This window comes from Petromyzon marinus, chromosome 48 (genome assembly GCF_048934315.1).
Source record: "Petromyzon marinus isolate PM22_M1 ecotype Great Lakes invasive population chromosome 48, UKy_Petmar_22M1.pri1.0, whole genome shotgun sequence".
Classification (NCBI taxonomy): Eukaryota; Metazoa; Chordata; class Hyperoartia; order Petromyzontiformes; family Petromyzontidae; genus Petromyzon; species Petromyzon marinus.
Window position 1 is genome coordinate 2,652,826 of NC_133714.1, and position 208,115 is coordinate 2,860,940.

The 208,115-nt window shown below is 46.8% G+C and overlaps 6 protein-coding genes across 14 annotated transcripts; 3 read left to right on the forward strand and 3 right to left on the reverse strand.

Moving 5' to 3' along the window:
* Nucleotides 1-7,130: 7,130 nt before the first annotated feature.
* On the reverse strand, nt 7,131-35,059 carry LOC116952771 (structural maintenance of chromosomes protein 1A-like). The gene is made up of 25 exons (XM_032972395.2): nt 34,769-35,059; nt 31,799-31,987; nt 30,470-30,582; nt 29,303-29,506; nt 27,925-28,163; nt 27,228-27,486; nt 26,549-26,689; nt 25,624-25,706; nt 24,788-24,995; nt 23,978-24,163; nt 22,851-23,030; nt 20,819-20,965; nt 20,131-20,268; nt 19,359-19,475; nt 18,355-18,461; nt 16,766-16,907; nt 16,057-16,202; nt 14,548-14,701; nt 13,998-14,120; nt 13,700-13,856; nt 13,382-13,536; nt 12,810-12,961; nt 11,511-11,580; nt 11,045-11,155; nt 7,131-10,325 (listed from the first exon to the last, which is right to left on the reverse strand). Exons 1-25 carry the CDS (start codon nt 34,875-34,877, stop codon nt 10,227-10,229), a joined length of 3,729 nt encoding a protein of 1,242 aa, XP_032828286.1. The 5' UTR covers nt 34,878-35,059; the 3' UTR covers nt 7,131-10,226.
* Nucleotides 35,060-36,456: 1,397 nt separating this feature from the next.
* HDAC11 (histone deacetylase 11) lies at nt 36,457-57,314 on the reverse strand. Its single transcript, XM_032972224.2, has 12 exons — nt 57,219-57,314; nt 56,797-56,890; nt 55,132-55,212; nt 52,158-52,306; nt 49,910-50,010; nt 49,639-49,755; nt 48,653-48,695; nt 47,708-47,784; nt 47,022-47,084; nt 45,180-45,276; nt 41,707-41,885; nt 36,457-41,073 (listed from the first exon to the last, which is right to left on the reverse strand). The coding sequence occupies exons 3-12, from the start codon at nt 55,197-55,199 to the stop codon at nt 40,921-40,923; spliced, it is 1,047 nt and encodes a 348-aa protein (XP_032828115.1). The 5' UTR covers nt 55,200-55,212; nt 56,797-56,890; nt 57,219-57,314; the 3' UTR covers nt 36,457-40,920.
* A 1,089-nt stretch (nt 57,315-58,403) lies between these two features.
* Nucleotides 58,404-77,124, reverse strand: LOC116952663 (calcium-independent phospholipase A2-gamma-like). Of its 3 annotated transcripts, none has more exons than XM_032972225.2 (12): nt 76,982-77,124; nt 73,997-74,864; nt 72,745-72,847; nt 71,673-71,861; nt 70,890-71,039; nt 69,594-69,745; nt 67,427-67,521; nt 65,099-65,270; nt 64,523-64,580; nt 63,693-63,887; nt 62,022-62,220; nt 58,404-61,121 (listed from the first exon to the last, which is right to left on the reverse strand). In XM_032972225.2, exons 2-12 carry the CDS (start codon nt 74,830-74,832, stop codon nt 60,847-60,849), a joined length of 2,424 nt encoding a protein of 807 aa, XP_032828116.2. In that variant the 5' UTR covers nt 74,833-74,864; nt 76,982-77,124; the 3' UTR covers nt 58,404-60,846. The 3 variants fall into 3 exon arrangements, with proteins under 3 accessions (XP_032828116.2, XP_032828118.2, XP_032828117.2); XM_032972227.2 differs by having other exon boundaries at nt 72,745-72,820; nt 76,982-77,123; XM_032972226.2 differs by lacking the exon at nt 76,982-77,124 and adding an exon at nt 76,835-76,971.
* A 1,624-nt stretch (nt 77,125-78,748) lies between these two features.
* Nucleotides 78,749-105,728, forward strand: SLC37A3 (solute carrier family 37 member 3). 4 transcript variants are annotated; one of them, XM_076074461.1, is made up of 16 exons: nt 78,749-79,182; nt 79,802-79,928; nt 84,201-84,310; nt 86,466-86,580; nt 88,906-88,998; nt 89,483-89,566; nt 89,877-90,022; nt 90,487-90,583; nt 91,337-91,421; nt 92,054-92,205; nt 92,806-92,947; nt 94,270-94,371; nt 94,486-94,533; nt 95,106-95,257; nt 96,359-96,424; nt 98,285-105,728. In XM_076074461.1, the coding sequence occupies exons 3-16, from the start codon at nt 84,237-84,239 to the stop codon at nt 98,405-98,407; spliced, it is 1,479 nt and encodes a 492-aa protein (XP_075930576.1). In that variant the 5' UTR covers nt 78,749-79,182; nt 79,802-79,928; nt 84,201-84,236; the 3' UTR covers nt 98,408-105,728. The 4 variants fall into 4 exon arrangements, with proteins under 4 accessions (XP_075930576.1, XP_032828387.1, XP_032828386.1 ...); XM_032972496.2 differs by lacking the exon at nt 79,802-79,928 and having other exon boundaries at nt 78,768-79,182; nt 98,285-98,425; nt 99,707-105,728; XM_032972495.2 differs by lacking the exon at nt 79,802-79,928 and having other exon boundaries at nt 78,769-79,182; nt 98,285-98,433; nt 99,707-105,728.
* Nucleotides 105,729-109,803: 4,075 nt separating this feature from the next.
* LOC116952779 (family with sequence similarity 120 member A) lies at nt 109,804-155,847 on the forward strand. Of its 2 annotated transcripts, none has more exons than XM_032972405.2 (18): nt 109,804-111,058; nt 136,203-136,449; nt 137,397-137,479; nt 139,169-139,297; nt 139,839-139,944; nt 140,140-140,222; nt 140,540-140,750; nt 141,055-141,214; nt 142,373-142,478; nt 143,278-143,487; nt 145,245-145,410; nt 146,547-146,796; nt 147,366-147,480; nt 148,583-148,792; nt 149,871-150,102; nt 150,850-150,988; nt 152,288-152,369; nt 153,320-155,847. In XM_032972405.2, the coding sequence occupies exons 1-18, from the start codon at nt 110,447-110,449 to the stop codon at nt 153,626-153,628; spliced, it is 3,450 nt and encodes a 1,149-aa protein (XP_032828296.2). In that variant the 5' UTR covers nt 109,804-110,446; the 3' UTR covers nt 153,629-155,847. The 2 variants fall into 2 exon arrangements, with proteins under 2 accessions (XP_032828296.2, XP_075930574.1); XM_076074459.1 differs by lacking the exon at nt 153,320-155,847 and adding an exon at nt 151,199-151,264 and having other exon boundaries at nt 152,288-152,356.
* Nucleotides 155,848-160,481: 4,634 nt separating this feature from the next.
* Nucleotides 160,482-199,221, forward strand: LOC116952667 (interleukin-1 receptor-associated kinase 3-like). 3 transcript variants are annotated; one of them, XM_032972234.2, is made up of 15 exons: nt 160,484-160,710; nt 176,904-177,089; nt 178,328-178,501; nt 179,287-179,522; nt 180,622-180,700; nt 182,238-182,389; nt 182,951-183,015; nt 183,636-183,750; nt 186,149-186,267; nt 186,797-186,995; nt 188,764-188,826; nt 190,303-190,467; nt 190,785-191,580; nt 192,233-192,361; nt 192,799-199,221. In XM_032972234.2, exons 1-15 carry the CDS (start codon nt 160,578-160,580, stop codon nt 192,849-192,851), a joined length of 2,664 nt encoding a protein of 887 aa, XP_032828125.2. In that variant the 5' UTR covers nt 160,484-160,577; the 3' UTR covers nt 192,852-199,221. The 3 variants fall into 3 exon arrangements, with proteins under 3 accessions (XP_032828127.2, XP_032828125.2, XP_032828126.2); XM_032972235.2 differs by having other exon boundaries at nt 176,907-177,089; XM_032972236.2 differs by lacking the exon at nt 192,233-192,361 and having other exon boundaries at nt 160,482-160,710.
* The last annotated feature ends 8,894 nt before the right edge of the window (nt 199,222-208,115 follow it).

Consider the following 208,115-nt stretch of genomic DNA (forward strand, 5'->3'; position numbering starts at 1 on the left):
AGAAGGGCAAGCGAGCGAAGAGATGGAAGATGAGAAAGGAATAGGAACAGAGAGGAGAATAGGGACGAGAAGACGTAAGAAGAGGCCAGGGAGGCTGGGAAAAGATTGGAGGAGGAAGAAGAGATGATGATGGAGGTGGTGGAGGAGCAAGGAAGGCGGAGAGTATGATGACCTGGCAGAGAGGGTGAGAGCAGAGAGGGAAGAGAGGAGGAGGAGGGAGATGGAGGAGAGAGGAGGGTGAGGGCGCACGGAGCTGGGTCGTAGTAAACGCGGCGCCGTTTATTATTCTTAACAATTCCTCCGCCGTTTTGGAAAGGACTGCTGGTATTTTTCGAACGAAAAAACCCCCCACCACAAAGTAATAACAGACACACACACACCACCACACACACCACCACACACAATGCGTAGTGTGTCGATTATGATCATGATATTGCGCACGGCACACACACATCGGCGAGCGAAGTCAAAAACACGTTTCATCACGGAGTAAAAAAACACTCGGGATTTTACCTTCGGGAATTGAACCAGACCGCTCTAGTTTTTTTTTAAATAAAGTATCAGCTTAGTGGTGTGCGTGTGGGGAGCGGTGGTGCAACGATTAGCACGCTGCGCTACGAACCCGGCAGAGACCGAGTTCAATTCCCGCTCATGGCCAAACATCGGTGACGATTATTTGAAAAAAGTTCCCGGGCATCGCCTAGGTCGACTCGGCCTCAAATGAGTACCCGGTGCAGTGTGTAAACATCGCCACTGGTGAGACAAAGGCGGCCGGGCATGGAGTTGGTCACCCACCCCCTCGTGTGCCGTGCCGGCCTTCCTTCACAGGTGCTCACAAACAGCACTTGCCCCTACAGTCTGTTAAAGGCTACACGGGGGATCTTTGCCTTTGTGGGGAGCGATGGCGCAGTGCTCAGCGTCACCGACCCCCCCCCAGACACGACGAGCTCAAATTCCCGCTCACGGCCAACATCGGTGACGCAAATCTGAAGCGGTGTCGCCCCCCCCCCCCTAGGTAGACTCAGCCTTAAACGGCGGGTACACATTCCAACGGGAGCGGGCGTGCGACGTTTTGGCGCCTGTCAATAGGCGCTCGCTAACATCGGAACCAAGTCGCCCGATCTCAACAGACCTCGGCAAAGCTAAGCAGGCTGTGAGCCTGGATGAAGGAACACCGTCCAATGCCCAGGTGTTATAGGCTGCAGGGTGCGAGGGCAGCACAGAAGATTAAAATCGCGTCCTCGTCTGTGCCCCCACGTCTATGCTGCCCGTCTTCGAGGAAGCACCGCCCGGCGTGGTGAAGTATGGTCAAATAAGCTCCCACGACCCGCTCCGCGCGTGGGAACAGCCTCTCGTCCAGCGGGTGGATTGACACGCAAGGACACAACGCAGAGAGCAGCGTACGCATTAGCCCCGGGCAGTCTGCATCAGGCGACAGTCACCGGGAGGTCTGTGTCTATGTGGCGTGCGCGATGACCACCACCAACCACCACCAACCACCACCACGTGACTTTTCTTTCGTGTTGTGCGCGGTGCATTTAGCGCAACAGCGCGTGGATTCATAGAAGTTTATTTGTGTTGCTGGTGACTTTGTGTATTTCATATCGGAATCGCCTCCAGTGCTGTTGCTGCTGGCGGCAATAAAAGTTGTTTAAAAGTCAAAAAGTCTCTCTCTCTCTCTTTCTCTACCAGGGGCCCGCTAACCCAATCGTTCACATCCCAGTGCCAACCTCCCTCCCCCGAAGCAGGGCCAACCCTCAGCCCAGAAACGTTTCGACCGTGGCGGTGCGGGAGGGAGCCCCGCTGAGACTTCGTGCCGCGCCACCTCGCGTCGGACGCGGACTCGAAACGCGTCCGTGGCCGGCGCTCGTCGTCTGCTATCAGCAACGCGGAGACGCCCCCGTTTATGCGAGTGGGACTGGCTGCCTGCCTGGCTGCCTGGCTGGCTGCCTGGCTGCCTGCCTGGCTGCCTGCCTGGCTGGCTGCTTGGCTGGCTGTCTGCCTGCCTGCCTGCCTGGCTGGCTGTCTGGCTGGCTGCCTGGCTGGCTGCCTGGCTGCCTGGCTGCCTGCCTGCCTGGATGGCTGCCTGGCTGGCTGCCTGCCTGCCTGGTGCGAAAGAAGTTCAACACACAAACATTATATATACACACACACACGTGTGTGCCTTTTTATCTCCCCCATTCCTCCCTTCTCGCTTAAACCTCCCAAACTCGAATCCCTCTTCCCAGGGCTTCCAGCAGCCTTCCTTCCTGCTCCCCCAGTCTCCCCTCCTGCTCCCCCAGTCTCTCTTCATGCTCCCCAGTCTCCCTTCCTGCTCCCCCAGTCTCCTCTCCTGCTCCCCAGTCTCTCTTCATGCTCCCCAGTCTCCCTTCCTGCTCCCCCAGTCTCCCCTCCTGCTCCCCCAGTCTCCCTTCCTGCTCCTCCAGTCTCCCCTCCTGCTCCCCCAGTCTCCTTCCTGCTCCCCTAGTCTCCCTTCCTGCTCCCCAAGTCTCCCTTCCTGCTCCCCCAGTCTCCCTTCCTGCTCCCCCAGTCTCCCTTCATGCTCCCCCAGTCTCCCTTCATGCTCCCCCAGTCTCCCTTCCTGCTCCCCCAATCTCCCTTCCTGCTCCCCCAGTCTCCCTTCCTGCTCCCCCAGTCTCCCTTCATGCTCCCCCAGTCTCCCTTCATGCTCCCCCAGTCTCCCCTCCTGCTCCCCCAGTCTCCCCTCCTGCTCCCCCAGTCTCCCTTCGTGCTCCCCCAGTCTCCCTTCATGCTCCCCCAGTCTCCCCTCCTGCTCCCCCAGTCTCCCCTCCTGCTCCCCCAGTCTCCCCTCCTGCTCCCCCAGTCTCCCCTCCTGCTCCCCCAGTCTCCCTTCCTGCTCCCCCAGTCTCCCTTCGTGCTCCCCCAGTCTCCCTTCGTGCTCCCCCAGTCTCCCTTCGTGCTCCCCCAATCTCCCTTCCTGCTCCCCCAATCTCCCTTCCTGCTCCCCCAGTCTCCCTTCATGCTCCCCAGTCTCCCTTCCTGCTCCCCCAGTCTCCCTTCCTGCTCCCCCAGTCTCCCCTCCTGCTCCCCCAGTCTCCCTTCCTGCTTCCCCAGTCTCTCTTCCTGCTCCCCCAGTCTCCCTTCATGCTCCCCCAGTCTCCCTTCCTGCTCCCCCAGTCTCCCTTCATGCTCCCCCAGTCTCCCACCCAGGGCCGCGTTGAGGTTCTTGCAGGCCCGAGGCACTTCTGTTTCGTCGGCCACTCAGTGACAACCTTCTACAGTTGCGACTGCTGCTGCCCCATGTTACTACGACTACCGCCGCTGCCACTCGCTTGTCTCACGCGTCCCACAACGACGTTTCGTCTTCCCTTGCACTATTCTCCGTTGAGAATGAGACTGTGCGGGGGGAGGGGGGAAGAAACACCATTTGAAAATGTTATTGCTAATTTTGCGATGAAAATAAATCTCGGAAAGTTAATCTCCGGTGTAAATTTCTCTCACATGAGATGAAAAAAAAACGATTAACGTGACTCTGCCTCTGTGGCATCCACTTAGGATCTACTTGGTGGCGTTTGGATCCACTTAGGATCCACTTGGATCCACTTGATGCATTAGGATCCACTTGGTTGCGTTAGGATCCACTTAGGATCCAATTGGTTGCGTTAGGACCCACTTAGGATCCACTTAGGATCCACTTGGATCCACTTGATGCATTAGGATCCACTTGGTTGCGTTAGGATCCACTTAGGATCCACTCGGATCCACTTGATGCATTAGGATCCACTTGGCACGTTAGGATCCACTTAGGACGAACGTTTCCCACTTGGCTGAGCAAAGTAAATAAATTATCTTTCCCTCTCTCCGTGATGTTCCTACACATCTGAACAGTTATTGATCTCCATCATGATTCTTTGTTTGGTGATACATCATTTTATATTTTTCCACACAATCTTTTCTTCATTCCACATCCTCATATCATAACATTGCAACATCCCTGACGTTTCCGGGGCGATATGAGCAGGCACAACGGGCTCACCAGAGCAGGCGGTGGGAGGGTGGCTGGTGGTGGTGGTGGCCAGCTCATTGCCATTCTGCGCTCAGCTATTTAAGACGGGTCTCAGGTTTTAGGAAGTGACCCAGGGCCGGATCAAGGTTCTTTGTAGGCCCGAAAAGCACTTATTTTTCGTTAGGGCCTTCGGTGGTAACGTCCTACAGCTGGTACTGCTGCTGACCCGGTGTTGTTACTACCCTTGCAATGCTTCTCTCTGTTTAGAATGAGATTGTGCGAGAAACACCACTCTGAAGATGCTTATTTGCGAATTTTGCGATGAAAAGTTCATCTCCGGTGTTAATTTCTCTCACCTTATATATATAAAAACCCGATTGGCATCACTCTGCCTCTTTGTATAAACACTGTGCCAATCCTTGCTATGCAAATATGTATTCAAAATTATATCTTAGTAACACACTTTTTTTATCGTACGAACAAAAACGTGGTTACGTTTTTCTTGTAGGCCCTTTAGTTTTCGTAGGCCCGAGGCACTGTGCCTGCTGTGGCACGGTGCCCACTTTGCCGACTGGATAATAGGGCCCTGCTCCCAACCCCGTCTCCCCTCCCTTTCCCGGAGTCTCCCGTCTAGTAGTCTCGAATTCATTCACGTTTAGTTGATTTACTGTGGGTGGATTTGCTTCATACTCAAAGTCTCTGTTTAAATAATTCCGTTTATTGGAAATATTTTAATCTGCCATCGATGTGACATCAACATTTGACACGCAGAAGAAAATAGCTGTGTGGTGTAAAGTATGACCCCCGACTCTCTGCCATGCATACATAAAGGGTTATTACCTGAAACGTTGGCCGATTTTATTGTTATAAATCTGTAATGAATCGCGATGTGTTGAATTTGTTCATGTGCACCACTGCCAAAGCACTTTATTTAAAACCCATATCTGCCCCTCTCTCTCTCTCTCGAGCCGTTGCAAGACTCCCTATTAGCCTGCATCTCCAGATATGCCTCCATCTCTCTCACTGGCTCCATGCCTCCTTCCTTAGAAGGATCAGCGAGCCAGGAGCAGTCTCCATCGAGGATGGGAGAGCATTCCTTTGCCCTGAGACATCGTCACACCCCACCCCTTTATAAGAAGGAACCCAGACGAGACGATTAGAACAAAAAAAACCCTCCACGCGAAATGTGCACCCGTCTGGCCACCTACCCCACCCCCTCTCGAATCGCGCACCCCTTCTAGCCCCTCGTACTGCCAAATCCCCAGCGCAGCCCGGCCTCGAACCTTGAGCGTCTCTCTAAACTGTGAACTAAACTTATTTTACCAGGTAAGGCCCACTGAGCAATATATACATAGCTCTTTTTCAGAATCGACCCGGCCATCACAAATGATAAGCTCAGCGCAGTGGCTGACATCATCGAGTGGACATTGACGGTGGCAGCCAAATCCTTGAAACGCGTGGAGGTTGATTCTAAATGAGGAGGGTGAAACACCGGAGGAACCCAGGAGAAAAAGTCCACGCGGCCTCGGGGAGAGAGACGCGCAAACTCGAAACATACAGCAGCAGGCGTCAGGGTCGGGATCGAACCCACGACCTCCTGTATACCAGGCGAGGTAGTTAACATCTGCTGGCTGCCGTGTTAGCACAAAATGAACCTACTCCTGCCAATGTCATCTTATTTCAATTTATATAGCGCCTGGACCAGGGTGCGGAACAAATAATTAAGTATTTTGACTTAAAGCTTTCGTGACTGCAGGAACACACATTCTATGGGAATATAATTAACCATTTGTACGGTAGAATAGTGCGATGAGAGGATGGTAGTGCGTGGTGAATGATGCGTGGAATAAACGACGAGAGTGACAATGAGTGGCTAATGAGTGTGACGGACGAGTAGGAAAGTTGGGAAGAGGGAGCGAGTTAGTGATGGTGAAGGAAGGGGGGGGGAGACGGGGAGTTGGGGTAAGCAAGAAAATAAGTGAGTTTTACGGGAACAACGAAAGATAGAGAGCGGGGAATATTGTTTGACGTGCACTGGCAGTTTGTTCCAGCACAATGGGGCTAGAAGCGAGAAAGGGAAACACAATGAGAATGCACAGAGAGACAGCTGGGAGTGTGAACGGAGAGGGCGAAAAGGAGCGTAGAATGAAACGAGGAAAGCGAAATACATTGGGGCGAGACCGTGGACAAATTAGCAAACGGGGGTTCACACTTGGCCCTCGCCATGACCCAAAACAATAACACTCATCCTGACCTTAGCTTTACCCATAAACACGCGCGAAACCTTCAATGTATTCCACTCTCCCCGGAAATCCACCCCTGGCCGTAACATTGACCCAAACTCACCTCGGCCTGACCCACACTCTCATCTTTATTGTATCCCACTTGAACTCTGTAGCGACTGAGCAGTGCGCTGAAACTGCACTGGATCCCCAGAGGCTGGAGGGATCCAGGCAACGGGATATACAGGTGTGGGGGTGAGCAGACAGGCAGACCAATGTCATTGTTTGCAAGAGGGACCCATGCCAACCCTGCGGAAGGGTTATTGTGGCCAGCCATTATCTTAACAAGCACCCCAACCCCAAAAACAATATCACCAACCCTGACCATAGTCCCAACTAACCGTAGCAGGCGCTTACTTTAACACGTAGTAGGCTTTCGCGACAAATATTATCCATGAGGTTTTTTGGGTTAGATCACGTAAATGTCGTTAAACCCACCACCACCCGACAAATGTGTCTCTCGCCTGATGATGCTAGTTGTAATTACTGGCGAAACATCGTACTCGAATTGTAAATGTTATTTTTTATTTTTACCTACGTGACTTTACCGAAAGAACCAAAGAGTATGGATCATTGCAGTCACGAAAACTTCAAATGTAGAATGTTGTTATCGTAACGAAATGCTACTTTTGTTTACGTGACAAACTTTACCGATTGGCTGTCGGGTGGTGGCGGGTTTAACGACACATTTATATTTGCGCGATCTAACCCCCCCAAAAGAAAATCCCCCTATATTAAAGGTGTTTACTTATTGACGTTACAAACACAGTGCAATTATGCCAGTCAGAATATGGCGGTGGCAGATCAAGTTTCACAACTGTAGGCGCCCAACCACTTCTCCTGCAGTGGCAACTTTGAGAAAGTGAATGCAGTGCGGCCAATCCTAGAAAGTGATTCATGTTTTATTAATACACTCTGGAAACTCATGTGAAAATAACAAAAATGTTTACGCGATTGACATGATACTTCTAACCTTTTTCACAACTATAATAACAAGGCCATGATACAAAACTTAACAGAAGGGTAAGCGATGCGCAGGAGCAAGTACTCAGCTTTTAGGACTCGTGTTGCACTTGGATATGGACACCTGCTAGTTTGACCTATGAATAGAACCTGATGATGGATACAATGAGTAATAGAGGTCCAAAGTGGGAATTTTTTTATCAAATCAAACATCACATTCACATTGCACAACAAAGCTGCAACAATCCACAGGCAAACTCTTCATTTAAGTGTACGTGTGTTGAACTTCCTTTGCACCGTACGTAACCAACCGTGCTAATCGCAGGTGGGTGGGGGGGGGGGACAACACACTGAACACAAAAAGCAGTTCTAAAGAAATGTTTTCAACAGATTTTAAATATGGGCTACGTTGTCAGCATTGCGGTTAGGATCAGAGTCTACAGGGAAAATGGCACCACTATAAAACCCTCTTCTTTGCGAGTGCCCCCAGTGTCAGCCAACTCCACTCGCACAAAAGCTTACACGTTGTTAAATACAGGCACATGATGATCGAAGATTTAAAATAAGTTGTTCATGATTCATGCGATGAATGAATGGTTTGATAAGATTGTCTATGATTGATACGAAAAAATGCATTCGCAAATTTAAATATTTTTTTTAAGCTAAAGAAGCGAGATATTGTAAATTAGACGCACTGGTCAGAGTGCAAATCCAAACCGTACAAATCAAATAGCTCTCGAAAGAATCGTGGCCCCGAATGACCATTAATTACATGGCAATACGGGGGGATTCACTGGGTTGACTGTTCACCCCCCCCTCCTACCAAACAGAACAGGTCGGGTACATCGGCCTGGCGGATATATCCACGTACGGTTGTTTTTTTTTGTCTTAGGGCGTTCTGTTACGGGTCTTCGTACTTGTGAACAACAAAAATCTAATTAAAATAATTATTTTTTAATTGTAAGATGGGGGGGATTTGTTACAAGCCTATTAAACGCCAAGGAACTACCAAGTACCTGAATAATGTCTGGATCACCGACAATGCACGATCGATAACTTGAGGATCTAGTTGCCTGCCCGCCCACGCAGCAGTCGTTAGTCGCAGCTTTATTGTACAATTAAAGGGCTCTCGTGTCGATCATCAACTGCTGTGAATGAGACAACACAAGCAGCACCGGGGCGGGTGGTGCGAATGGGACGATGGCATACAAGGCCAGTTTGAAGTTACGCAACGGCACGATAGGTGTGCAATTATGGCAACACGGACGCTTCTGCTGTTCGGTAGAAATGCCTCAAACCCACGAAGTATAGCCAGGCATTTCCGTCAACTTAATATCAACACATTTTCTTCAAACGTAGCGACGTCTCGTGCCAATGGACCTTGCAAGCCAACGTAAGCACGGGATAAAACCCATCATCGTCCATATCACAAACACTGCCTTCCAAGCCGATGCGCGATCAGATAAGCTTTTGACAAATGCACTCTTCAGAACATTAGCTGTCCTATCTGACCACTGCCATCGGAATATGGAATTTCCACTACAAGCTCAGGGCTGTCAAAAGGGAAAAGCGTTAGCTCAATGTTAATTTGATTATGGAGACATTGTATTTTGCTTTTTAAGACGGGCTTGTTGTTAAAAAAAATACGTCTTGCGTAATTCTCATCTCGTCACGAAAAGCAGTATGTTAGTGACGGTGGTGCATCTTCCTTCATCAGCCTGTGCATTTACACCACTCTGGATCCAGACCGTGAAATGTTAAAACACCAATTGCCAATAAACCGGAAATGTTAATGCAGCGAGGGCAGTTATGGGGATGGGCAGTCACGAACACCACAACAACCACGGTTTCTCGAACAGGCACGCACAAACCCACGAAATAAAAAATATAAACACTCCCGCAAAAAAAACTTTTTAAAGCTACGTATTCGAAATTAACAACATGAAAACTGCTCGTTAATTTTACAATCATCCCGGACAGCTGTGTTATGGCTGGCACCATAAACCTAACCGGGACAAGCGATTTAGAGTTAGAATCCTAGCCATGATTGACTCTGCCCACGCTAAATGAGCCCTGTCTGCAAACGATAAACCACCTGCAATGTGGTCAGCAGTGGACAAGTAGGAACTGCTCCTTGCTAGAAGCAGTTTTAATATTCACACGATACTGGAACATGCTTTTGGCATACACCAGTCTCACTGCGACCACTGCTGAGAATACGTGTTCATTGCGGTGTTCATTGCGATGTTCAGGAAAAAAATTTCAAACGCGAGTTTATCTTTTGTTAAACTGGCATTAGCAGAAACGATTCTCTAAGGCCCCGTGCCACCGAAATTAATCGGCTTCCAGTCCAGGGCCAACGCCGTCGTAAAAAAACGTCGCTGTCAACTTCACGATCTCTGTACAAAAGGGCTCTCAGTCTCCAAACCACTCGCCCGACCTCCAGTAAAAGTAAAATCCCAGCCAGAATGTTAACAAGTTCAACGTTTCTCTATTCACAGCGCAAGTAAAAAAAAACAACGGCAAAACACTGCAAGCTGTCAAAGCAGCAATGACGTCACCGGATTTAATAAGCATAATGGTGGTGACGTAAGCTGCGGTTTCTGTGCTGTGACCATTCAAGCCAAGCCTCTTGATGACAACAATGAGTTGCAAAGGAATTGCAACTTCCTTTTTTGCCCTGCAGGCAAATAAGCCAACTTGCGAGTGAAACAAGATCGAACAAACGCCCCTCATACTCTACAACACTGTCACGATCAGCAGGCCAATATCAAAAAAATCATCTCGGTCACATATATTTAGCACATTATTTACGTCCTTGTAGACTGATGTTTGCACTGTAATGCTTAAAAAAAATTCAATTGAGAGTTCTTCAGCACATGATTGGCAGAAGAGATCAAGGCAGAAATTTGTAATTCAATATCGAATGGACCTCCTCGTCTTCAAACTTTAAGTGGAGTCGTCTTGTGTGCAAGTGCACGATCGTCATCATCATTTTCGTTTTTCTTCCGTCATCATGCCTGCACCATGGCGTCCGCATCTGCGTCTCCGCCGGGCTCCGGGTACTGCGTCAGGTCAAAGGTAAGCACCTTGCTGATCACGCAATCCCCTTGCTGTGTTGACAAACAACAGGAACGTGAGTGGGGGGGGGAGCAAACACACGTGGTGAGAGGTTTACACACATACACGATGCAGTTTTCACGACCAATATTATTCACGTGACAAACCTTGCTGGTTCGCTGTGTCAGGTGGTGGTGGCGAGTTAACGACACATTTATACTTACGCGATCTAACTAAAAAAACCTTGATTGTGAATACACGGTCCACGCCGAGAACGAGACAATTCCACCCCCATGACTTTACCAGCCACACAGCGATGGCTTCATGAACTACAGCAACAAGGGCTCACAATCTTGGACAACAATTTTTAGGATTAGTTTTCGTCCAGATGAAAATTAATTTCCATTCGGAAATTCTAGCAGGACATACCGCACCAACTTTTTCTCGAGCATTGTGCATTTAAAGATGGTGACGTATTTTGGACACTATAACATCATCAGTGCAGTGCTAGCCAAGTAATACTGTTGATAGGTATAGTAAATTTTGATTAAACCAATGGTCACAAGTGCCCCATTTGCTATCAAGCAATCATATTTTGAGTGCATTATTGCTTTTAAAGTTCATAAGAGTGCGAAATCAAACGGCTGCGTTCCCATTCGCAACAGAATGCGCGAGCGGTCTCTGAGTAGCATCGGTCTTGCAATTTTTTCCACTCAAGAAGCCAGACAAAGGGCTCAGTCGGGCCGTACGATGCCGAGTTTAGAGACGTCACCTCTGGGTAGACGCCTACGAGCGCATCCGCCCGAGTGTAGAACTCTTCTTTCAGTGAGATCACGATCGCTTGGAAGTTCTCCACCGACTGTTCCTTTATGTAATTGGCAACCTGGGGAGAAGGGGGTAGGGGAGGGGCGGGGTAAGTGGGTGAGCGGAGGGAGGGAGCGTTGAGGCGTTCGCAAAACACCCGGCGGCAAACTGCGCGCGTGTGGCTCAAACCCAACGCCGAGGCTGCCGCCGCCGCCACCGCCGCCTTACCGTGCCCACCCGTTTCCGATTCCAAACGAAAACAACCAAACTCGGCGAAAAAAAAAACCCCTGCCGCGCATTTTTCGCGTCTGCGTCTCTCGAGGTCGCGCGCCTCGCCATCGTGCACAATTTACAGTTTTGTTTACAGACGTGCGCGAGTGTGGTGTGCAGCACCGCCGTCTGGCCACAAGGCCCTTCCCCCCACCCCCCCCCACCTTGCTGATGTTGGTGTTATCCAGGGCCGCGTCAATCTCATCCAAGACGAAGAACGGAGCCGGCTTGTAGCTACAACGCACAGAAGCAACAACAAGATATAAAAGCCGTGACTTTAGCCATGGAGCGTGACGGAAAAGCAAGAGGACAGTAATACAGCAAAACCTTGGATTGCGAGCATAATTCGTTCCGGAAACGTGTTTGTAATCCAAAGCACTCGTATATCAAATAAATTTTTATTTAAAATTTTTGCTCGTCTTGCAAAACACTCGCAGACCAAGTTACTCACAATCCAAGTTTTTACTTTGTATATACGAGGAGGTTGAGGGTACACTTGGGTCTGGCTAGCTATCAGAACGACGGGATGTAAAAATCAGTTGGCGCAGTCAAATGCTATGGTAGCAAACAGTAATTTCAAAGGAAAATGACGCAAAAACGATCCAAACAGCTCTCATCTTTCAAACACAAACTCAGATTGCGTTGACCTGGACCGTCAGCATTTAGGGCTTCGTTAATTCGAGAAAAAAAACTTTTAAGAGCGCTCCAGTGACATCACCGCATTGACGTAGTCAGACATATGGGAATGATGATTTAGTGGTGTCACGGGATTGCTTTTGATGGCCCATATTTCCATAACGTTTAAAGTCCTTTTTTTCTCATGAAAGAAACCAGAAACCTGTGCCGAACAGCATGCGTCACACGGCCTGGGTGGCTATCTACGATATTGAGAACTGTTTTTTGGCCTGAGTGTTCATTTTCATCATCATCATGAAAGGCTTAGCTATCAATTATGCAGGTGGTTCAACTATACTGGGGCCCACAGGCCAAAGAAACCAAACTACCAGCCTACAAAAAGAAGGTATATTAGTAAGGCGCTTATTTAATTCTTTGCACTAGGGCTCATGCCAACTACGCTACACCATCGATCATCACAGTGGTGAGATGTTAACTACCTCGCCTGGTATACGGTCGTGGATTCGATCCCGACACTGCTGCCTGTATATGTGGAGTTTGCATGTTCCCCCCGTGGTCACGTGGATTTTTCTACGGGTCTTCCTGTTTTTCCCTCCACATATAGAATCAACATGCATTTAGAGTATTTGGCTGCTATACATTTCCACGTGATAAGCCACTTCGTTGAGCTATCATTTGTGGCCAGGTCGCTTCTGCAGAAGAGCTATATAGCTCAATGGGCCTTACCTGGTAAAATAAAATAGTTTAGTTTTATCATAATCATCATTACCACCACCACCACTACTTTCCTTGTGAATGTGACGCAAGCAGAGATGGGGTGCTCAAACCTGTGCGTGGCAAACAGCAGTGCCAGTGCAGCAACCGTCTTCTCCCCGCCTGACAAGTTGTCCATGGGCCGGAAGCGTTTCCCGGGCGCCACGCAGTTGTAGTTGATTCCATCGAGGTACGGCTCTTCTGGGTTCTCTGGCCCCAGGAACGCCTGGTGCACAAACAGAGGGTGCCTCGGGTTTATTTCTCGTCCGCATCCGAACACTCACCACTAAGCCTTTGATTTTGCACAGTTCGCCCTCTCCTCCTTCGTGATTCGCCGTTCGATTTCAGAATCGATAAGCTTTTTGTCTCGTTTCATGCCAATTTGTTTGTCCAGCTTGTGATACGCGTATCGGACTGGGTTAACAAAGCGAAGACGACAGAATGAGAACACAAACTAAGTGGTACCAAATGGACAAAATAAGAATACATTCTTGAATTTATCCATTGCCCTGAATCGTGATAATCCATCCAACTGCGAGAAGGGTTAATCAACAAACAAAACGGTACCAACTGGACGAAAAAACTAATTTATTAAATACAACCATGCCCCAGAAGAGTGAAATGGTTGACACGCCAGAATGCTGACCTGCGCACTGGCGTTGCGGGACAGGGCCTTGTAGATCTCGTCGATGTTGGTCGACACGGCTTCAAAGCAGGCGTTGAATCGGTCAAAGCGCTCCTTCTTGATCTGCTCAAATGCCTGCTTCGACTTCTTTGCTCGTTTCCTCGCAGCCTCGAACTCTGCCGATTGGAAACGCCACTGTCGTCAGAATGAACGTTGGGGGAGCGGCCGCGAAAAAAAACGTCTCCCTGCACGATCGTGCAACCGCGGTTAAACCTCAGTGCCGGGGGTCGTGGGGGTTCAGAGGTCGGTGCCATGGTGGCACTTGCGTGCACTCCTCACCATCAGCGGTCTCTTGGAACTTGTCCCGCACGCTCTCCAGTTTCTCCATTGCTCGCATATTGGGCGCCGAGATGCGCTGCATGATATTCTGGTGCTCCGTCACCTTGTGCTCCAGCCCGTTCAGTTCGGCCTTGATCTCCTCATCTGACGAGAGATCCTGCGGCGTCAAACGCACGCCATCACATGCACGCACACACACGATTGATGTTACAGCCCCCGTCGCTCGGGAGGATCGCACCTCGAATGTGACGATAGGGCGTGGCGGGAGACAAGCCGCGGGTCGGGTCGGTGCACGTGCCTTGAGGTCGTCGTTGAGTTCGTTGTAGTTGATCTGGATGAGAGCTTCGCGCGCGTACATGTTCGAACTGCGTTGAGAGCTGCCGCTCGTTTCGGTGTCGGCCTGCGACGAGCCCTGAACTCCCTGACACAAGAGCATTTACCAGTACTGTTATGACACTGAAAAGAAAAAAAACATTCCAAGTGGCTTTTTTGTATTTAGTTTGTCATCCTGCCCAGCACCTCTGATTAGCACGGTTGGCTACGTACGGTGCGAAAGAAGATTAACATACATATATTTATATGAGATTCACGGAGTTGACTAGATGGTTGACCAGATAGTATTGGGGTGGGAGGGGGGGTGGATTGCATGGCCCTCACAACAACTAAATCTTTGACTGCTTTAAAGATTATACTAAGAGAACGACTAAAAGGAATTCCACGGACTAAGGCTTCTATAAAATTCCACAGGTTGTCGTGGACTTGACGAACACTGACTATCATAACAAAATGCTGACTAAATTGAGACTGGTGCTGGCATCACCATCATCACCTCCTCCGACCCCTCTCACCTCCTCCTGCGAAATGTCGTCCATGGTGCCATGCCGCATGGGCAGTCGCACGTCCTGCATCTTGCACGCCTGCAGCAGGTTGTGGCGGTCGCTCCTCTTCTGCTCAATCTTTGTCTCGATCGCTGTCACCTCCTTCTGCAGGTGCGTCATCTCCCTGAGCAGCGACGTCAAGAGAGAGTGGCGGTGTCACTTCATATGGGCGCCTTGGTGGCGAGATGTTAACTACCTCAACCTGGTATACAGGAGGTCGTGGGTTTCGATCCCGACTCTGACGCCTGTATATTGTGTTTGCATGTCTCTCTCCCCGTGGTCGTGTGGCTTTTTCTCTGGGTCCTCTGGCTTTCCCTTCATATTTATAATCAACATGTGCTTAAAAGTATTTGGCTGCTATAATTTTCCACGTGATAATAAGCCAGCACATTGAGCTATCATTTGTGGCCAGGTCGCTTCTGAAAAAGAGCTATATAGCTCAGTGGGGCTTACCTGGCAAAAAAATGAATGAGTTTAGTTGAAATCGTTAGTTTTAAATGTTGGAAACACAGAGCTGTTTGTACATGTAGGCATGTCTTGACAATTTGGCTGCATGTCAATTGTAAAGTACAAATAATTCATTAAATTCATCAACATGGTCTTCTAAGAGAATAATATACCATAGGCGGTTGTTTCAAGCAACTGAGATTGTTCAGAGTAGCTACTTGGAAAATTATTTACTGAAGGGCCATTTTATCAGTTAACGTTTCAGGAAATGACCCGTCTTCAAATTAGATTCTACTATGTAGGACCATGCCCAGGAATACTGGCAGATTACAAAAGGCAATTATGAAGATGAAAATAAATGTGTACGTCTCTTTCTTCAAGCACGGATATTATTTCTCCTCTGTGCCTCTTCTCCTGTCACATCCATTCCTCATATCTCACTCCAACGCATCCTCCCATCTGATCCTCGGTCTCCCTCCACTCCAACTACCCTGCACTGGTGGCATCTCCATTGGATGGCCCTTCTAATTGGATGCTCTCGTCTCTTCTCAACGTATGACCAAACCAGCTAAGTCTAGCATCCTTTTCCTTCTCGAGAATATTGCTGACCCACGAGTTTGTGTAAAACGGTTGACGCAGTCCCTTGTTTGTTTCATATAATTGTTCTGCATCGCACAATCCGGTAAGTCCTTGCTTAACACATTTTCGCTACAACGCTGTTTTCTTCCAGTAGGGAACACTTTTCGCACGACACGCAACGCGCGTCGCTATCACACGGTTTGTGACCGGTCGACGATGAATTATCTTCTCGAGCTGCGCGGCTGAGCGATATGATGCAGTACACGGAACGATACAGTACGCGGCGGCGTACCCTCATCTCAGTTTTTTGTCCCGCCATGGGATGCCTGCAGACTGAGTTTACAGCGCAAGTGTGATTTAAGCAACAATAATTTCTGACTTTCAACGGCAATTTCGCGAAAGCATCTACCGTGGTAAACGAGGGATTACTGCGTTTCAAAAAAATCCACTGACTTGCTGAAGCCGCCAAGCTTCTTGCGGATCTCCTCCATCTCGTGCGTCTTGTCGGCCACCTCGGACTTCTTCGAGAGCAGCTGGTTCTTCAGGTCTTGCAGCTGCGCCATAGTCTCGTCGATGATCTTCATGTGCCGCTGCTCCTCCTGCAGAGCGACCACCCGTCGGTTACTTCCGAGCAGGCCACATGCCAATTCAATCGTATGCAAGTCTCTCTTGCAGTTGACAGAAGTGACTGACCACACTTCAATTACAGTTGTTGCCAGATCAGAATATATTTCATTCTAGTATCCGATTAATGCGGTGATGGTTGTTTGCGGGAAATTTAAAAGCGGTAGGCCTCATATATACGTTGAAATTCTTTCGCACTGTATTTAGCCAACCGTGCTAATCGGAGGTTCCGAGCTAATCGGAGGTGCCACACGAATGTCACAGGTTGTTTCCGGCCCATAGGCTCCCGATTTATTGCTATAAAGTAATAATTCATATCTCACACCCATGACTCGATGCATGCATCAGAAGTAAAACCAATGCTTTCCGTTGAAGAATCAATACATCCTCTTTGGTTCTATTCCGAAAAGAACCAAAGAGTATGGATCCTTGCAGTCACGAAAGCTTTAAATCTAGAATCAATACATCACTATTCGCCCAACGTTTACCGTGCGACACCGTGCCCAGACACAGAGCTGCCCCGTGTGACGGCGCTTACCTTCTTGAGTTTCTCCACCTCTGTCTCGTCCTTCTTGACCGCGTCCTCCCACATGGTCACCTTGTCCTGGTCCTCCTTGAGCTGCGTGCGCTCGTACTCCAGCTGGATGCCCAGGCGTGTCTTCTGGTTCTCAAACTCTGACCTGCGGCGATTTACATTTCACTACAATTGTGAAAAACTTAACAAACCGACCCCCAACGATGCAAATGATGAGGCAGAGTTTTTCAACAGCCGGATGTGGCCTTCGAAGGCTCTTGGGAGTGGCCAACTGAGTGGCCTTCCAAGCCCACCGGGAGATACGATTCACTGAGGCGTCAAGAGATTCAGAATGACAATTTGTGAGATGAAAGCGAAATTCAAAAGAGAAAAAAATTTAAGAGCTTCAGATGCTAATTTTCTTAAGAGGTTTGCTAGAAAACATCGCTGAAGAGCCGTGGAATAATATAAAGCCACTTAATTCTAACCTGTACGTTTCTGGTCTGTCCAATACAAGTCAAAGGTTTGTTAATGAGAAAAAACGAGCAAGGCACAGCCTGGAATGCTCTGATGCTTCCGCTATGGCAGCGTTAGTCCAACACTTGTTATAAAAATGTCACTGTGATGTTACCAGGGCGTATCTTACGATCAATTTAAAAGCATATTTATCATTATTTAAGTTTCAAACTTGAGTTGTAGAGCCTCAGACACAGCAGCCAAGGTATGAATCCAGAAGAGCTACTTGTTTTTTGGACTGCCTTCTCCAACCCATGCTGACCAGCGTGGATAAGTACGCTCACATGGCTCCACAACCCACACAGCATGTGCAGGCCGTTATCCAGCAGTGGATTCACAAAAAGGAACTATGCATAAACTACACACGTGTTTTTTCGAAGCCCCTTCTCGTATGTCTGTTGAGCTTCTTTCGCAACGTACGTAGCCAACCGTGGAGGCGTGCGAGGGAAGAACAAACTAAAACACAAAAAGTAGTTCTAAAGAAAAATAATACAGGGTGTCCGAAAATGAATATACCAAAAAAAATATTTAATAGTTTTATTGTTATTCGAGACACTGACATAAATATATGCATTAGACTTATAAGTTTAAGTTTGTTGTGAATAGTGATTGGTACTGTTTCAGAAGAAACCCCATTTTCTGATAAAATTACAAGTCCACCCGTTCACCCAAATTAACATCATTAGATTTTTGTCTCTGGGGTTTTTTAAAAGTAAAGTCTACACTAGCAAGCCAAGGGACCTTGAAGAACTATAAACATCATATTGTTAATGCTGTCATCCATCCCTACGGCTTTGTTGTAAATGTTTTCTCACAGTTTGAACGCTGAATTAGATCGATTATAGTGAATGATGGACAACATGTATGTTTATTAATAATTCGAGAATATCTAATCAATACCATAAACCAATTTAAAAATATAAGTCATAAAATAATTTTACATGTATTCATATTACATTTATGTCAGTAACAATAAAACTATTCCACGTTTTCTTTTGGTATATTTATTTTCGGACAGCCTGTATTCAATCTCACACTGTAGGACAACCTTGGAAAGATAAGACGCTCAGGCAGACGATTGTGCGGGGCTCTCAGACCTTTTCTTGGCGATCTCCTGCTGCCTTTTGACCTTCTCCTCCTCGAACTCGCGGATATTGCGCACCCCAATCTCCCGGCAGAACTCCTCGAATATCTCGTCTTCCACCTGCCGCACGGAGCGCACAATCATCAGTGTCCCGTCGCGCACGATGCTGCCACTCCACACGCCGAGCGGCGGACAATATCGGCTGCAACAGCTGTCGGTGGGACATCTGGAAATTTCAGAGCTGGGGACAGAGTCAATTAAGTTGATTTAATTGTCAAATAATTAAGACAACCTTTTGTGGTCTATGATGTCCTTCCCCCGCACCTTCGATTAGCACGTTTGGCTATGTATGGTGCAAAAGAAGTTCAATATACATATTACTCGGGCCGTGTTAAATATAGAGGCCACGCCATCATTCTGCCACACAATGGTGGGGCTTTTCTTTCCCAAATGTTTGCAGTCTTCTTCTTTCGTATGGCTGATGTAGATGCAGGGCAACAACTACAATTCCACATTTAGGTGGTCAACAAGCCAGAAAACCACGTCAGGAGTAACGGAGTGTATCGCTGTGATGTCTCCTTCGTATTTGTGGATCCGGAACTGCGTTGTTATATGTCGTATGGTCTGTTCTGGATGACCAGTGGCATATTATTTTCATGATCTGATTAGTCGAGTAATCATCCAAACATTCGGTAGAGAAGTCGATTACAGTAAATCCTTGGATTGCGAGCATAATTCGTTCCGGAAACGTGCTTGTAATCCAAAGCACTCGTATATCAAAGCACTCGTATATCAGTTGTGATCACGTGACGCTCGGCAGACAAAGCGTATACGTACACTACTCGTATTGCAAGACCTCACTCATTTATCAAATTAATATTTATGTAAAAAATTTGCTCGTCTTGCAAAACACTCGCAGACCAAGTTACCCGCAATCCAAGGCTTTATTGTACTTAATTACCGAATATCCCAGTTCTACACAATTCATTTTTGAGCCTGCGGAACCGACTGTCACACCTGATTCATCTTCTCAATGATGAGTTTGATCTCCTGGTCGCGGGCCGTGATGCTGCGTTTGATCTCGTTCATGCGAGGCTGAAAGTTGGCCAGCTCGCTCTCCAGCTTGGACTTCTCCTGCCGAGCGTACGTGACGAGGAAGGGAGGCAGAGCATGTGCGTTACGCAACCGCTGCTGCTCAACAGCATAACTCGCTTGGCATTGGCGTCATTTGGTTTCACCACCTTTAAAAGCAGGTGTGGAGAATCTAAGGCCCACGGGCTGCATACAACAAGTGACAATTTCATACGGCCCTCAGCCACATAAGGCTTTCCACTTCAAAATGGCTGGCAAAGGATATTATTTTTCATTGCAAGCATTCGAGCCACACTAATTGGGTCCTAGAGGTTAATAATATCCACCTGGAAGCACTGTTTTACATTTTAGCATGTTCAGTCATCTGTCGTCTTTTCAGTAGTTCTGAGCACATAATCAAGGCATATCGTCAAAACGTGATCAAAGTTTCGTGCCTAATGTGCAGCCTGTTAAAGGTATCTATTCAAAAGTTTTACTCGGCTCTCAGTGAGCCAATGGTTCACCCACTCCCGTTTTAAACAAATACGCAACCAAAGCAAAAACAAAGAAGCTCTTACTTTACGATTTATACACCTAATGTTGGGCGGGATCAAAAGCTACTTCACCACATGAGCCAAAGCCAGGGCACTACATACCGAACGCTTTCCGAGATAATCAGCCCAAGCGCCGGGAGCACATGGGCTTGACCCCCCTTTACCTGCATGTTGTTGGCCAGATGCTTGTTGCGAGTCTGTTCCAAGTCACTCTGCGTGTACTTGAGCCTCGTTTGCAGCCCGTGCGACTGTGACTGCACCTGGCGCAACTCCGCTTCCTTTCGCTTACTCTTCACTTGTTCCTAAAAAAAGGCAAGCAGCAGGGTTTAACGGTTTGACGCGGTGGTTGAGGGAAACGACTGCCCGTGAGAAGGGTTCCCCCCTGAGTTACGATGCTCCCCCCCCCCCACCCGGTCACCCACCCGCCAAAGACATTCAGAACTTTGCAGCGAGCAACACACCCCCGTTTGAAAATAATTTCACGTCACAGAATTGTTGCCTAAAGAAACTTCAATAGGTCTGTTTATCCACACTACGCAGACTTCTTTTGTATGCGATGCAAAACTTTTCCCTGCATCTCAACCTGACAAAAATTATAACATCTCGATGTGAATAATCGGAATAAAGTGATAAAAAATATTAAACAATAGTTTTCCATGCCGTCATTGGTTGGCCGGGCCATCAATTAGCGATGCTTGAGAATCAAGTTTTCTGTAATTTTACTGAAACTTGGCTTTAGAACCAGTATCTCAGCTGTGCCGACACAGCGCTAAGACACGGTATTAGCCCCCAAAACCAACCCGGCAACATCCCCTGGTTGAGTTTGTTTTTTCAAGGCCTGGCCGCATTTGCCTTGAGCTCCTCGGCGAGACGCTCCTTCTTCTCCTTGAGCTTGTCCACGGCCTTCTCATCCCAGCGGCGCGCCTTGGCCTTGAGGTCGCTGGCGCCGCCAGAGATCACGCCCGACTTCTGGAAGAGCGTGCCGTCCAGCGCTACGGCCTGCACGCACCCACGCCGCCATGCAAAGCACAGGGCAGCAGACAGCATCATGTAACATGCCGCTTCAGTTTGGGAAAACAAAACTGGGACACACCTGTGGCCAAGTCACCGGGAATGTGTCAAATCTCTGAGCTAAGCAGCTTTGAGCCTGGACAGCGCTCGCATGGATGACTAAAATGGACAACTGGTCGGTATGAGTTCGGGTGGGGCGATTTAATGTGCAGCAGAAAGCAGTGAAAAAAATGCACTGTTGTACTGCACTTGTATGCTCCCACACATACATATATATACCCTGCCTTCACCAAACAGCACTGACCAGAATGGCGAGGTTATGGTCAACTAAATCGCATGACCTACGTGGCGAGGGGATGTCCTCATCCAGCAGTGGAATTGACAAAATGGTGTAAATGTACATATTACTAGACCAGTGTACGATGGGAAGTAGGGATTGAGCCTTTTGCAAGATTTATGATGCAATGAACTGCCAATAAAACTGTTTCTCTGAAAATAAATATTCATGTCGTTTTCCTAAAGGGAGAAAAGATGGGGAACACATTATGCTCTGTACGTCTTCTTTGGTTCTTTCGGTAAAGTCACGTAGAATGAGAATAAAATAATAAAATAACACAATAAAATTATCACGACGTTCGGCCGAAATAATAAAATAACACAATAAAATTCTCACGACGTTTCAGCTCACGATGTTTCAGCTGAAACGTCGTGAGAATTTTATTGTGTTATTTTATTATTTTCTTGTCATTCTACGTGACTTTACCGAAAGAACCAAAGAAGATGAATCCTTGCAGTCACGAAAGCTTTAAATCGAAAAATGCTCTGTACGCTTTAGAAAACAGTTACGTTCAAGGGCCTCTAATGGCATTGATGAGTTGCAATAGAGAACCTAAACCTGCCAACGCTTTTTTAATGGTCGGGATATAATTTATATATCCAGGAAAACATCACTAAGGGTTGTTAACGAGGCAATCTGCACTTGTTACCGAGCGCCTCATGTAGAGCCCCAAATGAATACGCAAACTTCGTTGGTAAAACACGAGATGCACTCCCTGCATGCACTCGTGCGACCGTGACTAAACCGACTTAAGGGACCCATTTGGCAAGAATGTAGAGAAAATAACCTGGTAATATCGGCCAAGCCCACGGCTCCCCAGTCACTGCAATGTCTGTGATTTCCATTTGTTCTCTAATCTACGTGGTCCATCCATCACCCCTCTGAGCGGTATGTCCTGCCCAAACTCCCTTAATGCTTTCCTAACATTCGGAATAATGTCTCTAACCGACGTTTTCATTTTTTCTGTATCTATGCAATTCCCAGAAGAGCATCTCTCCACGCGTCAGGGTTTTCAGTCGGATCCATTTTCAGTGTGCGCATGTTTATGATCGACGACCTTCGACCCCCTGGGTGGTGGGTGGCACTGGCCACCAAAGCATTCAACAACAACTCGCATTGATGAGGCAACGTTCAAGCCGAGGGGACCCCCTTGGTGGGAGCTGTCCCAGTGCAGCACAAGGTGAACACAGCACCAGAATGCAAGTGCGCGTTAGTCTGCCAGTTAGGGGCGATGCTGCAATTGGTTTTACCAATTAACCCTTTCCTGTTCCGAGACATCTGCAAGTTTCAGGGTGGGTGTTCCATTCACCGCTGGATATCGGCACTCGCAAGTGTCTCAGCATTAATTTTATTTAGAGAGGCGTAGCGCCGCCGTTTTTCAAGACGTTGTGCTCACCGCGGAGAACCGTAGCGACACGACCGCAGCTCTATGACAGCTGGCACCAAACCGTGCCACCCGCCCTCCCGCGTGGCCTTTTACCGAAGAAAAACCGCTGACGTGCACGTACGTCATCGGAATGGGGTAAAGTAATCGACCTTGTGGCGCTGCGGTCCGCCGAACGCGATGCGACGGGCGTCCTCCACGTTCTCGCACACGAGCGAGTTGCCGCAGGCGTACTGCAGCGCCTTCTTGATCTGCGGTGGCTCGTAGCGAATAACGTCGATCACCAGCTTCGCCCCGCGCAACTCGCGCAGCTTCTCGTCCGTCGGCTTCACCTGCCGGCCGCAAAAAGGAGGAAGGGGTTCAGGAAAATGTCACCACGTTCAGACTAATAATAGGGGGTGGGGCGGAGGAGGTTTTTGAGAAGAGTAATACTACTTTAATTTTAAATAGCGTCATTCATGCCAGAATCCCATAACGCTATACATTATTTATATATAAGCAGCAAATCTCATATACAGCCACTACCAAGCAAATGAAAACTCGACTACCAAGGTAAATCAAAAATGAATAAACAAAAACAGAAATGGCACCAAAACAAAAAGTACAAAAAGAAAAATAAGTTATTGTGAACCCCTGCCACCCCATTCACAAGGTGGCGAGCCAATGTTTGAAAACACAGTCAACGCACGATTAACCAGCATAATGGGAGGGGAGGTCCGGAAAGGACAAAAACATGGACAATACAAAGCACACGTAAATTAAGCTATAAAACAAATATTTATTAATTACCTTACATTGACTGCGTGTAAACAAGTAAACATTTATTTTGTATTAATTTTTTAAGTAATCAAATTGTTCACGTTGTCAGTCAGGTGGGCACGAGTCACAGATCCCCCACGAGCACAAGGAAAGAGATATGTTTTTTTTGCAATCACGGTTAATTCACAATCCACCCATTGATAATCAAGTGTGGATATGTCGTTGGCGTGCGTGACGCGCCACAGCGCGTACGGCGTCACGGTGTGTGACATTGGACGCATTTAGTGCGTGATGTGTCCATCTGGTGTGGTGCGTGTACATGCGTAACGCGTCACGGCATGTGTGGCGTCACGGTGTGCGATACGTTACGGATTGCGTGTGATGCGTCACGCAGTGTGTGTGTGTGCGACGTCACAGTGTGTGCGTGTGTGATACATGACGCATTGCGTTTGTGTGATGTGTCCACGCCGTGTGTGTGTGCGCACGTGTGTGAGATGAGTGCAAGCGACAGGGCACTTGCCTCCAGGTAGTCGAGGGGGAGGAAGGTCTCAGGCTCCCCGCGCTGCTCCTTTACATACTGGATGCAGTCTCGGCCGGTCTTCTCCGAATCCACGATGATGGCATCCATGTTCTTGCCCAGCACCTTGGTTACGGCGATCTGGTACTTCTTCTGTGTTGGCTGGCACAGGTCGATGAGCCGTCCATACTGCAGCAAACAGGCACACACGGTCAGCGTTAAAGACGAAATCCAACAGATCATGCATGTGCATGGATTCTATCACGCGTTCCAGCATGCGTTTGTCCTTCTGACATTTAATTGACTATAATAATGGTACGTTCCAAGCCGCACAATGGCTCGGGTCTTGTGGTGTCACGAGATGACGTAACATGTAATGACGACATCGGGAGGGGAGGTGGGGCGCATAAACCTATGATGTCATTGCCTTGGTCGACAAGGCTAAAAAATTTAGCGCAATAATTCTGAAAAACCTGATAAATTTGGTCTATTCTATTTCAAGCAAGTCCCTGACCGGAAACACAACTTTACAGTAAAGTTTATTTATATATGGATCCTCTTTACAAGAGTTATCGTGACTCCCCACAAGCGTGTTCAACCTTTGCTGGGCGGCGTTAAAAACGAAGAGTTTATATCCTGCAGATAAAACATGAGCAACCTTTCTTAGGTTGTCTGACTGTGCATCTTTGCCTTTGATGTGGGGGGGGGGAGGGTGGTGGGGGAGAAGCACTTCAACCCATGCAACATTTTAATTCCACATACATTTTGCAGTTGCTTATATCCCAGGGACAGCAGTGCATGGGGCAGGCTCACCACGGAACTGGAGTACAGGCGCTTGAGGCTCTCCATGATCTCCACTCGCCTCTGCTGCCGGCTGTTCTCCTGCCGGTCGATGCGCGCATCCCCGAGTTGCCCCATCACCTGGTTGAGTTCATTGTTGATTTCTTCGATTCGACGCTTGGCCGTCTCCACCTCCTCCGTCAGCTGCGACTCCAGCTTCTTCTGCTCCTCCAGCGAAGACCTGGAGCGACCGTGATGCTCGTCAAAATACCGCGCCCCTAGCGTAAGGTCAATGCCGCTGGCATGGCTGGGGCTAAATCAGGAACGACTTCATTTCATGCGGCCCGCCATCAGATATTCCCATTTTAATTGGCTAACTTGTAATTTTGTTTGGTTCATATTTATCTTGAGCCCAAGTTTAAAAAATATATATTTTATTCCAAAATGCACCATCAGCTTCATTGCATGAGATGAACACATATCCACGAACAACTCTCACAGCAATGCATCACATTGTGTCAGTTAACAGATGTACGATGTCACAACCTACTTTTGAGAAAACTCCCAACATATTCGTCAGAAAACACTGCTTAATTACAAATTAATTCAACTTGGATTTGAACCTGTAATTGTATCTGCCCACTCAACGCTCTGACAACTCACTTCTCCCACAAGCCACCAAAAAAAGCAAGTGTTGCAAAGAAGGGCAATTGCTTGAAACGTCACCTATAATACACTTTTTTCTTTGAAGTCCACAATGGTATTTTTTGTTATTTGGGTTTGTGCACCGCTGCCACCAAATATTGTTTTGAACAGAGAAAGGACATCTTTGCCAAGTGCCACGGCCCCTTGGCTCGGCTTGAGCTCACCGGCTGGTCACGATGTACTCCTCCAGCTTCTCCACTCGCTTGTGGTTTTCCTCAATCTCGCGCAGCTTCTGCTTAATCTTCGCCTGCACGCAACCGAGTATTGCAAAGCAAGCAACGTAAGGCTCCCATGTTGCCCGTAAAAAAAACCCTCCCCTGCCAAAACAATGGCTCTCCCTCACACGGTTATATACATTTTTACGTCATTTACGAGTGTCAATACTAAATTTGAATTGTGAAAGTTTTGGGTTTACTCTCCAACACAACAGCGGGTTTAACGACACATTTGTATTTACAAGATCTAACCCAAAAAAATCTCTAGTATGGATACATTATGCTGTTTGTCCAATTCCCTTACAAAGATTGTTTGCGTATCAATGAAAATGAGAACACACGGAGAAAACTCATGCAGATGAGGGGATAACACTGAAATGTCCTCAAAGATGAGTTCTACAAACCTATTTGCTGTACTGCCATCTCCTGGCTACCTAACAGCCAGGCATGTTTGAAAAGCTAACTTCATACATCATGAAGTATATAAATAGCATGATGCATCTAGTAACTTTTTTTCTTTTCGTGAGAACCCTACCCGTATGCTATTTTACATCCTGCGAGTTGTTGACATTAATTTCTCACTTTTCAGTACCACTGGCGATGGCCTAACTGTGATGGCACCAATTTCTATACAAGGGCAATAAAACTAAAATAGGTGACAGCATTTTTTTTTAAAAAGGGCATTTGCACAATTCGCTTGTATTGGTCATAATAGAACCATAAAAGAATAATACAAATAATAAGAAATCGATAGCGCTGAAGTTAAAGAATATTAAGTTTTGCCACCGACGTCCGCTCTCTGGCCCACGGACCACAAGGAGCGGATGGGGAAGGCGTGAAGATAAACTTCCTATTCCAACCCACTCCCACGTACCTCGGTCTCCACCTTCTTCCTTTCCTCCAGATCCAGGCGGTCCTGATCGGCCTTCTGGTCCCGGTTAAACTTCTCCAATTCCTGCGCGAGCACGGCCGCTCTCTTGCTGGCCTCCTCCTTCAAGCTGTTGTACACCTTCACCTGTGCCACGCAAATGACTTGCACCATTAGGCCTTGAAGCTTGTCATATGTCCAGCCATGGTGCGTATTTAGGAAAGGCCACTCATCACCTTCTTGTTCTTCCCTCAAAAGAGATGCAACCCAACACACAAATAGCTCTTAACTCCTGCACATTAGGATCAGTGTGGCTGCATTAGATATGTAACAATTCACTAGTCCCCCCCCCCCCATTTCCCGAATGAAAACTGATAAGTTGTCACAAATTTGGTTCACAATTTGACCCTTTTGTCTTGTATGTACTGTCTCGTATGTACTCTCTTGTTTGCACTGTCTCATGTGTAGTGCCTGTAACGTCTTGTAAATAATATCTTTACTGCATCGCCTTTAAAATGTCTCATTTGTACCACCTCCATTGGGCGAGTGCAAACAAATTCCGAAATATCTACATGAAACAAACGGAAACTCATCATTCTCTCTTCCACCACCTTCCTGCCTTCCTTACCACCACCGCCCCCCCCCCCCCCCCCCCCACAAGCCATCCATGAGGCTGCGGACGAACCTGCGACTCCTCGAGTTGCAGGTCTCGGCCCTGGCTCTGGCTCTCCTCCTCGATTCGCTCCTCAAACTCCTGCCGAGCTTTCTCCACGCCGCCCAGCTCCAGTTCCAGCTCGTCGATGTCCGCCTTGTGCTTCTTGTACTGCTTCTGCGCGTTCTGCACCGACTTGCGCGCCGCTTCCAGCTTCTTGAGCTTGTGCGCCGTGTTCTCCTTTGCCTTGATGTACTGCGGGCGCTTCTGGTTCAGATCCGAGTCCTTCTCCCTGTGCCGGGGGAAAGGTTCCAAAACAGCGATTGTAATCGTGAGAGATGCCAGATTGCCTCGTGAAATTATTCGAGCCTCAAGGAGATTCCTACACATTTTCATTTATCATCTTAAAAATGTTTCAGAAAGATGGGTGGACAGGCAGAGCTAATGCCATCAATGTTGTCAACCTTATCCGGACAGCATTAAAAACTAAGTGTTCTATAAACCAATCACCGGTTCAAATTAACGCACAAGTAATGCTGTCATTTTTGCAATAAAAGTTTTGCCAACAATAATAAATCTTGTCCATAGAACCAGTCACGGTCTCTACAGAGTCTGTACAGCTCCGCAAAACCCTCTCAACAATCTACATTCGCGACCATCGCAGGCACTGAAGAGTGAGGAGGGGCGCGGAGGGGTAAGGGGAGAAAAGATGAATGCTCGAAGGACGCACTTGATTTCCTTCTCGACCTGCTGTTGCTCGCGCGCCAGTTTGCCGACCTCCTTCTTGCGCCCCTTCATCTCCTCCTCGACACGGTCGATGCGCCGGGTCTCCTTGTCGATGTCGCGGTTGCGCACGGTCAGATCCTTGTTGAGCCGCTCGATCTCCTGCTCCGTGTAGTACAACTTGAAGAGCTGCAGCTGCACGTGCGCGCGCGCCAGCTCGTCCTTCAGCCGCTGGTACCGCTCAGCCTGCGCAGCAAAGCACAACGCTTACATTCCACACATCACGCCATCCAACACATCCCCTACACCTTGGTGCGGTGATTTAATTTAAATCAATCCTTGAGCTCATGATGCATATGCAGGGCCCTGTTGTCAGGGATGCACGAGCGAGAGAGAAGACCAAGACGAGCCTATAAGTATGCATTATACTGGTAGGAACGAAGTTCTAAACTGAATGTACCAGCCTGCAATAGATTAATGTGTCCGTCCGTCCGTCCCCTTTCAATACTTTAAGAAGTGAAATCTCGTGCTGTTGGGTGTAAAAAAAATTCCAATGTTCCTACCAGCCCACCCTGCAAGGACCTGTTTGTTGAACTTCTTTCGCACCGTATGTAGCCAACCATGCTAAACGGAGATGGATGTAGATGCCTTGATCCACAGGGACAATTTTACGGCAATCGTTGCCGGAAACCGTCACCAGTTACAACCGTCACCAGTTACCACCAACTTGACGGGAAAGAGAATGGAGTGACGGGAGTTCTCTCCAGCTAATCAAAGCCATATGTATTCGAAGCAACAGGCTTGGCCTGCAGCAGCAATTCTCAACCTTTTGGTAATGGCGGCCCCCATCGAGACCGCTGGTCCCCACGCTACACTTTGATGGCCACCACGTAAGCCCGCAACAAACTGACATGCATGGTGGTCACCCATCCAAGCACTCTCTAGGCTCAAGCCTGGAGAGTGGCGCCGCGGTGGCGAGACGTTATATCCCTCGCCTGGTATGCAGGAGGTTGTGGGATCGATCTCGACCCTGACGCCTGTATATTTGGGGTTTGCATGTGCTCCCCGTGGTCGCGCGGATTTTTATTCGGGTCCTCCGGTTTTTCACTCCACATTTAGAAACATGCTTTTCGAGTATTTGGCTGCTATAAATGTCCACGTGATAAGCCACCTCGTTGAGCCATCATTTGTGATAGTCACGTCGCTTCTGGAAAAGGGCTATACAGCTCAATGGCCTTGCCTGGTAAAATAAAAAATAGTGAAAAGTTTTGTTTTTAGCTTCTGTGATCAGGTGCACTCTGGCTGATTATATTATCTCATACAGCACCGGCAAGGAGGAGAGCCAAGCTGTTAACGCGGGGTCGGCACGGCCGCGACCGTCGCACCTCGTCCTTCTCCTGCTTGGCCTCCTTGCGCTCGGCGGCGATGTTCTTCTTGCGGTGGTAGTTGAACTGCGTGTCCTCCTCAGCCTTCATCATCTCCCGCTTGCGGCGCTCGTACTCCGTCGCGAGCTCCCCAGAGCGGCTGATCTCCTCGAACAGCTGCGTGCGCTCCTTGGGGTTCTTCATCGCAATCGACTCCACCGCGCCCTGCGGGTAAGAACGCGCGCAAAAAGTCAACACCTGACATCGCAATTTGCTCATCGGAATGTAAATGGAGAAAATCCGATACGAAACGTGCGTGTATGCTGAACTTATTTTGCGCTGTACGTAGCAAACCGTGCTAGTCGGAGGTGTGTGATATAAGCATCGTGTCCAAAATGTACATTTGTCAATATAAAATTTGCATGAGTTTTATTGACATGTCAATAGAAAATTTGCATGAGTTAAAGACCAGGCACTGATCACCATGCCTTAACATTACTCGACTGCTGTATCCTGACGTGTACCGATGATAATGGTGTTGGATTGTGGGGTATCCTGCCACAATCGCCAATTTTACATTTTCCAGCAGTGTTTTCCGTATGCGCCTTGTGATGGTGATGCCAAGGAGCCATAGGAATCCATCTGTGCAGGTTCTTTTAGTTTCCTCCCAAAGGAAGCAAAAACATATTCACCATTCAGCAATAAAATAAACTGCCGTTGGTGAAGGTGTGGAGAATATGCGAGGGAGCATAGCAGTGGTTTAGGAAGGGAGAAGCCTCGGACCGTTTCAGCTATCAGTCTCCACTGATGTTAAGTCACGGGCGGGAATAAAACTCAGGTCACCGGATTCATAGCGAGGCGCACTAACCACTTTGTAACAGGGTTGTAAAGGTCATTTACTGACTTTTGGGGAACCTCTCAAGTAACGGTACTTCATATACATCATCAGACATGGTTAATTCCACTGCTGAATGAAGACCTCCCCACGCCGCCACCACCTCTCACGATCCTGCGCTGTGATAATCCACCTAGCGCCTGCACACGAGCTGATAAAGGATACTTTAATTCCGGAGGGTATCATTATAAGCGGAGTTGAGTGTACATTTGAACTTTACCAACATTCACCAGCCCTAATGATTCAGATGGGCCTCCCTCCACTTAAGAGCAGAGCACATGGCGCACCCTCACCTGGAAGACGAGAAAGTTGCGTGCTTTGATGAGGATGCCCAACTTCTCCAGCTCAGAACTGTACTCCTGCAGCTGCACCACCTTGGAATTGATCCGATACTCGGAGGAAGATCCTGCCCCCCAACGGTAGAGACGAGTACAGAGAATGTAACTTTATGTAGCAGGTACATACCCAGTGGTTATTAGGCAGATCACAAACTTTGTTTAGATTATATACCCAGTCGTTATCTGACAGAAATCAAATGTTGAAACTGCATTTTACTTCAAAGTATCAAAATGTTAAACAGTTGCTACTTCACTCGGACATTGTGCGCATTTTTTAAATGCATAGGAAAACATGGTAGAAAAACAAACCAATTCTAAGATATGTAAATTACAAGAAACTCATGAGACAGAAAACAGTAATAATATGCAGCTATAGTCATTTGCAGCCAGCAACAGGTGAGATTGTGACCACTGGATCAGTCCTCAAAGTTGTCCTTTCTAATATCATTTGGAAATAATTTTACCTCTTTTAATTTGGTGGTGTAAAACAAAGCTGTGCGCATTATTCGGTACGGTAATGTCACATGACATGAAAAGAATGACGGGAGGGCCAATAGAATCGTCTCCAATTTTTTCTTTTGCTGTCAAGAAATCACTTTTTTTATTAACTTGTGATTACAATGATATTTAGAATGCTCACATCTCTGTCAAATTATCATTCTAGTGGTGTGCTTTCACATGGTGGCACAAAGTTATTGAATGAATGAACACGATGAGCAATTTGTCCAGTTTTATATATGGCGAGTCTCTAACAGCAACATAAGTTTGTACGGACATTTAATTTATATTCGTAATTTTTTTACGGGAGTTATCGTGACGCTCCGTTACAGATGAACAGAGCAAATGGCATTACTGCGTAAAACCTGAATTGGAACACGTTAAAAACACAGGGCCAAAGCGCCCGCTCCACCAATAATACGTTACATGCCGCTCTGCATAGACGTGAATGTTCTTCTTTCGTATGGCTGATGTAGATGCAAAGCAATAACTACAATTTCAAATTCAGGTGGTCAGGCCAGAAAACCACACCAGATGCAGCAGAGTGCATTGCTGTAATGTCCCCTTGGTATTTGTGGATCGGGCATTGCGTCGTTCTAAGTTGTACGGTATGTTCTGGATGACCAGTCGCACACTGGAAAATTCAAATTTTCCATTTATGCATCAGGTATCCGCATCTGCCGTGGTTTGTGCAATGGATGCGATTTAGGGTGAATCATGAGCTTCGTGGAAAATCAAGCCCAAGGATCTTCTGTAACCAAGTGACAGTGAAGCGTCGCGACGAACCAATGATGTAGCGGGTGAATACTTTCTCCTCTCCGTTGTCCTCTGCGTACACCATGCTCACGTACGCCTTGTTGGCGGCCGGTTTGCCCACGGGAGCTCCATGAATCAGATCCTTCAAGGTCTTCACACGGAGGTTGCTCGTCTTCTCGCCCAGGACGAAGCTGATGGCGTCCATCAAGTTTGATTTGCCTGCAAGCCAAGACATTACGGTCAACTCTCCATTATCTGTGGGCAGATTATCCGGGTTGCAGATTCAACCTTGCTAATTTGCACGTGTATATGTGCACACCGTTTTCATTATTAGCTGCTCCTCACTTGTCAAGGGCGAGTGAGTCAGTGCCCACACGACCGCATTACATATCAGCAATTAAAATTGCTTACTTAAAAAACGCATTAAAACGATGACAAGTTCCACATAGTTAAACCAGTTAAACCATAAATTAGATGCGGGCTGGGACTCCCCCAAATAGGACCGAAAAATATATAAAAAGCTCAAATTGAAAACATCTGCATAAACCGGTAAACAATGCTGCTATTTGGCCATGTCAGCCACTGCCATGGCAGAAGGTGCGGTTGGGGGTGGCTCAAGGCGCTAATACTGTCAGAGTAGCGAGTTCAGCACCGCTGAGATGCACGGGTTGAATGCGATTCAGCCACCTGTGGAGTGAGCCGATGATCCAAGCGCAATTATCAATGAGTGGACAAAAATAACGATTTGTTTTTTTTACTAAACGTATCTTATTGAAGAACATAATTTTCAACGTTTTGGTTTGATATGTTGGGAACACCTCTATAGCAGGGCATGTGAGAGTGAGTAGGTGTCCAACCTGGTGTGTATGTATGTTAGGGCTGCCCCATTTGAATTAAACAAAATATGGACAAAGATCAAACACAAGTGTCATTAATTAAAAGTTATACTATACCATAACAAAAAGGTGTTTTGGAGAATGGGTAAAATAAGGTAACGGTGCAGCCCTGCATCTACTAGCTCAGGATAGTGCGTGGGCCCTGGTTGGGATGTCAACTAATGCTCTCAAAACTGGTGGTCTTGCTCCTAAACCAAAAGGGCCACACAACTAGAGAGTGGAACTCATTGTGTACTGGCGAGATTATAACACCTGCGTTGGTGTACGGTGCTTTTTCTGGAAGATTTTTGCTGTTTTTTTCCTGGATTTTTCTGTTTGCGCATAGTCACTTTAAGATGTTTTCTTGTTCATGTTTTTGTTTTTTGTTTGTTGCGGTTGCAACCGATTCAAGAGCCGAATGGCTCACAGGGCTATAGCAAATAAATGAAACTGAAAAATAGCATTTAACGGCCCAAACACTCCACATTCCTGTTGCCAGGAAGAGTTGCTATTCTAAAGAACCACTATCATATAGTTAAACAGTTGAGACGTACCTTCATTATGTCGATAAGTGGAAATCACCGATACATCAATTTAACAGCGAATTATATTACATTTAATTTGATACAGCATTACTTTGTATCCAGAAAGTAAAAATCACCCCAAACATGGGCCAGTTGTCAGTAAGGTATGCATATGGTCTCATTCCTAACAGATTATAAGACGAAGCGCCAACTTTTACTTTAAAATACAGGGAAGGGGGGAAATTTGTAAATTCCTTTAATATTGTGGTGCAATACATGGCGAGGTTAAGATAAACAACACATGACTAAACAAGTGAACGCGCATGCTTATATGCCGTTGAAGACCTCAACAAAATGTATAACAGAACATAAAACACAACTGTAATACATTTTGATTTAAAGCTTTCGTGACTGCAGGGATTCATATTCTTGGTTCTTTCGGTAAAGTCACGTAGAAGGGAAACAATAAAATAATTTTTAAAAAATATTGCTGTGATTTTCACACCTGATGATGATTGCTTGTGTTGCAGTCGAAACGTCGTGAGAATTGTATTGATTTATATTTTTATTATTTCCCTTCTACGTGGTGACTTTACCGAAAGAACCAAGAATACAACTGTAATAATTTATATCGAGCTCTTCCAAGACGTCTGGCCAGCGTGCCCTCTAAAGGCTCTCTAGAGCAGTGGTACTCAACCTTGTTTGGGCTCCTGTAACCCCTTGTTTAATTTCGTTTCAAAAGAGTACCAACCTTGCCTGACCCCCAACACGGTTCTCGGTTACCATACGTAGCTATTTCATATTGCAATATTCAAACTTGATTATTCACCAAATGACTCTCATGAATGACACCATTTCATTTCATACATTTATAAATCAACTCACGTACCCCCCCCCCACCCCGCCAGACTCTCCCATCTCCCATCCGGGCTCCGCGTACCCACCGGTTGAGATCCACACTGCTCGAAGAGCTTCCTCTCGTGGGAGGAAGCTCTTCCGCCAGCAGAGGCGCTAACGGGCAATTGCAGGGGCTGCGCCTTTGCTTTGTCTAAGACCCGATCGAGCACGCAACCCCCGCCGCTTTCGCACAGCGACGACGCGCGGTTTGGCACGCACACGACACTCGCGGCGAACGTTCGTATTTACATCGCTGCTAGTTCGCGCTGTTCAGCGTTTAGTTTTGTGCGGTGCCGTTTAGGCAGGCAGGTCGCCGCTGTTGTTTGCATTGCGCTGACAGCGGGGAGAGTGGTGGCGCAGCGGTTAGCGCACTACGCGCACGCCAAGAAACCCGGTGATCCAAGTTACGGTTCGCAGCTCACGGCCAACATCAGTTACGAATATCCGAATCGCTCCTGGGGATTGCCGAGGCCGACTCAGCCCTTCCGTGAGGTACCTGGTGCGATGGGAGCGGGAGACAAAGGCGGAAGGGGCGCGTCGCTGGACACACAACTCCCTCTCGTGCCGTGCAGTCCTCAAAACAGATGCATCGCTGACAGCACTTGCTCCAAAATCTGTTGAAGGCTACACGGAGGATCTTTATCTTTGCGCGCACGCGTGCGTGTGTGTGCGTGTGTGTGTGTGTGACAGGGCCGCAGTCTTACCCGAGCCATTGGGCCCAATGATCGCGGCGAAGCGCTTGAAGGGCCCGATGATCTGCTTGCCCTTGTACGACTTGAAGTTCTCCAGCTCGATCAGCTTCAGAAATCCCATGGCTGCCCCTGCCCCCCTCCCCTCAACTTAATCCGCGACGCGAGTTGAGGATGCGTCAATGACCATGCGCTAAAAAAACAAAAAACTCCCTCAGCATGAAACAAAAGCGACGCGCGGTGGCCGCGAGACAGCAGCGGCGGCGACGGCCATGTTTTGCCCGCGCATTCCCGCCAACGTGAAATCTCGCGAGACTTCGCATCGGCGCGATTAAATGCCGCGATCACGCCTCCTCTTCACCCCCACCCCCCCAGCCGGTCCCGTGGTGGGTAATAAGCTGGATTATTACCGGTGATCTCTGAGTAAGCCGAAATTTGGGGAAACTTGGAATTCAGAGTAAGCTGTAAAATTCGGGTCAGCCGGAATTTGGTGGTTTGCCGATGTTTGGAGTAAGCCAGAATTTGGTGGTGGCCGAAATTTGGAGTAAGCCGGAATTCGGGGGAAAGCCGGATTTTCAGAGTAAGCCGGAATTCGGGGTAAGCAGGATTTTCAAAATAATCCGGAATTCGGGGGTAAGCCGGATCCTCAGAGTAAGCCGGAATTCGGGGGGGGGGGGGGGGGTAAGCCGGATGTCAGAGTAAGCCAGAATTCAGGGCAACCTGGAATTCAGAGCTATAATTTCGGGTCAGCCGGAATTTGGTGGTGGCCTGAAATTAGGAGTAAGCCGGAATTGGGGGGGGGGGGGGGTAAGCCAGATTTGGAAAGTAAGCCGGAATTCGGGGTGTAAGCCAGATTTTCAGAGTAAACCAGATTTTTGGGGGTAAGCCGGATTTTCAGAGTAAGCTGGAAGTCGGGGGGTAAGCCAGATTCTCAGAGTAAGCTGGAGTTTGGGGGTGTAAGTCGGATTTCGGACTCAGCCGGAATTCAGAGTACTGTACGGTAAGCTGTAATTTCGGGTAAGTCAAAATTTATATGTGACGTCACATCAAAATGCGCAACTTTGAATAAATATAGGGTAAGCCGGAATTCGGAGGAAGTCGGCATTCAGGGTAAACTGGAATTTAGAGTCAGCTGTAATTTCGGGTTCGTTATAATTTGTTGGAGGCCAAAATTTTGGGGTAAGCCGGAAATCTGGATGTAAGCAGTGGAGGATGATGGATTCTGAAATAAAATCAAGCGTTGTGCTTTCGTCGATGTATTGTTTGTATTCCTACGAGAGGTCGCCGAACGACACGAAGTTTGCAAACGCGTGCTGAATGTGTAGGGGAACAATTGCCCCATCTTTTGCAGAGGTCGTGACAGAAAAGGGTTGGTGGTGAACGTGAACTGAGAATCACAGCGAATGAGATTGTAATAAAGGGGATAACGCCAAATACAAATGTGGTTAGATTCAATGTATTTCTGTGTTCCGTACTGCCATTCCTGGCCACTTCTCAGCCAGAGCCTATAACACCTGGTATTCCCAGGCAGTCTCCGATCGGACCATTCACTCGGCTCAAATCCCTGCTTAGCTTCCGAGATCTGCTAAAATTTGGCATATTCAGGATGCCTTCCTCGGTCGTAAGCAATATAGTACCGAAAACTAGCACCCAACAGTCCTTGTGCATTTCAAAATATTTAAAGACATCACACCAAAAGCCAATATATTTAAGTTTTACCTTTATTTAAAGACAATCTGCCTGTCTACTGTAAAGGTGAGAGAACATGACAGCATGCGTGTGCCGAGCATCATTCGAAACGCAATGCCGAACTATTTTAAGGTTCCCTGGAAGGATTTTCTAAATCGTCAAAGCAAATGAGTCACCAATCAGCCATGTTCTATTCACTGCTGGATGAAGGTAATCCCACGCCGTTGCCACGGCCCTTGTGTGTGGGGGGGGGGGGGGGGAGCTGATGTCGCTGCATCTGTGCTGTGGTCGTCCTCCGATGCGATTCCTCGTTTGAATTGCCATTCCATCACCATTTCTCGCCCATTTGCCATCATCCCTGCTCGCTTCGTCCTGCCCAAGGCCACTTCGGTCCACGCTTCGCGTCTCAATTACCAATTTGTTCTCTGACCCACGTGTCCCAGTTTCTGTGCACGGTAGTTCCAAGCGTGCAACCCTAAATGATTCGTTGCTTACTTGGCGCGCTTTTGTTCATTAATAGCGAGTCAGGGCCAAGTTTACAATCCATGTTATGGAAAGCATGACAATAATCGCGCGCGCTTTCAGATGCGCCTCTGCAGCTGTGGTGCCACCGCAGCGGAGCAACTCAGCCGGCGCTACCCTCTCTTCGCACCCCCCCCCCCCCTACACGAACGCACTCACGCCCCACTAAACACTCGCATGCACCCCCGTAGGGTCTCGAGGAGGGATCACGTGGTACGATGGGTTTCACCAGAGGACCCCATTAACAGGGACGTTCCACGGTTTCCCCGGACCCGCAGATTGGCTGAGCCCCCCAGACCGGATTACATGGCGCCCCCCCCCAAAAAGGGGGCATAGAGCTTTACAGGCCGGCCGCGATTAAGCATACACAACACGGGGGATGGTACCTCAAGGTAAGCACCCTGCGGCAGTGTAAACAGTGGGGTGGGAGGGAAAAGCCCCTAGGCATATCGGAGGATTTAAGAGAGAGGGCCCGAGGGGATTATCGGTGAGTCAGCGGTGGGGAACGCAGGTAGAGACAATGGAAAGAGGGGGGAGGACGTAACCCCCCCCCCCCCAACGGCCAGAGCGCTCAAAACGTCTGCAGAGAGGATTCAATAGGATGTGCAGGATGACGTAATATGACCCGGGGATTAAGGGGCTTTGGGAACATAAGGGGGCCAGGAGGGAAAATTGGGTCAGAGTTCTTCTGGAGTGGTGGAGAATACCAGCCGTCCTCAGCGTCCGTGGGACGCCTGCAGGGTGCAGCTGAAAACGATTGGCCAGGCAAAGTCTCCGAGGCGGGCATCTTCCCCAACCCCCATCGTGCAGCTGGAAAGGTGAGTAAGTACGGGGGGGGGGGGGCAATTCAGCCCAGCTCGCAGTCAGCTCGAGCTTGGAGGATAGACGCACTCTGCGACGGCCAGGTGATAGGTTAGGCGCTGTCCGAAGGGTGCTGGCTGGAGGGGGCCTTGAACAGGGGTTCACTATTCGCTCCGGGAATAAACCCTTAGCACAGACTGACGTTGTGACGCGTGGTGCATGTGTGTGTGTGTGAAGAGCGGTGGGACAGCGATCGGCGCACGATGGTGTGTAAGGGTGACTATAAATCAGAGTGTGTATGACGCGCGCGCATATTAAAATACAAACGGTTGCCCGCGCCAGCGCGTGTACACGCGAGAACCGCAGTATTAACGGCAAGGCACACGCGGGTATCGCGCAGAGAAAATCAGTGGGTGGGTACCGCGCGAGCGCCGATTAATTCATTAATATCCGGACCGCTCCGGAGCGTCGGTGGCTGCCAGCGAGTTGGTCAGTAACCCCCGTGGCCCTTCGCCTTGTTAACACAACGGCGTCGTGGAAATAATTAATTAAATCCCAACATACGTAATCCGCGCGGTTAGGACGTGCGAGTGGGGGGGGGGGGGGCGGGCACGCGCGTAATTAACCCCTAGGCGGTGTCGGCCAGCCGCTAGCTGTGTCGGTCAGAGAGGACCCTGGTACGGGGTGGGGAGGGCGGTCACCCGGTCGGGAGCGCGGGGGACCCCGAGAGACACAAACGCGGATGGGACGGGGGTGGGGGAGGCAAACGTCGCACCCCCCCCCCGCGCGTGGGGGGGGTGAGGGGGGCATCAGTCCCCACCAATTAGACGTGGCGCTCCCCCCCCCCGCTCGTGGTGAGTGAGATCAGCCCCCACCTAATGGGGAGTGGGGGGGGGGGCATCAGCCCTTACACAGCCGTCTGGAACGTTCCTCCTTCCAATAGTAGGAAACCAATGGAGCTATGCACTATTAAATCTAGATTGACAAACTCATTTGTGCTTAGTTTGTTGTCCTTCCCCCGCACCTCCGACGAGCACGGCTGGCTACGTACGGCGCGAAGGAAGTGTAACTAAAGATGTATTCTTCAGGCACACTGACTGGTACGTTACTTCACGTTCTCAAATGACATTGTCCAAAGTCGCCCCAATCGTGATCTTGCTCCCCCTCTGTCACAAATTTGGTCAATTTCCTTTTAATAAGCGTAGTGCTTCTGTTTCGCCAACCTGATGTTTCCGGGTTTTTTTCCCTATCATTCAGCTTTAGTCCCACTTTGCAGCCTTCTCTTGTAAAGTGTTTCAATCAATCTTTATTTTACGTGCCAACATCGCCCTCAATCAAGTCAGCATCAGGGCACAATCACCCCCTCGAGTTCGCTAGCATTGGCTCATATCATGCCAATGCCACCGGGTTTGTCAGCGGTTTAAACGCGAATGAGAAATGTCGTCCTCCCTGCAGCGACGGCGTCTGTGTGTTGCCAGGGGCAACTCGTGTCGGCGTTTCTGGCATGCGCAGCAGCGAGCCGCTCGGCAAAAGTAAATAAATAAATAAATGCGATTCGCACCAGAACCCGATTTTAACCACTTTCAAGTTTAGGGATGGGAAAACGAAATGGCCTATTCCCACTGCGGGCCCCGGGGCGTGTCGCCCGGCAAAAAATTTTCGGCCTAAACCCCGCGGTCTGAGAGCCAAATCCCCCGCAAGCGAGCGTACGCAGACAGAGGGACAGACAGACAAAAAATGCCTTTTATAGGTTAGATGCTACAGGCCCCGCACTAGCGTCATCCGGCACTGGTCGGAGTGGATTATTTACGACGTATAAATAAAAATGATAAGCAGAAACCCCCATTCTGTGCCTCGCATCGTACAATATTCTTGAGTCCATCAGCAAACTGAAGAACATTTTTAAGCAGCATTTGTTTATACAAGAAACCCATGGACTGGTTTTGACATTCTGGGTCTCAACAGCAGAGTCTTGTTAAACAAACGCTGCTGGAATACCAGATGTAATTGACGAGAGCACTCCATGTAAACCATGGGAGCCTGTTTAACGCAAAAAAAGAAATACAGTACGCAAACTCAATGCGTTGCCATAGAGCATCATGGTTAAAAGCAAATATAAGCAGAACTCCCTTCTGTCTCTCCACATGTAAATATAATTTTTTAGTGCATCAGCCCATTAACAATTAATGAAATCACGTCACATATAAGCTAACGATCAAACAAAACTGCACAAGACAGAATTAGAACACCATCAACATGGTGTAAAAAAAAAGAAGAGACAAACATTTTCTTTCACCTAATTGTGATCTTGAATTGCGACGATTTAACGCACCGCCTGGATGGGGTGTGGGGCGGTGAGTCGTGACTTGCCTCAATCACAGCGATAAAGAAAATGTAGTCACCACACATTGCAATGTTCCCAAAACAAACATGATGAGAGACATGATTAGAGGATTCCGCGAAGGTGGACTTTGCAAAATGTGAATGCCGGCTTCAGCGTTTGAATCCTTTTCATCTCAACCGAGTACTGGACATCTGTGAACTAAGAGCTTCCTAGCTCATCGGACTCCTCCAGTATATTCTTATTCTATAACCAAGAACAGACACAGCACTCTGCGTCCCCCCAGTATCCTTACCCATTTCTAAAGTGTCCCATTTATACCTACATGAGAGATCAGGATTCTTCAAAACTTGGCATGCTGGCAGGCCACACGATGTCAATGTGACGACTACTGTCTGTACCTCTCGTCTCCAGATATCTCATCTCTCCCTTGTTCATTTTCATCTTTTTAATCCGCATCTCTTTACGTCTCTGTGAACCATATGTCTCAGCAGGCCATAGTTCAGCGGAACACTCCCAAGAGCCTTTGTGTGTCACGTGGCCTCTGGGCCGCCAGCTGATGGACCCGTTACAATTATAATACCACTCAGCACAAGTGTTAGACCCAAAATTATTAAATAATCTCTACCAATGGACATACCAATTGGCAAAATATACAAACATTTATCCATATATATTTTTTTAACTTTTTACAAACTCATCATCGACAATATACACCATTTTGTATTTTCAAAAAATTAACATCATGCAAATTCAGGTTGGCAGCCAGTGTCCGAGCAGGGCCGCGAAGTCTCGAAGTCTCGAAGTCTGGACCCTAGCCGAGGAGCTTGTTCTGCCGGAGGTTCAGGATAGAGTCGGCGATAATTCTTGCCGTCTGCCTCATGTAGCCGCCCGACGTCACCATGACAATGGGGATGCCGCGGCTGCGTGCGGCCGTGAACACCAGCTGGTCGCGCTCGATGATTCCCTAAGAACACAAGCCAGACGGACCAGTCAAAGAGATTATTTCGGCCCTTAAAGGAACTGCTCCACATTTGGGTCTTCTTTCGACTGGCAGGAGAGTTCATCAGCGACGTTTTGACTTTCATGTCGAGGTTGTCAAGTGAGCTAGTGGGCGGATTAATTTCTGAAATGCTGCCAGCGAATGATAAAAGTGCACAGTGACGTTACTGTGTGGTGTTCACGGCTTGATATTGGCGACCAATATCTGGTCGAAGAGATGGCTGTGTCTGCTCACAGATATTCACGAGACCACTGCTGAAGCCATCCACTGGCTCACGAACCTCAACATGAACACATAAACAATGATCAACTCGCCAAACGAAAGAAGGTCCAAGGATCTTTAAGTCTACGAGTCTGCATGCGAGTTTAAATTTAAAACCACGTTTCACGTAGTAACACCACTGCACGTTTCCAAAGTTCGCCGATAGCGTTTTATATATTCGGACTGCTCGCGAAGCCGTCTTCCAGCTCACCCAACCAACCAGGACAGAAGCAAATGCACGTCGCCGATCAGCTCCCCGCTATACGGAGGTAGGTGACGACCGTGCTGGGGGGGGGGGGGGGGGGGGGGCGGTGCTGACCGTGGGCACGCCAGTACCTGTGGAGTGATGGACAGAGCGCCCAGGCGGTCCCCCTCCAGCACGTCGGTGCCGGCGTTGTAGACGATGACGTCGGGCGTGAACTCTCGGAGCGAGCGCTCCAGCGCCGTGCGCACCTTCTGCAGGTACTCGGCGTCCTGCGTGCCGCAGTCGAGCTCCACGCAACAGCGGATGCCGCCTGCACGCACGCGCAAAGCGCCGGTGGGTGTGCGGCGGCGATTCTCAATTTTCGTCCTCTGCCGAATTGGCACGTCTTTCGTGCCGGGCTCTTTTCGGCGCGCCCAAACTTGAGCTGGGTCAATTTTGTTCGACGAAATCGGTGCTGGAAATACGAGGCAAATGATTTATTTCATACTCTATTGGTTCTTTCGGTAAAGTCACGTAGGTAGAAATTTTGTTTTTATGACTTTACCGAAAGAACCAAAGAGTATGGATTCCCGCAGTCACGAAAGCTTCAAATCAAGATTATTTATTTTAGTGAACATTGACTACCACTACCCACAAACAGGTAAAAGTGTGCCCTGACTAGGACGAAATGAAATTAACTAGTCTGAAGACACAGACTAGGATAATTATGTGACATTATTAGAAACTGTAGTGCTTCGAGGAAGACCAAACAGGTTAATTGGCTACTTATGTATGTAAAACATTAAGCGAGCTCACCGATTATCTGACCCAATAATAATGAGGGTGAAAATATTGTGCACACCTCACACCAACACTTCACACCTAAGAATTGACTGCTTTTGTCGACAAGGCAAAGGAGAATGAATACATTAAATCCACAGCCTAAACATTGACTTCTTCGGGAATCAACGAGGCTTCGAGCACATGAAACGAAACGATGGGCATCGTGCCAAACAGAAGGCGAGACGATTATCACGGTTGGGTACGTTTGGTGAGAAAAAAAGCTAAACACACATACACGCAAACACATGCAGTTAAACAAACATTGCCTGCATAACATAAGAAACACTGCATGAAATTGTGGAGCCAATGCGAAACGCATGAAGAAAATCCACACCTGGACAGTTGTTGTCATCAGTTGACCTCTCACCGCTTCTCTAAATCAGATGTGCTCAAGGCAAGGTTGTCTTGCTTGAGCAAACCAAGGCACCTCAACCTGAGCCTCCCCCTCGCATGCCCAGGCTGATAAGATTCAGCGTGAACACCAGGACAAAGAGGCAAACGAATGCGGCGAAGAGCGTCAGCAGCAGCAGTATGATGGCGTAAGTGGCGGTCAGTGCCCAGTCATCCCCGCGTTGCATTGTAACCGACAGACGCCGCAATCCGGGGGACCTGCCAAGCCGCGCCGATAATCCTCCTTGAGCCTCCGCAGTGAAAGGCTGCGATGGGCCGATGGGCCACTGGCCTTGCGTGTCGTGCATCAGAGGGCAGGGGGGGGCAAATGTCCTCTTTGTCCCTGCGCTGTGTGTGGCACCACGTAAATAACCAAACCGGCACCAAGCTGTTTCTCACGAGCTAAGTCGGCAGTCCTGAGCCCACAATGGTGACGCAGCGTGCGGGGGGCGGAGGCTGCAACCACTCTGGTCTGCGTGAGGTTTTGCGTTAATGTGCCCTTGTGTCAGGCAACAGATTTGTAGCCACTCTAATCTTCTTTTGAGCTGCAGTATAGCGAGCATGGATTACAGTTTTCAGGCCGCTCGGATTAATTGGAGAGATGGATCCCTTGTTTTATCACGGAGGACTAACTGCTGAAAAAGTGGTGCATCGCGAGAAATGAAGATGCCACACTGGTCGATTTTGTACGGACTGCACGGATGCAATCGACCCACACAAGTTTCAACAAATAGACGATGTTTATTTAGCCGGGCGGTGTTGGCACACGCCTTGTAGTATAAATCCCTTCTCACGGGCGTTGAGGAGGTGCCATACCCTGCACTCGCCAGGAGAAGGCAGCACAGCAAAAATGTGGACTCCACCTGTTCCATCTGTATGGAAGCGAGCGTTCCCTCCTCGCACTTGTGGATTTTCTCCAGGTCGTCTGATTTCCTCACACATGTAATTACTCATTAGTTGGCCGACAACACCTTCATATATATAGAGGACCGCAGAGCTTGGGCAATTTTTGGTGCCGCCTCATTGCTCGGCTGCTTTCCCGCTTGTCTGTGATTTCTCCTCGCGCCTTGGAGTCGTTCCCTCGCTCTGAGAGTGATCAAATACTGCGCAGCACGTTGCAAAGTATAAAAGTATGATTACTTATTAATTAAACTTTATTTGTGACTAATGAAAGCATGATAAACATATTGAGAACAGGAAATACTGCAAATATGCTTGTCTTCATGTTCAAACACAAATGTAATTAATGTTCGTCTTTTGTTTAAGCTAAGCTTGATAAGACACCTAATCTCATTATCTTTCACTTAAGCATAAACACTCCACGACAATCAGCACTCTGTGAAGAACAAAGCCAAAACCTTTTTGTTTAAAGAAATGATTGTTTTTTAATTTTGAAAAAAATAGAACCGATATCCTCGCAGTGATTTCGAAATGTAGTTTAGAGAGAAAAGCCGTTTCTAAATTTCAGAATCCCCTCTGTAAACAAAGTGCTCAAAAGACCCGATAGACTCCGTAAGCTATTGCCGAGCATCCATCTGTTAAGGAGTCACCTAGTCATAACATCCACAGTGAGCCTCGCTTGCTTCTTCTCCAATTACAGTCCAATTGTGCTATCAGTGTCGTGTCATGGGACAAACTGTCCATGCAGATCTCTCCTAGAACATGTTTGAGAACATGTTTGAGAACATCTTGCAGTGAAGAGGCATCACAGGCCTGCTCCTGATATATCAAAAGGTCTCTTTAATCCAGTCTAATATTTAATAACTGCCAGTCCAAACACTGTTTAGTATTTGACAAAATTACACGTAGAAAGGAATTGAATAAGATGCTGTCGTTTTAGTTGTTGTTGCATAAATAACTGGTGATCAGGTTGAAAACGCGGTTCATTAATGGGGGACTACATTGCATTGAAACCCCGGATCAGTCACGGATCACAGTCACCCGGCCACCTCCTCCACACCAACACAACATTCATCACGCATAGTCGGCGAGGGACCACTGCGCCAAACGTGTGACCTCTTGCGACAGAATTCGCATCGACTGCTCTTGCTGCCAAACACCTGGTGTCTCTCGAGTGATTTGTTTGATCCACAGACGGATCACGAGCGGGGGGAGGCGACCACGGTGGACGGCGCCATTCCTTTGAGGATCGCAGTCCTTCACTTGGAAATGTCGGCCGTCAACCGAAGTGCGCAAATTTGCTGGAGTTTGCGCATCACGACGGGGCGACGTGTCCACAGAGTGACAGCCGTCTGCCACTTGAACTGAGCTCTCGATCGCTAGGAGACGGGTCGCGGACGCAACGGTGACATTTCCGTCGAACCGTCGGATGCAACACTCTCAGCTTTACTGGGGCCAAGGATGCATGAGTAACAGTCAAGAGCCTTCTCACGTTTGGCGGCCGAGTCGTGCGGGTAGATGTGCTGGTTGTACACGTCCATGATGTACACGCGGCTGTCGCCCATGAAGTCCCGCTCGTGTCCGTTGCCCTGCGCCACCCGACATGGCCAATCAGTAAGGTTTGTGACGTGAACAAAACGTGCCAATTAGCGACGACTTCAGCACATCGGTGCGATGGCGAGTAAAGCCACAACATTTGCAATTGAGCACGACGTTTCGCGGGTGATTACAACCGACTTCATCGGTCGATTTTCCAGAATTGTGAAGATGTTTTCCTGCTTCTGGTCTTAAATAGAGCAGGATACTGTCATGACTGTGAGCCTATACGGTGCAAATATTAGAGGGGAGTTTATTGTAATCGTATAAATTATAATGCAGAGGTCGGCAATTTGCAGCCCCATAGCCGCATGCGGCTCTTTAAGGACTGCTTCATGACGTTATTTATTAAAGACCCAACGTCTCGTATTCACATGCATTGCGGCTCTTGAAATACAGTACTGAATCTTTTCTACCGAAATTTGTATAAATGGCTCTTCTTGTTATTTTCATTGCCGAACTCTGTACTAATGGATTATGTTAATGATAAAATATGCGGTACATATTTCCATATTTATTATGAATGCTGTTGGTCGCGAAAGCCTCCGTGTTAAGTTAACAAACGTTATCGGCTCACACGTGGCTCACGCTCGTTTAAAGGAATACGCATTCAGCCCATCGCCCTGTACGTAGCCGAGACGTGAATGTTACTGAAGGCCGATGCCTCGAGATTGCAGGCGATCCACGTGCAATGACAGTTGTTGCATGCGTGGAGTCCGCCGCCGCTCCGAATTTGTGACGAGTGACCGAATAACGGCGCACAGTAACGGCCTAAGAAACATTGACGTCGCGATCGCTGACAGCCGATTTATAGCTGCTCGGAAAGCCAAAAGGGCTGGACGTGAACAAGAAACTCAAGTCTGAGACTGGCAACTTCTGCTTCTTTTACACTTAGCAGCTTGTTAAACATGTTCCAACACAACAGCTGTGTTTTTTAGGTTCAGTCTTCCTTTAATGAAGATGAAATGCCCATTAGCGCTCTCCTAATAGTCCGAATGGATGTGTGTCGGAGGAATAAAGCTCTGTATTCTCATATTCCTGACAGAAGGCAACTTACGCTGTAATCTCCTCTATTTTCCCAGTTAAGCCGCACCACGTCTAAAGGGTCACCCAGGAGGGTCCCGCATCGGGACGTTTGGCCATTTCCACGAATTAGCGTTTGGCATATCGTGATGGGTACTGCAAGATCCGACCATGTCTGTCCAGTGCTCGCTGAGCTGCATTGGCTTTCGGTTGCCAAATGAATACATTATAAGGTCGCCTTCATTACACAATAAGCGATTGCCACAAATGAAACACAGTATCATGCTGATCTCGTTAAGGAGCATAAACCATCACGCGAACTCCGGTCGTCCTCGCAGCGGCTTTTAGCTGGCCATCGAAAAAAAGACGGTGGTCACCGCATCGCGCGCTTTCAGATGCGCTTTTGGGGCCGTGTGGAACGCTCTTCCGTCCGATATTAGGAGGCCACTGGAGCTATGCACTTTTAAATTTAGATTGAAAACCAAATTTCTTTCGAATTGATTTGTGTTTAGTTTGTTGCCGTTCCCCCCGCACCTCCAATTTGCACGGTTGGCTTCGCACGGCACGAAAGAATTTCAACATACAAACATACAAATGGAAGTACCCGGTAATGCCTAAAAGTTATTACTGCACCATGGGAAGGGTCTGCTGAGAAAAACCGTGCTCCTAGTCCACAGAACAGATGGCAATCATGCCCGTCACGGCGTCGTCATACCTGATGGGCATCCAGATCAACAATCATGGCTCTGGCAACGCCGTCCACACGGTCAAAGAGGAACTGCAACATCAAAGCAAAATAGGAAGAGCATAATTGGTGTGTGGGCATTTCCACTGCTGAAAGCCTGGCAGGTGTCTTATTAGCTTGCGGTAAAGACTGCAATTGCAGACATGTTGGTAATATGAGTCAATACAAATGTTTTGTCTATTCCAGTGACTTAAAACAATTAATTTTCAGGTGGCCCAGTGGTGCAGTTGTATAAATCCAAGTCAGAGCACTGAGCTGGCATCGCTTGGAACCTGAATTTAAATCAGAGCAGCCACTCGTGATTCAGCCGGGATCTGAGAGAATAAAAAAAACTTTTGGATGACATGTGATGAAAATTATTTGGAGGCCACGTAAAAGATGTGAGCACAGCGTACGTAAGAATGCCGACTTCAGAAGCTATTCAGCGATGCCATCCTCCGACACAAAGAGATGCACCGCTTGCTGCAAGGGTTCTGGATGTAAATTTATTTATTGCTTTTGTATCATAAAGCCAACAGAAACATTGCGATATAATTCAGCTGCACTGAAAGTACAAAAGAAGATTGAAAGAGATCAAATATAACGATGGCAGTGTTTACTGTTTACTTCGCAGGGTCTTCTCTGCTTGTGCGTAGAAACCAAGGCAGTGAACTGACCTTGATGCACAAGGTAATGTCGGCGTAGACACAAAAGCCTCCACCGTTATCCCCGGAGCAGTGGTGAAAACCGCCGCCTGGAATCCACCGAAATATTGTCAGTGTCACCCACTATATTGCATATATAATTTACCCACACGCATTCTAGGTGTAATAAAGTTATGGGCTTGAATGATGCCTTATTATCCACACTTGATGACAAAACCACATTACAGTAAAGCCTTGGATTGCGAGCATAATTCGTTCCGGAAACGTGTTTGTAATCCAAAGCACTCGTATATCAGTTGTGATCACATGACGCTGGGCAGACAAAGCGTATACGTACTACTCGTATTGCAATACCTCGTTCGTTTATTAAATTAATATTTATTTTAAAAAATTTGCTCGTCTTGCAAAACACTCGCAGACCAAGTTACCCGCAATCCAAGGTTTTACTGTACCTCAATATGTACTCCAATCCCTCCAATGGCTCCCAATCCAATCCCAGATCATTTTCAAGATCACACTGTCATCAAAATCCTCCGTGCACCTCTCCCGTTATTTCACTCTCCTCCACTCTGCGTGCTTTCAACTGCAGAAACCGAGGCTTTCTACTGAAGCCCCGAAGTCTACAATCAGCGGGAGGTCACTCATTCTCTTCTGCTGCCACCATGGTCCATAACTTCTCACCCACCCCAGTAATTCGTGCTGGGGACTTATAGTTTTGAGTTTGTTGTTTTTCTCCAGCACCTTCGATTAGCATGGTTGGCTATGCACGGTACAAAAGAAGTTCAACATACATACTATTCCCTGCCCCTGATGAAGAGTCTAGGCTCAAGACTTCCCTTGTTTCCTCCGCCTATGACTGACTGCCTCTCTATGAAAATAAATATGCCCACCGTATCTAAACAGCTATCTTGAGATGTGAGTGTATTATACACGACACTAATGTGTTTTATTACTCACCGATGTTGAAAGCCCAGCCTCTCTCCATCGCCAGCTTTCCTGCCTAACATGATTGTCCAACACAAGAAAACTCATAAGTTTGTAAGCTTTATGACATAGGAAATTGACCTATTGCACAGCTTACAATATTGACCAACCACACATCACATGATTAATTCTGAGTTTAACACTTAAGCAACACTTTTTTATTGTTTTCAAAGTGGAAGGACTTACCCTTTAACTCGGGCAAAAACAACACGATCAAGGAGAAGATTTCACACCTTTACTCATTAAGAAATGTCATAATTGCTTGGGGGGGAAATACGATGGGAGTGAATTCCAAACTCAAGGGTAGAAGCAGAAAGAGAAGTGTTTTAGCCTGCAGTATGGTGGTTGAAACAGTCAGCATGGTAGACATGTCAACTCTTAATGTAAGCAAAGCAGATGTCACAGAGCTACCTCTGAGATCCCATCAAGTGACCTTATCGACAGATTCACACCACGAAAGACTCTACGTACACCACACAGGTAAAAACATAATCGATTTGTGAATCAATTGACGTCTCAGAATCATGACAATTCCTCCGAGTGTGGAGGCGTAAATCGAAACAATGGAGATAGCTCTTCCCATGATTCCAGTGGCACGGGCAAAGGGCCTTGTTTCACAGAAACATGGGCCGTGAGCTTGAGCTTTACAATTTTAACTATTCTTATTTTACCAGGTAAGGCCCAATGAGCTATATAGCTGTTTTTCAGAGATCACCTAGCCACAAATGGTAGCTCAACGAAGTGGGTTAGCATGTGGAAATGTATAATAGCAGCCGAATACTTGAAACGCATGTTTCTAATTGTGGAGGGAAAATCGGGGAGAAGCAAAAAAAACACGCGACCACGGGGAGAACACACAAACTCTAAATATACAACAGGGCGTCAGGGTCGGGATCTAACCCACGACCTCCTGTGCACCAGGCGAGGTAGTTAACATCTCTCCACCGTGGCACCCTTACCAGGACAGTGCCGCCCGTCTGCAGCAGGAAGGGCCTCAGTACGCTGCGCCGCACCAACACGTTGGGCAGTGCCGCGACGCAAGGGACCTCCGTTATCCTGGCCACCGTGATGGACCACTGCCAAGCCAGAGAGGGGGGGCTCAATTATCGGACAGAGCACGGGGGAGGGGGGGGGGTCCAAGCACTGCACACACCTTGGGGGTGGCTTTTAAAAGTTCGAATGTATTGCGAGCGTCCTGCGTGCGGATCCAGCGGCGGCTGGCTTGCCGACCTTGAGGCTGTTGAGGTAGCGCTGGGTGTGAGCCACGAGTAGATCCTTCTCCTCCGCCTCCCGCGGTTTCACCAGCACATCATCCGTGATCATGTTTGCCTCTGCGCACGCCATGGGAACGGACGATTATTGGAGGGTTATTGTGAGTGGAGAAAGGGAGAAAAAACAAACAAATACAGCTTTAAAAATCGCCCATGTGAATGAGGGAGACGCAGTCAATTTAATGTACGACTACATGTTTGTAGGTTGAACTTCTTTCGCACTGTGCGTAGGCAATCGTGCTCATCGGAGTTGCACCCAACTGGTAGGAATCTAAGCTGTTTGAAAAGACGCATGCTCAATTAGTTGTCTACTGCACTGCATAGAGACGTGGATGTATACCATCATCTTTAAATTGCAATAACCCTTCAGAGTCTTAATATTCGAATCGTTTAACAGAAGTATAGCCACTCTCAAACTTACTTGGCTTCTAATATTCGACAACATTCGGCACATTTATGCTGAATTGGTCATAGGCAAAGGAGACATTCCCCAAAGACCACAAAAGTCATGGAGATGTTTCTCAAGTCACTATTATATGTATTGCTTCCACTGACATCAATTATTGTCTCTTTTAATGCAATTTATTGAAAGAGCCATCTGTGGATGCAAAATATAAAGTGGACATCCTTGAAATTAAACATTAATAGCGGCGCGGTTTTACGAGGGTTGTACAAAAAAAAAATCTATTGTTGTATTGTACTATACTCGAAAGTCTGTGCAGACCGCTTTCACGAACCCACACTGCCAAGCAGGCGAAAGTAGAGTGTGGTGCAATAACCTCCACCAGCCACACAGCGTGGGGAGGCACTCATCCAGGAGTGGATTGACAAAGGGCTGTGAATTATTTTCTATTAAGTTATTTTTTGACGCTTTCAAGGGCCGCACACGTACATTGCATTGACACAAGAGCTGCACACATGCATTGTATTTAACAATTTCTTCCTTATAAACTAAAACTAAACAATTTTTTAACTTTACCAGGTAAGACCCACTGAGCTATATAGGTTTTTTTCAGAAGCAACCTGGCCACAAATGATAACTCAACAAAGTAGCTTATCACGTGGAAATTTACAGCAGTCAAATCATCTAAATGGACGTCGATTTTAAATGTGGATGGAAAAACCGGAGGACCCGGAGAAAAATCCACGCGACCACAGGGAAAGAGACACGCAAACTCCAAAAATACAGGTGTCACGGCCGGGATAAAACCTACGACCTCCTGCATACCAAGCGAGGTAGTTAATATCTCACCACCGTGGCGCCCTTATGCATTTGCTGTGTCTAACTTTACAAACAGGAAAATGTGGCACGACTTTATATTGAAGACTGCAAAATCTGCACTGTGTAAAAATATATTGAATCGATTGAGATGCTCTAGAAAAGGCACTGTAAAAATAGCAGGGACATTGTATTTTAAAAGCTGAGATCCTAGAAAAGTTGTTTTAAAATAAATATAGCATAGGCCCACAAAAGATGGAACAATAAAAAAATAGCTCTTACCTTGTCTCACACAAATGTAAAGCCTCCAAATTGAGTCCATAATTAAACAATTCAGCCAGGTGGTTAATCTTTATAGCACTCCTGTGATGACAATATGACATCATTCCCATACCTATACCTTTTAATACATCAATTTATTGGCATCACTATACTACATTACGGCAACGTGTTTGTCCGTGACTTTTAAGTCTCTACGTATTGTCATTGACAAAGCTTCAGTCTTGTATCAAATATCCCATGAAAGAACCTAGGCAAGAACTTGCAAGAGCTAGAGTGCTGACTTTTTGGAATGCCTATTTTTTAAACACATGGATCAACATATTCGATACTTCAGTCCTGGCTAGATTTGCGGTTCCACCGTGGCGATATGTTAACTACCTTGTCTGGTATACAGGAGATCGTGGGTTCTATCCCGACCCCGACGCCTGTATATTTGGAGTTTTCATGTTCTCCCCGTGGTCACGTGGATTATTCTCCAGGTCCTCCGGTTTTCCCCTCCACATTTAGAAACGTGCATTTAGAGTATTTGGCTGCTAGAAATTTCCACATCACAAGCCAACTTCGTTGAGCTATCATTTGTGGCCAGGTCGCTTCTGTAAAAGAGCTATGTAACTCAGTGGGCCTTACCTGGTAAAAATAAAAATAATAATTTAGTTTTAGTAGTTTAGATTCATGATCAATCTGCTGTTACACAGCTGCCGCTCACCTTTCAAATACTGCACGACCTTGCCCCACTTTCCTGCATCAAACGGATGCATCTTCTCCAGCCCCATGAAGGTGATGTTGTAGTCGGATGTGTAAACGATCGGCATAAGGCTGTCTGCCACTTCCATGTACAGCCGGGTCTCATGAAGCCTGACCACAAGCATGCACGCAAGAGAGTACACTGAGGCACCTGATACACATTATGGTATTTGGCATGAGTCTGCTGGTGCTGTGTGGGATTGTATGGTATAAATCTACTTTCACGAGCACAGATGACTGCTTAGTGTTACAATTAGAAAGTTGTGAGCTAAAATCTGAGTTGTGGGATAAATCGGCCCATAATTCATCGTACATCTATTGTAAGCAGTGGTGGCTGCTGAGTAAATATATCGGTTCATTTCAGTTTCATTTCAGTTTATTTATTTTGGTATAGCCCTGTGAGCCATTCGGGTCTTGAATCGGGTGCAACCACAACAAACAAAAAAACAAAAACACGAACGAGAAAAACATCTTAAAGTGACTATGTGACTGTACAAACAGAAAATCCATGACAAAAAACAGCAAAATATTCCTGAAAAAAGCACCGTACACCAACGCTGTGTGCAAGAAATCCCAGTGGGATACAAGTCAAACAACCACAACAACCACAAGAAAACTTAGACTAAGACCATCAGTCTAACTCCGTACTACAACAAAACAATCATGTCCAAACCAAAAAACGTTTACGAAATCACCAAAAAATAAAGCCATAATTGCAACTTAACAGTGATCACAGGGACTGTGACCGAATTTTTACAATAAACTACATAAATAACATGTAACACCAAATCCTAGAGCCATAGCTGGCTGCATGAGTTACTCCACAACAACAGAAGCATCAGTCAGAGTATCAAATTTTTCAATGCACCTTTAAGATCAGCACGCTAAATCAAAATACAGATAATACTTTGCAGCATCATCTGGAGCGAAACATTTTATCTTATTTTACGCCAATGAATATCAGTGGCAGCTAGGGGTGTACAACTCCTCTAGAGAAGTTTTGAGAGAAGATCTCATTGGTAGCGATTCAAGTTGCAGTTTATTGGCAATAGCATTCCAGACCCTGGGGGCATCAATAGCAAAGGCCCTTCCTCCAGTTTTTGTACGGCAATAGGGAATGCGAAGCTGGTAAATGAGCGAAGACCTGAGGTCAAATTTGTTCTTTAAAACAGAGGAGACCCAGCAGGTAGTCTGCAGATTTTTTTGTAAGTACATCGTGAATAAATAAGATCTGGTGCACAAGCCGTCGAACATTAAGAGATGTTAAGTTTGACCCAATGTAGAGATCACAGTGGTAAGTCCTATATGGGCAGTTCAATGTAAATCTTAAGGCCGAGTGATAGATGGAATCAAGCTTCTTCAGTACAGTACTTGGGGCTGATTCATACACGATGTCACAGTAGCCAAGTAGAGGCAGTACGGTAGCTTTTATCAATTCCAAACGGAACATTGGGGGGGAAGCACTGCTTGTGTCGATACAGAAAACCAATTTTATTTTTGTCTTTTTACCAATATAATCAATGTGATCTTCAAAAATCAGTTTTGAATCCAGGAAGACCCCAAGATACTTATAGATCTTGACTTGCTCTATTTGATAATTATTTAAGGAATGTAATTGGGGAAAAATAACTTCCTGCTTTAGTCCTGGTGAGAAGCATAGCACCTTGGTTTTGGAGCTATTCAGGACTAGTTTAAGAGCAACTAGCTGATGTTGTAGTTTGTTGAAATCACCTCGTAGCTTAGCAATCACGTCATCCGGACAGCCGCTAGCAGTAATCAGCATCGTGTGGTGTATGGAAGCCCTTTGGGGGAGGGAGAGCAAGGACAGGGGAGAGGTGAAGACGCAGTGGGCAGGGGAGAAGAAGAGGGTGGGAGGTGACGAGGGAAGGGAGGGCTTTCTTGCACACAGTAATTTTTCCCAATTACATTTTTCACTCGAAAGGCCCAGTTCCACCAGCTGCCACCGATTAATGAGCACCACTTTTATATAAATCTAAAGAGGTTGGCCAATGAAGAGCATGGTTCCGATTATACAAACAAAATAATTTCCACCAAAGGCTCAGGACCGCTCAAGGAGATGAGCACCGCTCAACACTTGCCTGAGTATTCAGACACATTTTTACCATTGACTTGACTTCCACGTACAGTACACAATATTCATTTAACACTTGATGACCCAAATTTTCATTCAATAATCTATTTTTTCGTCTCAATCTTGTGTCTCATTTGTATTGTTCCTTGGACTTTTTTCTATTTCGTTTGTAGAGAGTTTGTCCATTCCGTTAACTTATGTATTAATAAATATCATATCAAACCACGTAATTTTCTTAAGCACAAACTTTACATAAACGGCAAACAATTAATTATAAACCACATCATCTCATGCATTGTTCGTGCAAAAACAAAAAAAAATAAAACTTAATAACGTGTTTTTTTGTAATTTTTTCCTGATCGTGCTATCTGCCACATTAAGCGTAGAACCACATTAAATACGATGGCTTTTTTTGTGCAGCTATTTGGTGACTGGACTTAGACCATTAACCTACTTCACTTGTGAACCCAGCTAAATCCCAGGCAACTGTCTGGCTTCGAATCCATGCTCTTTGCAATGCCAGCTCAGCATTCCAACCCCTGAACCACACAGAAAGCTCATTGAAATCAACGTCAAAGGATGAATCGATGCATCGTTACATGCCGAGCACGCAACCACGTTTGGCAATCAAAATGAAACGCCACTCTGACCTCTGAACCACACAGCAAGCTCATTGAAATCAACGTTCACGGATTAATCGATGCCTCGTTACATGCCGAGCACGCAGCCACGTGTGGCAATCAAAATAAGACACCACCATGGGGACGGTGGTGTTACGCTTATGCACGGTTCACCATGCACGCAAGTAGGATTAGATTTTTACGGTGGCTTCCCATCCCATCACCTTTCATCTTGTTTGCCACATTGTGCAGTGGCTGTTGCACTCCCCACAGCAGCTTCTTTCGCTTGCATTGTGTACGATGGACTGGAACGAAAGCATTCAACACGCAACTGATTACAATCACCAAAGTGGCTTACGTTGCATACATCGTCAGCGCAGATGGAATTATGGTAATAGAGGATTAGAGCTGGCGTGTTGCAGACGCCTGCAATCCAGTGCTCTGGAGACAGTGGTTCATGATTCGCACGTGCTATTTTTTGAAACTCTGAACCTTTTGGTGGCTAGGACACGGCAGGTGGGTTTTGCGCAAATATCCACGAGGACCGTTCTTTGCGTTATTCACTCTTGTGTATTACACAGTATTCTAGATTTAAAGCTTTCGTGACTGCTAGGATCCATACTCTTTGGTTCTATTGGGTAAAGTCACGTAGGTAAAAAGTAAAATAACAAAAATCACGACGTTTCGGCCACAACACAAGCGGCCTTCGTCAGGTGAAGGGACGGGACTGTCTGGAGGACAGCGCTGGAGTGAAAAAAGCCACGCTCAGATCACGACCTTTAAGCTGTGTGAGAAGAAGGCGCTTTGTTTCTTCTCTTCAAGGCGCTTTGTTTCTTCTCACACAGCTTAAAGGTCGTGATCTGAGCGTGGCTTTTTTCACTCCAGCGCTGTCCTCCAGACAGTCTCGTCCCCTTCACCTGATGAAGGCCGCCTGTGTTGTGGCCGAAACGTCGTGATTTTTGTTATTTTACTTTTTACCTACGTGACTTTACCCAATAGAACCAAAGAGTATTACACAGTATCTACTCGGGGTAGCAGCAGCAGCAAGGTACCACCAGTGGAGAGTTTCCAGCTTGTTGCAGGGCCTTGCGGTTGAAGTGGTGGGGCCACCCCTGGTTAATACCGGTGGCCGTTTTGCATACGAGCGGTATGCTTCCTGATGGACATTAAAGATCCCCGTGACGTTGCTCGAAAAATAGTTGATTGCCAAAGCGTCAAAAAAGCGTACATTTGAGAAATGTTAGTCCTAGGAAAACGAGTACGGCAAAACATCGACCACTACTGGCGCAGACGGCGCTGTGTTGGCGTTGCTGAACCACACAGAAGCCACAGCTGGCTCCAAGACACGTATTTGGGTCACCCTGTGCCTTTATAAATCTCAACGTTCGCCCTACAAACGTCTCATTACAATGGGGGAAGAAACACAAACGAATAGACGAAAGAAAAAACACCGTGTTGCCTGTATTGAAACGGGCTGTACGTCGTATGGGGCCCTGCAAACTCAATGTCCCTGTACAGGAACACGGGGGGCCGGGGGGCCCCCCCAAGGCTATACGGGTTGACGAGCTGTGGTGACAGCCAACGCTGGGAGACGGAGCGATGAAATCCGTGGGACGCGGCGCAGCGAGTGGGCTTCGTGGTGGCATCGCAAGACCCGAGAGAGAGGGGGAGAGGGCCTTCGTTCATCCAGCAGTGGATTACACCCGGCCGAGAGCCTTCAATTAAACAGAAATAGACGGTCTCGCACGCACACACAATAAAAAAAAACAAAGGAAATTGCAATGAAGCGGCCCGTCACGGATGTGCATTTAACGCATTAATAAGAACAGTAGTCGTAGAGGCGCCACTGTGATGTTACACCGGACCGAAAAGCGCCCACGATCACTCACCTCAGTGGCCCAGGAAGAGGCGCTCGATCCCGGCAGAGTCATCTAGGCGAGCCCGGTGCTTCATACCCACGCAGGCCGCGAACAAACTACATTCCTGTAAATGAGGCGTGTGTGGTTACTTAAAATCGCATTTTACGCTTACGTGAAATTAAACACAACCCTATAACGTATGAAAAAAATATATATCCACGAAACGCAAGCTTCAATGCAGTCTATGTTAACGCAAGGAAGCGTGCGTTTAAAGATCAATGTAAACACGCTGCAAAATGTTGCATTGGATCGCGCAGCGTTCCTCGGCACGCATCTGGTCCGAATTACACAGAGGGTTGGTGAATGTTTAAAATAACTTATTTTTTGTATTCCTCTTTATCGCAGCAAATTGCACAGTCGTGTTACGAAACTGCACAAGTCACGGTACTTACACAGGTGCGTTCACACATAAGAGCTACCCAGCAGGGCCCTCTAGTGCTGGATAGGGGGGGGGATCGAGTGGGCAAATTATACTTTGCAATATCTCCATACACAATCACAACTTTTTTGCCTTTTATATATATGGAGATATGGAGAAGATGTTTCGGCTTGGCTCTAATTGTCCACGGTAAATTGACGTTGGCTGTAAATGAGCACGGTCCCCTTACGTTGTGGCAAGCTTCGGGGCCACTTCCTGGAGTCGTGGAGTTCTTCCATTGCTAGTACGGTACATTTAATTAAAGCGTGGTTTTTTTAAGTTTTTAAAAAAAATATTACTCATTTCTACACATCCCGTCAGTCACGCGCCCTCCTGGGAGTGCATTATTTCAGCAGCATTGGTTCAACACAAGCAAACGCTCGACCGCCTTCGACATTTAGTGTCTCATCAACAGTATATTTAACTTACTGCTCATTTGTCAATCTTGCTTGAACCATATTCTGAAATGCCACTTGCCCCTGCCTCTCTGTTAGATAGAATCGTTAGTGTCGTTGTGGAGCATTTAAGACGGTGGGTATCAGAAACACACAATTTGGAATTACTCTAATGAAACATTTTTCACCATTAGTATAAGGCGATACGAAAATTAAAATGCACAATGCGATGCAAATCTGGTCACACACACACGTATCGGACAAGATGTTGTAAATACCAAATTTGAAAAGTAAATAAAAGGTCATTGGACTATCCCTTCTGTAACTGGACAGCTTCTTTGGTAAATTGGGACTGTCCGTTTTTACTTTTTAGCCATTTTCCAGAAAGTGGGTTTATAACTCACCTGCGCATTTTTGCTTTAAAATAAAGGGGGAAACATGTCTTATAACTGGAGAAGCTGCTATCGGTTTTGTTAAAAGCCGGAACGATTCGTGGATTAAGAATAAATCAGTCGATTCATATTTGTAACAGACTACTCAGGCCCCTTGCAAAATGACGGCCGCTCTGACATGCTACTTTCAAATCTGATATTTTTTAAATGCCAAGAACGGGCTTATTTCTGTCAAGTGAGCTCATCAATAACCCATATACTACAAATTATCCTATAACAGACTACTGTGTACTAATTTATAGTTTTTTTGTGTAAACATGTACCTATGAAAGGAAATATTCACATGTATCAAAGTTACATGTGCAAAGAGCATTCACATTTTTATATTAATCTTTATTTGAATTCCATCACCATCAAACACACACCGTAGGCGAAATATCCCATTATTAAGTCAAGGTGAAACTCAAGTAACACCATTACACATACAAAGAAGCCTAACGGTAACGTAAGTGCCACATAACTCGCCTCTACATTTATACAAATGAACTGTGAAATACACCTCCTTAATAAAGCAATTAAAGACCACTACAAATTACAACGTCATTATGGCAATACTGCATTTTTTTACTGTGTGGATGGACATGTGCATTTGTTATGTACATTTTAATTTGCTGCATAAATGGTCTACAGCAGGTGGCCTTCAGAACACACGTGGGCCACAAACAGACCCAGCGATTTGGGGGTCCCGGGGTGGGCCCTGCACCACCATGTCACTTTGGTCCAGTCAAGTTCACTCTCCTTAGCGATACATCACTGTTATGGTAGCACCGCATACAATAGCTCTATTGGCTTCTTCATCCGCGAGGAGCTGGAGCAGGGCTTGGCCACAAAGGCTCTTGGGAGTGGCCCGCAGAGCTATGGCCCGCCAAGAGGTATGGCCCGCTGAGACAAAGATGCAACAAATTATATCTTGAGGCCTCCTTTGCCAGTAGCAAAATATAATAGGGTTTTTAACCTTTTTTCTGGCAACAAAACTGACTGTAAAAAGGTGTCAGTTCTGTTGCCAGAAAAAAGGGTAAAAAAATATTACAACAAATTAGTTAGATGAAAGTAGGCTAAATAAGAGATGACGGTCTTGGAGACAAAAAGGTATGCGACAGTGGGTACGTGTACTAACAACGATGTCATGATGCGAAGTTACATCATAACGTTTGTATACGTGACATCTGGTGCAACGTGGCCTGCCAGCACCAGCAAATGCTATTACGTGGCCAGTCATAAAATATAATCGATGAAACCTACCAAAAATTAGAGCTCTATACTGAGACTCCCAACAATCAGCAGTGGCAAATCCCTTGTGAGAGTAGTGCGATTAAAAGAATGAAAAAAAACCCAGCATTCGCTCATCTGCATAAGCAGTGAATGGAGTTATGTATGCGCATAGCAAAAACATTCCAAACGCACTGTAATCTTTTCATATACTATTCATCATATCCTATGTATAAAGTTGCATATAAACACAGGCTGGTCCTAAGCCAACCATAATCTCCAAACTCTCTTAATCCCTAACATTAGCTTCCTTATTATTGATGTTATAGAGTTAGGTTTTGGCTATCAGGGTTTAAACAGCAATAATATTTGCAAACAATGCCTGGATACTCACTTTAAAGTTGGGTGCTCCCTGCGATTGATGAATATTGTCTGGCATCAAAGCAACTGTAAAATACCCATATAAGAGGTATTACCTGTCTGAGTAAATTAGATAAATAGGCGATAATTCACCTCAAAAGGTTCCCAATAGGTTAAACATCATGAAACATATTTAAGTATATTCAATTGTGTTTTCTCCAAAACAAAATCTTAAACAATAATACTGTGTTCGCACATGGCTATGCAAAGTGGCATGCACAGATTTGATGGTTCAACAGGAATGTTTACTGTTGTTTTCAAATATTTAAAGAGTGATGTAAGCGTTCATGCTGAAATTGTCTATGCCATGTTGTAAAGCCTTATGCAAAACACACTTAAGTCCAGTAGCCATTGAATAAAAACACTTCAGTGAATATTAACCTTTAAATCGTGTTAATTTCAACTGTAAATAAATGGAATATATTCACTCAAGACTGATTTAGGTAACCAAGCCAATTGCACCCAAACAATTCTAGGTGCAATTAAATATATAAGAACACTTTGTGCATTTTTATCTTATTAAATACGATCATATATGATCTCTCCATGATTGTGCACGTCTCACTCTCCCGAGTTGTGAAGACACAGATGCGAGCATCCCACCCTCGCATCAACTGCCTCGGTAAGGGATATAATAGTTTCCTGGGTGCGCCCTGAGAACGATTGTTTCAGGGCGCTTTATACATTTAAATTATTATTGTTTTAGCCAGGTTGAGCACCAATCACCAGCATACATGAACGAAGAATAATACTGTAACGCCCTTCATCAAGTAATCCTCACTGAGTTGACTCTTTTTTAGGAGCGCCCTACGTTGGGATATTTTGCAAATTTGCTTGACGAATGGGTGACGTTTGGGTGAAGAGGAGTTACTCGCAGAAAACCCACGTGTACAGAGTGGGGGGTAAACACTCGAAGCTATGCACAGATAGATTGAATAACCAATAATCCATTTCCGTACCGATGTCTCTTGGCCACTTTAAAGCCCAGGTCTACAATGCAAAGACGAACCAACTAATCGACGCAGCTTAGCTTCTGAGATCCGACAGGATCAGGTCTCTCACGCACGATGACCTGGTAAATAAGCTCACTGGCTGAACCAACTCAGCAATGGTGACACCTCGCTTGCTACAGATTGAAGGAGGGCCAATCCACGCCTGACATTTTCATCTGCAGCCTGGCGGCGTCAACCACGCGCTGCGTCGATGATCGAGATCGCTCCAGTTGGCGGGTGGCGCGTTGCAGCTTGGGGCCGTTGCGCTGCAAGTACTGCTGGGCGTCCGTGCGGAGTAGCTCCAGGCGTTCCGTCCGGCTCTCATCCAGCTGAACATCCGCTGAGATGAAGGGGTTGAAGCGGAAGTAGGTGCCGGCGGGAAGCAGCCCGTCCAGTATGGTGTGCACCTCTTGAGAGGGCAACAGTTACAACAGGGTCAGTTGCAGTGAGTAACAAAATAAAGCAGACTATACGCGTGCTTCCCATGTATGTGTGTACTGTAAAACCTCGTTATTTCGGTATTTGATCATTCTTAATTTGGGATAATTCGGTACGGCTGTGCTTTTGGAATAGATACAGTATGTTAGTAATTCGCCATGAGTCGAATTGCCGTACCGAATGGTCCAATTTCGGCATGCGCGTAGTAGCGACGCCGTGCACCACGACCAAAACAACGACTCAGTCGAGTGGCGGTGCACGTGGTGAGCATGAGTGCAGACCTGTTGCTTTGGACTTTACCTTGTTAATGTACTCTGTGCAAGCCAACCCTTTCAGAAATTTCGTCTACACCTACATGAACAAGTAATACAAAGGGACTCCCTTGGTCTGTGAGACAAATCCAAAGTTTTGGATATAATTCATGCAGGTGTGTCAATGCCTATGGTGTGTGAAGAGTTGGTAAAACTAGTTTGTAAAAAAAAACAATTGGGAGCAGGAGGCACTGGGGGAATACATTATTTGGAGTATTGGACAATTCGGCAAGGCCAGAACCTCATATGTATCAAATTAACAAGGGTTTACTGTATGTTGAATTTATTTTGCACCGTAGCAGCCAACCACGGTAATCGGAGGTGTGAGAGGACATCAAACTAAATGCCAAAAGCAGTTCTAAATAAATTAGTTTTAAATTTAGAATTAAAAGAGCATAGCTCCATTGGTTTCCTAACATTGGAAGGAAGAGCGTTCCAGATGGTGCTTCTGATAATAGCGTGCACAAATAATGCTCTAAACTCTGCATAGTGGATTAAAGAATCCACCTTGAAACGGCATATATACCAGGCAGGAACATCCAAAAACCGCACGGGCCCACCTTCTGTGTCGGTGGCGCTGCTGATGATGTGCATGAGCTTGGTGCGCAGGCTGGTGTGCGTGAGCGGAGGCACATGGCCTGACGGCTCGTGCCGTCCCGTGCCCAGCGAGACGAGGCACTGCAGGTGGGAGCCGGGCCACAGCAGCTGGGCCTCGTGCATCGCCAGCGCCGAAGGGTTGTTAAGTAGGATCCCCCCATCCTAATCAAGCAGCGAGGACAGACAAAATAACTAATACAGTTTAACAAAGAGGAAGGATTAGGCTTTTGAGACCAATATTATCCATAAAATATTTTTTTGGGTTAGATCGCGTAAATATAACCAGCCACCACCCGACGCAGTCAATTTGTCATGTTTGTCAAATTAACAAAACGTACCAAATAGTTACGGCTGCAGCACACTGGTGTGTTGGAGAGTAAACCCACAATACTTACAATTCAAGTATGATATTTCGCTGGTGATTACCACCAGCTTCATCAGGCGATTTGCCTTTCTAGCTGAAGTAGTAACGAATTGGCACATTTTGTGGACGTAACAATCCTTACTAATTTGCTGTGTCGGATGGTGGCGGGTAAACGACACATTTATATTTATGCGATCTAACTAAAACATTTATTTTGGATGATTAATACAGGACAGGACAGCGAGCAACACCTCTCGATTCACTGGTGCAGTATGGGTGCAATGAGGAATGGTGCAAATAATAAAATGGGCCCCTCCCCCTGTCCAATTTCCTCCCTCTTCCAAGCCTGGTGACTGGGCCCTTCCAGCCCCTGGGCCCTGGTGCAGTTGTACCGCCTACACACTCCATGGTCAGATATGCCACTGGATTAATCTAGCTAATACATGGAAAGAGGATACCCCTAAGTAGCTCAATTAGGGGGCTATTGCCATGTCAAGAATGTCGAACTGCCACCGGATAAATCGTGGATTCAAATCCAGATTTTATCCACCCGTGATTAAACCAGGTTTTCAAGTACCTGTTCTCCATCTCTCAGTGTCAATCCGACTGTTGTTATTGTTTGACCATACTTCAACACGCTGGTTCATGCAGGGTGAAGGGAGTAGCCCACTACCAGTTCAGATATCCCTCGCCAATGATGTGAGCCATGGCCGTGGAATTGAACTCAGGTGGGCCATTTTCATAGCCCAACGAGTTTCTAAGAACTGTGAGATGGCACCAGTAGTTTTCTGTTTACAGCAGAAAAAGTAAACCGCCGTATGTCACTGCTGCGCACTATTGTTATTTTTTATAATATCGCGCCTCCGATTAGCATGGTTGGCTATGTACGGTGCGAAAGAAGTTCAACATATATACAAGAACACCCTCCATTCGCGACTAACTGGCGGTGATGTCACCAGGGCGCATGTGCCGGGCCAGGTGCAGTTTGAGGCCACATGAAGTGTTGAAGGCTCGCTGACAGGTGCCATGGGTTGACCGAGTTGACTGGCAGATGCAGCTGTGACTCCCATTGTGCCAACGTGCTGCATCTTATCCGCCCGGCGCTACGCTCATTATTATGAGCGTCGCTCCTCTGCCCTTCGTTGTTGTTGGAGGGCGACTGCCTCCAACTGACCAGGAGCATCCTTCACGAGCCTTCTCCATACATACTTATTCATATATAATAAAAATCGTCTCCTGTTTGTCGCGTCTTTGATTAAACGTTGGCTACCTGGTGCAGGTCCTCCCCGAGCTGAAACTCCTGGAAGTATCCGGGTGCCGCGGACGACGCTCTCAGCGCCTCCCACAGGCGGTGGCGGCAGCTGCCCATGTAGTGCGAGCGGGAGCCCGGGGCCAGGTTGTAGCTCCGGAATACGAACGCCTTTAGCGGTGTGCCGCGGTTCACCAGCGTGCTCACCACCGACACCTGGCCGCATGCGTGCGCGCAAGAATGAGAGCGGTGCAAAGATGCATCGATTCATCACGGTACATCTCATCGAATCGCACGTGCCAGAATCCATGGGTGTTGTCTTATACTTTAGTTTATTTCGTTTGTATGCTGTGTGTAGTGGTTTCACCAACCCGCACCGACCAGTATGGTCAAATCTTGACTTAAAGCTTTCGTGACTGCAGGAATTCATATTCTTTGGGTCTTTCGATAAAGCCACGTAGATATAACAAATAATAATTATTTTGAATAATGTTATTATTTTTATTATTTGTTCTATCTACGTGGCTTTACCGAAAGACCCAAAGAATACAGTATGCACATGTATGGCGAAATAATCCCCACGAGGCCATCATCCAGCTGTAGATTGACAAACGGGTTGTACATGTATAAGTAACGTGATTGTAAAGTGCATGGTGGGTGACGTCAACTCAATACAACCCCCTCCCCACCCCATCCCTTATACTGCCACCCCTCCCCCTCGCCCCACCGCCCGTGCTGACCCACAGATCTACAGTCAGCTCGGCCAGTTGTACAACGGTCGCAGCGTCCATGCTCGACACAAGCGGCTTATTAGTGGGTGCGACTCATGGGCGGAATGGATGTGCACACACCTTGGGGCACATGGGATCCCGGGACACCTCGATCATCAGGCTGTCACCCATCTTCTCCCTGCAGGATCGTTCAGTGGGATTAATGTCTCGGCTTATGATCCAGCGATTGTGCACCGCCATGGTGAATGCAACCCAACAAAGCAAACAGTTGTGGACCCAGGCTGTGTGTAATGAGTTTAAACCTTGATTATTCAAACAATAAATTAAGTACGGATAAAAGGCAGTGATACAGTACCCTGGTGATACCGCTTAAGCTTAAATATTTTTTTCTGTGTTTTCCTGGTTAATGATATCTGTTATGTCATGATGAAGAATCCGTGCGGATTTCTCCCAGAGCAGTGTGCAACCCTGCATATTAGAGAACGGCCCATTGAAGCGGATATCACAGAGCTACCTCTGAGATCCCTTTCAGTGACCTCTGGTCCACACTTTTCTCACTCAGGATGCCACCAATAGTAACATCTGCAGTGGTAGGACAGCCAAACAGCTATTTTCAATTTTCTCTGAGCTGGAATAACAACAACAGTAAGTACTATGACAATAACGGCGTCAGACTTGTGTGACACGCAGCTCCACCTCAGTAGCCTCTCCCAGTCGTGGCTGTCGTAGAAGGCGTGGTTCCAGCCCATCTTGACGGTGCCGAGCAGCACGTTCCGCGTGAAGATGTCCGTGCCGAGACGGCGGTACAGCTCGTAGCACTCGGGCAGAGGAATCCGGAACACGCCCAGCATCACCGCCAGCACGCCGCCTGCCGGGACACACGATGTCGGTAGGGCTCCACGGACGGACAGAGGTCGTTTCCATTGACGACGTAGTCTTTGTAACAAAGTGATATAATACTGATGAACTCAGTTTTTTTTTCCAAGAGATATATTAAAAGCACCTTTCATATTTGTAATCTCAAAAGCGCCGTACATCAGAGGTAAAACTAAAAAAAGCTTTAAAATAAAACTCCTGACAAATCAGTGAAAACCCAAGCAAAATATAACCTACATAGTCTTTGTAACAAAGTTGTCCAATAATATATAGTTAGTTTTAATAAATAGCCTTTAAAATTGGTCATCTCAAAGAGCTGTACATAAGAGGTAAACAAAACTTGTATTAATAAAAAGAAAACACTGACACACCAATAAAAACCCAATCACATAATAAAAACGGACTATCGGTGCAGGCCAGGGAAGCTACTACAGACCCATCCGCCCCCTATCATATGCAGTACACATTCAGTATATGCATATATAAATCAAGTTCATAATGTCTAACCAGGTGAGAACTCACCAGGATAGTTTCATATTCAAGAGTGACCTGGGGCATTGGTCTGACAGTAATGGGGCGATTAATGCTTATACATTTCACATAGTATATACTGCTGTGCATAATCCTAATCGAGTAATCTGCAGGTAATTTTAGAATTTGGTAAATTTGGACCCTGATGCCGGGGCACAATAGCCTACTCTTGCGAATGGTGTCAGGGGATCTTTAACGTCCACTGTGAAGCAGACGGTGCCTAGCATTGTACCCGCGGTAATAATCAGGGTGGCCGCTGGATTTGCACAGTGGACCTCTGAAACAAGCGGCAAACTGTTCACGATACTCATACAGAACTAAATAAGTCAATTCAGAGACCAACCAACCACAAGCCTTTTTTGTAGCCTTTTAAATCATTGACCACTTATATACTATTCTACAAAATTAAAATTTACATCCAATGCCATTATGCCTAGCTTATGTAGATGATGAAAATGCATTGTAGCACCCATTTGCACCACTACTGAGACCAAAACTGGACAAGAGCAGGCGGTACAGTGAGCACCATGCCCAGGGACCACTGTGTACCCAGCGCTGATGTTTACACACCACGTTAGGTACTGGCATAATATATAGCTGACCTGGAATTGAACCCACGAATCTAGGAATTTAGCACAGCACACGAGCCACTGAACTACAATTCCCCATATATTGAACCCGGCGACCAGAGCTCAATTCCCGCTCACTGCCAATACCAGTGACGATTATCTGAACCGGTCCTGGACCTCCCCTAGGTCGACTCAGCCTCAAACGAGAACCACGGTGTGTAAATATTGCCAGTGGGGAGACAAATGCGGCCGGGCATAGTGTTGACCAACCACCCCTTCATGTGTCGCGTCAGCACTTGCCCCAACAGCCTGTTAAAGGCTATATGGGGGATTTTGTCTTTTGTCTTGATTGACACACATACACACACTCACGTATTGTTATACTTGTTTAGCAACAATATACATGACATTCGTCAGTATTTAATACATTTATCGAGCATCTGTATTGTCTTGGTCACTACTGAACACTGAACTATAGCACACAGCTTAAGGTGTTATGAAACTCTCTGGTCAGTTTATATCATGTTTATTTGTTACACAGCCACTTTTTATATACCACTTTGTTTTGCCTGCTTTGTTTATCCTCTGGCAGGTCACCTTTAGTGAGTATGAGGCATGCTACAACAACACCCCTGCACCGCGTGTGAACGCTGCTGCCACTGATAGAACTGGTGGTCATGATTAATGAGCTATTTTCAACAGCAGCAGCACTGCATTCTAGGAAAACAAAGTATTTATGGCACATGCAGCCTGCACACAGCGTGCCACCAATGGCCGGGTCGATCTGAACACAAAGCTAGGGCAGGGCATGGGGGGTGAGGTGACATGGTCTAGCGGTAGCACGTTGGCCGCTTGTTGCAGAGGTAATACTGCGCGGTCTAATAACCATGATAATACTATGTGCTTCACACTGGACGAAAACATTGATATTTACGCAGGCACGGTAAATCCGCAACCCACGTTAATAATCCGCCCGTGGATAATAATCATTGAGACTTAACTGTATGCACGAATGTACACCCGCTTGCGAGGGGGGGCGTCTACCGACCTGTGCTGACCCCGCAGACGTAGTCAAACATTTCGTGGACTCGTTTCCCAGTCAACCTGGTGAGTGCCTGCAGGGTTTCCAAGGCGACCAGGCCCCTGGCACGGGCAACGTCAACACACAACAGCGAGGTCGGGTCAAAGTTGTTCCGAGCGAGCGCAAAGGTTTTATCGCGGCAAACAGGTTGTTTACAGTTCTACGGCACACGCCGTTTCTGGAAAGCCTCATTCTCATGGAGGCAGAAAATTTAAAACATGTCCCTGTCCAGACCGGGTTGACTGATCGATTCACGTCACCACTCACGTAAAGCATGTTTTACATGACAAGGGCACCCGAACGATCAGGTTGCAACTGGACACTTTCAGATTTAGAAGCTCGTGTGTGGCCTTTGTTTAAAGATGCGAGCACTGCTTGTTTACCTTACGAACACGTTCGTTTCACTAAACCTCTATGACATCATGCAAAAAGACATCGGCAGAAACTGAAGAAGTGCATTGTGGTCCTTTAGTCTTAGGTCACCATTAAAATACATTTCAATACGACCGACTGACAGGCAGATGGAGACCCAAAATGCACTTAAAAGAACTGCTGCTGGTTTCTGCATAATGCATAAAAGCTGAGAGTTTTTACACGTTTATGCGCATTTTTTGGAATGCATGGTTCTCCGGGCTGCACTATTTGCTCTGTTATTGTGGGCTCTTCTCATTATGCACAGATTTAACTGAACACGTCAGTCCAGATTTTGTCAAACTTCGGTGCTGACGCTCCTCTACAAAGTGCCGAACACAAATGAAGGTCGTGAATGAAGTAAAGAGAAAGGGATATCGCGATAAATGTCATGTAGAAAAGTTGTACATTGTACCGTATTGTAAATTAAGTGGCAGCCAAGGAATAAAACGCGTACATAGCACGTCCACCGGAGAGATGGAACAATAAAATCAGCTCGTATGCAGATGCTCAGTGGATTATTACACCACAGTGTGCATGTATGTTGAACTTCTTTCGCACCGTGCATAGCTAACCGTGCTATTTGGAGGTGCGGGGGAAGAAGAAGAACACACTAAACACACAAATTTGTTCTAAAGAAAGTAGTTTTCAATCCAGATTTAAAAGTGCATAGCTCCAGTGACTATATACTTGTATGAAAGGTGGCGATGGCTTAGGGGAGCTTCATCCAGCAGGGAATTGACCGTGGTTGATGATGAATCTGAAGAATCGTTGCATGAGAAGTTCCCCTTTAAAAATAATAATAACAACGATGAAAATGTTATCACAGCCTCACAATGTCTAACTCCACCTCCACTTTATATGCAGGAGCTAATGCAATGCCCCTTAAAGGTCTTTAAGATCTGCCAATTGTGCCCTTTCATGCATACCTCAATCTCGGTTGCGTTCTTGGGGTGATCGGGCATTTACTGTGGTGGCCCGCCATTTGTGGAACTCCCTACTGGAAACCCCCTCCACCCCCTACGGTTTTGGAACTCCCTCCTGTTGGAGATCACGCTCTTGGACAGTGTTGATAGAAACCTATCTTTTAAAAAAAAAAGCTTTCTTCTAATCGGCTGTGATCCTCTCTGGCTCTTAATCTGCCAACCACCTTGTTGATTACCTTCATCCCTAATGTGAGCAAAATTATTTTGTAACGGCAACCCTTGGGGAGCAGTCTGCGGGCCACAGGCCCCAGAGAAGTCGCCGAGCGTAACCTGGTGCTGAGTGTTACCTGGTGTCTGAGCGTTACCTGGTGTCTGAGCGTTACCTGGTGTCTGAGTGTTACCTGGTGTCTGAGTGTTACCTGGTGTCTGAGTGTTACCTGGTGTCTGAGTGTTACCTGGTGTCTGAGCATTACCTGGTGTCTGAGTGTTACCTGGTGTCTGAGTGTTACCTGGTGTCTGAGTGTTACCTGGTGTCTGAGTGTTACCTGGTGTCTGAGTGTTACCTGGTGTCTGAGTGTTACCTGGTGTCTGAGTGTTACCTGGTGGCTGAGTGTTACCTGGTGTCTGAGTGTTACCTGGTGCCTGAGTGTTACCTGGTGTCTGAGTGTTACCTGGTGTCTGAGCGTTACCTGGTGTCTGAGCGTTACCTGGTGCCTGAGTGTTACCTGGTGTCTGAGTGTTACCTGGTGTTTGAGTGTTACCTGGTGTCTGAGCGTTACCTGGTGCCTGAGTGTTACCTGGTGCCGCCGCCGTCGATGGAGAGGATGCGGATGCCGTGACCGCGCACGGGCTCCGTGTAGCCTAGCAGCGTCAGCGCCTCGCGCACACATGCCTGCAGCGGGGGCTCCGCAGGCTGCAGCAGGCGCAGCAGGGACTGCACGGCTCCCTCCTGCCGTGCAGCAGCACGTGCACCGTGAGCTACACGCTTTCATTTTCGGGGGCAGTATTCCACCAATTGTATCACAAATTGTGGGGAATCCCACCTCTTCCAGCCAGCGTGGAAGAGTCGACAAAATATCCTCCATGAGGGGCTCGCCAGAGCTCTCTCCATTAGAGGCATTTCCGACAGCAGTGGCGTTGACAAGTAATTGCAGGGCTGAGCCTTTACCTTAGTTATTGAACCTTACGATGCGATTTTAATTTGAGTCTAAAATGCGACTCTTTACAGTAGAGTGAGATGATGAAAATGAGATGACAAGGGAGAGGTAGGAGATTGCACGGAGGGGAGAATAATGAGATGAGTGGCTTCTTCAAATGCATCTGTGATTGAATTAGGAGAAAATGAAGGGATTAGAGTACTGGGGGTGGGAGATGTTATCTTTTTTGCCGCTTGCTGCAGAGGATCGCAATACTGTAGGCAAATTAACCAATTTACACGAGCCGTCCGCTTTTAAGTGAACTTTGTAGAACCCGTGACATCTTTCAAAAGAGTGGCCCATTGTGTGCCAGTGTCACGGTTCAAATTTTCTAAATGAAAAAAATGTATACGGATTGGTTAAAACAACACAGAAACTTTGTCCTCTACTGGCAGTCTATACGCATTCGCGTATATCTTTGCACCATGGGAATGGCACAGATACCAAATGAACCTGATATCTATATATATAAAAGGGAAATTTGTGAATGTGTGTCTGTTCGAAATGTTTAGCATACTTCCCAACATTCAACAAACTTGAAATTAGGTATGTGGGTAGCTTCTAGACTGTATACAATGCAAAAAGTATAAAAAATGACTTTTGTATTTTGGGGGGGGGAATAATGGATATAATATATTGCACAAGTGAACGGCAGCGTTACGCAGTGTGCCTGCTGACGTCACGCATCCCCCCCCCACCCTCCGCGTAGGCCGTGTATTAATCCAAGACAAGAATTCAAGTCTCGGGCGAAGCCGGGTAGTAAAGCTAGTTTTTGATAACATTTACTCGCAGGTGAAGTTCCATGCGAAATTTGGTGATGAGGATGAATTTTTCTATTTCATTTTAGGAGCCCAACGAAGCCTCCCAAGCCACCACAACCACCACCACCGCCCTCACCTTGACGGCGACACTGGCCGTGTCTCCAAACTGCAGCAAGTGATCACACAGGTCCCCCACGGCGGAGAGGTGCGTGCCGCAGGAGAGAGGCCGTCGCAAGGCACGCACCAGGGTGCGCGTCCTGTTGTCCACGCTCACCCGCGCCACAATCTGCCGTGGAAGACAACGCCGCCGATAAAACGGTTCGCGTGCGTGCATGGAGGCTTTCAATGCCCGGGATTGTGCGCAAGGTCGGACGTGATGGCAAAGTTTCACGGCACCAAGTGTCGTGATTATTAACCCAGTCCGCCCACCTCCTGTTGTTGTTTGTTTGGCTTTCAGCAATCAATGTGCACTGATTGAAAACTCTCCTCTTCATGCACAGAAGCCAGCTGCTTTCCCATGATCTCACTTTGATTGTATTATCAGCCAGAATATGCTGTTTATATCATTAAAAAAAACCACAATAAACAGATGACACACACTTCAACACGAATAGTTTACATTCGGGTATTGCGGCAATATTGTATTTCATGATACGATACGATTTAAAATGTCACAATATGAGAATTATCGCATTAGCTCCGCATTGCTTTGTAATCGTTTTACAATTTTAGCGCATTGTTTGTGTGCTTGTCTGTACTTCCGGGACGAAGGAAGATAACTTCAGTTCACTCTAACAACTGCAACTTTACATTCTGTAACGATAATGCACATGCCGTCACTTAAACTACATTTAACTCAGTAATTGTGAGAGCTATGGAAATGCCAGATGTGAAAAAGAAAATCGTTTCCCGTGCCCACCTTCTCACGCTGGAGGCTGATTCTGCGGCCCTTCTCCTCCGTGGCACGCGGGGCGATCGTCCCAGGAGCCGGCTTGGCGGACTCCAGTGCAGAAGGGGCAGCCGAGGCAGCTGTGAGCGACGCGCCGGCCTGGAGCTGCAATCCTCTCCCCGCCACCTCTGAGCGAACATCCGCAGTCCCCTCCGCTCTCTGGTCACATCAGCCGACAAAAACGTTACGCATTCTTAAAAGTGCTACGAAATTGCTTTGCTCGGGGGGGTGTGACGGCGGCATAGTGATAACGCAAGCGAGCAAGTGGCGGTTATCCTGCATTTAAAATGGTCTCCACCTGTTACATCTTTATGGGATAGAGCGTGTTGCCCTCACATGTGTGGGTTTTCTGTTAGTGCTCCAGTTTCCTCCTATTTGTGAACATTCATTTATTGGCCGATAACACCTTTAATATATAGAGGACCGCAGAGCTTGAGCAATTGTTGGTGCTGCCTCCCCGCTTTGTCTGTGATTCCTCGAGCCTCTTGAGTTGTTCTCTCTCTTTGAGGATGAGCGAATACTGTGCGGCGTATTATACACTGAAATTATTATTTATGGGCCATCTTTGTACACATTATTCTATGTTACAGTCACATGCCCAATGCATAATCACCACATGTAGAGCCACCTTTCTCAATTCACAGCTGGAAGAGGGGCTCCCCATTCTGTGTGGGTCGTTTTACCACATTTCAAGAAATCTGCAGGTTTCTCATTTGCTTAGCTTCTGAGATCTCATGAGATCGGTTATATGAAGGATGAATTGATTGGAAAAGAAAATTTTCCTCAATAGTAGAGAAACGAAGGGATCAGTCAACACTTGACAGACCAGATATGGATCCCAAAACTGACACTCAGCCACAAAAAGTACATCAGATGAACCAGTGCCCTATGCAAGCTTCACCTTGCGAGCAAGGTCACTGGCTGAGGTGACCACAGACTGTAAGGGGTAGGTGAGGAGGTTTGTGAGGCCTTTCCTGGCCCCCTCCGGTGCTCTGGATGCTGATGAAGGTGGCAGGACGGCCTGCTCTGGATTTTAACTCACGCTGGGGTCAGAGGTCGGAGTTGCTGCGGCGACCGGTGCCGTTACGGCGCCGGAACCCTTTTCTGAGCTCAGGTTTCTGTAAAATGTGAACGAAATTAAATTTCTAAAATAAATAAAAAGAAAACAACAAAATATTCTTTAGTAACATGCAATAACCACATCGTGGTAATGCGGTATGTAATTATCAAAAGTAATATTTTAAAAAACTTTTTTAAAAACACGCTTTTATGAAATGTACTGGTAATGGAAGAACTCCACGACTCCAGGAAGTGGCCCTGAAGCTTGCCACAACGTAAGGGAACTTGGCCAATTACAGCCAACGTCAGTTGACCGTGGACAATTAGCCCCAAGCCGAAACATAACATATTAAAAATTGCGTTTAAAATGTTTTTATTTATTTTTCATGATAGAAAATAGAATTGTCATCAGTATGACATAAGTATACCAAGTTTGCAGTCGATACCACATTGGGAAGTGGGTTACAATTGAGTTACAAGATTTGAGGATACAACAACAACAAAGACAACAGACAGGGTGAGTTAAATGAAAGCATGTAAAAACATAAACATTTTCATAGTCAACCACTTCATAATAACTGCAGGATGAAGGCCTCCCCACACTCGCCATCCATCATGGTCCTGCAATACAACAATCCATCTCCCTGCTGCACTTATGTCGTCGCTCCATCTCCATGATGGTCATCCTCTTGGGCCCAGTCTCTTTTAGGTTACCCAGAATCCATTGAGGAATTTCACAGCAGCATGACCCCATGTTGTCCAATAACAGCTGCAGAAGACATTTTATGTAACTTCTCATTAATCCAAAAAAGTCGCCTTTTTATCTCTCAAAAAATGCGTTTATGAGTGTTGTTTGCGAGGACCAATCTAAACTCCCCCATAACTTATCCGATCTGACACTGGCCACATTCGTAGTGATTTGGTCATAGACATTAATTCACAAAGATCCAACGATTTTCATGCAGCAGATTGTTGAAGTGCTGTCAGCAAGCACATATTCAGTGCGGAACGGCACAAGTGCTAATGTTTACACATCACATCAGGTAATCATTTGAGGCTGCATCACCCTAGAGGAGGCCCAGAATCGCAGAGTTCATAGTGCAGTGTGCTGACCTCTAGACTACTGCTCCACCCAATGAAATCACACACGCACAAAAATAGACAAATATGCCCCGTATAGCCTTATAGATTGTTGGGGCAAGCACTGCATTACACTCGCACACACACACACAAACCTGTATCGGCTGAACTCCCCGGTTCTGAAGTGGGACCTCACCACCCGCTGGGAAACCGGGCCCTCTGTCGCTGGCACCGGCACTGCCGGTGGGGACCCCGCTGGGACCTGCCCGTCTCCCCAGAAGTAATCGTTGACGTGCCTCGCCAGGTACTGGTAAGTCTCGCCAAAATTTGTGGTGAAATAGCTAATGTGGAAGAGACCGGATCCCGTGCTCACAGATACGTCATCCGCCGCAACTCGGCGGCCCTCAGGCCCACTGGTTGGGGCCGCAGGCTCAACCGGGTCCAGTTTCCCGCTGGGCATCTCGCTCGTTGGAAAAGGATTCATCGGTGTCGCGCCGGGCCTGGCCTGGCCCACGTCTCCGCCAGACGAAGCGACGCTCGCATGGTAGACACGGCCAACCTCCACCACCGTGGCCGCCTCCACTGACGTGTTCGTATTCTCGCGGGAGGCTGGCGATCGGCCCACCATTGTCAATGCCGTCCTCACCGCCGCCTCCTCCTCCTCATCTTCCTCCGTTTCCGCAGCGCGCCGCGATTCCCGACGCGAGCTGAAAATCTGCCGCTGGAGCCCCGAGCCGACGCTGTGCACCATGGCGGACACGGAGGCGACGGTGTCCTTGAGGTAGGAGGACCTCCCTCCGGCATGCACGTGGATGAGCCGGAAGCATTGGCACGCCTCGGCGCGCCTCAACGTCACGCTGCCCGGCCGCGTGGCGACCCGGGCGATGGGGCCGCCGGGGGCAGGCGCTGGCGACGGTTCGCCCAGCAGGCGTGGCCAAGCGCCGCCACCACCGCGCCAATTCTTTCGTGGGATGGACGTCCAATCTCGCATGGTGGCGGCGCGGCAACAGTGAAAGCAACTCCCTGCGAGAGACGGCAGACCGGTCATTGGGTTCCCAGGTCACTCGTTTTTTTTTCAAATAATTGCTGAAGCCCGGCAATTAAGAAGAAAGCCCGAGATTGAGCTAGAAGGGAGCTCGTAACCATACAACATTGGATCAACGTTTCATCTTCACTGGGTTGAGCCAAAGACAAGCCATTAAGAGAAATCCAGTTTAAAATTGTTTGGAAAATGATCGAAGTCAATTACTGTACTTCCCCCACATTAAAAGAACACAATGTTTATTTCCCCCCCATCGCCGTGTTCCAAGAATGCTCCTTTGGCAGGCGTATAGGGTGTGTCCCTGCCCAAGCACGTCATTTATATGGCACATGTTATGTATACGGAGGAGGAAATTGTTCAGTGCAGTGTCCATTCTTTTCCTCTCATTTTATGTGTTTACATACAGTATGCGTCTGTTCTTTGGGAGGTTCGGGGATTCGATTGGTACAGTTATTCTGACTCGGGTCATAAAAAAATCGGTAATCTTCCCCAAGATAAGCAATATAACGCAGTAGGTAGATTGTGATTGATATGTTTTATATCATGGATATTGTTATTCGTCTAGAAATCACGGTGTTTGCTAATCCGACGCAAGCATGCGACACTTTTGGGGGAAATGTGTTTTTGGAAATCTTAGGTGTAATGACCAGTTTATTACTGCCGATGACAGAAGATCCAAACATCAAATTTGGAAAATACAATAAAAAAACACCGATGTAATTACAAAATAAATCCGCTTTTTGTACCCAGGGCACGATTGACTAAAGAAGCAATAAAAGCCACCCAACAAACGGGCCACCTACAAAATTTGGAGAACCTCGGAATCTTAGCAAATTTGAGCCTGGATAATACTTGCGGATGGGCAGACCACCGATCATGAAACTGTTGCTGTAGCCTACTGTGGGACTACGTTGCCAGCAGAGGGAAGTGCAGTCAAATACATTGTTGTGCTGGCCTTCTATGGCTCCACGTATACGCTCCATACCTTTACCAACCCGCACTGACCAGCAAGTTGAAGTGTGGTCAAAGAACCCATGTGGGGAGATGCCCTCGTCCAGCAGTGGATTGACAAAAGGACCGTCAGTGTGAACAACAACGTATCGCACACGTTCACGTATTGGAGTTGTGCACGCACAACATTCAAATGGCCTGTAGTGCCACTAAGAGTCATAATCGGCCTTGACCTCTCCACTGCTGGATGAAGGACCTCCCCCAAAAGCCGTCGCCCTCATCTCACGATGCTACGATCTGATAATCCACCTGAGCGCCTGCACTCGAGATGATTTGGTCGCTCCGTCTCCGCGGTGGAATTGAGCTTTCTGGAACATTCCATTCCTCTGACAGTACAGTAATGAAAAAGTGATACCGAACGAAACTAGTGCAGTAATATTCAGCCTGTAAGTACACAATCTCATGCTGTGCCGGACAGTCTTCGAATAATAAACTATGGCAACTCTCAACACACTTGTACTAATAAACACACATATACAATCATAACAGCAAAGGGCTCCCACCACCCACCCGGCATTACCGGTATAGTTGTTTAGTTGTTACAATAAAACTAACGGGCTGTTATTAACTATAAAATGACACCGTGCCTCTTGTTGTTCCTGCTGTTCACAGACTCTTGAGAGTGTTAGTTGCTCGACTAGCAACCACAGCATAACATAAAACCCACACAAAGATCCCCTGTAATCACTGTTGGGGCAAGTGCTGTGAGCGAGCAGCACCAATGAAGGCCGACACGGTGCACGAGGGTGTGGGTGGCCAACAACCACGCCCGGCCGCCTTTGTCTCCCCCAGTGGCGATATTTACTGTACACCGCACCAGGTGCTCATTTGAGGCCGAGCCGACCTAGGGAGGCCCCAGGACCTTGTTCAAGATAACTAATCGTCACCGGCGTTGACCGATCGAACTCGGGTCGCGGAGTTTATAGCGCGGCGCACTTACCGCTCCACTACCGCTCCACATACAGCATAACAAACATGGTAACAAAGCCAAAGATCCCCCAGCATAGCCTCGACAGACTGTCGGGGCAAGTGCTGTTAGCGAGTAACATGGTAACACACACACACGGACTAATCGCAGTAACCATACCCAGGAAAGAGGCCCTCCTTCGTATGGCAGAGATGAAGACGGGGGGGGGGTCTTCCAAGTGACAAATGTGCGGTCACTTCACCCAAACGTCAGCATCGGACGTTGATGACAAAGGCACCGCCCATGTGTGTGGGTGGTGTGGGTGGGAGGTGGCCACGAATTGGTGGCCCACCATTGGTGAGTGCTGCCTGTTGCTCTTGATGACAAAGGCACCGCCCATGTGTGTGTGGGTGGGAGGTGGCCACGAATTGGTGGCCCACCATTGGTGAGTGCCGCCTGTTGCACTTGATGACAAAGGCACCGCCCATGTGTGTGGGTGGTGTGGGTGGGAGGTGGCCACGAATTGGTGGCCCACCATTGGCCAGTGGCGCTTGTTGCTCTTGATGACAAAGGCAACGCCCATGTGTGTGTGGGTGGGAGGTGGCCACGAATTGGTGGCCCACTATTGGCGAGTGCCGCCTGTTGCTCTTGATGACAAAGGCAACGCCCATGTGTGTGTGGGTGGGAGGTGGCCACGAATTCGTGGCCCACCATTGGCGAGTGCCGCCTGTTGCTCTTGATGACAAAGGCACCGCCCATGTGTGTGTGGGTGGGAGGTGGCCACGAATTCGTGGCCCACCATTGGAGAGTGCCGCTTGTTGCTCTTGATGACAAAGGCACCGCCCATGTGTGTGTGGGTGGGAGGTGGCCACGAATTGGTGGCCCACCATTGGCGAACGCCGCGTGCTGTTGTTGACAAGGGCACCGGCCGCACGTGTGTGTATGTGTGGGTGGGAGGTGGCCACGAATTCGCGGCCCACCCATTGGCGATCCCCGTTTGCTCTTGACGCAACACCCCACCACTATCAGCAAACATTCCCCGGGCGGTCCCCAGCACCACCCGGCAATTGAAATTTGAACTGCACGGCACTGGCCGCAGTGCCAAGTTACTAGCACCCAGAGTGCTGGTCAACGTACAAGGGCTCCCCCAGCTTTTCCCCTCCACATTTAGAAACGTGAGTTTAGAGTATTTGGCTTGCTATGCATTTCCACGTGACGATAGGCCACTTCGTTGAGCTATAATTTGTGGCCAGGGCGCTTACTGAAAAAGAGATATACAGCTCAGTGGGCCTTACCTGGTAAAATAAGTTTAGTTTTAGTTTAGAATGGGTGACCAATCCACAATATACTGTACAGCTTGTTAGAGGCTGCTGCGAGGATGGTCAGCAGAGGGCAGTGCGGCTAAAACCATTGTTGTGTTCGACTTTATATGCTGACCAGCTTCAATAACAGACACTGACCAGAGGGGTGAAGTATGGTCAATTAACTCCAATGACCCGCACATCGTGGGGAGGCCCTCATCCATCGACACAGCTTGTGCCATATGCACAGTGGTAACTTCAAGCCATGGGTCTGCAAAGGGATGAATCATGCGGGAATTCCCCCTGCAAAACGGGGTTAGAGGTCTTTAATCAACATCACAACTGCTTAATCGCTTGTTTCACACCCTCCCTTCCCCTCCTCTGTTCTTGTTTTATGAAGAATTTCGTTAGACATCTTGACTTCTTTGTGCGTGGAGCGTTAACGTTTTTATGTGTGAATTGTTTTTTTGCTAAGTAGTGGGGTTTTGTTTTTGTATTATCTGTTGTACGGAACTGGACAATTGATAAAGCCTACGTGTTAAAGTAATTGATAACGGGGCTTGACAGGTGTGAGTTTGGCATTTGTTGTTGTAGATAACTTTATAAATAAATAAACAACAATATGTTGGCCGCCATCTTGGGTAGGTGCCTCCTACATGCGATGGCCAATGGCCGCCGTTACCCCCCCCTACGCAAGATGGCGTCGTTGGCTTCATTACTCTCCCCCCGCCACGCACGATCGCTATTAAAGAAGTCTCTGCTTCTCCCTCGTGAAAACGAGAGAGTGTGAGTGAGTGTGTTTTTTTTACAGGTTAATTATTAAACAGCCTTTTAGAAAACTTGCTAGGCGGTGGTGTTTTTTTCCTTCTCCCATATATAACGAAACAAAAATCAGCGTTCGTCAATTCTCCGCGTTTTGTTTAACCCAACGGCAACCTTTGTGCGAAGGTGAAAATTTAAAAAAAAATGAATGCGACACTTTGCTTCGTTTCCGACGCGATGCGGTGGTGTGTGCCCGTGTGGGGAAGAGATGAACGCTGATGAATGATCGTCTTAGCAATGAAATAAACATTGACGAAGGTACGTGCCCTCTACATTTCACGACGCGTTTCTAATTTAAAGTGTTGCGTTACGGTTCGCCAGCTTGCGTGTGTAGGATTATTCCGTGGTTCTGTTCGAGTTCGTGCACCGTACAGTGTTACATACGAATACAATGAACACGATATCACGTGATTTACTACTGTTTTACATAATGCTTGCGATTCGTAAACTATACTGCGTGTTTATTTCGGCATATCGTTCATATTACCGACGTAGTTAAATATCGGCGTTATTTCGTAGCCCTTGATTGACACGCACAATAACCAAGCGAGGTGAAGTATGGTCAAAATAAAACCCCCGTGACAAACTAAATGTGTTTTGTACTGCATTGCAAGTGCTGCAAAACCCACAAATAAATAAAATGTACAATAATTGCCTTCAGCGGGATTATATACGTAATAGGCGACGGATATTTTGTCGCTATAGCTTCATTACTGCTTTTATCATCATGCCTGCGAGGTCGGTTAAATGGGTATCACTCCGTGAAGTGGGCAGCATTTGTTCGGTTTTAAGTTTAATTTGTGAGGTACTAGCTTGAGACTACCCGGCTTCGCCCGGGACTTGGACTCACCACGCCCGGCCGCCTTTGTCTCCCCAGTGGCGATGTTCACACACCACAGCAGCTACTCGTTTTGAGGCTGAGTCGACCTAGGGGAGGCCCAGGACCGGTTCAGATAATCGTCACCGGTGGTGGCCGTGAGCGGGAATCGAACTCCGGTCGCCGGGTTCGTAGCGCGGCGTAGCGCTAACCACTACACTACCGCTCCACACACACAGATACATACACAGATACACACACATATACACACAGATACACACACATATAGACACAGATACACACACACAGATACACACACAAATACACACATACAGATACACACACAGATAGACATATACAGATACACACACAGATAGACACATACAGATACACACACAGATAGACACAACAACAACCGCCTTTCGCCACTAAGTGGCGGTGACGTCACCACGACGCTTGTGCCAGGCTATGTGCACCCTGAGGCCACGTGAAGTGTCGAACGCCCGCTGGCAGGAGGTCACGGGGCAGACCCAGGTGCCACGGGTCGACTGACTGAGATGACTGGCTGATGCACCACCTGTGCCCCCTACTGTGCCAACCTGCTGTGCTTTAGCCACCCGGCGCTCCGCTCGTTGTTGTGAGCGTCGCTCCTCTACCCTCCGTTGTTGTTGGAGGGCGACTGCCTCCAACTGCCCAGTAGCGTCCTTCACGAGCCTCCTCCACAGAGGCCGATCTTGACACCGCTGGTACCAGTCATCGGCAAGTCCACTCAGCTCCACGTCCTCCTGTACCACATCACTCCATCTCTTCTCTAGCCCGTGCCGCGCCCGCTTAGCCCCCTCAATCCGGCCGAACAAAAGCTGTTTCGGCATGCGTTGCCTGGGCATGCGGGCTACATGACCCAGCCATCGCAGCCTTGCCCGCCGGAGGAGCTCACCGATGGGACCTTGCCCAGATCTTTCAAGGATTTGTGAGCTCCTCACACAATCCAGTCTGGTTAAACCCAGGATGGATCGTAGGCAGGCCAGCCTAAATGTTTCTAACCGGCGAAGATGTTCCATTAGGGGGGTCCACGTTTCGCAAGCGTAGAGAAGGGAGGGAATGACCGTGGCCGAGAAGACCTGAAGCTTAGTGCGGAGCGACAGACCAGGTAGCTTCCACACAGCGTTACGCAACCGATGAAAAGATATTGCCGCTCGACTGATTCGGAGTGAGACCTCTGCTGTTAAACTGGAGCCGGTCATAAGCACACTGCCCAGGTATGGGAAACTCTCCACTTTCTCCACAACTGTCCCGTCACCGATTGGGAGTTGTGGGGGTGGAGTGTCCGATGGTACAAAAATACCCAGGCAGGTGCTTAGTTTTGGTGGGGCTGATGGTAAGGCCCCATCTCTTAGTGGCACGCTCCAGTCTCAGCAGCAGCGTCTCCAACTCCTCCTTTGAATGATCAGCTATTACCATATCAGCATACATAACGTGGTTGAGCAATAGGGAGCCATCCCTTGACCGCACCCGTGCATCGATCAGCCTCCCATTATATCTGTACCATATGGAGATTCCCCCGGTACAGCTATTGAAGGCTTCACGAACTACGTGGTCGAAATAGATGTTAAATAATGTGGGAGCCAGAGGACATCCCTGTCGCACCCCAAGGTGTACAGGGAAAGGCTCAGACTCCCGGCCACGTAGTTTTACCCGGGCCCGCTCACCATCATGAAGGTCCTTAATGATCGTGAGCAGAGGGTCAGGTACTCCAAAAGCACGAAGAACAACCCAGAGCCCAGGCCTATTGATGGTATCATCGGCCTTGACCAGGTCAATAAAGCAGAAATGTATGTCTTGCTGGAATTCCCTACACCTCTGCTGTAGCAGACGGGGAGAAAATATGGCATCTGTGTAGGACCGCCCTTTCCTGAAACCGCATTGGGGCTCCGAATGCCTCTCCTCAGCGTACCTGGCAAGGCGATGTTGAATAATCTTTGCCAGGACCTTTCCCGGCACACTGAGGAGTGAGATGCCCCTGTAGTTGTTACAGTCTGTGCGGTCCCCCTTCTTAAAGAGGGGGACCACCAGGGCATCCTTCCAAACCTGTGGAACCCATCCAGTGGTCCAGACTGTTATGATGTCATATAGGGTAGTCTGTGCACAAACTCCACCCTCCCTCAGCATTTCGCTTGGGAGATCATCTCTGCCCGTCGTTGAAATTGATACATACATTATCAGAGTTGTTGTTTTTGTTTGCGTTCCGACTGCAGGTATTGTGGTAAATGTAAACATGACTCCTTGTAAAAAAGGTGTCAGTTTTGCCAGATAAAAGGGTAAAAAACCAATTATCATATTTTGTTACTGGCAAATGAGGTTTCCAATGGTGTAAATGCGTACCCCGAGCTCTCATACTCTGATGGTGCATTGCCTTTGAGTTGTGTGCCTTTTGGCATCTTCTGGTCCAACACCATGTGAGACGAGGCTCTAAAGAAAGCTGTCTCGGGTGTGGACCATTCAATTTCAAGGACAGTGCCAATACATTATCAGAGTTGTTGTTTTTTGTTTGCGTTCCGACTGCAGGTATTGTGGTCAATGTAAACATGACTCCTTGTAAAAAAGGTGTCAGTTTTGTTGCCAGATGAAAGGGTAAAAAAACAATTATCACTAGCTTGATTACCCGGCTTCGCCCGGAACTTGGACTCACCACGCCCGGCCGCCTTTGTCCCCCCAGTGGCGATGTTCGCAGCGCGCTAACCACGACACTACCGCTCCCCCCACACACACGCGTCCATAGGTACAGATACACGCGCTTGCTGCAGACACACAACGTTCAGAGTGCGTACGGCAGTAAACGATTCAAATCATAAAGCAATGCTGCGCGAAGAACGCCTTAGACCTGCAACATCTGTATGGCACTGTACCCGCGGAGGATTGGGGGGTGGGTGACATAAGCAGGCACAGTGCGTGACGCTTCCGCATGCGGGTGACATCACAGATGTGACGTCACCACTCACTTGCCGTGCAAAATATATCCATTATTGCGCCCCCCCCCCCCCCCAAAAAAAAATATACAAAAGTCTATATTTATAATGTTTGCATGGTGTACAGTCTGGAAAGTACCCACATGCCAAGTTTCAAGTTTGTTGCATGTCGGGAAGTATGCTAAACATTTAGAACAGACAGACATTCACAAATTTCCCTTTTATATATATAGATAGCCCTGTGAGCCATGCGGCTCTTGACTTGGGTGCAACCGCAACAAACAAAAACATGAACAAAGAACATCTTCAAGTGACTACGCGCAACAGAAAAATCCCGGAAAAAACAGGTTTTACTCGGGCCCCACCAAAGGATTGTGCTACTTCCATCACTGGCTCAGGGCTTCTGTAGAGGAAATGATCACATTGAGGAATGGAAAATGTATACGCCTTTGAATAACAGTACTTTATCACTACTAACTCTGACCAAATCAACCCAGAAGGACCCTGCGATTTCGTCAATTCCCGGAAGCTAAGCCACATGCTGGACATGTTGATTGAGTAAAATGGGGAAAGGACTTGGTGGTGGGTGATATCACTGTAAACAGCATATCTTGGAGGACGGCTGTTGGCATGACAGCAGCTGTAGGATCAGGTCGAATGAGTTGGCGAAGTTCAAGTGTGTTGGCTGGATGACATTCCTTACCTTGCCACCGAATGAGGTTTGGTGTTCGTGCGTGCCTCCTTTCCAGCACATTGGAGACGAGGGTTGGTGCATCTCGGATTTGTAAAATGCCAAAACCCACTGGGCTGCATGGTCCTCGGGAGATGGCAGCACAGCAAATTGATCATTTGAATCCTTATTTCTGTATCTCTGGGTGTTAACCCTTCATTTGCTTGGGTTGTCGACCCAAGTACATGCCAAACATTAATACAATTTGCCTAACATCTCAGTATAGGATCCTCCTGAAAAAAGGCTTGAGACTCGGTGAGGTTTTCTTGGATAACAGACACTAAGACCGAAAAAGGAGGATTTATCCACAATTCTGCCTGTCGCCTGATGAGGCTCGGTGTAATTTCCCACGAAACGTACGCGAATTGCAAATATTGTGGGTTTACTCTACAACACAACGACATGCTGAGCCAGTAACTAATTGACGTGTTTTGTTTACGTGACAAACCTACTAATTGGCTGTGTCAGGTGGTGGTGGTGGTGGATTTTCGACACATTTACCGTATATTTACGCGATCTGACCCAAACAACCTTATGGATAATATTGGTCCGAAAAGCCTATGTGTTAAACGGACGCTTAGGATTATTATTGGATCCATGTGACCCCACTGGACATGACAGCTTTCCCAATGTTTTACTACTGGCTGAACATTTGGACACTTAGTAGCATAGTAGTTAGCTCCTTGCTGAGGCTGATTGATCATTTTCGTTGTTTGTTTGTATGTGCGTGTGTGCATGCATGATTGATTGTGTTTGTCTGCAGGGAAGCTGACTCGAAGTTCCATTGACACAAAGAGCAATGCTGGCACCTGAGGCTCCCAGACGGGGCTGGACCCATCACCACTTTTGTGTCTTCCTACTCACCTTCTTTAGGTATCGCTGTGGTCGATGGTGCATTCAGCCCAGACTGTGCAGTCCGTACTTGTGCTGTGCAATGACATTCATTGGTTAGTTTAAAGCAGTATTGCGGTCCACCTACGCCAAATATTACATGATATTTCCCATTGTTAATTGCGCTCTTTTAAATTTGACGTCTCTTGTAACCAGTGGTGATGGCAAGTGGAAGTTGTGTCACTGCTATGATCGTCGCACATATTTGTTAACAGAATGCAGTTCTGTTGCTCCATCAAACTTATAGTCAGCATTGCACTTCTTCTACGTCATCTGTGTTCTTAGAAACATTCTCCAAATGTTAAGATTCTGTTATTTTATGTGTCCCATGTGTTTTAATGTTGTGATATGGCCTGCAGTCTGCTTGCAGTGTGCTTCATTTGTGTTTCTTATCTTGGTGCTCTTGCGATTCTGATTACCGTATAAAATGCACGTCAATGTCCACTTTTGCAGCTGAATCAATGTTTACTAGTATGTCGATTGTGTTCCAAAATCTGTGCATCCGTAACATCGATTAAATACGAACCAAACTGTAGTCTAAAGTCATGTTACCATTCTGGACTTGCCCTATTGGAATAGGGCAAATTGATCAAAGGGTTGCCCAAAACTTGCACACACATACCAGGACAAATAAGGACTAGTGTTTGTAGATATGCAAGTGCATTGTGTCTTGCCTTACAGTTGCTCGTCAGCTTCCATACTGCAAATAAATTACCTTGGAATAAATGCCTATATTAAAGTGTTACATAATCCATGCATATGCAATATATTTCCTAACTTTTTATTGTATCAACCGGGTGGTTTGGTGGCGTTCTCACCCACTCTGGGTCCAGAGTTCATTGGCTTGAATCCAACATCAGCCATCTGATAATAGTAATCTGTGGGGTCATTATACTCAAGAGAGGCTTGATTTACCGTATGAATGTAGTAGAGCCCATAAACATAAGTGCCAATGTCTCCTCCACAGTTATGGAATACAGATCATTATTATACTAACCCCAACTGATTTGAATACAGGATCAAACATTGCGTTGAAAATTATGTGATGTGTCCATTAAAATAATTTAATAGAATTTGCGTTGATCATAAATCCTCGGCTGTTGAGTGCATAATTCAATGCATATATTGTGAACTTAAGAATAGTATGTAATGAAAAAGTGAATCAATCCATGCTTAATGAAAGTGACCTTTAATCAGGAAGTCATAATTAATGTCAAGGTTGTTTTTCAGGACAGGATATATTGTGATGTTTGGTAAATTTAGTGTTTTATGAGTGGGAACACTGGAGTAGCAGGTGAAAACCCCATACATAGGAGGGGCACATTCAAACCCATTCAAACTGTACGCACTGCCTACCATAATTTAATCATAATCATAGCAGCAATTTAATTATTTGCGCCAGCATTTAGAGTAGAATCAGCATCATCATCAACAATATGAGCAGCAGCAGAATCGGCATCATTATGTTTAGTACCTTCAGCAACCTTGGCCTCATCACCATTATCGACAACATTTGTCAGCAATTGGAGAAAATTAATTGGCTTGATGAGGACATATATTTTTGCATGCTTGAAAGTGACACATGTTAAAACATACATGGGTTAAAAGATCATGTCATTTTTAATATAGAAGTACTGAATTCATGGAAGTTTACTTTCTGAAATGACACTTATACACAAGTAGTCAGTGGTTTTAATTGTGAAAGTTTTGTGAATTTTTTAGTCTTTAAGAATAATCATTTAATATCATAAGGTGCACTTGAACAACGGATCTCAGTTCACCATGCATACAAATGAGGAAAATAAGTGATAAGTCACCAGGGAAAGAAATACTATCTTGTGACATGATAGAGAACTGTAGAGAGGTGGCCTTTTTAAATAGATGGGTCTTCCTCTGGGACTTCTAAGTCTCCAATGACTGTGAATTCGTAACCCCAAATGGCAGGGAATTCCAAAGCTTGGGTGCCATACAAACAGACTCCCTGATCACTCCAAGCTTGATAGCAGCTTGCCTGAGCTGGGCTATGTAATATCTCCCTTGAAAATAATACCACTTGGTATGGGGCCAACCAGTGTGTGTTTTTTTTAATTGCTTTAATGTCTGCCTGTCTTTGTCCATGTCTCCCCTTGTCTTTCAGCTATGCGTTTTTCCACGTGACGCGAAAAACATTTAGCAATGTTAAAGTTAGCCTGTCAGTCCAGTGGACGGGTACACCCACCAACGAATCAACAGGGACCCTATACCCACCAGAGGTGAGATTACACAGACAGTCTTCACTCAATGCCACATTATAGCCCTGCACCAGTGGTGGAATTTCACATTCCTATGATCATCATCATCAGCCATGTCTGTCCACTGCTGGATGAAGGCCTCCCCACGCTGGTGTAATCGGTCACGGTCATGCAATGCCACAATCCATCTCACTCCTGCAAGAAACAAATCTCATTCTGTCACAAAGTCTTGTCCATCGGTTGGCATCCTTACCAGCGATGTGTCCTGCCCAGCCTTATCTACTTTACTGAATAGACAAAGCAATGTCTCTGATTTTCATTTATTGCCTATTCTCTCTCTATGCTTCTTTGTGCCCTTTTCCATTTTTGTTTAATTTTCTTTGTCAATGTCCACGTTTGTCACCCATGTGGCATAACAGGTAATATTCACTGATTTTTTTTTTTACACACCGGTAGTATGTTGCTTTATGTTGTCAAGTTGGTTTTTCAAAAGCACTCCAACCTGCTCTCGTCTACTTATATATTTCTTTTTTAAAATCTCGATCTTCCTTCAATAAATGTATTGGGTAAAAACAATGTGCAATGTTTTCCAGTTTTATGCTAACAATTATTTCCTTGGCAAACATGTTGTACATGACTTTTCCTATGCTCAAAATTTTCTTGAGCTCAGCTTTACAGCATTTTTTAAGTTCTTCAATAATCTCCTGTAGTCCATCCTCATTTGTTGTTACAATGGCTGCCGTCAACAAATCTGAAATGGTTAATATTTTTTCCATATATGTTTTTTGCCTTTTAATTTGACAATCCAATAACTGGAACATATCTTGTTAGATGGAGAAGGTGATATTTAACATGTAACACCTAAAGAAGTTACCACTGCCCTTTCAATGAAAAAGGGAAAGCTCCTGGACTACTGTACATGGGTAATGACGACTTCGACGCACTTGTCTTGAGATGGTTTCTTTATTTAAAGAGCCACGTGCTCACACTCGAGCAAGCGGAGACCCCACTGCAACAGCCCCGAGTCTCCCGCGCATCTCTATTATATACGGTCCGAGGCCACGCCCACATTGCTGAACCTTTTCGCTGGTTCTAGACCGCTTGCTCCACACCAGCAGACTCTACCATCCTCTTCCGTCACCTGGCCACGCTCCTATTCTTGATCATTACCGTAGCCACCAGTCCATTCGTACTGCAGGATGACTCCCCTGTCATTATATCCTGTGGCCACTAGTCTATGTGTACTGTAGGCTGACTCCCCTGTCATTGCCTCCAATGGCAGCTAGTCCATTCGCACTGCAAGTTAATTCCCCTGTCATCTCCCGTGGTCACTCGTCCATTCATACTGCAAACTGACTCCCCTGTCATTACCTCCCGTGGCCACTATTCCATTTGCACTGCAAGCTGACTCACCTGTCATTACCTCCCGTGGCCGCTAGTCCACTCGCACCGTAGGTTTACTCTACTCTCAATACACATCATCACAGAATCAGAACCAGCTGTTGAAACAATTAGCAGACCTATTTACTAAATATTCTTTGGGTCTTTCGGTAAAGCCACTTAGATAGAAAAGAATGATAAAAATATCAAGGAATATGAATTCCTGCAGTCATGAAATCTTTAAGTCAATATTTACTAAATATTTACATATCAATATATTTTGTCAATCATCAAATTATATTTTAATCGTTCTTCCATTCAAAAAGAGAGGAAAATATATTTTAATAATTACAGACCCATTAGCCCCCCCCCCCCCCAAAAAAACCCCTCTACTATGTATGAAACTGTTCACGAAGTTAACAGGAAACCAAATAATACATATTTTAGACGCCAACTAACCACATGGGCAAGTTAAATTGGAGAAATGTTTTTTTACCATTGACCACAGATATGTCACCACTCAGATCCTATAATAGACACGTTGACATAAATTGCCATTATTTTCGTTTTTTGTAGACTAATGTAAGATTTGATTCGGTCGAAACTAATGTAGCCTTCTAAGCTCTCTCAAGCCATGGCTTTATAAAAATTGAAATTATCAAAACCAATCATGAACTGCTACACTGACATTCTGCTTTTATTGCAAACTACAAATCATGAAAAGAGTTAAGTTTAAGATATAACGTTATATCACCAAGTTCCAAATGCCTAAAGCAGAGACCAGTTTCTCTATAGTACAACCAATATAACTTTCCATTAAGTTATGCTCATTGTCAATCTCTGGCAGGTCTTTAAACGTATAAAATGTTAGTCGAGCATACTGTAACAGAGCATCACTTGGCTAGATCATTTGCTCTTCCTTATAATAAAATTATACGGTTATTAACATTGATTTCTTTTCAACAGGTGTGGTCAGCTCATCAGCTCTTTCCCGACGAAAACAATGCATCACTCTTCCTGGGAGCGCTGGACACCATCTTCCTCTTCTCGTACGCTGTGGTACATGTCCATTTTGAGGAAATTGCACTCCAGCCTCCCCGAATGGTAGAGCAGTGTGTATTGGTGTCTCCATCCTGAGCACGGAGCGTTGGTGCAGTGGCTACTGCACTGCGCTGCAAACCTGGCGACCTGGCTAACATCCATGGCGAGTGATCTCTGGGCCTCCCCAGGGGATACAAATAAAGCTGGGTATGGTACTAACCACACCACACCCCCCTTGTACACCATACTGGTCTCCATATGTATGTATGTATGTTGAACTTCCTTCGCACCATACGTAGCCAACCGTGCTAATCGGAGGTGCAGGGGAAGGACAACAAACAACGCAAATAGCAACAAAACACGAAAAGCACTAACAGCACTTTCTTACTAACAGGACTTGGCAAAACAGTCTGTTGGCTATATGGGGGTTTGGAATTGTGGATATTAATCAATTGCTAAATCGTTACACCCGTAGTAATAATACACTTTTTGTTGTACACAGGGATTGTACATCAGTGGCTACCTTGGGGACAGGTTTAACCTGCGTCTGGTGCTGACTCTAGGAATGTGCTCTTCCGCTATTGTGGTAAGAAAACCTTCACAACTTTAGTAGTCTTCAGAGATAATCATTGCCTGTGCTGTACTACATTACAATTTAGGTTGCCCTTTGCCTGACCTCTTTCAAGTCACCTTGGATAGGACACTAAATATATATAAAATATATGATAATAATGTACATCCCACAGATGACAGAGAGTTAACAGTATCCAAAATATAAGCGCTATTTGGTTCTTGTATGAATGTTTGTCATTGATCAAACTACAATTGGACTGTCAGGTACTTCAGCCAGTGTAGGGAGGCTTTGCTCTGCTGTCTCCTCGCTGTGTGTGATGCAGGTCCTGGTGTTCGGCTCTGTGACTGAGTGGCTGGGTTTCTACAGCATGCCGTTCTATGCTGTGATGTGGGCCGTCAATGGCTTGCTGCAGTCCACGGGATGGCCTTGTGTTGTGGCCATCATGGGCAACTGGTTTGGCAAAGACAGGTGAAGATAAGTGGCCAGTTGGTTCAGGATGCGCTTCTGCTGCCGTTTGGACCACTCTTCCTTCCAATATTAGGAAGCCACTGGAGCTATGCACTTTAAAATCTAGATTGAAAACTAATTTCTTCAGAACTCCTTTTTGTGTTTAGTTTGCTGTCCTTCCCCCGCAACTCCGATTAGCACGGTTGGCTACGTATGGTGCGAAAGAAGTTCAACATACATACACATACATACAAGAGGGGGCTAATATCAGGTGTGTGAGTGTCGATCCTGGATTTCTGTGTTTCCTAGGGCTGAATCTAGGCTTCAGCTACGTGCGATTAAACCAGGTTCTCAATTCGATCGAGTATGATGCCCGCAGCCTGGTGCACTGAGCCTGCAACTTTCAAATATCAACATATTCCAGTAATATTAATAACAATATTGCTTTACATTCAGTGTGTATATTCGGTGTGTACTCCCAACAGTCGTGGGCTAGTGTTTGGGCTGTGGAGCGCCTGTGCTTCTGTGGGGAACATCCTCGGAGCTCTGCTCGTCTCTGGCGTGCTCCGGTTTGGCTATGAGGTGAGTGGGTGCCATGGGGAAACAATCCATGCTGGCCTGCCATTCCATTAAGGGAAGCCTCCCTGTTGTTAGAGAATTTGATTGCAGAAAGAAATATGTGTGCACGGGAAACATGTCCGGCGCACGTGGTTACACAAGCGGATTAATTCAGCGCGCACATTGATTGACTCTGTGTGTAGCACTGTGGTTACTTTGAAAATAAATATATAATTGCGTTATTAGAAATTATTTTGTTAACGTTGCAACCAAAATGAATCAAATCATGCACTGAAGAATGTATTTTATAAAGAAAATAATATGCATATATTATATTCGCCTTTGATCTCATCAGATCTCAGAAGCTAGGCAGGGTTGCGCCTTGATAATGCTTGGATGGACAACCGATATGTACACACAAAACAGGTGTTGTAGGCTGCTGTGGTGATAAGTTATCAGCAGATGCCATTGCAGCAAAATACGCACTTGTACGGCACTTCTAAGCTGTTATGTCCACGCTTCCCACCTTCACGAACCTGCGTGGACCTGTGCTGGGCATGGGGAGGCCCTAATGCAATAGTGGATTGACAAAAGGGCTGTACTTTTACATGTACATCACATTTAGGGATATAAAGCTAACTGGACAGAATGAATGAGAATGCAAACTGGAGAAAATACAGTCGAATGAGAAACATTTTGAGTGAATTGTTTACATGCGCCGAGCGTTCACGCACAGAGTTTGTACTGAGCGAGTCTCCCGCTTGTTCCTGCGTGCAGTATGCATTCCTCGTCACTGCGTGTTGCCTGTTTGCCTCTGGAATTGTCGTCTTCTTTGGGCTGGTCAGCTCTCCGCTGGAGGTCGGTAAGTAGCGACCCAGACTCACCACGTGTTTGCGCATGCATAACGTGAACTTAGCATTATCACCCCGATTGCCATCCGCTGCTGGATGAAGGCCTCTGCACTCTGCGTCAGTCGTGGAGGCTGTTTCACCATGCTTCATCACACCAATCAGTGTGAGGGTTGGTGGAGGTGCGGGGCATAGACGTGACTGTGATTGGTGGGTGTATGTTATGTGAACCGGTCATGTGACACCAAGACTCCTCGGTCTACCTTGTTGGACACATGTGGAATGTGAGTTTGACATGTGGGGACGTGACATGAGAGGGCAGAGCTTAATTGTATCACCAAATAATTTCTAGGACATGAGTGGACTGGGAGTGGAGTGTGTCTCGTAATCAGAGCCAGAGTGATATGTATACTCGATGTGGTGTGCCGGATGTGTAAGTATATATACGGGTCATCGCTGAACCTGGACAGATCCAGATGAAATTAAGCTCCGTGCGAGGGGACAATGAAAGAACACGGGGGAATTTTATTTCTTGCACCAGGGTCCATGCCAACCACACTACTACGACACTGCTGTCCAGCACCAAGTGTCTAGTTTCCCTCCCAGTAAAATCCAGATGACCTGTGCACATGCCTCTACCACACAGGATTACCTGCTCCGGATTGTGCCGAGGATGGAGCCGGCGAATCGGTGAACTGTGCCGAGGCCGTTGAGCAGACTACGCTGCTTGGTGACCCCGTGAGCCCACCTCCGGCATTGGGCTTCTTCCAGGCTGTGTGTCTGCCTGGTGTGGCGTTGGTGAGTGAGTCACTGCCAACCGCAGAGAACATTTTTCTTCAGAGATTTCCCGTAGGTGTTCATTATTGTAGAAGAAGGTGAAGGTTCAGCCTGGAAATTGCTTTCTCACACGACTGCTGGCGGAAGAGCCTCAAATTAAGGCATTTTTATCGTGCCCCTCTACGGGGTATTGTGCTACTCTTCCTCGCTGGCCAAAATTTCTGAAGGTAGTGCGAGTACCTGTACTTTACCCCACTGCATGCGACCTGCCATTCGACTAACTGCAGTGTACCTATTTATGATGTTGGGTAAACGGAGGCGCGGGGGTGGATTTAAGAAACTGCCTGGTCCATTGTTTTAACTGTTGCGCCGTGAGATCCGTCCTGCGACCTCTGGATTGCGAGTCCCATATGCTTAGCATTACACCAGAGCCCATTTTCTCAAATTCATTTTGATAGTGACATAAGACAAGAGGACCACAATTCGCTTCTTCAGGAACCGCTGGTGGTGCTGGCCACTCACCCCTTCATGTGTCGAGCCGGCCTTCATAGGTGATCGCTAGCAGCGCTTGCCCCAACAGTCTGTTAAGGCTACACGGGGGATATTTGTCTTTGTACGCAGTACTCTCTGGCATATGCCTGCCTCAAGCTGGTGAACTACTCCTTCTTCTTCTGGCTTCCCTTCTACTTGTCGGGACATTTCGGCTGGAGTGAGGCGGACGCAGACCGGATGTCCATCTGGTATGACGTGGGAGGAATAATCGGTGAGCGTCGCAGAGCATTCACCACATGCTGCATGCCCGTCGGTCATAAGAACACCTGTCGCTTTGTATTGAGAGAGAGAATGAGAGAGAAAATTAATGAATGGTTGCTAAGGCTGTATAACAGGGGTGGGGAACGTCCGGTCCGCGGGCCGTATAAGGCCCGCAGAATCACTTCGTCTCTGGCCCTGCCAAGGCAACCGCAGGCGGGACTCGAAATTCAATAAATCTAGGAGCAAACCTGGAAAAGCAGTTGCGAGTAGCAACTTCATCAATAGCCAGCTAACATCACACGCCTCACCAAAGAGAAGAATTTCCAGCCATCACATTAGGGGCGAGTTAATGAAATATTTGACCAAATATAACGGGTTAATTTTTAAGTTGATCATTTTGTATGGCCCGCTAATGATGTTATAAATATCCAAATGGCCTTTGGCAGAAAAAAGGTTCCCCGCCCCTACTTAATAAGCTTAAACTCTGCTGATTAACAGCATGGTCTTTGATTCACCATCTTTATCCTTATTGTGGTCTTGCAGCCAAAGAGCCGCATGCCGCTCTTACGGGCAGGCGTTTTTTTTTTATAAAGACTGTTCTTTACACTTGAAAATCTAGTACAGGCGGTCCCCACTTTTACGACGTCACAATGCGTTCCTTGAAACCTCGTCGTAAATTGGATCGTCGTAAATTGGTGACGACAAAATGTACAGCCAAACTGTATTGTTAACGAGTAACTAAGGAGGGGGGGAAATAGATGTAGTTTATTCCATCACCTGTTTTGTTTAATTAAGTCAAAATTCGTTTGTCATCTGTGCATGCTTGCTGTATTTGTGTATGTTGATCTGGAGTTGCATTGAGTGAGAGATGCAGCCTGTCTGAAACAGCATAAAGTACCCGATTTTTATGGCAGGAAATAGCCTTCGTTGTTGGTCTTACTCTTTCTCAGCATTAACTTAAATTTATCCTGTCCTCTGAAGAACGTAAGATAGAGGTTTGACTGTATATTCCGTGAAAAAATAATTACATTGATATGAACAGTCACTGCATATATACGCAACATATACCCCAATTGGTGCAATAGCAGACAGTAAACCTAAAAGACATGGATTGTGTCGTCTTGTTTTTATTACTTCTTAAAGTAATCGATTTCCATGCCGACATGTTTACAGTCACGTGAGCACAGAGTCATCAAGTGAGGAGTAGCTTGTAAGCAGTCTGCACGCAAAGGGTGCGGAAGAGTTTGGTTAATCAGTGACCCATGCAATCCGCCCACGGAGCAAGAGTTGATTGTGCTTTAATAACCCACCTTGTTGCCTCCTGTGCTGCAGGTGGAGCGGCGGGGGGATTGGTTTCTGACCGTTTGGGCAAGCGAGCGCCCATCATCACCCTCATGCTCATCCTCGCCACGGGCTCGCTGGTCGGATACAAATGTGAGCGCTTGGCCCAGGCTAATCCTGCCAGCTGCACTAAACTTGGGTTTTAAAGTGTACACTCCTGTCCATAATTTGAGCCTATAACATTGTTAATGCATTTTTTTTCCCCAGATTCTCCGAACAATAAATCAGTGAATGGCTTCTTAATGGGCGTTACAGGTCAGAAATTTTATGTGCAAACATCTTTTCCAATTCCATTATGTTTAACCTTCGATGCTGACAATTGTTAATTTTAGTTTCTCCTGCAAATAAATACTGTTTGTTTTTATTTAAATCACAATACCTACTGCTTAAACAAGCAGTCAGTGTTTATCTTTGGTCATCCCTGAGTTCGAGGTTAAAATTCTCCTAAGGTAGGGACACATTTATAAACAAAACAAACACTCCAGACCTGCCACTAAGAGCTATTTAAAAAAATATATTGGAACAATGAGCAGCTTAATTGTGCTCTGAATTTGAATTTTCAGCCGAAATAAATGCTGTTTTTCCACTAACCCTTCTGCACACAAAACAGACAGCAATTGAATTGGCCAAACATTTAAATGCAGGACCCTCCGTTAAGAGCATCTTGATACTAAATGCAGTTCTCTGGGATACTTGCATACCATTGCTATCTTTATTATTATTATGATTACGTATACATGGAATCAAGTTATTTTTGTTTGGTGATTGTTAAAAATGAGAGGTCACAACCGTAGTGATTGTTCAGTTGTGTCTGTTGACTCACGCAGGATTTTTCGTGGGAGGGCCAGCAAATCTGATCAGCTCGGCCGTTTCGGCAGACCTAGGCCGGCAGGGGCCCGTTCAGGGAAACCAGGAGGCTCTGGCCACTGTGACGGGGATTGTTGATGGAACGGGCAGCCTGGGAGCCTCCGTGGGGCAGGTATAGAACACCCCCTTCTCTCCTTTTCAAGTCCGGACGTCACCCAATCAAACCCAGTATATATGTTGAACTTCTTTCGCACCGTGCGAAGCCAGCTGTGCTAATCAGAGGTGCGGGGGAAGGACAAAATCGGTGGTGCGAGAGAAGGACAACATTTTCACATATTAATATTGGTTCCCCTTGCATATGACTATATCACCAGGAAAGTGGCCGATCTTATCAGATTGTGGAAGCTAAGCAGTTTTAAGCCTAAATAGTGTTTGCACGGGTGACTATTGCAATAGGCTACTGCAGGGATATGTTGTGGGCAGCAGAGGGCAGTGCAGTGCAATCTATGTATGCTGCTCCCTACCCAATTTAATCGAACCACACTGACCAGCGTGGTGAGGTATGGTCAAATAGTCGCCACGACCTGCACGGTGTGGGAAGCCCTCACCCAGCAGTGGATTCACAAAAAGGATTTTACAAGCATAGTCCAGGTGCATTACTGCTAGAATACTCCCCGTAGCACCAAATGCCACTGTCGAGTGAGTCACTGAAATTAATTTGCATAAACTAAAAGTCATTATATATGTACAGTATATCTTATCATCCTCTGTGAGGACGATACTTCAGTGCGGGTTGGTGAAGGGGAAGCCCAGTTATCACTTGTCACTGATGTTAGTCGTGGCCAGGAATCAATCCCGGGTCATTGGCTAAATAGTGTGGTGTGCTAACCACTCTACCATTAAATTTCGATTTAAAGCTTTCGTGACTGCAATGATTCATCTTCTTTGGTTCTTTCGGTAAAGTCACGTAGAATGAGAATAAAATAATAAATTGATAAAATAAAATAACACAATAATATTATTGTGTTATTTTATCAATTTATTCTCATTCTACGTGACTTTACCGAAAGAACCAAAGAACACTCTACCATTGCTATGAATTCTGTTACATTCATAGGCGAATGTGTGTAGCTCAAAATGCTCTGCTAATCAAAGTGAGTGTTGCATTTTAACACGTAGGCTTTCGCGACCAATATTATTCATTATTATGAATGAGTGTTGCATTGCATACGAAAATGTTGTACCATCATATTTATTCTTCTATCTATTTCAGTTTTTGGTGGCTGTTATAAAAAACAAACTTGGCTGGGGATGGGTGTTTTATCTCTTCATTTTGATGGTAAGTTCTGAAACAACATGCAGAGCAACCTTCCATATCTTACAAATCTTTTTTACAGTCTTGCTCTTACTTACCTCTCCGATCACACCCAAAATATGTCTCTCTGATCGCACACGGCCTTACCCTACCACCTGCTCCTGCTGCAGTAAACACTGTCTTCTATCTAAACTATATTTTCTATTTTACCTGGTCAGGCCCATTGAGCTATATAGCTAATTTTCAGAAGTGACCTGGCCACAAATGATAGCCTAAAGAGGTGGTCTATTATGGTTAAATGTATAGCAGCCAAATATTCTAATCGCATGTTTCTAAATATGAAGGGGAAAGCCGGAGGGCTCGTAGAAAAATCCATACCACTACGGGGAGAACATGCAAACTTCAAATATACAGGCATCAGGGTTGGGATCGAACCGACATCCTGTATACCAGTGGAGGTAGTTCACATCTCGCCACCGTGGTGCCCTATGACCCTCCCTTCATTGCTCCTTAAACCTGTTAACCCAAGTAGGCTTGGCGAATCCTGTAGAGGCTCGGTTTGTGCAAAATGAGTAACATGCCTGTCTGCATGCCGGTGAGGTTTTAGAATTTACAAAGCAGTGTAGCAAGGGGAGTTTGCTGTGTCTCAACACTGCGCTGTATGCTATATAATTTTGAATTCCTCGATTCGCCACCTCAGTGATTTCATGAAGTGTCACGTTATAGAGTCACGATTCAATTAAAGGATCACTTCAGTGTTTTGTCTTGCTGTACTGTTTTATTTTTGTTCCAGTCGCGTATCGAGGTTCGCATGGGCTAAGCAGTGCCCCCTGTCCAATTCCCACTCACCCACTTGTTCGTAGCCCAGCGCTTGGGCACCTCCAGCGCTTGGGAACCTCCAGCCCGTGGGCTTGCTATCGATTGTGCAATTACACTGTCTGCGCACTTGATCACTACACCGCTGATTTAGATCGTCTGTACAGTCTCTGTCATCTCCGCTATCTGGTCCTGTTTTGTTTGAATAGTCTCTACACTCTGTATTGTTTCGTTGTTCTGTCTATTTCCATCTCATTTGTACCGTCTCCTTCATTATGACCATTAGCTTAAAATAAAGAGCCACATAAAGTTTGATTCATACAAATCAAACGATGATTACACACACGCCATTAGATGAACAATTGGCAATCACAGTCATTTTCCTTAGATATATATTTAAGTAATTATTTAAACACCACAATAACATACTAATATAATTAATTTGAATTGCCATTAGCATGCAAGCTAAACTCACATCGGGTTTTTTTATGATTCAGTAGAGATGCCTAAGACTCATTGAGCCAGATGTTAGCAGTCCATCAAAAATCCACGGTTGCCTTGTTAGCTTACACCCTTGTAAAATAAACACTGTGTTTCAGTGGCCCATAGCAGTTTATAAATGAGACTACCTATGCATACTGAATATGCATAATATATGTCTTGACACAAATATAAATGGTATTTTACCTCTTGATTGACTCATATCTTGTTCTAAAAAAGAAACGTGTTAATTAATTTTAAAACAGTTATAAATATTCTTTATTGAAATAAAACACAATTACTGTGAACCTACACATTCTATACTTGTCTGTGCAACACAGAGCCTTCGTGATGGCTTCGTGCAATGGGAATGGCGTGAAAACCAAAAGTACACATGATTTTATCTTATTCCGTGGACCGTTTCCTAACACGAACGGACACTCTGTCTCGTAACATTTGGCCGATAGCTCAGTCGGGATACAGTTGGAGAAAAAGATGTCGGAGGAAAGAAGCGGCGTTAAGTTTTGATGGCAGTGATTTGCTTTTTGTGTTTTCTCAATGTTTCTGCCCCTTGCACCATCCACATAGACGCTGCTCACCATAGTCTGCCTGCTGCCCCTGGTCATTCGTGAGGTCAGAGAGCTCGTCGCCTCCAGTCGCGTCAGAAGGACAACACAACAGCAGCAGCAGCAGCAGCGGCGGGACTGCTGATGGACAGCAGCAGTGTGTGTATGTGTGTACGTTGAATTTCTTTTGCACCATACGTAGCCAACCGTCTTAATCGGAGGTATCAGTGAAGGACAACAAATTCAACACAAATAGGAGTTCTAAAGAAATTAATTTTCAATTTAGATTTAAAAGTGCAAAAGCTCCAGTGGTTTCCTAATATCAGAAGGAAGAGTGTTCCAGAGTTCAACAGAGTGTGGTTTGTTAAAAATACAGATTTCTCTCACTCTTTTACAAAAGAGTCTTTAAAAAAACACTTTTATTCACTTTTCTTGTTCGATTTCTTTCGTTGCTGGTTGCCAGTTCCTGTTCTTAGGCGATGACAAGAAAACTCTCACTGAAATTTAGTATAGACATTATTGGGAGTTGTGGTGCAGTGGATCATCGAAGCCATGGTTTAATTCCTGGTCATAATGCAACTGGTGTGGGTGTCCAGTTGGTTGACTCACCCAAACGTGAGTACCTGGTATGGTGGTGTTTCGATTTAAAGCTTTCGTGACTGCAGGGATTCGCCAAAAACCGCCATTTTTTTTCAAAAATTTCTTGCTGTGGTTTTCACACCTGATGATGATTGCTTGTGTTGCAATCGAAACGTCGTGAGAATGTTATTGTTTTATTTTTATTATTTTATTATTTCCTTTCTACGTGACTTTACCGAAAGAACCAAGAATATGGTGGTGGTGGTGGTGGTTTGGCTAATATTACCTTCGGAGACTGGCAGCTCAGCATGCATTTTGCTGGCAACATAATTCTGAATATCTTGTGCTGACCATAATAGGTTTTTGCTAACAGAGCTTTTAACCAAACTAACAACTTTGTATAATTCGTTCTTAAGTCCAGTGTGGAAATGCATGTCTGAGAAATCAGGAAACAGTTTCCACTCTCCTACACACCTCCGGGTAAATTCTCCTCAATGAACTCCTATCCCAGGAGTCGATAACCTGCAGCTCTGGAGCTGCACGCAGCTCTTTAAGGACAGCGGTGCGGCTCTTGAAATTCTAAAAAAAAATGTCTCTTGTTATTTTGGTTGCTGACCCCTGACCATGGAAGTCCGTTTCAGCACGCGAGTTCAGTTTACCATGGGCAGGGGTTGGTAACCTGTGGCTGCGGAGCCGCATGCGGCTCTTTAAGGACTGTTTGCGTGACATTATTTATTAAGGACCACCGTCTCGTATTCACATGCGTTGTGGCTCTTGAAATATTGGGTTTTTTTGTACCGAATTCGACAAAAAAGGCCTCTTCTTGTTGTTTTGGTTGCCGCCCCCTGGCTTATCCCAATCCTAGCTCTTGACAGCAGCTGTCAACCTGCTGCGGCCAGGAGTCCCTCACGGCTACACACTTGGCCTCCTCTGCCCACGAGGCACCAGCGGAGAGACAACCTTGTGGGCAGGGGTCAAGTGTAGAGCTGATCATTGTCCTCATGAACCGTGATCAATCCACTGCTGGATGAATGCCTCCCCAAGTCGTCGTCTTCCCCTGACGGTCCCGCGATACAACAATCCACTTGGCACCTGCACACGAGCCTGTCGCGTTGCTCCATCTCCACGGTGGGTATCCTCGTGGGTACGTCCCTTCCTTTGGCTGGTGCTCAGCAGTTATTTTCGCCCACTGGTCATCGTCTATTCTATCGACGTGTCCTGCCCAACTGCCATATTTCTTTGATCTAAAACGTAGAGAAGATACACGTTACCAAATGCCACCATGCCACAGTAGGCGCTGCCTTAAAGTGCGAGTAGCCCAGCCCGTATCTTAACGTTCCGCTGCTTGTTTGCTTCAACGTGAAGTCATCCCATTGGTACACAAAACGTTTTACAAATAAATGGGAATGTATGAATGCATTGATGTTATGCACATCTTATTGTGCAGTATTGAATAACACTCAGGATTAGGGAGGTGTTTAAATCCCAGATTGATGATATAAACACAATGCATGTGGGTTTTGTCATCACGGATTTGACCATTCGCACCTAAATTATTGAGGTATGGTTCGCCAGTTGCGTCCCTCTGGCTTTGCCATCCACGGTTGACCACGAGTTTCCTGGATGGATTGTAAACAAGTATTCTTAACTGCATTGCTCAAGAATACACACGCCATCTTGAGCTCCCATGCAGCCGATTGCGTGTTCCAGTTCACGTGTTCCCAGGATCCAGTGAGGCAGTTGTGATCAGGTTTTTACGTTTACGGTATTGTGCTGTATGCTACGTTAATTGTTATTCTGTTAATATACTGTACAAGTGTTTTTTTATCACATTAGAAAATATGAATAATATTTTACGTAAAGAATGCTTCGTGTTTCACGTTTGGATTAATGTAGAGCCACAAAACAAAAGGAGGGGGTGGGTGTTATTACAAACTCTGAACCAAAACATCTTTTTCCCACATGCCTTTGAGTTTGCGGATTGTGGATTTACAGATTTGCGGCGATTTTCCAGAACGTAACTCCTGCGATGGGCAACATTTTGGTGTATTTACATTACCTGTCACGATGTTACGTATAATACTGTACAGTATTTTTCAATTCGCCTTATTGTAAGTTTTCTCACTTGAAGTGCAATACTTGAAACACAGTGATTGTTTTGAATACATCACGCGTGCAATCGTGACTCCTAGTGAGCATCGTCACAATGGTATCGTGATGATATAATGGCTATTGCTCATAGCGAAGTTTACGAATGCTGGAGGTTTGTTTTGTTCTGAAGCGGCAGTGTAATTCATGAGCTTGCACTTTAAACATTTATTCAGCTATTTTTTTTCGTGTTCTGTGCATTGGAATTACGATTATCATTCTTTTGATCAGAAATTATTTTGAAACACTGTATCTTTTACCAGGCTCGCATCTTGGTGATAGTTTATCTCGCATGCATTTTTTGTGTCGTGGAAACGGTGCAGGTGTTTCCATTACGAACTTATGGGGGAAACTGCCAAAGCGCGGTGGGTTTTAACCGTTGCGGACAGGCGTAGTTCTATCCTGCTGTGTGATCTGTCACTGCATTTTTGGCTTTAAATATAGAGTACTGCGTTGATACATCCAACACCTTAAATTGCACATGAAGGTTCACTGCCGCTGCTGTGGGGAATTTGTAAACTGCATCGTATTGCTCTTTCATGGGACGGCTGAACCCGCCCGCAGCAAAACCTTTCAGTTTAACCATGTTGAGATGTATTCTTGGTTCTTTCGGTAAAGTTACGTAGAAGGGAAATAATAAAATAATCGAAATGTCGTGAGAATTGTATTGTAGTTTATTTTTATTATTTTATTATTTCCCTTCTACGTGACTTTACCAAAAGAACCAAGAATATGAATCCCTGCAGTCACGAAAGCTTTAAATCGAAATTCATGTTGAGATGGTTTAAAGGAAAATTCCACCAATAAAATAAATATCTATTATCGTGTAGATACAGTACAATGATTTGGAATTGATATGTGGATGGGGCCACAATGATTTGACCTTATTTGTTTCGTTCAGACCCCCCACCACCCACCCAATGCAGCCAAACAAATGATTCACGTGTGCAAGCGATTAATTTGCGCCAATGACCTATTTCAGCTCGTGGGTAAGTTGAAGAAGTCTTGCAGCCAAATGTAGCCATTATACATGAACATACTTCAGCTAGGTGTGTCGTGCTGTCCAATATGAGGTTTGAATATTCATGAATTGTAGTTGCCTTTATTTAGCAGGGAGGTGAAACGTACGCCTGTTGAGACACATGATTCATGCAAGGGTGACCTTGGTTACATGAATTCATTTAGAATACAACAGTATTTTAAATCCAGACGTTAACTATTTAATGCAAATTCATTAGCAGTTAAGAAGGTGAATTGCACAAAAAAAATGTATGTACAAGATATTTTTTTTCTGAGTTATCTTCACTGCAGTGCCATCCATAGTACACGATTTGGTTAGTACATTTCAGTGATATCATTGGATATCATTAGATATCACTGCAGGTTACTTAACATGTATTCTCATTCACAAAGCTTCAGTCATGTGAGACTGGCTGATGATATACACAGCTTTGGTGTGTAGCTATGATATAGCTGATGTTTTATTGCATCTTCCTTTAAACCTGTCACATCAATAGAAATACGTATTCGTCACCAGAATCATTTGGTTAGTAGAAATGAACGGTAAGTGATTGCATATTGCTGGTCTGCAGTTTACTGTATTGGCTCAAAAATTGAATTGAGTGAGCATACATCGTGTTTGTGGATACTTGCTATTGTCTGGCCATTTTTAAAATAGCAAACGTAATTATTTCAGTGGATGCATTACTGTGGATGCATACTGTACGCACCAATAAACTAGGGGCCATACATACGGGTTATATTTAAGGCAAATTATTGATTTTACAGGTCGAATTCAGGATAAAAAAAATATCAAAACAGGAAAAAAATATATAGGAATGTCATTTAGAGTGTTTTAAACAATGTATGTTTAAATTTTGATTTAAAGCTTTCGTGACTGCAGGGATTCATATTCTTGGTTCTTACGGTAAAGTCACGTAGAAGGGAAACAATAAAATAATAAAAATATAAAACAATATTCTGTATAATTGGCCACCCCCCCCCCAAAAAATAAGATCGTGCTCGAATGTTATTGGTGGGGAAAACCTACGTGTTAAAATATATGCATTTGAATGGAATTTTAAGACAATATCCTGGATATGCATTTGTTCTATCGAGAATTAACAGGTAAGATATCCTTGGATGTTTTGTTCAGCCACAGAGTTTTATTAATGACTGTTATGAAGTGGGTACTGTAAATAGCAATAGATTCACGAGGTTTGCATGTTGAACTTTTTTTCCCACCGTACACAGTCAAACCGTGCGAATCGAATGTGCGGTGGAAGGACAAAGAACTAAACACAAAAAGCAGTTCTAAACAAATAATTCTTCAACCTCGATTTAAAAGTGCATAGCTCAAGTGGCTTCGTATAATGTTCTAAATATGTAAAAAAAGTCGGGTTCTTTCAATGCACATTGTTACAATGCACACCAATGAAAGTTGAGTTTTTCATGGACTCAAGTATCATACCCATGTATGTGCTGTGTCATGTTGAAAGGTAAAACCTCATCAAAACATACGGTTATGATTAATAGCAAGTCGCAATGGGTGTGTTTTTTATATTTTATAAGTACTATACTCTAGGAATACGTGCTTTACGTTCTTGTGCCTACATGTCATTAATGCTGAACACCAGTTTCTACATGTCGCCCATCGATTCATTGATGGATACATGATTACACTAAATTTTGATTTAAAGCTTTCGTGACTGCAGGGATTCATATTCTTGGTTCTTTCGGTAAAGTCGCGTAGAAGGGAAACTATATTTTTATTATTTTATTGTTTCCCTTCTACGTGACTTTACCGAAAGAACCAAGACTATGATTACACTAGTGATACAATCGTGTGTGCGATACATCAATTACAGTATTTTCTATTCGTATGTGATCACTTCACATTACCCCTGCAATCACGAGAGAGTCTGATTATTACCACAGTGATTAAATAATAATTTATTCTTAAATCGTCACCCCAAATTGTGACAGTTCGTTCACTCGTGAGAGGCAAATCGTAACGTGCCCACTAAATATTGAACGTAACAGAACATTACACCTGTGTGTATTTTTAGACATTCAGGTTGATACATGTACAAAAAAGACCCTTGAACTAAGATGTTGCCCAAACCTTCGAAACAGGGCCTTCCTGAAGGTCAGTCTTGAAGCTCAAATCGGGCATTTGTGGGTGAATAAAGTATCGTTATTGTATTCCTGTTGGGTTAGTTCACGTATGATTTGGGAAGTTTGCGAGCCATTATTACGTACAAGCAGCCACTGCAAGGTATAGCTTGACTAACATGCAAAATATGGTACTGTTGAGTGGTAATTGTTGAACACTGGAGCAGATTTTCCCTAAGAAAAAAAAAGATCCACAAAACCCGTGTTAGCCGTGGGTCTTCACAGTGCCACTTCCTGTAGGGTGCGTCCATGTAAAACTGGGGGGGAACTTGGCCGACGTGACTGCACAAATGCCCTCCTCCACACGGCATACTTGATTTACAAGTTTGTGTTTTTTTAAGGACAGTGGTTCTGTACCAGCATTCGCCGCAGCTCTGCGTTTGCCAACCTATTTTTGAGAACCAGGTTCTAAATGTGCGTTTGCGCTTAATGATGCGTGATTTATCTAGACATTTTCACGGACGAGCAGATTGTACGTTTCATTTGTGCCATAGGAATATGTAACTAGTGTCAATTATGCTTTGACACATTTGCAGTGATTAACGTACTTTGAACTCTGTGACCCATTTCGATTTGCGGCCATGACCAACAGTATCAAGTGATATCAGAACCGGTTTTACCCTTCCCATCCCTGCAGCAGCCTGTTCTGACAAGCGTGGTGAAGTACGGTAAACAATAAACCTATGACCAACATTGTGAGGTGAGGCCTTCAACCATTGGTTGATTGAGAATGGCTCGAACTTATTTTACTTTGTCAATATGTGGATATACTCTTCAGTAGATTGTAATAGGACACATGTACACTATCATAATGTGCTGTGTAGGAGGTAAGAACACTGCTGCGGTCCTGTTTGTATTATCATGTGCTATATAGCTCGCCAATGTGTTATCGGAGAGGCAATAAAAACATTGGCTTTCATGTGCCCATTCTGTGTTAAGGGCCGGCCATACAGAAATGCTTTTGTTCGAAATAATAACTTGATAAAGATGAGACTGAATATCGTAATTTACATCGTGTGGTGGTTGTGATAGGAATTAGTAAAAAAGTGTTAATGAATGTTAGTGTCCCTATGTGTTTGTATGTGTATACATATATATTATATCCATGGGGAGTTGAGTCGGGGCTTAACTTCAGTTGGGTCACTCGGGGTAGGTGACCCAGAAAGTATTTCTGCATCCAGCGCACCACATCCAATTTACCTCCTACACTGTGGCTTCTAGTCACAAGCCTACTTTAATCTGTCCAACGACCCAGAATATATTCAGAGATAAATTAAGCCCGAGTGTGATGTGCTCGCCATAAATACGAGGAAGACCAATGTGGTTGGGTGAGTTTGGTCCTCACACAACACCACCTTGAAGTCCGTGGCAATCTTAACAGGAGCTGCCTATTAGCATTGTCTCAATAGAGACAAATAAATCTTGGTCCTCTTTGTGCCATCATCCAGTCAGCATTTTATATTGATTGTCTTAGGTTTTATGACCACTTTCACTCATCATAATGTACTGTGCATGCTTAGTTTTCTCATACAACGTTGGTGCTATTAAAATGTTTACGAGTGTAATAGTGTGTCAGATAATGATATTGCCAATAGTCTCACATTTAATATCTATTATGTGTCAACGAAATCGCAATATATTTGTCCTCAATACTGTTTTATGCTGGTGAGACATTGATATAGTTTGGTGGTGGAGATGGCATCTACTTCATATGTGATTTAGGATTTAGAGCAGGTATAGCTTTAATTACTTTGGCAACGATGCATCTATTCATAGCCAATCTTAGGCTAATTATTCATGCATCAAATAGCATGAGAATCATTTTGTGTTATTCCTATATGTTGTACGTGATGCGTTCATATCAGCCCCGAATGGCTGCTACATGAACCACAATAGCAAAACAAGGAAGATAAATCGTACATATGCATGGTTTCTGGAGTGATTTACAAAATTCGCTCTCAGTATTTAATTTGCGATAATTGCATTATGAGATTACTTCACACCTAATGTTATAACCTTGCAATGTCACGTAATGACAAACAAGGTGAATACTTTTAGCACTGGTATTTTATTACCAAGTTTTGGGTGACCCTTAGATCAATTTGGCTGTTATTCTATAAGGTAACTCCTTAATAACATAACTTTATGCCAAAAATATATTTACGTTGGATGTCTACGAGAGTTATCGTGACCCACTCATTAGACAAGATTACTGCTAATGCATTGATCATTTCAACCAATTTAATGTCCGAGAAATAGTTACACCTATTTAATAGTTGCACCTGCCTTGAATAGTGAGTGATAAGACCAATTAGACATCCCTGGCGTCCCAATGTAGCCTTACACCCCGTCACTGCCATTGTACGTTGAGCAGCTGTGGTCCCTTGTGACTAACTTCGGCAGCGCACTTATCTTCAGGACACCAGAGGTGAGAGGTAGCATTTGGCAGTGCGGTAATTTTAGCACCGCAAGTCATGGAACCACCACAACAGGTATATTTTAAGGCAAGGTGCTATTGAAGGCACTTAATGTAGAAGAGGCATCAGAGGAGAATATTAACGTCTAGATCGTAAACATTAACAGCTGCACGGAGTTTTATTATTATGCTTGTTTACCCAGAGGGTTGGTGGCACAGATGCCCACATGAGACCGGTTGATGTGCAGCAGTGAATGGGGTTATGCAACATCGCAGGACCAAGGGGGATGGCGATGGCATTGGGAGGCCTTTCATCCAGCAGTGGATAATAACACTAACAGACTTTCATTCACTAGGTGAGAACCCATCGAGATGACAGGTCTCTTACAAGGGTTCATAACTAAAGCGAGTGAGAGAACACGAGCACATGTGTAGTGTGTTCTAATCAGGCGCACACCAAGACTGAGGGACAACACGTTTTATTCTCTAACACAAACAACACTGATTTAAAGCTTTCGTGACTGCAGGAATTCATATTCTTGGTTCTTTCGGTAAAGTCATGTAGAAGGGAAACAATAAAATAATAAATAAATATTTCGCTATAAAATTCTCACGACGTTCCGACTGCAACACAAGCAATCATCATCAGGTGTGAAAACCACAGCAAGACATTTTTTTCAAATTTTCTGTGGTTTTCACACCTGATGATGATTGCTTGTGTTGCAGTCGGAACGTCGTGAGAATTTTATTGTTTTATATTTATTTATTCTTTTATTGTTTCCCTTCTACGTGACTTTACCGAAAGAACCAAGAATACAACCAACACTATTCAACGTTCCAAGGTTAACTATGTACATTCTTAGCGACTATGTACATTACAGGTTAACTACGTAAGGCAGTGGCCACCGTTCCTAACCACCTAACCACTTGAACGGATTCCATATATGATTGAACCAGAACTGCTGACACGCCGTCGTGTCGTCGCTTACTGAAGAGCGAAGATCGGAGAAGACGACTTCTTTGCCGGGTTGATCAGCCACGCTCCCTCTCGGTGCTCGGCTTTTATCTCCTGTGGGGTGACCGGGTTCCGCCCCTGGTCACGCCCCCGGTCACGCCCCCCTTCTCGATCCTTCGCGAAGAGTCTGGGTCCACATCACGTGGCCCGCTCACCCCCTTCTGGGGACCCCCCCGTGCCCCCTCGCCCGGTCACGTGCTCTCGCGGGTTCGCCCAGACTCATGTCCTGACCCGACCTCCGTGACATCTGGAACCTGTCCTCTTGTGAGCCCTTGTGTATAGTACACACGCTGTCGCCATAGAACGGCCCATTTATGTCGTTACACATGCACAGCCAATTTTTCAATCCACTGCTTGGAAGAGGGCCTCCCCATACCGTATGGGTCGTGAAGGTGATTTGTCCATATTTAACGCTGGCCCGTGTGGTTTGGTTAAGGTGGGCCAGGCACGAAACTGGATTTACTGCACTGCCCCTTTGCTGTCCCCCAATAATAACAATGCAATGTTACACGTACAGTCCAATATGTGAAACATAAATGGCCGTGACTGTTAAGGCACGGCGCCAAGCTCATTATCGCTGGAAAGCCGGGGCGAAAGAAGCGGGGCGGGTGGTTTTTAAGTGTCTCAAAGTAGGACGTGTAGATTGGATGCTGCGATTGTGGAATAAGATCGCGTTCCAGACGGCGGAGGGCTGCCACAGAGAGACAACGCATGGAAGTGATGGTCCCTGCTTCTTGCTGTAATGCCTTATAGTGCCTGTTTTTATTATGCGTTGGTGGTTGCCCATCAAAGCACTCATCCATGATGAGCACATTCCAGGTAATTTTGTCATCCGGCAGAACACAACAATATTAAAAACAAATGATTAAAGCGTGTATAACATGGTACAATGTAAACACATGTCGACACACATGATTATGGTGAAAAGTGGGAACATTTGTGCCTTACAGCAAGAAGTTGGTTTTATTTCTGACCGGGGCTCCTTTACGATGTGGTATTTGAATGTTCTTCCGCTGTTCTGCATGGGCTTCTCTGGGTTCTCTGATTTCCTCCTATAGCCGAAACCACCCTATCCATACTATGAATGTAACTCGTATTGGCCAAGCTGTTAATGCAGAACCACTACCTGCAAATGACACATTTTGGGATTACACGTTTGCATAATTGACCCCCTACTGCAAAAAACTGGCACGACCTTGATTTTTTTCTTGAGAATCGGTGAGCGTTTCGTGTGAAAACAAGCCCAATATTATTCATATTCATACTATAATAAGTGTTATAGGCTATTGCCGGGCTACGTAGTTGAAAGCAGAGGGCTGTGTAGAAAACAAACCTTATTGTGCTGTACTTCTTTAACTTGCACTGAACATCTTGAAGTATGGTCACATAACTCCCACAACCCCCAGCAGTGGATTGACAAAGAGAGGCTTGCAGATGGTACATTTGGGCATGGGCTTGGACAATTATGGAGTTCAGTGACCAATACTTGCAAATAATGGGTCCTCAAAAGTACAAGTAAAGCTTTGTACGTTAACTTTAAAGTTGTTCAGTGCATCGCATAAAATAACATTTCCAGTGTCAAACGTGTATGCGATCTGCCGCAAGCATTGCACGCGCGTTCTAAATCTCAATTTTTACTATTTCCCATCTCACGAACTTGACCCGTGAGACCTACGGCCGTGACGTCGCCGCACGTTTAACGGGGGGGGGCGGGGCAGCGACTCCATTGGCAAAACGTGGCCGGCCGCACTCCCCCACAGCCGAGCAGCCTGCCCATGTTGGTTAAGGGGTTGGCGGCGGCGGCGGTGGTGGTCGGGGCATGATGGGGATGGGGGGGGGTTTCGTTTACAACCCGCACGGTGATGGCGTCGGCGATGCCACAACGCCCATTGACAACCTCGTGCCTCCACCCACCACCACCACTCCATTGAAATCGAATGGCGTGGTGGTGGTGGTGGGGGGTAAAGCTGTCCCCTACGTAAGATGGCCGCCGGCTTCCGATGTCACGTGAGGTGAGAGACGCGACCCTCTTGTACGTCTTAGCTGGTGGGAAAAAAAACCGCAATCGCGTTCGTCTTTGTGGTGTTGCTGTTGTTGCTGCGCGCGTGCTACCCCAACACTAGAATCTGGACAAATAATAATTAATAATTTTAAATAAATATTCACTTCTTTGAGGTACCGCCTCTCGTCTTCCTCCCCCTCCTCCCGGGGGTGGGTGGGGGGTGGAGGCCCGCGTGCGCGCATGCGCAGTTCGCACCTTCTGGGGGAAAATGGCGATGTGAGCAGCAAGCACATGGCGGTCGAGCGATGTGGCTAATTCACCCGCGCGTAACTTCAACCAACATGAGCCAAATTTAAACGCGACGCAGGATAATGTTTTAATGTTTTTATCATTGGTCACTAAATGGTTGGTTTTTTTTTGGGGTCGCGGCCCGTTCGCTTGTTTTCATGCATATCGGCAAGAGGACATGTGTACTGTACTTAAATAAATAAAATATAATGCTCATACTGTACTCGCATAATACATAACCAATAACGGTTATTATAACCATAGCGCTACGATTAAAGGTCATTGCTGCAGTCGTCTTATGATTCTATTAACCCGAGGATATACCAGAGCCGGTTAAGTCAATTAACAGCACTGAACAGCACCCGTCAGTTCACATTAATAGCCCACCATTGGACGTAAAAAGAAGCCGAACATTTCAAACGTTTATTATAATTGCATTTAATTAATTGCAACTAAATTGAGCGGTACTGTGCTCGGCGGCGCTGTGTGGTGCTGCTTTACACATACGTGGTGGCAGCGCCCAGACAACAAGGCTGACGACGTTGGCCGCACATTGACCGCAATGGGCATTCAAGGGCTACAAGATTACATAGAGAAGCATTGCCCGGGAGCCGTGGTACCCGTGGAACTTCAAAGGCTCGCCCGGGGCATCTCTGGCGGGGTTCCAGGAGCACCGGCAGCGGCGGGGGGTGGTGGTGGTGTCCACACCTCGGGTCAACACGGCCGCTCAAGAGGACCATCAGCAGCTCCACCACCACCACTATCGGGCCAGCAGCAACATCACCATCAACAGCAGCAGCACCATCATCAGCAGCCTTCGCCGGGGCCTCTGCGTCTCTTGGTGGATGCAGAGAACTGCCTGGGCCGCCTCTACGGGGGCTTTTTCACCGACTGGGTGAGCGGCGGCCAGTGGAACCAGATGCTGGGCTTCTTGGCGGCGCTGAGCAGGTCTTGCGCGCAGGCCAACATCGAGCTGGTGGTGTTCTTCAGCGGGGCGCTGGAGAAGGGTCGCCTGCCCGAGTGGACCAAGCGGCAGGCGTGCGAGAGGCACACGGCCCAGCAGATCGTGGCCCACGTGCAGAGCAAGGGCACGCCGCCGCCCAAGGTGTGGTTCATCCCGCCCGTGGGCCTGGCGCACTTCATCCGCCTGGCGCTGCTGCGGTTTCGCGTGAAGGTACGGGGCAAGAAGGGTGGGTGGGGAAGATGTGAACGAAGTGGTGACGGGTTCTGAGGAATGGTGGGGGATGGTCAGGGGTTTGGGAGAGGAATAGGGTGGCAAGGCAAGGAGAAGGGGCCAAGTGCCTTGGGTTTTGGAGGAAGGTGGGATGTAAGGTGTTAGATCTGGAAAGTCCATGAAATGGGATGGCGTGGGAATTGAAATGATTTCTGGCTTTGGAAAAATTTGACTTTGTGGAGGGCACGGCGTTGACGAGCATGGCAGTAGAAGGCATGGGAATTGGAGTTGGATTAGAGAGCATTTCATTGGAAGGGAGATACCAGGTATTTTGGGGCATCGGCTTTGTGGGGCAAGACATGGAGAGGGGAGGGGGGCAAGACATGGAGAGGGGAGGGGGGCATGCCATTTGCAGGGCATAGGTAGAGAAAGTTTAAGGAGACATTGGAGAGGACAAGGAGATTGAGATGGAAGACACGAGAGGGCATGGTTTTGAAGAAATTTGGAATAAATATTCCAGGTGTTTTGAGGACATTGGAAGGCGTGTGCATTAATTTCAGGCATGGGAGGGCGTCACATTGGGAGGGCAGGATAATTAAGTTTGCGAGGTATGGGGGGAAAGCATTGGGAAGGGTGGGCATAGGAGGGCATTAGAGGGCATGGACATTAAAATACCAGTCATGGTAGGGCATGGAAAAGGAGATGCAGGGTATGGGATGGCATGCGAATTAGGGGATTAGAGTTTGTGTGCGGCCGTGTTGCGTTTCCATTTGTACGACTGGGCGTTTAGTATTGAATGTTATCTCGTGCTGGTTTTTTTTGTAACCCTTTAGCTTTTAATACAAACCCCAGCCAGCAATGTAACCCAAGGCTCTCTCAGTCTTGACCGTAACTCCACCGTAGACTTACCATATACCCCGTGAAACATAACCATTGACCCGTGTCAGAATTACAACCCACTTGAGCTTCCAGCGAGGGGGTAAATGTTGGTCAAGTTAATATACTTTGTTGGAATTTATCAAGCCTTTTCTCAGAGCAAAAAGTAAGGGACGCCAAGCAAAACACATTTACACGAAGAGTGACTTACACAAAGGAAATGGCGTCAGTGCACGGTCGCAATCGGTTGTAATTTGTGGCCTCCTGACTGTCTCCCGGCGTAGGGAGACGGCGTCTACGTCCTATTAGCTGCGTTCAAGGTTTCTCACGGAGAACCCCCCCCCCTCCGCCAAACCAAAAAAACGGATAAAACGCAAAAGGCCAAAACGCGCAACGTGGCAGCGAGAGAGTGAGACACTGCACGGTATTTATTATTAGGATTCAGCAGACGTGTCCACAAGCTCGTGGTCGGGGGGAGCCAAGCTAAACCGCTCTCGGGCGCTAACGGAGCAGGTGGTTTAGCCCTTGGATGTTGCCCAGCTAAAAGGATCCCCCCCGCCACTTTCTTCACCGTCGACAGTGGAATCATCAGACTCCGGGCCTCAATTCCCACTACGTGGCTAATTCATAAAATTAATGCCGCCGCTCTTTGTAGGGTGGAGTTGGGAGGCGGTGGGGTGGGGGCGGTGGGTTGTAGTTGCCCACAGGATGTGGAGGACATAGAAAACAAAATTGTAATGTTATCTTCATCGCTGCAAAATATCCTTAACGTGTGTTGCACCAGCGCGGGTGGCCATCGAGCTTTCGTGTGACAAGACGGCAACGTCGCTGCGTGTCGGTTCGTTCGTTATTGCAGGAATTCGGTGGCTGGCCCTTTGCCTGAAAGGGGGGCCCACTGAGAACTCCCGGAGAGACGAGGAGAAACCAAAAAAAAATACCGGTAGCAAGAGAGCACGGCGGCAACATGGCCACACGGCCGTGGGGTTGCCGTCGCGTTCATTCGTAAAGCCCTTCGGCGTTGCTGGCCTGCATCGGGGAGAGAAGAAATCGAGGCGTTATGAGAGCGCGCGCGCACAGCTGACATCGCTATTAGAATATAGAAAAAAAAGAACTCAAGCTCAATGGGTCCTCGTCAACATGGCCACGGCCACAGCCACCACAGGGTGTGGAGTTCATTCCCGGCGCTTTTTTTTCTTCCCCCTCTCTCTCTCTCTCCCACACGTCGTCGATAGGGGAGCGTGTGTCCGAGTGCGGGCGCAAATTGCGCGGCGCCTAAGCAAGAGGCACATTAAGAAAGGCGGGCGTAAAATATATATATTTACTTGCGTGTGTGTGGTGTGCTTGTCATAAAAAAAATACAGGTGGCGGAGCATTATATTCGAGCCAGAGTCCGCAAAGTTGCATAGTCGTGCTCATGTGAGTCTGACCGTGTGTTCGTGTGTGTATGGTAATCTTGTGAGTGCAGCTGGGTATATTTCTGTTGTGCGGTGTGTGTGTGCGTGCGCGCGTATGTGCATCGTCTGTTCCACTCTTTTTAGTGTGTGATTGCCATGCTCACTAAGAGCCATTCCACTGTACAGAGAGTTGGCGGTAAGTGCCGTCAGCGAGCATCTATTTCAGTTCAGCATCGCACACAAAATGGGTCAACTGGGCAGGCTGTATGTTCTCAGTTCTGATGTTCATGACCACACCACACAGCCACACCAGGTAATCAAGATAGGCTGCGCTACCCTAGGGCAGGTCCGTGTACTTTGTGCGTGTCCATTCCCTTAATGTGCCAAGGATTCAAAGCTCGGTCGTGCGGGGATTGTGGTGCATTGTGCCGACCACATTGCCACACATGCACACCACGTGCACAAACGAAACGGCTTCACATGCCCCCATAAGTGGCAAGTGACAAAACCACAGTCGTGCCAACCTCGGGTGAATTTTAACGGCATGAGCGTTGGCAAAGGTTTCACTGACAGATAATCACAGAACATAACCCGGTTTCACAGTTCATCCTGCAGTCGAGGGTGACTGGCATATGTGGCACTGCGCTGACACGCATGTACACGCACACAAACATACGTGCAGTGTACAGACGCGCGTTGTGCAAGGGTCATTTGGTGTTCCGTGTTGAATCGCTGTGGGTAGAGCTGAAGGACAGCTGGGGCGGTGGGTGGTGGGCGATGATGGTGTTGGGGGCCCTGCTCGCTCGCCTGACATGTAGGTGGGGGCAGAGGGGTGAGGAGGGTGGTGGTGGGAGCTGGGGGAGAGACAACTGGAGGTGGCCCATGCGAACGAAACGGCTTCACATGATCCTCCCGCTGGGTCCAAGGTTTGCTGTCCCCACTTGACCGTTGGTTTGATAGCGGGGTGGCATTCTATTTTTACTTTAATAATTACTGGCGGCAAGCAGTGGTTGGTGTTTGCAATCTGGGTTTAATTCCTGGTCATGGCTAACAGTGGTGAGTTATATGTTCGTACCGGTCATGGGCCCCTCCTTCACCAACCCACTTTGACCAGCGTAGTGATATATATCAGAATCAGAATATTTATCCCGCAGGAATCCGATGAGCTGTAAACCTCTTTTTCACAGATGTCCAGCAGGGGGCAGGGCCCAATGTTACAACAAACAATACAAAAACACAATAGGAAATAAAAGTATAGGAAAAGTAAACAAATCACTTAAAAAAATACAAATATAGTCGAACAAGCCTCATGCCAGACACGGTGTGAAGCAGACTTTAAATCCAGCGGTGTGTTTGCAAAGGGCTGTAAATTATTGTACGTTTGTTAATGGTATTCATTCCAGTACAGTGTATGTGTACCCACATAATTATTTGCTTGGCTGCCGACCGCCGTCCAGCTCACCGACCTGTCTACATGTCTACTTACCACCTCCTTCCCTCTTACCCGCCTACTTACAACCCACGTACTTGGGTTATTTAACAACAATAATTGCCGAACTGGTAATCGTTTTCAGAATTATTTCCTGATTCAGGAGTTCATTTTGGGTAATTTATCAAGGGGGTGGGGGGGGGGAATCTTCCTGAAAATCCAGGAATGTTGCTATTTTTTCCAAGATGGCCACCAATTTTACCCCACGAATGTCCATTGTATACAATGGCACTTATTGATTTATCTTCGTGCCTGTGACGTTTTGACCGTGCTCAAATTAATTCTGCTTTCTACGGACACTCTTTGTAGTGTTTTACGATGCAATTAAAGTAAAATAAATGTCGCGTGGGATTGTCAAACACCCTTTTGTGATATTGAGTAAACGCTGAATCTGAAGCACACCCCCTTGGGAGAAAGTCCAAGTGAGCTTATGTCTGAAGGGTGCTTTTAATCGGGGTAGCTCAGTTGGTAACATTTGCGCCTCACAACAAGAAGAAGCTAGGTACGATACCCAACTCTGGTGCCTTTTCTGTGTGGCGTTTGTTACCGCTCCTGTTCTGCATGGGTCTCCTCCGGGTTCTACAGTTCTCTCCCATAGGTAAAAAACATTGCTTACTAGTCTTGGCCGAAATATCCTAATGGTGGAAAATTACCTTGAAATAAATGAGAATTATACAATACCACCTCCGACTGCAAAAATTGGTCATGACCTTACTGTAAAAATCTTGAGTATTAAGGCTTTCCTGGGGAAACAAGCATACTAATAATTCAAAGTGACATTGGGAGAAACTGTTATTAGCAACCAAACGATCTGCCTACAAATGCCCCCCTTATACCAATGAAGAGGCAGACACTTGCATTTTTGTACATGCCAGACATGCAGCAAGAAGGCATCAAGCTTCGCAGGATATGCCAAAGACACAGATGTGTGTAGTCCTGGCTAGATCTGTTCTGCCGTCTCGGTGGTGAGATGTTAATGATCTCGCCTGGTATACAGGAGGTTGTGGGTTCGATCCTGATCCTGACACCTGCTGTATATTTGGGGTTTGCATGTTTCTCTCTCCCTGTAGTCGTGTGAATTTTCCCCTCCACATTTAGAAACATGCGTTTAGGGGATTTGGCTGCTCTGAATTTCCACGTGATAAGCCGCTTCGTTGAGCTATCATTTGTGATAGCCGGGTCACTTGTGAAAAAGGAGGTATATAGCTCAGTGGGCCTTTTGTGGTTAAATAAAAAAATAGTTTGATATATTTTTTTGTTTCGTCTCTGAAGGAGGTTGGCCTTCAGAAAATGTGGATTGCCTTTTTGGTCAAGGAAAGATTTCCTGATGGATTATAATACATGACAGTCTCAACGGTAACCCCTCATGAAACCCAAGTGGAATCCCATGTTTCATGTGTCTTCAGTGGTTGTGACGTGACCGCCTTGCATGTCAAAGGCAAGGTAAATGTGCACGGCAAGGCACACGTGTCGTCGTAGTGCGCTGCCGCTGTGGTCTCACTTTCACAGCACTTTGTAGCTTTGCGTGCTAGGGCTAGCTTGGGACACTAATCCTCGACTGCCATACTAGACCCCCTAGTAATGTAGAACAGAGCACGGTGATAGTTGCATTATGCCTGGTGAATATCTGTAACGAAGCTTTCCCACTGTATAGCTGATGCCGAGCTGATTGTGCTCGTTTACATAAGCACATCCTGCTCACATTTCAGAGGAGGAACATGCGAGGCGTTATAATGAAATTTGTTGAATCATTACCGACAAAAATAAAAATAGATCAGAGTAAACACTTAAATCGTATGCGTTTACAGACATGAAGGTGACTCGGTGCGTTTGTATTATTTGGTGCTAAAATGGATATGAGCGGAGAAGAATGGGAGCCATGTTGACATTTTCGATGGCCGTTTCTTCTTGCTAATGAGCCCTTTGGCAATAATCTACCCACCCTGCTCACCTACCACACATTCGGACACATATCAACACAGCTACCCACATTACCACTCCTGCCTACCCACCCATGTCCACATAGCCAACCACACATCCATCCACCTTAACCTACCCACCCACCTACATACTAACTTACCCACTTACCACATATCCACCCTCCCACACTCGGCCACCTACCCACACACACATGCATACAACACACACCTACCCACTTATAAACTTAGCTAAGCCACCCACCTATCCATAGACACCAACTAGTCCACATTCTCACCAACTTAACCGCTTAACCCTACCACCCATTCTACTATTCACATATTCACCTACCCACCAGAACACCCCACCCACCAGAACATCCCACCCATCTTGTGCCTCCCCCTATGGTAAACCCTGTAGCGAAGCGAGTGTGAAGTTGGCAAACCCGTGTGCACCATTCGCGTGTGCGTCCGTCCACGGTACAGGCAGTGGCTCCGGTTCGGCTTGTGGCTCTGATTAAAAGATGCACTGGAACAATTAAGCCGAGCTGCTGAGCACGTGGGCATCATGGGGGGGGGGGCGTTTCGGATTACGGTTGGGCGATTTTTGTTTAATTCCGTTTTTCTCTCTCGGTTTGCTCTTTCCCACAAGTTCCAGCGGGCCCGGGGTTTGATGTGGTCGCAGCAAAATCCCCAAGCAAGGAAAATAAGATGAGCTCGCAGTGTGGGTTTGGACAGCAAGTGTAAAACTAGTCGGGAATTGCACGCCACTTCATTGTCATCGTTGTCGTCAGCCGTGTTCAGTCTCCATCTTCATGAAGGCATTTTTATAACGGCTATTTCTCACCGCATGTGGCTCCACGTGGGACAGTTTCACACTTTGATCGCATTGGTAGTGTGCAGTTTTGAAGCTTGTCAACCTTAAAACTATGGGATCCTTTCGCCAGTATCAAGATATTGACTGGTGAAAACGTTTTGGTCAACCACTTTTTGGGGAAGAGTTGGTGATTTTAGAAAATGAAAATGTAAGCCGTGATGTTAATTGGGAATATATTTTTTTTGGGCGAGGCCTCGTAACGGTCTGGTCACTTCTGCATCGTTAGACCCCCCCCCCCGCTGCCACAGCCAAATAAGTAAAATTGTCGCGTGTGCAAGCGTCTAACGTGCAAATTTTTCTTATTTCAGTTCTCACTGGTAAGTCAAAGAACAATCCTTCAGTTACGAGACGTTTCGCTTGAAACTACGCCAAACATCTTCAGGACAAGCTACAGAAAGTCGCAGTAAAATCCAGAACAGTCAGAATGGCTTTAGTTTGTACAACCAAAAAATATTTGTTTCATTGTTTTTAAGCTGAGAGATCATTTGGGCAACTTGGTTGCATGCTGACATCTGCAACCAGTTTTCAGTAGCCCAACTGGTTGCGCATAGTGGAGACTGGCGGACTCTGCTTTGAAACAATCTGTTCGGCTCTTTGGTTGTGCAAATAATTGTTCAGGTGTCTAGCCCGCTTTGGATGAATATGCTGTTTTGAGTTTAACACGTAGGCTTTTGCGACCGGTATTCATAACGACACATTTATATTTACACGATATAACCCAAAAAAAACCTTTATTATGAGTGATGTTTTGAACTATTAGCCAACGAGAAGGGGCTTCCGTTGTTGCTCAGAAGATCACTTTGATGTCGCTATATCCATTGGGAATTTCCACCGCAGGACTCGTTGGGACAGGGGCCCAGTTGGAAATGAATTAATCAACCACACCCCCGTGGATTGCCCACAAAAGCGGTGGTGGGGTGCAGCCTTACTAGGCGAGGGGTCATTGGCCAGCAACCAGCGGGGGACGGCGTCTTGAGTTGACCCGGAATTGTGTTTGATTAAGTGACCTTGGGGACCCAGCGCACAGCGCCGTGCTGGCCGAGCCGTCTTGGTGGCTTCCGAAGAGTTCACGTAATTTTTCGCGGGCACGGAGCGCCTGCTGTATCTTCACTGATTAGTTTGTTTTTCATATTCTTAGCTCTTTCGGTAAAGTCACGTTGAAGGGAAAACAATAAAATAATACAAATATATATAAAACAATGAAAATTCTCACGACGTTTCGACCATAACACAAACGGTCATCACACGTGATAATTTTTATTGTTTTATATTGTTTTATATATTTTATTGTTTTCCCTTCAACGTGACTTTACCGAAAGAGCTGAGAATATGAATTACTGCAGTCACGAAAGCTTTAAATCAAAATTTGATTAGTTTGTTGTTTTGTATCATATAGCTTGGTGTTGAACGGGGACCGATTTTTATTTGTATTACAGGAAAGGTCTTGGGCCTATAAACATTGGGCAGTTCACCAGCAATTGGTTAATGGAATCCTTATTATGCTTGCTTTGAGGCAATGATGCTGATAAGGTGGATTCTCCAGAAGGCCTTGTGGCTGGTGGGTTGTGTAAGCGATACATTTTTTTCAAGTGGAAAGACAAGTAACGGGAAGGAGGGAGTTATTTATTTAGCTATTAACACCCTCCGCAAACGACGCTGAACGGTTATTTTGTGTTACATCTCGGTGGGGTGGTGGTTGGCTCTCAAAGGCGGCGCCCCCGTGTGCACTCAAGTTATTGAACAGGATCACAAAAATAATAATAGGTTTTTTTCCCCCTTTTTTCTGGCAACAAAACTGAAACCTTTATTTACAGGGAATCATGTTTACATTAACCACAATACCTGCGGTCAGAATGCAAACAAAAAACACACTGATAATGTATGCATTGTCCTTGAAATTGATTGGTCCACACCAGAGACGGCTTTCCTTAGAGCCTAGTGTCATACGGTGTTCGACCAGATGAGGCCAAAAGGGATTTTTTAAAATTATATTTTGGTACTGGCAAAGGGGAGGCCTCATGATGTAAAGGATCACAATCGTACACCAGCGCACGTTGTTCCCGGCTGCGCGTGTGCCTTACGCGCAAGGCTGCCAACTGCTCCGAATTGATGAAGCTCTCTCTCTCTCTGCTCTTTGGATGAACGCTCTGTGCCCCAATTTTTTTTTGGCTACGCTTTGGTGTTGGCACGTGAGTGTTTTTTGCATGTGGCAGGGAAAAACACGTGTGCAGCCCCCCCCCTCCCTGCCCGTTTTGTCAACCCACTGCTGGATGAGGGACGCTCCCTCGTGCCGTATGTATGTACTGTATGTCCAACATCTTTTGCACCGTGCGTAGGCAACCGTGATAATCGGAGGTGCCGTGGTGGCTGTGGGTGGTTCATTTACCATACTTCACCATGCTGGTTAGTGCGGGTTAGTGAAGGCGGGGATCATTAATGTGCGGAGCATAAGAGCAGAGTACATTATATTTGGGTGCACTGTCCACTGCTTACCACTGCGTAGCAGAACACTGCAGCTGCTAATGAATATCTGGCATGCGTGGTGGTCACTCATCCAAGCACTTATCCAGGTTCAAAACCTGCTTGGCTTTTATGATCTGACGAGGTCACATGCAATTCAGGTGATTTGGGCTTGGAAACCAAGAGAGCACCTGGAGAAACACCACGCGGGATGGTTGCGATAGGTGGCGGCGGCTCGGGGATGCCCTTCATCCAGCAGTAGATTGACCACGGCTAATGATGATGAGGATGAGACAGCACTGAGAAACGTGTCGATTGAATGCTGGAACCTCGTGTCGTATCATGATCTCGGCGCAATTCGTCACCCCCGCCTTCAAAGCTCCGTGAGCGTCACAGTCGTGCTGGCCAATCTGACGTGATGCTGTCTTCCTGCGTCAAGGATTGACGACTGTGTAAACCAGCGAGCGAACTCCGGTCATCCTCGCAGCAGCAGCAGCGGCCTTCCATTGGCCATCGAACAAAGACGGTCACCGGATCGTGCTCTTTCAGATTATGCTTGTGCGGCCGTCGAGAACGCTCTTCCTTCCGATATTAGGAATCCACTGGCGCTATGCACTCCTAAATCATCTAGATTGAAAACGAATTTATTTTCAGAACTGCTCTTTGTGTTTAGTTTGCTATCCTTCCCCCCCCCCCGCCACCTCCGATTAGCACGGTTGGCTACGTATGGCGCGAAATAAGTTCAACATGCATACATAATACATGCATCTCCGTCTCTAGCAGAGGTGTTATGAGTATTACTGCACTGTACGCTCAAGTGTATGCAGCTCATAACTCCCATCCCTGCCAATCTTTGGACACTTGCGGCACAGGGCAAATGCGCCTTAGACGCATCACGTTTATTCCTCTGCTTTTTGGCGAGCCCCTCTCGTATCACGCATATTTTGAGGTCCCCATAGAGGAGGAGTATACGAAGCGGGTTTTCACTGTACGTCTGTTGGCATCGGAGCGCGCGCTGTTTTATGTTATGTTTTATGGTGCTTCGCTATTGTTTTTTAGGTGTGTACCCCCCCCCCCACCCTGCCCGCTCCTCCCCACACACTCGCCTATATATCTGTCTCTGCAGCCTGCGGAGATGGTCAGTTGGAGATGCTTCTTCGTGTGCTCGAAATAACGAAAGTTCCGTAAACTGAAAAACAATGCCAGGCCCCCGCCGTCTTGGGGCGGGCCTCCGAATGTTTAAGGGAGTCCTGTTACATCGCCTTACCTTGACTTTTAAGGTCTTGGGGTTTCAATTGATGTCTACAAATCCTAAGTTCATCTTATGTTTGGCCCGGAGCAACTTATTGCTTTTAATCTCACCAGTCGCAACGCTTCATTGTTTTATATTTACATATAATTAACATCCTGTGGTTCAGAAGTCGCATCCAGTTTAACCTATACAATCATACTCTAAACGACAGTTCAAGTCAAGTTTAAGTTTATTTGTTTAACCAAGTAAGAGCTCAAGAGACCAGTAGAGTCTTAATTTACAAGAATGACCTGCTATGTGTGGAGTGGTGTGCCTCATTCAATCAGTCGTGCAATATATCCAGAAACACGATGCGGTGATTGATTGTAAGTTCGATTGTCACATTTAATTTATCACGTGGTTTGCTTCTAAAAATACAATCTGTGTTGAAATCTCCAACGAAAAGTGACAGCCTTGAAGCCTAGTGTCATTGCCTCTTCATTTCTCAGCCAAAAACATAAATCCTGGTATGATCACCGCTCTAGAAATGTCTACTTGTCCACCTCCGATTAGAATGGTTGGCAACGTACGCAAGAAGTTTAACGCACGTCCATACATACAAACCGGCAACCGGTAATATAACCGTATATATATTTTTTATCATGGTTACCGGTAACGCAAATGGATTTTTATTAAAACAAACAGACCTTGGCGTGCCGGCGGGCACGTCCAGTGTGAGCCTTGCACCTCGCCTGTGCCCTGCAGCATGTCATGTGACTGGCCATGCCCTCTCTCTGCGGGCTGTGGCTCTCCAACTGGATCATGCCCCGCTCTCTCCTCATCTCTTACACACATATGCATGTTGAACATTTTTCGCACCGCACGTAGCTAACCGTGCTAATTGGAGGTGGCGGGGGAAGGACAAAAAACTGAACACAAAAAGGAGTTATAAAGAAAAAAAGGAATTCTAAAGAAATGTTTCAATCTAGATTTCAAGAGTGCAGAGCTTGAAGTGGCTTCCTAAGATCGGAAGGAAGAGCGTTCTAGATGGCCGCAGAAGTGCATCTGAAAGCATGCAATGCGGCGACCGTCTTTGTTTAATGGCTATCCAAAAGCCTGAACCCCTTCACTCGCTTGAAGTATTGCATATTAGCCGTTTCATTTATGTCGATTTGTGGTTTTATTTTTCAATGGCGTAGGGTGTGCCACCAACAAACGCGTTGCACTTAATTCTTACTTGGCATTTTTGTTGTGCAAATTTGACAAAAGATTTAACAGTTTGCCGAGCCACAGGCACAAAGGTTATAATGCGCCAACTTAAAGCACAAAGTTGTAATAGGTAAGATGTCACATTTCTTTAGGGCACCATGGTGGCTAGGAGATGTTAACTGCCTTGCCTGGTATACAGGAAGTCGTGAGTTCGATCCCGACCCTGGTGCCTGTATATTTGGAGTTTGCATGTCTCTCTCTCTCATCATCATCACAGTTACTAGGAGATGTTAACTGCCTTGCCCGGTATACAGGAGGTCGTGGGTTCGATCCCGACCCTGGTGCCTGTATATTTGGAGTTTGCATGTCTCTCTCTCTCATCATCATCACAGTGACTAGGAGATGTTAACTGCCTTGCCCGGTATACAGGAGGTCGTGGGTTCGATCCCAACCCTGGTGCCTGTATATTTGGAGTTTGCGTGTTCTCCCCTTGGTTGCGTGGATTTTGTTCTGGGTCCCTCCGGGTTTTCTCTCCAGATTTAGAAACATACGTTTGAGAATATTTGGCTGCTATAAATTTCCACATAAGCCACCATTGAGCTATCATTTGTGGCCAGGTCGCTTCTGCAAAGCAGCTCTATATGCTCAGTGGGGCCTTACCTGGTAAAATAAAAATAGAAGTAAATAGTAATAGTTTCATTGAGAAAGGTAGAAACGTGGGAATTGAGACGATGGGAGGGAATTTCAAAGTCGTGCGGTGTGTCGAAAGAAGAAGCAAAAGTTGAGGCGTTGCAACCTGCAGTGTGGTGTTTGAACACTGTGCGGTTGGCATGAGTCAGTCTGGTAGCGGGCCTTCCATTGAGTAGGTACGCAAAAATCTGTCAACTTGACCCCTCCCCCCCTCCATGTACGCACGAGTACTTTTTACACCCCCCCCCACCTGCGTACGTACGCTGTACGTACAGCGTACGTACGCTGTACGTACGGGGGTGCGTCCAGCGTACGTACGCTGTACGTACGCTGGACGCACCCCCGCCCCCCGAATCCTATAGAATGGCCGATATTTAATCCATGCAGAAACGATCAAGGATTAATAATATTAACGTGTTTAATCAAACACATTGTCCAACGCCGGTTGCATTAAATGATTAAGTTGCGTACCTTTAAAAAGTTTATCACGAGTGTCCGCTAGGTTCAAACGCCGACTGAACCCAGTTTCATCCCGCTTTATTTTCTCCCATAACCGATGAGTTTATTTTTGTTGTTCTTGTTTACTAGCTTGCGGCTTAGCTTTACACACAGCTTTGTACAAACAGTTTTACTTGACCGTGTTATCCATCTTGACTGGTTATTCAAAAGCACGTCTTTTGTGATCTTAAAACACAATTAAAACTCGGTGAACTAGTCTCTATATAAAGTGCGTCGATTGAACATCTGCTGTAACAGTAGCCCGATGTACAGACCAGTGTCAGTACTGAAGTCCGGGGGTCAGCAGCAGCACGAATGGAGAGCAACCGCGGCAGCTAAAATCTTGAGCCAGCGGAAGTCTGCAGTGAGGCCAGATTGAGGGATGTGTGGTCATCCATGGGGCAGGCCGCCAGACAATGTCAGACTCGCTGCTGCGCTGCGTGATAGCTAGCAGTCAGGCGTTCGGTGGCATACAAGTGACACCTCTCCCACAGGACCCACTTCTCCCGGTAGTACTTGTTGTCTGACAGCTGAAGAAACTGAACTGTGGCTCATTTGAAGGCCAATGTAGACAAATTATTATCGAGGTTTGACCCCCCCCCCCCCCCCCCGTTTCCTATGCGTACATTGTCAGTAGAGCCTCCATACGCAAACGTACGCATTTGGATTAACCCCCCCTCCATGCGTACGTACTGAATGGATGGCCCCTAGACAGTCCTCAACATTAAATTTTGATTTAAAGCTTTCGTGACTGTTGTTTCTCTTCAACGTGACTTTACCGAAAAAACTAAGAATATAATAGTCCTCAACATCTTCGATGGAGTCAATGAGTGATGTTCTCTCTATTCACTCAACTCCGAAGCATTGTGCTGTTCATGTTTATTCGTGGTCCTGAATCATTGGTGGAGATTCCACATTCCTCTTGGCATGGACCATTGTGCCCATTGTACTACCAGTTACCGTAGCAGTGGTAATAATAGTGCCCTTTAGTTACCCAGCAAACTTTTTTCCACTGATTCTCAATAACTTTTATTTTGTGTCACGCATGGATTTGTTTTCCCAGCACCGTTATTTAACTTTTTCATGTTGGAGGAAGTGGGACTAACCCGAGATAACCCGCACTCACTGGGGTGGGGGTGGTGGGAGTACCACCCGAAGATCCATATGGATGGATTCATTTCTGTCGGCTCCTCTGCTTGCCACCTCGCAGCTCAAAAACGGCAGCACCTGTTGCTCCCATGCAGTATCCCACCCAAGTATAAACCAGCTTTATGTTGGCAAAGTGGTACTCACTTTTATCTACCTCGGAGGGACGATAGGCTGATTATATTATCGTCATGTTCACGTACAGCTGTTTTGTCCGTTTGCTGCTGGATGAAGGCCTCCCCCGCACCGTGCTTGTCATGGGGGCTGTCTGACCATACTTCGCGCTGGTCGCTATGGTTTGGGGATTGTTGAAAGCTCAGTACGTGGGAGCATAGTCCATTTCAACGGTGGATTTTCCCGCGCTGCCGTCTAGCGACGAAATACCGAGACGTGATCTCTTTTTGAAAGCTCTCCGGGTGCCGTGGCGTTTGTAGGTTGGCCTGCTGGGTGGGTGCACTGATAGATTGAAGTAGAGGGGTGAGTCGGGGTGAGAGGGTAATGGTTAGGTGCTACTCAATTCATCGACGCCAGGGGGGTTGATCGTCCCGAGTCGTCGTCTGACCAGCATGTGAGTCGGGCACTGCCTTAGCGCCACCTGGCCGGATGTGTACTTTTTTGTACGTTTTTAATTAGTGCAGTCGGCAACCTATTACCTGGGAGCCAGGCAAGGGTTTTATTTGATTTGTCTGCAATTTTATTTGAGCAACTACGCACATGCACAGCTCCGTTAGGTTGCAATAAACCTGGTTATTAAAGCATCTCCCCGTGTCTACAGCCCCCTACACTGGAGCTCTTTGCATGCCCTCTTCAGAGCCTGCAATCTGTATAATGTGGTACCAGGCACTTAAGTTTAGGTTCATTGGGGAGGTGGGCTAGTAGCTTAGAATTTTGAAGGGGTTATACACCGCTGACATGTTGGGTTTGAATCCAGGCGGTAGCCTGGATTAACATCTGGCCGTCTCGCCATGGTATCGAGATGTTAACTACCTTGCCTTTTATACAGGAGGTCATGGGTTCCATCCTGACCCTGACGCCTGTATATTTGGAATATGCATGTTCCCCGTGGTAGCTTGGGTTCTTCTTCAGGTCCTCCGGTTTTTCCCTTCACATCTAGAAACTTCCACGCGATAAGCCACTTCCGTGAGCTATCATTTGTGGCCAGGTCCCTTCTGAAAAAGAGCTATATAGCTAGGTGAGCCTTACCTGGTATAATAAACATGAACATTGATTAAACTGGGGTTTCAGGTGGAGTGAGTTGATGGTCACCAATGACTGTACAAAACAAACCCCATCACACTAAATTTGATCCGGCATTTAATTTGGCTAAATTCCAGCGGTGAGAATTAATAAGTGGTTGGTTTGGCTGCCATGCGATGAACATGACTCCGGGCGGCAGGGGTGGGGTGTGAACTTGCTGCCCACGATTGTTTGGACCAGAGGTCACTTGAAGAGATCTATGTCATATCTGCTTGTGTGTGGGCCTTTCTCTTGGCACGGAAAGGCTGCACTGCCCTGCGGGAGATCCGAATGGACCCTTTTGTCTCGTGGTGTGACAGCGATATAACAATTGCAATGAAAATGGTGATAAAAGAAGAGACAAAACCCCAAATCGCCGATGCTCTTTGGGAAACATTGTCCTAGAAGGGGGAAGGCTGTTCGCTCTCCCTTGAAGAAAAGGGCATGTTGTCGTGCTAGGCCGGTGATCTTGTTTGCATGAGCGAGCAGTCATTTGGTTCGACTGCGTGAGATTCGATTGGTAAATGTGCCGCTGTCATCGCTTGAGAGTTTCCCCGATTGAAATGCTGGCATCTACGCGCGATGCAATTGGATGTTCACGTATCTTAAGTTTGAACACATTCCTGCGGAGGGAGCTGGTAGGAACGTTGGGTTGCTCGGTCAATGGCCAGGGTCAACGGCGGCGTGGTGTATTCTGCTAATATGCCCGACTGTGAGGGCGGGAACAAGCCCGCTTGAGTAGGTTAAACGTTGAGTTTTATAAGGGCACCACGGGGTGACCAGCCCCTTCCCACCCAGCCCCACCCCTCCCACCCCCCACCCAGCCCCACCCTCCCCACCCAGCCCCTCCCCACCCTCCCCACCCAACCCCTCCCCACCCTCCCCTCCCCACCCAGCCCCACCCTACCCACCCAGCCCCACTCTCCCCACCCAGCCCCTCCCTCCCCACCCAGCCCCTCCCCACCCTCCCCTCTCCACCCAGCCCCACCCCTCCCATTTTTGGATGTAGGACGGACGGACACAATAATCCCCTGTGGGCTGGTGGTGTCACCAGGAGGTTCCTACCAGTATAATGCTGGCCCAATATTCAGTCATCGTACACAGAAAGAATGTTTCTGTAGATTTTATACAGTCGGGACGAGGTACCATGGGAGATGATACCTCCAACGGGCGACGTGTGATATCAATTCACTCACCGCGAGGGTGGCACTTCTCCAATCTCTCCAATCAATGGTTTGGCCAATATTCAGTCATCGTACACAGAAAGAATGTTTCTGTAGATTTTATACAGTCGGGACGAGGTACCATGGGAGATGATACCTCCAACGGGCGACGTGTGATATCAATTCACTCACCGCGAGGGTGGCACTTCTCCAATCTCTCCAATCAATGGTTTGGCCACATTATTTTTTTATACACAACCGCTATATCTTCTTGGTTCTTTTGGTAAAGTCACGTAGAATGGGAATAAAATAAGACAATAAAATTCTCACGACGTTTCGGCCACAACACAAGTGGCCTTCTTCAGGTGAAGAGACAGGTCTGTCCGGAAGACAGAGCTTGAATCAACGCTGTCATGCAAGGACCGCGTCTATTAAGCTGTGTGGGCGGCGTTAAAATATGAATTTGCATGTTACCAGCATCACCTCCGGAGAGGAGGAGGGAGGGGGCTGGGAACACAGGCAAAGAGGAAAAAAGAAAAGGGGCAGGTGCAACAGCCAAGGTGCGCTGTTGTGTCCAGAGTTGCCTTATGACTATGCTGTAAACTGGACTACTATATAATACAATATTATACCTTCCAATCTAAGCTACATGGTATAACATCATATCATAGACAAATTCCACCTTTGAATTATACAATGCGTTACTTTACACTACCCTATACTTTAGATTATAAACTATTAGACTTGTGATATTACACTGTCTTATTCTATGAACCCAACTATATACCACACTGATGTATATTCATTATGCAATTACGATGCTATATATTGCCTTATGAGTTTTGTTAAACATTGCAATGTTATACTATTAATTATTATACTACATGTTATAAACCATACCATTGACCGTGGTGTGAGAAGTATTAAGAGGCAGTGCCAGCGAAAGGGCTGCGGTCTGAAAGTCACCGTAAAATACAATCAATTAAGAACCGAAATGGTTTAAAACATCTTTTCAATGGTTACTAAGCCAGAATCCATCTTCTCGGTTGAAATTGTCTCTGTGCTTGTATATGTGGATGGCCTCATGAACGAATCTCTCATGGTAGCCGGTTGGCTTGCAAAGAACCTCCGTCTTGGAGAAGTCAATGTCATGTGAGCCCACTGAATTATAACAGTGATCTGCCACGGCAGAGGAGTTAGTCCTACCGTGTTTCAAGTCTGCTTTATGTTCACGGATGCGGTCCGAGATATGTCGTTTGGTTTCTCAAATGTAGTTGCTACCACAGAGGCACTTGAGTTTGTAAACGCCCGGGTACTGTATGTCTGGAACCGCATCCTTTACAGATGGAACCAGATCACGGATTTAATGTACTGTGTTAAAACGGACCTGGATCTTGTGTTTATTCAGGATTTTGGAGATCTTTTTTGTGACCCCTGCAATGTAGGGTAAGGTGATGGTTTTGAATGGCTCCTCAAGAGGATCTTTCTTTATGACTGGAGTGATGGCTTTGCGGATTGTGTAGTCTGAGTAACCATTAGCCTTGAGAGCTTGGTGTACGTATTTGAGTTCACTGGCAATGCGATCCTGGTCGGAAATGCATTGGGCTCTATGGTATAGAGTCTTGATGAGGGAGTTCTTCTGGGATGGATGGTGGTGGGAATCTGGTTTCAAGTAAGCATATGTATGGGTAGCTTTCCTGTAGACAGAGTGGCTCATTGAACCATCAGGTCTCCTTTTAATTAAGACATCCAAAAAGGGTAGCTTGCCCTTTTTTTCGACCTCCATGGTAAATCTGATGGCTGGGTGTATGGAATTGATGTGGTTGAGGAATTGGTCTAGAGCAGGTCGGCCATGTGGCCAGATGACAAAGGTGTCATCCACGTACCTCTTCCACAGGGTTGGGCGTAGAGTGGCAGTCTGGATGGCGTCAGTCTCATATTTTTCCATGAACACGTTGGCTACAACTAGAGATGGGGGGGGGCATTGGGGTGCCATCAGTCTGTTTGTAGAAAGTTCCATTCCAGGTGAAGTATGTGTTGATAATTGTTTTTTTACCCTTTTATCTGGCAACAAAACTGACACCTTGTTTACAAGGAGTCATGTTTACATTGACCACAATACCTGCGGTTGGAACGCAAACAAAAAACAACTCTGATAATGTATGCACTGTCCTTGAAATTGATTGGTCCACACCCGAGACAGCTTTCTTTAGAGCCTCGTCTCACATGGTGTTGGACCAGAAGACTCCAAAAGGCGCACAACTCAAAGGCAATGCACCATCATAGTATGAGAGCTCGGGGTAAGCATTTACACCATTGGAAACCTCATTTGCCAGTAACAAAATATGGTAATTGGTTTTTTACCCTTTTATCTGGCAACAAAACTGACACCTTTTTTACAAGGAGTCATGTTTACATTGACCACAATACTTGCGGTCGAAACGCAAACAAAAAACAACAACTCTAATAATGTATGCACTGTCCTTGAAATTGATTGGTCCACACCCGAGACAGCTTTCTTTAGAGCCTCGTCTCACATGGTGTTGGACCAAGGACAGTGCATACATTATCAGAGTTGTTTTTTGTTTGCGTTCCGACCGCAGGTATTGTGGTCAATGTAAACATGACTCCTTGTAAAAAAGGTGTCAGTTTTATTGCCAGATAAAAGGGTAAAAAACCAATTATCATATTTTGTTACTGGCAAATGAGGTTTCCAATGAAGTATGTGTTGGTTAAGCAATGTCTCACAAGGGGGGGGGTACCTCCGTATGCAGTCCTTGATGAACTAAGTCTTTAATGATTGCGATAGTATCAGGTACCGGAACTTTGGTGAACAAGGACACCACATCAAAACTGACAAGCAGGTCGTCTGGGGATAGGGAAATGCCTTTGATTGTCGATACCAGGTGAGTAGAGTTTAGTACCGCAGAGGTGGTTTTTCCAGTGAAAGATCGCAGGATATCAGACAGAAAACGCGCCAGTTTGTAGGTGGGGGGAGTTGATAGTGGAGACGATGGGACGAAGGGGTGTATCTTCTTTGTGTTTCTTTGGAAGGCCATATAATCTTGGTGGTCTGGCCGCAGAAGGTTTCAATGAGAACTGTTTGGTCTGATCAATTAATGCTGTTGAATCAGAGATGATTTTATTTGTTTTGGTAACCAGGCTGTTAGTGGGATCTCATCATATCTTTGCATAGCTGCCATCGTTGAGTAGTAACTAAATTTTGTTGTTATATTCTATTTTGTCCATGATGACAGTGGCATTGCCCTTGTCGGCTGAGAGGATGACAATGTCATCTCTCTTTTATAATTGAGATAATTCAAAGCGCTCATCTTTGCTAATGTTGCTAGGTGGCATCTTAGCGTTTTTGAGGGTTGCAGCGATTTCAGATCTTGCTACGTCTGCAGCGATGTGACCCAGGCCTTTGAGTGCAACGTCGACATGGGCAATTATGTCATTAACTGGTATGTGTCTTGGTGTGACTGCAAAGTTTAGCCCTTTAGCTAAAACGCTATAGTCTGAATTGACCGTAATCTCTCCAAATATGATTCTTTGAGCTGTACGCCTTTTGGCGTCATCTGGTCGAGCACCAATTGGGTCGAGGCTCAAAAGAAAGCCGTCCCTTGGTGTGGACCAATCAGTTTCAAGGACAATGCATATATTATCATAGTATGTTTTTTTATTTTGACTGCAGGTATTGTGGTTAATGCAGACATGAATCCTTGTTAAAAGGTTTCAGTTTTGTTGCCAGAAAAAAGGGGAAAAACCCTATTATATGATTCTTTTTGGTGGCCTCAAACGTCCAAATTTTCAACCTTTTACCATTTTACTTTGAACATTTTGACGTGAAATTTCAAAGAAAGTCATCGGTGGTCGCTTGTCTATGACAATGAGCCACTAACTGGCCTCTCTACCGAATAGTTTGTAAACGCCCTTTTTGTATCTTGGGTACTTGACAGGAGTGGGATTTTGTATGCGGTGACCTGAAGATGGACAATTGGTCCGTCACATTTTCCTGATTGGTCCGATTTAGCACGGTTGGCTATGTACGGTACGAAAGAAGTTAATCATACGTACACACAAAAGGTGAAAATACTTTATCGTAATTATCTTCAAAACCTCAGCAAAAATAATGTATTATCACTTGGCTATGTAATAGAAAGGGCCAATTAGCTAGATGTAAAGTTTTTGTGTCACTGCATTTTAAATGCAAAAAAGGACTTGATTTAGCCTAGCCCTTGCGTGCATGCACAATGTTACATCTCAGTGGACTCTCAACTTATAGTAAATTACACTTCACTAACCAATTAATGCAAACGAGAAACACTTTTTTTCCGGAGGCTTTATAGCCAGTTGTGCACAATTTGTAAGCGTAACAAAACATGTCTTCTACATTTCGATTTAAAGCTTTCGTGACTGCAGGGATTCATCTTCTTGGTTCTTTCGGTAAAGTCACGTAGAAGGGAAATAATAATAAAAATATGTTATCGCGTTTATTATTTTATTATTTCCCTTCCTCGTGACTTAAAAAGTATTATATTATGTTTTATTATTTTATTATTTCCCTTCTACGTGACTTTACCGAAAGAACCAAGAAGATGTCTTCTACAATTGAACTCGCCACGAGAGTGCATTTTTAGCAAGCCTTTCATTTGAAAACGTTACATTAAAGACATGGGAATTTCGGGAAAGACAACTGAAGATGTAAATGCATACCGTAATGCAGAATCCTATCTTGGTCATTCGACATTAAGTTGCCTTCAATTTAAAAGCGTTGTAATTTTCTATGCATTTGCGTGGCTAATATTGTGTTTCCAGTGCGTCTTGGCTCAGGACACATGATTGTGCCCATTTTGTTGTACCCCATTGTCTTGTGAAACCAGACCCTAATTAAATGAGCCCTAATTAGTTTGATATTTTTCATCTTTTTTTCCATTGACTGCACACAGTAATAGGTAAATTCCAGCTCTGACAATTCACATTTTTGATTTGACTGTTGTGCGTTGAACCTCTCCCTCCTTGGGAAGAGTGGGTGTGTAAAAATGTCTCAACTAAACCTTGTATTTCACCAGGTAGGGCCCATTGCGCTATATAGTTTTTTTTTCAGAAGCAACCTAGCCACAAATTATAGCTCAATGAATTGGTTCGTCATGTGGAAATGTATAGCAGCCAATTACTCTTAGACGCATGTTTATAAATGTGGAGGGAAAAACCGGAGGACCCGGAGATAAATTCACACAACCACAGGGTGAGAGGCATGCAAACTCCAAATATACAGAGATCAAGGTCGGGATCGAACCCACGACCTCCTGTATACCAGGCGAGGTCGTTGACATCTCGCCACTTGTATGAACCTCGAAAGAAGTTCTTTGAAGTCTGCTTCTGCGGGCTGGTCTGTAATTCCCACCCACGGCGTGACGCTTTGCACTCTTTTGAGTGTTCCCGTTATGCTGCTGATTTAACAATCTACATTTGAGGCTTTCGTGACTGCAGCAATCCATACTCTTTGGTTCTTTCGGTAAAGTCACGTGACTTTACCGAAAGAACCAAAGAGTACTGATGTAGCAATTTTACGTAAAATTTCTGAAAATTACCAAACTGTTATGTCCATTGGCCTTCATCCAGCAGCAGCTTGGGAATACATATGGTGGTTGGTGAGGGCATGTGTGTGTGCGAGTGCTTGTGCCAGTTCAGGGCTGTGTCGGTGGTGATCCGACACAGCCAACTAGTAAGGGTTATCACGTAAACAGAACGTGGCCAATTCGTCATTAGTACAGCACACCGGTGTGTTGGAGAGCCAAGCCACAACATTTCCAATCTGAGTACGATGTTTCGCCAGTAATTACAACTAGCTTCATCAGGCGACAGCCAGATTTGTGGAGAAGTCCTCCTGTTTTGTTCCTTATATAGAGGCTTAGCTATGACCACACTTCTGCACTCTTGCGAAAAGTGGGCGAGGGGGATTAATGAGCGAACGTACATTATGCACGCGCATGTTTACGTGACAACCCTTACTAGTTGGCTGTGTCGGGTAATGGCGGGTTTTAACGACACATTCACGCGATCTAACACAAAAAAAAACCTCTTATGGATGATATTGGTCGCGAAAGCCTACGTGTTAAACCAGTTCAGGGCTCTTGGCAGATTTCCCAGGCGAAATGTGTGGATGTGCTTCCCCCCCCCCCCTCAAAACCCCCCTTCTCCGTGACCACGGAGTCGTTCGTCCCGAGTGCGATCCTCTGTGGCAATGGGTAACAGTCTGCGCGATCCTCTCGGATGGCTCGTCTGGGAGAGAAGGAAGAGGTGGAGAGAGAAAGAGGAGAGTGGAGGGAAAGAGCCAGCCAAAAATAATGATAGGGAAAAAAAAACCCGCCAAGGGACGTGGCATCCCCTTGACGTCACAGTGCCGCGTGATTCGTGCACGCACTTATATATTAATCTTGAATACGACATGTTATTTCCGCTCAGCGGGGCGGGAGTGGTTGATATGGTGGTTTAGCCTGCTGCACTTTGACGACGTTAACTTGAGTTCCATTCCTGACTAACGTCAGTCATAAGTGATGTCTGACACGATCCTGACACCCCCCCCCCCCTCCTTTTCCACGACCAACCAGCACTGACCAGCATGGTGAAGTACAGTTAAACTATCCCCATGATGGATACAGCTTTGGGAGGCCTTAATCCAGCAGTGGGATTGACAAAGGTATGTAAGTTTTTATTTTTTTTAAATTTCAGAATCAGAATATTTTTTTATCCTGGAGAAATCCGATGAGCTTCGAAGCTCTTTTTCTCAGATGTCCAGTCGATGTTCACAGATCTCCATTTTTCTTCTGTGCACCGAGGGGTGAATTTCTTGGAATTTAAAAGATGCCTTTGTAAACATCCCAGTTTAAAGGATGGCTTATAGAGTCGTCCCGTTTTGGAAAGGTTTGGCTAATGGTGGCAGTGATCAAAGTCTCTGCAATTTAACCCGGTTTAAAGCGTACGTGGTTGGAGCGCGGACCCAAATCCGGGAGCTCGGTGGTGGCGGATCAGCGTTTCTGGCACAAGGCATTAGCCACCCTCCCCCCCCACTGCTCAAGCATCCGGACACCTCATTAAAACATGACTTTATAAGAGATAAAGTCTGGACTTCATATCTCAATGGGTTAAAAAATAAAGTTTATCCAGGCTCACTGCCAAAGTTTTTTCCCCCCCTGGTGACACAGGGTTTGCGTTTTTTTATGCTTCATTTACTTGCACGGGAAAACCCTGAGCTCTCAATGCATTCCGCGCGTCAGCTCCATCGAGCGAGCGAGCAGACGCGGCGCTTAAAGTGCGCGCGGCTTTATGGTCGGGAGGAATTTGGGAGTTACAAAAACACGGTAAACGTGTTTTTTTTTTTAAACATGTGACTCGTGAAGGAGTTCAACTTTGGTAAAATTGAAGCCTTTGGCCTCGGCGGAGCTGGGGTTGGGGCAAGAAGACGGTGATGCCGTGCAGCATTCGCTTCCACCATCGCCTTGAATAAATGTTTCTCTCCTTTGTACCTCTTCTGAGTCATGTTTGAGTTTGGAAGACCCGGCCCCAACACAACATCTCTACAGGGGCTCTTTGGAGCTCCTTCTAGTTGGAGGCAACTTCCGCCAACGGCCGTGTTAGCAAGTAATTGCAGGGATGCGCCTTTTCATCCTTGCCTGTGCACAATAGGTCTCAGAATTGCAGTTTGATACATGGATACTAACGGATATACTAAATGAATGGTATAACATCACGACATCCAAAGGCTACTGTATAGAGATTCCCTGACTTGAGAATGGCTTAGGAACCAGTGAGGGGGGGAGGTTCTAAATGTTCTGGAGATGTGGTCCCATTGGCTGGTGCCGGTGAGAAATCTTGCCGCTGGCATTGTGCATTGTCGGTTTGGGGGTATATATGTTAAACTTCTTTCGCACCGTACGTAGCCAACCGTGCTAATCGGAGGTGCGAGGGAAGGACCACCAACTTAACACAAAGTAGTTCTCGAGAAATTCGTTTTCGTCTTAAATTTAAAAGTGCATAGCTCCAGTGGCTTCCTAATATCCGCAAGGAAGCACGTTGCAGACGGCCGCAGAAGCGCGTTTGAAAGCACGCGACGAAGTGGCCGTCTTTGTTCCATGAAAATCCTGCTTCTTAAGTCGTCGGATTGCATTCGTTCACCCATAGCCACCGTCCCACCCAGCCCAACATTGGCTGTTCCACAGCTCTTTGCCAGGGTCATGTGAGGTCGCGCCTAGCAATCTGCCTGCTTTGTTCAAACACCTATTTAACGCACTTTTGACTGCAGCTGGCCCAGTCAAGGGAGGAGAGACACGGTGTGGTGTTAGGATTTAACATGGCTTGACACGGCCTTGGTTCTAAAGCGTGCCAGGCCATCGTCTAACGTACAGATTGCCAAATATATTTTTTATGCCCATGTTTTTTCACATTTGATAAGTTTCGAGATTCCCTCTGTTAAAACGTGTTTATTCATATTCCACACAGTCCGGTATGTGTATATATGTATGCTTTATTACCTAGGCTAGCCTCACCAAGTTCCATGACTCGTTTTAAGGAGGGTCCTGCCACAGGGCTCGGCAGTTGCTATGTATAATCCAAATGAAGTAATTGGCGGTGTTAATTTTTCAAATAACATTTTTATACATAATACAGGTATCTTTGGGTTAGATCTCGTAAATATACGTGTCGTATAACTCGCCACCACCCGACACAGCCAATCTGAGTATGACGATTCGCCAGTAATTACAACTAGCTTCAACATTATTATAAAAGACAATACAATCCAAAAACACATCGGAGAGCCGCAATAATTTTCAGTCCTTCGGTAATTCACTGGGAATACTATATTCACCCCCTCAGCACCCAATCTCTCCAAGTCCCTTACACTCGCCTCGCTCACGCTCTCTCCTCCTGTCCGCACCGCACCACCACCCTTCCTTAGGTTTGCCAAAGCATCAACGATCACCACCTGGAAGTGATTCGCTTCTGCAAGGAGTCGGGCTTCCACGGGCTGGTGGCGCAGGACTCCGACTACGCCGTCTTCTGCCCGCCGCACTACTTCAGCTCCAGCACACTCAAGCTGAGCCGCAACGGCAAGAGCCTCACGGCCAACGAGTACCTGGTGCCCGAGGCGGCGTGCGCCCTGCAGCTGCAGCCACACAAGTTCCCCATCTTCGCTGCACTGCTCGGTGAGACGCCTGTGTGCCTGCCCGTGTCCCTGCGCGCGCGCGTGTGCATGTGTGCGTGTGTGTGTGTTACAGGCCCGTGGCACCTGGGTCTGTCTCGTAACCTCCTGCCGGCAGGCGTTTGACACTTCACGCGGTCTTAATGTGCACATAGCCTGGCAGAAGCACAGTGGTGATGTCACCACCACTTAGCGGCGAGTGGCGGTCGTTGTTGTGTGTGTCTATCTTCGTGTGTGTGTGTGCGTGTCTTTGTGCTGCTCGCTAGCAGCACTTGTCCCAACAGTCTGGTAAGGCTATATAGGGGATCTTTGTCTTGTGTGTTTGGGGGGTGGTAGTTTAGCGGTTAGTCCGCTGCACTACGAACCAGGCAATCCGGGTTCGATTCTCGATCATGATAACACCAGTGACGATTTTCTGACCCAGTTGTGGGCCTCACCTAGATCGACTCAGCCTCAAATGAGTATTCAGTGCGATGTGTAAACATCGCCACGAGGTAGACAAAGGCGGTTGGGCGTGGTGCTGGCCACCCACCCCCTCATGTGCCGTGTCGGTCTTCATAGGTGCTACTCGCTAACAGCACCTGCCCCAAAAGTCTGTTATGGCTATATGGGGGATCTTTATCTTTGGCATTGTGATGAGATGGTGCTGTGGCGAGATGTTAACTCCCTTGCCTGGTATACAGTAGTTTGTGGGTTCGATCCCGACCGTGACATGTGTATATTTGGAGTTTGCATGTTCTCATTTGTGGCCAGGTTGCTTCTGAAAAAGAGCTATAAAGCTCACTGGGCCTTACCTGGTCAAATACAAAATTTAGATAGAAGTATCCTGGTTGAGTTTGTTTTTTCATGCGTAGACAAGTCGGGTGTAAGGAAGTCTGTATCTATGTATATATGAACTTCTTTCGCACCGTACCTAGTGAGACGTTAAAACCGATTGTTGTTTATTTCCAGGAAACCACCTCTTGCCTGACGAGGATTTGGCTGCATTTCATTGGAACCTGCTTGGTCCAGAACACCCACTGGCATCTCTGAAGGTAACTGCTCAAGCCATGGCATGAATGACTGAATATATTCGAGCTTGCCTTTATGTGGAACCAGGTTAACGTATAATGTCTGGATTAGTCTATCGCAGTGGGTTGCTGCTTTTGTTAAAGCCGAACTTCAAAAAATGAAGGATTTGTATTTAATGGGCACTTAAATGCCCCAGTATCTCAAAGGGAATTAAAGTTGATCATCAATTACTTGGCGCGCGATTTTTCCGGCTTCCAACATCCAGCGGTCCCGGGCCGATCCAGCGAGACCGTCAAAATTTGCTCCGAAGGCTGTTAATCAGTCTGGCGATCGGCACCATGTGCGTAACAAAAAAATAGCTACGCTTGATTTCAGTGTCAAATATATATTGTACATTATTCACCACATGCAACTTAAACATTGAAAATACCGCACGTATATTCATTTTTCATGACAAATAACTAGAGTAATAAAAACTGAAATTATGCGAAGTGCGATCTGGCGAAAAGTTGCGTGTAATTTGGCGTTTGCCGGAGCACCGGTCTAAAGGCAGGCTGCATCAGTCCGGGGATCGCCAAACACAAGTTGTTGAAACGAGAGCGTAGTACCACATACAGCACACCATGCAGAGTCTTCGAGATTGGAGTGGTAAGTACGGTACAGTGAATATGGTACCTTTTTTACAGGATAGTTTTTCATCTTTATTTATGCCAATTTCACCCAGTAAACAAATGTAAAACACTAAAAAATTCATCTACAACAACACCTGAAAACAATGTTACGCAAGAATGTGCAGAAATAGGCTATTTTAAATCATGGTGTGATTATCCGGCATTTTGGAAAATCTGGCGCCCCCCTCCCTCCCGAACCCTCTGGATAATTAATCGATGATCTCCTGTATACCTTATCAAAGTTATTCCAATGCCCAGCTGTAGTTTTTTTTAGCTGAGGTGACTTAGCACCCGCCTGCAAGTGTTCATTCATCTGTCAGTCGGGGGGGACGATGTTGCTATTCTAATTAATAAATTTGTCTGCCGTAAATCCCTATTATTTGCCTTCCTATTGTTTACGTTTCCCAATTGAATTTCCAGCGGCAGATTAGAACAGTTTCTCGCTGCCTGTGAATTGATAAAATAAAAATTGCGAGCAAATCAGCCAAGTGAAGTTTATTTCGTTTAACCCATGCTATAAGAGACCAGGATCGTCTCATTTTCACGAATTACCTAGGCAATGACTGCCAGTAGGGGGCGATTATTGCTGCTGGCTGTGCAATCCCGATCGAGTAATTTGCGGTGTAATTTTCAAATCTGCGAAATTTGGGCCCTGACGCCGGTACACGAACGACATCAGGAGAGCTCTGATGTCTATTGTGAAGCAGACGGCCGCGTAGGGTCATTGGGGATATTTCACCGCCCGGTATTAACCAGGGTGGCCGCTGGATTCTAACCGGCAGAGCCCTTAGGAAAAACTAAAAATGCAATGCTTTGTGTTTCTGTTTTTTTCCTCACTGAACAAGAGTCCGGTACAGAGAGTAAGTGATTAAGGTTGGTGGGGGCACAGATATTCAACGTACCCGAGGCCAGGTGCTTACGGGGCAGGAGACAGGGAATAAGGTGGGCTTTCTGCCCCTCATTATGTATGTTGAACTTCTTTCGCACCGTACGTGGCCAGCCGTGCTAATCGGGAGGTGCGGGTGGCGTCTATCCTTACAGGTGCGGGCGCACCAACTGGTGCTGCCACCCTGCGACGTGGTCATCAAGGCAGTGGCCGAATACTTGAAAAACGTCAGCGACATCAACGACCTCGACTCCATCGCCAAGGACGTGTTCAAGCACTCACAGGTTCGGCTCGCTGATCGTAAACAACACAAGTCCGTTCGCCGACGAACGTTCCTCGCGCCCCGGAAGGTCCACGAGTAGAGCTGGGTGTGAGTGGTGGAGTCGTGCGCCCGCACTGCAATACAAACCTGGCAACCTGGGTTCGATTTCCAATCGTGGATAACTTAAGTGTCTAATACCCATTTTGTATACCACACCTGATATACATGAGTTCGTGAGTTCGATCCCGACCCTGGCGCACCTGTATATTTGGAGTTTGTGTGTCTCTCTCCCCGTGGTCATGTAGATTTTTTTCCGGTTCATCCAATTTTTCCCTCCACATTTAAATAACACGAGTTTAGAGTATTTGGCTGCTATAGCATTTCCACATGATAGGCCACTTAGTTGAGCAATCATTTGTGGCCAGGCTTGCTTATGAAAAAAAGCTATTTAACTCAGCCTTTACAATACGCGATCGCTGATTAATCACTCGTCACAGCATTCTGTATGGCTAATTAGGTGTACCTTCGTATGTTTGTCTTTGTGTGTGGGTGTCTGCGTACAGTCCCAGAGGGGTGAGAAGATCGAGCGATTCAAGAAGGCAGTGCAGTATTACACAGAGGGACACAAGACGTACCCAAGGCCATCCGTGCAGTCGACCAACTTGCCCGGTACGCCTGTGTTGATTTTCAGTGTTGACCCCATCGTGAGATGTTAACTCTCTCGCCTGTTATGCAAGGAGGATCGTGGTTAATGCACCCACATCAAGTGGCGAACGCGTTGCTCCCTCCGAGCTGTGTCACTGCTGTGGGTGAGGGTCCCTTGGTGGCGGGTGTGGAATGTGCGGACCGTGGCTTTTTCTACAGGTGCTGCCCTATTCCCAGTGCCACTTTTCCCCACGGCACCAGTTCACAACACCGCACCGTCCTACCAGCAAGGAGATGGGCCGGTAAGTCACTAACTCCACACCACATTCACTACCACCGCCGCATTATCAAATCACCTTCGTGATCATCATCATCATCATTGCCATTTTAGTTCTGTCTCACATGGACAACGTTAAACAGGGATTGACCTAACAACTTGTAGGTGGCAGATTGCCTTGCTAATTTATCAGAGTGCTAAACTGGCACTGCTGAGATTCTGGGTTCAAATCTAGGCGAACCACTCACGAATTCCAAATAAATAACCACATTTCACTTGCCCTTCATTCATTACTTCCACATTGTTCTTTTGTGTGTCCTCCTTCTGAACACCCTTTCTCAGCCCCAGCAAAGCGATGCTCAGAGTTCACCACAGACAGCCAATCAGGACTCGGCTGCCAGCCAGGCGGGGAAGAGCCCGTCCAATCAGGCGGAGGCTTGTTACCAGGCAGATTTTAACGACATTTCAGAAGACAACAACCTTGCACTGGACGCGACACTCAACAACAGCCTGGGAGCTGAAGATCATGGATATGGAAACATCGCCTCTCCAGGTGAGCATCTTGTAGACCTGTAGACTCACATGTATGTACGTATGTTGAACTTCTTTCGCACCGTGCGTAACCAACCATGCTTATCGGTGGTGCGGGAACATTAAGATGTGCGGCGGAGGGGGTGAATGGATGGTAAGAAGGGGTGAGTGGAGGAGGATGAGTGGAGCGGGTGAGTATAGGAGAGTGCGTAGAGGGTGATTGTAGTTGTAAGTAAATGAGGGGTGAGGGGTGAGTGGACGGTAAGAAGGGGTGAGTGGAGGAGGACGAGCAGAGGGGGGTTGAGCTCGCACTCCGTCTCTCGCAGCAACAGGGAAGCACACTCCGCTGTACGAGCGAGCGTCGCCCATCGCCCCCGCCGTTCCCAGCAGCCCCCGGCAGACGACGGGCCCCTCCCCCCCGCCGTCGTCGCCCTCCTCCACCTCGTCCGACAACGGGGACGCCCACGGGGACGCCGCCACCGCCAAGTACGATCGTCGCGTCCCGCGGGAGCCAGCGGGGGGCTGTGCCGCTCCTGGGGAATTTTCCACGTCTGTCCGTCAGGCCATCAGTACCAGATTATGGTTCGACTTCGTCATAAATGCCAACGTTGCATCTGCGACCGGCCTCCTAGCGATCGAGAGCTCGGTTCGAAGGAGACAGCTGTCACTCTGTGGACACGTCGCCCGTCTTGATGCGCACTTCAGTTGGCGGGCGACGTTCGAAATGAGGACTGCGATCCTGAAGGGAATGGCGCAGTCCCCCGTGGTCGCACACACCCCCCCCCCTCCCCTGTGATCTGTGTATCAAACAAATAAATGAAGACACCGGGTGTATGAGACATGTTTGGCGCAACGTTCCTTCGCTGACTATGCGTGATAAATTTATGAATACGTTTGTTTCACCCCAGGAAAGCCTCAATGCCCAGGAAAGCCTCAAGACTCTTGTTTCAGGAAGATTCTGCAAAGTTTTTGGAGTAGGGGGCAGCGTCTATTTGTTTATTCCCAATTGAGTCATTTGCAGGATCTTTTGTGTGCTTTGTGATGTTTCGTCAAAGCCTGTTATATTCTTTGGGTCTTTCGGTAAAGTCACGTAGATAGGTTAAAAAATAATAAAATAAACGAAAACTCCGACGTTTCGATCGCAATTCAAGCGACCCCCCCCCCCTTTTTCCACCTGATGACGGTCGCTTGTGTTGCGATCGAAACGTCGGAGTTTTTCGTTTATTTTATTATTTTATTGACCTATCTACGAGACTTTACCGAAAGGCCAAAATAATATGAATTCCTGCAGTCATTTTAGCTTTAAGTCAGGATTTAGCCAGTTATATTGTGTGTTTCTTTTTAGTTGTGGCAGGAAACCAGAGAACCAGGAGGAAACCCCATATAGAACAGGGGGAGAAGGTACAAACTCCATGCAGAAAGGTACCCGATTTAGGAATTGAACACAGGCCCTTCTTGCTGTTAGGCTCAAAGTGTTCGCACTGCACCACCCTGCCACCCGTATGCGGGGGGGGGGGGGGGGACACATTAAATCCGTGTTCGTGAAACCAGTCGCTCGGTGTTAATGCTGCTGCCGCCGCTGCTGCTGTTGTCGTTGGTGGTGCCCGTGTGCTGCCTCGTTGTCCCCCCTCCCCCCCACCTTAGCCATATCAACGAGCTGCCGGAAAGTGGCGGCAGAGGGCCCTGGGCCGAAGGTGCTGCCCAGGGAGGTGGACAGGGCTCGGGGGTGGCGGCGAATGGGGGTGGACAGGTAAATTGCTTGTTTAGCCAGGGACAGCATCGCTGAGTATCGTGACCTTTCCTGGATATGAGTTGTCCCGTCATATTGCGATGTACATTGCAATTGAGTAATTTGCAAGTGAGTATTTGAATTTGGCAAATTTGGACAACGATGCCGGCGCGCACACCGGCCTACTCTTGCAAACGATGTCGCCGGATGTCTTTGACGTACGCTGGCTGTGAGGCCAGACGGCAGTTGGATTCGAATCGTGAACCCTCTGCAAAACGTGGCGGACGCGCTGCTGTAAGTTTGTCTCACCGTCCGCAGTAGCTACCTTCACATTATGTGTTAGCAGGTCGAGTACCATCTGATCCGATCTGAATAGAAGAGAAACCTTAGGACAAGTTTCCAGTCTCATAATATAGCCATTATCAATGTCACAAATGAACCGGAATGTTGAACTTCTTTCGCACCGTATGTAGCCAGGGAAGGAGAACAGACTAAACACCAAAAGCAGTTCCAAATAAATTCGTTTTTAGTTTAGATTTAAAAGTGCATAGCTCCAGTAGCTTCCTAATACCGGAAGAAAGAGCGTTCCAGATGGCCGCAGAAGCGAATCCGAAAGCGCGTGATGCGGCGACCGTCTTTGTTCGATGGCGAGCCAAAAAGCCGCCGTTGCGAGGATGACCCTGAGTTGGCGTGATGGTTTTACGCTCCTTGACAAGATCAGCGAGGTATTGGTGGTTCATTTGTGGCAAGCACTTTGTGTGTGTGTGTGAGTTTTATGAGCTCGACCTCATGAATGTGCGTGCCTGCGGTCGCACGTCAGGCCGCGTGCCGGCTCAGCGCTGCTGACGAGCCGTCGTGCCGCGGGGGGGTGCTGCTCGCCATCCCGTCGCTCATGTCAACGCCCACGCGCGCCCACATGGACCTGACGACGCCACCGCGGCCGCAGGTGGCCGTGGAGGTGATCCGCGTGGCCGAGTACCGACACCGCAATGGCCTCATGCACCCTGGCGTCTACCAAGTGCTCACCACGGTGAGTGCCGCGGAGTCCCGTCCCCCCCGTGCAGCAGTGGGTCGACGCACGGGGGCTGCACACGACGTGGGTTTATCTTTGGGGCATCACAGGGGCGAGATGTTAACTCCCTCGCCTGGTATACAGGAGGTCCGTGGGTTTGATCCCAACCCCTGACGTCTGTATATTTTGAGTTTGCATGTCTCTCTGCCCGTGGTCGTGTGGATATTTCTCCGGGTCCTCCGGTTCTTCCCACCACATTTAAAAACATGCGTTGAGAGTATTCGGCTGGTATAAATTTCCACATGATGATAAGCCACTTTGAGCTATCATTTGTGGCCAGGTCGATTCTGAAAAATAACTATTTAGCTCAGTGGGCCTTACCTGGTAAAATACAAATTGCATAGAGCGTCTTTGCCCATTTCGTTGGTAGTTGAACGTTGTTGAACGGTAGTTGGAACGCTGTGACATGGAACACGGTCTTGTTAATTTAAAATCCTGTTAAATCATCGCTGCAGGCATGGCTCAATACATTATAAACTCTGTTTTTTTTTCGGTAAAGTCACGTAAGTATGAAACAAAATAAATCACGACGTTTCCTGCTGTATCTGTTCCACCTGATGACGGTCGCTTGTGTTGCGATCGAAACGTCGTGATTTATTTTGTTTTATACCTACGTGACTTTACCGAAAAAACCAAAGAGTATGGTTTCCTGCAGTCACGAAAGCTTCAAATCAAGCTCAATAAATTCTCAATAACAGGCACTCTAGAACATCAAAGTGCAAAATTAAGGGGCAGGGAGGAAGCCCAGCTTGGTGTCCCTTCACGGCTTCTCCTCCAGTGGGAATTTATTTTTACGATCATTCATTTGGGCGTTTAGGTACTCCGGCCCCTCCCTTTCACCCCCCCCCTCCCTTTCTCCCCTACCCCCCCACCCCTGTCCATTCCCCAGTGGGTTATCCGAGTGAAGGAAGTAGACACCAGGGAAGTAGAGTTTACTGAAAGGCATGGCATAGACAGATTCAAAATATAAAACTTTGGTAACAATAATTGGACTTCGCCTTGTCTATGCTGGTGCCAGATTCCATACTTTTCTTTCTATGTGTACCTAAATCTTTTGTAAAATAAAAAAGCCTGTTTAATGCAAATAACGCCAAACGATTTTGCATTAGCCACAAATCCCCTGAAATCCTCAACCACGCAGCAATTGGTCGAAAGTGCATTCTACGAACCCTTATCGTCAAATATGCAAATATCTAGGTGTTTGGCCTCCGTGGAAATACACCAAGCTTCACACGGAAATAAAACTTGTATATATTCGGTTTCTCCGTCAGAAATGTCTCGTTTTTTTATTATTCCACCTTCGTGGCCATGTACGGGCAGAGCCTCATCCAACAGCGGATTGACAAAAGGGTGGTTCATGTTCCCTCGGGTGATGTGAGCTCATACAATGTCATCGTTATTGGCCAAACTTTCCCACACTTAAAAAATGACCTGCAGATTACACCCTTGGGATCGCACACAGCAGCAACAATCGCCCCCCCCCTCCCTACTGCAAATTCCGTGGCAGGCCCCCCTCCTCGAGACTCGGTGAGGCTTTCCAAGCGTAACAACAAAAACAATAACAATTTGTGACGCGTAACATGAGCAGAGCCGATGACGGGAGCGAGCTGCCGTCACGGCGGGTACGCCGACAAAGGCGCGGCGGTGGCGGCGTCGCTGCACGGCCTGCTCAGGCTGGGCGGCAGAGCGACACGAGCGTGTGGTGTCGCACGCAGGGCGAGCTGAAGCTGCCGGTCACCCTGGAGGACGAGGCGAACCCGGAGCTGCCCCCGGCCACGCTGTTGTATCGACCGGCGCGTCAGCACGTCTACGGCGTGCTCTTCAGCCTGGGCGAGCTGCGCAAGCGCGCATTGCGTCGTGCGCCGCCCGGGATGATGGACAGTGAGGAATCCCCCCCTGCACCCAACCTGCCCCCAACCTCCCCACCCCGAGAACGCACGCGTTCGCACGATGGCGCGCTCACGTAGTCACGCGATCGTGCACGGTCGCCACTTTCGGATGACGCCCGACGGTAGCAAGGCTCGTGGCAATCGCGCGCCCCATTGCTCGCGGACGATGTAGACCTCGTGGGCCCAGAGCAGAAATCGGCTACCACCTCAGAGGACCAAAGCTTGAGTCGTACAGAATTATTTACGTGGCGAATAAGGGCAAATTATTTCAGAATCCCGCTCGTCTTAAATAAGATGGAATCGCTAACATGCCACCGCAAGCGATAGCCGCAATTTTGAAACTTCTGGTCTGGTCTCGGGGGCTCATTTTATTTTATTTACTTTACCAGGTAAGGCCCAGTGAGCTATAGAACTATAATAATAGGGTTTTTCCCCTTTTTTCTGGCAACACAACTGAAACATTTTTACAAGGATTCATGTCTGCATTAACCACAATACTTGCAGTCAAAATGCAAACAAAAAACACTGATTTTGACTGCAAGTATTGTGGTTAATGCAGACATGAATCCTTGTAAAAAGGTTTCAGTTTTGTTGCCATAAAAAAGGTGAACAACCCTATTATTTTATTTTGGTACTGGCAAAGGAGGTCTAATGATGTAGAGCTATATAGCTCTTTTTCAGTTGCAACCTGGCCATAAATGATATCTCAATGAAAGTGGCTTATGTGGAACTTTACAGCAGCCAAATATTCTAAATGCATGTTGATTCTAAATGTGGAGGGAAACTTGGAGGATCCAGGGAAAAATCCACACGACCAGGGGGGGGGACACGCAAACTCCAGATATACAACAGGTGTCGGGGTCACGATCGAACCCACGACCTCCAATATATCAGGCAAGGTAGTTAACATCTCGCCACCACGGCACCCTCATAGCGCGGTTATGTATAATGCGATGGCACGCTGTTGGCTCTGTTGGATGATAGCGTGTACGGTCGGGCGATAAGCACGCGTTCAGCGTAATCACGCGTTCACCCACTAGCATGCTCATTCTCCCCCTCGCTCCCCCACCGCCTCTCGCTCCCCCCCCCCGTCTCTCGCTCCCCCCCCATCTTTCGCCCTGTGCGCAGCAATGCCCGTGCTGGTGAAGGAGTGGTGCGCCTACAAAGGGAAAGCGCCGCAGACGCCCGAGCTGGTGGAGGCGCTGCCGTTCCGCGAGTGGACCTGCCCGACGCTGCGCAAGCTGTGGCTCGGCAAGGCGGTGGAGGACAAGAACCGGCGCATGCGCGCCTTCCTGGCGTGCCTGCGCTCGGACACGCCGGGCATGGTGAACCCGGCTGCGGTGCCCACCCAGCACCTCGTGCTGTGCTGCGTGCTCAGGTGAGCTCCGCTTGTGCCATGTGCGGTGCCAGTGTTCACCAAATTGGTGACGAATATATATGTGTGTGTCACCTAAGCGTATTTTATTTTTTAGGCAAGATTTGCACGTTTGTTAGCGTACTCCTATTGGTGCGGTGTTAGTGATGAGCTGCGTGGCTAGTTTTTCGTTTTCTTATCCAGATGCTGTATATGTTATGAGTACTGTACAATATATGTCTTTGCATGCTCTGATTGACTTTTCAGCGGAGGAAGAATTCATATTGTGGAATTGTTCAGGGTAGCTGTGAAACGTGCGTGAGAACACTCAATTGCACTCGTTTGTGCTGCAGTAGAATCCTATTTAGATCGTAGGCGCCTGTCTTCAAAGTCCTCTCTGCATTCCGGTTCCCATCGGGAATTTGTTAAGGTCGTACATAATAAGCGTCCCACGGGCACCGACACCAACCTTAACCCCCAGCGCTTTACGAAGGCACAATGCAATTTTATGTGACGCGAGTGCTCATTTTTTGCGCAATGCAAGCGGTTCGAGAAGTCATGCTTCTTCTCCTCCCCGCCCCCCCCGCGCGCAGGTACATGTTGCAGTGTCCCGGCGGGCGGATCCTCAGACGTCACGAGCTGGACTCCTTCCTCGCCCAGGCCGTATCTCCCATGCTCTACAAGCCCGAGCAGCTGCAGGAAATCAAGGTGAGCGGCTGCCCTGGCGCGACGCCTGCGCTGGGCCCCCGCTTGCACTTGGCGCCGCCTGCAGTTGAATTGTTCGACACATTTTGGCGGTGACGGTCGACCCAGAGAATCGTAAGGGTTGCCTTCATGCGTCTGCGTGTCTCTCTCCCCGTGATCGCGTGGATTTTTCTCCGTATTCTCCGCATTTGGAATCAAAATGCTTTTAGAGTACTTGGCTGCTATACACTTCCACAAGGTGATAAGCCACTTCGTTGAGTTTTCATTTGTGGCCAGGTCGCGTCTGAGAAACAGCTCATTCGACCTGCATTTGCTGTGCTGCTGTACACTTAGGCTTTCGCGACCATTATTCGGGATAAAAGTGGTAATCGCCCGCGAAACGTTGTACTCAAATTGTATATGTTGTGGGTTTGCTGTTCAACACACCGATGTGGTGAAGTAATAATAAATTGCCACATTTTGCAATGTAGCTAGCCTCTAGCTCCTACACACGCCTGTACACCACGGACATCCTCTGGGGTGCATGCCCCTCCCTGGTTGGTGCTCCGTTATTATTATTGACCAACGGCCATCATCACTTTGTGCTGTGATGTGTATTATCCCAAGCCCACGTTTAATAACTGTTTAAATTATGTCCTTAACTCTAAATCTTTATTAGTCTGCGTTCATAAATCGAGGCATCTCGTGAAATAAATATTACGATATAACCAGAATTTTAATTGATATAAAATGCAAGACATTGACTTTCAAATATCAACGAAGCCAATATACCCGAAGCAATATATTGTGAAACAAATGAAATGTTATATTATAAGTAAAACAACTTTATTAAGTCAATGAAAAAGGTAAAGCAAAATGCCCAGCTTGCTGTACGTATTTGCACTCTGCTGCAGTTACAGCACTGAAGAGGTGGATTTTTTTTAATTAACATTTTAATTTATCCAAACTCCCGACTCCTCTTGAAGGCTACGGGGAAATATTGTTCCGTGGCATAGGAGTGAGGCAGCTAAAGCAACGCCCGTACCTTTCTTACCGGGTAATTAAATGAGTGTGTGCTTACGTGCTTGCGTGCGTGCGTGTGCGGTGGCGGCGATGGTGTCGTCAGATCGACGGGCTGGACGCCCGTGGTGTGCAGCTGGCGGCGCTGTTCATGCGCGGCGTGGAAACGGCGCTGTTTGCGAACGACGCGTGCGGCCAGCCCGTGCCCTGGGAGCACTGCTGCCCCTGGCTCTACTTCGACGGGAAGCTCTTCCAGAGCAAGCTGCTGCGCGCCACTCGAGACCGCGCGCCGCTGCTGGAGATCTGCGACGGGCAGGTGATGACGACGTCGACGATAAGCGGGAGAGCGTGTCGGGGTGTCCTGGGAAAAAGCGCCAGCTTCTACCCGGCCCCAATGCGCGATGTCGTGGTCGGGGCCGGGTTGCTCGTGGGGTTCATAATGGCCGTGTCGGACATTCGGAGCCGACATGGCTGAGATCTTGGATTCGAGTTGGAGATACAGCTGCCCCCCGTGATCATGCTCAAGAATAGAGCTGGGAGATCCAACTATTGAATGCATCGCTTCAATTGTCCGACTTTGGATAACGTGGAAATAGTTGGGAAGGAAATTCGGAGAAAGAAAAAGTGTCGCCTCTGTTGCCATTATTGCAGCTGGACGGGAGGTGATGGACAGGGCTGGTTGATGTCATTGGCATCCCAAACCTTGTCATGCTTGGCGTGGCTTTGGGGTTTTTCCTGCCTTCGGGAGGAAAGATGTTGGAGCATTTTTTAAATGTATACTGCTTATCCACCCAGCAGTCCAAATTAGTGCACCACATTCCATTGGCAGGTCGTGTGAGGTGGAGAAAAGTATGGGTATTCCCACCTCTTCCAATGTGTTTGGCCAGCGTAGAAGAATAGGCGAAATTACCCGACCCAGAGCTCACTGTGGTGGAGGTCTTTCTGGCAGCAGCGGGCTGAGCAAGTAATTGTATGGCTGCACCTTTAGCTTTTATATTTTACATGTCTGCACGTGCCTGTTTGATATTTGTGTGCTTGTGTGTGCGAGCATGGACAAACACACAACACTCTGGGAGTGGCAGTGCAGCGGGTTGGCACACTGCAATACGGACCAAACGTCCCGAGATTCCCGCTCATGACCAACACCAGTGACGATTATCTGAACTGGTCATGGTCCTCTAGGTCGACTCGACCTCAAATTAGTATTTGGTGCAGTCTGTAAAAAACATTGCCGCTTGGGAGACAAAGGCGGCCGGGCGTGTTGCTGGCCACCCCACCCCACCACCTCCTGTGCTATGCCGGCCTTCCATATGTGCTACTCGCTAACGGCACTTGCCCGTAAAGGCTACACGTGGGGGGGGGACGCTCTTGTCTTGTGTGTGCCGCGCGTGCAGTCGGAGCAGGTGTCTCGCGTGGACCGCATGAGGCAGAGCATCTTGGAGGGGCTCAACCTGTCACGGCCACCCATGCCCCCGCTGCCCCCACCCATGCCCCCTCCCCCGCCGTACCTGCCACCCTCCATGATGGGGCAGTACCACCCTCCGCCCCAGGGCCTGTACCTGCGCGCCCCGGGGCCCCCGCTCATGCCTCCGCCGTCGATGCACCCACGCGCCCGCAACATAGCGGGTGAGGGTGGACGCATAAACCACGCGTTGTACGTACGTATGTTGAGCTTCTTCAGCACCGTACGTAGCCAACCGTGCTAGTCGGAGGTGCGACGTCATGGTTGTGGTGCACTGTGGGGAGGCCTTCGTGTCGCGTGTGGAAGGCTCGCCGTAAAATGTCGCGGGACGCATACCCCCCAGATGTTACAAGTTACCTGACTGTAAATGAATGTCAGGTGCGCTTCCCACTGTGCCAACTTGCTATGTTTTAGCCGCCCGGCACTCGCCTTGTTTTTTGCAGCAAGTGGCGAGCGCAAGCCCGTCCTCCTTTCGTGTGGATGACATTTGCGTAGAAATCACGAATCTATGTTTTTCGTTCGAAATCAACTTGATGACTTCATGAGATAGTGAATGTGAATGGAGCACAAGTTGACACATTAAGACACGCACAGTGTACCGTGTACAGCTACTTTTTTTCAATAATCTACTGCTGGATGAGAGCCCTCCCCCACACCGTGCCAGTCGTTGGGGTTATTTGACTGTGGTGAAGGCGGAGAGCATAGACTTGGGTAGGACCGCATTCTAGCGCAGCGTTGTGCTGCACTGCCCTCTGCTGCCCACCCTGTAGCCACACAGGCCGGCGTGGTGTTGGCCACCCACTGCCGCGTATGCCATGCCGACTTTCATAAGTGCTCGCTAACAGCACTTGCTCCAACAGTCCGTGACAGGCTATACGGGGGATCTGTGTCTTTTGTGCGCTTGTGTGCAGGAGGGCATGCCCTGCCCCAGCAGGGAGGGAAGCTGGAGATAGCGGGCATGGTCGTGGGACAGTGGGCGGGCGGGCGACGAGGCCGTGCCCGCGGGATTCTGCCCCCACAGATCGTGTCCGTGGGCTGCGGCATGCGCGGGTAAATCAACCCAGTCTCTCTTCCCTCTTTTGCCGTCGTTGGTGAGAACTGATGATGGAATCGGCTCGTGTGCAGATGCTAGATGATGGCGGTGACGGGTATTGACGCTCGCGTCACAGCCGCCCCTGTTGAGTAGGATTGTAAATCAGAATTGGAAATCTTCATTTATCCTGGAGGAATCCGTTCAGCTATAGAGCTCTTTTTTCACAGATGTCCAGTCGGAGCACGGGGTCAGAAAGTTACAACAACAAACAAAAACAGGAAAGTTTAGGAAAGGTAAGCAAATTATTAAAACGTTTAAAATAAACTAACCTTTTTTTTTATTTGACCAGGTAAAGCTCACCGAGCTACTTTTTCAGAAGCAACCTGGCCACAAAATGATAGCGAAGTGGCTCATAATGTGGAAATGTATAGCAGCCAAATATTCGAAAGTCTTAAGCGCATGTTTCTGAAGTAATAATGGACGCGGTAAACTTACGATTCACTCTTGCAAATGAGACTATCCTGGTCTCTTGAGTTTCGACCTCGTTAAACAGACTTGACTTGACCAAACCTGACCTGTTGATGTATTGCGGTGGTTGCGAATTTACCTCGCTTGCAAAAATCTTAACAAAATATGCGATGTAAATGTAAGGGTAAAAAAAATAAAACCACCTAAAATCGCAATCCAGTCTTTGGAATGCACTATCCAGTGGCTACGGTAGTTGGTGTACAGTACTGCACAGTACTAATCAGGGGCGGGCCTGGATTTTGTGACATGCGACGAACAAGCTGGCGATGTTTTTCTCGCTGCCTCTTAAGCTGGACCCAAAGAGTGACCAACGAAGTTTGCACGTAGAAGAAGACGACCTGATGATGCAGGCAGTGATGAGAAGGAAACTGGCGCTATTTGGACACGTAGGATGGGCAACAACAGGAAAATTGAAAGTGTGTTGTTCGTAAAAATGGAAGGAACCGGAAAACGAGGAAGATCTTGCAGAGATTGGCTTGACGATGGCATAAGAGATTGGTGCCAGAAATATGTGGCCACTACTTGAGAATACTGGCACAAGAGAGGAAAGTGGAAACAAATTACGAGATGTGTAGTGGAGATCTCAGGCTATCTGCCCATGGATCGTGATGATGATTTTCCATTTTTTTGCAAATTTTTTGAGTCCTTGAACTCCTCACCCCACCCCAATTATGTGCGGGACACGGAATATCAGCCCGTGGTCTTCCGCAGATGCACCCTGTAGACGCGTGGCGGTTTTAGAGAGGGCACCGCCAAGTGACGCACAGCGATTGTCTTGACCCCAACAGGCGCGGGGGTCGGGGTGCCCCTTCTACCCGTGGGCCGGTCGGCGTGGGGAGGGGAGGAGGCAAGCCCGCTCGGGAAGAACAGGTGGGAATGATCTGCAGAGACCCTGTTCACTCATTCTTCCACAGAATTCCTGTATTCTGCTGCTTCATTCTTCCTTCCCTGGCGTTCATCGTGTTCACTCATTTCCATAGCAATCCTGTTTTGTGTTCACTCATTCTTCCACAGCGTTCCATCAGTGTGCTAAGAAAGTAAGCCACCAACATACGTTGCCGAAAATATCCGAACGTGTGAATTGGTAATTTTGAAAAAGTCATTGTGCTAGAGTGGAGGTTTGTAAGTAAGAGATGCAAAAGGTCCACCTTGCGTTGTTGAGAACATAGACTTTTGTCTGTTACCGATAATATAATCTTCCAAAATATTGCAGAATGAGTTTCATGTTTATTTTACAATATTGCTACTTTTGCTGAATGTGCCCCCAAGCGTTTTTGTAAAGGGTTCTTGCCTTTAACATCTGGCAGCCCAGCAGATTGTTTTTAACATCCTGATGATAATCACAAAGTAGAAACCGGTCTTCGGTTTGGCTGCCTCAACAAGTTGTGCTTGAAAGCATTAGTCTGGGAAGGCCAATTAAAAAATATTAATTTTCTCTGCAGATATATTTTTTGTAATAAATTTACATGGGTTACAACAAGTTACATTTTGATAATTGTTTTTTTACCCTTTTATCTGGCAACAAAACTGACACCTTTTTTACAAGGAGTCATGTTTACATTGACCACAATACCTGCGGTCGGTATTGTGGTCAATGTAAACATGACTCCTTGTAAAAAAGGTGTCAGTTTTGTTGCCAGATAAAAGGGTAAAAAAACAATTATCATATTTTGTTACTGGCAAATGAGGTTTCCAAAAGTTACATTTTTTACGCGCCTTTAATTGAAAGAAACGTTCACCGTATTGTGCGCTCATTGGAACCAGGTTGGCCCGTCCAATTACCAGATCTCTCCTTTTTGTTCTCTGCGCGTGTGAAACAGAACGGCAATGCCGCCGTCGCCACCGCTGCAGCTGCAGCATCATCATCCGATAAACAGGAGAGCCAGGCTGAGCCCCCGCCCAGGCCCGAACAATCAGGCGATGGCGCGGGCGGAGACTCGGCGGCGACAAAGCCAATCGGATGCGAGGACGGCGCAGCGATCGCGAGCGACGGCGACCAATCAGAAAGTGCCTTGACGAGTGACTCTGCTGTGTGCAATACAGGCGCGTTCCTTAATGCACATGGCACGCGCACGGCTTTTACAGGCGACAGCACCTCAGCCACCATAGCACTTAGCAAAGAGGAGTGAGCTGGGAAAGTGGTGGTGGGGGGGGGGGGTCTGTGTAAGGAATTAAAATGAAAAAGTTGTAAAAATTCTAGAAAAAACGAAAAATATTAAACAAAAAAAAGAGAAAGGAAACTTTTTTAAATATTTTTTTTTTTGTCGAGAAAGGTTTGAGAGGAGTTGCGTGACGATGGGGATTTTGGTTAGGGTCGACTTACCTTGAATGCAGGAAGACAACGAAAAGCACTTATTAATGCGAACGATTGGGTTGACATCGGCGAGTGAGGATGATACATTTTTGATACTTAAGTGAAAAAAACCACATACGCACTTGCACGCACGCACTCACCCACTTGATTCTTTTGGCTTTTGTTGTTGTTTGGACAACGTGCATTTTTCATAAGAGGGAGTTTTAAGAGCAGCAGTGGTTTTTGGCTGCCTGGCCACTTTAAGTGATTATTATGGTAAAAAACAACATTGTGACCCTTGCAAAAAAGGGCCCTGTAGGAGCACCATCGTAGCAGTGAGATCCAACATTTTGGCACTTAATCCTTTTGTTGGAGTTTTGAAAGAATTATGCACCTTTTGCTTTGCCCTGCCCCAAAAAACATGTTCACTTGAAAGCAAGCATACTGTACTCAGTATCGCTTCTCGATTGTATTTTTTTGGCGGGGGGGGGGGAGGGATTAAATATGATTGCTGAAAAGTTTTATTTAAAAAGTATAATTAAGCCCAGCAGCATAACGTTGAATTGTACTTGACACTATAACTCGGGCATGTGGAGTCACCGAGCTGTACGGCTAGCTATCACGCGGCAATACTGGATTTGAACAAAAACCATGTCGGCCGGCAAAAAAAAAAACAGCCGCAGCAGATTTTTTTGTTGTTGCCGGAGGTTACGATACGTTCACATGGGAAAAAGAAATAATGAAGAAAAACCACATGCGCAGGACCACGTCCGTGCAGGAGTGTTATACCTTTGCAGGGCGACGTACGTAGAGCAGGGACAAATGTGGTCCCACGTCGCCTCACGCGAGTTTGCAGGACCCACACGGCGCAGATAACGGCCAGGGATGCGTGGGCCAAGAAGAAGTGACGTTTTCCCGTGCACATGTGGACACAGCAGAAATGATCCTTTATATAACGAGAGAAGGTTCTGCGGCAAGGGTGGGGGGTGAGGGCGCTGGGTGGGGTTTTGTGCGCGGGGGGGGGGGGGACGGCATACATTTCCACACCGATCAGATTTTAAACTTTTTTCGGTTGGTAAAAAAAAGACCCCCCAAGAAAAGCATCTTTGATTTGTGTTTTAAAAATAAACGAACCCCCTGACCGTGCTCTACCATTTTAGCTCTCCGTAGTGATGGCAGTTTTGTGTGATTTACCGTAAACTGCCGCGACATCCGACGCTTAGGGTAAAAAACAAAGGTTACTTTTGTTTCGTTAAGACTTGTTCACGTGGTATATTGTTAAGCGTTATGTACCCTGTTGTATTCATGGCTCTTAGTATCTGGTATTGTATGCTAACGTATTAGCTATTACAAAAAAAGAACTTAATCGACAGAAAAAAAACATAAAAAGATTAAAACACACAAAAGAAGCTTCATACTCATATTAAAATTATCCCTGTATTACAGAATGCAAAGCAACAAACCCGCCCCTTTATAATCTTTACGATTGTTGACAAGAAAACCAACCCCTTTTCACGTTTCTTCAATAGTCACAACCCTTTTTATGATTGGTCGAATTAGTCTCTTAGGTCTTTACGTTAACGCTTTTTTCCTTAGTGTTTGTTAAACAGTGATGTGTTTCCGGGTTAAAAAAAAAGCATAATTAAAAAAAGCAGTGAAAAAAATATAAAAAAACATTTTAAAAAACAACGCATTAAAAAAATTACTCATTGCTCCGAATAAATCTTTAAAGACGACCGTACCACCATGATGGTTTTTCACTCGTTTAATTCTCCTATCTTTTTTGAATCTCTCGTCATGCCAGTTATAGTTGATATAAAAAAAAACGTCAAAACGTTTTAACTCCCCCACCCTCTTCTCTTCTGTTGATAAATAGTCCAGTAAGTTGGCAAATGGAATGGGGGGGGGGGCGGAAAGATGGTCAGTGGCTACCCAAGGATAATGTGTTGAGTGGGGATGAGGTGCGGGGCTTTTTAGCCTTCCTTCATTTCTGTTCTTTGTGACTTGCGAATGACAACTTACAGTGCTTAATAAAAGTCTTTATTCTTTTGCTAACTTCCAGTCTCTTGTTTTTTTCTAGTTGTGTGAGTTTTTGTTAAAGTCGCAAACGTGGCTCCGGTGTCCATGTTTTAACTAACCTTTGGTTTACAGGCGGGTCTTGGGTTCGATCCTGACCCTGTGACGCCATGTATAGAGTGTGCATGTTCTCCCCGTGGTCATGTGGATTGTAGAAACTTGCGTTTAGAGTATTTGGCTGATATACATATCCACGTGATAAGCCGCTTCCTTGAGCTATCATTTGTGGCCAGGTTGCTTCTGAAAATGAGCTATTTAGCTCAGTGGGCCTTACCTGGTTAAATATTATTTTTTTTAGTACTCCAAAATTCAGTGATGTGCAGGGGATGTTCCTTTAGCTCATTGCCACAGGGGGTCTCCCACTTCTAAACGGCCCTAAAGAAGCGAATGTTTATCCACCGCAACGGTCTTATCTGCACTCATCGTGTACTCTAAGAGGTTAATATGTGCGACCCGCCAACACTTGAGCTTATAATTTTAAGCGCATTCAATCACTCACTGCGGCGACCTCATTTTTGCACCGCCGATTAGCACGGTTAGCTACGTACGGTGCAAAAGAAGTTCAACATACATGCAACATACGGAATGCCCTGAGGTGTGGAGAAGAGATGGCGTGATGTGGTGTACAAGAGGATGTGGAGCTGAGTGGACTTGCCGATGACTGGTACCAGCGGTGTCAAGATCGGCCTCTGGAGGAGGTTCGTGAAGGATGCTGCTACTCGGCAGTTTGAGGCAGTCACCCTCCAGCAACAACAGAGGACCAGAGGAGCGACGCTCACAACGAGCGGGGCACCGGACCTAATAATAAAGTAAGTTGGCACAGATGGTGCATCGGCCAGTCGTCTCACTCGACCCATGGCACCTGCTGGGTCTGCCTTGTGACCTGCCAGCGGGCATTCTACACTTCACGAAGCCTCAACATGTACATCACCTGGCACAAGCACCGTGGTGACGGTGTAGCGGTGAGCGCTACGCTGCGCTATGAACCCGGCTTCCAGAGTTTGATACCCGCTCACGGCCAACACCAGTGACGATTATCTAACCTGGTCCTGGGCCTCTCCTAGGTCGACTCGGCCTCAAATGAGTATCTGGTGCGATGTGTAGTAAACATTGCCACTGGGGAGACAGGTGGCAGGGCGTGGTGCTGGCCACCCACCTTGTGTACCGTGCCGGCCTTTATAGGTGCTCGCTAACAGCACCTGCCCCAACAGCCCGTTAAGGCTATATGGGGGGGGGGGGGGGTATTTGTCTTTGTTTATGCGTGGCCCGCCAAATTCACTACAAACCTGTGAACCCCTTATCAGTCCCGACCTTATTACAGACCAATTCAGACCTTATTGGTCACTCCATGCCCTTATAAACATCAAAGTTCATCCTACAGAGTCCCATCACAAGGGAGAAACACACAAAGACATTTATTTGCCCGTATTGAAACGGCTGTACGCCGTATGGACCTGGAAACTCAATTTAACCACAATACTCGTGGTCAAATGGAATGGGCGGGGGGAGGGGCAGAAAGATGTTTTAGCAAACAAAAAACATAATCTGATAATGTCATTGACTTTGAAACTGATTGGTCCATACCAGAGACAGCTTTCTTTGGAGCCTCGTCTCAAATGTTGTTAGACCAGAGGCCGCCAAAAGGCGTACAGCTCAAAGACAATGCACATATTATCAGTGTTTTTTTTGCAGTCTGACCACAAATATCGTGGTTAATGCAGATATGATTCCTTGTAAAAGGTTTCAGTTTGGTGTTTTAATATCTTAACACCTTTTCATATTCTTGGTTCTTTCGGTAAAGTCACGTAGAAGGGAAACAATAAAATAATAAAAATATAAAACAATAAAATTCTCACGACGTTTCGACTGCAACACAAGCAATCATCACGTGTGAAAACCACAGCACTTAATGATGATTGCGTGTGTTGCAGTCGAAACGTGAGAATTTTATTGTTTTATATTTTTATTATTTTATTGTTTCCGTTCTACGTGACTTTACCGAAAGAACCAAGAATATGAATCCCTGCAGTCACGAAAGCTTTAAATCAAAATCTTAACACCTATTTTGTTGCCAGAAAAAAGGGGTAACCCTATTCTTACTACACTATACTGTTGCAGCCTCGCGTCACTATACTATACACTACTATAAACTCCACTAAACTGTTCCAGCCTCACGTCAGTTTTCACTACTATACACAACAACTAGCTCAAAGACTCAGCACCAACCAGGCTTCAGGAAATGTTTATGAGTACTGGACACAACTGAAGACGGCAGTTTTACTGTGTAGGAACCTCCTGGTGACACCACCAGCCCACAGGGGATTATTGTGTCCGTCCGTCCGTCGTGCATCCAAAAATGGGAGGGGTGGGGCTGGGTGGAGAGGGGAGGGAGGGGAGGGGCTGGGTGGGGAGGAAGGGGAGGGGCTGGGTGGGGAGAGAGGGGAGGGGCTGGGTGGGGAGGGGAGGGGCTGGGTGGGGAGGGTGGGGAGGGGCTGGGTGGGGAGGGAGGGGAGGGGCTGGGTGGGGAGGGTGGGGAGGGGCTGGGTGGGGAGGGGCTGGGTGGGGAGGAGCTGGGTGGGGAGGAGCTGGGTGGGGAGGAGCTGGGAGGGGAGGAGCTGGGTGGGGAGGAGCTGGGTGGGGAGGAGCTGGGTGGGGAGGAGCTGGGTGGGGAGGAGCTGGGTGGGGAGGAGCTGGGTGGGGAGGAGCTGGGTGGGGAGGGAGGGGAGGGGCTGGGTGGGGGGTGAGAGGGGTGGGGCTGGGTGGGGAGGGGCTGGGTGGGGAGGGGCTGGATCGGGAGGGGCTGGGTGGGAGGGGTGGGAGGGGTGGGGCAGGGTGGGGAGGGGCTGGTCGCCCCGTGGTGCCCTTATAAAACTCAACGTTTAACCTACTCACGCCGGCTTGTGCCCGCCCTCACAGTCGGGCTTAATTGCGGAATACACCACGTGGTGCCGCCGTTGACCCTGGCCATTGACCGAGCAACCAACGTTCCTACTACCAGCTCCCTCCGCAGGAATGTGTTCACCAGCTGTGAAAACAACGTTGGCTAGCCAAGAAGGAAAAACTGACTGGTTTGATGACGACCAGAAAATCACAGGCCTCATTGACAAAAAGCGGAAAGCATTCATCGCCTGGCAACAACACAAACAGTCTGGACAGAAATAAAATATTTAAAAATACTTTAAAAAAAAAACACGCTTTAATGAAATGTACTGTCCGAGCTGCCCCTCCCCCTGCCCCCTCCCCCTGCCCCCTCCCCCCATCGCCCCTCCTTCCACATCCCCCGCCCCTCGGCGTGGCTCCCTGACGCTTGCCGTCACGTTTAGGACCGTGGTGGTGATTTACAGGCAACGTGAGTTGAGCGTGGACAATTAGAGCCGTAAAAAATATTGTTTAAAAAAATATATTTAAAATTTTCAATGATAGAATATAGTATTGTCATCAGTATGACATACCTATACCAAGTTTGCAGTCGATACGACGTTGGGAAGACGGTTGAAATTGAGTTGCAAGATTTTAGGATACAACACACAGAGTAAGTTAAATAATAGCGTGTAAAATGTTTTAAAATGTTTTGGATTTTTTTTATGATAGAATATAGTATTGTCATCAGTATGACATAGGTATTTCAAGTTTGCAGTCGATAGCACATTGGGAAGTGTGTAAAAATTGAGTTACAAGATTTATTTTTTGAGGATACAACAGACGGAGTGAGTTAAATAAAAGCATGTAAAATAATAATAAAAACAATCTTATAAGGAGGCCAAATCGGAAGCACAAACTAAAATCCGGGAACTGAAGATCAACTGGTTCAGAAACAAAGCAGAAGAAATACAACATCTTGCAGATTCCAATAACCCACATGACATTTTTTTAAAGCAACCCAAAGTCTTATATGGACCATCAAAAACAGGGCCTTGCCCCACTCCAGTCTAAAGATGGGACAGAAATCTTGAAAGACAAAAATGCAATCATCTCCCGCTGGCAAGAACACTTCACTCTTTTTCAAAACTGCAACGCTGTTGTAGACGCTTCTATATTCATTGAGATTCCGCAACACTCTACCACTGAGGATTTAGCTGGAGAACCACCGACACTTGAAGTTTCATTGGCTCTCACTAACCACTACTACCATCACCTCTAGCAGGTGCAATGATTACCTGGCAGCCCTTTAATTGGTGGAGACCCACCACCAGCACCATCGTTGCCCACGACTACCATCACCTCTTACGCCACCCTACATCACCTTCTCGCCATCCCCTACACGCTGAGGCACAACCTTTTTTTAATCTCTCACATTAACGTTTATAGCTACCCCGCCCATGCTGCTGACGCTTGGGCTAAGCCCATTTTTAAACCTTTCCTAAGCAGTTTGCCTTTAGAAGCCAACCCCCTTTTCCTGACGACGACCGCTTGTGTTGCGATCGAAACGTCGTAGTTTTATGATTGTATTTGAACCTATTTACGCGACTTGACAAGACCCAAACCAAACATGACCCCCAACATGACCCCTCCCCCGCCTACACCAACAACTACCCCCAGGCAACATGGCGGCTCGCTTTATATACCGGGCGCCGACGTCACTTCCGTGCCGGTCACGTGACGCCGGTCCCCCACTCCTGCCCGGGGGGCTCCCTCCGAGTTGACTTGCGAGTCCGCAGCAGCAGTGGCGGCGGCAGCGGCGGGCGGGCGGGCGAGCGAGCGAGCGAGCGATGGATTCTCGGCCACGGCGGGGCTCTGCCCTCAGCCGCTCCACATATATCTACGACGTGCGGCCGCTCGTATTGGACGAGTTCTGCAGGATCATGGACACGTGCGAGAGCCCCATGGGGTGGCGCGACCTGGGTGAGTTACGTCTCCCAACTGGGATCGGCGGATTTGCTGCCTCCGGGCCTAGGGTTTGCCGCGGCATCCTCGGTCTCGCCTGAGAAACCCGCCGCCCCTCGCGTCTCGTTCTCCGCGGATTTTGCCACGGGTGGCTGGCTGGTGGGAATCGGTCTCCCTGCTAAGTTTTACGAGTCGTAAGAGGTGTGCGGCTTACGCTCGAGCAGTTTGAATGCGTTTAACATTACGGTACGATACTTCTCGTATCCCCCTGTGTTTTAAATTAGAAGTTGTATGTGCGCGTCGATGAATGCTGGTGACTGCGTCTCTCTGTGTTTGTCACGAGATTTTCGCTGGAGCGGTCGTGTAGTGGGTTCGTAGCGCTACGCGAACCCGGCGACCCGAGTTCGATTCACGGTCAACATCAAGTGACGATTGTCTTTACCGGTCTTGGGGCCTCCCCTAGGTCGACTCAGCCTCAAATGAGTACCTGGTGCGGTCGGACAGTCCGTTAAGGCTACACGGGGGATCTTTGTCTTTTGTGAAGAGATGTGGATGTAGCCGTGTTGACACCTGGACCACGAGTTTGCTGTGCGTCTTACAATCCGGAGAATACGGTTGCCAATAGGTGGATCCGTCTATACTTTTCTAGATTTAAAGCTTTCGTGACTGCTAGGATCCATACTCTTTGGTTCTATTGGGTAAAGTCACGTAGGTGAAAATAAAACAAAAAAAGCTTAAAGGTCGTGATCAAAGCGTGGCTTTTCTCACTCCAGCGCTGTCCTCCAGACAGTCTCGTCCCTTCACCTGATGAAGGCCGCTTGTGTTGTGGCCGAAACGTCGTGATTTTTTTGTTATTTTATTTTCACCTACGTGACTTTATCCAATATAACCAAAGAGTATTGATCCGTCTATACTCTATAGACAACGCACGGAAATCATGTGGAGAAAGTAAGATTTGTTACACTTTATACACTTGTCAACACATCAAAGTTCTGGAGCCTCGCTTCCAGTTATGTATTCCCATCAACAGAGTGAATGAGTGAGAGTGCTTTTCACGAGTGCGAGCGGGTTAATCCATTGTTGCTGTTGATTCGTTAAAATATTAACGCGTTTACTTGTGCGTGTGCAGTCTTTCCTACACCGTTCGACAATAATTTACTGCACTGCCCCAGTTAAGGGGTCGGTGATTTCCGAGCGCATAGACGTTCGGCAATATTACTTTACAACAAGTGGATTTTCATGTCCCCCTGTTCCTTGTTGATCACACAGGCCCCCGCAGCTCCCTTTAACACCAGTTTTTTTGTGTATGGTGATCGGCAATCAAAGCGCAAACCCGGATCGACCGTCTCGAGCTTATACTATTTGAAAAGTTTCGGTTGCTTAGTAGGTCATAGGCTGCGGTGCATCTAAGTCTACACAATGCTCTTTCGTGTTCCCTCTCAACAAAGGTGGTTTCACGTTGTTATTTCAGGAGGTGGTTGTCGACCATTCATTCTGCCGCTCGATGAACCAGGATTTTAACGAGTAACGCTATGAATCAGTCAACCGGAAATTGAATTCTTACTGAAGTGGGCGACAGACCACTGATCCCGTCAGACGTCTAACCAGTCACCTTAACAGTAATTAAGTTGAAAATCAAAACCCTCACCCCTCAGGGGTCTGGTGCCATGGGTCGTAATGAATTTGCAGATACTAATGAATACTTGCCCATCTTCCGCCTAAGTCATATTAACACAGTTATGGCTTGCATGGTTGTGCCCAGCATGGCTACCCGTAACTGCACTTTGCTTTCTGTCACCTGTCTATCGCACGAAAATGTGAGATATCAAATGGGTATCGTTAGGTGCTTTGGTAATGTTGAGTTGAGTAATCTCCCTGCTCAATGAGCATCAAGGCGTTGCTCATCTACATTGTTAGCCTAGACGTACTGTTGGAACATGTTTAATTTAGACGTCAAAATTTTTTTTTACTAGATAAGGTCCACTGAGCTATATAGGTTTTTTTACTGGTAGGAACGAAGTTGTAAACTGAGTGTACCAGCCTGCAATAGATTAATGTGTCCGTCCGTCCCCTTTCAATACTTTAACGAAGTGAAATCTCGTGCTGTTGGGTGTATAATTTGTCCGAAGAACCCTCAACGATTTTGAGGGCAAAAAGGTGGGAAGACGCTCTCAATTTGCACAATTTTACGTAACAATGTCATAAAATTGCGCAAAATTCCAATGTTCCTACCAGCCCACCCTGCAGGGACCTGTTTTCCAAGAAGTAACCTGGCCACAAATAACATAGCCCAACGAATTTTCTCATCGTCACGTGGAAATTCATAGCAGCCAAATACTCTACACGCATGCTGATTCTTAATGTGTAGGGGGAAAACCCGGAGGACACGCGACCACGGGGAGAACATGCAAACCCCAAATATACAGGTGTTAGTGTCGGGTTCCAATCCACTACCTCCTGCATACCAGGCGAGGGAGCTAACATCTCGCCACCGAGGCGCCCACGCTCGGGAGGGATATCCATTGTATGGGGGTTGTGCCAGCTGCAAGCTCGTGAATTAGGGGCGAGATAGCAGCACGTGCCTCAAAGTGCTTGCAACTAAAACGGGATAAAATAAATAATCAGACGATATCTCTTTCACATATCTGTCAAAATAAAAGTATTGTTTATATCTTGCATCACCCACATGTCCTTCAGGTAATGCAACATTTTAGGGTTCAACGCAAGCCAACTTTGGACGCGTTTAGACATCTCGTGTCTCGTCAGGCCTGCTTGAACTGGCCGACCTTCAGATGTTTATCGGCATACTGTATATTCACGTAAAAGATGCTCCCTAGTACCCAAACACAAAATAAGAATTGACGTAATTTTGGAGAATGCCGGTAACAAAATGAGCAGACAATATTCCCCTTCACATGTATTGTTTTACAATTCTCATCAGCCACATGGCCTTCAGGGCATGCACACATGCAGCAGCATTGGTGCAACACAGCCAGAATCAAAATATCGATTTAGATTTGTAGGAATCCGATGAGCTATAAAGCTCTTTTTCACAGATGTCCAGTAGGGGCGGGTAAGAACGTTACAACAACAAACAATACAAAACAGGACAGTACTGCAAAGTACAAGAGAGGTAAACAAATCAGCCAAACACAAAGAAATAAAACTAAACCATCCCCATCCTACCAGGCAAAGCCCACTGAGGTATTCACTTATTTTACAGAAGAGACCTGGCCACAAATGATAGGTCACCAAAGTCGCCCCATCATTTGAACATTTATAGCACCAAAATAATCTAAATAATAATAATAATCTCAGTGCAAACTAGATCAGTTTCAACATTCAGTGTCTCATCAACAGAATAGTGCTTGCAGGAAACCAACACTGGCGTCTTTGTGCATGCGATGTGATTGCATCTGTCACCTGTGCGTGCATGTGGTGTAAAGTATTTAAAAGTTCTTAACGCGTGTTTTATGAAGCGAGTCTCACTTTCCATAATAAGTTACATCGTTTACTTTATTCTGCATGAGTACAAAAGTTATTTGAGGTTGTAACATTTACCTCTTTAATTCACTCGTGAGCAGAAGCGGTTGTTTAACTTATGCTGAACCATGGTTATAGTATTTGAGTGTTCTTAATGGCTGCTCTTTGCTGCATTTTCCACATTGCCTCTCTGCAATCTCACTACTCACGTTAAGTATTAACGCGTTATATATCCTACAGTCTACAGTTATTCTATGTTTGCATACTGGCCGTGCCGGACCACAGAATCATGGTTTGCAATGGGCACTGCCCCGTCTCTCATCCAGTTTGGTCATAAAGGCAATCCTCCACAAATTATTAATCATGGTCTGCACCAGTCCTCCGCATTTACACGAAATAAACATGGCGTGTATTTTTGGTGAAGAATGTTAATAACGGGATAAATATGCCTTCTTCCCATATTTGTGTCTCTGCATAATAAAGTGCTTATTTTACACATTCCCATTGGCCGCACAATGTTGCGGTAGTTCGTCTTTCCAGCAGCATTGGTTCAATGCAAGCAAACTCGGGACCGGTTTTGACACTCGGTGTATCTTCAGCAGTCAGGCTTGATTGAACCCATATTGGTGAAATGCCCGATGTGAACTCTGGAATCACGTTTTGGGTTATCGCGGATGTCCCCATCTGCCCTCGCTGGCCATGCAGTTGCCCTGTTCATTTCGAGCACGGGCCAGTGGAGCCGATGCCTGGTGCTGTGGTGGCTAGGAGATGTTAACTACCTCGCGTGGTATACAGGAGATATGGTGGGTTTGATCCCGATCTTGACGCCTGCTATATATTTGGAATTTGCACGTCTCTCACTATCATCATTACGGTGGCTAGGAAACGTTAGCTACCTTGCCTGGTATACATGAGGTCGTGGGTTTGATCCCGACCTTGACGCCTGCTGTATATTTGGAATTTGCACGTCTCTTTCCCTGTGGTCACGTCGATTTTTGTCCAGGTCCTCCAGTTTTCCCCTCCACATTTCGAAACATGCATTTAGAGTGTTTGGCTGCCATACATTTCCACGTAATAAGCTACTTGGTTGAGCTATAATTTGTGGTCAGGTCGTTTCTGAATAAGAGCTATATAGCTCAGTGGGCCTTGCCAAGTGAAATAGAAAATAGTTCATTTTATAGTCGAGTTTTAGTTTAGGCTGCTGGGTCAACACTTGGTTGATGGTCATTGGCTAGACAAATGGGTCGTTAATGGTTAACAAGGCCCATTCTGCCAGCAGTAAGCACTTGTGCACACTTGTGCTAATACTCGGGGATTCCCAAGTAATTTGTTGCGAGCTGTTAGCGTTGATCTCAAGTGTGTGGTTTTTGGGCATCCCGATGAAGTCCATTGGAAATGTTTCCAAGAACGGTATGCAAATTACAGCGAAATCTGCACTGCCAGATGGTGCAGCGGTTTGCGCGCTGTCGCACTGTGATCCAGGGTTCATTGCTGGATTATGCACACCATCAGTCGCGTCTGCAAAGGCAGTTGATGAAAGACTTTAAAAATACACCAACTTAAAACATGAACGTTATGTATGTTACTGTACGCATGTTGAACTTCTTTCGCACCACCGTGCGTAGCCAACCGCGCTGATCGGAGTTGCTGAGGAAGGACAAACTCTTCCAGAATTTGCCTGTTGTGCCAGTGAGAGACTGGTGGTCGAAAGCTGTGCACTAATTGAGTATATTGGCCCAAGGCAGAGGAAAGTGGAAACAATGAAAATCGCATCTGCTGATGAGGACGAACCCAATGTTGATGAAATTACGCACTCCCAGAAGGCTCCGTGGCTGACGGGATGTGTTAAAAGCACATTTATAAAAGCACATTTATGTGGAGGGACAGATCAGTGAAGGAGGTGTATTTGTGTACTTATTTATTTTGTTAGTTACATCCTGACGCTAATGAATACTTTGTTATATATTAACACGCGGCTGGTCAACTTTCTCCTGAGTAGAACTCACTCTGAAAATCAAGATACTTGAGGCAATGTCGTGCTAAAACATTAACAATGAACGAGAAAAGGCAATGTTTGTCTGAATCCAGGGACAAATATTTAATGATTTGTGTTTATTGTGTGTGGCGCTCTAACTGTTTGAAGGCCACGCTTGTAAAAGCATTCGATAAATACCGAAATAATTCACGTGCATTCCGATCCCTGATATAAGCAAAACTATGTTTGCAAGTGTCTTGCCATTCGTGTGTCCTTTGATTTATTATTCATATGGTGACAACTCACTCGCGTTCGCGTGTGTGTGTCATTTATTTTTTTGTAATTGAAATCACCTGCGCGTGCACACCGCGGCGTGCTAGCAACTTGTGATGAACCTGCAGCGCCGCTGTCAATGCCGCCTGGCCCTTCTGTTCGGTCGGACGTCCACGCGTGAGATGGCGAGATGCTTGTTGAAGTTCAACTGCATCCTTTCGGAGGTGTTGTTTTGCATTCGAGGCGAACTTTAAAACCTCCCTATAAAGTCAACTTATGGGGGTTTGGTGTTGGTTGGCACAGCCACTCGCCCACCAGTACATACTGGATAGCCAAACAATGTCTTCCTCATATATTTGTCTCTGCACATAATAAAATAAATAAAAATAATCTTTACACAACCCATTGGCCCCAATGCTTTTCAAAATTCAAAAATATCAATAGAATAGATTAAGTACAAGCAAAAGCTAAACTGGTGTTCACAGTGTCTCAGGCTTTCTTCAATCAATTCTGGTGCATATTCTTAGCTCTTTCGGTAAAGTCACGTTGAAGGGAAACAATAAAATAATAAAATATATATAAAAACCAATAAAAATTATCACGACGTTTCGACCATAACACAAACGGTCGTCATCAGGTGTTATGGTCGAAACGTCGTGAGAATTTTTTTATTGTTTTATATTTTATTATTTTATTGTTTCCCTTCAACGTGACTTTACCGAAAGAGCTAAGAATATGAATTACTGCAGTCACGAAAGCTTTAAATCAAAATTTAATTCTGGTGCAGTCATTGATCAATGTTCTAAGGCTAGCAAGGGGTCTTGTGTTATTTTATAGACCTCATCCAGGGTATTTGGCATTCATGGCAGCTTCAAGTTGGCTGCCAGGATAAATATCAGTGCTCGGAGTGTGTTGGCGATCCTTGTGTTCAATACCGGCGGCAGTTTAGAATGGACGCGTTGTCGTTTCAAATTTAATGTGAAAAACCCGTCTCGCTCAGTGGCAGAGTGCGCGTCTCACAATCACAACGTTGTGAGTTTCAATCCTGGTTGAAGGTTACCTCAGCCCATCTCTCCGAGTGTAGATAAAACGAGAACCCCCTCCGTGAAATAATAGGACAACAGTGGATGTCCTTGGGATAAAATTCCCCCGTCCATCCTCGTCAGAGGAACGTGTAATGTCCACCACTGGCTCAGGACTAAACAGGTTGTAAGCATCTCCTCAGCCCCCATTAAAGCAGGAAATGAGTTGAATATTTGCCTATGTTTTAATATTCGGTTTAAACTGCATAATGAGCATAAAGGGTGGTGTTTGTGAGCGGTTGGCACGTGTACTTCAGATATTTTATTTACTGAAGCCAAGTGTGATGTTGAGAGTTACTGGAAAAAAAGTCATAAATTCTGTGACTTCACAACCTAAGCATGCGACTGGTAACTCTTCAACAAGACCTGTATTGTTATTACAAGTATCCATTTCCTCTTCTGTAGAGGAACTTGAAATTTTTAATTTATTCTAGATTTGAAGCTTTCGTGACTGCAAGGATTCACACTCTTTGGTTTTTCGGTAAAGTCAGGTAGGTAAAATAAATGAAAACAACTAAATTAAATCACGACGTTTCGGAGGCCACACAAGCTTCCGTCTTCAGGTGGAACAGTCACAGCAAAACAGCTGTATCAAGTGGACAGCTCTGAGACACCCGAGATTATATACAGGTTAAGGGGGGGGGGAGGAGCCAGGAAGGGACATGGGTGGGGGGGGAGGGCTAAGTTAAGCCGCCTTTTGTTATGCTGCAGGGGGTTTCGGGGGCGGTGGTGCACTGCACGAAAGCGGGTATAACCCACTGGAAGAAATGGAAATGGTTGTACAGTGCACCACCGCTCCCCCCGAACTCCCTGCAGCATAACAAAAGGGAGTTGTACTTGCTTTCGTGTAGTTGCACCACCGCTACCCCAGAACCCCCCCCCCCTGCAGCATAACAAAAGGCGGCTTAACGTAGCCCTCCCCCCCACCCACGTCCCTTCCTGGCTCCCCCCCTTAACCTGTATATAATCTCGGGTGTCCCAGAGCTCTTCACTTGATACAGCTGTTTTGCTGTGACTGTTCCACCTGAAGATGGAAGCTTGTGTTGCCTCCGAAACGTCGTGATTTAATTTAGTTGTTTTCATTTATTTTATTTTACCTACGTGACTTTACCGAAAAAAACAGAGTATTTTAAATTTTGCCAGCAAGTGATTTAACACACTGGCGCATGGTAGCATGCTGGTGGGTCTAACATTGCCTTTTTGATATATTGGTTTACTTTCTGGTATTCCAACCACCAGCTCCTGGTAATATTCAAGGATCTTTGGCAATTATATTACGACACACACGTCGTGTGCACCTCACGCAGTCCCCGCGACATCATTTCACATGATTCTTGGCCATATGACGCCTGCCACTTAAAGATGGTCCGTAAATTATGTTTCGTGCTTTTCAGGTGTATTTGTTTAAGCTGGCATCATTGTGTTTTAAAGTTTAGCATGTCCAGCCACGCCCTCATATACCATTTGTCTTTGAAGCATTTCAAAGAATAGTGCCCAGCGGTCATAACGCGGTCAAAGGTTTGTGTCAATGCGTGGGCCGCCAAAGGTTTCCGAGAGCCATTTTTGTCCCTCGGTTATAAATATGTTGCTGAACTAAATTTGCAAGTTACTCTTTTGTTTAGTTGACATGTGGGTCATGGAGGGCTGTTGTAAACTTTGAAGGTGGTGGGTGCCACGATGGTGTAACGACTTCACCTGGTATTCAGGAGGTTATGGGTTTGATTCTGACCCTGACGCCTGTATATTTGGAGTTTGCGTGTTCTCTCGCCCTGCGGTCGCGTGGATTTTTTCCGGGTCTCCTCCGGATTTTTCCCGCCACATTTAGAAACCTGCGTTTAAATTATTTGGCTGCAATAAATTTCTACATGATAAGCCACTTTGCTGAGCTATCTTTTGTGGCCAGGTTACTTCTGAAAATGAGCTATTTAGCTCAGAGCTCAGAGGGAAAAAAGTATTTGATCCCATGCTGACTTTGTACGTTTGCCCACTGACAAAGAAATGGTCAGTCTATAATTTTAATGGTAGGTTTATTTGAACAGTGAGAGACAGAATAACAACAAAAAAATGCAGAAAAACGCATGTAAAAAATGTTATAAATTGATTTGCATTTTAATGAGGGAAATAAGTATTTGACCCCCCTGCAAAACATGACTTAGTACTTGGTGGCAAAACCCTTGTTGGCAATCACAGAGGTCAGACGTTTCTTGTAGTTGGCCATCAGGTTTGCACGCATCTCAGGAGGGATTTTGTCCCACTCCTCTTTGCAGATCTTCTCCAAGTCATTAAGGCTTCGAGGCTGACGTTTGGCAACTCGAACCTTCAGCTCCCTCCACAGATTTTCTATGGGATTAAGGTCTGGAGACTGGCTAGGCCACTCCAGGACCTTAATGTGCTTCTTCTTGAGCCACTCCTTTGTTGCCTTGGCCGTGTGTTTTTGGTCATTGTCATGCTGGAATACCTATCCACGACCCATTTTAAATGCCCTGGCTGAGGGAAGGAGGTTCTCACCCAATATTTGACGGTACATGGCCCCGTTCATCGTCCCTTTGATGCGGTGAAGTTGTCCTGTCCCCTTAGCAGAAAAACACCCCCAAAGCATAATGTTTTCACCTCCATGTTTGACGGTGGGGATGGTGTTCTTGGGGGTCAGGCAGCATTCCTCCTCCTCCTCCAAATACGGCGAGTTGAGTTGATGCCAAAGAGCTCCATTTTGGTCTCATCTGACCACAACACTTTCACCCAGTTGTCCTCTGAATCATTCAGAAGTTCATTGGGCATGTATATGTGCTTTCTTAGGCAGGGGGACCTTGCGGGCGCTGCAGGATTTCAGTCCTTCACGGCGTAGTGTTACCAATTGTTTCCTTTGTGACTATGGTCCCAACTGCCTTAAGATCATTGACAAGATCCTCCCGTGTAGTTCTGGGCTGACTCCTCACCGTTCTCATGACCATTGCAACTCTAGGAGGTGAGATCTTGCATGGAGCCCCAGGTCGAGGGAGATTGACAGTTCTTTTGTGTTTCTTCCATTTGCGAATAATCGCACCAACTGTTGTCACCTTCTCACCAAGCTGCTTGGCAATGGTCTTGTAGCCCATTCCAGCCTTGTGTAGGTCTACAATCTTGTCTCTAACATCCTTGGAGAGCTCTTTGGTCTTGGCCATGGTGGAGTGTTTGGAATCTGATTGATTGATTGATTCTGTGGACAGGTGTCTTTTATACAGGTAACAAGCTGAGATTAGGAGCACTTCCTTTAAGAGTGCTCCTAATCTCAGCTCGTTACCTGTATAAAAGACACCTGGTAGCCAGAAATCTTTCTGATTAATAGGGGGTCAAATACTTATTTCCCTCATTAAAATGCAAATCAATTTATAACATTTTTGACATGCGTTTTTCTGGATTTTCTTGTTATTCTGTCTCTCACTGTTCAAATAAACCTACCATTAAAATTAGACTCATCATTTCTTTGTCAGTGGGCAAACGTACAAAATCAGCAGGGGATCAAATACTTTTTTCCCTCGCTGTATAAAACTCAGTGGGCCTTACCTGGTAAAATAAAATTAGTTTATAGTTTTTGTTGGTTTGTTTATCGCCATAAACTTTCACACTAAAAGTCAGCTATGCACTGATTTAATGTGTGAATGTCCTATGATCATCCTTCCAAAGAGACCATGCTTTTTAAAAATAATATCTGTAAGCAGTAGAACCTTGCACACTGACTCGCAATGTAAAGACTTATTAAAAAGGCTTATCTACGGTGGACACGTGGAACATTTTGAATAACAAAGTGGAGGGATACACGTGAATGGTGTGGGAACGCAACACGAAACAAACATGCCGCGGCATGGCAGTGCCTGGAAATGTTTCACAATTATAAGAGTGATTCAGCAGTGAAGTTACTATCACTGAAATAAATAACAGCTGAGCAATCGTTTAGTCATGCAGCACCAGTGTATTTTATTTGGAAATAACTCCTAACATTTTGGACATAATGTTTTCCCAATAATAGTATTCATCATCGAGAGGTTTACTCACTCTGAAGGCTTGTATTTAAGATGGTTATGCTGCATTGGAATGTTTGGGCAAATGCAACAAGAAGAGTTTTGCAATGCGTAACAAAAGCAGAGTACGAGTGGAAAAAACCACGGCTGTTGGCAGTTCCATGACACCACCTCGCAGCAAAGCTATGTGATCCACCAACCCCTGCCTCCAAAGCTGCACGTGCCATCACACCTGACTCTTAACACATTATTCATTCAGTCCATTAGCAACTGGACTATGTTGAAGCAGCGTATTGTTGTGGGTGGCCAGGTTGCCCACGTGACTGGGTATTATTGGAGTGTTGTGTATCCTTGGCAATTTATGTGCCTGGTTTCGTCTAACTGCTGAATGGGCTCTTTGTGATCGTTCTTGCATTAACTAGTGTTTTTGCGTATGGAATTAAGCCTGTTTTAGTTACTTCTAATATATGTATTTTTTTACAGGATTATAGATTTGTTTGCGCTTAAATTTTTTTTCTGTAGCGCACTTTGTTTGCGCCTGTAGCCATATCACCGGGAATGCGCCCGATCTCGTCACAAGTGGCACGAGTCGTGGAAGCTAGCCAGGGTGACAGTGGTTTGATGAGCCACCGCCATGCGGTCGCTGCTTTTCGCGTCTCATTGTGACCCCCAAGGATTCACGGATGCACGAGCGGTCTAAAACCCGAGGTTGTATAAATAAAAAATAATCGTTTTTTTCCTGCGTTGATAAAAAAAAACATTTGAGGATCACTATAGGAGTACAGGAGCATGCGAGCACAAGCCTTTCAACAGATACTACATGTTTTGGAGCGCATAATATTATCTATTACACACCCAGACTGCAATCTGTAAAAGTCTGTGGCAGGCGTGAGTCATTTGGCTCATTGCGTGGCCCGTGAGTCTGCTTCGGAGCAGTTGAGTCAACGATGCTATATTTATACTACCTGTTTGCACCAGGCCCTTCTCCATGAAGTCTCTTGGGCTTCGTCGCTTCTTTGTCTACTATTTCGCATCCTCTACAGTATACACCATGTCATCATCATCATCATCGTTAGCAGTGAGTCAATCTACGTCTGGATGTAGGCCTCCCCAATCTGCGACCATCTTTCACAATCCTGCAGTTATTATAATACACTACCTGCACACTCGGCGGAGAGACGTTTGTTTTTTAGTGAATTCCTGTCGATGAGGCGACAAGGCCAGGGGACTGTGGACAGCTGTTTATTTGCGTTCAAGGCGCGTGCGTGTATTTGAACCTTATGGCGGGACGCCTGGGTCCCATAAGCCCCCAGCTCTCGCATAGACATTATATTATAATGTAAACATTATATTATATATAATATAAACATATTATAATGTAAACAAAAACTTTGCTCTTTTTCCCCAATGGGTTTGAAGGATGGTGGCAAGTGTTGCCTTGTTAAACTACGCCTTTAAAACTGAAAAATACTTGCCTGCAGTACCTCTATTTAAAGCCACTATCGAAAAAAATGTTTCACCCCTCTGTCAATCGTCGTGTTTCTCAGTGTGGATTTGTGAACACACTTTGTAAACGGTACATAAAATAGTACGCGTTTTCAATGCGCTGTTCATATTGTAACAAACGTTTATACCAATGCTACTCTACAGAGTAGTGGGTCGCCGCTCCTCTTATCCGCATTGATACGAGCGGTACGTGGGGACTATGGCTTAACCGCAAAAAAACCTATCTGCACAGACGCATACGGACAAGAGAAGTATTATCAAACAGGAGGAATTAACGCATCTCATCTGTTAAATATCTGCAGGTTATAGGATTATCATAGATTGATCCTGGCTGCAGACATTGGTAGGTCACAAATAATAATGAAGATAAGAGAGCAGTTTCACTGTTATGCATACCGTTATGGTCAGCTCTCCTGCGCATCTGACCTCGCTGCTGCGCTTGGACGACACGACAACAGAATGATCCGCGCCAGGTGGGTCGCGGCGTTTATGTGTGCGGTGGGACGGAGTCGGCAAAAATAAATATATAAATTAAAATTTTGACTTGCGTTCATTTGGGACCCCGGGGTCCCGCCATAAGGTTCATCTGTTGCCCACTGATTTATGGTCGTGTGTGTTTCTGCGTTTTTGAAAGACACGCTCGAAACGACAAGGACCGCAACCGAGAGGAGGAATGCCATAAACAATTGCTCGGTCAGCAACGAAGGCCCGCTTGACAGCAGCATGCATAGTCGCCCTCATAAACAGGGACGCAAAGTTGCACACTGCTGTTGTTTGACGTGGTTATCGGCTCCGTGCAGAATGCACTGTTGGCAGATGAACCCCCTCGATGGCTCAGTGTCTTGTAGGCTCGTGTGCCAGCGATGGGGGGGGGGGGCGGTTGCGGTGGGGGATGCTTCAGAAATAGCCTGTCCGTCTCTATGCCCGTGTGTGGCGTTACAACAGTTGTGTTTCCGTTAAAGTGGTTTCCCACTCGAGTGGTCCCCGTGGGGCAGTACTCGTTCGACGTTCACAGCCGCGAATCGCCGCTGGAAATTCCACTTTCCTCTAATGGGGAAGAGTTTATATGTGGCACAACCCTTGTTGACTTCCTACGCTGGAGGGGGGTGCTCCCCTTTATTGAGCCTCGAGATATCAAGGGCTAAGTCAACTGCCAGCCATCTGAGATTTGAACTTTCGACCTTCGGATTGTGAACTGCGCTGCGCGCTTTAACCCTACTTTGCCACCTGACTGAAATTCGTAGTTCTGCATTCAGTATGCGGAGTGATCCATCTTTAGGCACTGCACAAAAATAATGAGGCATGATAAAAAAATAACAATTAAATTCAAAGCCTCTACCCGTTTCCCACCAAATCTTAAAACACTAATTTTTCACTCCTCTGATATATGTAGCCATTATTTTACAATATTTAATTAGCCGTTGAAAAAAAGCATGAGGGTCATTAGAAATCGGTGGTATATTTATAAATGGATCACCATGTATACAGTATAGTCGTATTGTTAGATAGGTGGGTGTTTAGTGAGCCATTTCTTAATTTAACTCCGTAAATATATATTATACATCGCAGGATCATACGACGCCGCGATGGCGGCTTTGCGAGCCCTTCAACCAGCAGTGGATTGGCCATGGCTAATGATGAAGATGAAATACATTTATTTACATTAGTAATGATCTTGTAATCATGATAATTGCTGATGTAATCAGCATTGTGTCTCGCCCGAGAATACCGCACCTCCGATTAGCACGGTTGGCTACGTACCGTGTGAAAGAAGTTCAACATGTGTTATTTGTAAAAAAATATAGGAAATAAAAAATGCGTACATTTGATATTGGAGCCATCCTCATAGCGCATGGCTGTCGCGTAGGCCCGACGTTTCACAGGCATAGGTTGCGGGAGTTTCGCATCGAGGGGGCGATGTTGCTATTTGTAATTTCAATTGAGTAATTATCATGGTTATTCTTTTTTATTTGGCAAATTTGAATCATGATGCTGGCACGCAATGACCTACCCTTTTCAAAAGACGTCGCGGGTACTTAAATGCCAGCTGGGAAGCGGACGGTGCTTAATTTACGCTAAATTTAACTGCAGTTTCGATTTAAAGCTTTTGTGACTGCAAGGATTCATCTTCTTTGGTTCTTTTGGTAATGTCACGTAGAATGAGAATAAAATGATACATTTATAAAATAAAATAACACAATAAAATTCTCACGACGTTTCGGCCACAACACAAGGCCGCTTGTGTTATTTTATTTTATCAATTTATTATTTTATTCTCATTCTACGTGACTTTACCGAAAGAACCAAAGAAGATTTCACTGCAGTATTAACCAGGGTGGCCTGCTGGGCCCGAACCGCGAACCCAGAAGGTAGCGAATGCGCCGCCGCTGGACTATGTCACGTGGTGATACAGTCATCGTTCATCCATGAACTTTTCTCCAGCACTTTCGCAGAGCCCAGTGATGCATTTGTGGAAGGGGCCCCTTCCACAGAGAGACACGTGTGTGTGTGTGTGTGGTGTGTGTGGTGTGTGTGGTGTGTGTTCGTGGCACGCACGTGGGCTACTCACAGCGCATTTGAAATTCGAAGAAACTGCGTCCACTTCTGCTTTCCCCTTTGTGCCGTGGGCCTTGCAGCCGTGCGTGCTGCGAGAGCAGGAAGCGTCGGCGCCGAAATGCACAGCCACCGTGGGTGTCGTGGTGGGTGTCGTTTCGTGTTTTTCGCTTGTCACCGGACACTCCCCACCTAAAATGTTGTTTTTTTTTTTTTAAACGGCGAAGAGAGGAGCCCACAAAAATTTGGACAACACCCTCGTTGGGGTTTTTTTTTTCTGAGTTTCTCTATCTTGTGAGATTGCGCCGATGAACGCACCCTTTAAACACACGGAAACGCACGTAGCCAGTAGCTGCGTGTGCAATAGTATTATCATGGCACTGTAGTTCAGTTCAGTGCATTTTTATCAGGGTGTGGAATTTCCGCTACTGGCTTAGGACCACCAATTGCCACTGAAGAACGGCCATTTGTTTGTGAAGAGCGGTTTAGTCATAAATGCCGTGCATTTGTGGATTAAGAGTGGAAGGCCCAATTTCCTTCCTTCGTAAGGTCCTGCCGTGCCGAAATCGAGTTGTTGTTCGCGGAGTTTTTTAATTCGCTTCTGTTTGCGATTGGCATATTGTACTGGTCTCGCGTTGTGTGGCAATAAAAAACATTTTAAAAAGTGTGGCGGGGTTTGCGGCACTGGAACATTAAAGTCTGCAATGAGGCAGGGGCAGCAACTGATTGGTTCCTACATTTTGAAGATGCATGACGGCACTGACGTTTAGGGAAGGCTTCATTTATGGTTCTCAATGGCAACTGTTGCGTTCATATTTTCCATTTAACATTTTACGTACAGATTACGTGATTATTTTGACGCGCCGCGACTCTTATCTGCAGAAAGATTGCGGACGAGTCTTTATAGTGCAGCGGGAGTCTTTGAGGTGCCGCTTGTGTGTGTGTGTGCAACACAGAGTGGGGGAGCCGTAGTGTAACTGTTGGCACGCTGCGCTACGAACCCGGTGAGCCGAGTTTGATTCCCGCTCACGATTGGTAAGTGGCGAATAACTAAACCTGTCCTGGGCCACCCCTGGGTCGAACCTGGTGCAGTGTTAAACACGAGCACTGGGGGAGACAAATTCGGCCGGGTGTGGTCTTGCCCACCCAACCCCCTCGTGTGCCGTAGCGGCCTGCATTGGCGCTCGCTAACAGCACTTGCCCCAACAGTCTAATAAAGGCTACACTGTGGGGGTGGGGGTGGAATCGTCGTCTTTTGCAACACAGACAAGTTGACAGTGAGACCGCCTCTGCGCCATGTGTTCCCCCTCCCCCCCTCCCCCACCGCGTGTGTGCGAAAAGCAGCCAAGCACATGATTAGTGACATGACGGAGATGCGTCTGCTGGCGCTCAAGGGCGAGCACGGCAAGAGCTGCACGGCGGAGCTCATCTGGACGTGGGGCCAGCGCAACCACACGGTGGGCGAACTCCTGGACTTGCTGGAGGTGATCGGCAACAAACGCGCGCTCAACCTCTTCCTGCGTGAGAGTGAGTCGCCCGTTCTCCTCCACCGGTGTCCCCCCGTAACGTGAAATAATACCACAGCCCACATTTCGTTATACCGCTTTTGCGTTCGGCAACGTGCGCCTGAGACGAAGCATGCATTTGGAACTCTCGCGGGGCAGTTCATTTCTTCTCCGTGTTAGAGAACGGTCCGCGGAAGAGGATATTACAGCACTGCTTCTGAGATCCATTACAATTACTTGTTATCTGTATGAGGAGTATTGCACTTTTTCTTGCAACACTCATATAAATTTCAATGAAAAAAATTCGTGGCTATATATTTCGGCATATTCATTGAGCGATCGGTTTGACTCTTGACGATTTTTTCACGTCACCTTTTGGTTCGCCGGGCTCGGAGCATACGTTCCCCACGCTTGAGAACCTTACGTGGGATAGCGGACGGTCGCCACGTGGATTCTGACTCGCAGCATGCCCTGTGACCCTGAGCCTCTGGGCCATCTCTGTTACACCCCATTTAGTTTTCGCTGCCACGGTATGTTGTGGGTAATAAATTAACAAACCAATAAGACCCTTTTGTTAGACATCATCCATGTCACTCGGGAGGGGGTGAAGCTTGTAGGGGCTTTGCTGCCTTCAAGAGGCAGGATGTAGGGCGGACGCAATATGTAAAGGATTGTTGAGTAATGGTTCGAAATAAAAGTACGGTATTCGCAAGGGATACATTCCGAAGATGTTCACGAATAGCACATTTTGTTGATAATGATATTGACCTATGAAAACCTATCTTTTATCTCATCACTTTCTCATCACTTTCTCACATCACTTTATCTCATCACTTTCTCACATCACTTTATCTCATAATTTTCTTACATAACATTCTCTCTCATCACTTTTTTTCTATTTTTCTTTTTCTCCCTTTCTCGATGCAGTGGTGTAGAGTTCCAGATGCGATTCGCGGATAGCCCAAATCACGGAGAGCAAGTTCGTGAATATCGAGGGAATACTGTAGTCTATTACAAGTTTTAGTTGCTAAATGGACTGGACTATCCTAATGTTAGGAGACAGACTCTGTGACGGTGAGCTTTGTTAACGATAGTGGGTGGTAGTTGAATGGAACACTTTCCTTTTCTTAATCGTGCCCTCTAATGTTATATGCATTCAAATTGTGATCTTCTGCATTGACTTGAATTGTATTGCATTGCAGAGCAGCATGACATTGCTTGGCATTGTTGTGATGTGCTGCTGCTTTTGTTGTTGTTTAGTTAAGATGACCATGTCGCCGCCTTCACTCGGCGCTCCTGAATCTCTACCGCCGCCTCCCTTGGCCTTGCTGGATCCGGTGAAGGTGCCTTACTGCCCGAACGTGTCGCCTGTCTCCCACGTCCACGCCGAACCAGCGCTGTGCCAGGCACAGCCAAGTGACAGCGAACCCAAAGGCACGTGAATGTTATCTGAGTCAAAGTGGAGGTGGCCAAGTGGCGTAGGTATCGGAGCGCTGAACTGGCACTGCTGCTGAGATGTTGGGTTAAAATCAAGGCGGCCGCTCTGTGATCAAACCATGTTCTCGAGCGCAGTGATTTCACTTGCACTTTATTTCTGTTGGTAAGGCCCATTGAGCTAAGCAGCTCTGTTACGAGGACGAACACGGCCCAAAAGCTTCGGCAGTGGCGGCAGTCTCAGGAAATCGCAGTGTGGGACTGTGCAAACTAACGAGCAAAAGTAAAATGTATTTCTACTAAACCCATGGATAAAACTTACTGCAAACAGTTGATTGTGTTAGCCTGGTCACCAATAACTGCACAATAAGGGGACCATTCCATTCAATTTGGTTCCACATTTTATTTTGTTAAATTCCAACTCTGAAAATGCAACTATTAGTTTGGACTATCATCCAACGAATATTACTCATACGGCAGAGCACGTGCAAAAATCCTGCTCCCTTCTGGGTGGACTAGAGATTACTTCAATGGACCTTTAAGGTAGACCTTTAATATCCGTTTCCGCGGGCTGTTATGACGATGCTGACAATTGTGATGACGGTGTGCCGCTGATGAATGACAATGAAGCTGATGACTGATCATGATGCGGACGATTCCGAGTTCAATGCTCATGACGACAACAATGATGAAGCGGATGCTCGTGGTGATGATGATGGCTACGATAATTACATCAGTGGTAATGACATTGAAAATAATGATGTGCCTCTGCGTGTGCTTTACAGAATTGAACGTTCCAAATGTGTTGGACGGTGCAGGGCTTCCCTTGCCCGGGCAACCGCCGGGTGACACGTTTTGCCCCATCTCGCCCGGCTCTGCCAACTGTTCCGACAACCTTCAGCCGAGCAGCAGCGATAGCAGCGGCAGCGGCAGCAGCAGCAGCAGCAGTAGTAATATCACCAGCGACAATATGGGCGGATCTCTGCGCAACTTGAAGGAAGATAAGTGCAGCAACTTGGACGTAAGGCTCCTTTCCCTCCTACATCTTGGATGGTTCCGTTGACGAAGCTTGACGCTGTTTATGCGGTGTTAACTCTGGGTGTACGCGAGCGGTTCGCAAATGACTCGCTAGTGCATCCAAGCAATCCCTGCACTCTGCTCATGCACGGTGACCGCTCATGCACGGTGACAGCGGTGAGTTAAACATAAACGTAGCCCGTGTTAGCCTTTGCTACAGCGTTTGGATAACTGTTGTTATTCAAACTTACTCAGACACCACTGTTTAAAGTATGCTTTTTATATATATTTAAAACAAACATCTGCGGAAGGTGGTGCAGCCTGGGACACTTGCCTGTGACAGCAGAGCCGGCAACCGGTAATCATGGGTGGGTGAACCTTTTGAGTGTTAATCCGCTCATGTTTTATATGGACACTTTGGTTTCCTGCTACGTGCACAAAGCACTCCTTAAAAAGGAAATGCCCACATGTGGCGATGCAGACCAGTCCTGGAAAAGGCTTGAGACTCGGTGACCCTTGACTGGATTAATGCAGTAAAATGTCACTGCAATTTTAAACCCTTGTTGGATTTGTGATGCATGAAGGTCTGGCTGTTTATAACTTTATATTGTTTCGAGCCAGCTGGTTAACTCTTTTCAGTCAACATTATGTCTGCGGTTAATGTAAGCATCGTCAGGAACGCCAACTGTGGGTGTCGTTTTCCCGCGCATTGTGCGCGTGATTTTCTTTTTTTTGTCGAGAGGTGGGTTTTGTTCAGCGGTTCTCCACCTGTGAGTTTGCAAAGCCTTTCGGCGGGAGGAGGGGGCCACAGGTTGCGCCATGGATACTGAGAAGGAGAAATTTCAGTTAAGCACAGGGAATGCCAGCGCGGTGATACCGCGCCACAACGCACCGATACACAATGCGAGACGTACACCTTGCTCGCACCGTATTGACTAGAGGCGTGGACATGTGATCTCTCTCTGTCTTGTGACCTTGGTAACCTGGTGGGGGGGGGCGGGGGGCAGTAGTAAGGTTGGGGGGCAAAGGAACCAGCGGTCATGATTTGGGGGGCCGCCACGCTGGTGTGGTGCCCTTGTGTATATTTGCTTTTGTTTTGGCAGAGCGAGGTGGACAGCAGCTGCAAGGCTACGATGGAGTCCATCAGCTCACAAGATTCACTCTCCGACAACAACGCCGCTGGTCAGTGGCTCGTGCTTTTTTTTTTATCCCAGGTTGCATTGTTCTCTGTTCACCTTCCCGGTGCGGTGCTGCTGCCGAGGTGTTCACGGTTGTGCAGTACGGCTCTCCGACGCGTCTTCGGGTCACGCCGAGTGTTGTTTTGGCGCAACGTCCGACGCTTTGCTCCGTGTGTGGAGAGCTTCTTCAGCACGCGGAGCGAAACGTCGGACTTAATTAAAGGTGGGCCATGGTGGCCACATTTAGAAACGTGCATATATGTTTCCACACGATAAGCCGCTTGGTTAAGTTATCACTTGTGGCCAGGCCGCTTCTGAAAAAGAGTTGTATAGCTCAGTGAGCTTTACCTGGTAAAATAAACAAAATAGTTTAGTTTAGAAAATATACAACAAACATAATAAGTTATATTATATTAATAATCGGACACAAACTTTGCTACACACGCAGACATCTACGCATTTTTTTTGGGCCTGTGCGTTTATTTCAATCGATCGTATCATTACATGCCTAGCACCCAGCCAGGGGTCGCTTATTGATCATGTAGTTAATGATCAATAGCGACTCGTGCACCTCCGATTTAGCGCGGTTGGCTACGTACTGAACATACAGACAGTCCTCGGGTTGAGGAAGACCCGACTTACGGAAATCCGACCTTGGGGAAATGCTCCCGTAAATCGTTAAAATAAAAAATAATTTCGCGGACTTTTTGCGTTAGTTACATAAGCGCAAGTAGCGCGGCGCGGTGAGGTTGCGATTGATTACCGCGGAGAGAGGCGTCGGGCGGGTAGCATCTTCCCCAAGGTGGTGGTGTACAGCCGCTCTGCACTCTTGTTACGTAATTATTTTCCTTTTGTAGCGTTAAGTAATTGTTTGTTTTCTGTGCTTCGAACTATCTTTTTTTCCCCATGTTTCTATTGCTAGTTTTCTTTATTTTAAGGTTATTTCATGAGTTTTTGCAGTGTGTAATTAATTTAACATAAATACGCTTGCGTTGCTTCTCGTCTCAGCCAACAGTGGTCGGAGAAGTCTAGGCCTAGCTTAATGCACGGTAAATGATAATTCGGAAGGGACTGCTTTCTGTAAACAATTCATATGAAAATGTTTCGCGGTATTCATAAACAATTGGATACAGTATGTGTTCCATTAGTTTTAATTATGGTTAGTGTTATGGTAGATATTTGATGAAATGAAAGAATCGTAGAAAGTGCAGAGCGTATGTACAGCAATACGCTACAGGTGGCGATAGAAAACGGATGACAGCGCGAGACGTTACTGAGAGAGAACAAGCGAGTAATTGGGTAGGGGAGGCACAACTATTTCCGGCTATGGGATTTTATCGTTGATTTTGGGGGGAAATTGTCGAGTTTCCGACATGGAAAATTCGGGTTACGGATCACTCTCGAGAACCTAACCGTTCCGTAACCCGGGGATTGTCTGTACATACATACATACACACGTAGTTCCTTTGGCTAGGGCTCACCGATCCTAATGGGAAGTTCGTCATCGATCGGCTCTGCTTGCCTCGCTTATCGCCCTCCAGTGCTCGACCTGCAGCAGATATTCTCGCTGCAAGCCATCTTGGAAGGCACCCACAACTTCAGCATCGACCGAAAGCTGGGAGAAGGTGCCTTTGGCGTCGTGTACAAGGCTGACATCCACAGGACCCCATTTGCCGTCAAATTGTTGAAAAAGGTTGTGGTGGATTTTACTCACCCCGTCCCTCCTGCTGCATGACTTCGTTTTTACCTGTCTCTGTGTAAATGTGGATTTTTGGTGTTGTGTTGGTGAGAGGGAAACGTGTACAGAATGAGACGGTTCTGGTTTTCACGGATGCGTCAACAGTTTCCGGATTAATGTGAAAGAAAATCTGAGAAGTTGGGCCTAGAAAGTGAATTGGTTTAAAGTGTGCCGTGGCAGGAAATGACGTCACTTTTCACATCACCTCTGTGCGTTCTCCCACCACATCTTACACAATCTAGATGATTTCAAAACCCCAAAAAAGATCAGAAATTGCGCTTAAATGAAAATATTCGAAATTCAAATGCTTAATGTGATACTGGTCCCAAATATAGACACATGTACGAACTGCAGTCCACACTTGATTATCCAGTAATGTGCTCATGTTGATTATCTGGTGGTGTGCTAATGTTGAACCGAAAGAATCGTGAAGTTGCCATCATCTGGCACGTGGAGTCTCCGGGCCATCGGGTGTTTGTCCGGTTTGCTTGATGCTCTCCCGTCTTGCTGTTGCAGCAAGGTGGAATCCAGTGGCAGACGGTGTTGGAAAGCCTGCACGCCGAAATGAAGCACCTTTACATGTGAGTGTCGGGACCTCCGTTCGTAGTTGTCTCTTGGCTGTGACAATTATAAAATAAAATCCCACGTGGCGCCCATTAATGGGAACTTAGTCTTTCTTTCATAGCTTACTTTGAAATTTCCGCCACTCTTAAGTCTCGGTTGCTGAAGCTCCTAAAGAATCTCCCAGCACGTGGAGTGAAACGTCGGACATGGTGCCAAGCAACACGCGGCTCGACCCAGAAGCACATCGGAGAAAGCTGTACAGCAGGGCAACCGCGAAAAAACCCCACGTAGTGACACTAGCGCTGCCTAGCCACGAGTTTGAGCACGGACTCACTCTGCCTTGAAAACTCACTTATTTAGGACATACGCATGTTGAACGTCTTTCACACCGTACGTAGCCAACCGGAGGTTTAGAACTGCTCTGTGTTTAGTTTGTTGTCCTTCCTCCGCACCTCCGATTAGCACGGTTGGCTACGTACGGTGCGAAAGAAGTTCAGTACACATACGTAATTACCTCCGATGAGCACGGTTGGCTCCGTACGGTGCGAAAGAAGTTCAACATTGCGTACGTTCCTCCGACTCTCCGTGGTCTCACGGTTAACGTCTGCTGCCCTTGTTCTTTTCTTTCCACTTTGAGGTTGCGGCACCCGAATGTGCTTGAGCTGGCTGGGTTCTGCCTGGAGCAAGACAACTGTTGCCTGGTTTACCACTTCATGCCCAACGGCTCTCTGGAAGATCGCCTGCACCGCGGGGTGAGCAGCTAGGCTTGCCCGGCTTGGGGGGGGGGGCGCACGGCACCTTTTACCACAGCCTCGAGACGTGTTTGGAAACTGAGCGAGTGAGACCTTTGCCCCCTAGTGGCGCGTGCGTCTTTTGACCCGGTGCTGTGAAGGCGAGGGGAGGGTTTGTGGGTCGCACAAATGTTGCCATGCTCACAAACCAAGTCTGCTATGAGATCGTCATCTCCTGGCATGCCAGGGTATGGCAAGTACAGCCAGTGGATTTGGGTTTTCTCCGGGCGGTATCCTCCCATGTTGATGGAGTCGGCCAAACATCCAAATATAGGACCACAGAGCTTGGGCAAATTGTTGGCTACGTCCCTGCTTGTCTGTGGTTTCCCACACCTCTGAATCGAACGGAAACTGTGTACATTGCAAATTAGTGTATTTATTTTGTTAATTGTAAGTTTTTTGGATGTCAGGTGGAAACTCGGCTTTGCAGCAGAGGCCTAACTCCCGAATCAGTCGAGCGGCATTGTCTGTTCATCGTCTGCGTGACGCTCATTGCTCGTGGCCTGTCCCTTTTGCTCCCGGGAATAAAACAAAACAGTCTAGAACTCGGCAGTAATCGATTCTCGAATCACATTTTGACCTGAAAATGATGAAAATTTAACAAATCACGGGAGGGAGTGAATTTTTGCATCCCTTGTAAAACTGTGCAACAGTTGCAGGAGCCAGCAGAAAAAAATCGAGTTATGATGACAGTGGTCATCTCTGATATTAACGGATGTGTGGACATGGTGTCCTCTTGAACCTTTAGCTGTCAGTTGTTGTATATAGCTCACATTTGAACAAAGACCACACTTTATCAGAACACAAACAAAGACCACCTGAACTGGGTTTAACAAAGGTTTTCTAAATGTATTGACAGGTATGTACTGTTTAATATCCCCATTTATTTGATAATTTGTTATATTTGGAGTTTCCATTTAAAGTCTAGTTCAATAATTTATTTTTATGTCCAGGGTTACGCAGTGGTAACACCCATGCATCATAGCAAGAAGGACCTGGGTTCGATTCCTGACGAGGGTGCCTCCTGTGTGTGGAGTTTGTATGTTTTCTCTCTGTTCTGCACCGTTTTCCTCTGGGTTCTCTTAGTTTCCTCCCATAGCTAAACAAAAACATTGACTGTAACTTAAAAAAAAATCGTGCAGATTACTTAATCACCAAATTATTTTACCATACTTCACACCGGTCAGTGTGGGTTGGTGAGGACAGGGGACTCTCAGGTCTCGAGTTAATGTTAGCATACAATTTGTATACATCGCAAATAAATTGATTCTTAAATGCACCATTTGATCTATGTATCGTGAGCATAATCATCTAATCGAGGCATCGTTGCTACACGCCCTGCGTTTGATGTGTTATAGGATCATTAACCCTTTCCCGAACACATGTCATAAAACTGGAAAGGGTTAACCAATCGCAGTGTGAGATGAGGGGGCCTCTGGGCCCCTCCAGGATCTTGCTTGTTAAATACCATTCCGCCCTTAACCCTGTCACGACCATGTGTTTTTCAACTGGACGTCACCCTGCAGACAGCTGGCTTTAAACATTAATTCTATAGTCTTGGGTCAGTTTGCTTTCTGTTAACTTTTTTTTCCCGGAATGAATGGAGCATTTCCCTGGTCCTTATGCAATATTTGTCTTTTCCAGATCTTGCCACTAGAAGGCAGCAGTAGACGCATCTCGTTTGTGTGTGTATGAGGGAGTGGTAGCGGAGCGGTTAGCATGCCCCGCTACGAACCCCAGCGACCTCAGTTCCATTCCCTCTCACGGCCAACACCAGTGACGATTAATCTGAAACGGTTCTGGGCCTCCCCTAAGTCTACTCGGCCTCAACTGAAAACCTGTTGCGGTGTGTAAATGTTGCCACTAGGGAGACAAAGGCGGCCGGATGTGGTGCTGGCCCACCCACCTCCTCGTGTGCCATGCCGACCTTCATAGGTGCTGCTTGCTAACAGCACTTGCTTCAACAGTCTTTTAAGGCTATACGGAGGATCTTTGTATTTTTATGGCCTCCTTGGGCGTAGTGCTGGCCACCCACCTCCTCGTGTGCCGTGCCGACCTTTACAGGTGCTGCTCGCTCACAGAACTTGCCCCAACAGTCTGTAAAGGCTATACAGGGGGATCTTTGTCTTTCTGCTTGTCCATAGCCTTCAAACATTAACCTACATTCCCCTCTTGTAAAATATCAGGACCGTCCAAAGCAAGGCGGCGTTTGGGTCCAGAGAATAGACAGGACCGGCTACGGTCGCCGATAACGCAAGGCGTTATAGGCGCTCTACCAACAGCACTTACCTGGACGGAGTTGAAGGCTAAGCGATGGGGTGAGTGGTGAATGTTCGTATGTGTCTCTCTGTCAATGCAGAAGGGCGATGGACCTCTGTTGTGGCGGACAAGGTTGGAGATTGCGGAGGGAGCTGCTCGGGGCCTTCAGTATCTGCACACGGCTCAAAAGGACCCAGTCATACACGGGGACATCAAGAGGTGCGATGCCCCTTGTGTCTTATGCTTCTATATTTTTTATTGCTTCTTGCCATTGCATAGATAGAAAGGTTCTTCCCTCTAATTACTTAAGCCACTACTGGCAGAAGGACCACCAGAGGAAGCTCCCGTATTTGGCCTACTCTTCCACACTGGTCAGATGTCTGGGAAGAGGTGGACTACCCACACTTTAACCCACCACATACGTACGATGGGCTGATCTTTTGCAGTGTGCATCCATTTAAACTTTTGTTGTATTGTGTTGGTTGGCAAACCTGCACTACCAACCTGGCGGCACGAATACGATACTCATTCACGGCCAACACCGGTGACGATTATCTGAACTGGTCCTGGGCCTCCCCTAGGCCGACTCGGCCCCAATTGAGTACCTGGTGCGAGGTGTAAAAATATTGCCACTTGGGACATGGTGCTGGCCCTTCATAGGTGTTCGCTAATTACGCTTGCCCCCCGGAAGTCTTAAGGTTACGCTTGGCATCTTTGTCTTTCACTCTCTCTCACCGTGGTCCCGCAGTGCCAATATCCTGCTGGACAGCCACTGCCAGGCGAAGCTCGGCGACTTTGGGATCGCGCGCATGGGCCCCTTCCTGGGCGTGCGCAGCTACACGTACGTGCGCAGCGCAGAGATGCGCGGCACGCTCGCCTACCTGCCTGATGAGTACGTGCGATCGCGCCAGCTCTCGACCAAGGTGGACAGCTACAGCTTTGGCGTGGTGAGCTTTGACTTGCCCCGCTCCCTCCCCCCCCCCCCGCGTCCCATGCTCCTCGCGTATATTCCAGTGGTGGAAATGGGCCGAAACGCCCCAGAGTGCCCCGGAATGCTGTGGTGGGAGTGAAAATTTGAACCGAGTCTGCGTTCCGGAAGGAATTGTTGGGTTCATCTTCTTTTTTATTTGACTCTCAGATAGACAGACCCCGAGACTTAGAGAGAGACACACCCACAGGAACGGGGGGGGTCTCCTTTGGTTTTCTCGCTTGCCAAACGTGCGCTCCTGCACACACACACGGGACGCTTGTACGCACAGGAATACACAATGCATACCCACTGCGCACACAAGCACTCGCATACCACTCACACCCATGCATTGTTTGCATCCACTTCCTTCTCATAATCCCTTGTATTATTGTAAAAAAATGTATTTACAACAGCACACGTTCATCAGTGGGAAAAAGTATATGATAGGTGACGTTTCAGGCAATGGTCCTTTTTCATAGCACACATGCCAAATACATTTGGTGAATACGTTGGAGACTGCACTCTGCTCCCATGGGGCTTAATTTAATTCGGAGCCCCTACTATGGACGATAGTGTCGAGGTTTTGTTCTTTGTGTTTGTGCCACCACTGCCAATGCGTAGTAGCACGACTCTTTTTCTATCATTACTATACATCACCACTTGCCCCAACAGTCTGATCAAGGCTATAAGCACAGCGAAAAGTTTCGCCTAATGTTTTTTTTTATCGAATGTTTTGCCAGAGGGAGCGTGTGGCATCAATGGTAGCCGTTGGCAAGCAAACCAAACCATTGAAATTACCAGGATCTCAATAGGGTCGCTAATTGGAAGTGTTGGAGTTTCCCCAGTCGATGATAGTCCATTGAACATTGGGACACACGAATCGTCAACAGCCAGTTTGGCAGCGTGAAATAAGTCCTGCTGGTTTGCAAACGGACGCTTACAATTTGCTTCCACAACGTCCTTAACACAGCCTTGTAACAGAAAAAAAAATACTAGGCTATCGGTTTGGATTATTTTAAGTCAAGAAGTTAGTGATTTCTTGCTCGACTAAGCATTGAGGTGGTAGTAATCTCTTTACAGCTCTGAGCCAGTGGTGGAAATTCCACATTCTTATGGCTGGGGCAAGTCTACCATAGGACAACCAATGTTGACTTGCTCACAAAGTGATGCTCATCTTATGGAGGCTGCAGGAACGATACTTCAACCAGCATGACATTTCCATGCTTCTGATTGCGAACCACATGGCCAGAATTGCGTAATTTAATGCGACGTATTGTTTTCCTTCGTTTTAAAACAATTGAACGGCAATGTTTGCAATTTGGCGTTCTCTGGTCTGACACTGGTGAGACTAGGCCACAAAGAAGGCTGTCTCTGGTGTAGGCTAATCAGTTTCAAGGACAATGCCATATATTTTCAGAGCATGTTTTGTTTGCATGTTCACCACAAGTATGTGTGGTTAATGGAGACTTGAACATCTGGTTAATGGAGACTTGAACATCTTAACCCCTCCTGTTTTATTGCCAGAAAGGGTAAAACCTTATTATTATTTTTCAAAAACACGGCACGTTTCCGCGGCCTAGTGCTTCATGAACACGCCGCGGCGTTTTTTCCCCCGTTCCCCTTCAAGCACGCGGATTAGAGCGCCATCATTGCGAGTGGTGTGTAATCTCAGCGGGGGGAGGTTGTGACAGTCGACGTACGCGGTGACACCTTGGCTCGGCGCCCCGTGTGCGTTCCTGTTTCAGGTACTGCTGGAGCTACTCACGGGGAGGAAGGCTGTTCAGGAGCAACCGCAGCCTCAGTTCCTGGTGAGTTCTGGAAAAGTGTTTTTTTGGTCACCGCGCTCGTCTCTTCGTCCGAAGTTCAGGGTCCGAATCCCCGTTTGCATTGATGCTGCCGCGCTGCGTGCAAGCTGCAAGACTTAACAATTTCGATTTTGATTGGCGAGCGATGGAGCGCGCTTTGCAAGGCATGTAAATGTTGGCCGTAGTAGAGTTTTTTTTGGGTTAGATCGTGTAAATGAAGATGTGTCATTAAACCTGCCACCACCCGACACAGCCAATTTGTAAAGGGGTTTGTCGCATAAACAAAATGTGCCGATTAGTTACTACTTCGGCACACCGGTTGTGTGTTGGAGGATAAACCCATAATATTGATGAGTATTGTGACATTTCGCTGGTGATTACAACCAGCCTCATCGAGTGATTTCGCCAGAATTGGCCAATCGCCTTGCGAGGCTGGTTGCAATCCTCCACCTGCGCAACAAATGGACACCGACTTCAAACGGATGTGCCGCGCGTCCCAGGAACTCCTTTTCAGCCACGAGAGTTTCACAGAAGGGGACGGTGGAGCGGGCCGATCGGTGTCGCTAATTGGAGGGTAATTTATTTTGTATTTTGCCAAATCTGGGTGGTAACGTCGGCACGCACGGCCTGCTCTTGTTGAATGACGTCCAGGATTTAGCGTCCGTCGCGAAGCAGATGGTACGCGTTTCTATTAACTATTTAAACTATTTTTATTTTACCAGGTGTGGCTCTTTTTCAGAGGCGATCTGAGCACAAATTATAGCTCAACGAAGGGGCTTACGTGGAAATTTATATCGGCAAAATACTCTAAATTCATGTTTATAAATGTCGAGGGAAAAACAGGAGGACTCGGAGAAAAATCCACGCGACCATGGGGAGATCATGCAAACTCCAAATATACGGCAGGCGTCCGGGTGGAGGGTGGAGGGGGGTGGGTGGGGTGTGGGGGGCGTCTAGTGGAGGGGGGGGTGTGCTGGGGGAGGGAGTCGTCTAATGCGGTAGGTGTGTTCGGCCCTGCGACTTTTCACTCGCACCACTTGCTGGTGGAAGGGTCTCCACTGGAGGGAGCTCTAGAGGGAATTTGGTCTCCCCTTCCACACTTGCGAGATGTCTTGGAAGTGATGGGACCACCCAGACCTTACCCCACCACACACGAACTGCCGACCGACTGGCTGCGGTGGGCGTTACCCAGTTGCACTCAGTTACCGGACATCTGAGAAAAAGGGATTCCTCCAGTCGAAATAAAGTTCCTGATTCTGACACCGCTGGGTGGACAGAGAGGCAGCTGGGATTGAAATAAGCCCCTTCCGTTGCTTTCAACTGCCCCGCCGGGTCGATCAAACCGGCGATCTCGAGCCGTCGCACCCCGGCCAGCATCCCTGCGGGGGAGCGTAACCGCGAGGGAAAATCGCGGTGAGACCAAACTGATCCGGCCTCTCCTCCTTCCCTCCTGCTGCCTGCTCCTCTCGCCACCTCCAGAAAGACGAGGTGGAGGACGCGCTGGACTCGGACGAGGTGGGCACGGTGAGCGAGCGGATGTTTGACCGCTCCGCCGGGCCCTACCCTCGGAGCCAGGCCACCGACGTTCTGCGTCTGGCGTGCAAGTGCCTGGACAAGCGCAAGAAGCGGCCCGAGATGACGGAGGTGCGGTGTCGGTGCGGCGTCACGCGGTGTATGTGTGCCCATCTCACTTAGCTCTCCTGCCATCTCGCCTCTGATCTCAAATCTGCTCCCCACCACGCACCGTCTTACCGCTCCCAGACTCCTCCATAATCCGTGCGCGTGCTTAGGTTTTTCCCCCGACCCGTTTCTCATTAACGACGCGGCGTCGGCTCTTGCAGGACCAGCGCGGGTTGCGTCGTCTAGATTCGTGCGAGGGGTTGGGGCGGGGGGGGGGGGGGAGCGTGCAAGGCACGTTGAATTGTCTTGCCAGCTCCGAAATGCGCCGTCTCCTCGACCAGGTTCTCGAGTTCCTGGAGGCGATGCGGCAAACGGATGCCGAGGAGACGCGCCCGCTGGCCCTGCCTTCGGACGCCGCGCCGACCCCGCTCGACCACCGGGGAGCGCTGCCGCTGGAGCCGGCGGGGCCTCGACAGGTCCCCGTCGAGTCGACCGACGTCCACCAATTCCCTACGCTGCCTCAGGACCTGCGCTCGCGTTCGCCCGTCACGGCGGCGACGTCCGGCGCGTGGCTCCCTCTGCCGCCGCCGCCCTCGTCGCCCTCTTGCCGTGGGCGCGAACCCTCGTGGTGGGGGGGCGGGGGCGCCGCCTCGCTCGCTGACGACGCCGGGAAGCTCTTGCTGCGCGCGCCCTGCGAGTCGGACGATTTGTGCAGCGCGGGCGCCGGCAGCGGCGGCAGAGCGGAGGCTGCTCCGTTCGCCTTGTCGCTGGCGATGGAGAGCGTGCACGTGGGCGGCGGTGGCGGCGGCGGCGGCGCCGGTGGGCCGGACGTGAAGCCGAGGGGAGTGGCACGCTCCTTCGAGGCCGGTCGAGAGTTTGCGGCAAGGATGATGGAAAGCGGCGGCGGCGGCGGCGAGGACGCGCTGCTTTGTCACCGCGGACTGCCGCCGCAGCCGACGTCTGGACGCAGCGAGCACGCGGGCACCGCCAAGAGCATGGCGCGGCCGGGACATTACGAAGCGGCGTCCCTGTCGCTCAGAGGGGCGGAAAACTGTTGGGCGCGGAGGGTGGACGGTCCGATGTCTCTTCCACCGCCGCCGCATTCGTCGTCGACCTCGTCTGCGAACGCGAGCCAAGGTGACCGCTTGCTGCCGTCACTTGACGTGCGTTCGCCTGTCTCTGTTCGTGGCCTGGTGCCACCACTCTGTCGTTGTCGGCACTCGACTCTCAGTGGGAAGGTTGCAAGTGCCAATCGTGTCGATTTGCGATCCGTGCTCGATGTCCAAGCTTTAGAGATTCAGGTCGAAGAGGGATGTGGTTTCATGCATTTATCATGAGCACAATAACTCCTTTTAATCGATTTATCATGGTATTCCCGCCGGTGATCACCTCGTGTCTCTACACACTGCCTGTGACTCAGTGTTGCCTTCCTGTGTATGAAACTAAAAACCGTATAAGAATAGGTTTTACCATTTCTGACAATGAAACAGTTGTTAAGATGTTAAAACACCAAACTGAAACCGTTTGCAAGGAATCGTGTCTGCATTAACCACGTGGTGAACATGCAAGCAAAAAGTACGCTCTGGTAGTATATGATGCATTGTCTTTGAAACTGATTGGTCCACACCAGAGACAGCTTTCTTTAGAGCCTAGTAAAGGCAATGCACTATCATGATAGTGCATTGTCTTTGTGCTGTTCGTATTTTGGTGTCCTCTGGTCTAACACTGTTTGGGCCGAGGGTGTGGTGATGGAGTAACTGCGCCGCTTTGCCCCTCCGTGCACTGGCAGGCAGCCGAGCGGCTTTACCGGAGCCAACAGGGATGTGGCTGAACTCGGCTCGCCGACGCATGGAGGAACGGATTAACCAGTACAACGAGGGTCACATCACCAGCGCCGAGCTCTTTTCGGAGACCGAAGGTGTGAGGGCGACACTGTGGACGGGCCCATTCGCCGCCACACGGCCGTGCCCATTAACTAAAGGACAACCCGGCCCAAGACAAATATCTCTCATCGTGTAGATCCGCGTGTGTCCCCCACCCCCTTCCCTGACCGTCACCATCGCGAGCCGAAGCCCCGTTAATGAAGGAAAGGCTTTTTGAATCGGGGAGAGGTGGGAGCGTGCGTTTCGGGTAGAGTGTGATGAGAGGTTAGAGTGGTAGGGGTGTGTGTTAAGGTTGCTCGAGTGAGGCCTGTATTTTGAATTGTACCCGATTGAGTTTTGTGATGCTAATTCCTACACCGCAGGATCGTGGGAGGGTGGCAGTGACTTGAGGAGGCCTTCATCCAGTAGTTTGACCATGGATGATGATGGTAATGATGGTCCTGCTCATGTTTCTTGTTTGTGCTGTTTGCAGGTACAAACAGAGTTCCAACTGAGGATTTGGAGTCTCGGACTGGGAACAGATGATCCACAGAACACCGTCTCGAGTTAATATTCACTGGACTTTCTTGGACCCAGAGTGGTCATTGCGATTTAGGAATGGGACCACACTGCTTCAGTGTGAAGGGCATGATGTGTCTTGCCTTGTTTGGTCTCTCTATGTACGAACAGCACTTTGTATTTTTGTTGCCTAATATCTTAGTTTTGTAACCAGACAGACCCGAATTGAAAACAAAATAGTAAAGTTATTTGTTTTCAAGAGCATAACCATTTAAGTACAGCACACATTTGAGGGCGAGCTGATCTAGGGGAGGCCCAGGACTGGTTCATATAATAATCGTCACTGTTGTTGGCCGTGAAATGGAATGGAACACTCCCCACACTGACACTCGACAATCACACATATAACAAAGATCCCCCGTATAGCCTTAACAAAGTGTTGGGGCAAGTGCTGTTAGCGAGCACCTATGAAGGACTGAACGGTACATGAGGGGGTGGGTGGCCAGCACCACTCCAGGCCGATGTTTACACACTGCACCAGGTACTCATTGGAGGCCGAGTCGACCTAGGGGAGGCCTAGGACTGGTTCAGATAATCGTCACTGGTGTTGACCGTGAGCGAGAATCGAACCCTGGATTGCTGGGTTTGTAGACACATGCTCACTGACATACGCACGCGATCACTCACTGACACACACTGACACCCTCATTCCATCCACTCTCCCTGTCAGTGCCATGTTTATCTCTGTCTCTCTACGGCCTCCATCATTCGCTGTACGTCTGTTTGCGCCTCTTCTTGTTCGTCTCCCCGTTTGCTGGAAGTGAATGGACATTGGCCTGCGTGCCTCCCTTTTAATTAGGTAGTCACCGAACATGGTTAATACGAGCGTACATATATAAATTAAATACCGGGATAAATATCGTGCTCTACGTTGAATGGGAACACACACATTTGATCAATATTAATCTAATATAAATACAAATCATGAGAGACCTTGCTTTGAGGTGTATGGTCATTCATGTCAAAAGCTGAACCCTTGCGAATGTTTGACTTGGAGTAAAAAAAAAATGTAAATGTTCATTCGATGGACGCCTTGTAGTGCACCTAGCCTGGCACGAGCGCCGTGGCGATGTCACCGCCACTTCGTGGCGAACGGCGGTCGTTGTGTTGTGGGAGGCGGGTTTGTGTTCAATGTACCGGTTTGACTTTGTTTACATAATAGTCGTAATCGTGGGAGCAGGCTTGAAAATGTTCGGGGACGGATCTGGGTGGAACGTAATGTGCCGTTTGTAAACGCACAGAACGCCACGATCCTTTGGAATTCGTTCAGGTGGTTATCCTGAAGTCTGCGACGCTGTTTGTACGTACAAGAGAAGGTGGTACAGTTGGTTTAAACGTCAAAGAAACTATATTGGGACCTATCATGTGTATATACTAGACTGATTATTGTACAGATTGTGTGTGTGTGTGGCAAAAATTATTGTAAACTGGATATTATTATGCCACGCATGCATTTCTATTTGCAAGACATTTGGCAATAAAGAAATGAAGAGACTAAAAGTGCATTTCACACGTAACTTAAATAATAACCACCAAGGAGAGTGAGCGATCAAATCAGGTCGAGTGCAAGATCGTGAGGTTGCGGTTTGGGGGGGGGGGGGCGGGGGATGCCGTCATCTAGCAGTGGATTGATCATGGCTGCTGCCGATGATCATGCCCCTACATGACGGCTCTTGCAACTGTAATATGTAGTCACAACATGCGGAAACAATATAAAATGTGACGTGCGAGTTTTTTTTTACAAATTTATAAATCCCAGTGTTTATGACGTGGTGTAATTTGCTTCCCCGAAGTTAAAGTGAAGTGCTCGGCAAATGTAATAACAGCAGCCAATCAGATTGGACTTGTCTCGCACATGATACATGTTTCATTGATATGCAGCTGCTGTTATGTGTATCTTTTTTATATATATTAAGCACATTTTTGAAAAGTACATTACATTTGAACAAACTGCATGTCCTGTATAAACCAACTTTAATAATTTGAGCCAAAACTGGGAACACATGATTTTGCTTAAAGTATATTTTTATATATATACACACGCAATAGTGTGGCCAGGGCATTGATTGACAATTCAAACCACCAAACATTAACTTTGATCAAGTAAACACCCTTTGGACAGTAACTTTATGTATTAATATGCAGTACAGCATTGAAGCGTGTGCATTTGCAGTAACAAATTGCCTTCTTTGGTCTATACATGTATTAAAAGCAGTCTATTTTATTTATAACAGTCTTTTAAACACATTTGACAAACAAAGACATTATTTGATGATGCTGCTGTGTTGGCGGTGGTGCGCAAATCACATTAAAAAAAACTTACTCAAAACATTTGTCGAGAACCCAGTGGCCATGAAGGGTAAACAATCGGCAACTTTTCAGGCCTTGGCTCTTCTCATTTATGTTCTAATGAAAAGGACCATTGCCCGATATGTGACCTGTTGTATATTGTTTTTCCTTTGAAGGCCACGGGTGTTATTGATTCGAATGTGGTGAATTGTTCTCAATAGATTGGTTTATATGTTAATTAAAACGATCTACTTTGATAAAGTTGTTGATGACAACCCCCCCCCCCCCTCCGGAGGTGATGCAGCCATAGACGTAAGCACAAATCTATGGGAAGTTCCAGCGTTAGAAATTTGACACTTGCAAACGAAATGTATGATTTTAAAAAATACCACAGAGAATAATTTAGTGAATTTAAATGTTGCAGACCGAGTGCTTTTGTGAAGTTATGGCCGGCTGACTATTATAATTTCTTTGGTCCAAAGATTCGTGACGGAATTGATAACATCTTGCTGGGTTACGTCGTGGTGATTTGTGGGATCTGCACCCAGAACATTTAAAGTAATTTCGTGAGAAAGACTTGGCTGCTTCCCAAAATCATATTAATATATAACGTGCTATATATGTTAATGGTATGACTTGAAGTCCAGCATAATGGATGTGATGGTTTCTGGACAGTAATCAAGAAGATTTATTTTTGAAGAACTTGAAATGGACAAGTGGAACATAATTTGTCATTTGAAAGGAAGAACAAATTTAAATCAAGACTGAATTATAATTAAAGTACATTTCTCATAGTATTTTCATGTTATACCTTTACATTAATCACCAATGGTCTTTTGCAAAAAAAATAGAAGGTATATTTTTGTAAAACCTTCCAAACGAATACCTTTCAACCAAACACTACTCTTACGTTTGTAGCTTCCCAGATTAAAGAACGCACTACTCTCTTCAAGTTTAAATTATTACGCCCGGTGGCCTGGCTGGCTCTGAACACGACTCGGCTCAGGCTTGAAGTCCCCTCCGTCACGCATCGTAAACACGCGAGCGGCTCAGCCATGGCTGAGCATGGCTGAGACGAATGCTCGAGAGCGGGGACTCGAGTTAAGCACGGGTTTTGTCGAGCCCCGTGGCTTTTAAGAATGCGGGCCCGAGTGATGTCTAATTTGTTTTTGTTTGCTGATAAGTATGCTCATCCACTGGTGGCTAGGCAGGAGGAGAGCCGTAAAAAGGCAATCGCTCGATTGCTTTCGAAGGATCTGAAACTCAAAAGCAAAAACAAGTTAAATACGCAATTCTGAATCCAAACAATATATGTGGCTCAGCGGTAGGTTTTCAGTCAGAAGGTTGTGGGGGGGGGGTTACTCGGCTCCTAATCCATCCGTGGTCGATTAAATCAAGTCAACAGTGGTCGTCCTTTGCAAAGACTTGTCACCGCCACAGGAGTGTGGAGTTCCCACCACAGCCTCACTGCGGAATAGAGGAGAATTGGCACTGCCTCAAATGCAAATTTTGAGTAGAAAGTCGCATTTTAGAAAAAAGTATAACAAAAAATTCCCCTTTGTAAACTGAAGAAAATATTTACAACCCATGTGCAACATAAAAAAACATATTTTTTCGTGATGCGTAGTGGCTGTTAACAAGCAGCCTTTGCACCAAATATGTTTTTTTTTTATATAATCTACAGTGATTGTTACATTACAGATAAGTCAGTGGGGACTTTTCGAATTATTAACGCTGGTCCACACTCATAATCAATCGCTTAAGACGAACCTCTAAATCGCGCAACTTAATTGCCTGCTCGTATGCAACCAAGTCGTGCAACTGATCGCTCAAGCGTCGACTTGCCTCTCTTACTTAAACAGTACGTCATCCGTTTTGGGCATTGTTTGTGGGTACACTTGATGCCACGGTATATGCTGGTACGAGGAGATTGTATTAATGCAAAGGATGCTGTTGGCTAGGTGTTCATTAAATTAATTAAAACATTTTAAACTCCATTCCAGTAACTGAACCGATTTGCTGGTGTTGGCGTATGCTGCTCCTTTTTTGTGTGATTACCATACTATTGTTTTGTTTGTATATAACATGCATGCTTTCTTTGCAATCCCCCCCCCCACCCCCATCAATGCTTACTTGCCAGTCACGGCCACAATGTCACGTCCGTAACGGCGATCTGTCATGCAACCCGGGCCGCAAAATGAATAAAGGGTGAAAATATGTTTTGGTTAATTCGAGGCATCGTCGTATTACGTTGTCCTTGCACAGAAAGAGTGGGGAAATCAAATACAACTCTTAGCAAATCGTTACAAAGAACAAGTTACGGATGTCACATTCGGTTTTAATAACAAAATACCGTTATTTTTGAATCGTTGAAATGTCATCCTTTATCTCCACTAAAATGTAATGTTACTAACCTGGGAATGATATACTAATTTTACACAGTCGTATATTCAATATGACGTACAGATGTGCAGCTCGAAAGCCATCCTTACCATTGATTTCCTAACACGCGTGGCTTTTTGACTTCTCAATGTTTTTTTTTAACAGACGGGGCTCTAAATTGTCTGTTAAAGAGAAGGAATATTGGACGTTATTGCTATGAAACGTTGTTTTCAAGGCCTTGGTTATGCTAATCATCGACTCACGGAAGTGCCGGCGTGGAATCCACAGCCACCACAAACACGAGCAGGAAATGCGTAAAAAAATCATTTGTTTCACCGTGTTTAAAAAAAAAATAATCTAACCCTCAGTACCACATTGTAGTTATATAGGTCAAGACGCAAACATGGGCAAAGTAAATTACGTGCCTTTTAATTTGTGTGATCAAAGTTTAGGTTATTTGTCACGACAGTAGATGTGTTTTTTGGTTTGTTTTTCACGCGTACTCGTTTTGTGCTAAATTCTGTAGAATTTGTATCGTCATGATTGTGTTACCGTTCATAAGAACATTTAATGATATGCTGAACAGCCAGATTATTTGGCGACTTATCCTTATAACAAGCGCCCCCCTCTTTTTTCCGTTTGTTGTCCATGCAATATTGATGATGTCAGTGACACATCGGTTGTCCGTGACATGTTGCTGGTAATTGCTTTGTTGGAGGTCACGTGCAATCTTGGTCACGAGTGCCACGTGTGTCGGAACGTCAAATCGGTCACCGACCCATGATTGCCAAAATGCACTACCCGATGTGTGGAAGGGTTCGCTCGCCGTCCGGCGCAGCAGTCAAGTCGTAGGTCAGTGTTGGCAGTTCCTCGTCGTCTTTAATGTGGGATTTTTAATGGCCACGACTCTAGAACAATAACGGGGTTGACCATATTGCCCATTTCTCGTTGAGCGTGTGAACGCCGATTTCGTAGGCGCAAATGAATGCGGAATGCAGCGAGCATTTCTGTTCGGAACAGCCGCCGGTGTAGTTTGTTTAAAAGTGCAGTATTTTGATGCCATCCTTGAGGCCTTGCTCAAAATGAGCCAGATTCTATGGTTCGATGCCAAAGGATACTTTTGTGTGTGTATTCCGGCCTTCGTAGGTGCCCGCTAACATCACCTTGCCCCAACAGTCTGTTAAGGCTACACGGGCCATCTTTGTCTTTGTTATTGTATTAATTTTGAAAGTGATGTACAAAGGAGACACGTTGCTGGGTTGTGCCGCCTGCCCCCATTTTCGTTACAAACTCCGTAGAGAACTTCACGTCGTTCCCTAACGAAACTCCACAATACAATTACAATGTCCATTGGCAATGCGGTCCCCCTAACCTGCTTGTTGGTCCAGGACTTGGAACAAAAGGGGCCAACTCACGGCAGGTGATTTTTTGTTGTTGTTGCGATCGCCTTGCGCGTTAAGCCAAAGTGTGCGCTGGCTCGTACTACACGTAGGGTGAGTTAATAATGACATTCCTCTGACACGTCTTGAAGGGATAGCAAGGAAGTGTTTATACATTACGAGAGAGAAAGATAGATAAATGATTGTTGTGAATGAGAATGTATGCCGCTCTGCACGTTTGTCAAGTGATTTCGTGTACAAAACCAATTAAAATATCGTGCCTTGCATTTCTTCCGCTCTTCGTGTCCTTCATTTTGATCTCCTGCAAACCTGGGTAAAATGTTTAACGCCAAGTCTTTTCCCAGTCTCTTCACGTGTGCGTGCGTGTGTGTGTGGGCCCTACTGCCAATTACATCGATTGGCGCCTGTGTGTTTACTTAGATTGCGTTATTGAATGATTGCTGAACTGCGGTTCAGCAATTCTAGGAATCGGCGATTTTGCAACGGTTTGTTAAGCCATTCAGGCCGGCATGGCGCACGAGAGTGAGAGGGGGGAGCACAACGCCCGGCCACCTTTGTCGACCTCGTGGCGATGTTTGTAGCACACAGCACCAGGTACTCATTTGAGGCCGAGTCGACCTGGGGGAGGCCCGAAACCGGATCAAATAATCGTCAGTGGTGTTGGCCGCGAGCGGCAATCGAACTCGGGTCGCCGTGTTCGAAGCGTGGCGCGCTGACCGCTACACTACGGGGGTTAGAAGGACGGCGCCGTCTTTCCACGGTCCTGGATCCAGGGTCTCAGCTTGGTGGAGCTCTCCTGCGAGTCCTGTGACCACGGTGTGGAGACATCGGATGGCGGGATAGGTGGGACCGTGGGGGACCTTGAACGGGTTCGGGGGTCATCGGATGGCGGGATAGGTGGGACGGTGGGGGACCTTGAACGGGTTCGGGGGTCCTAGGTGGGAATCAGGACCGCCCGATGAGGACCTGCGTTCGAATCCAGTCATCCACTCATGGTTAAACCGGGTGCTCAAGTGTAGCGAGTTAAACTAAACTCCAGGTAACGGCCACTGAGATACACAGCTGTTTTTCAGACCCGACCCGGCTGTCACAAATGTTAGCGCAACGAAGTGGCTTATCACGTGGAAGTTTATAGCAGCCCGAATACTTTTAAACGCATGCTGATTGTAAATGTGGAGGGGAAAACTGGAGGCCCCGGAGAAAAATCCACGCGACCACGGGGAGAGAGACGCAATCTCCAAATATACACCCGGCGTCAGGGTCGGAGTCGAACCCACGACCTCCCGTATACCAGGCGAGGTAGCTAACAACTCGCCACAGTGATGGTATCAGTCCAGTCACAAACGACTGCACGCACACACACACAAATAGCAACATCGCAATCGCTTTCATTCTTTCTCACATTAAAAGCGGACGCGCATGGTTAAGTGACGTTAGGGCAGCCCTTGAACCGCACGATGCGAGGGCGGTCATTCGCCAACCTCCTCCAGACTGCGAATCGCAATTCAAGACCCGATCGTTCGTCAATTTATTGATTCATTTTTGTTTGTTATACTTCATTGACGAATCGTCCCAGCTCTGCACAGGACAACGCTGGACCGGTGTCGCTGCCCCACGCGGTCAAAGTCCGAGCGGTTGTGCGTGCCCGTGACGTCGAGGTCGGGCGTGGGGGGGTCACACAACGGACGCGGGGCGCGCGAGCGGAGGAAATCATTAATTAAGGAACGACGCCGGCAAGAAAGGCGTCAAAAAGGGAGAGATAGGGGGAATTGGGGTGGGGGGGTGAGGAAAAAAAAACTCCACAGAGACATTGGTGGGAAAAAGAGGGGATATAAAGACGGGTGGGGCTTCAGGGAAGAAAAGGCTGGAAGTCGCCTACGAGTGATGAATGTACGTTGAACTTATTTCGCACCGTACGTAGTCCAACCGCGATAATCGGAGTGTGTGCGTGGGAAAGACCACAAACTAAACACAAAAAAGCAGTTCTAAAGAATTTAGCTTTTGACCTAGGTGGTGATTTAAAAGTGCACAGCACCAGTGGCTTCCTGATATCGGAAGGAAGAGCGTTCCAGACGGCCGCAGAAGCGCCATCTGAAAGCGCCGCGCGATGCGGTGACCACCGCCTTTGTTAGAATGCCCAGCAGCCAAAAGTCGCTGCTGCTGCTGCTGCGAGGATGATGAGCGGAGTTGGCGTGATGATGGCTTAACGCTCATTGACGAGGTCAGCGAGGTATTGTGGCTCATCTGTTTAACACGTGGGAGGCTTTCGCGACCAATGTCCACAATCCAGGTTTATTTTTTGGGTGAGATCGCGTAAATATATAAATGTCGGGTGGTGGCGGGTTTAACGACACATTTATTTACGCGATCTAACCTCCCCCCCCCAAAAAAAACCTGTATTATGGATGGTTCATCTGTGGCAAGCGACCTGTGTGTGTGTGTTGAGTGCGAAGCGTTAGTGCCCTGCAGGTGTCCGTGCTGATGCTGACGGAACGAGAACGTTCCCTGACCGTGGGCGACCGACGTGGTGGCACCCAGGGTTAGGCGGAAGGGTCCCAGCAATAACCATCTTGTTTGGAGGACCCCATGGGCTGGCGCCGGTGATAATGACAACTTTCATTACACAGGATTTTTTTGGGTTTGATCGCGTACATTTAAATGTGTCGTTAAACCCGCCACCACCCGACACAGCCAACTAGTAAAGGGTTGTCACGTCAACAGAACGTGCCAATTCGTCACTAGTACAGCACACCGGTGGGTTGGAGAGCAAATCCACAACATTTATAATCTTGAGTACGACGTTTCGCCAGTAATTACAACTAGGATCATCATGCGGGCAGCCAGATTTGGGTTTAACTACATTTATATTTACGGGATCTAACCCAATAAGACGTGTTAAGGATGATATTAATGTCGAAGGCCTACTACGGGCTAAAATTACAACTTTGTTACATCATTCGGTAATCGCGCCATTCTTCTATCACAAGGCTCTCGAGAAGGTGTTAATGTTTCACAGACATACAGTGCCGAGAAAAAGTTTGTGAACCCCTTAGGATTTTCACTTATTTCACATATTTAAAACCTAAAATGTTATTAGATCTTAATCTAAGTCCCAATAATAGATAACCCGATTAAACAAATGCCACAAAAACATGATACTCTTTAAACATGTATTCATCCTCAAATGATTCTAGATTCAATAACCACGTGCGAAAAAGTATGTGAACCTTTAGATTCAGTAACGGGTGACACTCCCTTGAGCAGCAATGACTGCAACGTAGCGTTTCCTGTAAACGTCGGTCAGTCTCTCTCACATCGGATTAGAGGAGTTTTGGCCCATTCCTCCTTCCAGAACTCCTTCAACTCGGTGACATTTGAGGGTTGCCTTGCCATGGACAGCTCACTTCAAGTCCTGCCACAACATTTCGATGGGGTTTAGGTCCGGACTTTGACTATCAATCAATCAAACTTAAAAAAAAAAACATGCAATACACGGTGCTTTACAGGCATGAACAATAAAAGTGAAATTTTAGGCAAAATAAAATCACGTAACAAATTTCTAGCCAAGACATAATACAAATAACACGTAAAAAAATCCCAATTAAAAGCCTTTTGGCGTACTCTGGTCTAACACCGTTTGAGACGAGGCTCAAAAGAAAGCTGTCTCTGGTGTGGACCAATCAGTTTCAAGGACAATGCATATACTATCAGAGTATGTTTTTTTTATTCTGACCACAAGTATTGTGGTTAATGCAGACATGATTCCTTGTAAAAAGGTTTCAGTTTTGTTGCCAGAAAATGGGGAAAACCCTATTCTTATTAAAAAAGTACGTTTTTAAGATTTATTTTAAAAGTGCTTAATGATTCTGAAGCCCTCGGATCCCCTGGCAGGCTGTCCCATAGGCGAGGACTGTAAACACGAGGCCCATTGTAAAACGCAGAACGTCTTCTTCTGCAGCCATTTTTTTGTAGATCCGCTTATATGTTGATGATCATTGTCTTGCAGCAAGACCCACCTTCGGTTCAGCTTCAGCTCACGGACGGATGGCCTGACACTCTCCTCTGGAATCTTCTGATACAATGCAGAACTTATGGTTGTGTTAATGATGGCGAGCCGTCCAGATCCTGAGGCAGCACAGTAGCCCCAAATCATCACATTCCCACCACCATGCTTGCCGGTTGGGATGAGGCTCTTCTATTCGAAAACAGTGTTTGGATTTCGCAAAACATAACGTTTCTCATCGAGGCCAAAAAGTTCTACCTTTGACTCGTCTATCCAGAGAACATTGTTCCAGAAGTCTTGTGGATCATCGGTGTGCTCTTTGGCGAACTTCAGATGGGCAGCAATGCTATTTTTGGAAAGCAGTGATTTTCTCCTTGCTATCTTTCCATGAACACCATTCTTGTTCAGACTTTTTTTAATAGTTGGGTCATGAACACTCACATTAGCCAGGGCGAGAGTGGCCTGCAGATCCTTGGATGTTTCTCTTGGGTTCTCTGTGACTTCCTCGATGGTTTTCCGGTTTGTTCTCGAGAGATGTTGGTAGGACGACCGCTCCTGGGTAGAGTGACTGTGGTCTTGAACTTCCTCCATCGGTAGACTCTCTACCTGACACTGGATTGGTGGAGCCCCAAATCCTTAGAAATAATTTAGTAACCATTTCCGGACTGATGAGCATCAATAACTCTTTTTGAGGTCCTCGGATATGTATTTTGATCGTGGCATGACTTGTTTCCACACACTTGTATGGTGAAGACCAAATTCACAAAGTTTCTGATCTTTATATTGGGTGGGGCCTTCCAAAACTCACCCCTGAAAATCTATCTTACACCTGATTCAGTCATTCCCTAAATTGAGCTAATGAAACCAGGGGTTTACTTACTTTTTCACATACCCTGAACCATATATACTCATTGTTTAATTCAAACATGGAATTGGTGAATAGAAACCCGATTGGATATTTAAGAAAAGGCCGATTTTGATTCATGAGAAGGATATCGTGCTACAACTACGGAATTTCCATAATTATCATTTGGGTTCACCAACTTTTCCTCGGCACTGTGGTCTACTGTAGTTTCACAGCAGGGGTCGATGTTGCGATGCGTGTGGCCGTGTGCAAATCCCAATTGAGTAATTTCGGGGGTCATATATTTGGCAAATGTGGACCGTGACATCGGTACGGAATGCCCCCAGCTCGCTTCGAATGATGTCGCTGGGTCTAATAACGTCGATTCACTGTGAAGGTGGCGATTTCTTCGGGCGTGTGATGTCCTATTGTATTGCAGTACTCATATTTAACGGTTAATACACCCGCAGTATTAACCAGATCGGCCTGCTGGGTTTGAACCGCGAACATCTGGCACTCAAGTGGTATCGTTCACGATGGGGCGATCGTCGCGAGGAGATGGAGCAATAGCCTCAGTTGCATGTGCAGGAGTCAGATGGATCGTGGAATCGTATAACCTTGAGGAATGGCGACTGGGTAGGAGGGAGGTATTTATCTAGCAGTGGATTGACCTTGGTTTACAATCATAATGGGCCCTGCGAGACATGCAACATGGCGAGTTTCAACACGTCAAAAAGGTCCCGTAGATATTCCTGCTCAACCCGAGCTATTAATACATTGACAGTGGCATTGCTTTTGTGCTGTTCGTCTTTTGGCGTTCTCTGGTCTAACGCTGGTGAGACAGGGCCACAAAGAAGGTTGTCTCTGGTCTAGGGCAATTAGTTCAAAGACAATGCATATATAAATCATGAGCGTGTTAGTTTGCATGTTTTGCAACAAGTATGCGTGGTTAATGCAATGGGTATCTATTCGGTGTTTGAAAATCCAAAACGCACGTTTTATTTCCAGAAAGGGGTAAAACATATTCGTATTTTTTGATCGAGTTTAAACTCAGGGTCCATCAGGGTCCATAGCATTTGAATAATTTTGTGGAAAAGTCCACATTGGGGTGTCCTGTTGAGATTCCGGTTCCTGCCATAACATCGTGGAATTACCGCCACTGGCTTAAGAAGAGAAATGTGCATTGCCTAGAACTGTGGTTCTTAACCTGGGGTGTTCCTGCACTCCCTGGGCGGTGATAGATGCCCTTTCTGGAGGTGCGAGATGCCCTTTCTGGGGGTGCGAGATGCCCTTTCTGGGGGTGTGAGATGCCCTTTCTGGGGGTGCGAGATGCCCTTTCTGGGGGTGCGAGATGCCCTTTCTGGGGGTGCGAGATGCCCTTTCTGGGTGTGCGAGATGCCCTTTCTGGGTGTGCGAGATGCCCTTTCTGGGGGTGTGAGATGCCCTTTCTGGCGGTGCGAGATGCCCTTTCTGGGTGTGCGAGATGCCCTTTCTGGGGGTGCAAGAAGCCCTTTCTGGGGGTGTGAGATGCCCTCCCTGGGGGTGTGAGATGCCCTTTCTGGCGGTGCGAGATGCCCTTTTTGGGGGTGCGAGATGCCCTTTCTGGGGGTGCGAGATGCCCTTTCTGGCGGTGCGAGATACCCTTTCTGGCGGTGCGAGATGCCCTTTCTGGGGGTGTGAGATGCCCTTTCTGGCGGTGTGAGATGCCCTTTCTGGCGGTGCGAGATGCCCTTTCTGGAGGTGTGAGATTCCCTTTCTGGGGGTGTGAGATGCCCTTTCTGGGGGTGCGAGATGCCCTTTCTGGGGGTGTGAGATGTCCTTTCTGGGGGTGTGAGATGCCCTTTCTGGGGGTGTGAGATGCCCTTTCTGGGGGTGCGAGATGCCCTTTCTGGGGGTGCGAGACATTCAAGATTTTTTTTTTAGAAGGTAAATAATCGAAACACAAATTAAGCCCGTAAGTACAACTACTTTGTTTCATCAAACCTATGTATTCTTTAACGTTATATATTTTTTTAGGGATTAAGAACCAAAGGGGTACAAAGGCTGCAGTGAAGGTTAAAAGCCACTGCTCAACAACTTGCTTCGAGTGTTGAAGAGGACAATTTGGTTTTGACTTTTTTGGGAGTCGCGGAGCGACCCCGTGCGATTGCATCGCCTGAACGCCAGGTGGCAGGCAAAGACCGCGGGAGAAGAGAATTAAAGAAATCCACGTTTCCGCAAAACTTTCCAAGGCAGTTGCAACCGATGAAGACAGCAGGCTCGGTTTTCATTGGCCATCTCTGTAAACAAGGTCACATTCTCAATATAATTAAAAGGCTTCCGTCACACAAAAAAAAACATTAAAAGAGAACATTAAGATGCAAAACTAAATAGAGGCAGCAAAAAAATAGTTTTTTACTTGACAGATTTCAGGGATAGATAAGCAGATTTCATCACAACAATTAAATAGTGTGATAACAATTAGCGGTAATCATTGTAGGTAATATACTCGTGATAGTCTTGTTTAGCCGTGGTTGTAAAATCACATTAGCTATGGGTGTGAGTGTTGGACGTAACTTTGGTTGTTTGGTGAATTAACTTTTTTTTTTGCATGGGTAGAACGGTGGCACAAGTGTTTAGCGCACTGCTTTAACCGTGCACATGGCCACTCGCCACCTGAGTTCGATTCCAGGCAACGGTAAACATCAGCAGCAAGTGGCATCTGAAGCGGTCTTGAGGCCACCACGCACCCACCCAGACGCCCATATAACCGCTCGCCAACAATACATAGCGTGGCAAGGCCTTCACCCAGCAGTGGATTGACAAAACACTCCGAGTGAAGCCTTTATGAATCTCCTCGTGACTGTAGAGAGCCCTGTAGTGAAATTACCAGCTCATGGAGATGTAATCATGAGTTGCAAACCGCCTGCAGTGACTGCTCGAGTCCAGTCATTAAATTAAACCGTGTGGAGGCTGCCCGATTGCGCAATATATTCACGGATGGTCGGACACGACAAATAATATGTAAAAAAAAACATTATCAGCTCAAGAACAGACCCAACGTGCGTCGATGTGTTTAAAAAAATATATTTGTCCCAAACTTTCCTGAAGGATATTCTGCACATATATAAATAGTTTTCAAGTTGGAAATAAAAAAAAGTCGCTGCTGTATTATGATGCTTTGCATACCGTGCCATTGGTGGGGGGTAATATCTAAATATATAAATGTCTAAATGTGCACGTGATTTGTTTATCTTTCCTGTACCTGTCGTGTTTGTGTGTTGTTGTTTGTTGTTGTAACGTTCTGACCCGCCCCCCCCTACTGGACACCTGTGAAAAAGAGCTTTGTAGCGCATCGGATTCCTCCAGTACAAATAACTATTCTCATTACGATTCTGATATAATCGTCTACAGACGATGTGAATACATGTACGCTATAAGCACATGGACAGAACACCGCTCCCATGCTGCGCTGCGCGCGTGTGAAATGTTATTCCTTTGTTCCAGGTGTTGTCAGTGCCCATGCGTTGGTCCGCGTGTCACGGCGAGGAATTCGCGCCGAGATCGAAAGGGGGACGCGTGAGTTTGAAGGAGACGTGCAGATATTAAAGGCACGGTTTTGGCTGTTCATACGAAGAGCAAGTGTCAAGTGATGTACAGTTTTTGCTTACACACCCGTAGTGCCTTCCCGGCACAAATCTGCCACTCAAAACGCCATCATCGCTTTCATACTCAAACATAACACAAAAACATTCTAAACAATGAGAAAAAACACATTATCTAGAGTTGTTTAAAATCTATATATACAAAGCCACGTAGATAGATTAAATAATAAAAATAATAAAGATAAAAATAATAACAATATCACAACGTTTCGATCGCAACACAAGCAATCGTCATCAGGTGAGAAATATCGCGGGAGCGCTGCTAAGGCAAGGAGTTGTTCCCTCCCTACCTACCTATGTTAGCAGTTATTTTCGACTCTCTGAGTTACATTCACTAACACGGCCATCGTTAGCTGTGTTAGTAAATGGCGGCCTGCCATCCTAGTCCACCTCCACGTGGCGATAGCTTTTGCCGAGCTCTCTCCGAGCTTACAACTACATGCAAATATATTATATTGACATGCTAATCTCTCATAATAAAGGTTTTTGGGTTAGATCGCGTTTATTTATAAATGTGTCGTAACCCTCCACCACCCGACACGGCCAATCAGCAAAAAAAAAGTGTCACGTTGACAAAAGACAATTCACTACTTTAGCCCACCGGTGTGTTGAAGAGTGAATCCACATTTACAGTTTGAGTACGACGTTTCGCTGGTAAATACATCCAGC

What these genes read in the sequence shown, in the direction of transcription:
- LOC116952771 (XM_032972395.2), bottom strand. Translation starts at nt 34,877, where the DNA reads ATGGGATTTCTGAAGCTGATCGAGCTGGAGAACTTCAAGTCGTACAAG. An exon ending in TCCCCCTCGACTACCTGGAG is followed by an intron (nt 23,031 to 23,977) that starts GCAAGTGCCCTG and finishes TGCGGCCGGCAG; the next exon opens with GTGAAGCCGACGGACGAGAA. An exon ending in ATCTGGCCAACAACATGCAG is followed by an intron (nt 19,476 to 20,130) that starts GTAAAGGGGGGT and finishes TACGCTCGGCAG; the next exon opens with GAGAAGTCCAAGCTGGAGAG.
- HDAC11 (XM_032972224.2), bottom strand. Translation starts at nt 55,199, where the DNA reads ATGCAAGCGAAAGAAGCTGCTGTGGGGAGTGCAACAGCCACTGCACAA. An exon ending in AGGCTGGGCTTTCAACATCG is followed by an intron (nt 47,785 to 48,652) that starts GTGAGTAATAAA and finishes GGTGGATTCCAG; the next exon opens with GCGGCGGTTTTCACCACTGC. An exon ending in CTCTGTCCATCACTCCACAG is followed by an intron (nt 41,074 to 41,706) that starts GTACTGGCGTGC and finishes TTGTGTTCTTAG; the next exon opens with GGAATCATCGAGCGCGACCA.
- LOC116952663 (XM_032972225.2), bottom strand. Translation starts at nt 74,832, where the DNA reads ATGCGAGATTGGACGTCCATCCCACGAAAGAATTGGCGCGGTGGTGGC. An exon ending in TCGGGGAGGACCTGCACCAG is followed by an intron (nt 62,221 to 63,692) that starts GTAGCCAACGTT and finishes CTGCTTGATTAG; the next exon opens with GATGGGGGGATCCTACTTAA. An exon ending in CAGCGCCACCGACACAGAAG is followed by an intron (nt 61,122 to 62,021) that starts GTGGGCCCGTGC and finishes TGCCCTCTCAAG; the next exon opens with AGGTGCACACCATACTGGAC.
- SLC37A3 (XM_076074461.1), top strand. Translation starts at nt 84,237, where the DNA reads ATGCTGGCACCTGAGGCTCCCAGACGGGGCTGGACCCATCACCACTTT. An exon ending in CTCGCTGGTCGGATACAAAT is followed by an intron (nt 94,372 to 94,485) that starts GTGAGCGCTTGG and finishes TTTTTTCCCCAG; the next exon opens with ATTCTCCGAACAATAAATCA. An exon ending in TGGGAGCCTCCGTGGGGCAG is followed by an intron (nt 95,258 to 96,358) that starts GTATAGAACACC and finishes TATCTATTTCAG; the next exon opens with TTTTTGGTGGCTGTTATAAA.
- LOC116952779 (XM_032972405.2), top strand. Translation starts at nt 110,447, where the DNA reads ATGGGCATTCAAGGGCTACAAGATTACATAGAGAAGCATTGCCCGGGA. An exon ending in TGCTGCGGTTTCGCGTGAAG is followed by an intron (nt 111,059 to 136,202) that starts GTACGGGGCAAG and finishes ACCCTTCCTTAG; the next exon opens with GTTTGCCAAAGCATCAACGA. An exon ending in GCCGCCCGGGATGATGGACA is followed by an intron (nt 145,411 to 146,546) that starts GTGAGGAATCCC and finishes CCCTGTGCGCAG; the next exon opens with CAATGCCCGTGCTGGTGAAG.
- LOC116952667 (XM_032972234.2), top strand. Translation starts at nt 160,578, where the DNA reads ATGGATTCTCGGCCACGGCGGGGCTCTGCCCTCAGCCGCTCCACATAT. An exon ending in AACCGCAGCCTCAGTTCCTG is followed by an intron (nt 188,827 to 190,302) that starts GTGAGTTCTGGA and finishes CGCCACCTCCAG; the next exon opens with AAAGACGAGGTGGAGGACGC. An exon ending in GCTCTTTTCGGAGACCGAAG is followed by an intron (nt 192,362 to 192,798) that starts GTGTGAGGGCGA and finishes TGCTGTTTGCAG; the next exon opens with GTACAAACAGAGTTCCAACT.